Source organism: Sylvia atricapilla, chromosome 2 (assembly GCF_009819655.1).
Source record: "Sylvia atricapilla isolate bSylAtr1 chromosome 2, bSylAtr1.pri, whole genome shotgun sequence".
Classification (NCBI taxonomy): Eukaryota; Metazoa; Chordata; class Aves; order Passeriformes; family Sylviidae; genus Sylvia; species Sylvia atricapilla.
The window spans coordinates 33,058,614-33,341,241 of record NC_089141.1 but is presented as its reverse complement, the minus strand read 5'-3'; the positions used below and the strand labels follow the sequence as shown (position 1 = coordinate 33,341,241).

The window sequence follows — 282,628 nt, the reverse complement described above, 5'->3', positions numbered from 1 at the left end:
TTGTTCCCTAAATGTTGTAGGGAACATTATAGCATTGGAATACAAATTATATAACCATGCAATAAACTTCAAATTTAATTCATACAGTGTACTCCATTGTTTTCTTGTTAAGTATAAGGCAACTCTTCATGCATTAAAGAAGAATTCTCAGTTAAATATATCTGAGGAAGGTCCTCAGAACTCCTACTTGCAACTATGGATCTCTGTTCACCAACAAGTCATTCTGTTAAAAAGAAGACAAAAGATTTTGAAGTTGCTGAAATACAGAATAATTCACCTCTTAAGTCAATATGGCTAAATTTTCAGGTCTGGTGTCTAAATAGTACATCTTCATTAGTCCATTGACCAATGAAATGAGTTACTGTAGCAGTGAAAACAGCAGAAAAGTTTTGAAGAGATATATAGACAACATTCTGTTGTTTGTATTTTGTTTTCATTAAACCCTTTTCTCACACCTTAACTGTTTGTGACTAAAGACAGCAAATACATAACTGATTCTCCTTGATCATTGTCCTGTTTGGCTTGGTTGCTTTCATTTTAGATACCTGTGGTATCCTAGTTTTACAGAAAGGAAAGGTTTGTTTTGATACATAATGAGCCTGCATTTCTTCCTCCGCCAAAAATCTCTGTAGACTCCTCAGAGCATCTCTAACACCTCCAAAGACCTCTGCATATCTACCCAGCATCAGGAAGCCACACCAACAATTCCCTCCAAATCCACCACCACCAGCCCTCAGCTGTGGCTGCAGTTTCCATTCTTTCCTCCACTGGGCAAGTAATTTAACATGAGTCAAACAGAAGAAGAATAGAAACAACTTAGTGGTTAGGGTACTAACCTGGGCATCAGGAGCCATGGGCACTGCTCCCTTTCCCTCCCTTTCCCTCCTTTTCCCTTTGCTTTTGTATTTGTCATTAACCTTCAGAACAGAAGCCATAGCTGGGAGCAGACAGGACCCGTGCCTGCTCAGCCAGAAAAATAGGAGCCTGATTTATTGTCAATATTTTTATACAGCGTGTGACAGCAGTGTTGAGCATCACAAAGGTTGGAGGAAAACTGGGGGGAAGTTAGTTAAAGAAGCCTGGGGATCAGTGCTGAATAGCCTCGGTGGTCTACAGGGAAATCTAACCCCTCAATCCCAGTTTGTAAAACAAAAACTGTAACAGTTCCTTTCCCGCTAACAATCCGCCCTTAGGAAAAAAGGCCTCAGCAAAGGAGCTCCACCAACAAAAAATCCCGGGAAGGCATCCACCAGAGGGAGTTCCACGAATGCATCAGCCGCAGGCTGAGCTATAAATGGTTGTACAGCGGCCGGGAAGAGCCGCCCGTGCGCTCCCCGGGACAGACAAGCGCTCCCCGCAGCTGCTGCTCAGGAGCCTGGGCTGAATTCAGCAAAGTACTGACCCAAATCTGCATAATCTTAAGTGAATACTCAGTGAACTCTAAGGAATTGCTCTGTGCATGGCATTAAGCAAGTGTTTTATTAGAGCGGGGTCAAAATACTCAGTGCTTTGCAGGATCATATGAGGAAAAGAAAAGACTCTGTTTACACCTCGGCTTTTATTTTTCTCTCACTGGTTCACTTGTTAGAAAGAAAGCTAAGCCAGGGCCAGCCTGGTTTCTGGGAGGCCCAGGGAGGAAGCCTTGGAAGCAAAGCCAACTGCTTCCACTCAGGAAGAGTTTTTGATGAGGCTGCCTTTGACACGCAGCAACAGCAGCTGCTCTGGATGGATCCCGGCCTCTCTGCCAAAGAGAAAAACAACAACATGATGACACCTCTCTATCTAGAATACAGGATAAATCTCTGGTTCAACATGAAGTCTGCTTCTGAGATCTTTTTGTCTAATTCATGTTAAAACTATTTTCAGCAGAGGGAAACACTGTGTACTATTCCTCTACAAAAAAAAAAAAAAAAAAAAAAAAAAAAAAAAAAAAAAAAAAAAAAAAAAAAAAAAAAAAAAAAAAAAAAAGGAAATTAAATTCTTGCCTCCCTCTGCCCCAGAAAGCAGGCAAAGGATCACAGTGCTAACAAGCCATTGTGGAAATATCTTGGATTAAAAATACCATTTTAAACCTTTTGATATTTTTCATTTAATTGCTTCTCCTGGGTGTCCTAGAGTCTTGAACAGTTCCTAAAAGAAATTTAAGAAAAAGCACTCCACCCTGCTGGAGATCTCAATCCAAATTCTGCTTTATATTAGGATAAAGGAGCACAAGGAGTTAATCCCAGCTATGTGCTTTGACACAATTCCTGACTAAAGGCTCACAGAGGCTGTGAGAAGACATTAAATGAAGGTGATTCCTGCCTTGATGAGATTATTTTCCAATAAGGGTGGGGGGGAAGGCATTGCAGTATTAGAAAAGGACGAGGCTGTGGTTTCTGTGACCACAAGAAGGAGATGCAGAGAGGGTTTTGCCTTAGGACATTCCTGAGCTGGAATTCCAACCCCAAAAGCAAGCGGCCCCCAGCCCAGGGCACAGTCCTTTGTCACCTCTACCCTTTCTGTAAACCAGGCATCTTAATACCCCCACTTTTCACAGGAATGCTAAATAAAATGCCTTGAAGATGAAGTGCCTGTCTTGCTGTCACGCTGCCAATTCTCCTGCACCGTGCGGATTCATATGGTAACAGGAGCCAAGGTCAGGGAAGCATTAGTCAGTCTGAATTTGGCAAACGGGGGTGTCAGTGTCTGATAGCCCTCACCCACAGATTAGATTAGCATGAAATGCCCTGCCTAAGTTATCCTTGAAAATCACTTCAGCTACTGCAGGAAATGGCTGCTCAGTTCATTAGAGGGGTGAAAGCAGGACAGTTACTTTCGACAAACATTTGCTTTGCCAGTTTTGACTTTCTGTGCTGTTAGTGATGGTTTAAGCCTATCTGAGAAATGTAAATATCCCCAGTTTTTTCATAGGGTACTTCTGCTCTGTTCATATCCCAGGAGGTGTTCAAGGCCAGGTTGGATGGGGCCCTGAGCAACCTGGTCTAGTGGAAGGTGACACTGGCCACAGCTGGGGCTTGGAACAAGATGATCTCCAAAGTAACCCTCCAATCCAAACCATTCTGTGATTTGATTCTATGATATATAAGATAATGCTCTTCCATCCCATTTCTTTTTTTCATTTCTTTCAAGCATATCCCAGGGGTGTCTAGTGCCAGGCCATTCCCAGTGGTGGTTTCTTCGCTGCTGAGGTCCTGTTAGTCCTGTCTGAGCACACACACTCTGGTGCAGGAATTACTGCAGGGAGAACAGGACTTAGCACCCACTGAGCCTGCACATCCATGGGGTGCAGAGCAGTGCAGACATGACCTCGGCATCAAGGTAATTGCTTCACTGAGAAACCCTGCCATAAGCAAGGCTCACGAGCTTCTGTGCAATGTCCTCTGCTTAGCATATTCCCACTTCTGGAGCCAGCTAACTGGGCCCCAGCTGTCAGGCACCCTGCTCCACTGATCTGTGCAACAAGACGCTGCTGACAAGTTCACCCTGCACTGTTGGGTTGGAGAAAATATCTGGGATGACATCAGGTAGCCTCAGTCCTGTGACAGGAGATGAGCACATCAGGTCTATGAGGCTTGTTTTAATCATATCAAAAGGGTCTCTCACAAATCTTATGCATTTATTTTAAAAATATTCTCTTAATAGAAAGACAAACACTAAGAATTAAAATGTCAAGTGGTTCTCAATGCTGTCTGCCAGTCACCTTTAGTCTGCTGTCACTTGTAGTCTAGGTGAAAGGCTAGTCTTTTAAAGCACTACTACTGTTAGTAGAAATCTAAATATTAGCCTTTCCTCTCCATGTCTCCATCAGATAAGGCACCAGGTTTTCTGTTAGCAGCCTTGAAGGTCGTAGTTCTTGATGCCAGCCACAATGAATTCAGCAGGAGTCTAGGACATAAAGAGGTGGGGAGAAAATATGGATCCAAGCCACTTTTCTTCTTTCTCACCCTCCTGCATAAAATATTGCAATTAATTTGAGTGAAGGCAGGGATCACTGTTTCTTGGAGTGACACAGTGCTGCAGCCCTGCTGCCTTCATAGCCTTTACCTCCTCCTCCCAGTGCATGCACTCACTCCTAGGGCAAGTGCTCACTCCCTCTGCAGCGGTGGAAAAGCAAAATACCAAGACTGGACCAGTGTCAGCATTAACAGTATTGGGAAATAATGCCATTAAATCCAGTCTAGAGCATTTTTCACATAGTTCTGTAGGACTTTGACGATAACTGTATTTTTTAGCAGTTTCTTTTGCTCTACACATCCTAACCCTCACCCATTAAATTCCATATGGTACAAGAGTGTGAAACAATTACCCCAAAAACGAGTTATCTTTTAGCTCCACAGTCATTCTGACTGAGATCTGTGTTGTTCTATACAGGCAAATCAGCTTCCAAGAAGCAACATGTTTCGAGACGGACAATATTAGCAAAATCAAAGTGTGTGTGAGGAAAAGCCAAGACAAGGCTGGGAAGGCATTCAGCTGTCAGTAAACACTCCTTTCCCTTTAGCCCCCACCATTCCCTTGTCCCTTTTATCACTGGAAAACAAGAATCCTGATGAAGCCACAAAAGAAATAAGGAATATTTACTTTTTAGCATTGAAACCAGTGTGGGATAGCACAGGGCTGAATGTGCTACACACAGCTTGTGTAGAAGCCAGGATATCCACAACACTGCTGAAGGCTGCCATGGAAGCAGGGCCAGGAGTCACATGGAGATGAGTCTTTGAACAGAGTAATTTCTAATATAATCAAAGCCAAAATACAATCCAAGATGAGATGCTTGTAGATAAAGGAAATTTATTCATTCCACATGGCATTATAACAAAAAAGTTTTAAAAAATTTAAAGCCAGTATGTTGAAGAACATAACTAATCCTTTGGGCCTGTCCTATGGAATGATGTACTGACAGCCTTGCTGGATAAGGTTATTCCCATATACACTCCCTGTGAGAAAAAGGGGAAGGGAAGGGAAGGGAAGGGAAGGGAAGGGAAGGGAAGGGAAGGGAAGGGAAGGGAAGGGAAGGGAAGGGAAGGGAAGGGAAGGGAAGGGAAGGGAAGGGAAGGAAGGGAAGGGAAGGGAAGGGAAGGGAAGGGAAGGGAAGGGAAGGGAAGGGAAGGGAAGGGAAGGGAAGGGAAGGGAAGGGAAGGGAAGGGAAGGGAAGGGAAGGGAAGGGAAGGGAAGGGAAGGGAAGGGAAGGGAAGGGAAGGGAAGGGAAGGGAAGGGAAGGGAAGGGAAGGGAAGGGCTGAGTTTCCAGTCTGCCTTCTCTGTATATACAATATATTCTGGTCTCTATACATTTCAACATTTTAGACCAAGAGAATCGTTTTTTCTGCCCAATGAATTGTGATTGCTTTAAACCTGAATAAGTGACAAATTTCCATCTAAAAATCCAGCTGTCCTTTGCACAGCTACTGGCAGGAATAAGTCAGGGTTATCTATGCCTTGATTGTCTTTGAAGCATGAGAACCATTTTAATAAAAAAACAAGGATGGTTTCATTGAACCCAGTAGCATGACTTAGTAAGTTCAGGATTTCTCTCCAAACATTCCTCCTGCAGTCTACAAACTGAATCTGAATCTGAAAATTGTATTTAACTTTTTCCCACTTTTTCATCACCAATAATGCTTGTACTCACAAAAAAATCCCTGTTTATAATGCATAAACCAGAGACCCACTCCTGCCCAAGTTGTCCCTGCAGTGCTCTCAAGGAGAAGAAGCAGGGCAAGTCTATTTTAGTCAGCCAAGTCAGTTGGTGAGGTCCTGTGTACTCGCAGGAATTCAGTCTGTTGTATAAGCAAGGGTCAGACACTTTTACATGTTTCCATAGTTTACATAGTCCATGTAAGAGCCACCATATGCAAAATCCCCAAGTTATGCATGAATTCAGTTGAACAAAACTCCACCTCAATCCTAATCTTCATCCTGCTCTCATTTAGACCTCCCTAACTTTAGCTGACATCTTGAGCTCAAAAGAATAGTAGCTACACACGACTTGCCCAGATATGAAACAGTAAATGTTTACTCAGTCTTGGCTGTTTGTTTGGCTGGCTCAGGATCTAATTCTCCCAAATATTGTGAGATTTTTCCATTTTCCTTTCAATTTCCATTCCTCTTCCCCAATGTTTCTTCTTTTTCATTTCCATTCTCATTTCCCGTTTTCAAAGTGGTGGTTTCTTCTTTGCCTTACTTTGGTCTGTGTGTGATAAATTCATTTATGAACTGTGATGTGGTTTTTTGCTGATGCTTCTTTTCTTTTCACAGCTACAACTTCAGTGTCTCTTCCAGCACCAGCAAATAACTTATTCAAATATCTTCAGAAACTTTTCAGGTTATGGTTTTTAGTTTTATTGCTTCTTTTGCTGTTCGTAGAAGCTGACTTCTCAGAGAGTAAGAGTAGCAAAACTAACTGGAAAAATCCAATACTTCATCAGGAACATAAAGACTTCTCTATTGGCATAAAAAAATAAATCTTCATTGGCTGTGGCCTCTTATAAAACTGGCATGCCATTTCTGAGGGGCTTCCTCTGTCTTCTGGAGTGCCTCAGGGCACCAGGAGGGAGCACTGCTGCAGCAGGGCCCCAGCACTGCAATGGTCAAACCATTTTTCTTCAGCAGTGAGGTGACAGCTGAAACCATGGCTTCTGCCTGGAGCCTGTCTGGGAAATATTCCTGGCTGCACCTCACCTTCACATCAGTGTAACAGTGTTTGAGACAGCAAGTCCAGAGTCAGTGAGCATTAACATGCTTTAACAAGCACCTCTGAGCATCACTGCAAATCACTTTGCAGGCAACAATGGCTTGGATGATTTCAAGCAGGATTAAAGTGGTGTCAGTCAAAAAGGTGACATGTTTTAGAGACCTCACTCGGACACCGACCTTGCATCAATCCATAGCATCTGCTGTTCCCATGCTGAAAAGTTTGGAATCCTCAGAACTCACAGGACAACAGTATCTAAAAGTATCTTATTACATCTTTAAATTAGCTGTAAGTCAGAAATGCCTTACTCAGAGGGTGGTGAGGCACTGGAATGTGTAGCCCAGAGAAGTAGTGGATGCCCCAGCCCTGGCAGTGTTCAGGGCCAGGTTGGATGCGGATTTGAGCAACCTGGTCTAGTGGAAGGAGTCACTGCCCATGGCAGGGAGTTGAGACTAGATGATCTTTCTATGGTTATGTGATTATATAATCTCTAGCAAGCTAAGAATTTCCCTTATTTCCCTGTCGATGAGGCCCCAGTGTTCCATGCCTCCCACTGACTCGCTGTGATCTGAATCCGAATGTAAAGTCCAACTCAACTTTCTTTCTTCAGGTTTCAGGTCTCCGTGAGCATAGCAGCTCCAAGGGAGCTTCTGGAAGCAGTGGTCAAGCCTATTTTTGTTTCCTGAGATATTGGTGCTGCTCTGGGAATAACAAAAAGCTAGGATAAAGCTTAAGACAAAAAAAGAAGTTGCGTTTTTTTTTCTCTCGTGACTGGAGCCTGGCTATTAGAGGCTTTTGGATAAATTGATTCCCTGAGCACCTTTAGGAAATTAGGCAAACCCTTCCTGTCCAGATCAGTCCTCTCAAAAGGTGACTCAGCCCCGGTCACTGCAAACAATTGTTGTTTTTGTCTGAGCTGCAAGGTCATGTCTCTATTAAAATATTTTCAGTATACTTTTGGTGAATATTCCCCATCTGAAGGCAAATGAGAAAGACTTTTTATTTCCCTTCAAAACATTCACCATTTGCACAGACTTAAACAGTCCTTCTCTGGGACAACATCACATACTTAACTTCCTAAGTAAAGCTAAAACCAGCCACCAGAAAAAAAACCCCTTGAACTTCCCTAAACACTAGGAAATGAAAAATGCCTTTAAATATGAAAAGCAAGGGCTTTTAAGTTACTATTCTTTGCAAAGCTTTGTATTTTAATTGTCACTCTTGGAGTTGCACCCATACAGAGTAATTCAGATTAGCATTCCCCTGAGATAAGCACTGTTCAAAGTCCTTAAAGTAGGAGGCAATCCCCATAATAGCAAGGAGATTAATGTTGAAGAGAGTGAAGTATTTCACAGGTAAATGTCCTGCTCAGTAAAGCTGGACAAAAAGCCTCCTTTTCACACTCCATTTTCCTCCAGCAAAGAAGGACAAATTAGCCTGCACAGTGTGACAGGCTAATGCCTTCCAGTTTTCAGGCTAGGTCACTGCGGATAAATCTGCCTGGGAGACCTCAGGCAGACATGAAGTCCCTTGCCAGTGCTCAGGGCAGGTGAGATGGAAGCCACCTTTGAGCCGAAGGCTGTGTGACCAGGTTATCATAGTGCTGGGGTGGTGCCCCTCTACCTGGCTAGTGTAATCTAGAGGGAAAAGCGAAGAACAGGAGGAAGGCAAATTCCATAGCTTGAAAGAATTGAGAGAGCAAGTGACATCTCTAAGGTCACTTACAGGCACTGATTTGGATGGCAACAGGGCACAGGAGTGAAAAGCAACATGCAAATCCCATTTTCTGGAGTATGAGCAACCCAAGTATTTCTAAAACAGGTTTAGAAAATATTTTCTACAGATGAAACATTCACCTCCTTTTCTTTCTGACTCTGCCATCTCCAGCTTTTACCAAGCTGTATTTTTCTTCATGAATTTCTTTAAGGTTTTCTCCATTCCACCCTGGATCCCTGGATGAAGTGCACACCAGCAGGGAAGGTGAGTGCACACAGAAGGAATGTGAGTGTTGCAGGAAGCCGGGCTGCCAAGCAGCATCTGCCTCTACTGCTGAAGGCTACGCTGACACACCGGGTTATTTCTGCTCTGATATTACCCGGGGGTCTAATTAAAGACAAGGTTAAAGACACGGCCTGAGATTTAAAGTTGTGAATACTTACAAGCGGGGATTTCTTATTTTGCTTTGGTGTTCAAAAGGTCAAAAGTTTCATAGCTCTTGCCAATCTCCAGTGAGATGCATCCCAAACACCCTCTCAGGTAGCACAAGCCTAGTTTTAGGACACCAGGACAGCAGAGAAGTATTCCCCTGCAAGGGATAATCAAAAAAGGTTGCTGTAATGAGAAACCTAGTCAGATTTTTCAGACTCAAAAATGCTTGGTAAAAATATTGAGGGGTTTGGGGTTTTTTTGATATAGCAAATTAAATAGTGTTTTATTGCAACCAAGTCACTGTATCAGTTAACATATAAATTGCAGGGATAAATGATATTTTTCCGTTAGGTTTTATTTGGAAATCAAAAGAAGTACAAAACTGTATTTTAAATCCAGCTTCTTATCCTTGCCAAAGAGCATGAGTCACACATTATGGTATTCACAGAGAAGCCAGCAAAGCTTGGAGAAATATTTTGGTATTAGGTTTCAATTCCATATCCAGAACCAGACAAACCTAACCGAGGGTGAAATCTGAGAATAACAACAGTGGTCATGATTCTTTAACCCAGGTGCCTAGAAGATAATTTTTTTCTTGGAGGCTTTGGTAAAAAATAATGTCATTAATCAATTTTGACATCTACAAAATTTTCTAAAATTTAACAGGCAGTGGAGGTGTGCACTGCAAAGGGAACTGGAGTGGGGTTCAAGCACCACTTGTAGGTGTCTGTATGTGAACGAGGCACTATGCTCTCATTAGAGTAAATATGGATGGTGCCTCCAATAAAGTTATAGTGAGTCTGGAAATTACTCAGCTGACTAACTACCAGGTGACTCAGGGTCCACCAAATTATACTGAAGGCTCCATGGTGTGTATTACCTGGATTTCTATTGAGTGTACAGGGAGTATAGACACCTAGAGCTCATGTACACACTCATGTGTTCCAGCATGCAACTGAACCCCACACCAGATGTTAAAATACGGGCTGTCTGTGTAACTGTACTCAAGATGTCTCGAGCCATGTCTAAACCAGGTGTGGCTCAGCAGCCACAACTCCATACAGAGGTTACTCCTCAATGCACACCACACTCCTGCTCTTGCACATCTGTTTCTTCACAGCAAGGAAGCTGAGGTTCTCAAAGTACCCCTGAACCAAACTGGAGATGAGCACCCTGGCCCAAAGCAAAGTGCCAGAAGTTTCTGCCCATATGGACAACACACAACCCATCCTCAAGCTGCAAGATTTACCCTACCATGCCTTGTGTCCATAGGAAAGAAGCTTGAAATCCAAGTGTGAACTCCAGCCAGGGAAGTATGGAGTCAGGACTAACACTGACAGCCTGGACTATCTACCTGGCACTGAGCTGGTGGGATAGGTATTGAGATTCCTGACCAAAACTATCTTGTATCATGCTGTTTCCATGAAAGCCAATCTCAGACCCCAAAATACACAAACCTGTGTCCTACTTCTACTTGTAGACTCCCCTGGCATATTTTAGAACTGACCTGAGCTTCTAAATATTTTAAAGAATTCTTCAGGTTTTGTTTACTTTTCCTTTCTTTCCCCTTGATTCTTATTTAAAAACTTTCACAACACATTTTCCATACAAAATTGTTTCAGAAATCCAACCATGTGCCCTTGTTACACAGAGCTTTAAATCTCTGCAGGGTGACACTGGAAATCAAGCACTTATGTTCGAAAAGCTCCCTGCCATATCTAATCTATATAACAAAGGACAGGAAGAGAAGGAAAATCAGGCCCAAAGTTCTCAGAGTTAAACAGCTGAGAGGGTGAGGAATGCTGACAGAGGGAGAGGCGCCTGCTGCAGCCCAGTAAGAGGCTGCAATGATGTTGCAAGCACAACACTTGAGCAAGGCTGTCCCGGTAATTGAAAACAGCCAGAGCACTATGTGTCACCACCACTGCAAGGGACACCAAACATCATGGCAAGGGTGTTCAACAGAGCACAACCAGGCAAAGTCCTGAAAAATGAAAGATTACAGTATTGTGGGGAGCAACTGGTGGTCAGGTCTCATCAGCTCTGCTTCTGCAATTGCCGTTCCTGGGGCCCAGCTTCCTTAGGAGCCAAGGCTGGAGAGCTGAGTGCTGGACATCGCCTTCCCCTCGTGCAGCCCAGCCTCCCCAACCTCATGTGATCCCACAGGGATGATCTGCTGAGGCTGAAGCCTGGAGATGTTTCCTGGGAAGGGATGGGCCTCACCATGTGTACAGGGCATTTTTATAACCCTACCCCCCAGACAGAGCCTGAGAAAATAGTAACCAAGCCGATGACAAAGGGTCGCATTGCCATGTAAGGCAGTTGGAACTAATGATATAAATACACTTTGAACAAGACATCTTTATCAAGAGAGGAAGTATTAAGAACTACATTGACCAGGCAACACAGGAGAAAGGAGGATAAAGAGGGACTGAGATAAGGTTAATGAAGAATGACAAATAGAGCCAAGTGGCTTTTTCCTGTTAAAGAAAACCCGTCCCTTCTACTTATCAAGCTTGAGGATACAGAGGGGACTTTTGTGAACCAAGGACCCCAGCAGAAAAGGGAACTGCTGCTGTAGAAACCCAGACCCTCTCCCTTACAAATACGGGGTGCAGCTCTGGTCCAGCCACAGTTCAGCCTCGTGGGAAGCCCGGAGAGGAGCACGTGGATCATTCCCATAAGGCAGAGCATTTCCCTTTGGGCATGGCCAGCCCAGGGCAGTCCCTGGCATGCAGGCAGTTAGTTGATGACTTGAGGCACAGCTTTTACTGCTCTCCCTGCAGCCAGAGAAAGCCAAACGAAAACACATGCAGGTTAAGCCAGGCAAAAACATACTTGATTGCGTAGAGTTGTCATTTTTTTTACTCCAGAAAAGTTCCAAGAAGGATAATAAACTGAAAGGATTAATTAAAGAACAAGAGTTAATCAAAAGCAGAGCAGTACCTTCTGGCCAACAGACTCTATTGCACTTGCAGATAGAATCGTTTCCATCCCTCCGTGGTGAGGTTTTAATTTCTAATAATTGAAGTCCCTCCAGCTATTTGCATGCAAACTTTCCTGGCTGCCACCTGGCCTGAATCTCTCCACTGATGATGGCCTTTCTTGTGGATGAAGAAAGCAGCATGCTCGTCAGCAGTGCTGGGAGACCAGGAAAAGCCCGTCCCAGTAACTGGCTGGTTCCAACAAAACAGTGGAAAGAATCCAAATTACTTTCGAGGATGCTGGCTCAGGGCTTTTGAGATTTCAGACCAAGATGACAAGGCTGGAAGTCACAGGAGCAGAGCAGGTGTGAAGGTCAGGGGGAGATTTCTGTGACAGCACCCATGGCACAGCCCTCCTGCAGAGCAGGGTCTGCCTCCATCAGCCTCTCTCACTAGTGGGTGAGCTTGTACAAAGCACTGCCAGGGCTCTGAGACCAGTCACAGCCCTGAGTTGACTGAGCTGACCAACCTGCCCTCTCTGCCCCCATGCTGTCTCCAGTCCTGTCTCTGGCTCCATGTCTTGGTGCTCCTGAGCAGGCTGCCCGGATAGATCCCCAATCTTGCCTTGTCCAAAGGTTACTTGGTAGTCAAAGGAAGTGGTCACTGCTCCTGGCCCACAGGTGACTGCACCTGTTCAGGGATGGCACATCCTGTGCTGGGATCAGCCCCCATTCCCAACTTTTTTTCCCTTGTGGAGCAGCCCCACTCCTATTTCTCCTGAGCAGTCACTTCAATATCATTCACAGCCCACACATGAAGATCCCATGAGTAGCTAATGACAGCTCCTGCAATCACCCCAAAGTGCTTTCCATACTCTGCTTCACTGACTTTCCCAGCCTTGGCAAGTGGGCAGCTTTCCTATGAGCAAGGCAGCAGGCACAGGCCTCCTCCCTGCAAGTCAGATCAAGACAGGCGACCTTGAAGCACACCTCAAAGGCATCTGGTGTTCCCTGGACAAAGAGGGATTCAGTTCCCAGGCCAACCATCACAATACTCCATCCAATTTTAAGCCCTGAAGAGAGAACTTGAGTGAAAGAGTGGGTTTACACATAGATATATTTAGGTTAAAAGCAGAGTGTTATGGTAAATTGTATGGTATAGACAGTTTTTTAAAAAAAACAAACCAAGAAACAGCTTCATATACACACATCCATACACTTCTATGGTTTCTTTCAGCTCATGTTAGACAAAAGGGTGTGGACATTCTTAACACTCTCTGACTCAGATTTGAGAAGTCTGCATATGTCACTTAAGGCCTAAAGTATCCAGCAATTAGGCAAGATTGTAAGACCCCATTTCACAGGCATGCTGTCAGTCTTAGCATGCTATCATTTACAAAATATATGTGTAACTCAGATTGATACCCTCTTGGTATGATGTGCAGGTAGACCATCACCTGAAAGTGTGTCTAAATAGCAAAGCATTATTAAGGATTACTTGTGTTTTCATAAGGCGTAAAAAAATTTGAGAGAGGGCTAGTGCAAATCAAAAGATGGATGGGAAACTCTTCCCATCAGGAAGATTTATGACCTGCAGTCATAAAAGACCTGCAGTAGGACTTCCCAGCTCTTACCTCCAGGAAACAAAGCATGTGGTGCTGAAAACTGGTAGTTGCTAAGAATATCTGTAATGAAGCATTCCACATGGTATCTTTTGCATTTCCACATGGAGCCTTTTTGACCTCTAAAAGCTGGTCATTCTCATCACTTTGATCCCACACAGATATAAATGTTCATCTTTGCTTCACTTCATGAGCTGATATGCTGAGATTCAGCTTCAAAGGAGCCTGTTCTCCATGAGCTGAGATGTACAGCGCAGGCAGGTCTGTGCCTCACTGCACAGCCACCACATCACTCGTGATAGCTCATGATATGTGTTCCTATAACATTTCCACTGCTCCTTTTAACAAGAATTTAACTTTGTGTTTTAATAAAAAAGGCAGATGTAGGCTGCAACAGAACAATACCCTGTGTGAAATAACTCTGAACTCCAGACAAACATGCTTTAATAGACTTCCCTCACATATCATTTAACAAGTTTTCAAATATACAGATGCTATCCAGTTACCATCGCTTTGCTGGCAGCTGCTTCACAGACCTTTTCTACAGTAAAAACAAGCCATCAAAAAATGACAGCACAAGAAAAATATGGCCAAAGTGATAGCATTTGGTAAAAGTACCATCTGCTTATTTAAAAGCAAGAAGCATTTAATATCCTGCAGTCACTCTTGTTTTTCAAGCTTTTTATGGTTCTGAACTACTTGCAGGACAAAGGTCCTAGAAGTCCCAAGTGAGGAGAGAGATCCACTGCTGCAAAAACAAACCCAGAATTAAACAGCTTGCCAATGAGATCAGAAGAGAAATGTCACTCACTCCACTGGGTCACTGCTGTCAGTGTAGAGCTGCCTCTTTGCCCATCCAAACCTTCCTCCTTTGGACCCATCCCTCGTTAGACAGAAGAAAGGGAACTAGCTTAAAATCCATACAAAAAGTTTGAAAAATAGTGACTTGTGCCACTTCATGCTCGTGCAAAGATTTCACTGTAAAGGGAGCAGAGGGACCCAATAGATCTGAGCATGTGGAAGTGCTTCTTTGTTGACCCAAAAGGTTTAGGGAAGCTAAACCAGGCTTATTACAGAATTTCTTTTTGTATGCTGTAAATTACTAAAGAGACATCCCAGACTTCAAAATCCAGCCTGGATTTCAACCTCCCAAAGAGCTGAGCTGATTGATTCTGTGGTTATAGTTCAAGTGCTGTCACAGAGCCAGTTGCAAAACTGGCATGTGGTTCCAGGCTCAGATTTTGATTATTTTTGGACGAAGAGCCACATGCGTCTGGAGCTGGGATTTTATATTACATCTCTATTAAGTAACATTTTGCAAATGCTCAGCCCAGAAGGAGCGAGTACATTCCAAGGGGCACAGACTGCTTTAAAACAAAATTGTTTTTTCAATGTACTGGTGCATGATCGGGACATGAGCAGCACTCAGCAGTGCTCACAGGTGGGCAGGAGCTGCCTGCAGCCCTCAGCCCGAGCACCACCCTTGAGGGAGCAGTCCCACATCCCCCTCTGGTCCTCCTCTCCCTCTGCCACCCTGCAAAGCCTGAGCCATTGACACCAAATTCTACACAGGTATCCCCAAGGACGCACACAGGCCCCTCAAACTGCCCACATCATGTGACAGACAGCAAACAGCAAATAGGATTGTGAACTTCTCTGTGCAATCCCACCCCAGAAGAATATGCTTCCAGCCTTGGTACAAATGCTCAGCCCTGCCATTCTTCATCATGCCAACCACGCTCCAGAAGCTGAGCCTTAACGAGGGACTTTCCCAGCTTAAAACCCTCTGAGCAAAGCCAACCCCATAGCAGCAAGCTCTGCGGGCAAGTGATGGAAAAAGGGAAAGTAGGAAATCTGGTCTTCCAGGCTCAGTGCCTTTTCAGCTGAACCGTGTGTGATGATGGGTGGATGAGAGGAATAACAGACCTGTGGGTTTTAATTAAGCAATAAAAACCCCTGTTCTTTGATCAAAGCAATGGGAAAGCCTCCACATGGCATTTATTTATCTCTGGGTTAATCTGTCTTAAGGGTCTGAAAAACACATTGCATCTGCAGTAGTTTTTTACTATTTCTGGCCATGTGAGCTTTGTCACTGCACATCTGAAGCTCTTGCAAATACATTCAAGAAACGTGAACTAATCCTCATACTAGCCCAGTGACTGAGTGTGAGTGACTATCCCACAGAATGTCTCATACTCCAAGGATAGGGTGGGTTTCTGCATTGTGTATTTTCTATGTATTCAACAAAATGATGTTTTGGGGCCTACCCTATGCCCCTGTAGGTGCCTCATATTACCTGCATCATTTATAAGGCAAAACCCAGAAACCAGTAAATGGTATTTCCTCAGAGAAATGTCACAGAGGCACAGACAAGAAAAAATAGTTTCTTACCCCATGGTAATTCAAGAGAAGAAATCTGTCTGCTGCCTTACTGAGTTGTGCTAGTCACCTGTCCCTGTTCTCTCTTACCACTAATGAAGTCAGTGCCTATAATCAAACTTGATCTGAATTAATTATGATTCATATCTTACCTAAAGTGACTGTTGGAGCCAAGCAGCCTTTTAAAAATTGAGTTCCTTGAAATATCGATACATACAAACATTACTCAATAAAGATCACTTCTAAAATTATTACCCATATTAATTACAATATATTTTTCCTTCCCCTCTTGCCTGCTATAGAGTACTAAGAGAGCTATAAGAAAGTGAAGTGATTTTTAATTCTGGATTGCAAACCATCAACACAGCTGCAGATTCATTTCCAGTTGCAGATGCTTTCTGGCTAATGAAGTTAGAGCCAGAAGAAATGCAGTTTGGCTTTGATGTTTCAAACGGTTTATGGGTCTGACTGCCTGGAAGGGGGAATAAAATAACCTTTTATTTGTACTTTTGGCAAATTAATTTTTGAAATGGCTGAAAGGCTGACAATGAGCCTTGCACTATCATGCTCGCAGAGCTGCTTTTGAGATTGAAGCTAAACATAAAAACTTCTTGGATGAGAGCCTGAAGTGCTCCCCAGGGAATAATTGTGCAATAGCAGAGGGATGAACAAGATGGTGAAATAAATCTTTTTTGCCATTAGTGTCTCTGATGTTAGAGCGCTGCTAAGGACCTGATAGCAAGAGAGACTCATAATACTCTTGTAAGACTTGTGTTGAACACCCCCCCACCAAAAAATCCACTAACTCTAAGAGGCAAAGGCACTGTCAGGCCTGGTGGCACACTGTGCAGTTCACCTAAAATAGAAATTCTACAAACTTTCAGAATTCCCCAAACTACTGGCTAAAGGACAGAACAAGAATGTGAGTGCCTTCAAAGAGGGAAAAGGCTTGGGACCTGCCATCAGAGCAGATGTGGAGGTAGGAACCAGGATCAACCAAGGCAGTGGAAAACAAACCTCCTGCTTAGAGGACAAAATCATTGAATGTGCTTGTAAAGACAGCTCTGGTCTGCTTGCTCCAGTTCACATCATATTTTCAGTGACCAGAGCAGGTGTGTGGAAAATTATTCATCGCCTCAAGAGAAGTGAGTGTCCCCAGATGGTAAGGGGAGTGATCAGGAGGCAAGGGGACAGTGTCCCAACCCAGAGAGGAGGCTCCAGAGAAACTGTGAGGGAGGTGAGAGGGGCAGGAGCAGGAAAGAAAAGGAAAGCATAACCAAGGACTCTGTTCAGTTTGCTTTGTTCAGCTCAGAAAGTCCCTGAGTGAGCCAACATCTTTCTTCCAGGTATGCCATGAGGGCCAGCAGAGAAGAAAGAGCCTTTTTTCATTCACATTCAGCTGGAATTCTTAAAATGTGTTTGGCCTGTGGCACAGTAAGTCAAGCGACAAAATAAAAGGAGTGACTGTGCAGGGGCCCATCACAGGTCTGCTTGGTTCTAGGGCTTGTACTTTCCTTTGAGGACTTCCCAATCCTCCCTCACATCAATGGCTTCTTCCACTGGATCCCAGAAAATCAAAACAATTCTCAGAAATGGGCAGAAGTCCTAACAATATGTTGTGGAGATCATCTGACTCAAATCCCTTTGAATTTTGAGAGGAAACAAAGTGTGTTCCAGGCTGACCTTTCAAATCTATCTATAGTACTTTGATTCTGCTAGACCAGTGTCTAAGCACCTTCCAAATTTAACAGTTTTAGCTGTCAGCTACCTTTCCAAAACAGGAAGGTTCCGTGCTCCTGTAACTGAGCTAAGAGCCCTCAGCTCCTTTTAGAGACAAAAGACAGAAACAATAGTATTCAGTGATTCATCTGACCTATTTTAAACATGAACTTTACGGAAACAAATCGTGACCTACAAAAAATTGACTGTGAAGAAGTGTTTATCACATCATAGACATCTGCATCTACTCAGCCCAAATTGCATCCAGAGAAATGAAAGACCAGACTAATTTTCTTTATTTCACTCGAGTTTGACGTTGAAATGTCTTCCAAATCTGTTCATGGTTACACAGACAGGAGGAGTAAATCTAGGTCTGAATTCCAGGCGTTACCTTCCTTCTGGGTCTGGTATAAAAGGAAAAATGGTTTGGTTTTAGCTTCTATTTCAGTTACAACTAAATTTTCCAAATAGGCCAATATGGTTTGAGTTCTTCTTTTCAACAGAACATAAATATCCCCCAAAGACTGAATCTCAGTGTTTCTTCTGTGTTAGAATTCTTGCTCAGAACTAAATTGTCTATCATTTAAAACTTAATCCTAACTCTGTTTCAAATTTGCAACGGAGCAAATTTGTCTAAAATCACATCTGTCCTGATTATTTTGCTTCAGATATTTACATTTTAATCTTGTCAGAAAGCTCTACAGCTGTTAGAGTTGTCATCACTTACTGTAAGTTAGATGAAGCTGTATAACGGGGTGAAAATGGTCTATAGAATTTAATTGTAGTGAACACTCTAAGTGTTCAGAAAAAAACTAACCCTGTGTTTACTCTACCGAGGCTCCTCCTGTGCAAATAAGTGCCATCTCCGAAGAAAGTCCTTACTGTGCAAGCTCAAGCCTTTCATTTTTATCCTGCTTGCTCACACCATTTACACCCACCAGAGAGTGATGCTCACCAGGGCCTGTTGTTACCTGACTGCAAAGGCACATCCAATCCACCACACCTCTACAACTGCTCCAGTTGAGGACACCAGGGATAAGCATTGACTTTGCCAGTGGTGAGGAGCTGTGCCTGGTGCCAGAACCACGAGCTGGGATCTGCGCTGTGCTGGGTGACCACCCAGGCTTCCACAAGCACTGAGAAAGCAGAATTTTAATTCACCATGGAAGTGTTTAAGATAGGAGTAGGGAAAGGGATATGATTACAGAGCAGCTGGAATTTTTGGATTAGGAAGAAGAAGTGACAGAGAAGTTGAGAAGGTTCTAAATTTCCACGTGAGACTGTGACTTGGGGGATCTGGTTTGGGATGGAGAGTGAAGGATGCAGAATTTTAGTCAATACAGAGGTGACATAGAGGTTGAAGAAGGGAATGGGTGGCCAGGATACCCTCCTTTTCTATCTTTGTGGAGTAATGAGGACCCAGCTCAGACCACTGGTGATAGAAACCAGCCCAAGTGAAGTGATGAGCTTAAAAGGAGGAGAAAAAGCCCGTAAACAAGTTACTGGCTGTGGTAGGAGATCGGGCCTGGACTGAGAAGCCCAGTGAGTGAGCCTAAGACAAAGGCTTTGCATTCACTCTCTTCTCCAAGGAGCTTCCACCAATAACTTTAGTTAGTGTTTCACATGGGAAGGGGAGGAGTATTTCCCACTGAAATAGTGCCAGGGTGGAGAAGGGTTCTGGTGTGGCACATTCACAGCAAACCTGTGAACCATGACCTGTGAACTCATGGTTTCAATCTCTAATGCTTTCTTTTTTTCTGTCTGGACGGATTTTTACTGATTCATAGAAGAGCTCCTCCCCGTAGCAGATAGCCTGTCTCCAGGCAGAGGCCAGCTCTTACCTGCCTCAAGGTCTAGCACTTTTATAGATACCTCTTGACTTTAGCCTTACTATGAAAAGCTCTAGGTGTTTGGACACCAGTCAAGAGAAAGGGCTGAATCTCACCTTGTGATCTTGTGGATAGACGTGCTCTAGAAGTTGGATCCCATAGGACATAAATCCCATGCAGTTTAAGAGATCAGGGTCATTTTCAACTTGCTTCTGCTCAGACCACACAGAAGCTGGTAGAAAATTCCATTTTTGACATACAGTCAGTCTTGGCCTTGACACTGCGTTTGACACAAAGCTATGATTTTGTTTGTGAGAATGTTGCTCTCATCTTGAGAATGGATGGCATCCAAACGTGTTCTTATCTTCCTTCTCAGGCTGGGCTTGCTCATGCCCATTGGTATTTGAAGAGCTGTTCAACACTCCAGAGGAAACAGAGCCAGCTTTGTTTCCAAGCTCCTGTTACTCACCTTCTTTATCTTTTAGCTAAAAGCTTTAATGGATCTGTTTTGCTGAAGCATTTGAGGTTGGAGGCTATGAAGAACTTCAAAGGTATTTAATAGCAGCTTTGTCACTGATTTTGTAAAAAGACCACATAGCTTGATTAAAAGTAAACCTTGCTCACAATACTCCATGGAACTCTGCTGAACTATTTTTACTGCATCACAAATAAAGCCAAGGAGAGGGGGAAATCCCACTGAGTAACAGGATGTGCAGGAAGGACGGAGCATGTCTCTCTTCTGTATTATCCAGGTACTCATTAACTCTCTGATAACCAGTTTAGACAACACAAAGTGGAATTTATCCAGCACCAGATGGTAGTGATGAGGAAGAATGGGGAGTGCAGCAGACAAGATAAAACTTGGCAGAAAATATGCAGAGGAATTTCTGTTCATTAGGGCAGAGATTGGAATCTGAGAGTCCTAAGTTTTACCATTCCTTTGTTGTCAGGAAGTGTCTAAGAATTATAAGGACAAAGATAACTCCTGTCCCTGGTCACATAGCTGGCCTCTCCTCAAAATGCCCAAACACAGAGTGATGCAGTTTCTGCTCAAGTGATGGAGTGTCTGTGTATGTATAAAACAATGCTCCATGTGTGCTGCTGACAGTGTGGGTACCAGATAGATCCCTGCAGTACAGCCCAAGTTTGCAATCTCTGAACTCTTCCAAAGTTCAGAAATGTGAGAGTTCTCTTGGCCCATGCAGATTTAAGTCAAGGTTCACATACATTGATAAATCTTCTTAATTAAACACTCCCATGTACTTTCTCCAGTGTGTTGCAGAGCATTATAACATAGCTTCATCCTTTGCCACAAAGGACTTTTTTTTTAATATTTTTTTAAGAAACAAAAGGTAAGCTTGGGCTGTAGTAGTGTGAAAGGCTTATTCTTCAGAAATTATCAGTCACCATCATCAATATCCTTCTGGATTCATAAAAATAAGGCTTTGTAATGAGGAAAGTATTTTCCCAGACTAATGAAAAGTTCCTCTTTGAGTGAAGTAGAAGAATTTTATTGACAAGGATCCCATATAGGCTTTCAAACACTCACTGTGTAGATAGAAATTTTTGGAATGCATCTCCCAATGAGATATTAGACCTGTTATTAATTCTGCCTGTCATTTTCACTGAAAGCCAAACAAACTGCATATAGGATATGAAGAGCAAATGTAAACCTTTAGTGGCAAGTCATGCAAGAATCCCCAAGATCAAAGCAAGCCATGCTTTCTCTTTGACGTGCCTTGTAATATACCATGTCTTGCCTTGGTAAAAATATTTAGCAGGCACATATCATGTAGTAAGCAGCAGAAATATGTGCAGAACTCAAAATTTGCAGACTTTGAATTCCATGTTTATTAAAAACTATAGTAGCAATGGCACTTGGTCTTCCATGAAAAGTTGTGAGATGAAGCCACCATGTGTACTAATTCAGAGTGTTTGTGTGAAATAGTTCAATAAATCCTGCAGCCTGCTCCCATTTCACCTTCAAATTACAGATCTTTCACAGAAGTGTGTGTTGCTGGGCATAAGGTTTCCTGTGCCTTGTCCCTCAGCAACAGGATTCCTGGAAAAAATAATGCACTTGAATGCAAGTGACTAAGTGGAGGTGCCAGTGCTTGGTATCAACATAACAAGAAGTCTTCCTGCACCTAAGTCCTAAGAAGCAATTTTAATTTATCTCAAGAAAAAGCATTATTATGGGAATCTGGGAGCAGCTGAAAACAGACATGCGCAAAACAAATCCCAAACCAAATATTTGCCATGGAAGTACCTTAGGTAGACCTAAGAGTGACCAAAAGGATTTTTTGAGATGGCTACATGACTCTGGCTGTTGCACTTATGAGGGTGTGGAAAACAGAAATCCCAGCTCAGTTCCAAGAAGCCAGGGCTACCCAGGCTGTTCCCACGGCCCTGTGGTGGGGTAAACAGGGATTCTGGCAGCCTGTGGCTCATACCAGGTCACCCCTGTGTGCTGGAGAACCCTCTGAGGCTGTGGCAGAGGCAAGGTGGTGACGCAAGGAACTGTGACCCTCTCATCAGCAACAGCTCTGAAACAGTAAGGGATTGTGAAACACAGTGCCTAACATAATCCTATCTTTGATTCCTGATTCAGCTCTTCCACTCAAATAAACAAAACTACATACCCCAAACTGAAGATTTCTACTAAAGCCTTCCATAAACTGACTTCACAGGCTGTTTTTGTAATCTTTCCAGATTGTAAGAATCAAAATTGAGAGGAAAAAGAAGGCAACAGTGGTTTGGGTTTTTTTAAGGAAGCAAAGGAAAAGATTCTTCCATTTCCAGATGTCTCATAGCTCTTTCAACTGTAGGGGAAGATATCATGACAACAGATTTTATGATTCTTGGCTCTGTAGTCACATGAAAATTGTGTTTTATCTGACATCAAAAGAATAAGATGTTTTATCATCATGACGATGCTAAAGATCTTGCATCTGCTTGGTTTAGTAACAATGCAAATAAGGCATCAATGGAATAAAAAAAAAAATCCCTTTTGTGTCTTTAGGCTGTATGTGTGGTTTTTTAAACAATCAGCTCTATGAAGAAAGAGAACTCTGGATTAGAGTTTAGAAAAATGTAAGTGTACAACTTTTTCATAGCTTGAAACCTAGATAATTTTGTAATTTTGTCCCATATGACCTCCAGTTATATTTTTTTTAACATTACACTAAATCTATGCCCCAAAACTGTAATCTTAGTTCCTGTGATTTCTTTCTCATAAACATTAAAGTGAGCATGATGAAATCGGCCATCTATATTGCACATAATTTATCGCAGATTCTTAGCATTGTTCAAGCAATAATTTAATTTATAATAATTGGTTTTGGTGGACCTCATCTAACTAGATTTCAGCAAAGCAATTAAAATGGTGCCATATAGGGAATTATTAACAAAAAATTTTGGCTGAAGCAGAGACAAAAGGTGCTGAAAGGAGAAGCATCAGGGTAGAGAGAGGTTACAAGCACAGCTTCTCAAGCATAACTCTTAGGCAGTCTGAACTAAATATATTCACCAGCAAGACTTGCACAAGAAGAAGCACATTAATGAAATTTACTGATGACATAAAGCTGGGAACAGCAGCAGAATGTCTCACAGGAAGAACTCAGGGAGCCGATTACTGAGAAATACCCTAAAGACATTTCATTAGACAAAGCTTAAGATCATGTACTTAAAAGGGGATTGCGTTTCCTGAGTGAGGTCTGGTGGAAAAAGGGAGACAGAAAGTCTGTTTTTATGGTGAAGCTTGGGAAATGGGAATTCCTAAAGCAGATGTCTCCACAGTACCCATAAGCTTGAGTCCAGCCCATGCAGTTAAGGCTCTTAATACTGGCAACAACAGCAGTGGCCACAGGTACTTAGAAAAAATAAGAGTATTTCTGGGTTCCTGTTTGTAAACAGTCATTTAATTGGTACAGTGTACCCAACACAGCTTCTGTCAGGGTAATCTCTCAATTTTTATTGCTCTCCTGTTAAATAATTACTTCTCACCGGGGGCAGATGGCAGCTATTGAGCAGCTCATCCATAAAGGTGAGAGTGTGGCAATCCCTCTCCTGCTCAGCTGTTCCCAGAGACAACACAGCACGGGAAGGGGTCCTGCTGAGCAAAGCTGCTCTCCTTCCACCTGCAGAGACCGCTCAGCCTAGCTCTTTACTTCAGGGAAAAGACATTTCAGAGCTTTTCACACATCTGATGTGTTCCCAGCATGAAGGGTTGCTTTTCTGCCACCCACACTTTCTGCAGAAGTCTTTCCTGCCCTTTCATTGCCCACAATGATCCCTCAGAAGCCTGGCTGGAGAGAAGTGCTCCCACACGGCTGGTGACATTTAAGCCATGTGGCAGCTCCCTTTGCACACGAGTCCTGCTCCCAGCCAACACAATAGCCGACTTGGTGGGTGCGGGATGAAGCCCAGGGTGACATTTTATTCCACCCCACGCTTCTCTGCTGAGCGAAGCTTTTGTGAGATGGCAGAGGCCAGAAAACCCCTGTGGCTCCACCTGTTTCTGTGGGCTACAGTCCCACGGCTGGCTGACCCTTTGCTGCAGTGGTGATCTTCTATGTCTTCCTTGCCCCACCAACAGTGAAACCAGCCTCTGTATGCTCCATTCAGGGTGAAAAAAAAAAAAAAAAAAAAAAAAAAAAAAAAAAAAAAAAAAAAAAAAAAAAAAAAAAAAAAAACCTGCAATTGATTCAGGAAAAACATGGCTTTTGGACAGGAGAATTTTGTTGGATGCTGTTGGTAAGACATAATATCATCTTCTAAGCAGAGATGTCATCTGCATTCCCATGGGAACCAGAACACAGCAGGAAAAATTACCTGAAGCAGGGTATGATTGGAAATTCATTAGAAAAATAGGTTTGGTTTCTATGAACTCCCATTCCTAGAAGACTTTCTTGAAACAGCCCGATTTCAAAAGAGTTTTTATTGGAAAGGATTCTTTGACCCAGGTGCAATTTTTTGGCCAAGACCAAAGCATGGGTGACCTGCCTGTCCCAGAAAGGTCAGAACAGCCAAGCTGTTGGGTCCCCTCATTTTTAAGGATGTCCATTCTTTTCCACCACAGGAAATTTATTTTCCAAGGATGGGCAGGAACAGAAAAAAGGATAGAAAATCTGGGAAAACAGCTAAAAGAAACTATTTTCTAGCTAGCTCAGGTTTAAACTCACCAAAATTACCCCATTTAAACCTACCCCTTTCTGTATGATGACAAATAAAGAATCATAGAATGGTTTGGGTTGAAAGGGACTTTAAAGACCATAGGGTTCCCACCCTCTGCCATGGGCAGGACCAGTTTTCCACTGGCAGCCCAGGCTGCCCAGAGCTCCATCCAACCTGGCCTTGAACGCTTCTAGGGATGAGATATCCACAGCTTCTCTGGGTAACCTGTTCCAGTTTCTCACCACCCCCACAGAAAAGATTGTTTTCCTAATACCTAATCTAAATCCGTTCTCTTTCAGTTTGAAGCCATTCCCCCTTGCCCTGGCTTGTAGTTTCTCTCAATCTTTTTTACTGGTTCCCTTCAGATACGGTAAGGCCACAATAAGGTCACCAGAAAGCCTTCTCTTTTCCTGGCTGAACACTCCCAATTCACTTTGCCGTTCCTCAACTTCAGCTCAGAAGTAGGATTTTATGTTAGACAAGGCTTTGCCAAACTTTTGCAAATGTGAACATTTTTCTGTTCTTCCCCCCCGTCCATAGCAGTAATTATATCTGGCTTCAAAGGTAAAGGGGTGCAAAAAATCACAGATTATGATATTCTGTGCATATGATAGTCTCAGCATATGCTGAGCTGGAAGGGACCCACAAGGATCATCAAGTCCAACTGCTGGCCCTGCACAGGACATCCCCAAGAGTCATACACCATGTGCCTGAGAGCATTGTCCAAATGCTTCTTGAACTCTGTCAGCCTGGTGCTGTGACCACTTCCCTGGGGAGCCTGTTCCAGTGCCCAACCACCCTCTTGGTGAAGAACATTTTTCTAATACTCAACCTAAACCTCCCCTGACACAATTTCAGGCCATTCCTGGGTCCTGTCACTGGCCACCACAGAGAAGAAATCAGTGCCTGCCCCGGCTCTTCCCCTCACCAGGAAGCTGTAACTGCAATGAGCTCTCCCCTCAGTCTCCTCCAGGCTGAACAGACCAAGTGACCCAGCCACTCTTCATGTGGCTTCTGCTCAAGGCCCTTCAACATCTTCATGGCCCTCCTTTAGACATTCTCAAATAGTTTAATGCCTTTCTTCTATTGAGGCACCTAAAACTGCACAGAATATTCAAGGTGAGGCTGCCCCAGCTCAGAGCAGAGCAGGACTGTCCCCTCCTTTGCCCAGCTGGTGATGCTGTGCCTGATACACCCCAGGACACACTTGGCCCTCCTGGCTGCCAAGGCACTGCTGACTCTAGTTCCACTTTACATCAACCAGCACCTAAATCATCAATAAATCAGCTTCTTCATGTATGCAACCTGTGGAAAATCACCAAATCTTTGATAACATGGCATAAAGCTGTTATAGGAAACTGTTTAGGATAAGTTAAAAACCCTATTGTACCTTATTACTGCTGTCACTCCAAACTAGCAATCTTCATACTCTTATCACAAGTCAGTATTTCTTGTAGACTTTTTGTATTCAGATTGGTCAGGCTTGGTAGAAAAATACTCTCTCCTTACCACACCAGCATAAATGGTGATTTCCAAAACTGAAATAAGTCCAAATGAGCAAATGTCATTAAAAAATGTCTCAGATATTGCATATTACATATGCTGTTTAAACTGACTATTTTATATCATGACTATTTGCTTGGTGAACTAACAGAAGCGTTTAACTTCTTGTAGATCTCTGCTTATGCACAAATCTTTTAAATGGAGTATTTGTAAAAAAATAAACACTGTCCATAAAAAGTTTGCAGAGGAACATTCACCCTCCTCCCCTTGAGCCACGGCAATTAATTCCTGTTAGAGATTTTTAGATAAAAAAAAAAAAACAACAAAACAGTATAAACCTGCTTCATGGTTCAACCTATGCCCATTTAGTTAAAAATCAATCCACACCCAAAGCATCACTGATAATTTTATCCTGGGAATAATCAGTGTTGATAATAGCGTCTGGAGCATGCTAAAGTATTTTTCTCCCCTTGTATAATCATTTACCTATGAAAGCCCACACTACCTTTGCCAGCAGACACAAAGCACGTGCAACCTAATAGTCACCATGTATAAGACAGGAAAAACACCTTCTGGGAGGAGGAGATCAGGTTCCTAATGCTTATGTCACTGTCACTCCTCTCTTGTGTATCTATTAGAAAAGTCACAGCCTAAACTTCTCATCTGTGCTGCACACTGGCTTCCGAGCTGGCATTAATGTGCTCATTTGAAGAGACTTAACTTACTTCAGCTCCTAAGTTTTTCTTCTCTGCCTGGTAGAACTAGGAATGAGAACTAACAGTATTAATTTATAAAAACCCTATACACATGCACATCCACAAAACTGATCCTCTAGGAATCTTCCTCCTGTGATACAATCATACTGCCCTTTCACACTCTGCTGCTCTTCCCCGTCCAAGCTTTCCTTTCCTTCCAGAAAAGTGAAGAAGTTTTTACCCACCCAGCATACTTTATGCACTCTTTGAAAGCTTCTCTTCCCAAGGCCTGTGCATATTGCATTGGCACGTTACCAAAACCTGCTAACAAATGGCAGATTAAGTGGAAACACGGAAAAGAATTTCAAGCATGTATTATACTTGCTTGGGGTCCAGCCTTGCAACTTTAAGATGAGGGCTGCCCTCTAAACAGGCAGGCCTGGGAATTCAGTTGCAAAACAATTACAGATGCAAGGAAAATACTTTTCCTCTGAGAAGGAAACTTGATGATACTCTGCAGTCTCCAGCAGGCTAAGTTCAGTGTGTGCTGGGGAAGAGCTCAGCAGAGTCTGTGTTTTTTCAAGACCTCACTTTCCATCTCCAGCACTGTTCTCCGAGGGATTTATAACAAATCGAGTAAAATTTTTCATATGTCAGCCTCTTACAGATGCAGGAGCAGACTTTAATCCTTTTCAATCACAGTCAAAACAGTGCCTTTATACCAATCTACTGTCTTGCCTTCATATACAAGAATAATGAGGCACTTCATTCAGTTCTGCAGGTCATAGGCTGTCATCGGCTGGACAATGAAATTTCAAGTGCCATGCCTGTATATAATTGAGTTACTTGTGTTTTCTTGAAGAGCCTTATTTTGGCTGCACAGCTATCTTTCTCACATTTTAAAGTTCTGGTTTTAAAAGAGCCTACTTTGGAGCATCAAAGCAAATATCCTCAGGACACAATCTTCAAACCTCTAGCATGCCCAACCTTGCTGCACATGATTACACTGGCAAATTTATCACCAGCTACAGTGGGCACAGGTAAAACAGTGGTGAATTTCAGCACCACAATTCTGCCCATGTTATCTGAGATTTCCTTTTCTTTCCAAAACTGGAATGTTTGCACAGGGTGTGCAGTGGGAAGAAACTCTCCCACTCCTGATTACACTGAACTTGCTGCACACATTCTCATGTTAAAAAAAAAAATAATAAAAAAGTCCCACCTTGCTCACCTTACTCTAGAGGAAATAGCCTCAAGTTGAGCCAGCAGAGGTCTAGACTGAATATTAGGAAAACTTTCTCCACCAAAAGGGCTGTCAAGCATTGGAACAGGCTCCACAGGGAAGTGGTGGAGTCACCATCCCTTGAGGTTTTTAAAAGAAATATAAATGTGGCACTTTAGGACGTGGCTCAGTGGTAGACCTGGCAGTGTTAGGTTTACAGTTGACCTTGAAGCGATTTAAGATCTTTTCCAGCCTAAATGGTTCTGTGATTCTGTGAAAAGTTTTTAGCCTACAATCTGAGAAAGCAGTTCAGAACACAGCATGAGTGGATGAGAAATATGTCCAATAAATCAGGACTGATGTTCTCAAGCCCACATGACGTACTGTGCACTATTAGAGGTCAGGAAAGTTGTACAGCAGCAATTTCAAAATTAAAAACTTTCTGCATCCAGTGTTTCTCTGAAAACTGTGGGTCTCACACTGCTGGCCTCAAAGGAACGTTTTTTATACTGCATCAACTAAAAGAAAAAGAAGATGGACTGACCTCAATTATGACCTTATACTGACTGGTTCACATTCCTCCATAGTTTATTTACCCTGAAGTTCATAAAAACAATGTGGCTTTTCAGTCTAATAGGTTATTTTCAGCTCCAACTAATCAGAGCTCATGACTGGCTTTGGAACTGCAAGAGTCAAACAAAAGCTAAGATTGATTATTAGCATCCAAATGTATAAAGTAATTAAGCCTCCCAAAAAAGCAAAAACAACACACCAAATAAAAAACTTCCAACAGGTGGGAGCAGAAGAAAACTGAAGGAAAATAAACAGCATCAAAGATTTTAATAAATCTGTATCTGAATGTCTTTACAAGTAAGTAGCTGAAATGAGATTGAAAGTGCAACCCAATACAGCACAAATACAAGAATGTCTGCATTGAAATTCCATAAGTTTTCTTTATTCACTGTGATACATTCAAACAAAAGTGCTCCAGATAACAGCCATAGAGTAAAGGAAATTAAAATAAAAAGTCAGAAAAAGACCATCAGGTACATATGGTGATTATTCATATTTCAAAGCATTAGTAACTGCTTGTATCTGAGTGCACCAAAACCCCACATGAGAGTCCACATTTTTGTACACTGCTTCTATAAAAATAATAATCATAGGCAGCTCCAGCAAAAATGTTTGTCAGAACTAGAGCCAAAGCCACCACAAAGATAAAGCACCATCAGGCATATGTTTACAAATGCCGTAGTAATTAGTAGAGTGTAAAAAAGGCTTAGCTGAATTAACGTTTTCCTTGTATTGGTATAGCACAGGGAAGCTCTGCTTGGATTCACTCCTTCCCAGCTTTGGTATTTCTCACAAGGGACTTGCATTTGCCCCACAACTCCAAGCACCATGGGCAACTTGGGAAGCTTCAGGAGTCAGTGAGTGATGGATGGAAGAAAAACCGGAGCCAGTGTCTATCCTCCTACTTAAAAAAATAATCTTGGCATGGCAGCATGTCCTCAACCATGTTACTGAAATACAAGTGGCTCAATCCATCTAAGAAATGTTGTTTGTAGAGACCATGTTGACTTCTGAATGCTGAGCTACAGTATTTGGCTGCACTGTTTTTACCTCAAAAAGATAGTTCTTGTTTTCAACTCTAATTCTTCTATCGTAAAAATATCACCGCTGTCTGTAAGAGACAGCAGAGGATCCCTTCACAGCAAACTCAGGTTGCATCCTATAAAGTGGTTCTATTCCAGCTGCAGAAATCCTGAACTGTGCATTTGCTAAGAATTATTTGTAACTCAACAGCTAGGTGGGGAGGAGGATTCCTATTCCAAAAACACAAGAAATTTTATTCAAGATGCCCAAATTACACTGTCAAAGGGATATGGCTGAGAGACACTTATAAGCCTAGAGTCCCTCTATGTGGTGTATTACTAGGTGGAACAGCAAGGATCTTCAACTAATATGGGGAAAACTCAGTAGAACCCTTGTCCTGCTCTCTCCTTTACTTGCTCTGGAGGCAGCAATTCAGATAGACAGCAAGACTGACGACAGGCTTCCCCTCTGAAAATCTGAGTTGCTGACATGAGATTTTCCTTAAAAGACCTAAGTAGGTCATAAACACAAAAGCCCCTTTCCCCATGTGCTTTCTGGTATATTCATAGGGATCCTGCTCCTTCATAGGCCCCAGCTCCTATAAAGATTTAATCCCATGTGCAATTCCTGTTTCCCAAACGAGGATGTAATGGCACTGATCATATGACCAACATCATCTTCACAGTCAAATCCTTGCAACATCAAGGTCTGTTTGCTCAAAAAGCATTTTTCTTAACTATGTTACTAATAAAGTCTCAAATCACTCAGGCTGAAAAGAAGTTAGAAGTGTTATGTGGTTATTTACCCTTCACGCTATTTGTGTGGCATTCATCTCCCACGGCGCATGCCTTGCCCTTTTCACACTCCCTTTTCTCATGCAGGAACACAAAGCTGTAATGTTTGGGTTGCAAACACCATTAAATGCCCCTCTTCAGCCCCCAACAGCATAGAAATATTTTCTTTTAAAAGTTCAGATCAAAGCATTTCTACTAATCCTAGGATTTATTAAAACAAACATTGTAGGCATGAGATAGTCAACAGCGTCCCTTTTACAAGATTCTTTGGAGACGGTTCTGTTTTCATACTGTTTACTGATCCGCCCCTAATTAATCTTCAGTTGCTCAGCTGCAAATTCAGCAAGTCCACCTGCTCCTTCCCCACCCAGCAGACGTTCTTTTCTCCCCAGTTTCAGGCTGCAATGATAGCACCACACAGTCCCTGTCCTATGAACAAGGTGGCTGGCTTGAAAAGCTACAGATCACCTCCTGATGTTACATGATCACATCCATTGGCAGCACGAGTCTAGCCTTTCCTCAGATGAGTAACTAAAACCAGTCATTAAGTGCTTTCAAAGGAGTTTCATTGTCTTTATCCTTCCCTGCAGTCAAGGTAGTTGCCTTTGATCCAGTAACAGATCTGTGCGTATTTGAGGGGTGTAATGCGAACAGCTACATTGAAATCCTGCGGGGTGCCATTCATGTCCACCCACTGATGGCCTGAAAATATACCAATAATCTTACGCTCCCATTTGTGATTCTGCCTCTTCCACATCCTCACATATACCCCAGATCCACTGGCACCCGGCTGGGCATCGCACTGCTGGTACAACAGGTCATACGTTTCATCTTTGACATCACAGAAACGATAAACTAGGTTTCCTGGACGGTCATTGTCGTAGCCAGAGAAGTGAATCCTCCCTCCAGGTAAGTGTCTTGCTGGTGGGCTCACACCTATCTTCATAAACTTTCTTTTGTGTGGCTTCTTCAGCTCCAGCAGGGCATAGTCATAATCCATGCCAATGTCATTGGCATTACCTTTGATCCATCCTTTGGGGACATGCGTCCGTTTCACTCGGATCCACTGGAATTTCATTTTCTCGGGCATTGCCGAGTTGGTGCTGTTGGACCCTTTGCTGCCATCTTTCTGTTTGGGCTTTAGGAACCCCACCCGCAGTTTCTGAGCTCCTTTGACATAACTCTTTCCGTCATGGATACAATGAGCAGCAGTAAGAACGTGCTTTTCAGCCACCAGCGTCCCTGTGCAACCTGTAGAGAGCTTCACTGATGTGGAGAATGGGTAATTCAACAAGAAGTCTTTCCCAAAAATGCTAAACCTGCTGTCATAGCCATAGATCTGCCTCTTAGTTCGAGATCTGCCTCGAGACCCATCGCCGCCGTTGCTCAGAATATAAATGCCCACCTCAGTTTCAGTGAGGCTGCCATTGGCGTACAAGGTTTCGTAGGACAGGTAGTTCTTCACTTCTTCGTAAGTTGGCAGCGGAGAACTTTTATGGCATGCTGGGCCACACGGAGACACCACTTCCAGTCTGGCTTCAGCATCAAACTGTGGTTTGTCCAAATTCAGGGTAGACTGTGGCAGGATAACGGGAACTCTGTAAGACGGCCAAGTTGGCTTCCAGTGAGGACTGGAAGGCAGCACATCTTTAGCAGCACACAAAAGGAGGATTAAAGTGGACAAGGCTGCCATTCTGAATGCTGGTCTGCGGAAAGCAAAAGCAAATACAGTTATTCACCCAAACTTGTTGCAAGATTATCCTGCCTTGCTAAGCAGTGGCTTGCTAGCCACTATACACACTATATACACTATAAATGTAATAAGGGTCAAGCGATTTGAATGGAGTTAACTTACATTAAGTAGCTCAGATTTCTCAGTGTCAAACTAATGCCTTAGCCTGAGTCTTGAAACAAGTGTCCCAGGTTAACACTGAAATAGAGGACATTTAACCCTTAGGTATGCTGAGCCATCAACTCCCAGCTGACATCAGTGGGAAGTAATAGTATTTGTCGTCACACAGTTTAAAAAAAATTCAGATTCTGTTTAAATCCACTCTTCCAGTAAACAGAGCTTCTGCAAATAGTAAATGTGTCTGTCTTCAGCTAGACTAGAACACTCTCTGAAAGCTCTCCCCTACTCTCTGACTTCGCTGAAAGATGTCCTTTAAATCTCTTCACACCATCTGCTGTCTCAGCCAGAGACATCAGGCTGATGGTAGGGACAGGCAGGGGGACAAAGAAGGTGACCTGACAGGGGCTAGGTTGCCGAACATGACCACAAAGGAGACACTTCCCCTTGCAACTCACACCAGGCAAAGGTTCTGCACCATGTGGCACTGGCTCTCCCCAAGGCTTACATGAGAAAGGGTGATATGATTACTCAGAGGCAGCTAATGAAGGAAGATTACAATTCTTGAGGGAATTTTCAGTTAACACACTGGCTTATTGCTTTATAAACTCAATTAATTAGAAATGCAAACCAACCCCCTCTGAGCACAGGGAGGCAAATGCGACTGTAAATGTGTTTATGAACCGCAGGCAGAGTGCCTGAGACTGCAGAGAACAGCATGCACTAGTACTGTGTCAAAAAAATGCGTAACTTCAGTTTATTTGAAAATTAGCCATACAGCTGAATCGCTGCAGGAGGCCCTGTGCCCTGGGCAAGAAGGCAGGCAGGATCTCCCTCACAAAAAGATTATTCAAAAGAAGTTCACAATTATGTTGAGCTTACGCATATTTAAAACCCTGCTGAGATTACACTGATCACAACTGCAGGATCATTCCTGAAATGCCTCAAACGAGTAAACCAAAGCAAATCACACAGGAAATGACCACAGCTATCTAAGAATAAAAAAGAAAAATCCTTCTCTCCAATGCTTTGTGTAGGAATACTCCACCCCTAAGTTACACCAAAAAAGATTTTGAAAGCTACAGGCTGCTGATGTCCAGTGGTGTTTAACTCAAGTAATAGGCCTAAATTCTTAGATTTTTGGTACCATCCTCTTTGGGAATGGAGACTATAATTAAAGCACAAAATGTTTAAAATATCAATTGACTCATGCAAGATATCAAAAGACTTTAAGTCCAAAAAAACAGATATAGATGAACAGAACTGATGCTACTGAAACCCACAGAGGCAGGTATTGACTCTTTCAGAAGTGACCACACATTCTGTTGCCAAATTTTTCATTAACAAACGACATCTTTAAAAGGACGTACTTTTTTCCTAGGTTTCCTAGTCTCTACCAAATGTGATGCTTTATACGTAACAGATGACTCATTCTGGCAAATACAAACCATTTTAAACATTAATCAGAATTGCATCATTTTTGACTCCCAAAATCAGAAAATACTTGGTATTCAAGGAAAACCACTAGCTCCTCTGATTGCTTCCACAACAGATTTTAACATTGGATGTGGCTGCATTTTGCAAGCTTTGAAATGAGAGAATTTCAAATTGCTGTAAGGATGGCACAGGGAACACCTGCTGTATTATCACGTATATTGTTGTAGGACAGTGATTAGGAAGACAGAAAAAAAAAGAAGGTAACAGGAACAAATGATACTGCTCCATCCCCACAAAGACAATATACACGGGTATATTGAGTCAACTGCTAGCTGTCCTGCTTGTGTCAGTGAGAGCTGCATGCAGCAGTGCTTACTGGTTTCACAGTCAGAAGCTGATAGACTAAATCACAGTTAAGCTGATCCCATCATCAAGAGCACGTATTTCCACGTAGTTTGTCCTCATTGCCCTGAGCTTTCTTGACAGATGGAATCTCTCTAAATTGCACCGCTCATGCCACTTCTTGGAGCTAAAATCCATTCATGTTAACTGAACCTCTGCTGGCCTTTGGCTGGTTTATTTAGATGGCAGGGGAAAAACAGAGGCATCTTGTCAGTTGTTATTTGCACACGCAGTGCAAATGAAGGGATTGTGTGCCAAACAGCTCCTCTTCTTCCTCCAAGATTATCATCTGGGATGAGAAGAGAGATTACCTCGCCTGCTCTCCCTTATCTCCCCACCATCACCACCACAGCACCAGCAGCATTTGGAATGGCAGTTTTAGACAGCAGAGGGCAGCCGCCCTATGAAGAGAACAAGACAGGAGACGGGACTCGAGCTGGTCCCAGAAAAAAGGTTTCAGGAGATGGTATTTGTGTCTGTGCCGCGCCGTGTAAAGTGGTACTTACTCCACTTTACGTCTCCGAGCAAGCCTGCCACCCTCTCCCCTGCTGCCTCTGTGCTGTGATCACATTGCAGCTCTAGGGGATAAAAAAGCCTTTTCATCAGTTACAGAACTTTTCTATTATTTAAAATGTTATTTAAACCTGACAATAAAATACACTTGTGAGTTTATGCCTGACTGTGGAAGCTAAACAGTGCTCATTTACTGAAGTCTTCATAGTTATATCCTATCTGGATACATAACTGGTACTGAATCAGATCTGGGCAGCAATAAATAGAATAAATATGTCCTATTTATAACAGGATGCAAATTAGTGCACAATACCTCTTTTTGTGTTGATCCTTCCTCTTAAAAATGAAGAAATTGTGAAAGCAGTCTACATTTAAACAGAGACCTTCCAGTAAGGCTCTTTTCCCATTTTGCTTTCTCTATTCATTTGAAACACAACCAAAAGCTGAAAAAATCCCCCAGGGTTAAAACCCTCTGTCCTCAGCTACTCACTCATGGGTAACCCTGAGAGGTGTTCTCAAATTGAACAAAGTGGTAAGCAGTGAGCACTTCCCTGCACGGCTATCACAGTGCGGCACTGAATGAATTACGATGTGCTGCTCTACTGTAGCTCTGCTCTTCTGTTTCTATTTAAACTGTGTCATAAACTCAATCCACCCTTTGACTCAGCACAAAGCCCTGCTCTGACATCCAGCCTAGGAACCCCCTAGAAGCGGTTTGTACATAATCACACTCACTAATGGCATTAAAATTGTTTAGAGAATGGAAACAGTGACAGCTACCCCGGGGCTCCCCATGCTGCTAAAACACTTTACAGACATTTTCCTGCTTGCTATGGGCATTCACGCCCCAAGATAGATGTTGCTGAAAGAAAACTGCCTTGTTCAGGACGGACATGAATAATTTTCTAATAGGCAAGTAATTTTTCTGCAAAGGTTCACTACTTCAGAGGTGGTTCTTGTAATAGATGGTTAAATAACAATAAATCATGGATCATCTAGTATGAAAGCCCATGAACCACTCTCCATTACATTTTGAAATGAAGAAAGTTTTTTCCACAGTGCTGGAAGCCAGAAAGATTAACATAACACCCCCCCCTCCCAAAAAAAAAAAAAAAAAAAAAAATCTGCCTCAAACCAAATCATAAAGGAGAACTAAATCACTGTCAGTGCCGTGCCAAAATACCTCCGCTGCTTTTCCTGGTCACAGAACTTGTTAAAACACAGCAAAAATAATGGAGTTGCACTTTAATAACTACAGAAGCCTTCCTGCCATTAAAACATAATGACTTTATTAGCCTTGCCTGAGATGCTGAGAGTGGTGTGAGGGTTACACTGTCTGTATTACGTGCTCGACTGAGGGCTGAACAAAGAGATACCCTGGAAAACCCGAAACTAACTTTGATACTGACAGGCCACGGGTGTGTCCATCAACACACACCGGGCACAGCGGCTCTTTTGGCACGTGTGGCAGTGACATGCACACAGAGAAAAGGGAGCATAGTACACGTTTCCATTTAGTCCAGTTCCTAGAACTGCCTCCTTTCACCCTCCTTGTTTTCTTCTTTCTCTTTCCCTGCATGTCAAGCAGCTTCGGTATGACGGTACAAGAGCAAACTGCATGAGAGGCAGACAGTGACGGTCAGTCTGAATAACGGGGTAAGCTGTAGGAAGGACCTGCATCCCCAGGGCTTCCAAAACACCTGAGTGACGGGGCAGCTGCACAAGCTGGGTCTCGGTGAGACCTTACCAACCCCTCGGACCTTGCTTGGAGCAGGAGGCAAAAGACAACTTCCCCAGGCACCAGCATCGGTTTCACTGGAGGGCTCGTGTCACGTATGTCTTAAAAGGCCACCCCAAAAATACTAACGCACTCAGACACAGTGATGAATCCAAGTACAGGACCGCAGCGGAGCGCTACCTTCAGACGCCTCCACAGCATAAAAAAAGCAGCAAAGGCGAATTTTATCCCGGCTGCTCCCTCAGCCGCCGTCCTTTCAGAGTTGGTCCCCGGCAGCGGGGACCGGCGGGGAGCAGCCGCGTTCGCCCTTTTGTCGCCGGCGCCGGCGGGGAGGCGGCGCCCGGTGCGCTCCGGTGGATGCGAGCGGAGTTAACCATTAAGCCCGGCACGGAGGGAGCGCTCGCCGCGGGCCGGGACAGCCGCTCCCACCGCCCGGAGCCCCGCACGCCGGGCGCCTCGGCAGGTGAGGCACTGCCCGGGGCAGCGCAGGGCGAGCCCGGCGCTCGCCATCCTCCCGCCGCCCCTTTGTCCCCGGGGCGACCCGCACCCGCGGCGCCCTCCCGGCCGGCGGGGCCCGCTACCTACCGGCTCCCCGCGGCGGCGGCTCCGGCAGCGGCTCAGGCAGGTGGCGGGGCCGGTCCCATCCCTCCCGCCGCCTCCGCGGGGCTCGGGAGCGCCTCCCCTCCGTCCCGCCGGGCGCCGGCCCTCGGCGGCGCGCTGGGAGCGGGGCGGGGCGGGGCGGAGCGGCGCCTCCCGCAGGTGGATCCCGCCGCTGGATCCGCACCGCCCCGCCCGCCCCGCTCCCGCCGGCATTCCCTGCCTGTCCACCCGCGGGGCCCCGCCGGCATTCCCCCCCGCCCCGCTCCCGCCGGCGTTCCCTGCCCGTCCACCCTCGGGGCCCCGCCGGCATTCCCTGCCCGCCCCGCTCCCGCCGGCGTTCCCTGCCCGCCCCCGGGGCCCCGCCGGCATTCCCCGGCCGGGCCCGGGCCGTCCCTCAGCGCACCCTTCCCCCGGGCCGCCGCCCCTGTGCGGCATCACCGCCCCTTCTAAATCTTTACTGCTATAGTCATTTTTTTTTCCCGAGGAATAATATAGGGGGTTTTCCCCATCCTTGAAATTTTTTTATTCGCGATGTTCTAGTACTATGGGCAGCTCAGGGGCTGCTGTGCCGGTGCAAGATTTTGGGGTGCAGCCCGCGGCACCTCTGCAGCCCCGAGGGCAACTCTCTGTCCCCAGTGTCTGGGTCCCCGGATCCCGTTTCAGAGGGTCCCTGGGAGTGGGGTGAGCCCCCGCGGTCCTTCCTGGCAGGACATCAGCTCCAGGAGCTCTGCGTTTACTCACCCATGTTGCCTCATCAGGCGGACATTTAAATTTAATTGTCCGATACATTGTTTGCATGGTTTTTAATTACTCATCCTTCTTGAATCCTTATAATGATATCTGGCAAGAAAAGAGGAAAACAGAGCCAAGAAGGCAAAAATCCTGCAATGTTTTAACTCCACAAGAAAAAGTCCCCAAAAGAAAAGTTTTTTTTCAAAATTCCCAGCTGATCACCATTATTCCAGAAAGGAAATAAGTTTCATACGAGTCAATTTATTTGCAGTCTTCTACTGACCTTTTCAACCCACTGCTGCCCTTAACAAAGGATGAGGAGAGCCTGAAGCAAAGCAAAACCTTTGCCTCACCCATGGACAGTCTGTGAAGAGCCGGAATATGACAGAATCTTACATTCTCAGACATGATTTTTCAAATTTGCATTTGTTTGGCCCTGGATCTACAGAAAGATTTTACCAAATGAATGGAAAAAGCACATACTAAAAAAAAAAAAAAAAAAAAAAAAAAAAAAAAAAAAAAAAAAAAGTAACTATGCAGAGAGCAAGAGAATACAACTGGTGTTGGGGAAGGGCTGGTGACACCAGTGCAGCTGCTCTTGGGCCATGAGGGAATGACCATGCAGCAGTGAGGCAGATCCCTGGAGTATCAGCAGGCAGCAGAGAAGTCAGGATCTGTCTCCAATGCCATACTAACCTTAGGTCCTTTCCTCATCTGACTCTGTGTCTAATCACGTCCTGACGAGATGTGCAGTCCCATGGCACAGAAACTTTGCCCTGTACACACACGTTTGCTGATTGGCATGGATGGAAGGGCTGGCCCATGCCTCGTAGGGGTGAAAATGTTGTGAGGTTTGGTTAGAGTGGGTCTCAGGGCTGCAGCAGTGGTCCAGGTGGGTTCTTGCTTCCCACGGACATGCAGTCTCGTGTCACAGCTGCCATACGTGCTCCAGGGCCTTGCAGACACAAATTCAAATAGACAAAATCCTAGACAGTATGATGCTGGTAAAAGTTTTTACAGCAGACAGGGGGACAGGGATACAGAGATGATAAGATGTATATAGAGGGACTCACCTCACTTAATTGTAGATGTTTGGGATGCCCTGGGCTACCTATGATACAATACAGGACTGCAAACCTTCTATGCCTGAAGCAGCAGCAGTGGAAATTGTCCTTGCCTGTGGCAGGGCATTTGGAACCAGAAGATCTCTGAGATCGCTTCCAACCCAAACCATCCTATGATGATGTAATTCCATGAAGTGTGTCTCTATGTACAACACAGAGGGATAAATAAGAATCACAGACTTGGTGTCTGCAGGCCCCCTCCTCGGAATGAAACCTTGAAGAAAGTATTGGGCAAAACTTTCATGACATAAGAAGTAGAGAAGAATGTTTAGTTTGAAATTTAGTTATGAGACATTTTGTTCTCGTAAAAGCTTCTGATTTCTATTAGTTTTAGTGTATACATTAAACCATAAACTCAGAAAACACAGTTTGTCTGGCCTGTCTTTAGAAATAATGAACTACTGTCCTGTTCTATTGAGCATCTATTGACAAAATTGTATGGTTTAACTTTCTAATTCAAAAGACGAAAAAAATTCCAAATATAGATTTCTTTTGCCCCTATAATTCCTAAGAAGCAAGAGCTCTGGTGAAATTGGACTACACAAGTTTCTTTTTAAAAGAGAGTGAAGTCCAAGATCTGAATGTTACTGTGAGCCATTGTTGAGGCAAAGAGCAGTAAGTGACAACATACTAAAGGTGAAGAGGTATTAGCTGTACTATATTGTCAAGTGATAACACACACGCTGACTTTTCAGCACCCTGTGAGTAAGCTGAAAATGAAACAGTCTACAGGTGGGAGCCCTAATGAATGGCACTGTCAGGAGATAATTTCTCATGGTTGAAGAAATCTTTTATTCTGCAGGGAAGTGAAGTAACCTGGCATTATGGTCCTGTGCCAGATTCCGCTGCAGACAATGAAGTGATTTCAGAGGCCACTGAGTCTGGAAGGAAGAATGACAACCCACAGTTGGCTCAAATGAGTCTCCCCATTGCTCACTGCTGATGCAATGCAGAAGAAAAGTCCTTGGAGTTCCCCACTGCAATGGCAGCTCTCCAGCCAGTTCCCTCTACTTTCCCTGGGACACAGACCCCTCCTCACTGATGCCCTGTTTCCTGGAATGCTTTTTGACTGTCAGAGGAAGTTAAAGGTGAAGACACTCTCTATCCCTTTAGAAACAGTCTGTTTTGAAAGCAAGAATGATGCAGACATGGGCTTTGGAGAAGCAAGTACTTGTCTCATCCCTGCCTCTACTTCAGTTCAGTATTTCAGGAAGGCTCTGGTGCCACAGTTCCCAAATCTATGCAACAAGTGTGAGAGCATATCCTATCTCAATGAAGTGTTATGATGATAATTACATCTTCATTGGGTGCTGTGCTGATGAGAAGGGGAAGGCCAGACATTCACCTCAAATGTGCTGCACCACAAGATGATACCACTAAGAGAGAAGGAGCTCTTCTTCAGGTTCTTCAAAACTGTGGATGCAAGGGTGGTGGGGGAGGTACTTATTCCTAGTTCCCAGAAGCAAAATGCTTTTACTGTCAGCTCTAAAAGGAAGCACGTCAGGACTGGGAGTATGAGTTGTTTAGTTTATGGAAAAGATTGCCAAGTGGGAAAACTGACAGATGAATGTATACAATATTCTTCCTGTGCTGGCAAAAATCTTGTCATCAGCAAGTGACACTGTGGAGCAGCATGGAGGAGGGCCCTAGCCTTGCAGGGCATTCCACTGATGAATAAAGACAACTAAAAGCTAGTCATGAGCACTCTAGGTTCGTTTTGTAGGTCTTAAGGGGCAACCTCAGAGGGCAAATAATCACTTCCTCAAAAGGGATGTAAGTTAGGCCAGGCAATCCTTCCTTAAAAGCACTCATTTTGTTCTGCTGTCTATCATGGGAGGTTAAATCTAACTTTTTGTGCCTACAGTTACATGAAGTGAAGCCCACTCAGCGTGTCCATTGTCCTGGATGGACAGGGGTATTTGAGCATCTAGTTGCAAATTCACTCAGACAGGGGAAGGTTTCTACTGCACAGGTCCACCTGCAGATATAACTGCAAATAAAAGGCTTTGCCTGAGAAAACTCAAGCTATACAAAAAGTTTCTAAATCTATTGAAGAACTGATCTACTACTATATGGGAAACACAAGAGGTAACATTGGACTGAAAATACAGTAGGTTTGGGAATGATTTTGTAGCTGTTTTCTCCCCCACCAGAATTTTCAACTTAAAGACTTAATGGGATTATCTGTATCTGTCAGACATGGCATGGGATTCTCTCAATAGGGTACATTATGTAGATAGTTTTGATCAAACTATGAGGTGCATAGAAGGAAGAAAAAGAGGATTCGTATTTTGAATTCAGCTTGTTTCAAAATTCGCAACTATAAATATTATATAGACTCTTAACTACTGAGAATTCCTGCTATTCATATTATTGAAAACATTTATGATGAGTGATATTTAAACTAACAGTACCTCTTTAATTTCATGATAGTGAAAACTTGTTGAAACAAAACAGGCATCTGGATTTGCTCCAGCAAGACTGAGATTCCTTTAAGACACCGCATCTTCACCATTTGAATAAACAGCATATCACTACAGTGAAGTAATCCCAAAATGACACCTTAAAAATAAAACATCCACTGCAACTGCACACTCTGAGAACTTCAGGAATTTCCTGAAAAAGGGATCTTCAGTGTTATGTAAAATTGGATTGAATTCATCACTACTGTTTTTGGTTTTGTGCCAGCCTGTGTCTCTATCTGCTGGGTTTAGATTCTGCCAGTGGTGTCACTGCTCTGTCTGCTGGTTTTGAATCCACTATTAGGAATAGCAAGCTGCAACATTTTCTGAGTGCTGTATGTGACCATGAAACTACTATATATTCACGAGGTTGTTGAGGATATTAGACATTTTTTCAGCTCCTTTTGAAGATATTAACCTCATGCCCAGCTTGTTTTAAGAGAATTCCATATTCAATATACATGGCAAAACAGAAGGTTCTCCCTGCAGTGAGAGCCCACCCTGCAGAGCAGGGAAAGGCCTTTCCTGTCCCATTGTATAGCCAGAATTGGTGGCATTTCTAGTGTGATGGTTGAGCTCATACTAATTTTGGTGCCTGGTCATCCTGCAGCAGCATGAAGGCACCTTGAAGTTAGCAGTGTGACTCTGAAGGACCACATGGTATTTCAGACTATGTTTTAGCTATGGTCTAAACAAGGTGGTGTTCTTGTGAAGATCATCCTGCATCCCACATGTAGGCCCTGTGGGGACAACAAAATCAGTCTATCTCCCTATCTTAGGGAGGCAAAGAAAAAGGAAAACTAACCAGAGATTTGGACTATTTTTTTGAGTGGTTCTGTCACAATATTTTGGCCAAATGAGCTTTTGCTGTTAGAATTTCTGTGAGTCAACATAGTGTCCCATGGATCAGTGCTTCCAAGGGCAATGAACATGACTGTCCAAGGCACACAGAGGGCTGTTTGGCCATCAAAGCCAGTGCATGGGGCTGTCTGTAAGGGACCTCTGTTCTGAAACATGAAGAGGAATCACGGTAGAACCAGGAGAGGTCAGTTATGATTTTCTTGGGAATTAGTAAGCAAGATCAGCCTTGGCCATCTAAAATTTAGCTATCTAAAAATTATGTCAATAGCCTAGAGAAGGCCATCTTTAAGCAGAGGAGAGGAGGCAATTCAGCCACCCATGTTAGATGCTGATGTTGTTATGGAATTACAGTCTAGAATTATTTTCTCTTGGGCATCAATAGAGGCAGCCGAGACAGTTAGAGGCAGCTTGTGTGGGTTTGGACGTGCTCCTCACCAGAGAATTGCACTTGGCTGGCTCCTGTTCACATCTTGTCACGATGAACTTGAGTTGTTTTCCAAATTTGGTGTATCCAACTATAAAGAGAATGATGATTTTTCTCTCAAAGAAGCAACCCGTTTCACTGACCTCTGATCCTTTTCTTTCCCGTGTGACAGATGACACCTTTCATTTGCAAGGTACTAACTGCAATTTGATGCTTCTCAGCTGTGACTGCACCTGCAGGACTGTATTTAGGTCTGGTTACCTAGCTCCACGTGAAACATAGACAGATTAGAGGTAAATTTTAAAAAAAAGGTACATTAAAGGTGAATAAAGAGAACTTGCATCGTTTATGATAGGATGAATCTAACAGTCTTCACTTGAAGTGCAGAGTATATAGGATCCTAAGGAGGAATTATTTCACATGGCACTAAGAAGTATAATGACAAGAGTTCAATGCAATGAGATTAGAAAAGATGTATTTGGGCTAAATCTCACCAGAAAAATCACTGACTCTGCAAACTGGTTGTGAAATAGTATCCCAGCAGATTTCTGCCCCCTGCCCCCTGGATATATAAACAGTGTGAGGCAAAACATTAGGAAGGGGAGACAATGTTGAATATAATGTAGCAGTTTAGGCAATCCAGTAGATCTTTCCCAGCACTAATTACTCCAATCTAGAGATCAAAGCCTAGAAGATAGGCAAACCATTTGATGACATGTCTTGCCGAGACATATCCCATGAGAAATATTTCTGTGGTCTGTTAATATTTCCTCTCTATCTCCAAAATGTCAAACATATGCACCCAGCCTATACCCTTTCATTTAACCTGGATTCCCTTTGGAACCAAGGAGAGAGATTTAAGTGGAAACATTTAGGTTGTAATTACATGTATACAGCCTCACACAACACAAAACAGATAAAGATACAGACACTACAAACACAAGAGTGGGACCAAGTTTGCACCAGGAATTGAGTCATGCATCAAACCAGTAAATATCATTTAGAATTTCACATTACTTTCTAATTCTTATTGAAAATACAAACTAAGACAAGCAGAGTATAGGTATCTACCTACATTTATCAATAGCCTAAGACAGTAAGTCTGAAAGGCATCCTGAACAACACCATGGCAGCATTGCATGGCCAGCTTGGCAGGAGACCTCCTGGGACAGAAAAGCAGGGAGCAGCACACCCAACAAAGACATCCACACAGGTACACCTGGAATGGCAGTTTAGCTGCTCTCAGGAGAAATAAAGGCCCTTAAACTGCCCTCGCTCTAGTTAATTAGTAGGAAGATCCCATATAACTACTGATTGGAGTAGTGGAATGTGGACAGTGAGGAAAAGACCCTGTCCAGCAGTACCTTAGGTGATGCAAAACACTTTGGTGTTTCACTTGATGGTCAAGTTACCCCCACAAATAGGGTTTTATAGCTGGGACAGAGCACTGACATCCAGTCTGACTTCCAGCCTTACCCATGAAGTTCTCTGCCCCTGGCTACTAATCTTGTTTGAGCTAGAAAGATATTTTAAAGAACAGTCAGTCTTGAGCTAAAAATTAACACAGTGTAGGTGTACATTACAGCCTTTAGTTCATCATTGTCTAGTTATTTCTATTTATGCTTCAGCTGTTTAGCAAGATATCTTAAGGTCAAAGGCCCTAAAAGTCCTAGTGTACTATATCAGTATATATATAGTATATATATATATAGTATATATATATATCAGTACTTTTATTCTAAAACCTACACTTACATCAAAAACTGAATTATACTTTGACAAAATCTGTTTCCATAAATTATAATTATATTACTTTGATCATTTGTGAAATATATTGTCAATCTGATTAAGTGATCTGAGATTGAAATCTAGTAAAAAAACCCCACATTTATCTGGGTCATTCCATATATCTTATTCAAATATTCATATCACCATCACTTTCTGCCAAACTTTTACGGTTTTCTTCTGTTTTAGGACTAACTGAAATTGACAGCAATGGTCAAGAGATCTTGAAAAGTTTCTGGGAACTTCTGATTTTAAAATTTCTCATTTTAGGAACAGCTGTGAACAACAATATTTAATTCTTGGAACTATGCCTTTGTAACCTGGCAAGGCTAACATATATTTTCTGTGTTGATTTTCAGTCTAGGTAACTGCTGTAGGTAATTTAAGATAGTCCCACTGTCACTGTGGGAAATCCAGAATAGATCATTCATCCTAAGTCACTTTCTCTATACAGTTCAGAAAGATGTTTTAAGTAGATACTTATCCTGTGGTTCAAAAACATTTGAGATCAATGGTTTCCCTTACTAGTGACAGAAAGAGCTGATGCCCTTTTTTGACGTACATTTTCTGCTATTTTGAGATCACTACTTGCTGTTTTAGATATAGCAAGTGATTTAAACTCTCTGATCACAGAAAACCTGCCACTAAATTTGGTAATATCAGTTGCGTCAAACTGATGTTTATTAGTGACCAGGCAAATTCTTTTTGCTTATTTTCTAGACTAAGTATTAGCTGAAGTAAATTAGATATTTTCTTCCTTGCAAGTCTCTTGGTTGCTTTGCTGATTCCTTTCATGGTGTTTTAAATTTGTGCTAATGAGTGCTTTTGCTCTGTTTTCTCTCTGCTCTTTTTGTACCAGCTGATTGCCTTAGCCTAATCCCGGAGAGGTCTATATGCCTCTCTCTTGATTTGGAACCCATATAATGAAGCTGAGTCTTAGATTTCCCTTTTAAGTCCAATAAGCACTTTCTCTTGCAGAATATCCAGCAAGGACCATCCTCTGCCCTCGAACAGGTTGTGATTTCTTGTACAGGAACATGTACATCCTCACAGGTTAAGACTTCCATAGTGATCTTTCCTATATGCTCTGGGTTTTTTTCTTAGTATTTTGTGTAGAGAGCTGAAGAAAATAATTAATACCAAGTTCAGTGGTTATGTGCAAGAGTGGCTTGATTCTGCTCTCAAAGACAAGTGAAAAACAGTAATAGAAACACGAAATGGTTTGAGCTGGAAAGGATTTTAAAGATCACCTAGTTCCAATCCCCCTGCCATGAGCAGGGACACCTTCCACTAGACCAGGTGGCTGCATCCAACTTGGCCTTGAACACTTCCAGGGATGGGACATCCACAATTTCTCTGGGCAAGCTGTGCCAGTGACTTCCACCCTCACTGTAAAGAATCTCTTCCTTATATCTAATCTAAACCTTCTCTCTTTCATTATAAAGCCCTTGACCCTTGTCCTGTCACTACATGCCCTTGTAAAAAGTCCCTCCTCAGCTTTCTTGCAGGCCCCTTTCATGCACTGGCAGGTCACAATAAGGTTATCCCAGAGCCTTCTTCTCTAGGCTAAACCACCCCATCTCTCTCAGCCTTTACTCATAGGAGAGGTGTTCCTTCCCTCTAATAATTTCTGTGACTCTCCAGCAGGTCCATGTATTTCTTATGCTGAGGAGCCCAGAGCTGGATGCAGCACTGCAGGTGAGGTCCCATGAGGGCAAAGCAGAGGGGCAGGATCACCTGCCTTGGCCTGCTGGCCACACTGCCCCTGACTCAGCCCAGGATACATTTGGCTTTCCAGGCAGCAAGTGCTCATTGCCAGCTTGTGTCCAGCCTGCCGGGAAAACAAGCAACCTTTGTTTCTCACTTTCTTCCAACATCTAATCAAAAACTATTTTTCTGCAGATTTTCATATGCTGTTTGCCATATTTTAATTATTTGTTTATTTACCATGTCAAAGCTGCCTTGACAGATCTGTGGCTTTCAGAATGTTAATTTCCTTGAGAATTTACTCAAGTTTCTTACTGTCATTGAGGAGGTGGGTTGGATAGAATTAATTAGGGTAAAATGTAAGAGTTTGTGATACGCAGGAGATTGACTTAGATGATAGTGTGTATCTTTTACTGTATCAATCTGAAATTTTAAAAGGCATAGATTATAATAAGAATAAAGTCCTGATACAAAAGGTGCTACCTGCATGCATAACTCAGTGTACACTCACTTTACTGATTTGGAGATGCATCATGAACATATTTGAAAATAAATACTTCACAAGCACTTGTTTAAATATTTCCTGCATTGCCAGCATAAAGGAATAAGGATACAATTCTCCACTGTATTGCAACAGGCATGATTATAAATGGACAGGAAGTTTTAAAACAACAAATTCTCTATTATGTTTCATTAAAAGCCAGCTGTTTGCTACCAGCAATGAACACAGAAGGGTCTGTGACAGCAACACTCCAAGTTATACTTTGTGTAAGTTTACACTGCTTATCGTGCTGGTAGTATATGCTGGTAGTGCTGACCTGTTCCATTATATGACTTTTAAACAAACTCTCTTTTTACCCTTGCTGTAAAGCTAAGTACGTTTCATTTGGTTTTTTTCAAAGTTCCTAGTAAATAATCACCAAATCTCCGTTTACAAAAATAGAATGGAGCACAAATTCCTAACCGAGGCTTTGGGTCCGGACAAACGGTCGCAAAAGTTTAAATATTTGATTGGAGAAAAGCCAAATTTTGAATGTCACGGAGAGCAGCCGGTGCCAAGCATCCAGTTCTTCCACGGGGCCTGAATGTTGGAGCAGGAGGTAATTGTTTACCCAGTCTGTCTGGCCGGGCAAACAAGCTCCTGGAGGCTCATTGCTGTGAGGCTGCTCGGATCCCCATTCCTCAGCCTTTATGTACTTATTAGGCTTACAATAAAGGACGGCACCGAGGCGGGCGCAGACACTGACAAAGACTGGGAATGCCAGGCCTGGCCAGAATGGAATCAGTGTGTCCAGAGTGCTCTTGTTCTGAATGTGAATATGGAGCTTCTGTTGTGAGGGCAGAGGAGTGGCAGAAGGAGGGTGAGTTGAAGTTGAATCCCCTGTACTCCACTCGCTGGAGAAAGCTGACAGCTGACTGAGCCCTGATTAGGACCTGTCAACCTGATCCTGCAGGCAATATTCTCATTGGAATAAATGGGAGCTCTGTCTGAGAGCTTGTATTACTGTATTATGTTGATTCATATATTATTTGTATTTCTCTGGAATCCACAAGTTTTAACTCTGTTTGGAACTTCACTGTGCTATACATTATAAAACTGAACGAAAAATATACTTTCTTACCCTCTTTGCAGTCATGATGGGAGAAAATAGTCTATCTGTCTAATTTTGCACACTGTGCAGTTGGCACAACGTAGAATAGAGTCAGCATCCCAGAACCTACTCTCAGTAGGTAATATTACTCTAATTTAATTTGATTTCTTAGTTACATTCCTAACTTTAGGATTTAACTCACTTTTGAATTTCATATTCTTCCATATTCTATATTCCTCGTAGTAGTTTCAGGAGACTGTTGGATTCTGTAGTACAACCCCTTGTGTGATTCATTGAAGGACAGAACTTTTAATTTGTCTCTAATGTGCTCTAAATTTTTGGAACTGATTTTCTTATTTCTTGGAACTGTTTGAGGGACAGAAAGCAAAAGAAAACTGGAGCTGGAAAACAACAGCTTTTGAGGTTAAACTGTTTCTCTCCTCGTAATTTGTCTGAGGAGCTGTTTGCTTCCTCATGGTGGTTAATTAATATCATTGTTTGACGGAGATCATGAAGTGTGGGAATCGAAGAGAGACTCAGTTTAGAAAACAAGCTCTGTGATTTCCCTTGGAGATCAGCACCTCTTGTGCATCAGCACTGTGTTCCTTCGGCATGCAGCACTGCCTGTGCTGAGGCAAGGGCACTCCCAGGTCTTCCTCACTCACTCAGTTTCTGGCCTTTCTGTTGAGATGACTGATAAATGTGATAAAAAGTGCTGATGTGGGAAGATGAATTTATATTACAAGCCTGTGTCTCCAGATTGCCAGCTGGCAGCAACTCTGGTTGCTGCTGCCTTGGACCTGATTTGAATGCCTGACAGAAGGGGAAAGCTCCATGTGCCATTGTCTGCCTCTATGAAAAAGCTTCTCTGGCGCTTTTCTAACCCACTGAGGAAGTGGGTTCATCTGTGGATGGAGATGAAATCACAGAGGAAGCAGAGCATTAGAGAGGCCCTTATGTTCCCCAGAAGCAGAGGACACCCTGGGGAGTTCCTGAATACTAATACATCACCTGGGAAATAAATAGGAGGAAGTGGAGGACTGTGCAGCTGTGGAGCTTTGCCATCACTGCAGTTACAGAGGTGTGGTGGGATGTTTGCATGGCTGGAGTGCATAGATGTTCTCAGGTGGAGCTATAGCATGCATCTCACTCTTCAGGAAATACAGAGAAGATGGAAAGAATCTGTGCTCATTGTCAAGGAGAGCTTTAATGTGTGGGATGACTAGGTATCTCCAGAGGTCCTTTACAGAGTAAATTTCTCTACAATTCACCATGATGGATTTTCCTTGGAGGATTATTCCTTAGTGTCACAGATCCCTTGTCAGGAGCCCAACCTACACTGCCCATTTTCCCATGTCACAGTTTATTCCCAATGCATTGTGCTAGAAAATATTTTTCTCTCTTGGTCACTTACCAAAATCAGTGATAAAACTGGAAATAGGAAGACACTGCCAAGAAGACAAGTTTCTGACCTCCTCTGTTGAAAAACACTTGTGTCTGGGAATATTGATCAGGATTTAGTTCTCATTTTGTAATCTCACATTCAGTTGTTTCTTGCAAGCATTGGGTTTCTAGAGGAAAATAGGGCAACCTAAGAAACTGCAATTGGCTAAATGCATAGAGTAGAACAAGGACAGGTTTTCTGATCTAGAAGATGGCATTTTAGTACTTCAAAATACTAGAAGCCCAGAAGTTTTTAGGGTGCAATCACAACAAGAATTTAAAGCTGTGGGTCTCATGAAGGGGGGAACTGGGATAGAAGGTACTGAGAGAGAGTGGTGGGATAAACATCTCCAGGTTGGTTTACCCTTAACTGGTCTTTCCTTGAAATGCCTGATGACATTTTTTCCCCCAGTCCTTTATGTCTCCTCTGGCCTTCTGGCCTCAGCTCTGGAGTCATCAGAAGAGGGAGCTTTTGCCCCTGCTGCCTGGAATCCCACAATCATTCCCATTCCCAGCTGCAGGCAGTAGCATTTTCTGGGGTAACCTGGAATAAAAATTAGCAAATAGTAACCTGGAATAAAAATTCACGTTGAAAGCAGCTTTGCAAACCAATATTTGAAGGAATACAACAATCAGAGCCATAGCATAAAGACATGCATTATGAAATTTTGAAAGCTCATATTTAACCTTTCTCTTAAAGCCTTTCAGAAACTACTCAGACCAGTCACTTTGTCTATTCAATTATATTAATTTACAGCGGATGAAAACTTATGTCCAAGGATAAAAGCAGTTAATTGTTTTCTTAGATTGTGGTTTCAATGCAGTGGATAGGAAGTACATAGTTTCACGCTTAACTGCTCTGGACAGTTCCTACAGCCTCCTCATTATTTGGATGCCAAGCCTGCTAGACCCTGTGACAAATAGCAGTCTGGAAGCTAGAAGACTGGAATGGAAGATAGTTGCCACCTTAATTCTGCATTTATGTTTATTTCCAAGGAAGAGTTCTTTTGGTGCTGAACTGGGAATGACTGCAGATTGGCAAAGCCTTTTTCACTTAGTGATTACTCTGTGGTCAGAAGACAATTTTTCCATAAGAGATTGTTCTGAGAAGCTGAACACAGATATGTTCAAATGCTCTGTGGAATTATGGAACTGGACATTGCTCCTGTCTGCCAGCAGAAGAAAGGGAATGGCAATAAGAAAATTATAAAGCAAGCTATATATAGGTAACTGTGCTGATACTTTATTTTTTCCATCTCTGATCTCTCCACTGTAGGATCCAAATCTTTGTATGGAGAAAAGAAGCTGTACAAAATAGGAAAGATGCACAACACTGCCATAAGGGAATTTGGACCAAGTTACCTGCATCTGAGAGGTGCAATTTGACAGAGTCTGTAGGGGTCCAGTGCAGTGCAGTGAGCAGCAGGACCCTTGGGAGGCAAAAAAGAGTTACTGGGATACTGGGATACTGGGAATCAAATCAAAATCACATGTGAACTTGAATGTCTCAAGGACAAGAAGCCAGTGTCCAGGCAGGGGTCCATGCCAACCGTTCTAAAATGTCAGCTCGTGCTCCGTGGCTCAGGGACACATTATCTTTTCTGGGTCAGGCAGCCTGAAAATATCCCTCTGGTGCAAACAGGTGATCCAAAACCTGGCGACTCAGCTAGTCCCATGCCCTATGTATATGTCTCTGTGAACGTGCTGCAACATAAGGCTGGACCTGCATGCTTGGCTACCAGCAAGAGGAGACACAGATATGCAGCTTGTGTCATCCAGAGCTGAGGAGGAGCTGTGGGCAGTGCCAATGAGGAGAACAGCTGCCTCCACAGCACCCCCCCAGGTAAATCCTCACTGCAGAAGGACAGCTTATTCCTCCATCACAGGTATCAGTGCTGAGGCCTCCTCAAAGCAGAAGACTTTCTCACTGAAAGTCATTTTGCACTGTCCCTGGAAACGTGTCACTGTGGAAAGTTCCTATCCACCTATTTGCTGGATTGTACCAAGAAAATATATATATATGTATGTGTATATATATACATACATACATATGTGTGTGTGAGTGTATTATTAGCTGTGTCTCTCACTAGACTGCTGACACTGCATAGGAGCAAGTGAAAGGACATTTTGACATAATAGCTGGATTTCACCAGGAGAAGAGCTGTACATTTATTTAATCTACCTACTGATGATGCAGCTATAATTAAAGTATCTACGTCTGCCTGAAAATATTCTGACATAATTTTTTCCTGTTTCATCTACATTCAAAACTTCCTTCATAACAGTGCTGACTTTGATGGCATTTTGGATTGACTTCTTTGACTGATTTTTTATTTCACAACCACTTGTTGTCTCCAAACATATTTTGTTCTATATTACATTATATTAATACTCCCCAAAGCTACAATCATAATAGTATTCTTTGTTTTCACCATAATAGAACTGACATTAAAATGTTGGCATTTCATTTGGAATGGAAGCTTGAGGTTTCAGATAGATCTAATCACTTTTAATTAACCCCTTATTTTAATATAGACTAAAACATTAGGGGCAGGGGCTCACACCTGTTCTGTAGAATCCAGCTGTATTCTCATAAAAGCAGGAAGACATGGTTGTTTCATAAAATAATCTGAACCTCCATGAAAAATTCGGTTGGAAATCAGAAAATGTAGTCCCAGCCAAAACCAGTCAATAGAGATTCTGTCTCTGTTTGCTGCTCGGATAAATTTGAACTTCACATGTCATGGAGAGGGAAGTGGAATACATTAACATTGATGAGCGAGGTTGGCAAGCTGTCTTAATAAGCTGTTTGGAGTGAGGAACAATGTACAGAGCTACACTTACCACCCCTTTCACTTCGCTGAGTGAACTTCCTCCTCATTTTCTGGGGAACCTTGTTGGAGGAATGATTCTGACCAGTTTCTTTATTTATAGCCACAACAAAGCCAAAGTTTTTGAGTTTTTGCATCTGATAAAATATAAAACGCAGTGAGAAACTCAGAACTACAGCACCTTCTAGTAGATAACCATTTGCACTGTCTTTGGTAGTTGCAAGTTGGAAATAAAAATTTTCCAATGCCAAGGAAAGGTGAGAGGGGCCAGTAGTTTAGCTTGCATCACATATCTTTTCCAGAGTCACAAGCCAAACCACTGCTATAGATTTCCCCCCTCCCACTCACTGGGCTTTCTAATGTGAGAAATATCTTCCCATGGAAAGCAGTGGTTATACAGTCACATGGGATCCTGCCTTACTCATACTGTTGGTATCTGTTTTATGAAACAGGGCAGAGATGCCAGAGTTACCCTCAGGCTGGGATCTCTCTTGTAAGCAGCAGCAGGAGTAGACAGGCTCCAAAAGATCCTCCCAGTCATCACAGGGAGTGACTTTTATTGGACTGAGCAGCAGGCAAACATCCTGCTGTGTATCATGGCCCACATACTGCCAGCAGAACAGGGGACATAAATCTGAAGACCAAACCACCCATGCTCCCTGAAGACCCTGAAATCTTTTTGTAAGACAAAGCTGCTCAATTCTGAGCCTGAGACAAATTCCAATCTAAGTACAACGTGCTTTGCCAGCAGCAGTGGGACACTTATCCATCACTCTCTGAGCTTAGCAACAATACCAGCACTGTTTGAGCATCTGCTCTGCCCAGCACCAACCTAGCTGAGAGTATTCCAGTGCTAAGCAGAGCATGCTTTAGGTATTAGGTGCATAAAATACTTTGAAAATGTCACACAAGAAATAGCAAGTTTTTTTGAAAACCCTGAGCATATCCACCCAGAACCTGAAACACAAGGAATGGGGCTTGGTGAGCCCAGATAGCTCCAGCAGCATCAGCCCAGGAGCAGCTTGCTCACTGCTCTGGAGAACGCCAAGAGAGGAACCACAGCTCTGGGCCCTTGGATTGTCCCCTAGTTCACCTGAACAAGGTAGGCATTAGGCACTTGCACTGTGTTTGTGCCCCAGGAGGGGGTCAGCAGCCTCAGTTACCAGTGGCTTGATGTGCTTTATGTGCACATAAACTGGATGTGAATGGGCAGGCAGGATGTGCTGTACAGAGAAAGTAGAAGGGTCTATAGAGCTCACTCATGCTAGGGAGGATGGCTTCCTACAAAGGCAGAACTGTCTGCTGAGGCTTTAAAGGAGATAGAAAAGCAAGATGGTAACCTGAGATTAATGTATGGAGTTCCTCTTTTCACTCCTAGGCTGCTTTGCCTTTCTGTCACTGAGCACAACAGCATTTCCTTCAAGATGTGTCCCAGTGGGCACACAGCACGAGAGCGAGGTGAAGCAATGTGAGTTGATGGCACCCTCACCTGCAGGAGCAAAGGCAGAGTTGTTGATTGATGGGTGTGCTCGACATACAGATGAAATGAGTCAATCTTTTCCTAAAAACGTTTCCTACAAAAAAACCCAATCAACCTACCAACCGTAGATGAAATGAGAACTGAATGAGGCCATTTGGAGAGGTCTTAGCTCTTATTTTTACTGTTCTGCCATGACTCTCAAACATTGACAAGACATTTCTTGATTCTGCTATATATTAATCTTTTACAAAGACTAGTACAGACCAAAAATAGAAACGAAGTAACATCACAAAAGGAAAGCTGTAAACCTATGCTGTTCAGGATATTAAGCTTTTGGAAGCTTTTCTTTGAGATTGAGGGAGGTAGTTGTCCCCTTCTGCTCTGCACTGGTTTAGCCTCATCTCAAGTCCTCTGTACAGCTTAGGGCACATAAATATGAGAAAGGCATTAAGCCATTAGACAGTGTCCAAAGGAGGACCACAAGGAGGGTGAAGGGCCTTGAGGAGAAGCCACAGGATGAGTGGCTGGGTCACTTGGTCTGTTCAGCCTGGAGGAGAGAGCTGAGGGGAGACCTCACTGCAGTTACAGCTTCCTGGTGAGGGGAAGAGCAAGGGCAGGCACTGATCTCTCCTCTGTGGTAACAAGTGACAGGACCCAGGAGAATGGCCTGAAGTTGTGTCAGGGGAGGTTTAGGTTGGATATCAGGAAAAGGTTCTTCACCCAGAGGGGAGTTGGGCACTGGAAAAGGGTCCCTGGGGAAGTGATCACAGCACCAGCCTGATAGAGTTCAGGAAGTGTTTGGACAATGCTCTCAGGCACACGGTGTGACTCTTGGAGCTGTCTTGTACAGAATGAAGAGCTAGACTCAATGATCCTGATGGTTCCCTTCTAACTTAGCATGTTCTGTGATTCTGTGAGATCTTGCAGTCAGCTCAGGGCAGTGGGACCCACAACAACAACTTTTGTCACTGTGTTCCCTGGAAAGTCTGCCCAAAGTAGTGCCAACATGGAAGTCTTAATGGGGATAACTGTCTTCTATCTATTATTCTCTCCTGTTTCTACTGTTAGTTGTATCTAGTAATGTAACCATGACTGATGAGTTGTAAAGGTATATGACAACACTAAGAGACATTTTTCTTCATCATACAGCCTCTAGATTCATCACCAAGTTCCCAATCCCAAAGCACTGTCTGTGGACACTCATGAATATAACGTGAAATAAATTAGTTTCAGGCTCCACTCAATGCCTCTACTTTGGGCCACTCTGACTCATAGGAGCCCACAGTAATGCCTACAACACCACAGTGGGGTTTTTTTTATTGTTTTCCTCTGAATTAAGGCCACAGTAATAACAGAGTGTCATGAGACCAGCACCAAACAGAAGAAATCCTGCCAAGTGAAGCTGTACTTATATACAGTGTGAAATCAGCAAGGAAAGGAACTGCCCAGAGACAAAAATATTTCCATGTTAAACTTATGATTTAATACTTGTGTAAGTTAAACATTAATATGGGTAAAGCAATCTTCAAAACAGAGCCAGTGCAGAGTTGATCCAAAAGTCAACAGGACAAAAGAATCTAGAGCAGAAATCTGAGCCAAACCACTGAAGCTGATAATGTCTGGCAAGGAAATTCACCTCAGAGAAGATCTTGAGGACAAAACTCCATTAAAAAATACAGATCAGATCTTGCTGTCTCTCTGCCTTTGTTCTGAGCAGATGTAAAAGGCTCATGATCTTGGAGGCCTGGGATATAGTTTCTAAGAGGGCTCTGCCAGGATCAGGGCTGCTTCTGCACTTGAGGATTCAGATTCCAGCCTGAGATGCAGCTGACCTTGCCAACTAGGAGGCACCAGGACAGAAATCTTTAAGTGAGTCTGGCCCAAATGGTATTTACTGACAGAGAGCTGGTCTTGAGCTTGCCAGCTATTAATTGTAGTTTGACAAATTATAAAGGCTTCCTGTCGTCCATCAGGGTATCCACTTCCCATTATTCTGGGCTAACAGTCTGTAAAATGAAATGGCAAACAGAGCTTCATTAAAACAAAGCAAGACACTTCCTTGGCTGGCAGGTTTGGAAGAGTAGGAGCCGAGTGCCAGGGGCTGCACTTCCAGCTTCATTTCTGAATAGATATCTGGGGGAAAGAAAGGACAAACCATGCTTTCACCTCTCTGTACCTCAGTCTACACATTCATCAAGCAGGGACATACACTGCTACTCAGAGACATCTTGGAATATTATGGAAATTCATTACAATTTATAAAGCAGTCTGTGATGCTGGGTGGATGCAGATACCAAATTCTGATATTCCAAATCCGTACAGATTAGCTTTCAAAGCTCTAAATGTTTTTATTAGTGGTCATTATTTATTAGTGATACCAGGATGTGGGGTGTTAAAACCAGCATCAATCAATTAATTAATGTATCATCTGGCAGAGTACAAGGGAAAATACACTCCTCTGGTCTAATCAAATACATTTTGGCTTCCCTTACTTGCCCAGATTCCTCTGTCCTGATTATTCACCTAGAGCTGAGGCAGCTACTGAAGAACCTAAGACTTCCACTGCAGAGAGACAGACAGACACCTTCAGGAGTGATTGAGATCCTGGCAGGGCTGACTCAGACTCTGAAAGTGTCTTTATCTTTCCAGGTCCTAGATTTGGTCTGTATTAGGAAGTTAAATGTGTCCAAGCTCTAGCCCGGAGGCCAGACTGCACCATACAACTGCCAGTCAAGTAAATCTTCCTGCTCTCCTAATGAAGGTGTCTGTGTTGGGTCATGGCAGGTTCCCAGGTCGAGACAGGGCACTGTTTGAACATGGCTGGTGCCCTCCACTACACCAAGTGTCAAGGGCCCTCCTGACAGTACAGCAGCACTTCAAGTCCTGCTCCCTGCAGCATTCCCTGGCTTGTTTAATTTGTTAGTGAAGGCATGCCCTAAGATGTGGAAGATAAGTTTCTGAAATTAGGTGAGGTGTGCTAGGACAGCACAGCTATGTGAGGGATGGGGGGAACTCTTTCCATCCTGTAGCCATGTGACAATCTTACTTGTTAGGGAATAGGGACAGACCAACGTCTAAGTTGTCAAGGTAAGTCTATATAAGCTAAATACTTCAAAAGAACTCAAGAAAACATCATACATCTCCCAGCATCTGTCACAGCTGGAGAGTGCTGTGTGTACCTGATACACAAGTTAAAAGGATTCTGGGTTCCTGGGACTTGTCCATAGCTTGACTGTGAGTCAAACCCAGGAATGCAAGTCAGGATGTCTGAGCCACAACCCCCTGCCTGAACCAGGAGACTGCAGTGCCTCACAACTATAGTCTGAGCTTGTTTGATCCCACTGCTATAACCACCCCCTAATGAGGACCAGATACATCAGCCTCCACAAGGAGACAGGGAAAAGGAGGGAGGATTTCCTCCCTAATACCATAGAAAGAAAAGTAGTTCCTGGAATATTTATCAAGCCACTGAACCAAAACTTTGTTTTCATATTTTGTTTTTCAGAGCTTTTCAGCTCCTCTTTTTACTTGATAGCTATTTCACAGTCCAAGTCCTTGAGTCGTTCACTAGAAACCTGTGATGCAAGGGAAACATGGCCACATCTGATGTCTCATCATCCAAAAAGCAGCTGTTAGTGGAAAATTATATGATGTAAGAAGTGTGGGAGTCCCTGCAAGTATGAGGCTACTGTCCTTAATCATCAGCATTTAGAATACTGCTTTTAATTTGCCTTAAAATATTTTTAAAATTAACTAAAATTTTATATGCCAAGTAAGAAAAACTGCACTACATTTGGCCCTTGAAGTACTTTAATTTGATTTGAATGTAACTATTTGGATCACATGGCTAGCAAAAGGCACATGTCTCAGAGTGGCAGCTTTTATTCTTTTAGGGCAATCAGCATCCCCTCAATGCAAAGGATTAAATCAAAACTAAATTAAACGGCATACTACAGAGAAGGCTGGCTGTGTACTTTTCAGTATGGACAAAGCAATCCTTCTCCTCACTGGTAAAAATTCATGCTAGTGCAGAGACCCAGCACAAAGCCTAGACACCACTTAACATCCTGCTGAGGGTTTAAGTGTTGGCTACTGCTTTGTGCTAAGCCTCAGTAATGGGTGGAATATCACCCACAAGAAAGAGCAAGGACAAACTGCATTTAGATTTTGCCTGGGTCTGATTCTGTATTTTCAAAGCCCTTTTTTGGTGGGAATTTGTAGTCAACATGAGATATAAGATGTGGCTTTACATTTCACCTCAAACCTGAAGCCCGCCTCCATAACAAAAGGGGCATACAGATATATTATCCAGGATAATATTTCTTCAGTGTAAATGGACACTGCACATAAAATATCTGCAGGCCAACTACCACCCATCAAAGACAGTGGCATCAGAGACTGGGTCTCTCATAGGGGCTACACAATCCATGTCTTGATTCCCACACTAAGAAGCATTGTGCCTGTACCATGGCCATGCAAACTGATCTGTGCATGCAATTCTCTTGGGATCTTGCTACAGACACTGCTGGCACTCCAGCTGAGTTGCCAACACTGGTTCTTCACTCAGGTATCACTTCATTTTTTCCTATAATGGCTGTGTTTGTGTCCCAGATTCTGCCCTCAGGAAGAGGATGCAGATGATGTTTGTGGCTATTCTGAACTTCCCATAATCTATTGGTATTTCCAGCCAGGGCAATCATGTGGGTTGGCTGCAAAGAACAAGTGACTGCGTTTGCCCATGGTGTCATTTCTACTTAGCTGCTTCAGCCCTCTCTTCTGCAGTTGCTGCTTCTCATGGACTTTCACAAAAGGAAGCTTAGCTGAAAGTTAAAACTCTCCAACTCATCACACCACAGGCATGTTTAGAACAAGACACCAAGTTGAATCCTGGAGGTAAGAGAAGGTATACAGGAGGCAAGCTATGGTATGTGTGCATGGGGCAGACTAAATGTCTTTATTTAGATTGGTTTAAATAAGACAAAAAGAGAAAAAGCTTAAGTGGGGGATCAATTGCAGAATTCACTTCAAAAATCGTGACAGACACAGCTGAGATGTATACTTCCCATAAGTATAAAGGTATTAGGCAGTAAAACTGCCTTGGAAACTAAATCCACATTTGTTTCAATGTACCATCCCAGGTGTGAAGCTGAACAGCTTCACTCAGCAGGGCTGCTGCACTCAGGCCCCCTAATCTCGATGGAGCCCCGGGCAGAAGCCAGCTGTCAGCTTCCAGCTCCAGGCTGGAAGCTCTCTGTTCATATCAGAGAATGAGCCAAGGAAATCAGAGGGCATGAGAGGTATTTTCACATTTTCCCTACAGATTTTACCACAAATGTAACATTGTGTGGCAGTTAGCACCAGGGCTGACATAGCAGAGTGGACAGAGGGCAGTTATGTCCAGCATCCTCTTCCCAAAAACCTGCAGCACCAGATGCTGCTAGGGAGGATACCAAAATCTCTGTGTAATCTGATCCCAGAAGAACTTAATACTTTTTCAGTTCCAAAAATCTGATTTTGGTTGGGGTTTTTTATTTTTTTGGCTTTTGAAATGTTTTTCCCATTCCTCTGGATATTCTCACTGGCCATATAAACGCATTGGCCCTTCCAAGAATCCTGCTGAACTCTTGGTACTAATGGCTGTGTCTAGACCACTAAATTAAACAGGGCTATGACACCACTTCTGACACTGCTCCATGCTTGTCTATGTTGTTTCATGGCCCCTTGACATGGATTAGCATCAGCCAGCAGAAAATACATACCTGCTAGCACAGTGTAGAGAACAGCACATTCTTGGGACCATTCCCAAAGGTAGGCTGGGTGTGGCCACCCTGTTTTTTAGCGGTAGAAGCGTTCAGTCAGGTGGGTATGAATCAGAACATGCCTCTGGCTTTGTGCCAGGCAGCAGTCACTGGTCTGTTGCATTTAATAGTACAGCTGCAGCCAGTGGGACTTTTAAATAACAAGCTCCATGGACCGGTTAAGCACACTGGGAAAAGCATCGCTGGGTAGCTTTCGAAGAAATCTCATATATGCAGTAGCCCGATCCCCTTTAGGGGAAGAAGACAACATTTCCACCAAGGACTTGGTGCTGTGTCAAAGTACATGCTGTGCAATGATGGTTTTGCCACACTTTTCAAATGTTATCAGCAACCTAAAATTAAACATGCACAAAGAAGGCTTAGCACTGTCACTCCCAAATACCTCCCAACCCTGTAGGCAAGTTCAAGGCTTGTTCAAAACAGCTTGTCTTAAATCTGATCAGTCATCTTCAAGACAAACACAAAAACCTTCTAACTGGAGGTGCTTTTATGTGAGTATCCAAATGGCAGGGTTTGGAGTGCCTCAGCCAGCTGCCACCCTGAACAGCACTCTTCAAACTGACAGCACACAGGTATTTTCACAGAGGAAAGGAACACTTCTTTGAGTGCCATGAGGCTCCTCAGCCTGGTCCTGCAATCAGTCCTCTCTGAACCCAGTTTGTAATGTCTGCATCCTAACCACACTTGCACGTACTTTTCTAAGAACAGGAGGAAATTGTCCACAAGGTCTCTGTTGACCTTAGTAACACAAATACAAAAATATTTGCAGTCAAGTTAAGTTGCAGAAAATGTGTCCAAAACAGTATTGAGTAACCCTCCTTGAGGAGGGAAGTGTCTGTAGAGTCAGTGGGAATTGATACTGATGTCTCAGAGGACTTGGGAATACCAAGGACAAGGCACACCAAAAAAGGCATAAGTAAATATTTAACTGAAGATTACAAGAACTTTCCCTTTTAGGTAAATCACTCTCCATATCTGAGTTCACTCCAAGGTGAAAAGGGCAGAGGGCAATTAAGTGGGCATCACCCAAGTCATTCGAGAAACAAAGAGTATTGCTTATGGGAAAATCATTAACCCATAGTGAAAAATAAGCAGTTTGAAAAAGAATTGGGATATGGAAGACACTGTCTTATATAGAGATGAGAAGTGGATGTTCCATTAACCACACCTGACATGAAGCAGTCTGCACCCTCTGGCATGTGCCCCTGCAAGCACTTTCTATCAAGAGATAGAGAAAGGTATGTTTGGGAGAAAAGGTCCTAAGAGATATATCTAAATCCTGTTCCTCAGGAGATGTAGGTGAATTTTGCTTTCTAAAATCAGTTGAAATCCAGTTTGCTATGAAACATGCATCCATTTTCATCCATACATGAAATTCTGTTGGGTTTGTCTATTGCATCTAAATCCAGGCTCCAACAAAATGGCTGGATGCACCCAGTGGAAGAAATAGTTAGTCAGACAGATGGATCCATGCTTTGCCTTGATTTAGCAGCAGTTACAGGCAGGTGTTGTGCGGCCCTCTGGAAAATCAGTGCTTTGTTTCATTTGTCCATTAGGATAGCTTAGGAAAAACATCTATGACTTTTATTTACTTACCCTTGCAGGAGAGTTTGGTTAATATGGTAGGTACATAGTTTTTCCCAAAAGAGTAGGGTGGTGATAATTCAAGACTCCAAAAAACCAAAAAGTGAAAAACCTAAAAGATGCATGTCTGCCTAAAACTTAATTACCACTGAAGTCAATTGGAAAGTTATTGCTGTCCTTGATAGAAACAAGAGTTTACCTTCTAGAAACCTATTTCCTTTTAAAGAATTTCATATGGAAAAAAAATCTTATTTTTTCCACTGCTGGTTTTAAAGTTTCACAAATGATACTTTTACAAGGACTTACTTCAATGCACTGAAAAATTCTTCTACTTCACTTTAACATTAAACATTGTGCAAACTCATTCTGGCTGAAAGGGTGGTCATTTTTTATCTTGGATAGTTCATATGACAAACAACTAAAATATGCATCTGGAGCTCTTGGGCTTGTGGGACTTAAATCATTAAAATATTTTTATGGGGAAAAATATGAGTACAAGATGGAAAACTACACTTTTGCTCTGAGGGAAAGTTCATTCAAGTGTACAGTATTCAGGGCACACAAACCCACTATTTCAGCATACATATGCCTCAGATACACTAGTTACACATATATACACACACATTTCCTACATATCTGTGAGTGTGCCTGTGTGTGCAGTGTTTACACAGCCTCTATTGTATTTGGCCACATTTACATTTTGTTCAGCAGCCCAGTTTGAACTGGAACCCACTGGTTTTTGAATATGTAACAATCAAACTCCTTAGACAGATAGAAGAATGATAGAGCCTTTTTCACACCAGAAAGTGCCATGTACACACAAAGTTTTATTTAGCCATGAGAAAGATTACTACTGGGCATCCTGCAGCTTTGGTGCTTCCCTAAACTGAGGAACAAATGAATGATGATTTTTAAAACTACCTCTGCATCATAAACTGAATGAATATGTTAAAAAAGGGCCTAGTGACACTTAGCTGCTTTCTTGGCTTTGTCTCCTACACTTTTACTAGTCCTTTACTAACAGAGTGGGTGAATGATCTCACCATACACCAGCAATGCCAATAACTGCTTGCATGGGATGGAGGGTATCCATACGGTACATGAACGTCGGCAATATATCTGCTGGAATGGCTTAGCTGAACTCAAACATCTGCCTGCAGCACAGAAAAAAAGGGAGGTTCCTAAACTACTCAGTGCACAGACCCTAAAGGCAGAGGTTAACAGTCCCTAACTCCTCCTCCACCTAAGAGGCTTATGATCTATTTACATGGAGTGTTTTATAATACACGAGGGATGCCCTGTCATCTGGGCTTGGATAAAAAAAAAAAAAAAAAAAAACCAAAAAACAAAAAACAACAACAACAACAAAAAAACAACCTATAGCTATTGGTATGAAACTCAGCCCTCTCTCTTTTTCCCAGGGCAGTTTTATAATATTCGTATTTCTTTTTAATACAGGGTCCAAAAAAGGAAAAATAACTTCGGGCAGTTTTTCAGTGTGTCTTATAAGGAAAGTTCATGAAATATATGGGGAAACAACTGACTGCAGACTATCAGTGCCAAAACAATGGTGTTTTATATGACAATCTGAATAAAAGCAATGTGAATACTGTGACTTTGCCATCTATATGATGTGCCTCAGGTTTGTTTTAAGCCTGTCTGGGTAACAATCAATATGCATTTGCTGAAACTCCTCTCACAGTGCCTTGGAAGGGATCCACCTTCATCTCAGGGTCAGTTCACACATTTTGGCTGGAGGATACAAAAGGTGAGGTTGTTTCTTGTTGGCGTGTACAGCTGATGGGCAGTGATTCATCAAGCTGTAGTAACACAGCCCTCTTGTTACATTCCTGCACTCTGGTTTGGATGCTTGAAATGGCAACCTCATTTTCCCTCCCAAACCCCAAAGTTCAATGCCTTAGTGCTGTTGTGTAGCATGAAACCATGAACTTTAGCCTCTGTGCAAGGATGTCCAGATGACAAAGCCCTTAGTACTACTGTTGTCTAAGTCTGTCCTTCCCTTTTCCCTCTCTTTCCCTAACTATGGGATGAACCTGATAGATATATCTCAATTGCCTGGTCTTTGTCCACTTGCTTGCACCGGCTCTCTGTATCAGCACTTCCAATATCCTACTCCTCTTTAAAGTGTTCCTACTGCATTCATCAAGACAACATGTAGAAATTTACTTTCTGTACCTTTACCTGCCCTTTTTTGCCTCTCCATGCTGTCTTCCAGGCATCTGTCACCATCCTGTTGTTGCCATACCCCTTCTCAACAGGTAACACAAGCATTTCTGTAGAAATAGGCTCAGTGTGTGGTTTCATGATGTATTCAAATAGTGATGTTGGAGTCAGGAAACAGTAGGAAGGAGTAAAGCATGGAGAAAAGTAGAGGTGAGGAAAACAACCAGTGATTTTCAACAGTTCTGACAAAAGCTGCAAAACCAAGCTGTTTGCCTCTGTAAATCATCTCTTAGGGTTTAAAGCATGCCGTGAGCCTTGCTCTTTAGAAGTAGGTGGCACAAGAACCCAGGAAGCATCTGTTAAAATGAAATCTCAGTACCTGCTGCTACTCCCTTTACCCTGAAGTCTCTCAGAACAGATGTTGCCTTCAAGCTACAGCTACTTAAAATTTCACTGCATGAATGAACATGTGGCTAAGGGGAAGCAGCCACTGAAACTCAGGAGAGTCCCTGTTAGCTCTTGGTTTCACGGAACTCTGTGACTCAGAGTTAAGGTTCCATCTGGTAGGAGTTGGTGGCCTGGGCAAATGCACATAGATCCACACCAAGAGGTTAATCATAGGCCTGTTTTACAATGAGTTCTAGTCTTTGGAAGAAGAGGACCAGTCACTATTAAAGTAAACATTTTTTTCTTCAATGAGATAAAACAGATATTTTCTTAATTCTTATCTAATATAGTAAAATTTCAAGTGAATAAATAAGGCAGTTGGCCTCTGCCAAGTTCTCTTACCAAGTAAAAAACCAGCCCATTTGCAAATTGAATGTATTAAACCAGAATTTTCTATAGTATGATATTTTTTTAGAGATGGTAAAGTGGTCCAGATAATATGATGAATCATTTTCCCAGGCTTTTTCCTTATGAGTGTACTCTGTCAAGGCTAGCTGAAACTCTGACAAGGGATGGAGTTTCCTCTGGTTCCTGTGGATAATTATTTGCTTCTTGCACGAGAGTGAATTTTGTTATTACTTTTTTTGTATTACTCACCACTGATCTATATATTCATCCTGATTCCATTTTCCAGTAATACATTATGCAATAAAACATCTGGCATTTGCTATTTGTTCTCCCCATCCCTTCCCTGCGGGTAAAGGTGAACACAGCATGTTCCAGTGGGAGCTGGGACTGAGTATGTTTGGGGTTTTGGGTTGTTTTTATTTTCTGATAAATGTTAATAATCCCGTGGATTTACATGATTCTATGTGCTTCTTTTTGTCTCCCTCTCTGAGAAAATACCAGTTTAATGCTTCTGCATTTGGACATTTGTGACATTCAGGCCTTGTTCAGTCAATGAGAGAAGTGCAGCATCTGCAACCAGCAAACAGGGATGGCTGTGCCTGTTGGGGCTTCTCCAGGACCATGTCCAAGGTCCAGCTCTGCCTCAGCTTCCTACATGGTCATGGAAAAAACATTGTGTAATGGGAAGGGATAGCATCCTTCTCCCACATGCTGCTTTATACCCCATAAGCTTTCAGAGGACCACACCACACTTAATTGCCACTCTTATCTCAGGCAATTGGGTTATCCTCAGAGCAGAACAGCAGCAACATGTTTTGATAGATGAGGTTCACTCTTTTAAGCTTCTTGGGACTCTCTTCCCTTCTCTTGTCATCAGCTGCATCTTTCAGTTACCACTCCTGATCCCAGCATTTCTTCCCATCACTCTTCCCCTCTTTGTGTAGAGATCAATTATGAGGCTGGGGCTCGGCTTTAGGAAATTATTCCCATGTGAGTTTTGTGTCAGAGTCTCAGGGAAATCCACTGGCTTTCCCAGATGACACACATGTAGCTGACACACTCAAGAGTGAAGCAAGCCTAGTGCAAGCAGAACTCACAGATGCAATGTCAGGTTACTTACATTGCCTCCGTGTTTTTATCTCCACGTCGGGGAGATTAGAGCCTTTCCCAGTGACAAAATAATCCAGGTGAAATGGTGGAAAGGACAGAATAGCACGTGCCCACTTCTCACACAGCTTTGCTGAGTAAACAAAAAGGCCTTCTTCCATCTTAATTGCTTCTCGATGTTGGCCTTTTTACACCTATAAAAAAACAGGTGTGATCTCTCTTGCTGTGTCTCTGCCAGGGTTGCAGGCAGCGCCAGCCACCACTGAGAGCTGTTTTTCCGGATATAGCCTGTCAAAGTGGAAAGAATGAGTCAGTGTTGTGAAGATCAAGAACAACGCAATTAACACATATTTCATCCGTCTTCCTGCCTCTTTTCGTTGCAGACGAGGGTCTTGAATTGTTGGGGGTTTCAGCACGATTCCTGGGTGTCCTAGCTGTGCAGTAGTACTGATGGGATCCATACACACACATCCTGAGGTGCAGACTGTCCTGTAGGATAGTTAGAAAAATTCTCCTTGTTGGCACCTCTTCAAAGGCCACTTCCCAGCCCCAGCTTTGGAAGACAACTAAAACTGGTTGTGGGAGAGAGTCCGTGAAGCCTCCTGCTGCTGTCACAGGTTTGTTTTTAGAAGCTGAATGTTGGTGTACTGCCAAGCTGGATACCTGGCAGCGGGAACACAGATGTGATCTTGCCCAGGGGGATGTCTATGCACTACAGGCTGCTTCCTACAGGTGGAGTGTGTAGTTTAATATTCTGTGATGGTTCTTCACGTTTGCAGGGTTATTTGGTAGGTGCAGCATCACTCAGGACAGTCTGACCAATTCATTTCAAAACAAGTTTTTAACATATAATAATAAGAAAAAGAATGGTCTCCAGCCTTCAGAGAATTGAAGGAAAATTTCCTGATGAAGGAAGTTCTGAAGACAGTGGGATTGCTACAGGATTAATTAATAGAGGTTTAAAACAGTATTTCAGCTGTTTCTAATCACTCATCATCTCCCTCCATCCCAGGGACTCAGGATGGGCAGACTATGTGGTCTCAGCTTTGTTTATTATTTGGAGGGGGAAAAATCCTTGCTTTTCAGCCTTTCAGCACTCAAAGAATCTTCTCTTCCCTTTAGAGGTTGTCTCAAAACCCACTCACTGGCAAAGCTATTGCTCCCACCCCCTGTTAACATCCCAAATCTCTCACATGACAAGAATATTCTCTACCTGATGCTGAAAACTCCCCATTATGGCATGTTGCAGTTTAAATGTCTTTTGCTTAGGCCTGTGAACAGGTTCTTGAGGGGTTAATTGGGATGTGGGTTCACAATGCATCTGGTGACTGCTGGAGCATCCCCATAACTGCTGGAGCATACTCCATGGTCAATGTGGCCTGATCCAGGGAGCTTGTTCCCTGGCGCCAGGGGATCAAGCGTGCAGAGGGCTGTTTCCACAAAATAGCTGAGGTTTTTAAGTTCACAGCTAGTGAACCTTCCAGTCAGATGTTGATGCGACTGTATCCTGTTAGTGTGCTCCCCAGGATAAGTCTCAAATATTCAAGTAGGACTCTTATCAGACAAATAAAATAATAATTGAAACTACCCAGAGATATCTAATGTTGTAGATTTGGCCTTAAAAAAGGCCAATTGTTTATAGTTTATAAACAAGACCGTGTTTTGAAGCTAACTTTTGACACACAGAAGTGACTCCAATGTAATTCTTCTGGGTGTGGATATAAAATACCTAATCTGGCTTACAGACCATTGGGTGTCTACACAAACATCCTTCCCATATAGAATTATACAATAGGTTTGGATTGGGCTGTTAAAGATCATCTAGCTTCAAACTCCCTGCCATGGTGCTAAGATCCAACTACTGAGAGATGCCCAAATTAAGGTGCAAACAAGACCATATGTGGAAGTCAATAATACAATTTTATTTAACAATAAATGTGAGGTAGAGAGAGAGAAGGAAACAGAAGACTGAAGAGAAAGAGAAAGAGACAGATCAAGCAACAGGTAGTCTCAACCCATGGATCCAGCAGCATCCTGTCCTGTTCATCCTTCTTCACCCTGAATTTCTTGGAAATGGAGGTCCAGAGGTCATTCAAAACCTTTCACTCTTTAAACACCTTAGGAAACAAAGGAATTAATGCTCACTGGCTATACAGTTCTCCTATTCTACTGGTTAAATTATTCCCTCGCTTCTAATGCTATTTAGTCCACATGCTCTGTCTTTCTCTTTTCTTTGAGTTCAGTTGGTTTCTTGGGTTGCAGTTCTGTGAGTTGGGGGTCTCAATCTCCTCCTGCCAGAACTACGTTTTACCCCATACAAGCTGATTTCAGCTGAGTTGGCTTTCCAAGTGGGCCATAAACTCTGCATTTTTTGTGTCCATTATCAGTGAAACATTCTTCTCCCCCAGCTTTGTTAAGCTTCTCCTAGGTCTGAGATAACATCCAAGACAATAGTATCACCTTTATCTTATCTCAGGTTCCTGCTGTGGTGGCTTAACCTACAGTCCAGGTTCCAGGTATATTCAGGGGGCTTTGGTGGTCATTGGTGGCCACAGATGGCATCTGTCCCATCACTTGCAGTGATCTTTGTCTGACCAGTGATATGCCTACAAGCAGTTACTTCTTTATACAGTTTACCACAGTGCAATTTTTTGTTTGGATGCACTACCCAGGAGGTGCTAACCAGATCTCACCTCCACCACGACTGGAGTTAGTGCCATCCTGTTGCTCCCTTCTGTACTTATCTCATGGCAAAGTCCTTCTGTGGCCTTCTGTTTGAGACAGGCGACTGTGGCCTGTAAGTCTTTACACTTGGACAGGGACCCTTTCTCTTCACCAAGTTGCTCAAAATCCATCCAGCCTGGCCTTGAACACTTCCAGGGTGGGACATCCACAGTTCTCTGGGCAACCTGTGCCAGTGCCTCACCACCCTCACCACCCTTTATCACAATAAAGAATTTCCTCCCAATATCTAATGTAAACCTTCCCTTGCTCAGTTTAAAACCATTCCCCCTTGTCCTATCACTATGTGCCCTTGCAAAAAGTTCCTCTATAGCCTTCGTGTCTTTTCTGAGGTGTGGTTCATGGTAAGCTAAACAAAGGTACGTGGGCAGGTAATGGTCAATGTTTATTGCCATGAGAAAAGATCAGCTAAAAGAGCTCTTAAACCAAATCATAAGAAACTATTAGATTTTTTTATTCATCTGGCCCTCTGTTTTCTGTATGCAGGTTTTCCTGATGATCCTTAAGCTGAGCCAAAATACGTATCATGAATTATCCTGACCTTGCTCAGAACAGTTTTAGATGTTTGCATTCATGCCTGTAAAAATTGCTCTCTCATAACCCATATCTGAACATTGCCTTATGTACTTGCCACATCGTAAAAGTATGTAACGTCATTCACCTCTGGGGATTAAAGGCAGCACTGTTTAATGACAGGGACTGAATGTGCTGCCCTTGATCACAGTGGCCATGCCCTAAGCAATCTGTTAAAAGGATTTTATACCACCAACAATGGCCCTAGATTAATCAAAAAAGAAAAAAGAAGAGAAGCTGCAACATAAGCTTCCACACAAAATGAAAGTCTAAGCCCTGTCTGCAGCAGAGCTGTACCTTCCTCTTACAATCCCTACATCAGTCCCTTTGCTGCCACCATGCTCGGTGCAATACATCAGTTTAGAGTCACCTCTTCTTACTGTGTGCAACTTCCCCAATTTCTTGTTTAGGGCCACAAGAATAATTTATATTTGCATTTACTGCACTTGCAATCAGAAGACCTATGGCACTCAGCACTGTAACAGCTTGGCAGAAAAAAGGATTATACCTGAGAAGCTACTGGAAGATGGCTTTGCTCTTAGGCCACTATGATGGACAGGTGAAACTCCTCTGTTTTGACACACACTTCCCATGTGACCCTAAAAAAGACCCTGTTCAGTCATGGTGCAGGCTCTCTTCTAAAAAATGAGAGTCACAGGAGAATGGAGCAAGAACTACGTGTCAGAAGATGGGAAACATTTTGACACCATAGTTACAGAGAGCTGCCCAGAAGGAGCACACAGTTAATGCAAACAGGACCATTTCATGCCTCAAGCTGTTCAGTTACAAACCCTGGAACAAGATGCTGTGAGAAACAGAGCCAAGTTTAGTTTATATTTGATGTGTCACTGCTGTTTTGTTTGGCAGCTTCTCCAGTGATCAATACACTGTGGAGCAGGACTGTCACTCCCTCTCAAGAGTCATGAGGGTAATGCATGACTCTGCAATTCTCCCAGAATATAGCGTGCTGCATACCATATTAGCAGTCACACAAGTTCCTTACCCTGGCCTCTCCAGAGTTAAGGCTGAAATACATTTTCTCCTGATGAAGGTCAAGGGAACCAGTTTATATGCAGACTTTGCTATTATAGTCTTCAGAGGATTTGAACACGTTGGACCAGATGATCCTTGAGGTCCCTGCCAAACATGGTTAAAACAAAGTTTAAATTTATTTGCTTGGACAGAAACTTACTGATATACTGATAGTTTTTGTTCTTAATTTGGCACTTAAGTGTAAAACATAGGTAATTAATCTCTGCATTGCAGATTGGACCATGAGAGGAGCAGATATGGTGGTCCTTGACTACTGACATTTGATCAGTTGTTGTAATTGGTGGAAGAAACATGTTCCAAAAGAGAAATAGAGTTAACAGGACTAATAAGGACTTACCTCCTCCCTGCATGTTTCCCTCTGCAGTACCTCAAATGGTACTGCAGAGAGAGCCCCGGACAAAACACTAAGGTTTTCTGCCCAGGGCTCTTGTTTCTCAGCTAAGGTAATGACATTGTCTTGTTCCAAAATAGGATATCAAGGTCAAACTGAATGTCACAAGCCAGGTAGGATATCAGGGTGCCACTCTCCACATTAATTTTGTAAATTCTGTGACTTGGAAGATTATTAAGTCCTCAATAGTCCAGATCCAGCTCCAGTTCTTTTTGTGCCAAGCTGCTCCAGCTTGCAAGTGGGCAGATGGTCAGGAGAGGCATCTCATCTACCTTTCATCGATTTTATGCCTCCTTCATATACTTCACTCTTTTATGACTACTTGACTTGAAACTACTTGTTTCAGCATTCAATAGAGCTATGTAATCCTGTGGGCTCCTATAAATTTTCTTTTCTTTCCTCCCTTTCTCTTGATTGCATGATACTACCACTTTCTGCAATCTTCCGTAAGTCAGGGAGCAAGTTTGTAAAGGACAAGGGGAATTTCTGACTTACTTCTTAATAGGTCATCCCCATAATACACATAGCACCCACATGCTGGGTGTCACATCATGCAGGGTATGGTTGGGTAATCTTGTCTGCCACAGTGCAGAACATCTTAGCAGCTGTTCTACCTAAGTAAAATGAGCAAGAAAAGGAAAAAAATGATAGTTTAGAGATGCTTCTTATGCTGTAAATAAAAAAATATTTTCACATGTAGTTTGGCTGTACTGTGTTGTGAACTTACATATTCTCATGGAGAAGACCAGCTCCAAAAACTGGGCTGCGACATCCTTAAGGAAGTCCTAAATGCTTCAGTGAGTGCTGAAGGAGAGATTTAGGCATTGTAGATCCCACTGCAATTTCTGCTGAACATCATAAGGGATGTGCATCCAATCTGCCTAATGGAAGCAACCAAATGGTACCCAGAATTGTATACAGCTAAGAACTAATCTTTTAAAAGTCAAAACCTCAGGACCCACATGCTCTTTATGGTCAATGAAAAGAGGGAAGTGCCTCAGGAAATGGAGACCCAGCCTATAATGGACGAGAACTGTTATACTCAGTTTTGGAAATTTTGGGTGTAACTTAGTTGTCTAAATTACCCGGACTTAATCCCATCCAGACTCTCAGTGATCATGAGACCAAGGGCAATTTTTGCCAGATAAGTATAATTTATAGTTCCTCCTCCCATCTGCATTATCAGTTGCAGGCTCTGCTGCAGTGCAGATGTAGTGTGCTGCTAATATTTGATGCTCAACACCCATAAGATGACTGCAGATCAACAGCAGGTGACTTCCTCTGTTTCATCAATGAAGTCTCACAATCATTCATGAGGATTATACATACAAGATATTTTTTACAATCTATAATTTAGTATTACCTCATATCTGAAACCTACATCTAGCCATGCAGAAAAAATTTAGTGAAGTAACTGTTTAAAATTTCTTCTCAGTATGAAAATGAAAAAGATTCTTTTAAAGTAGAACATCAAAAAAGTGATGGGTTCAAGTGATTATCAGAATTAATGAACAGAAATCTGAGTTTCTGATACTCTGTCATATCACCATACAAAATGTCACCAGGGTGTCTCACCCCAAATGCCTTAGTTTCTCTTGGAAAACAAAAGCTTGTATTTCCCATGCTAGTGTGAATACTAAGTGACTAACATTTTCAAAGCACTTTGTGCTGTTCAGATGAAAGACTTTTCTAAATGCAAAGTATTATTACATAGTAAGTTCATGACTGGAGCAAATTTTTAAAACAAACCATATGAAAAGCAGAATTAAGAGTGGAAATGTTGATCCAGCCATTAATTGCTTCACATCAGAGAGTGGGCAGAGGGTCTCCTTTTATGTTGTTTATTTCAAACAAACAACTCTGGGAATCTCCTGTGGAAATGAAATGCAAAAACCAAAGCTGTTTCATGGGTATTTTTGGTTTATCTCCACATGAATCTTAAATTCATCATGTGGAGAGAATGTGGAACACATTTTTTTACCCCATATACACTGACTTTCCCACAATGAATAAAATCCATTTTCTTGCACAGTTTGTCTTCTTGCTCACCCTCGGGTAACAAAATAACCCAGAAAGCAGGAACACCCTGTTCCTGAACCCTGTTGAAAACCAACTAACTAACTAAATAAATAAAAGGAAAGGAGGGATGACTCGCAGGGTTCCCAGGGATGACTCGCAGGGTTCCCAGGCAAACCTGCCCGATTTAACATCACATACACAGTGACCACCGACACATGAACCCCGGAGCTCCTCATTCCTGAGCTATTGCTCAGCAATGAGTAATAAACTCTTGCTCAATGACTCACACAGGCTCTGAAATACAGCCAAGTGTCAATAAGCATCCAGGTTTTAAAGAATGTGAGTGGGAAGGGGAAGGTCTCTTCATTGGGATGGGGGAGAAGTCTGGCAGGCAAGTTATTTTGTTATGGCTGTTGGTACACAGACTGTCATACCAGAGGGTCCAGCACATTTAGTACTCCAAAGCAATTTGGCTTCTGTATTTTATCTTCTCTTCCACCCTCCTTCCCTGCAGCACACACGTAGACCTTCTTTTGCAGATTTAATCCTTCAGTTATCAAGATGTCACTGCTACTGATACAGCATCTAACTGGGAGTTAGCTTGTCAGTAGAGACTTTTCTTTCACTGCAGGAAAAGTTTAGCTTTTCCCAGGGAATAGCGATGTGAAGACATAGTAATGGAGGCAGCCAGCTCCAGTGAGAGGAAAATAATTGTTTATAAACTGTTTATAGAGAGTTTATAAACTGCAGTGAACAAGGCATACAAACTAGGCTCACTACAGGTGGATTCTAAGGCTTAATCCTCGTTTGTTTTGCCTGTTTAAATATTAGACAGCAGCTTGAAGATATACCTTCATTCTTTAGGATGAGAGGAGTCAGGCACTTCCCAGCTGGTGATTCACAGCCTCTTAGGTGCTTATCTCAGGATGGGAGAAAGTGGCCTCTGGTGATAACTTTCTCTGCTTGCTCAAGATTAGACTCTGCTCACCTATCTTAGACTATCCCTCCTGTTTTCAGACGTCAAGCAACATCTAATGTCTTCAGAGCATTTTGTATAAGTTCAGGCTTCAAAGGTCCTTCATTCATTTTATTGTGTTATACAATTTTTTTATTACAGTGTATTGGCAATTTGACACTTGTGCAAGTGATAGTTTGTCTTGTGATAAAAAGATGGTATCCATTTCCTCTTTGTTGTTCTGGTGATTCAATTTTGACAATCTGTCCCACTAACCCTCAGCTGCTCCCTGCACTGAACTCATTCTGTGGTAGTGACAAAAGAGAGAGTTCTTAGGAGTTGTCCATGTTGACATTCACAGTTCCACTTCAGTGAAATATGCACTACTGAATACTATCCACCCACACATTGCTGCTAGGTGCATGATGTATCCTGTGGTAGTGTTTGGATTTTAGCATGTCTTCAGATTTTAGAGATTATCTATAATTTGTGTGTGCACTTTGGACTTGGAGTGTCTCTACCTTCCTCCCCTCCAACTCTTTCCATTGCTGTCTCTAATAATGCCGGGAAACAGGCAGAGTTTTACATTGATTTTGATATAAGCTTTGGACATGAAGTTATTTTGTTATCAAATTGGCTTTTGTGATTCCTGGGAAGTGCCTCCTCACTTATAAATGGCTCACTGCAATGTTTGCTGCTTGCAGATTTGTCTGTATCAGTGATGGATTGTCTCCACTCAGCCCTAGAGAATGGGCTTATTCATCATCATGGCACATGCCAATAGGTGTTAGTGGAGTTAGTCTAAGCTCCCTAGGGATGGGCCTGTGGCTTTCCATACCCTTCCCTCTTAATCTAGAAGCAACACAAATTAGTTCATAATTTAAGATTCATTACGGCATAAATTATGTTCACATTACAATGATCTGTGTTTTCCCCTTGTATTAAATGGCAATTCATAAAGCATTAACTTTCATATGTGGCATTTTCCATCGATTAAAAAGCTTTTGGAAGGATCCTAGGCTTCTGCATGGATCCAATAGCCTGTATGGATGTGCTGGCAGCATTTCCACATTACAGCTACAAGTAGAGACTCTTCTTACTTTGCCTACTAATTCATTCATCCCCTTTGCAATGTCACAATTCCCCACTGTGACCTAAAGAATGTCTATTTGCAAAAAAATCGCAACCCAAACTCATTTCTGCTGGGTTCAATGTTATAACTGCTGTCTTCTCCCTCCTCTTAAAAAAAAAAAAAAAAAAAAAAAAAAAAAAAAAAAAAAAAGCCAAAACCAAAAACAACAACATCTCTCTCTGACACACAAGCACAAGGCTGGCAACTTGTGCTCCAGAAGTTTAGAGACATCAGCAGAGCCAGCTGCTGTCTACCTCCTTTGCCAGAAGTTGATTTCTCAGAGCAGTCAGCAGAAGCACATGTCTGCCCAGCTCCCAGCAGCCTGAGTGCAAAGCTGGGCTTCAGCTCCAGCTTGGAAGGCCACTGTTTTTAATGATGGGCAGCATCTTTGATTAGAAAATTAACACGCTGTTTAAAATTCCTTTCTACAAATGTCTCATGCATGCAGGTTCCATGAAATAAAGTGTATTACCCAAAGTGTCATATATTCTCAGCAGAGTATCTGAGAGATTTTTCTCACTGAAACATCAAAAGTAATTTACTTTTAGCAGTGCAAGTCTTCCTGTCCTTCTATTAATGGTCTTTTAAAGTGTTCATTTCCTACTTTCTGGTTTTCGTGTCTCTGCAATAAATATATACTTCTAACTACAAGCACTTAGGAGAAATGCTGTTTGTTTGGAATGAAGAGATAAGGTCAGTGATACAAGGCTGCTAAGCTTCTGCTAGTATGCAAATAAGAGAAATGTCAAAAAAAAGCTGTGCTGATTTACATCAGTCAAAAATATAGGCTTATTGACTTCAAAAATCCTTCATTTATTTTAAGATGCATAAGAGACCCAAAATCTCCTAAAATCAGAGCCAAAGGCTTTTTTGGAAGTATGTTGGAGGTTAGAGAATTAACTGAGGGCTTGATGAACAGATAAAAATTTTGAAAACCTTTGTATTGCCAAAAAAGAGCACTTAATAAGAAAACCAGCAAACATTTCTGCTTTACTTATGTAAATAACATGTTCTTATGCCACATTATTTGAAACCTGTCCTTTTTTAAAAAAAGAGTAATTTTTGATTGCATAAGACCCTGCAAAACTGACTTTACACATATTTTTCTTAAATGGCAGCAAGACTGAGAGCTCTGCTCCAGGTAGGAGACCGTGCCAGCAGCTGAGTACATCTGTACCTGTTCTGCAGCTGACCTTTCGAGCTGCTTCTCACTTCCAGCCGTTTGCTTTGCTTATCAGTCCTGTATTTCATCAATAGAGCTCTGAAGCATAACTGGGTGCACAGCAAAGGTCAGTGAGAGGCTGCTGCCCTCTGTGCACTGGTTATCGCTCGGAAATTTTGTGCTGGCATTTCCCCTCTCCCGAAGAGTTTAAAGGAGGCATGCCTTTGGTTACAGCACTAATGAGATGGTTTCACCAGGAGGCAATGGCTGCAGTTTCACTTGATAGCTCCTGATTGTTAATGGCAGAGCTAATACAGAGGCCAGTCAAGTTAAGGCACATTTCTAAGGGGGTCTTGTAAGCACATCAGCACCAGTTTCTCTAAGAGCCTGAGAAATCTTCAACAGATGAATTCTTCCAGTCCGTACTCTTACTACAGTTCTTATTGGAGACTTGCCCACTAAAGAAGATGCCCTTTGGGATAGGGATGAGTATAAAGAGCACTATATAAATATAGCCCTTGGAGAGTGCTCCACCTAACATTAGTAAGCCTTGTCTTCTAGGAATGAGATTCAAAAAATGAAGGGATGACAACTGCTTGGTTGTAGAAGATGAGTGAAGAAATGCTTTGCATGTAGGCACGCAGGTTTCTTCATGACTTTTTTTGTTTTAATGATATCCAGGTTTCCCAGGCTCTGAAATAATTTTCAGTGTTCACTTATACACAACCTGATATTATTTCCTCATATTGCAATGTTCAAAAATAGCTATTTTTACGCCTTGCCTTTTCACACATACAATTAAAACATTTTAAAATTTCATTGTCAAAGACACCAATGAATACACTTATGTATTCATACATAAGTGTATTCATACATAAGTGTATTAATTCAAAAGTATCCTCTCTGATTAAAAGCTTTGTACACAGTTTTGTCCTTTCATCATATAGACTTGTAGTTCCCTGGAAGACTTAGAAACGGCAGAACATGACCTGAAATAAACAGAATTATAAAATGATAGAACAATTTGAATTGGAAGGAACCTTTAAAAGCCATCTTTTAGTACGACCACCCAGGGATATCTTCAAGGTCAGGTTGCTCAGAGCCATGGTCAAACAGACCATGAATGTTTACAGAGATGGGGCATCCACCACCTCTCTCAGCAGTCTGTTCCTGTGTTTCACCACCCTCATCATAAAAAAAACATTTCCCTTGTATGAGTCTGAAACTATTGAACTGATCAAATGCTAATTTCAGTTCCACAGAATTTAAAAAGATTGCTCAGAAACATGTTATAGTCCCTTTTTTTGGTAGCAACTGTTATTTAAAGCTCCTCTGACCAGACTGTGATATGAAGATAAATATTTCATTGCTTTAAAGCCAGAGAGGACTTTTAAAACTTTAGTGGCCGTGAATTGTTAAACTTGTTGCATATCAGCTGTCCATGTATATGTTTCTATACCATGACAAATAGGAGCTATTCAGAAACATCTTAACTGCCTGTGTGCTTGCCTCAGTCAGGCTGAAAGGAACACAGATCACTATAGTGCATTTTCACTTATAGTTAACCCACCTTGAATTGTCTTCACAGCTGCAGTAAGTGAAGATGTGCATGGGTGGACCAGCTGACACAGTAATTTTATCCCTCAGTAACTTGTATAACAGCTTCTAAGTCTTGGATCACCCCCTTGACTCCTTTTATATTCCACAATATTATTGGGACACTTCTTTTTTAAATTTTTTTTCTTGTAAGCTGCAAAGTCTCATTTTAATGAATCCATATTGTTAATTCAAACTTTCAAATGCTTAAAGTTTTCTAGCAAAAATAATGGTCTGGGTCAGACTTGTGCCACATTACCTGTTAGATGTCAGTCAGATGTGCTCCTTCAAATAACAAAGAGACTTAAAAAAAAATTCATCTTTTTTTTTACTTCAGAACCTTCTGTTTACACATGTCCAATGTTACTCCAACATAGTATTATCATGTTAGATGAGAAAAATGTACTCTTGCACCATATATATTTAAATTTATTTACTACTTTTAAATTTTAAATATGGCTAAAACTTATAGCTAGACTATAGCAATACTTAAGTCCTATTGAAGCCAATTGTAAAATATATGCCACCTTGTATGGCAAGAAGCTTGAAGCTGATACATATTAAAAAATTTAAAATAAATCAACATTAAATGCTTATATATCACTATAAATTGATTGAGATGTTTAACAGTGCATTATCTTGGCTGTTCTGTCTTCTTCAAGATTTTGGACACTGAGGATCATGCATGTGTTCTACAGGGTTACTGCACTGCTTAGGATGTATGTAGTAGGATGGGAGTAAAACAACATAACAGCAACAAAAAGACAGCAATTGTATTAGAGAGGAAGGGAGAATTTATTGACTGAAGTATGTTTATTTCAATTCTCATTATTTATTTTAAGAGGTGTAAGTATAAACCATCATCATTATCACTTAAAATTAGCCAAAGCCAAGGAAGAGGTCCAAGAGTCTAATTAAGGCTTTAACTGCATAACTGCAGAGGTTTTTTTGTCTGGATGACTGTGAAGTCTCTCACTGCTGAAGAATAACACCTGAGAGCATATGAGAGCATACATCAAGGAAGTAAGCTGTAACAAAGGCAGCCTAGTGATAGAAGACAGAGTAAGCAAGAGACTGACAGCCAGGATATATTGGTCCTGTTCCCAGCTCCATCACTGTCTGACTATGTGACCATGAACAAGAATCCTCTGCATGTCCATCCATCTGTAATCTATATGAGAAAATACGGAGTTAGCACAGTGGCATTAACCCTACTTACATTTTTAAAAAAACTTTCAACTTTACTGCATGGGACAGGCTGCAGTAATAAGGATTTTTAAGACCAGAGAGACTTGTTCTATTGCAAGCATATGCTATTTTATGGCAGCATGTGATCATCTGTGGCATTCTGTCTGTAACATTGGGTCTTGTGTTTGTAAGAGGTGAACAGAAGGGTTCTGTGGCTGCTGCATCCAAAACAGACTTTGTGAGTCCTTGTGGAATATAAGTATATAATTGTTTGTACTTGGGGAAGGTTGGCACAATGATCCCTGCAGTTTCTTCAAATCCCAGCAGGACCAGGGCAGTGATCGTTCCCCTGTGCTGGGCACTGGTGAGGCCTCACCTCAGATTCTGTGTTCAGTTTTGGGCCCCTCACTACCAAAAAGACATTGAGAGGCTGAGGCAAGGCTGGAGAAGGGTCTGGAGCACAAGTCTGATAAGGAGTGGCTGAGGTAGCTGGGAGTGTTTAGCCTGGAGAAAAAGAGGCTCAGGGGGCCTTTACTGTTCTTTACAACTTCCTGAAAGAAGGCTGTAGTGAGGTAGGGTCCGTCTCTTCTATTAAGTAACAAGTGACAGGACGAGAGGCAACAGCCTCAAGTTGCACCAGGGGAGGTTCAGGAGGTTCATTAGAAATGAGGAAAAGAATCTCCACCGAAAGGTGATCAAGCAGTGGAATAGGCTGCCCAGGGAAGTGGTTCACTCACCATCCCTGAAGGTATTTGAAAATCACAAAGATGTAGTGTGTAGTGATATGGTTTCATGGTGGCATTGGCAGTGTTGGGTTAAAGCTGGAAACTGGTGATTTTAGGTCTTTTCAAACCTACATGACTCTGTGATTCTATCTGTGAATTGGCTCCAGACTCTTGTACAGCACTTACAGTTTTTGTGGCCACTATTTGTTGCACAAAGGGGTTCCAACCAAAACTCATTACCCCTGTTGTGTTAGGCTTCTCATGTCTCAATGAATTTAAATTAACAGTCTGAATAGTATGCAGTCTGTGCAAAAACTAATAAACCAGGGGACACATGGCTGCACAATGCCAGAAATTGTCAAGATATCTGATTTGAAAATCACTACAATGAAAGTTTATAACTGCAGCTCAATTCATTTCGTGAGAGGAAAGATAATGCCATAGAAGAAAAGACACTATTCAATTCTGCTTTATATGTCAGAGATTCATTCTCTGGTAAGCTTACAGAGTATTTCATTGGCAATCTCTTAGATGCCAAACTGTTAAGTGCAAGGCCAGAGCACAAAGAGGTTTCTTAAATTACTGGAGGAATAAATTTGGTCTTGTAACATGCTTCGTAATTTCAATTGCATTCTGTAGCAACTCTCAAATTCCCAAGTGTATACAGAATCCCATTCCACAAACCATTGTTTCCTTCCTGCTGCTGAAAAATAGATTAAAAAAACCTAAAATCCTAATCCAATGATGAAAGTAAGTGTGCATTTCATTGCTTTTTTGGCTTTTTTTTTTTTTTTGTAATGTTCTTTCTAGTTTTTTAATCAAGAATTTGACCATCTCTTTTACTCAATTTGCATTCAAGAGAGGTTTGCACATTAGATGAAATACATTCAAGTGCATCTGACAGCACACACTGCAGCTTGGAGATAATGAATCTAAACCAGATTCAAGTTTTATTTTGCAGTGACAGGTATATTTTAGAGGCACAGCCTTTGTAATTTATTTTCACTAGGATGAAAAAGTCAGTTTGATGGCTACTCAGGAGGTAAAAGATGAGATGGCCCCTGCAAGACACTATTCAGTGGCTGCACAAAAGTAGGGAGAAAATTTGTGGCTGCAGAGAAAATTTTATTTTTACACTTATAAATATATAATACATATATATGCACATATAATACATCCCTGCTCTGAGAAGCACATAAGCTAGAAAATTTTAAAATTAAGGAAATAAAGTATGTGAAAGAGTCCACACAGTAACCATAAAGTCAAAAGCATACATATGTGTATATATCTTCTTGTAGCAGTGTGTGCATGAGCCAAAAATGCTTATAATCCTGTACACTTGTTAAAAATAGCCCTGTCCAATAACTTCAGCAGTCAATAATGGGAGATCACATATGCAGCCATTTCTGCAGCCCATTTAGAAATGAAACACTACAGATACAGCACTTACTTTACTCCCTCATTTGCACTTTTTGCCAATCCATTGTAGAAGGGCTGTGTAGGAATTCCCACCTTTGCCATTTGACCTGTTGTGTGGCCCGAGGCAAAAGATTTCTCCATTCCCCTGCCTACATTCCTGGGGCTGCATCAGAAGCAGTGTGACCAGCAGGGCAAGGAAGGGATTCTCCCCCTTTACTGCACTCTGATGAGACCCCATCCAGAGTGCTGCATCCCATTCTAGGCTCCCAACATAAGGAGGATGTGGACTTGTTGGAGAAAGTCTAGAGCAGGCCATGAAGATCTCAGAGCACTGACACAGTGCCTGGTGTACCAACTGGCTAGTGGGAGGAAAAAAGCTTTGGCAAGCTGGCATGAGGTTGACTTGGCTTTCATGCAAATTGTTCCTGAGAAGATCAGAATCTCTAGATTTTTCCAGTTTATAGCTACAGCCCCCCCTCCCCCCCCCCCCCCAAAAAAAAAATTCTAATAGTGGTTTATTTCTTATTGTGTGTTCTATGCACAAGCAATCTCCCTGATCACATTCTGGCCTCAGTGATACATGCACCCCTTTTCTCCACTGTCTGGGTCTCCCAAGAAGTGTGTCTCCATTTATGACCAATTTTTCGGGGAAAGACCCAAAGACCAAACAAACAACCCTACTCCCAGGAGTCCCTCAGCAGAGGTGCAAATATCCTGAACACACTGAGAAAAATGCATGAAGCCACGCGCTCTTTCGGGAGAAATCGTAAGGTTGTGGAATCAAATTGCAACAGTCCATTCCATTGAGTGCCTAGAGGTAAGGCAAGGAAAAACTACTATATCCATGTTGTCATCTTTTTGCTCTGCAGTTCATTCTTTTCTGCATGGACTGTATCATTTATCCAGCATATTTTTATATTAAAAAAATACACTTGCACACAGCAACAGTAATGAAGGGATAACCTGGAGAGTGTCCCTCTAGCAAAGCAGACATGAACTTCATGACACGGATGCAGGTACAGAAGCAGTGTTGATCTTAAGATGAAACTGAACATGAATCTTCCACTGTTTTGGGGGGTAAACAGAGCAGTGTTTTTTCCACAGAAGTGGTTGTGGTGGTGGTAGTGGCGATGATGTCTTCACCATTTTAAGGGATAAAAGAGCTCATTTACCTTGAATAATAATAATAATAATAATTATATATATATATATATACACACTAAACACATTATATGTACAATATACAATGTATATAAATTTCACATAGAGAATTTATAGATTATATGCGGCTTGAAATGCCTAACTAACCACGGTTACTGAAAAGTTCTTTGAAGATGCTCCATAAGCACTAACAACCCCTCCGAGCATCTTTGCTCCGCTGTCCTGCTCCGAGTCCGTGTCGAGGGTCTCCAGGCGCTGCGGCGCCCACCCGACGCCCTAAATTCTGGCGTTTGTCGGGGTCGGGATGCGGACACAGAGGGGCCGAGGGCGGCGATGCCCGGCAGCCCCGCTCCCCGGCCGGGTGCCGGCCCGGGCGTGTCGCTGTCCCCGGCGGGGGCGGGCCCGGCGCGGCCCCCGCTCCGCTGCGCCGCCGGTTGAGCCCCGACAGGTAACGGAGCGGGGCCGGCGGCGGGATCTGCTTCCTGGGTTTCCTTTCGCTTCGGCGGCTCCCCGCGCCGGGCACACCTGGGCAGGGCACGCCGGGCCGGGCCCGCCCAGCCCCGCCGGGCTCGGTGTCCGGCAGCGGCGATGGTGCCGGTGTGCGGCGGGGTCTGCGCCCGCCGCCTGCTGAGGGCTGTGGGCGCCGGCCGGGGGCCGCTCCTGCTCGCCGGCAGCCGGGCCCGCGGCAGCCAGGCGGGGAGCACCGGCCCCGGCCGCGCCCCGGACATCAAGAAGAGGGGCTACGACATCACCAGGAACCCGCACCTCAACAAGGTGGGTGCCTCTGGCGGGGTGTGGCAGGCCCGGGCCTCGGGGAAGGGCCTGGACCGCCGGTGGGCGCGGGCTGTGGCGGCGTCACCCGGGAGCGGCTCCGCTCCCAAAGCGGGGAAATGCTGGGGATGGGGCCGGCCGTGGGTGGACCTGAACAGAGCCCGGGATGTGTGATGGGTGTCCAGCACTGCTGCTGGCTCGGGACTGCAGCCGCGTGTGCGGTCGGGCATCTGCCTCCCCTCTGACCGCTGCCCTGCTGCTGCAGTGGCGCCGGGAGAGCCTGGGCACGGCAGGAGTGCCTCTGCCTGCGAACTGGAGCTGCTCGCCTGAATGCACAAAAAACTGCAAAGGAGAAAGCACGCCTTCTCCTTAAGGTCCAGTACCAAAACCTGGGATAGTTACACACATGTATATAAATAACCTGGGTTATTTATAGATACATATTGTTTTATACATGTAGCAGTGAAACGGGTCCTTTACACCTTCATGATAAAACAAGCATGTGTGCCTGCACTTGTTTTCAATCTTCCTTTATAGCATATCCGTAGCTGTGTGTGCTCCACTACCAAAGCAACATCTCACCAGGCTGAAGATGTATTTATCCTCAATGCTGTGGAAACATTTACAATGCAATTGTAATAAGAAGAATTTTTTAAAAATGCTTTTGGAGAAAGCTTTCAGCAAAGTTTACAAAGCACGTGAAGTGAGACCCCATAACTAAGCTCTACACTGCTTTTCTATGCCTTTCCATAATTTGAAGGGAAAAAAAAACCAGTCTGGGTGCCAGTTTTGGGATCAAATATATCAGAGTCAAGAATGTTGGGTTCTAGTTTCTTGTCTTACTATAACTAGAAATAACTACAAGTGCATTATTTACCTAAAATGAGCGGGTATTAAACATGATATTGAAATTGGTTGATTGATTGGGCTGTGACTATTTGTCATATGTTTGGTACACAGTTATCCAGTCCATGAGCTTCCTATTTCGTCTCCCAGACTGGAGACCCTTTGGATGACCACTTTTGCTTTGTGTAGGATGCCGTACATTGAGCTGCATCTTCTGGTACCATTTCAGCATCCATAGAGGTGAATCTCAAAGGACCAACACATGCAATGACACTGGATATTTTACTGGATATGCAACAGATTGTAGGCAGTCTGGTTTGAATCATTACACACAGTGCCTGTCTGTAAGGCTGAAGAGAAAAAGGACTGCCAACTAGGTCAGAAATAACAGTCATTTGTCAGCATTAAGAAGTTTCGATGGGTGCTTCATGATAGTTACAAAGAGCGACATAAATAATGTTTCTAGTTTTCTTCCATATATTGAGTTGAACTGAAAAATTAATACTTCGACCTTTCCTCTGTGTAATGCAATAATAACACACAAGCAGCTGAAGCTGGCTGATGCAAGAGTAGATTTTTAATGGCCTGTTTTTTATTTTTCAGAACTGAGGTTTTTCTTAAGTATTTTCCCTCCTCCCAGTGATATAAGGTGGGTTTTTTTTTTTGACATGTTAATGGAATTTTTGTCCGTGTGGAGAGAAGGGTAGAAAACTGTTCCTGTTAGAGGAAAAAAGCACTGTAGTGTGCCATGTTTAATTGGCCATGAGAAGTCTCCCAGCTGCTCGACAGCCTGAGCATTTGCTGTTTGTTATGTTCCTCAGTCAGTGCAGACCTTGCAGTCACTGAGATAATAATTTGCAGAGCATCCAAGTTAAGACAGAGATGGCTAACATTTGTGGTAAGAGATAAGGACTGCCTGTGTATGCACCTAGGTAACCATCATTTACTAAGCACTCAAGACCTCTTTCCAGACTTTTTGAACAGGCTTCTGTTCCTCTGTGGCTCTTAACAGTTCACTGTAACCTCTGAAGAATTACCTCTGTTCTGCTGAAAAGATATGTTTCAGGCAGTTTATGTGTTATCAGCATGGGATTGGTGGCCCTTTGGTCTGCTGTGCTGCAGTGGTGTAAATCAAAATTAGGGATCCCTAATTTAGGTAGGTTTTCAGCTGTTGTACTCTCCTCACATAGCAATTGCTCTTTACCCCTTTGGTAACTAAATACTGGGACTATTGCTGTTTTTCTGCAGTGGATCTCACTTTAATCTAAGTTTTTAACTGGTTGCAAGCAGCTCTGCAGGGAATAGTCCTTACATCTCTCCAAGATCCTCTTAAAAATGTTCAGAAATGAGACTTTGGGCAGCAAGTGTTTTGCTGCTTTATTCAATACCCTAGCTGTTTTATAGCTTTTGGATGAAACTTAAGCTGTCAGTCTGAAGCTGTGAAGTGTATGGTATTTATTCAATGAGGAACACTGTCCCTTCAGCAGAATTGCAGACAGATTTACAGTCTGAGGTTATTGATCCAAGTCTTTGCTTGCTTACTAGGTTGAAGGTGCTTTGAAGAAGAAGCAGACTCAAAATCCTCTGCAGGTCCTCTGTAATATCCTAATTATTAGTAAAAGTAAAAGCAGGCTGTCCTCTGAGAAGTTTCCCTGGTGTCCAAAGCTGCTTGAGAAGAAGAAGAAAAATAAATCCAAAATCTAGTTATGGATTTAATAAATTTGCAGTTGTTTCTTCCCTTTGGTCTTTGTTTGCTATGTACTACATTTTTACTGCTGTAGTATTCAAATACTGTTCTTCCTTGTGTTGTGAATTTTAACAGTCCATGTTTAATCCAAGGACAGGACGTGGGAAACATCAGCATTCTTGTGAGAGATACTTGCAGCTTTAAAAGGCAATAGCAGCTGTTCTTAGTTGACTGAAGAGTCTGAAGAGTCTCAGAAATAACAAGAGGATGAAGAAGAACTTGTCACATGTTTTTTTGAAGTGCTTCATGATGAAGTTCTTTTCCAGGCCTTGAATGCTGCAAAATTGGAAAACCTTAAACTGTTAATAATACCAGATAACCACAGAGCACTGGTAAGAGTTTTCTGTGGTGATTCAATGAAAACTGGACTTGCTGAGAAATACATATGTTCTGCTGTGGGGTCTCAGCCTTGTGAAAAACTGATCTGATACTCAGATGCTGGGAGGAAAAATGGGGCTTCCCTTACCCACTACCTTCTTTATCAAAGCTGCCTCGTGTTTAGTGTGGTCAAGGCCATGTTATGCTCTCTCTGTAACTGCTGTCAGTTCTTAAGATTTGTGTAGTTTTGTTCATCTCAGATGTGCCTTTTTTCATTCCCAGTTTTTCCAGGGATTCTGTCAGATTCATATGCCTTTTCTGTATTTGAACAAACACAGGCTGAGCTGGACAATTCCCAGTTTGACCACACACCTGCAGGGACTCAACAGTCTTGTCATGTCCAAAACTGACTGTAACTTTGTTCATGAGATCTGACTGGAAGGTTGATGTCACTTCTTGCATTTTTCTGGAAGTTCTAATTTTGAGATAAATCATGCCTGCTTGGAGATCTGCCATCACAAACAGATGCAGCATTGGAAGTCACCATTTGTTTTCAGAGTGGCAGGATACTGCCCTATTTGAAGGGTTGAGCCAATCCATTACACTTCCCTGCAAGTGCAATGCAGGATCTGACTTTGTGGTCCCGGACTACATTTGGATGCGACTTTCTATTCTTTTGATGTGCATGCATGTTCTCCATTGTTTTTCATGGAATGTCATAGTGAATTACCAACAAAAAACCCCAGTGAAACAAAATTATTAGTCTGGATCTGTAAGAATCAAATTTTAAAGAATTGCTGTAGGTTTCTGCAGCATTTTTTGAATGTACTGCTGTATAAATGATTAAAATGCAGGAACCTTATTTGTCCTTCAGCTTTGCAGGGATTGAAATTGAGCTGAGGGTTCTTTGAACAGTGTCAGTAATTTGCCACTGCAGCTGGGAAACAAACTGTATGATCTTGCACACGGATGCACTTGGCAACTGTGGTGAAACAGGGCTAAAATTAGGTGGATTTGTAAAATGATGGGATTTTTAAAAACTTAGTAATGACCACAAGAACAGTGTGTCTGAAATTAGTTGGCAAGATCAAATCAAGGCAGAATTCTGTTTTCAAAGTAGTGAATCTCTCTTAATCCACAAGGTTGTGTTCTTACAACTGGAGTTTTCATTGCTGCTGGAGTTTTCAGTTGGCTGGCTTTATGTTTGGATAGACACACAAAAACTGAGTGATGCACGGGGCTTTAGGTGTGTGCTTCCAGCGTTTTTTAACTTGCCATCTGTTCATGTTTTGCAAAGGAATATTATGAGGTGGTCAGAGTTTAGAGGTTCCCCTCATATTTTTTCAGGAGCCTGTAAGTATTTGAGCAAGTTTTGGGGGACAAATTTTAGACTAGACGAGTCAATTCAGGGGAAAAAAATCCACTGAGGATTACTAAATACTCTAAAAAAACCCCACCTGACATAGAAAGGTCCAAACTAAAAATGATGAAAAGATGGGAGAGTGCAGTGGAAGAGTATCCTATTAATCTGTGTTATTTACTCTTCTTAAGGCTTGTGGCTGCTGCAGGAGACAGGATGTTCATGTACATGAACTGACCTGATGGTACTATTGTGTTTCTAGGGATATCAAACAAGAGACTTTCATAGCCAAACCCTGCAACTTTAGACCTGAGTGAAACTATAGCTGAGAGATGATGTTTTGTCAAATCAGTTTCTAAATACTCTGGAGTTGAAATGTGAGTGAGCTGGAGCACTGTGCATTAGGATGAGCCTTCATTGGTGCCCAGAGCAGAGAGACTCTTTACATGTCTGTACTTCATTAGTCAAGCCAAGGTGTATGCATCCCCCATGACTTCAATTGGAAACAAACTCTGAGGAGGTGAGCTTTGGCCAAATATTTTGGAAAATGTGGCAGTGTTCTGGAAATATGATTGCTTAGTTAGATTTGTTTTGGCCATCATCCTGGCATGTGAACTTTCCTTTTTATTTGCTTGGTGTTAGTGTCAATCATTTATTTTTCTGAGTCCAGACTGTCTTTTGGCAAGGACATCTCCTAATGTTCTGATGCCAAAGAACTTGTTATTATGGTTTGGTCAGCAGACTGAGCCCAAACTAAATCTGTTGGTGCTTCTGGTATTAGCAGCAGCCTGCAAAAGTCGCTTTGCTCCGCCAGCTGGGATGCCAGTTTGTCTCCCTTATCATAGCCAAACCAAGGACCCATCTGCCTTCTTGTCTGCCTGCATAACCTCTTGCCAACAGTCTCACTCTCCCTTTTGCTGCTAATGCTTTGGGAGTAGCATGCCCATGGAAAAGCTTGGAAGTGCATAGTATGTTTGTTGTTGTGAGGGTGAGAAGGGTGCTGATGCAGACCCTGCCTCTGTGCTGTTTTAATCCTGTAATATGTTAGTCCTTGTTTTCTCTTCAGCCCTTGTTTTCTCTTCAGCCAGAAATAAATGAGATTGAGAGTCTTGGAAGCATTGGTTGGGCTGCTTTTGTAAGTGCTGAGTTTATGCTTGCACTCAGTGTAAGATTTTAATAAAAATAAATTTGTATTGGAACAAAATACTTCTTTCTATTTTCTGAAAATGATGTAAAAATACCTTTAAAACTGCCTTTAAATTGAGAAAATTTATCAGTTTGGCAGCTGCTTATGTTGCTTTCTTTTTATCATGCCTTTTCTTTTGGAGAGGGCTTAATCCTTATATCAAGCATGTTTGTAAGGCAGAGCCAAGAATGAATGTAGCTCTGGTTTCATAGGATGGACTAAGGTTTTCTGGCACTTGGATAAAATTTGCACTTAAGTAACACAAACTCTTTGGTGAAGAAGATGAAAATTGATATTGTTGCAGTTAGAAGAGATTTAGTGTTGAATATTGCAACTTGTTCACATTCCTGTTCCGTGCATCTAGTGAAATATGGGGTAAGCTACTAGTTGATTACTTCGGGAACACTGTGAATGTTGGCAGGAAGAGTGAGCATATTATGTGTGGGGTGAGCAGTGTGTACTCCACTGACCTCAGCACACTCCAAGCCTTGCCCCACGTAAGCAGCAAGACATCAGCAGTGTCACTGATGTTAGAGACTGTGCTGATCTATCATGAGATGAGTCACTGGTGCTCCTCAGAATTAGTGATGATTCACCTGAAGGTGCTGAAAGGCAGTGCTGATCCCCTAGATGAAGTGAAGAGCTGTAGTCTATGGCTCAGTTTTGCTTTCACATGGTTTGGACATGCAGTAATGTACCTGCTAGAGATGGGTCTGGGAGCCTTGTTATGCTGTGTGGCAGATTTTGACTCCTGAGTTTTTGGTTTTGGTATGTTAGATCTGGCATCTGCTAAACTCAACTGGACCAAGAATTAATCCAAAATCAAGTCAAATGGAATTAAGAGAATGTAAGTTGAATTCCTCTTCAGCTTCTGCAGCATCCACCTCCAGAAGAACACTTGGTGCTGTTACTGACCCTCATTCAGAGATGACAAAGGAAAGGTTGTTCTTTAATGAATAATTGTGCTCTCTTGATACCGCTTTCTGAAGGTGGGACAGTTACAAATTTTTACAGTATTTAGGCCCCTCCAAGGCTTTGGGATAGTTTTCTTTTTCTGATTTGCTATAAATGATGCTGATCTACCTTCCTGCCCCACCTCACTTGCCTGGCTGATGGGAGATACTGTGCAAACATACCTTTTGGTAGCTCTGCTGTACTTTAGGTGTTTAAGTCTTTCTTCACTTTAAAGAGAACCTTTGCCACCACGTGCCCCCATGCAGGCAGCACTCTGGCATTTCTAGCACCGAGCCCCTGGCAGTGTTTGGGCCTCGAGTTTGATAGGGAGGCTGCCAATGCACATGGCTGCTGTAGCTGAAAGCTGGATGCTGCCCTGCAGAGAAGAAGCCTTGCCTCTGCCTCTCTCTTATTAAATGACGTGCAGTTCTGTAGATAATCTGATTTTGCTGCGGGTTTTTACATTTGAGAGTTGGTTTGGGTTCTGCCATGTCTCTTTATTTTCCTTTGTTACTTTTTTATCTGCCCTTTTCTCACCTGCTACCAAACCTTGAATAGCCTATTGTAGCACTCATCCAAATAAATTCTTTTGGGACAGACTTAGCTTTAGAGCTGTTGTGAGCAGGTCAGACAGGCCTTGGTGCTTGGGGGAGAATAAACACTGCTGGAATTCCCTCTCTTTAAATAGAAGGCATAGCACAACAGCAAACTTGACTACCTTCAGTTTATATTGTGCTCTACTGGAGCTGATGAGCATGTTTTTAATTTTTTAGCCTCCTCTTTGAGGCCCAGGGGTGACACTTGCTATCTGTCTCTCCAGACAATGTGACATTTTGATAAATTACTTCTGTGTTGTCAACCTAATACAATATCATTCTTCTAAAATGTTTTAAATGGCAAAGCTTCTTATAGTTCTGCAGCTGCCAAACACACAACTAAGGCAGGAACTGAGCAGACTATGGTTCTGACAAAGAAAATAAGGGTAATGCAGAAGTTTTTTCCATGTCAACGTTTTCTACTTTGCAGGTCTCTGCTGTACATGTAATCTTTTTCAACATATGATTGTGTTAGTGTCAATCATATATTTTCAACCCTTGGAACTGAAACAGAGTTTCAGTACATTTCTGTGTTGTATATATGTATATAAAAAGACTCTACACCTTAGAGAATTCTGTTCTGTATGTCTATCTTAAAACGTGGTAAGTCTGTTTTATAGGTCCATATGGATTAGCTGTGTTCAGCCTCATAAAACATGTAGTTAATACTTCATTGTGTTTCTAAATATTGGAAAAAATAGGTTGTTTCAAAAACAATAGTTCTATGTTCTCCTGGACAAGATGTCTTAAATGTTTTCTCTTTGGCTGGGTTAATGGATTTGTCACTTTGCCTAGTGGTTAAATTTGTTATGGAAGCTATTACATTCTGGTTAATCAACATTTGAATGGTTTGATGTAAAACCTGCAGGTGATTTCAGCTATGATTAGTTGTGATTATTATAAATGAGAGAATGGATTAAACTGCCAAATCCTTTTATTTTTTGAAGTTTCCAGATTATTAAGTGTTTCTGTTGTCAAGATGGTCTAAGCAGGTAAGCAGGGCAGAGGCTGGAGCAAGAAATCTGTTATATTGTGCATAGTTATTAGAGGTGAGCAGGGAGGGAAAGGGGAGAAGTAAGTCCAAGGATTTTCATGTTCATAGCCCTTCTTCTAGCAACTCAGTTTTCCTTATCCCCAGCCAGATTACTGGGTCCAAGAAACAAAAAAAAACCAAAAACCAAAACAAAAACAAAAAAAACAAAAAACAAAACAAAACAAAACAAAAAAAAAAAAAAAAAAAAAAAAAAAAAAGAAAAAATAAAAACCCCAAACAACTCCACTACCACCCAAGTCCAAAATTTCTCCCTTTCAGCCATTTCCTACCTCACAGGGAATTTGATGTCTTCATGTTGTCACTTGTGTCTGTAGTTAATTTCTGTGATACAACAGCTGCCTCTGTAGATCAGGTTCTTTGATCACAATTATTGGAAGGTGAGACCCTTTTTTCCCCCAATACTGTATCAAGGGTTCTAGATCTAGCCATTAAATGAGAAAAGTAACATAATTGTTTGCTGAAGTGCTAAATCTGACTACTGAGGAAGAAAAAAAAAATTGTATGTCCCATTGTTTCGGATTTGATTTTTCAATGACAGAAACTCTTTAAAATCTAGCAAGAAAAAAAAACAAAAACAAACCACAACTGCTGCAAGAGAATGTCATTTGCAGTAGTGGAGTGTGCATGAAGTCTGAATTCCAGCAGGCACTACTCCTTTAGGGAATAGTGTTGCACAAGTGTGAAAGACACTTGTACTAGAGCAGCTTAGTAGTTCACGTGTTTTCTGGGCCAGAGACACACAGTTTGTGGGAGAGGATCCCAAAGTACCTGAAGTGATGAGGATATTGGGAAGAAGAATTGAAAACTTCTTTTCCCCTGGTGCCTGGCAGATACAGTGGCTTGGTGTGTGAAAGCTATGAAAAGCAATGATAGATGTGACCATGTGCTCCAGGTAGGTAACTCTACAGAAAACTTTCCAAGTGGAATTCACTGCTGGTCTTAATGCAGAGAGGCTTGTTCTGTAGTTTCTGCTACTTTATACTCACTAGTGAAATGCCTGCCATTGGTGGCTCATGAGCTTGTAAATTACATTCAAACACAGAAATAGTTTTTCAAAGGTAAAGGTAAAAGAATTTTTTTGTCTCAGGTTGTGAGGCTTTCCAGTGCACATACTACTGTGACTTGGTGCTCATTGCACACATGCAGCAGATTCCTCTTAGGTTTGGTAATTTGCCCAGGTCGCAATGTGCAGCAGTATTTATTCGAAGGAGGAGATGTGGAACATGCCTTTCACTCCATGAATGCTGATGCCAGCAGCTTTTCCTGGCTTGTGTCTAGGGAGAAAAAATGCTTGCAACAGCGGAGCCCTGCCTGAGCATTGCTCTTTGGTTTCTAAGGGGCAGCATAGGCTTAAGTCATTGGGAGTGTGTCTGTTAACTTCAGTCAACTTTACATTGAGCCTTCTTTGAATTTAGGAATAAGCAGCTGCACCATTCAAGATACAAGGTCATTTTCATTGCAAACTGTTAAGGTCAAAGGTATAGAGTGTCAAATTTCATCATCTTGCTCTGTTGGTAATTAAAATGAAAGCATATGTAAAAAATTGTGCTTAGTGATTGTTTAAGCCAAAGTCTCAAAGCAAAAATGGAATTTACCAATAATATCAATTTCTACTGATAGCGAATCCCATGAAAGCTCCAGCTACTCCCATAGTTGTGTGTCCTAAAAATCAAAAGTGCGTGTTAGTATTCTTTATTTTAGTGTCATCTGTCTAAACTCATTAATCTTCTATAAGAGCTCTGGAGTGACCCACTCAGTGATGCCTTTCCAAAGCCAGAAGCTGTCCCCTGGCATGCAAGCAAGAAGAGCTGGACTTCTTCACAAGAGCTGCTGGAGGAAAAATGAGGGCACTAAGTGAGATGCCTTGGAGAGCTTGAAGCTGCCCTGCAGAGTTCTTGTAAATTAATAAAATTTTCAAAAGTGCCTTTGAACTGTGACCTTCCAAATGTCCACTGGTCAGGGGTAATAGGGTGGGTTTATGAAAGCAGAATGACTGCGTGACTCATGCTTGCTGAAACTGGGCCGCTCTCCCTAGAGGCAAGTAATTGTTTTGTATTTAGCATGCTAACTGTATTCGAAGTTATAAGATAACAAAGTAATTTCTCATATAAATAGAAAGGAAGTGATGGGAAGGGGCTGGAAAGCAGCAGCAAGTCTCTGGCTTAAAAGTTGGCCACTTTTAAAAAGCTCATTACATTTTAAAGATAAGCTTTAATGGAATTGGCAGTGACAGTGCAACTGTAACCAGATCTTGTTGTTTTGTCCAAGTGCCTTTCAGGTTTCTCTGCAAGGTCGAATGTCCTATTGACTGGCAGCTGGACTGTTTTCCTTGTAGGAATGTAACTGGTATTTGATAGAGTTGCAAAATTAGTTTCCCACTGAAGCCAAATATAAGAGTATAAGAGTCCAGCAGTTTCACTTCCTGCAAAGCTGGAAACCCTTGTAGCATTTATTAGGATTTCCTGCAGGGAAAGAGGGATATTAATCTTGTTTGACTTACAGAATCATAATATTTGTGCTGCAATTTGTAACACAGAGCAAGAAGTTTTCAATTAGTATTTCCTGAGAAACAGCGAATTCAGTAAAGTAGATGCTTTTAACTTTTTGGGTTTTGTTTTCCTTGTCAAAGAATAACTATAACATCTCACAGGACCTTAAATATGGCAGTACTGGAGCAGGGAAAAGAAGTGGTGAATATGGCTGCAGATCTGCTAGGACACAGTGAGCAGCTGGAACTGTTCTCAAGTCTTTCTCAATGTCTGATTGGCATCATCATTATGTGCTCTCTGAACTGCAGTACTGTATCAAGTGTGCTTGTAGGAGGCATAAACTTGCTGACAAAAATGTCACCTGGTCAGTTCATCACTGGTTTTAATTTCCCTAGTGTTGGAAAATTTTTCTCAAACTCTGAGCTGATTGCAGTGAGCCCTAATTTGGGGCCCAAATCAAATTGGCTTGAAGTACTGTGAGAAATTTTCCTCTCAGATCTGTAGTAATTTTATACTATGGAAAGTGATTTATGTCTCTTGAAAAAAGGCTTCAGTCTTTATTTTGGGGAAGCACTGCATTTTCCTATCCAGGCAGAAGAATGCTGCTAGGAGAGGTGAGGAGGTGAGGCTGAGGGCTTGGGCTGGAGAGCTGCAAGTATATGAGAGTTTCCAGATCTGTGGTGGACATGGTGACTAGACCATCTGGACAAACTTTGTGCATTGTAGATATTCCTCATCTCTATTCTGGATGAGATGAGCCATGTATCTGGGGCTTCTAGGCATCCAGCATCTCCTTTGTATATACTCTGTGCATATGCAGAACCTGATCATATTTGGGATGCATTGGATTTACTGGCCTCTTGCAGACTAATTCATCATGTGAGACTGAAGCTCTGAACTGGCTCCTGGACTTTCAGAAATCATGGAGCAACAGCCAAAATCCTTATATTTTTCCCCAATAGAAAATTTGAGTAGAAACAGAGGGAATGCCTTGAGATACCTGTACAGGAGAGAATAGATCTCAGAGGTCATTTTTTAGGAAGAGAATCTCTATTCATGTTTGTTTATTCAAATGAGAGGTGAAGAGAAAGTATACTAGAAGTTGTAAGGGTACTTACTTATTGCTCTGCAAATTAAAAATCATCTTAATTAGCTAGAATGCATCATTTATGTAGAATTTTCTTCAACTTGAGCATAAAATGGAGCCACAGATTACTTTTTCAGTCCAGTGAGCCTGTGGTTAGACACATAATCCCCAGCTATGGCTTCCATATTTTGGCAAAATATAAAAAGCTATTGAATTTGAGCCTCAAAACATTAAAAAAAAAAAAAAAAAAAGGGAGAGAGATAGAGAAAAGAAAACAATGTGACTAAGAGAAATATTTGTGGCTTATTTCTTATTCCTAATTCTTGGGACTTTCATGGCATGTATCATTCACTTTCTGCTTTTCATTAATGAGATTCATTCAGGTTCAGGCTACTGGAGCCCTAACACACTGCTGCACTACATCAAACACTTTTGAACTCTGTCCCATTTCTTATCAGTTACGGAGTTTCTGAATCACTGATGTGCATTCAAGAAAGGATTGTGCAGTTATGGGCATCATGTTGTCATAATTTATATTTAGTTTTGAAGTACTTTAGTGGGGAGCTGAATTTAGCTTGCCCAAGGTGATATGGGACATCTTTAGGTGAACATGAGTTTCTCAGAATAAATTCCCTCACCATTCAGCCAGCAAACTTGTTTGCTCAGTTGTCTTATTGTGTCATCAATTATCTGTTTCCAAACAATCTCCACCACAGCCTGTTAGAAAAAAACATGATGTATCAACTCCTGTATCCCATACATGCCATCAAATACGCAATGTTGTATAAAATGAAAACATTTTGTGAAATATTTCCCAAAAGCTATGTACAAAGGAAGTGGGTGCTAATACACAGCTGTTGTTGTTTTACAACAGGAGGTTGTTTTAATTCTGTTTACCAGAGCTCACTTTTTGTTTTTTGTTTTTGTTTTTTTTTTTTTAATTTCATCACTTAAAATTTCTGGCTCTATTTCATTACAGTTCAAAACTTCGAATCACAGTGTGTGTAAGTTACAGATGCAAATACCTGTAAACTTAAGGTTATTACCTTGTCTGCATAATTAAAATAGTAATTCAAAGAGAGAACTAAAATAGACTGAATACTTACACTTAAAGCTAGTGTGGCAGAGAGTGGGCTAGTGGGTGTGATGTGTGGTCCCCCTGTGACTGCTGCTTAAGTATCTGATGAGACAGATGTAACAACCAGTGATTTCTAAGAAATCAAGAGATTATTGGCCTGACTTTCCTCTCATTTTATTTAATGACCAGCTTCCAGCAAATGTCTAGGACTAGATCCAAAGCAGATTGAATTTTATGGGAAGCAAATGAATATTTACAGGCCTTTGCAGCGAAGTTATAATCTTACTGGCTTCATATTGTTTAAGAAAGTGCTTTGCTGAACTAGGGCATAGGTTTTTGATTTAGTATCCCATTGCTGTAAGACTCTGGGTGTCTTCTGGCTAACGCCTATCTGAGGAGTGGATTTAGAGGAGCACAGCTGGGTTGTAAACAAATGGTGGTGCACTTTGCTCTGCATTCAGAGGGAAGAGAGGCAAAACTACAAGACAATAATCTGTCTGTATTTTTTTGAGTATCAGGCAGAAGAAAATCATCTGCAAAACTGAAATGAACTTACAGGATGAGATTCAGACAGCTTATGACATCTCCAGTTGGCATTGGCTCTTCTAAATAAATGAGAAATAAAACACAGTCACTTTTGAATGTATACGTCTGCCTTCAGCTCACTTTACATGGCATTTTTTCACTAAATTGCTTTCTTTCTTTGATTTGAAAAAGGAAAGCAGACGTGTAGTGGATGCATGTAAGAAGAAATCCTGAAGCAGTATGACAGACCCTTATAGTGGGTTTAGATCCTGGATTCTCTAATGCTAGTGTAGGAGTTTCACCTGCCTTCCCCATGTGCTAGCAGTCACTGAACAGTAGGATTAAAGTATGATGGATAAAATAGACACATTTAAGAGTGTTTGGAACCAGGATCTGCCTCCAAGCCATGGAGAGCAAATGTTTCTAAAACATTCTCCCCAAACAGTTAGACATTAAATTTTGGTTCACTTTGTCTTGGTGTGAAAGAACATACTTTGAGACATTTGTATTTTGGTTCAGAAATTCCGTGTCCCTGCTCTTCTGTTCCTAGGTTTGGAAAGTTAGGGAAAGCAAAGCAAAGTGTATCTGTAACAAAGATCAATGAGCATTGCCTTAAAGTGTGATAAAAGGAATGAAACCCATCATCATGGCAAACTTGGGTCAGCTTCTACATACTAGGCAGACACTTCGCAAGCCAAAAGTCAATTTCTTGAAAAGAAAACAAATCAGCAACATTGTGTAAGTGTTTGGGGTTTAATCCTACAGATCCTTAGATACAGCTGGTTACAGTCAAGAAGTAAAATCTTACCTCCTTGATCCACGTGGAAAGACTTATGCCAGGTAGAAGATTCAGGATTATGCACAGATTCTGAGATCTGATGAAAAAATTCAGTGGTATAAGATGGTGAATAATATGAATGTGGATGCCTAGGTCTGTGCAAACAATACTCCACGGCATAGATTTTCAGTACGGATAAAAATAAACTCAGAATGTTTGCCTCTTGCTGAGTCTTAGCAATGTTGCTCCAACATAAACAGAGCTTAGAAGTTGTTGGCTTTTAGGAAAAACAAATCTCTTTTTTCTTTTTTTTTTTTTTCTTTTCTTTTTTTTTCATTTTTTTTTTTTTTAATATCGCTGACTTATTCAGGTAACCTCAAGCTTTGCAAAACTGCCTTATTTGTCTGGAGAGAAAAACGCTTGTAGAAGCAGCAGGGCAGCTTTTATGCAGAAAGTTGACTGAGGCCAGCATAGTGTAATAGAAATTCTGTATATTTGCATGTAATAGGAACTGACTTTAAAATGTGCAACTGCAGGGGCATCCCTTTGCATTTAGCATAACATTCTAATCAGCAGTAAAATTGTCATAGATAGAAAATACTCCCAACAGCATAAGATTTGAAAAACTTAAATATAGTGTGGATGCTTATCAAAGTAGAATTTTACATTAAATTTTTCTGAAACTGCCCTTTTCCCTGCCCCCATAAAAAATCACATGCCTGTGCTTAGACCATGGATTTTGGCAGAATCTGGCCTCTTTATTCAAAGTTCTGATTCACTTCTGCTGTACTCTGAAATTCTCTTTTGGTTGTCATGCATGCAGAGGCATTGCTACTGCCATCAGCAATGCATCAGGATCTACATCACACTAAAACCACCTGACTTCTCATCATATGGTGACTTTTTAAGATCATTCAAAGGCATATCCTTACGTTGTGTCAAACAGGAAAGTTAAGAGACTGAATGTGTTTTGTCACGTAACCATTTTGTTAGGTGAACATCAGCTTCAGTTTGTGTGTTCTGTGGTCTACAAATGATGTGTTTATCTACTTTGTGTTAATCCATATTTTGTATTTTACAACTAAAAACATTCCTCTGAAGAAGTAAGAGCTTTGAATAATATCTTCTAGACGTATTTGCAAAGCTGTCTGTTTTAGAGCTCTTCTTTTATTAATATTGGATGTAGATCATGATAGAAATGCTTTGGAAATGCAGGCATAACTTCAAATCTGAAGCTGCATTCTGTGGAGAATCTGTAACACTTTTGAGAAAAATGTGGAATGTTTCATGCTATTAATACAACCTTATTTGATATGACATGTCAGAAAACAATTTTAATGTAACTGAGGGGATTTTATTATCAGGAGATGACAAACAAAATCTCTGCTCTATATAAAAGCAAGAACGATAACAAAAGTGATTTGATGTTTGCCTGTGTCTATACTGTATTTGGGCTAGTTTAGAGGAGCCCAGCACGTGGTTCTGTTTGTCCATTTGTCTTGGTAAACAGCTTAGCTTCATCTTGTTCATGAAACTGAAAGTCTTGTGCAAACCTCTTCAGGAAGAAGTGTATGTGGTCCTATCTGTTGGCTTCAGGTCACTGAAAAATAAATGAGAGAGGGTGTATCTGAGCCTCCCTGTGATCTTCTGCCCCACAGGAGATAGGCAGATGCTTCAGTGTACTGTAAAGCACAGACTGTACTTGCGACCTTTTCTGAGTTGTAGCAGCCTGGTCATCCTGGTAGTGTCCCATGGAAGGTTTTGAGGGTGAACAGGATGGGCAAGCATCCTTGAGTCTAGCATTTGAAAAACACAGTAGGTGTGTTCCTGTTTCTGAAATATTCTATATTGTTTCCATGTAGTTTACTTTACTGTATCTTTAAGGAAAAATAATTCTCTCAAAATGGCTGCAAAAATCCTGCTCCTATACAGTGGGGAGGGAAGGGAGTGAAGTCTGCATAATGCAGTTTATAGGTATAAAGTACTGAATAGCTGCAGCACAGTGCACTTTGCCTCGTCATCCTGTGTCAGTAGCTCTCTGAGTTTGCAGCACATTAGCACAGAGATAGGTATCTTGTACCACCCCGAAATCAAGGATATGATAATTTTTTTTTAACTTTATCAATGTCTCAGGAAAGCAAAGATAAAATGGGTACATATGCCTCTCTCTTGCCTTTGGACTTAAACATGTGTTGGAATTTACAGTCAAATTTAAGGCTTGCAAGATTTTATCTTCTTCTGGAAACATGATCAGCTACCAAGGGAACAACAGAGGAAACCATTTTTTCAGTCTGGATGCTTTTTGCTACAAACAAATTAATTCACTGGATGTAAGCATATTTACCCACAGTTTATGTAAGAATAATTGCCCACAGTTTACTTAGCTGTCTGATACATCTAGAAAGATTCCAGGAAAAACTTCTGATTTAAAATTAAAATTAAGATTTCGATTAGAAATACCTCTTTGTCTTCACTGTGCTTCATCAGACATCAGGTTTTAGTGATATCATGGTGCTGAAAGAGGTGTACTATTTTAAAGGGCAGATATTGCAGATAAGCTCTTGGGGAAATAGTGGCATAAGCTTTTTGAAAGTGATTGGAGGTTTCTCTGTGTGTGATATCCAGAAAGGTTGTAGCTTCAGCTCTACAATCAAAATCAAATGTGATGTGATGTATTATCCTCCTCAACAGCTAGTAATCTGCCAGCTCTCAGCAGTGTTGTGATCACTAGCAGACTTCTTTGGACTACTGATTGATCAAGACATCCTAATGCTCATTTAAAACCACTTAGGCTACTTTGCCATGTGGACTAGTTTAAATGACTTTATTAAATGTTTGCATTGTAATCTGATTACAGTTTCTTAATGCAGGCTTTATAGCTCAAGTTCATCCTTGTCTCACGGGAACATGTCAGTCAACACTTTCTGTGAATGGGTCTGCTTTCAGTTTTGTGTTGTGCAGGATTCCTGCTGATGTAAAAACTCTAGAAACCCCTAATGATACACATCAGACGTAGGCAGTATCTGTACTAACAAATTAAGCTTATACAGCATAAGCAACCAAAGCCAGCTGCAGGGTCTGCATGTGCACTACTAAGCCTTAATCTTTGGAACAGTGAGTCTTTATAACTGGATCTGCTCTGTGACCCATCCTTACTCCCAAATGGCCAGTCCAGAAATCCCTGCTCCTAAAAATAGGACTGACTGCTGCAGAGGTTTGGCATCTACTGTTATTGGGGAACATCATGAGTTCACAGGTAAAATGCAGTATTTGTAATGACAGCTTTCAATATACATGTATTAATTATTCTACTATGCTTGTTTTTAATATAATTTGTAATGCAAAGTGCAATTCTACTTTTGATACATTAACAATAGTACAATTTAGTTTGGTTACCAACATTCTATAAATCTCAAAATACAAACTAATGTTTACAGTCTTGCCATTTTTTTTAGCCAGGGAGACTTTTCATTGATGATGTTTTATTTTATTTTCATTGTTGTGTTTATTTGGTTTAGTTTGTTGCGTTTCTTTTGCTTTTCACATCAGTGATGACCCCAGGTTTTCATTTCTTTTGTTCCATTCTTTCTACTTAGAGACATGAGTCCCCATGTGAAGAACTTTAGGATAGAAGAAGAATTTCTTTTGAAGAAGAATCTAATTGTAATTCTAGTCTTAAAATACAAAGATTGCAAGCACTTTAGTGTTGCCTTACTGTTCTTGATGATGTAACTCAGTTGTGATGTTAGTTCTGTTCATTTGCTTTAGAATAAGGTATGAAAATTATGAATTTTTGTGTATGTATGTGGCATCATCTTGCTTGAATAGGACTTACAAAGTTGTGGCTAAAAGCTTAGACTATGGAAAAGGACACTAACACTGACTTAGAGTGTCAGTGCAGCTCTGCTTGCCCAGAACCTCTCTGCCTGCACCTTTTCAGTGTGAATCCAGTGTGGTCTGTATGGAGCTGCTTGTGGATTTTTATGCTCATCTGCAGCAGAGTCAAAGACCTCTTGTGCAGCAAACAGGGATTTTCCACCCACAGTTTTGAGAAATTCTTTGAAATTAATATTTCTTGTGGGCTTCCTCGGTGTTGGTGAATCATGAGGCATTGAACCCACAAATTAAGCTTGGTTAGTGGTCTAGAGTAAGCAAAAATTTCCAGTATTTGAAGAATAATTTGTGACCCTGAAAGCTTGTCAGTTACTTTTTTATCCATGACTGTATTGCATCGGCAAGCTAAATGGCAATGATAGATGTATTCCAGGGGCTCATATTCTGAGACTGAGAGTGGCAATGCTTATGGTCGGTGCAAAATGGTTAATGGCATTGCCTGACATTTCTAATTGGAAAGCTTTTCATTCCCCCAGTGTGGTACTACTTTTCTCTTGGATTATTTTTTCAGTATGATAATTAATGTGAAAGCTGAGAAAGTAATTTGCAGATAATTTTACATAGGGAGAATTGATCTTTTAGTTTCAAACTTATTATTTGAAACATTTGGTTCTCTAATAATGTCTTTTAAACCTTGGGTTCTTAATCGATTTGCACTAAGAGTTAATGGTATCTTGCTTGTTGCTTCTCATCTAAATTGGGTAGCTGTTTTAGAGAAGAATAAAGAACTAGGCCCCATTTATAAGGTCTGTTTTCTGGAACAGGGTTGCTTAAAGCTTCACAATTTCTAGTGATTGCTAGTACTCTTGGGGTTTTTTGGCCATTGAAGAAAATGCTCTCCTAGCTGCAACACCTTTAAGATTGGTGGGATTGGGAGGTACATGTAAAAGGATTCTCATAGAGATAGCTGTGTGGTAGAGGTTCCAAATACAAGGAAAGTAGTCTGATGGACCTCTGAAAAGTAGTGTTTCATCAGCCCCAAAGTGATGACTTGCGTTTTGTATACTAATTCATCATCTCCCCAAAAATGATGCCTGTCAAGCCATGAATGGTGTTCAATAGTTAGGTAACAGGTGTTCTGGAGTTAAAGAGCCAAGGTCAAACAGAGCTTCAGAATTTATATCTATTGTGCTCCACAACTGACCCTTCATCAGTGGTATAGACTTACTGCTTCATGCTTTATGTGGACAGAGACTCTTTTTCACCTTACTACAGCAGCAATCAACTTAAGCAAGGCTAAACAGTCAAATTGGAGCATCAGAGACTAAAAGCCCTTAAATGGCTGCTGCAGTTATCTTCAGAGTCTTGTGAAACACATTCTGCCCAAAAGCCATTGGCCATGCCTTGAACAAAAAGCTTTAACCACCATAGGAGTTCACAAACCCTCAAAGGACCCTTGTCACTGTTGTGGTACTAACCCTTCTATGTGGATGTTTGATTTTTGAAAGGATCTGCTGCATCTGTGAAGGGGTTCTGCTTGTTTGTAGAGTGTTGTCAAGTCTCCTTTCTACAAATAAAGTTTGTGTTTCTGTATAAAAGGGCAAAACATTTTTGAGGGTGCTTTTTTTGCAGGCAGGTCTTGTTTTCATCAAATACGAAGAAAAGCCTGCTGTTGTTACGCTGTGCAAGACTCAGTTCTGAAGCATTGTCAGGTGTTAGTGTGATATTTCAGACAGATCTGGCACAGGGATGGGATCTAGCTGAATGGCACACGTTTTCTCTGTGCCATGCTTCAGCACTTCAGAAAAGCATTCAGATTTTAAGTATATTTAGTGTTTTTTGAGAAGCAGTACATCTTTATTTCTGACTTCACAAACTTGTGAGAGGTGGTTTTTGTATTGACTGCTTATCTGTCTGCATAAATCCTCTAAGTACTGCCAGCTGAGTACGTGTAAACATGTTAGTAGTAGAGAGCATGTGATAGGGTTTATACTGTTGTTCCAAAGGATATTTGTTCCAAAGGATCTTTCCAGTGACAGATCATAGCTTCTTCTCTGTGAAGACCTTTCCCAGCCAGAGAGCTGCCCCACAAGCAGGAGTTTGAGAAAAGCCTTGATATGTTTAGGAGTGTGTGTACCTACAGGAAAAAAAAAGACCAACTGGGTGATATATTTCTTTTTAATCTTGTTCTTTATAGAATAAAATTTCCTTCTTGACCCTTTCATTAACAGTGGTGTTACCTCCAAAGAGTTTCAAATTACAAAACCCTTTCATTTTTTTCTTTACAGCCTATTCATCTAAAGCCATTCTTATGTGTTTCACTCTGTCAGGGTTGCTGTTTCTGTAGCACTAGCTATACCTTGTTTGGGTTTATTTTAGCATTTGTGCCTGGCTGTTCTGGCTGTAACTACATGTACCTCTATTGCACAAGCTGTACAGTCAGGGTATGTCAGGGTATGTCAGTGTGGGCTTTTTGGCCAACAACATGCTGGATGATACTTGGCTCTGTCAGCAGAGTTGGCGGGTCAAGCTGACTATATTCTGTTCTCCCTCCACCCACCCTCTGATTTGTTTTCCCCTGTTCCACAGTTTGGAAATGAAAAATATAAAAGTGAAGAAATCTCAGAGGTTCCACTACTTCATTCCCAGTTTTCTGTCTTTAGGAAATCGAGTTCAGCCATGAATCGTAACCACCCCAGTGTGAAGTTTGCTGTTCAGAAAGTGCAATCTTGTGTTGGTGTTAAGAATCAGTTCCACAAGGTCCAGCTACTAAACTCATTCTTAATGCTGTTTTCAGTACTTTATAAACTATTATATATTTTTTCTTTTTAAGGGATCTTGTTACAAACGACTACTTGGTAGTTGCAGAATTTTGGTTTCTGCACAAACTGTGTGGTAAGACCCCCTGGCATGAGCCTTGGCTCTGCAAGGAATTGGACTTGGAGCATCAGTGCTAAAGATGTGTGGAGAACCCCACAGCAAGAAATAGTATGAAAAAGAACATGAGCAACTTGAACTTCTTGTATTCTGCCAAGCAAATGGCTGTTCATATCCTATCTTTCCTGGATTTCAGGTAGATTAATAATTTTAATCCTTGGATATGTCTCTTTGGCTTCAGCTAGACCAGACTGTTTATGCCAGTGTCCTGTTCTTAGAGTGGCCAGCAGCAGATGCCTAGAGAAAAATAGGGGAAGACAAGTAAGTAGCAACGGTGTTTCCTGCCACCAGCAGTATCTGTCTCAGGGACCTACAAACTTAAATAATTCTATTTAATAGCCTTCAAAATATTTTTTCCCTCCTGCTTGTTAAATGTTTTTAAACTCCATATTCAAAGAAGTAACATCCAAGGTAATTAATTGATTAAGATGACTGAGAGTTGTATAAAGAAGTATTTCATCTATTTTGAACCTGCAGTTTGGTAGAATTGTTTGATGTCCTCTTTCTGTTTTCTTAGAAGAGACTGAGAATGATCACAGATTTCTTTGTCCCTCCAGGAGAAATACAATTTCCAGCAACTTTTCAGGAGAGACATCTAGAGACTCTCAAAGCCTCGAGGTGCTGATGGAATGAAGGCATTACTAATGAAGGCTTTGAGGTAGTGGAATGAAGGCTCTGAAGTAGGACAACATGTACTAGTTTAATTCAATTTCTTGGTCTTGGGGAGCAATTGCTGGGGCTAACTAGATAGAGTGGATCTCTATTCTTTATTGTCAAATTTTCTGGTTAATATAGAACATTATTAATGCTCAGATGTTTATGACCTCCTCAGCTTCAACACTTGGGGTTTTTTTTGCCAGTGTGTGCAGGGAAGAGAATAGTACTAAGAGTCAGGAAGTATGATTTCCATTTAAAGCAGATTAGTTTTGAGTCTCACCAAGGTTAAAAAAAAACCCAAACAACAATAATAATAAACACCACAAAAGTTTATTCCCAAAAGTTAGCATATTATTTTAAAAGTAATTGGTTCTCAGCCAGCTGCTAAGAACTCATTCTCATGGTGAATGAGTGAAAAATTCAAAAATAGGGTGGAGACTTGATTTTTACAAGCCCTAGTGTGTTGGAGTAGAGCTAGAAAATTAATTTGAAGTGTGCTGTTACAGAAAGTAATGTTTCTCATTTTGTAAGGAAATAAGAATTCTAATGCAATATCTAAAATATAGTTCTTAAATGAAAATTACTACCATAATCTGAAAATGTAACTTCAAATGCAGCACATAAGCACATATTCTACAGCCTCAAAGCTTTTATAAATTGATAGCATAGAATTTCAATACAAATCGCACTGTGAAAGGGTAAACACCACTGTGCTGGTATAGCTGTAGAGATTTGCCATAAGGGTCTTTACCACAGATTTTTTTGGTGTTGATTTTCTTTAAAAACAAACCACTGTACAATACACTTTTTCTTAAGGAAACAGCCCTTGCCTATTTTATGTAATTATTTGCTCTGAACCTGGCTTTAATTTAAAATACATACCTATGTTGTCACAGGCTGGGCTTAAAATTTCTACACATTTTGAAGTCATCCGCAGCTCTGAGGTTTCATTATTAGCTTGTAAAGAGAATGAATGCAAAACCAGCAGGTTCATTATTGCAGCCTCAAAGGAAACTCCCTAGGGATGCCCCGTGGAGCTGTAGGAGCAGATCCTAAAACTTGTCTATGTTCTCAATCCCATCTGCTTTATTTGACTGGGTCTGAGCTGTGCTGAGGATCTCAAACTGGGCTTCAGTTCTGCAGAGAATGTGGAAGAAAGTGAGTCTGAAACCTAGAACCAAGAAAAAACGTTGCTGATTGGAGAAATATGGAGGTGGAAAGCCCTTTGACTTTCTTCAAAATTGTAGGGGGGTTTCTGCCAGTAGGGTGCTGGAGGTGTCTCATCCACATGAGCATAACCTGAGGGGAGTCAAGGCAGCTGTGGACTCAGCCTTCTTACTGTCCTCAGAGTAGCTGTGCCCTTAAAGAGGCCTGTGAGGACTGGCATGGCCAGGAGTGCTCATCTCTCTGGAGAGGGGCAGCTCTGGTAAAACATTCCTCTCAACTGTGGCTCTGAAATTCTTTCCTGACCACATCATTTGTAGCTTTGTCGACTTTTGTAGCCCAGGTACATTAAGCAGCTCTCCTGGCATCTACTTCCAAGTTGCTACTGCAGGAAGCCCTGCGGGGTCTGTGCTGTTTCATCTGTCCTGGCTATTTGTTCAGCAATGTGGTTGGGTTTTCTGTTTGGGGTGTTTTGCTTTTTTTGTTTCAGACTGTTATTGGAGCCTGTGTTATGGTTGTCATAATTCACCTCACTTGCATCCAGGGAATTTGACCTGGAATTCTTTCAGCAGGTCTCTGTTGATTTGTGGTAAAGTGCAGGGAACTGAGCTGTTTGTCCTGAAGTCTAATTGGAAGTTGGGGATCAGCTGAAAATTATTAAACAGCTTTTCCAGTAGGGTTGATAGTGTTGGACAAGGGGTCAATCCAGTGCCTTGTGAATAGGAACAAATAGAAATATGGAATATTTTGGGTTGGAAGGGACCTTTCAAGTTCATCTAGTCCAATCCCCCCACCATGATCAGCAGTGCTCAGAGCCCTGTCCAGCCTGGCCTCAAATGTTTCCGGGGATGGCCAGTTCCACCCTCATTGCAAAAAAATTCTTTCTTATAAGTAGCCTGAATTTACCCTCTTTTAGTAGAAAATCATTATCCCTTGTCCTGTCCCTACAAGCCCTACTAAAAGGTCTGTCTCCAAGGTTCTAAGATGAGAGCTTACTTGAGGATTTCATTTATTTGCTGTTAAAAGCCCTTTCCCTTACAAAAGTATCTTTCAAAATTTTTCATGGAAGGCTTTTGTTAGAAGTTTTCCAGTTTCTAATAAGAATGAAATATTAAAACTCTCTTGTTTTTAGTTTAGCCTTTTTTAAGAAGTTTTATTTTTTGTCACTAAGTAAAATAAGCCTACCTACTGATTTTTGTTATTCCTCCTGTTACCATATTGCACATGTTTTTATTTTAATAGCTCAAACTTAAGGAAGTAGAATAAAGAAAAGGGAGTTTAAAATGTGGAAGGAGGAAAGAACTGAATTATTTTCTTCTATAAAGACAGAACAGAAGAGGAGGAAATAAGATTTAAATTAAAAAGCCAACCTCCTCCAAGGGTACTACAGGCACTCACTAAACACAATCAGATGAGTTTTTCAGTAATTCATCTGAGGAAAAATGAGGCAAAAGGGGAATATGCAAACAAAAACATTCTTAAAATGAAAATATTCCTGTAATTGTATTGTTTAGATCTGTACAGCATGTGTGGCCTGGGGTCTCACTGTGCTAATTATGTTAATTCAAATAGTAAAAACACTGATCTCTGCCACATGAGAGAAGCAGGAATGGGAGAGGAGCAATTAAAGATCAAGAGGCATTTGGCTTTGGCTCCTTCAGGCAGATGAACAAGGATGCAGATGCTCCGTCAGTGGCTGTCAGTGAAGAACTTCAGGAGGATGAGACAGTCTGGCATGCCTGGTTCAGGTCATCTTGCAGAGCATGCCAGGTCTGGGCATCAAGAAATATTTTGCTTGTCTCTGTTCCTGGTCATTTTGTTTAAAACAAACAAAAACCCCATACTACAAAGGTTGGTTTACTATGGGCATATAAAACATGTTCATTTTTCTACTGATTTCACTTTTTTTTGTTCTGAAAAGTTTGTAAATTCCAAATTATTAGGTCAGGGCTGTGTTCCAGTCACACTATTCTCTTTAGTCTGTCAAACCCACCTGTTTTTTTGCAAACCACTAAGAAGGCATGATCTTGACTTGCTGACTTGCTGTGAGCAGGGCTAGAACTAGATCACCACTGGAGGCCCCTTTCTACCTAAATTCATCAGTGACTGTGTGACGCTCATGTTCCTGAAGGAGATTGTACTTCAGTAAATTTTGTCCTTGGAGTTTTGCCTCCACTGTTGACCTGAAAAGCAAGAAGAGTAGCTCTGTCTTTGTGGTTGAAAGCAGGAGCTTAAGGGGTTGAAGACTTTAATTTCTAGCCATTAATTTCTAGATATTAAAAAGAAATGGGTTTGTTTCTTTTTATTTAACTTGACATTAATTGATACTTTATTGCTGCCTAAGGGACACAAAATGTAGAACTTGAATGTTCTGTAAAAATTATTTTTAAGTGAGACCAAAATTAAACTACGACTTTTGGCAGAAGGTGTATTTTTTTAATCTGTGCCAAGAGAATTGTTGTTTATTTCTCATTCCCTATTTCTTAGCATAGAGCTCTCAAAGTTAAAAAACTGTGCACATCCATACAGCATCTCTGAAGCAGAAAAGAGCAAGGACATTGCTCTTGCCAGGTAGGTCTTCACAGATTACTTAGTGCACTCTTGGAAGGCAAGAAGTACTTGGAGAACTTGTTTTTATCCATGAAAGTGTCTGGCTCATTTAAAACTTGCAGCGAGGGCTTGACTTTTTTTCCACTAGAAATATCTGTGCCATTGCTCATGATGAGAGTCCATGTGCTCGGTACAGTTCTACAGGGATGTGGAAAAATAACTGAGAATAGCATCTGCTGTGTGTTTGTGAAAGCCAGGCAGACAGATAGCTGCTGCTATCTCACTTCTCACAGACACGAACATAAAATCCTTACAAATAGCAGTTCCACACAAAAATTAATCCGTACTTTGCAGCAATTTTTCATACTCGTTCCCTTTTCTGCTATTAATTAAAAAAAAAAAATTATACGTAGGCCATTCCTTCTTTAAAGGCCATCAGAAAAAGCTGTTAAAGGTTTATTTTGAAATAAGAGAGACCAGAACAACTGTACTTCCAATGTTTTGATATCACCTGTGTGTGAGTGAGTGAGTGAGCATGGAACTGTGTGAATAATGAGTAATGAGTGTGTGTGAGTGTGAGTGTCACTCACCTTCTGGAAGGACTTAATTCACTGTAAGGTGCAAGTCTGGACATGAATTTGTAGCACTTGAGATCAGTCAAAAAAATTCAGATTAGTTTAAAGATCACATTTGGTAGCAGGAATTGTTAGGAATTCTGTGCAACCTGAGCTGAAATTTCATATTCAATAAGAAGAGAATAACATAGATATTTACTATTGTCTCTTCTACCAGAACCATGACTCTAACTTCCTGCACAGAGATCACAGGGGCAGAAAATACTCTTGTATGTGGAAAATCCGGTTACCACCATAGCTTTTGCCTTACATCTTGTCTAAATTTGGCCAGAGGTGAAATGGGCAGACAGTGTCGGTGTTTGTTTCCTGCAGCAGCTAATCAAGGTGCATCACAAAAAAAAACCCCAAAAAAACCCCCAAACAACAAAAAACAACACACATACACACAAAAAAAACCAAAAAAAAAACCCAACTAAAACAAAAACCACCAGCCTCAATTTGACACTAAGTGAGGTGCTGAGGTGCTAGATCTGGCTGAAAATTTTGCATTTTAAGTGCAGCTCATACCAGTGACTACAGTGTCCATTCGATTCACTGTCCCTACAGAATAAAAAGACCAATCATCCACTGCAATTATGCTCAACTCTCTTAATCTTAAGTATGTGTGTGTATGAAGAAAATTGATCAAAACATGCTAAAAAGGGATTTTAAGAGAAGTAAACAGAGGAGATATGGGGTTGCTGAACAATACCCCACCAGAATTGTTTGTATACATGTCACCCTCTAGCAAGGGTGAAAAAAAAGGAAATGGTCAAAGGGAGCAGATACAGGCTAAATAGCAAAGTAAATCAGGTTATGAAATGATGAGAAGACACTTTTTAAAAAGCTAAAAACATATCCAAAGGATGAGAAGGAAAAGGATCTTAATCTCCATAAGGAGATAGAAAGACACAAAAATATAAAGCAAAAAGAAGGAGCAATTAACTAAAGAAAAAAGTATTAATTCTTCAAATCCTCAAAAGCAAAAAGCTGATGAGACTGTTAGGATCACTTTGAGATCAGAGTTTAAAACTGAGCAGCTGGACATGATGGACACCCCATTGCAGAGAAGCCAAATTCATTGTCTGCATTGTTATTCACTATTGAAGAAACAGGTGTGACAGACAGAGCATTTTGGGGTAAATTCATGAGAGAATATGTCCAATATTGAGGCCACTGTGGAGGAAGTTATGGTGCAGTGGATAATAAAACATAATGGTGCTCACCTGGGAGCCTAAGGAAACTCGCAGGTGAAGTAGCTGTGTTGCTTGTAGTAAAATGTATCATTGCTTAAAACTTTGTCAGTATGTGAAGATCTCCGGGTGGATGATGGATGTCTAGCTTCTGACATTCTGAGGGAATGTGGGGAGCTACAGGCCTGCAACATCAGCAAATTAGCAGAGACTCTAACAAGGAATGGAATAAGTAGATGCTTGGACAATCAAGTCTGCTGAGAAAGAATCCATAGGTTTCTTTGAGGACTGTTGTAAACTCTTGTTTTGTACATCTCTGAAGGGATCAACAAATACATAGATAACATGGTTTGATTGATATTGTCTGTATGGATTTTGCTAAGTTTTTTGATGCAGCCTTTGCCGAAGACTTTTTAGGAGGCGAAACAATTGTAATAGAAGAGGGAAGATCCTGGCATGGTTACATCTGTAATTAAAAGATAAGAAACAAGGGGGTGAATGGAGGGAGTTAGCAATGAAGTTCTAGAAGAATCTGTGCTGAGATCTGTTCTGCTCATCTCATTCGTAAATGCCCTGCAAAAAGGGATGTCCTACCAAAGGTCCCCAGGATGGCAGCAGGGCCATGTTTGGATTATTTGAGTTCCAAAATTGTGAGTGGCATGGAAATGATGGACAAAGATGACTTTAGTTTTCCAAGCATGTATGAAAAGTAGGATATAATTTTCAGGAGCTATCTCTTAAAAGAAGATCCCCAGGAATTAAAACAGTGAGCTGGAAATGTCACAAGTTCCATCTGCATTTCTTAATGCCTTCCTTAACTTCTCAGGTCTAAAATTGAGACATTAAATTAATTTGATTGGTTTCAGTCTTTCCAGTTTCGTTTTGTTTCTGAACTCCTGGCCATCTCCAAAGATTGATGAAGTTATGTCTTCTCCTGGTATCTGAAAGTCAGACACGAAGTGCTTCCGGATGAGGCTCCCAAATTAGTCACAATACTCAAATTCCTGAGTGTTGCTTGGGGGATTTATTGTACGACACAAGTTGTACCAAAGCAAATGGGTCTAGAGAGACTTGACTTTACTTGCTTCTGATAGAAAACTGGCCAGTAACACAGTTCCTGTTAAGAAGACTGTGGCCACATTAGTCACTGCCAAAGTGGCCTGCTGCTTTGTTTCCAGAGCAGAGTGACTCTGGGTTCATTTGGATTGGAATGTGAGGACAGTAAATTCCTGCTCTTTAAGTGAATGATACAGCCCCCAGATTGTTCATAGTCTTCTGAAAGATGTTGACAGAATAGAAGGAAAGAGGAAAAGTGATTTTGAGTTGGTCTGTATTGGGGGGTGGGGGGAAGCATTCACTGAGTAAATAAAAGATTATAAGATTAGAAGCAGCCAAAATATGCCAGTGAGTGCTTTTTCATCTTTACTTGAGTACCTCTCATTGTACATACTTGTTTTTTATGAATACACAAGAGTTAGATCAGCCAGGCCAAGCTTGGATCCAATATAAGCAAAGGCAAAACTTTTATTGCTTGTGGTCCTGAGTCCTTATTTTCACTTAGCCTGATTTTACCCCATTGTTATGTTATTAACATCAGTGGAGTTGCTCCAGGTATTACTGATAATTGCTATCAAAATCAGATTTTTAATGAGAACTAGGCTCACTATTTCAAGGGAAAACTATGCCCTTAAACTGTTGCCAGAAGGAGAGCAGCACTCATTTCCAAACCAGACCAACTGCTGCTGATGTTTATTGGCTACGAGAGTTGTGGGAGAAGTATTGGGGTTTATGCTGATCAATAAAGGGACTCCTGTAAGCCAAAATATTAAAGCTGTTAACTTTTTCTCCATGCGTCACTCAAAAGACTTCATTAAAGAGGAGTGGACATTAAATCACTGCCATGAACATAAAATCTTGTTGTATTCACATGCAATACAATTAAGGGTTTCAGGCATTCCAATAAGGATCAGCCCACGCTGATCCGAATCACTGAACAGGAAATGCTGCTAGGCAAGATTGTGAGCTTAACTATGTAATTTTAATTTATGTATTAAAGTGTTGATGTAGATAATGCAATACTTGCAAATGCTTGTGTTTGAAGACCATGAAAATTGCTAAAAAATGAAATTTTGTAATCATGAGACTGTAGGGGTTGGTCACATTGGGCAAAGAAATGTTTGTCTTGTCCCAGGGCAATGCATCTGTAATTAAGATACAAGTAAAGACTCTTGGGTAGACTTAGGTCTCTGAAGCACTTAGCAGCTTTTAGATTCAATAACACACTACCATTGCACGTGGGGCCACAGAAATGAGTATTTTTGCAAGATACCCAGTTAATTTCAAAAACCAACCCAAAGTCATGAATGCCCAAACTATCTGGTTTCTACTGTGCCCTTCAAATGACTAATTTATTCTCAGGACATTTAGTTTAACCGCATTAATTTCTGAATGATGGAATGAGACAGTGTTTTCAGGGTCAGTGACTGATTTACACTCCTGCTCTTTGCCTTCAGGCAGTGGATTCTCACTCACTGAAGAGACCTGAAGACTTTTCGTTGTTCCACTAGTCCTTAAATCAGCTGCTTCCAGGAGGGTGTAAAGAGTAGACCCAGCTTTAGAGAGCCAGTTAGCTTATTTCTGAGTGAATTTGTCAATTCACTTTGCTGGTCTCAAAGGTTCCCCAAAACTGTCAGATCACTGGGAAGTTATTTAGTACCAGCCATATCTCAAAGAGTTATGTTTGACCTTTATCTTCATAAACATGATTGTAGGCTACAATTGTACTACTTTGAACATCTACAAAAGAAAATGATAAGAAGAAGTCTTTCTAGGGAGTATTTAGCCAATACCCTTCTTTTCAGTAGGAGTGTCTTGGCTCACTGCAGCTGCCTCCCTTTCCTCCCACCTGAGGCTGCTCTGCCAAAGAGCTGACTTGACCTTGTGGGCACTCTGTAGTCACTCGGGGTGAGACTTTGCATTCTGTAGATGACATGGTGTTCCCTCCTTTCTCTGTCATTTTAGGCTTTTGGGCTTTTCAGTAGTAATTCTGCTTTAGGACTTGATTAAGTATATGTTGAAAATTTCTTTCTTCTCCTTGTTTTCCATCTGGGAGAACACTGTTCACTCATGCTGCTTCTAGACTGGACTTCTTTCTGCTTTCCTGACCTGCCTGGGTGACTGGCACTATCCTGGGATCTTCAGATGCCTTATCTTTTCTGACTTCAAACTGATTTTCCCTGTTTGCAGTGTTCAGAAATCCCAGGGTGTTAAAATATACGTGTATCTCATTGGATTTGCCATGTGGAGTTGCTGGAGGCATTTCATGCTTCACACACAATAAACTAAAATATATGCCAGATTTGGCACAGAGTCCTGTCCTAAATTACTCTCCCACCTGCCCACTCTTGCTTTGTGTTATTTGGAGGATTTTGCTATTACAGAATCCTGTGCTTCCAGGTGCTTTGTTGCACCTGAGTGTGTTGTCCTTAAGGCATAAGAAGATTGTGTTCTGCCAGTTCCAGCGTTTGTTTCCTTTTCAAGCTGAAAATGCAGATGCTCAACATGTACTGTGAATGTTAAATATACATTAGACATGCATTCAAAATCTCCAGAAAGGCAGTTCCTGCAGGGACCTTCAAATCTAGGATTCTGCTGCCTGTACTGTATTTTGTCAGTGATTTGTTGTCACTTCGCTTTTCATCCACTTTGGCCATGTATGTTTGATAGGAAAATACAGGAGGGTTCCAATGTATGAAACATTGAAAATTTAACTGCTTTAACAAAAGATCTAAAGGTGCTATGTCTCTAATATCTTCTTATTCTGGTTTTCATTTACAGTCTATGTATCTATATTGGTAAAATATTGCCATTGAAAGAAAAAATTACTGTGCAACAATTTTTTCTAACTCTTGAAGAGTTTGACAGTAAATGTGTTTCCTACCTGTATCCACTTCTGCAGCTGTGCATGTGCCTATTTACAATTTTGAGGGAAAAACTTCTTACAGTAGTTAGAACCCGAATGAGACATAAACTGTGGCCTCATGTCAGCATGATTTCAGTTCTGCTGAAGTTAATGGGAAATTAGTGTGTGCTTCTACACAAGTGTTTCCTGCCTTTGGGGCCATCATGCATATAAATGCAGACTCTTCTGTGAGTCTAATATAGACAGGCAACTCAAGACAAAGCTGTGAAAGAAGAAGAGTTCAAAAACAGAATTACTGCACCATGTTTTAAAATGGGTGTTTGTTGTCTCCTTTTCATCAACTTTTCCCTAAGACTGTTTACTGAAAAGCTCCTCAGCTATTGCCGGAAATGCAGCTATCCTATTTTAGGCTATAGCTCAATAAAACTCTTAAGTCCACAGTGCATGAGGGAGGCTTTGCACTGGTGTTGTGATGCTGGTCCGCCAGACTCTGCAAGTATTTAAAAGAAACCTCTTTTTTCTAAGGTGCTCACCCTCTCTGAAGTAAAAAGCAAACATTTAAATGCAGCTTTGCTGTTGAGCCATTTTTGTCTCATTTGTATAAACTGAAGCTCCTAAAAGTTCACAGTGTTGATGCCTCCAGATAATTTACCATAATCACATGCACAGAGAGAGGTAAATGGAAGGTCTACAGCATAGGGACTAGTAGAGGCTACAAGAGACAGGAGAGGCCATAAGGCAGAAGGAAAGGAGGACCTGATAGAAATTTACCCTCATTTTATGTATGTTGCATATTGCCAATGCTTCTGCTGAATCATTGGGTTTTGTGCTTTTAAGAACTTACTCCCTGTTATGATGTGAAAATACAGCAGATATGAGAAAAATACAGGAAAGAATGATTTTATACTTCTATAACCTGCTGCAGAAAAATATTTTCTTGTTCAGTCTGTTAAGCTATGGGGATCATAATGCCTTCATTGCTGTATCTGTGAATGCTTTTTGTGGACTCTGCTCTAAATCCAAAGAAACCAACTTAAGCAGCCTTTTAAGTGATCTTGATTCAGTCTCCCTGCTAGAAAGGGATGCCTCTCTCCTTAGCAATTTCAAATGGAGCAGCTTTCATTTGTGAGGTCTGTGTTCTTTGTAGCAGGTCTTAATTTTGTATAAGTAGACTAAAAGGTGGAAAAACAGTAGTAGTTCGGGAGTGTGTGAGGGATGAACCAAAACAACTGTCTTTAACTGCTTGGATTAGATTCAGCCTGGCAGCTGCAGTCCAGCCCCAAGCAGGGCTGAATTTGGCATCATGAGACACTGCTCCATGGCTGATGGGGTGGATTTTTCCTGCCTGGAATTTGAAAAACAGGCTGTTTCTTGTGCTTTCTTCACTCTGATGCTTAAGAATTTGACCTTTTGGGAGGTCAGTGTCTTGGTGCACCCAAGAGTCTAGTAGGTGAGTGGGTATTTGAGCTAAATTTTCAAATACAAGTCAGCCCTGCAGCTATCTTAAGGAGCAGCATCTTCTCATCTGCTTATGGCAGACAGGCTGCCACTTTGCCATGGCTTTCTGTGTTGCATTATTACTCCTTTCTGTGGGAGGCTTTTTGCTGGGACCCAAAAGCTCATGTCAGATTTAAGCTCTCCGTTCTGTGTTTAGCTCATGTTGAAATCTTTGTGCTACTTTGCCCTGCTGCGTTCAAGTGTTCATCTGACAGTTACTTGGTTTTTCTCAGTCATCTCTACTAGGTGAAATGGGGCCATCTGTTTACAGCTATGAGTTCTTCTACTAATTTTCTTAGAAATCAGCTCATGACCTGGTGTCAGTGTGCAGGATTTAGGAAAGCCTATTTTGGCTGGCATAGCAGGCTAGCTGTCTGTGCACATGCCTAAAGTGATCTCCTGCTGGGGGTTGGGAAGGGATTTCCTCTATTAGGAGGAGTACACAAAGAGCCAGAAGCATTTCTCAAGGAGGGAAAAGCTCACATTCCTTCAGGACATCAGCTACCTGCAGCTTAGACCGGGACATGTGAAAAGGGGACCTGCCAGCCTTTTGCTCAGGGTTCTGGCATCTGGGTACTCATCTAAAGAGACTCTCTGTGTACCACAGCAATTATTACACATTCTCCAAAAGGAAACCCTGATGTGCAGTTCCTACCTGCTGTATTAAAGCCCCTTAACTTTATTTCTTTCTTGATGACTCGAGGGCACTGTGGTCTGTAGCTCCCCACAGTGGGAGATCTCTGGAAATGCTTCAGGCTCCAGTGAGTTTGCAAGGATCGAAGAAGGGGAACTGGGTTTGATTTTTTAACTATCTCTGTTTGGCCTGTTTCACCCTTTGCAGGAGGTAAAATATGTCCCAAGTAATGAGATTTTTTTTTCAGTTTGTCTGCAAGGTTCAAAGGAGTAGAGATGCTTTGTAGCTTTTGTCTCCCCTTTGGGAAAGAAAAATGCAGCCTTCAAATTCCTGTTGCACTGCTGGAAAGTGAAATCCAGGATATTTTGCTGAGGCAGGCTGAGGAACATCTCTCATTAGATAAAATACAAGCATACAGGCCTCTTCAAGCCAAAAAATCACAAATTAGGAGCTGTGGGATTTAAAAGTAGGTTCTGGTTTTATATGGGTCAGGTTTGACTCAGTCGAGGTGGTTAACAGTTGTCCCATGTTTCAGTCTGCTTCTCTGAAGAGCAGTGTGTGCTCTTCATATAGGAGTGATTGGAGAGATGCCGCAGCTCTGCTAGTCCCTCCTGGGAAGAATTGTTCGGGATGTCAGTGTCCCAGCTGACTCCTCAAGTGGGCATGGGGTTGGTTGATGACCACAAGAAAGAATAAGGGCAAGAAGATGAGAGCTGTGCCTTTGTCAAGTCCCATCTGCAGCTGCTGGAAGTGGGTCTTAGATTGAGACTGGTGTGGAGTGCGCTCAGACTGTGCACAGTAGGAATAGCCCTCATGGAGCAGCGTTTAGGCAGCAGCAGACCTTGTCTAGGATAAGATATCCTCTGAGACTGAAACTCAGAAAGGTCCCCATGGCTGGTTCCATAATGTGCAAATTATGGGGAGGACAGTGGTGAGCACTGAACTATGGATGGACTCCTTGGCCCTGCCCCATGGATCTGGGTCACACCAAGTAGCATGAGCCATATCCACCACACTTGACCAACTGTGTGAACTGCATATTAAGTTATTTCAATAAGCAACCACTTAAGTCAGCATTATCCCAGCTGTAGCAACACAAATAAGACTTTTCATGGTATACACACTGGCCACCTTATAGGTGGCTGTCACACAACACAGGACAATCCCATGTTGAGTTTCCAGCTTTACATTTGTTCTTGAGCCTGAGACAGTCCTAAAGAACAGAGCAGGACATCTTCCAGATCTTCACCTCATTATGCTACTGTGATTTTTTTTTAATGTCTGTATCTATGGATAATGCTTTAAAATAGGCTTGAATATTTCTTCAAAAGTATGATTTTGCATCCTATATTTGGTGTTAACAACCTTAGTTTACATGCGTGTGTTTGCTGCCACTTGCTATTAGTTGCATTTAATTCAGCTGAAATAACATGCATCTACACAGGTTAATCTTCTGTTCATAATCTGTTTTGATTCCAATTCACTTCATTGTGTGCCACACTGCTGGGATTCCAGCCCTGCATCTGTTACTGCGCCTTGCAAACAGAAGTGAGATCTTCTAGTCAGGACAGGTCTCTCTGGAGGAAAGAAGATCTCTGAGGAAAATTTGAGAACCGCTGCACTAATTTAGCTGTGAAACTTCTGGACTGCAAACACAACAGAAAGATAGTAGTATTCTGAAAATATTCAGACTTTCTGCACCATTCTCACTTTGTTCAGGTCTGTTGCAAACATTGTGTGCCTCCAGTTAATATTTAATTTTCTTTTTTTCTTATACCTACATATATATACTTCATATAATGACTTTAGTAAGGACAAGGAAGAAGGTCAATCCTTCATAAGGGTACTGGCAATAACCCCCAGTAGCTCCCTTCAGGACTGTCCTGGCCTGAAGCTGTCTAAATCATTTCTTAAATAAATTTCATACTGTTTGGTTCAGCTCTGATTGTGCCCTATTTTTTTTCTTTTTTTCATTTTTTTAAATTTATTCCATAAATGCCATAAACTGAAGAAACATAAACATATACACAATACATCTTTGGTTCTATAAAATATACTAAATCTAGTAATAAAAATTGCTGATTTATATTAAATAATAACTTTTTAAAAACAGATAGTGAATGGCTAAACTTTAGAAGGTTTGAAAAATTTATCTAGAGGAATGCTACCCAACTTGTTTCACTATAATCATATTTGAGTAGCACCAACAAGAACAGCTAATGAGCCTTAGTGGGGACTGTGCTTCACACACTTAGGGTTTATTATTACACTGAGTGATTTCAAGAAGCAGTTTTATTTATAATCCTAAATGAAAGCATGTGAAGTTTTCTTTTATGAATACATCATCATCGCATCTGTGCATTTAAGCAGCATCCCTGTGCACTGCAGCTGAGAATTGAAAGCCTGATTATTTCCAGGCAGGTTGTGATACAGATCTGTGCCACTGCTCTAATTCTTGACAAAATTTTCCAGAGTTCTACAAGTCAAACCCCAGTGCCCTGGAAACTACATTTTGCTACGGATGCAGTTTAGTAGGGGGTTTTCCAGGGAAGAAGGTTCACGCAGCACTAGTGTCCAACCATTCCTGTCTCATGAACTCAATGCTGTAGTGGAGGGCTGCAATAACATCTTTGCTGAAAGCAGATTTACACAGATACACCCAGAACAAACATTTCCTGTCATTTTTTATCTTCTTTGTTAGATACAACACAAATGTCTCCAAGGACAATCAAGTGGGAACACTTTGAAATGAACCCAAGCAGTGAGCAAGTGCATTAACATGCAGGGTCCCATTTGAGTTTTCTAATTAAACTCGATTGTGTTCTCTGACCTGCATTTTAAATACTGAATATTTAGTGAGATTCATACTTTTTCCTCCTAGCCTGGCTCCTTTCAGGCTTTGTTCAGCATATGAATGACTCCATTAGGGAAATGTGAAAGCGCGGACTATGCATTGAGTTGCTATTTTGACATTCCAGAGGGAGATGCTACTAAGCTGTAAATTACAGAATTGGACATCATTGATTTGAATTTAGATCAGTTTGGCCTGAAAAGCTGGGTTTAGTTATTTGACCTGCCATGACCCGTTTTTGTCCTTTGTTTGTGGGTACCTGAGTTGTTTGGTAATTGTTTCCTACTCTCCTGTGTACAGAAATCTAAAGTATTCAAATGTTTTAGGCCATATCCCCCTTGCTTTGATGAAATAAAAATAATTTTGTGCTTTTTATAACAGATTTATAAACATTTTTGGGGCTGCCTTCTCGCTCTCTCTTTTTTTTTTTTTTTTTTCCTTCCCAGCATGCAACAGTGTCAATAGTGTAGTTACAAGAAGAAGAAAATTGCTTATAAAACCCATCAAATTCTGGACATTGTTGGAGCGAACATTTAATATAGTATTTACAGTTACCCAGGATTTGATTGTAAAGGTACTGGGTTGGAAACTCAGACTCCAGGAAGAAGTATTCTCTGCCTGAGCCATAGCCTAGCGCGGAGCTCTGCTAGCGTGTTGGAGGGACAGAGGTGGGGCAGTATGGTGAATCTGTGCTGTGCTTAAGTTGGATGCTGAAGAGGCAGCAGTAGCCCCTATGAGTTGGAGGGAGAAGTGGAACGAAGCAGTGAAGTGAGGAGCATCACCTGTTTTTTCAAGTGAGACTCACAGAAAGTTGAGATTTAAGAGACTTGGTGCAGTTCCCGGGATTTCCTGTTGTTTACTGAATTAATTTGAAAGTTTGGAGCATTGCCGAATCATAATACAAATACAGATCTTTATTTTCTACTTCCCATGCCTCTTAAACTGAGTGCAGAAACACCTCAGCCAATACATGTGGGGGTGCAGGTAGACTGTTCAGGCAAAAGCCCTGGACCTTCAAAAGGAAACCCAGTGAATGCAAAGCAGATGCCCATTTGCCATCTTTGTAAATCATTTCCCACTTTTTAAAGCAGCTGGTGCTGGCTGCTGTCAGAACCTGCTGTCCTGAGCAGGTTGCTTGGGTCACTGGTCTGACACCATTGCTGTTCCGGCTGTGCCGCTGTGGCTGCTCTGCATCCTGCCTGCACCTCCTGCCTTCCCTCCATCCCATGTGTTCCCACACTGCAGAGTCCAGCTTTTCAGAAACACAGACTTTGCTAGTGCAGCAAGGTGCTGTGTTGGAGAGGAGCTTGCTATGGTGTGCTGAAGCTCTGCGGCTGCCGTCCTCTTCTGTGGAGTTAATGTACTTCCAGGCCAAGTGCTGCATGCTCCACAGCTTGCTGACTCAAACTTTTGAAAAGACAGATGTACTGCAGCAGGACCACTTCTCCGAGTTGTTTGCTTTCTACTCCCTTTTTGATATGGCCTTTGGAGAGGCTAGGAGAAATGGGAAAACACAGCTTAATGTTCTTACTCTGCTCCCATAGGGAGGCAGGAGACGCCTTCTTGATTGTTGCCAGTTTTCCTTGACTGCCACTACATTATTGTCCAAGTCTGGAAGAAGAAGCCTTGTGAGGCTGAATTATGTTGTTTATACTTCCTGGCTGTACATTAGGGAATGGGGAATTTTTTGTTTTCACTCCCTCACTGCAAGTCTTGAATGCAATGATACTGTACCCAGCATTTGGTCTGTAGGTTGGCTGGTGCAGGATCATAAAAGGCCTGTGTACTGGGCAGATAAAGCTGATATAAAAGGTTTTTCTTAGTGCAGAGAGGAGCTGACACCAAGCCCTCTGCATCTCTTTCCATTTCAATGCAGAGGATTTGCAGGGGAGCTGTAAAAGTCATGGGCTGTGAGTGCCATTGCTGGAAGTCTGCAATGGGGAGCAAGTCCTTTAGCTGACAGGAGCAGCCATCAGCTGGCTCCAGATGTGAGCTGGCAGCTACTTCTGCTTGCAGCCCTGAGCTGTCCCAGCTGATTGCAGCCACAGCTGGGAGCTGTGTCTGGAGATGGACAGTAATGCCAGACAGCAGTGAACTGCCTGGATGCTGTGCATAGGGCTGTGATGTAGGACATGGTAGTGTGAAGAAATGATATTTCAAGAATGCTCATCACTGCCTAAGCTTAAAAGAGCAGGAAGGAGAGAACAAAGGTGGGAAACAAAAGATGTACAAAACAGAGAAAGATGTACATTGCCTGCATTTCCTTTAACCATTTTTTGCTTCATTTCATGCTTTTGCAGACATTTTCCCACTTGATTGTTACACTTCTATTACAACCATGGTATATAAATTAAACAAATGGTTTGTTCCATTTTGCCATTTCCAGTCCTGTGTTGTTCCCCAAGAAGCATTGTACAGAAGTTCTCTTGGCCGTAGCTGCCAAGGAACTCATTCTGATGGGAACCTGGCTGCTCTTTGAAGCCTCCAGTCCAGAGTTTTCTGCTGAAATGTGAGGTGTAGCAAACATTTCTGGTAGTGGCAGTTACAATACTTACTTTTTGTTTGCCTGAACAGCTTGTGCTCTGTGTGGCTTTGATAGAAATGATACGTAAACAATAAGAAATGATATAGTAAAATGACTCCATGGTAATGTTACCTGCTTGTTCACTGCTCCCTCTAAGTTCTCGTGGACTCAGGAGGCCTGAGCAATCTGCATTTATCAGCGGCTATTTGAGATCATGGGAATGCTGTTGGCACTGGGAGCAGTGATTCTCCCTTCCTGAGTTTACTGAGACAAGAAGAATTTTCCATCATGGCCCATACACTTTGCCATGGCAGAACAGAGAGACCCAGAAATCATTCCTTTAAGCTGGCTGTTAGAAATTTAGATGCCAGCAGTGATATATTAGAGAGTTCTATTTTCTGTGCTTTTTACTGCTTTCTGTGTATTGTAGGGTTTGAGTTAGCAAAACTTGAGTTAGTGATTTTAGAGCAATGCAATTACAGTATTTATTCATTACTTTTGCTGATGACAACAAGCTATGATGTGTCTGTGGGCACATCCAGGGGCAGAGCTAGAACTAGAAAGGATTTGCACAAACTGCAGGAATTACATGAAAAAGCATACATATGTGAGGTTGATTTGAAGTAATCAACAGTGTAACACAAGCTGAGGGGAGAAATCCAGCCAGGGAGCATATCTGCAGGAAAGGATTTGAAGGGGGGTTGGAGGGGTTGTCCCACATCTCAAACCAAACAGAACGCAACAATCTCATACTGCTGTGAAAAAAAAGAATCCAGTCTTCATATGAGTATGTATAGATTGGGCTGTTCTTTGCAAGGCATATTTAGTGAACGTTCTCCTCCCTTTGCCTGTGCAACTGAGCTGGGTGCCACACCCTCAGCTGGCACACAGCACTTCCAAAGAGATGGGCGCCTTGGTCAGAAGCTGGAGGTATGCTCCAGAAAGGACAGTGCTCTTCACAGAGGGACAAGTTGCGTTTTGTAGCTACAGGAGACATGATGGGAGGTAGTGAGCTCCACTGCAAGTGAGGGCTGGACAACAGGATGGTGAACAGTTCACAATGTGAATTGAATTGATGATATGGAACTTCTAACATGGGAGATTGCTAGGACTAAAGAAAAGGTCTGTCCAGAGGATGGAAGTGTAGCTCATCTTGCTTTATAAGCCAGAGGACCTCTTCATGCCCTCTCCAACCCCTTTTCTTCTCTGTGACTAAAAGAAAGTAACTTTGCAGCTGAGCAGACCTTAGACTTAAAGGGTTATGGGCTGTGGGACATTCTCATGGGAGCTTGACTGAATGGGAAGGGAATCAATACTCTCCCAAGGCCACTTGATGGGAGATGAAACCTCTTCAGGCAGATCAATAATCATATGTTTCCCCACCCCAGGAGAACAAATAGGGGCAAGAAGCATTTGGCAAAAAAATTGGCTCATGACTACAAAATTTGACATAGAACCTCTTCCAGATGTATTTCCTACCCTGTGCCAACATGCAGTGTCATTATGTGGGCTGTGTCAGCAGGACATTGGCAAGGAGAGAGAAGCTGGATTTGCCCATTGAAGCATTCAGCTGGAGAGCAGTGTGCACAGGAATTCGCTTTCATTAAAGTAGCAAGTTCTGCTGGGAGCACAAGATGTGCAGAGGCTGCTGCTCTCTGGATTTATGTTGGCAATGTGAGCGCAGCCTGAAATCAGAGTGATGGAAATGCAGCATCCAAAACAGCGAATTCCTGCTAACTGATTTTCATAACCTTTACTGTTACATCTGTACCACTTAGGCAGCTCTGAGTTCTGTGTTCTCTGCCTATTCTCCCTCCTTCTATGCAACAACCAACCACTTTTTTAACCAAAAAGAAAATCAAAATCAGGTCAGAATTTACTTTAAAGAACAAAATTACTATTTATGCTGAATATGAAGCAATTTGGGCTTCACACAATAGAGAGTAAGATGGTAATTACGTTTGTCATTTTTTCCCTCGCTCATTTCCAAAAAATTACTAAAATGATTTGGGATTTGTTTGGCAAATCTGACAGCAATGCTTTCTTCTTGAGATTAAAGGGGCAAAATAAGATGGAAAGTTTAATCTCAGACAGAAATGAATAGGAAAATAATAAACCGAGATGCTAATAATTCCGTGATGATGGTGTGTATGGAGTCCAAGGACTTTAAACTCGAATACTGATTCAAACATGTTCATATATAGTGGATGGTGCGTCATAACCATAAATAACAGGGGTGAGGGAAGAGTCCTGGGGGCAGTTTTGAGACAAACTTGCTTTTAATGATGCCCCTCAAAGTTTTGCCCTTAGCTTCAGTCAGGTCAGATTTCACCCTTTGCAAATGATCCTCTCTGGAACAAGAAATGGACTGAGCTTTTACAGAGGTGGATGGGGTTTGTCTCCAATTTCTGTGAATTTTCCAGGTTGGCTTTGGGAGTTAAGTTATGCAAGTAAATTAGAAGAAATGGAAAAAACGTGCATGTGGTTTTAGAAAAACATACTGAATACATTAACGCTGAATGAGAGCAGAGGGAATTCATAAAACATTTTACATTCTACTAATTCCTGAGCTACGCAACAGATGTAAGAGTAGACCAAGTGGCACTGGTAGAAAAAGCTTTTTTGCAGAGTTCAGTGGACATCTGGCTACAGTTAAGGGATGCTTTTTTAATACAAAATGAAAAATATGTGACCCTATAGGTTCAGCATTGGGAAGGACCTGCAATAGTCAAAGGCACTCTAAACAGAGATGCACACTACTGGGGGAAATGTTCAATAACCACCATGTTATAAGTGTTCAAATTGTTTTGTCTTTGGATTGGAGAATTGCCCTGATGAGCTGCTCAGGATTCAGAAGGAATCAGAAGAGAAAGAGAGAAGGACCCTGAGCTGTGGGGAATCTTCTCTCTTGACAGCTGCCTTCAACTCTGATGTTGGTTGCAGGAGATTGCTGGCTTAGCTTAAGACCTTCCTCCAGATGCCACAGGGTCATCCCCAGTATTGCTGCTGCTGCTGGTGTTGCCCCCTTGGTAGGCTCCGTGTAGACAGAGACCTGGAACTTTTGGACAGGGCAGATTCCTTGGCAAGGTTTTTGAAGGCTAGGTATTAATTTCTAAGAAGTGCAATAACTTCATAACTTATGGGTGTTTTAAGGCTGATACAAGCTTTTCACATCAGAATGTTCAACCTTTTTTCATGCAACAGGAGTTGTGCACTCAGATACTGTCATTCCATTGTCTCTGCTTCACCCTTTGCTGAGGTTTTGGTGTTTCATGTAAGTTTCTCCCCATCTCCTATTTACAGCTGAGTAGTGCTTTAAGAAAGTAATAAATCCTTTGCATCACTTTTTTTCTTTTTTTTTTCTTTTTCAGAGGAAAGAGGTATGACACCAGGAATGAGAAATTAATGGGTAGGACCAGATTCTTTGATAAAAGTGCAGCATTTCTCTGTGGTCTAAATAACTATGTGGTACATACTGCATATTCATGCTAGGAGAAACATTTCTAGTGACAAGACCTCCTTGTCTTAGGGAAAAGACCTCAAAGACAGTTTTACACCTTTCCTTCTATTCCAATCTCTGCCAACTCACCAAAGTCCATGTTCTTGAAGTCCCATCATCCTTTGACATCTATAGCTCTTTGCCTCTATTCATACATCTCTCATCACATTTTTATTTTCTTCTCACTAGAAGACTTCTTGGGACAAGATCTTCTGCTGTTTGTCCCTTTCTTTTCCCTTGTCCTTAACCATAACTACAAGTGCAACTACCACCACCTGTGTGTGATGTACATTTTATATTTCTCCACATGTAAATCTCTTTCCAAACTGCTGTCCTTTCTCTACAAGCTACAGTTTAGCCTATTTCAGATACAATTTTATCTGAACTTTCTTAAGGCTATCTAGCTATTAGTTGTCCTTGGTACTTCATTCCCTACCTTTTTGGACCACTGTAAGCTGCAGCAACCTCCATCCCAATGTAAGCAGGCACTCTGTGTCTCTCTAAAGGTTGTACTTGGTGTATCTGCATGTTCTCAGTGTCTTTTTACATAACATCTCCAGTGCATGGTCTTTCTTATGCTGAAATGTCATACAGCTGTCATTTAATCTAGGCTTTTAGAATTCTGTATCTGAATTAACCTGAAGCATTTTGCTTTGTTTCTGGCTTTTCTGTGTGCTGCTATTCTTTCTCCACTTTTCTGTAATGAATCTAACCAGTCTTTGCAGTCAGAGCATTTCACAGGTGATTCTCATTGCATGGCTTCTTTTATTTATTGTCAGTTCTTGACTCCTGATTCAAAGCAGCCTGCAACATGAGCCTCTGTCATTCCTTTGTAATATTTTCTGCTTTCTCTCATTTTCTCCACATTAGAAAGAACTTCCTTTGAGTACCACCAAAGCTGAAACGCTAAGCCAACTTTTCAAAAAACGACTACCTGACCAAGTTAAGCTACTGATACAGAATCATGGAATTGTTTAGGTGGGAAAAGATCTTTAAGATCAAGTCCAGCTGTTAGCACAGCACTGCCAAGTCCATCACTAAACCATTAAGCACCACATCTCTCAAAGTCATTGCTTTTCTTGCAGGTACACATTTGTGCCCTGCTGTGTGCCTGGACCTGGAAACTGGGCTTCCTGCCCTTTATAGTTTGTTTGGGCAGGATTTGCTCTGTTGGTACCATATCTAAAACAGCTGCTCTGGGTCACACTAGCAGAGATGTCCCCCAAAGATTCCATGGTAGTTCAAGGAAGAAAAGACGTTTACAAAGTATTTGGTGGGTTCTGTCTGCTTACCACTGAGTCTGGCCTTTGAGTCTTTCTTTAACTCTTTGTCCAGTATAGAAACACTGATTTAATTCCTTTCCTGTTTTAGGGAAAATGCTGTAAACCTTTAGCCTGTGACCTCCCTGAAGGTCTGCTGGCAGGAGCATGCTTTGCATGTGCTTCTTAGCTCTTCCTGTGAGGCTGAAACTAAACATCCATGTTTGACTGCACTTCTGCAGTCTGGAGAAACTTCTCTTTGATGCAGTAAAACTAAAAAGTCATTTTGCACATTTCCGACACAGACCACAAATTCAACTTATGAACTTTGCATGGCAGCAGTGCCAGAAAGCTGAATTGCCTTTGTGTTTCCAGTAAAATGTATATGGGAAGTGAGCTATTTGGAACATGAGTTCATCTTGTAACTTACTATTTACTGCATGTCAGATTTGTAGGATCAGTGATGTATTCATAGTGAACAAATGTAATAGGACTCAATACAAGTTCCACGGTGACGGAATTACTAGGAGCCATCTGTACCCTTTGCTGTAGTGCCATCCCAAAACTTTTCCTTATAGCCTTCAGATGGGAGTGGTCTAATGCTGCTACTGAGTGGTATTAGAAGGAAAACATTTCATACAGTGTCATTGGCTGCTTTTATTCTGCCCTTCCTGGCTCACCCAATTAATTCTGAGAGCCAGAGTTGCCTATTAGGTAGCTAATGATGCAGTAATTTATGCTGGGTTACATACCTCCTGCAGCTGGTAATGCATCCCAATTACGTGAAGCAAGACAGAAATCTGGAGCATCTCTTCCTCGGTCTTCCTTGCTTTTGCAAAGAGCAACATGCTCTCTTTTCCACTCTGCCATATAGATCCATAGAGTCTGTTCAGTGGTGCCCCTCCAAGGAAGCATCCGTTGACTGTGTTATGCTATAGGATGATTGTCCTGCTTAGCCATGTCTGTCCTCAGCAGGCCTGGTGACTGCCAGAGCTGGCACTCTGAGCTCCTCATTTGCACGGCATGCCCAGCTGGGTGTCATGCAGCTCGAGGGGAGTAGCCTGATTTTCTATGCAGACATTTCAATGGGGCCATAGGCAATAAATAGGTGTCCTATGGCGAGGGGCTTTTCTTTGTGTCACTCACAATAAGAATTCAGCCAAAGATCCTTTGTGTTTTACCTCTGAGACGAATGTCATCCTACACTAAAACGACTTGCACAGAGGATTACTTTAACATAACAATATTTTTGAGCTGACTTACTGACTTGGCAGCGGGCGTGCTGAGAGCGCTTTGAGGCTTGTGCTGAGGATGAAGCTCATCATGCTAATCAGTACTGCTCCTCTGCTATCTCCTGCCTCTCTGTACCAGTTGTCTCTTTGGGACAGAACCCACCTTTTTTCATTGCTTTGTTTTGATCTCCTGTATAATTTTTTACAACATGCTTTGGACCCTAAGGCTGTGATGTGTGACAAGGGCTATTCTAATATGAATGTTTTTGAGGATTTGTTCTTGAGGATTTGTTCATAGTCCAGAACACCTTTGCATTTCTTGAAAGAAATAGGCTGCTTCTCTTTCAGTCCTCTCCTGGTACCTCGAGTGCATTGAGCATATGTGTCTGCTGCTAGTAAGCAAAGCTTGCAAGCATAGTTGTTAATATTTATGCTGGCAGGCTGTTTCTCTAAAGGGCTGTGTCTCACCACAGTGGGTTTTGGTCTGGTTTTCTTAATAAGGAGAATTTATGCTGGTTAATTACTTAAACCAAGTAAAATGTTCAAAAGGCTATAAATGATAGTGTTTCCACCTTATTTTCCAAGGAGTTTTACTGCAAAATGAATAATATGATATATCCCATATTTAGGTAATAATGAAGAAGGTGATAAGTTAAATGGTAAGAGCGCAGGCTTAGGAGTCCCAGTCTATAAGAATTATGTATGCACTTGATGATAGGGAAAAAGCATGTCCAAAAGCCTCTGTAAAAACAGAAGGCCTTCATTTCTGGTGTTTGGAAAAGAGTAAGTCAAAGGAGAAAGGATGTGCACATGAGTTGCTGGTGAGGGAGAGACAAGTACAAAAAGTCCAAAGAATGTAGATTAAAATGTAATGGGAATTGGCAGTAGAGAGATGTTAAGGTCTCCTGGATACCCAGGACCCATGGCCTACCAGAGTTCTCCAGTTACACCTTTGCAAATACCTGCCCTGTAACATTCCCACTCCTAGTGCTGTGCTGCTCAACAGCCTGTAGATCAGAACCCATGGACCCCATGTATGTATAATGTCTCACAGGCAGGGATCAGTCTTTCCTGGAGGCTGCAGGTGCTACCAGACTCCACGGTGGAAACACTCTTGTCTGAGCCTGTGAGAGGGGAGGGAACCAAGTACAGAACCACTAAGACCCAGTGTGATAAATTACCTGTGTCTTCTTTTTGCTCTGGTGGAAGCACCTAGTTCTGGTTTCTGCTGAAATCTGGGGGCTTTCCCACAAACTTCATAGCTCAGGACATGCTACAGAGGCAGTACATCAGGAGCAGAGTTGTGCTTTGTGTAAGGACAGACTGCAAGCAACGACCAGCACTGAAAGTCTGCTAAAGGCTTCTGAGCTCCCTGCCACATGTCACAGAAGGAATCAGATATTGTTCATCCCAGAGCTTGGAGGTAGCACCTCTGTATTCTGATCATGTGCACAGGTCCCTTTCCCTCTTCACCTGGAGGATCTTTCCTTCTGGAGTTGGTTCTGGTCTAAAGAAGGAGCGAAGGAAAAACAGTGAAGTGGTAAAAAGGTGTATTTGTATTGCCTCTGGTGTGAGCATGTCTGGTTTGACCTGAAGACTTCCTTTTTTTTTTTTTTTTTTTTTTTTTTTTTTTTTTTTCCTTTTCTTTTTTTAACCAGCAGTAGGCAATTCCTTACCAGCTTGCTCTTGCAGTAGCCAGGCCAACAATGACAAGAATGTGGAAATCAACTAAGCAATTATATTCACAGTGGTGGTTAACAGCATCCCTTCATCTGAACAAATCAGTTACAGTCCAGTGAAACCTGCTGTACCTACTGCCTGTACATAATAGAGCCCTTGTGCATTTCAGAGTGTGCCAGACCACTTAAACAGGATCGATGAGAGGCAACAGGAGAGAAATGCTGTGTTTTATTAACCAGAGACACAGAAAACTGGATATTCTTTTATTCAACCCTCTTCCACAGAGAAATCTGCCATTGTACTTATAAAGGCATTTCTCTAGGTGCTGGAAAATGTTGTAGGAATAAAGTCCAGGAGTATAACTTAAAATTTGCTGTGAACAAGAGCAATGCGCAATTGCCAAGTAGGAAAAGTTATCTAATAGACTTGAAATTAGTGGTAGTTACTGTGATCTTGGTCACCTCTGAAAATCTGCAGTATTTTCTGTACCACTGGTGTTTAATCTGTGAGCCCCAGGAGTCCATGAATTGCTTCTAAGCAAGTCTGTGAAGAGTGGTTAGGAACACAAGTGCACAGCTGCTGAACAGTGCTGTACAGACATTTCTAAGAGAACATTTGCACCATGCTTGAAGATTATCAGAGACCTATGACTCAAACAAGACTAAAAAAATGCAATATGATGATAGACAGAAGCTTATTGACGTCAGCCAGGATGTGCAAGAGGGAGTTTGGAAGGTGTGCCCTAAGGTACACTCCTAGTAACATGAGCCCTCACATACAACTAGAGATTTGATCCTTGATGTTTCCTGAGCCAAAGAATTGGCTTCTCTTTCTCAGACATGAAAGATATTCATGGTTCTAGGCTGTGCACCATAGAAACTCCTTGTTTATGGTGCTTTTATTGTCTTTTTGTGGAAATTACTTTTCAGTGGCTTAGTGACTGTTAGCAGGTTTGGGAGATTCTGCAGTGGGGGTTAGCAGTGTCCTGCCAGCAGCCATATAGTTAATGCAGCTAATGCCTGTTCTTGCTGAATTTGTTGTTTGAATTACTCTTTAGTCTGCACAATTATCTTGAAAGTGAAAACAAGCTGGTTCAGAGTGAATTGGACAACAGGGTCCTAAATGGGAGGGCAATGTGAACTAGAGTAGCAAATTTTCATGGATTAATGGCCAAATTGTTGTCTCATTAAAGTCCAATGGCAGAATTCCCGTAGGCTACAATAAGAGACAGGATTTGACCCTAAGAAAAGATTCCATTTGAAGCATTTGAGTGTCTCCCAAAAGCCAATTATTAAATCAGAGGCGCCGTAATAACTGAGCTCAAATTTATTTCAGGACCAGGAAACACAGTTGAGAGGTCAGTACATGCTCATCATGTCATTTCTATGGTGACTTCATTGCAAAACTCGGCACTGGGCTGTGTACAGGGCTGACAATAAGGCTGAGCTAAGAAAGAGCCTGAAAGAATCGCATTGTAACTGATGAAAAGAAGCTGTTTCCATCAGCCACGTTGTCAAGCAACTTGGCAAAGCACAAGCAAAAAAGGTCTCTTCTGGTGACTGACTTCCACCGTGTTCCTCTTTCAGTGCCACCACTAGTCACCACCTGGCTCTGCTCCAGGCTCTAAAGAAAGCTCCAAGTAATCAAATGTTTGCTGACAAAACCACACTAACAGAGTATGTCTGTCTCGTTGGTACAATTTAATACCTGCACAGCATTGTTTTCTCTTCCTCTAAACAACAAAAAAAAAATCAACAGAAAAGATTCATTTACATGGCTCCGTGTGAAAAACGTGTTGTGTATTCACTTTTAACTTTTTTTTTTCTTTTGTTTGTTCATGATCAAATAGAAGCGGTCAACTGGTAGAGGCTTTCCCAAAATGCCATTTTACCTTTAGCTCCTTTCTTAGGGACACTAGCCTACTGATTCTGGACTCATTAACAAAATTATCAATGCCATGCATGTACACATCCTTTTAATAAGTTGGGATGTTCCAAGCCTTAGAAGTTGCAGAGTAGGTCTAAAAATTAGGTGAGGAATTTGGTTGTCCAACAAGCTACACATCTAGAAAAACTCAGGTAGCCCCCTGAACAAAATGAAACCCTGTAGCAAAAGCAGCTCACGAGTTACAGCACTGTTGCAGAAACAGCATCCTGCTGGAGTAAATGATCTGCAGGGAAGTACTGGCTCACTGAGGTCTGACCTGTAATGAGACAGAAACCTGATTTTGTATTTTATCTTTATTTTCCTTAATGTTCTTTCTCCTTTGCTGGCAATGCTTATGCATGTGTATGGCTGTAAGCAAGTTCTTGTTATGAGAAGACAGCCCCAAGACATTGTTTTTAGTTGAGCAGGCAGATAGCTTGTCTAGATCCATTCATATGTATTCTCTTTTCCTTTCCCAGATGCTTTTATTAGGGCTATTTGGCAAGATCTCTTTTAAATCAATTTTTATGTCTTCTTTTTTTGTGTGTATATGTGTGTGTGTATATCCAGCCTCGCAGGATGTTATGAGAAAACCTAGTATATAAATAAATAAAATACAGCCGGTAGAGAATATGTTGTTCTTACTATCTTTTCAGCCAGACTTGTGGACATATTTTGGCAGAGCTATTTTAAATCTCTGTGTTCTGAACCCAATGCAAATGAGAGACATTTTATTAAAATATCCTTTATAATCCAAGTAGGTATATTTAAGCATCTACCTAAATACACCTGGGAAGTAGCACTCTGTTTTCATGAAGAAAATGTAATTTTTTTATTCATTTCATTTTCATTTTGACTGAATGGATTTTGGTTTGGATTAATTCTCTTGGTAAAAGAATGGTGAAGGAAAACCAGTTCTCCTTCATCAAATATGATTGTGGCCCAAATGGAGAGAAAATATTCTACCTGCTAGATAAATTCAAATCCAAAGACACTAAGTTGAGGGCATTTCAGAATAGCAGAAATTAAAGGATTTATGTTTGAAAGAGTGCACTTCATTGACATTTGTTGCATCCAGGATCTGATACTGAATTTGGTTCTGTTTTTCCTACATGAATTAAAAACATGAGATTTTCTTCCTAGACAAATAGCTTAATAATGCAACTTTTCTTTTGCTACAAAAGTTACATTTCTTTTAAAAACCTTTAGTGTAAGATCACAGAGTCGTATAATATCTCTAGCTAGAAGTGACCCATAAGGATCACCGAGTCCTACTCCCTCCTCCTCACAGGACCTTGCAGGTTTAGTATGATGAAACCTTGGTGTGTCTTGCCATTGCTTCCACTTTCATTTAAAGTAGGCTTTATTTTTTAATAATAATGTAGTAATTGTCATTGTTTACATTTATGGTTTTGTCTAGCAACAAATTCCAAAGATTTATCATATCTGATCTGCTCTGGATTCAACATGAGTTTTGCTGTGGAGCCATGGGTTTACCACTGGAGTCCAGCTTCCTTTAAGCTGGAGAGAAGGGTTAGGCTAAATTCTAAGCCAGATTCCCTGGCTAAGGAATAAAGGAAGCTTATTCCACTTTGCTTTCTTTGTAGTACATACAGGGTTTGATTTTGCCAGGCCTAAATGTCAGCTTCATAATTTACACCCTAGCCTGCTGCTGAGTGAAGGCCTGCATTAGGCTCAGAACAAATCTGCAAGCTTTGGACAGAAGAGATGGCTTTCAGACTAATTTTTAAATCGGTTTTAAAGATTTAATTTTTAAAATTTATTCTAGCAGAAGGATTAAGTCAGTGCTTTTATCTTTAGATAAGCAACTGGTCATCCTTAGACTTCATATCACTGATTGTCATCCTGGGACTCAGACACAGAGACACTGCCCTCCTTTCTTTGGAGAGTTCAGACTCCATCTGTAGATAAGCTCTCTGTTGTGCTTTGTGTTTTTGAAGAGTTGGGTTCACAGAGATTTAGGAATAAAAGGTGGTTTCAAATTGTTAGGGTACTGTTGCTGAAGGGAAAGGCTTTTGGTCATTTCCAGGATCTTCTTGACATTCTCTGAAAGCTTCTTCCAGAGGTAGATATCTTTGATCATAATATGAAGCTTGCACACACTTTGCCTTGGGATGTGGTATTTGCCCTGTCTCAGCACACCAGAGGTTGCAGTGGTTCAGAGACCAAGCTCTAAGTCAAAATTCAATCTGTATTCAAGGGTTCAGTCCACTAAATCTCAGCATGGGTTGGAAGCAACTTGGAATACTGATTTCTTTAAAAAGCAAGGTTTAGCATTGTTGGCTGAAATACAGTGTGTTCACTTGTAAACAGAATGCTCTCATGAAAGTACTAATAACAAGCTACTAGTAACTGTGAAAATAATCAACTTCTAGTGCAAGTTTTTTTAATGGTGTGCTGAAGCAGCAGTCAGGTTCATCCTGCAGTTTTGGCACTAATGGTGTTCATTTCCTTAGCTTCTGGGACACATACATCTGCTATCAGCTAGAAAAAACAAAAACCCTGATTCAGGAAGTCATCAGAGGAAATACTATGACAGTGTGCCAGTCCTGCAGCCCAAACAAAATGTTCACTGATGTTCTTGAAAGCTCTGAGTGATACATCCTGGAAATAGCAACAGCCATGAGATTAATCTAACACTTATTATCACCTCTGCCAATAACTTCTTTGCATTTTCTGTGAAAGAAAATCAGAAAAGAGAGAGAGGACAGAAGAAGCATGCTACTTCTGTGTTGTTACAAAACAGTAGAAACTACTCTACAAATGAAAATGCACTTAAGCTTGGAAATGCTTGTGTCCAAGTGACTAGAACTGTCCTTGGGCTCTGGAAAGACTGAGTCAGCTGGGGCAGTGCTGACCCTGAAGCATCCCATTGGCTTCCTTCTGACCATTGCATCTATTAGAGAACTGCAAAAAATCTTGTTTCCCCACACCAGTGTCAGGACTGGGATTCCATCTCTCTATCTCATTGGCTTTTGTCCGGCTTATGGCTTTTATTTACTTGGAGATGCTGCTGATGTTGTTATGTGCATTTGTAAATAACTGTTCAGTAACTCCCTTGGGTACTGCTCAGCTTCAGGACTTCCCACCAAGAGAATCCTTAATTCATCACAATCAGTAATGGATCAGTCAGTCAAAAGTGCCAACCTCTTCTCCTGGGTTTGGAAAGGATGCTCCTGTGTGGCAGCAGGTCAGACACACTGCCAGAAAGTAAGTGATGCTGGCTGAGGACTGACCTGAAAAAGCCAGCACTTCTGTGTACTGATGGCACAGAAGACAAAGCTTTTGCAAGCACACAAAAGCATGCCATATGGACATATACTCTGCCAACTATGCCTTTATTGTGAGGAGTAACAAAGCAGAGTGTGACTTGTTAGGTTTTGTTCAATGCTAAACATAATGGTAATCTACTACTTCAGGAGTGCTCCCTCACTCAGATTTTATAGATAGTGTGATAGCTTCTTACATCTGAGTTTCAGGCCCAGGAGGAAGATGTTGGATATGATAAAATTCCACATAGCCATTGACAACTGGCAAAATCATACTGATGGTGAATTGTAACCTTGTTTTCCCCAGAACACAGACTCTTGGATTGGGCTGGATGGGACCTTAAAGATCATCTAGTTCCAACCCCCATTATGGGTTAGGATGTCACCCACTAGACCAGGTTGCTCAAAGCCCCACCCAAAGTGGCCTTGAACATTTTCAGGGATGGGGCATCCACAACTTCTCTGGCCAGCCTCTGACAGTGTCTTACCACCCTCACAGGAAATAATTTCTTCCTAGTATCCATTGAAACCTGCCCTCTTTCAGTTTAAAGCCATTCCCCCTTGTCCTGTCACTACATGCCCTTGTAAAAAAATAAATGGTATTGTAACAAAAAGTCTTCCTTAATCCAATCTAAACCTACCCTCTTTCAGTCTAAAACCACTAACCCTTGTCTTATCACAACAGCCCCTACGAAGGGGGTCTGTCCCCATCCTTCCTATAAATGCCCTTTTTCTTTTTAAATATAGGGTCTCCATCCTACTTTTCAGCTCTGACTATCCAGACATTCATTTATTTCAGACGCTGAGAAGTTAAAAATCATTTTACATTTGCTTTACTCTGATGTTGCTGCGTTACTGGGTGCCAGAGAGTGGAGAATCAAAACCTTGGCCTCAAACCTGCGTTTGAGAGGTCTATTGCCAAAGATATGCTCTGCCTACATGTCCTTCATGGCAGGCCATGAGTGAAAATCATGTCAGCATTCCCAGCATTTGCAGACAATGGCTCTGCCTCCAATGCTCCCCACACCACAACATCCAGTTTTTAGCAAGGCAGGTATTATTAAGTTGAAAAAACACTTTGAATAGCAGGTTTGGAGGTTTGACTGATGTCTCCTGACTGAAGTGCATGAGTGAAATCAATGCTTTAACCATAATCTTTACCTGATCACCAATATATCAATCTTGTGATAATACTTGTGTGTTCAAAAAGCCTGGACTGTTTGTTACTGTTACTGCAGCCACGCTTCATCTTTGTGTCCTTTAGCCAAATTGTTTCGGGTACAGAGGAATAGATGTTCTGCTGGAGGAAGGAAACCACTGCCTTGGCCTCAGACAATACTTGTTTAAGCTGGGACAGGCTGGAGTAATTGAGCCGAGGTGGACAGGCAGCAGCCATGCCAACAATAATATTGTTTGCATTTCAAGCTATAGCATCTAATGGGATCAAGAACAGAACCAATTTATTTGAAACTCATGTGAAGGTTTGCCAGAGGGGTGATTTACAGCTTCCTAGCAATAATGAACAGTTCAGCTGTCTTGACCAACATGTGGTCACGCATGTTACAAACTGACATAAATATTTCATAACATCTTGCTGCAACTGCTGTCCCACAGAAATGTTTGTCAAACAGCTCAAGGAATCAAAAGGGGTTTAATCTTCAAATTTCATCCCTGAGTAATTGTGCTTTCTTTTTTTTTTACATTCTGAACTCGGATAATTTATTTCATACTGTCTTTGATTTTAAACAGTTGGAAAGGAGGATGGGAATTTAATTTTTGAACTTTTTTAAAAAAACATATCAAGAACTTTATTAGGTATTGATTTATAGTTTATAGAGCAGTGTGTGCTTTTGAAACTTGAAGTGGTTAAGCTCAGTCTTGAGAAAGTGATAAAAATTAAAGCACTTGTATGAAATTAGTATTTTGTCACCTGGAATATTGGCCATAGTGTACTCACACCATATGGAAACAATAGAACTGAAATTTTGAGGAGCAAAGAAAGTGAAAAAAAAAAAAAGGACTGTATAATTGGAAGAATATTTAGAGTTCCTAAGGGGAAGTTTGATAGAAAGGATGTATCATTTGTATTGTGTTACTGCAGCCCAGATGCTTCAGTGTCAGGGCCAAATGTGGCAAGTGCTGAGCATTCAACTGCATAGAATTTAGCAACAGCTCACATCGAGTTGTCAGTAAACAAAGATAGCAGGGAGAGTGCACACAAAGGTGATGAGACCTGGAGACAGAGGGTCAGACTGCATGTATGTGAGCACTTCGTGCATCTTCCTTTTTCCTCTGTGCATTAAAAGGAATAAAAGTTTTGAAATATTCAGACAAGGAGGACAAGGGGATGGGTCAGAGGGTTGTCATGATAGGCCAGCTACTCTCCTGGTGGTGCCAAAAGTAATTTGGACAGTTGGATGGCCCATATGTGCTTAGGAAAAACATGTGCTTGGCAAAGTGACAGGCCACTGAGGTCAGCATGGAGATCATTTTGGGACTGGCTGGAGGCTGGATTGGAAAAGGACATGCACTGGGGTTAAGTGTTTGTGTATATACACAAACACACAACACACACATACACATACATTACACCTTTAGCTACCTGTGAATCTTAAAAGGCATTTTGTGAAATGCAGCCCTAGGAGTGCTGGAGTGAAGAGAGGAAAGCAACTTGCTTAATGCCTTGAGAGACAAACCACTGGAGGGCTGAGTCCGTGGAAGGCTGAGAAGTGGGAAGAAAAATATCACCATGGCACAGAGCACAATTAAACTCTCTAAGGTGAGCTGCAAAATGAGGACTACAAAGATCTCATAAGGGAAGCTGAACAGTCTTGAGATTGCTGTATGCCTCTGATGTGTTGCAGTGCCAATGGGCATTGCACTGGAGGATGATTTCTCTGTTAAGCCCCAGGATAAGCTGCTTGGTTTGGAGTCCATCTGTGCCTTTGCCATGCAGGACTGCAGAAGCAACGAGGGAAAAACAAAAGTTGTACAAATTACTCAAGTAGGAAGGAAGTGGAGGCTCACACAGATTTTCAGTGGGGTGCTCTCTGGTTACCTGCATGTTTAGTTGCCTTCAAGTGGTGGTTGTATCATTAAGTGAGAGCTCAGGGTGTTTTTTTCTAGTGTGTTTGTTTTACCAAGATGAAAATCTCCTGGTTAGAGCCTTGTCGTTTCTTGTGTTCCTAATTTTTAAAAGAAAACATTGCCTTTCTTTAGAATCCTTTATCTGAGAGGGTATCTGACTGTTTGTAAACATCTCAAATGTTCTGAAGCCAACATGTTAGATCTCCTTGCACAACTATCAAAATTGTGGTTCAGGAGCCAAGCCTGCTTCTCCTGGATTAGACAAGCATGTGCAAAGAACATCTTGTTCTGCTCAAGAAGCTGCTGCTGTGGTTCCTTTTTACAGAGCCTTGGTAGAAGCAGCATCTGAAGGAGGACAGTGACAAGGACATAGGAATGCTACAGTGTAGAAAACAAAACATCTCTGGTAAAGTCAGTAACAAAGCTACTCTTGGTTTTATTCAGATCCAAACTATTTTCTTGTGAAACAGCTAATTGTATGGCTGAGGCACTGCTTTTCAGTGGTGTTTAACCTGTTACAGCATCAGCAATGATCCATGATGCAGTAATCCAGCTCCAGCCTACATTTAGAGCAACCCCATTTACTGGGGTGGCAATAGCAAAAGAGATACTAATTGCAGAGTCTCCCACCCACCAGACCCACAGCATAGTGCAGTTTGTGTGCGAGCAGTAAGTGCTCAAGTCTCATTTTATGTGATTTTCTCAAAAGGGGCCTCAAAAGGAAGTTAGCGCTCTCAATAACTCCAGACACAAATTATATGCAACCACAATTCACATGATCAGCTGCATGTACAATGGGAGAAGTTTCCAGACATTGTAAAACTGGCTTTTAAAACTATTTTCTTAATGTTTTTGATCACATTTAAACCTTAGAACTGGCTTGATCTTCTTTCTCAGACATATTTGCTCTTTCAAATTGATGATGATGGCTGGTTTTCACAGGCTTAGGAATGCAAGCATTGTCATTTATGCTGAATTCTTCCTGTCTAGTGGCAACATTATATTTGGGAGAAAAGGATGTCTCCAACATCACAGTAACTGAAATATTTGGGCTAGTTCTTGGCAAACTGCCTGCAGAAATTGATTTTACCCTGGCCCCTTTCCTCATGAGAAGAAATAATAGTTTCCGCCTTAGCTGAGACATAGGCATGTGGACTATGAGCTTCTCATTTCTGTCCTGGACTAGCTCATTTCACTCACTAATTGGCATGAAAAGCCATGACAGTCATATGTGTAAAACTGAAGTGAATTATTTAGGGAGACTGGGAATAAAGTAGGGGAGATACCAGGGAGTCTTCATTTGCTTTGGAGTTAGGAGGGGCAATCCACCCAAATCTATGTGCTATGATTACATGAGATCTTTTTGATAAGGGACTGAGAATTTGGGGTCAGCCTCAGGGTTCTGCCCAACAGCTTGGCAGTAGCCCAAAGCCTGATGTCCTCATTACTGCTTACTTCATCAGGCCAACCTTGTCTACAATGTTTTGCTACACATGAGGAGGAAACCAGCAAGTGCTTTATGATTTAGGCTGATGCAGGCAAGAATGGTCTTCAACTCTGTTGTTTGCATGCACTGTGTGTCACCCACCATTTGGGATCTACACTGCTCTATTCCTCCTAATGACTTCTCAGAATTTCTCTGGGGTTTTTCTTCCCCATGCCACCTAATTTTTCTGTATATGGCAGTCTTCCTCTCTGTGAAGTGATTGTACTCTTTTTATTTACCATAAGACACTGAAGCTTGCATTTAGACCCTTTGTGCATGTAAACACCTTTGTGAATCTAGTCAAAATCCAAAGAAAAATTAGGCTTATCTATTCCTCCATAGAGCCAAAGAAATATTCCCATTAGCTTGGCTAGAACTTTGTGAGGATCTTAACATGCTTTTGTGGGAAGAAACAAGTGTGCCAAACAAGCTGTTCTTTGGGGAATTTTGTCTCATTCATCTTTTAAAAATCTGTTTTTCTCTTATTTGCAGAAACTTATTTGCAAACAAAACACATAAAGTCTCTAGCATATAGATTTTTTTTTTAATATATAGGACAAATTGCTGCCCTGGAGGCTGACAAACTGCGGGAAATCATAGTGAGTTCTCTACTAACCTTGGTATAGAGCTGTACTGCTGCGGTGTGAAATCACAGTGCAGGGCTTGAGGAGTTTAGCACTGCAGTTTTTCCTATGGATTAATGAATAGATCTCTGAAGACATTTGGGTTTTATGAGTTTTGGGTACTATGAGTTTATTTCTTGAAGAAAACCTCCTGCAACACGTGGAAATGGCACAGCTTTGCTGCTTTTTCCTGGGACCCTGTCACATCTTGCACCAGGAAAGCGTTTACTTCTGCAAGATTAAACTGTGCAGGATCAGGTCCCTCTGGCACAGGGGCTTTGTCATGTTCCAGTTCTGCTCAGTCTTACATTGGTGAAAATCAGAAGTCACTGACAAGAATAAAAGAAATGTAATTCAGTGAGAAAAGTTACTTGCACAAAACAAAAGAGTTCCTGGTAAAACCTCATTAATAGTAGGGACAACTTACATTGTAATTGAATTAGAAGACCTCATTAAAGATGGTTCCCCCAGGAACTAAAACAAACACAAGTTGAGTTGCTTAATTATCTTTGTCTTGGAGTTTTTAATAGTCTTCCCAGGCTCTGTGGGAGAGGAAGGAAGAACAATATGAAATTATCAGAAATCCACTATTATATCATTTTGTAACAAAGGGGTTGGCTGAGAGTGAGGGATTTTTCAACTAGTGACTGTGAACTCAGAGAGAGGAATAGATACTGTGAGAAGAGTTTGTAAATCACAGTCAACCAAGGTTTGCCCAACAATAACTGTTGAGAAGACACAGAGGGGATTTTCCTTTCCAGGTTTCAGAGATGCCTTCCCCATACCCCATACATCACAGGCTTGGGTTTCCTAAGCTTAAGAGCACAGCCACATCCAAATTAAAGTTAATACAAAGCTACAAGACTTTTAAAAGGAGAAAATAAGGAATTGCCCCTCTGATGTCCCTCCTTCACTCTTTATTGTAAATAATATTTTCAATATAGCTTTTCTAGGGTGGAGTGCAGTGCCTGTCAGTCCATCCACACCAGGAAGAGAAGCTTGAGTAGCTGAGAAGGAGACTGTGGAGAATTTTATCAAGTCAGCTGGAGTCAAGGAGGTCACTCTAGGATCTGATCTCTGCAGAAAAATCTTCTCCATGTAGAAAATGGATGTTTTCTGCTGTTGCTCTCTGCTCCCCAGCCCATGTGCAGTCTCAGTGGGATTAGTTTGACTTCTGGTGCTGATCCTTATGGGAGGAACTTTTGCTTGCAGATAGTCAAAATACATCCCTACCATAAAACTGGACATGTGGAAATATCTATGGAAAACACATTACAGGAAAAATCTGTACAGAATGAGCTTGTTAAGTTCCCTGACTATTAGGTCTTCCCTAGCCTGGCTGTTAACATAGTCATTGTAAAGAAGTAGATTAACTGCACCTGCTGTTGCAGCCTGCACTGGTGATCCCTGTGTGTCTGTATTTCTCCCGTGTGCCCTTCCAGCACTGCTCTAGTCAGACTAGGAGGTTCCCAGTTCCGGGACTGTTGCCAAAGGGTTGGAGATGTTCACTTGTTTACTCAGCTCAGAAACTGCCAAACCAGCTTTCATTTGCATGGATGAAGGATGTGGTCCCAGAAGTTTCCTGAGAACTGCAGCTGGAGTCCCAGCATCACAGAGGGCAGTGGCCTGGGACTGTATAAACTGCATGAACCCCTTGGTCTGGCCATCCAAGAAGTCCCACAGCCCTCCCTGTGCTGTGGCTGCTCATTGCTCTCTAGAGCACATACTAGATGCAGTAAGCCAAGGCTTTGCTCCAAAAAGATGCTCAGGAGCTGGATATTATCTGAGTTACACCAGACTCTGGATATTCTACACTAGGTAAAGAATAATTCAGCCCTTGATTAGGCACTACACATTACATTTAAAAACTGTTTTCTGATACCATAGGAACTATCATTTGTGTCTTTATTCCCACCGACAGAAGGCTGATCTATAACAAGTAAATTATAAACACAAGCCTTGCCAGCATCTCCCCTGCTTCTATCCAGCCCTGAGTGAAACACCCCTTTCTCACTGCTAGAAAGTTCAGGCAGTGATAAAACTAGTCATTATCTGTGAATTGACTTCACCCTTCAGTTTCCAAAATAAGTGGCTTTTATGGGATTGGACTGCAAAGACGAACCTACCACATAACAGCCTTGGTGCTGTCAGCAATAAGAAATAAGAAAACAGAAGCATTTGAGGTTATTTGCAGTAAGCTTTTCTCAGAACAAAACCCCTCACTTAGCCTCTATGTAGCGTGAAGCCTTGGAGCAGCCTGATATTTTTGCCTTGTTTTTGGTTAGTGACATAGCATCTGCCCTCTCCCATGCCAACTCATTTCCAATACATTTAAAATTGGATTGGAGCACCTGGCTTTAGCTCTGCAAGGTTGTGGCTCATCGTCTAATCATTAGACTTTCAAGACCAGAAAAAGAGAGGTACAATATGGCTTTCAGGCAGTCTTTAAAAAATCCAAGTCTAAAAGCTTTACTCTTAAACATAGCAATACCTCAGTGAATTTGAGCTTTTGAATTCTGAGGCAGAATGTGTTTCCAGGTTCATTCACGCTGTGCTGGTGCAGTGAATATAACCACCTCACCATGGGGTCCTGCTCCTAGGCCTTCACAGAAACTTCAGAAAACAGCCTAATGTTAGAGCTGGCAATTTCTGTTCTCCTCCAACCCTGCCACAGAGGCACTGGATGACAAGGCTTTGTACTGAAAAGTGGAAATTTAACTGGTTGTGAAAGCAGCAAGTTCCTCATCACACAGTTTGCGATTGCTCCAGTATGAAGGTGCTTATACTGGTATAGCTCATTCAGATAAATGCAGAACTGCAATTAATGCAGAACTGCAGTGAGTTAGAGATGTTATGTGTCGCTATTGCCATGCTTAGCCTTGGACTATTAACAGCACAACTGTGGTTGTGTTTAACACATTTGGAGCTGTTGGAGCAGTTTGAGCTGCTCCTGGTCTTGAGGGATGGTTGGAGCCCAACACAGAAAACAAGGATGGGTTACTATAGTGGCCATTCAGGCTGTCATTTCTGTAAGGCATCATCGTATTATTTCGAGTAGAAATTACCTGAAATAGAGAAAGTTTTTCTTGTATTGGATGTGTGATCATTTGATGAATATTAAAACTTCTCACTGTTTTATTGTGTGGAAAATAACTGAAGGAACTTTATTTCCTACTGAAAAATACCACAAGAATATTTTTCAGTGGTTGGATGCAGAAATGCCTAGGATACTGTGTTTCTGCCTTTTCTACCCTTTCAGAAGAAGTTCAGTACTGGTTTACTGTGTCTGCTAGCTTCATTCTGTTCTAGGGTATGAGCAGGGCTCAGGTCTTGACACCTGTTGGCCAATCTTTGATATGGACTTTCTCTAGACAAGCAAGTAGAGTATTTCCGACGAGTATTTCCATCTCCCATTATCTATCCTCCATGTGCAAGGTCCGGAAGTAAAGTTTTGAAATTGTATTCTTTTTTGCCCATTCATGTAGATAAAATTTAACATTCACAGTAGCTGTATTTTCCATGTTGTGATATAATATTTGCAATGTACAGCCAAATATTGATGCAGAGCTGATGTCCAGTGTTGATCTTAGTCCAATACCTTCAGAAGTCTCGCAGCTGGAGAATGCAGATGATTAGAAGTTTTCTGATGAGACTTGTTGCCTTCTTTTTACTTCAGAAATGATGAACTTACAAAAATCAAAGTTTATCTTGTGGGAATGTACCATGTTCTGCTATAAAACTCATTTGAGGGAAAGTTCTCTTGTCCAGGAAGGAAATTGGTCAGATATGTCAGGTATTCAGCAGAGACAGCATGTCCTGGGTACAACATTCAACAATGACCATGAGACTTCAATGCTGTTTCTGGGCTTGGCAGCAAATTCCTGACCTCCTGCCTCCCAGGCAACTTGCCTGATCCTCATCTGCTGGATGGAAGGGGAACAGTTTCTCTCTGCGATGCTCTTAGAGCAAAGATTTTTTGAAAATACTTGACTCTATCCTAATTCAGAGCAGAAAAAAAATCCTATGAAAATGCCTGTGAGATAAAGATGTTTTCAGCTATTCTGGAGGCTGAATAACTTTTCTAAAATATAGAAGACTTTTTTTTTTTCTTTTAATTTGCACCCGTGCACCTTTTACTAATGAAGGAGCGTGCACAAGTATGTATGTGCAAAGCATGAATCTGACAAACAGGGAAAATTAGTTTCAGTCCTTCCCTCTGCCCTGGCACAGGTTCTTTGGCATTGCTGATAGCTTGACAAACATTTTTGCTAGCATCTGCACCACTTACAAGTGAATGGCTCTTCCAGCAGTTCATTCCCACAGCCTATGTCCCCAGTGGCTGTGTCCAGGTTTGCCAATGTCTGTAGAGCCATGCTGTGGTATCATCAGCCAGGGGAGCTGCTCTGAGATCAAGTGACATGCTTATTTTTAAGCCAGGTATTTCCTCTTGCTGATTATCTGTGTGACTGCACCACATACTCTTACTGGCACAACCACTGGATGGCACAGCGAAGGGAGGAAGCAAACAGGAGTGGGGGGAAGGTTGCCAAAGCCAGGTTCATCCACATACATCCTCAGTTTTTTCTCTGGCAATGATAACAGTATTTTCATAGAGAAATGTTAAATCCAATTTAACAAATTTAACAGCTATGGAGCCGTAAAGCTGCTCATTAATATTTTGTCAAGCATGTGTCTGTGTGCTTGAGTAGGTGTAGTTCAATAATTACAGATTTTGAATATTTCAACTGCCAGCTGTTCATCAAGATATGAACCAGTTTGTTAGTTATGAGTGAAGTTTTCATTAGGATTTAAGCTCCCCAGACACTCCTGAAAATGTTTTCTGCTATCCTGCTGTCTAATCTGCTATCAACATAGCCAGAAATACCCTGAATTAAAGACTGTTATAATCTCCTTCACAGACCTGCACAATCACAACCATTGCTGTTCATCAGGCTGAGTCCAGCACAGGGCACTGCTGGTGGTGTGGAGCATCAGCCCCTGCATGCACAGGAGCAGAACATGCCCAGGTTTCTGCCTAGGAGGTGTGTCCCGACCTTGTCCTGTAGGAGCAGGGTCATCCTACAAAGTCTAGCCAGTTGAGCTCCAGCTATGGGACAGTGTCAGTTACTAGTGGCACTCTTATGTGCTACTTGTATTTAAAACAAAAGGTTAGCACTGAGAAAGCATCCTACATGTCTGTCTGTCTTCTGCACTGCTAATATGCCTTTAATAACTGTGTCTGGTGGTAAACCAGTAGGTAACAGAAGTGGATGAGTCGGGTATACTATGCACTATCCAAATATAAATCTTTGCTGTCTGGAGGTTAGCAGATGTGAAGCCCGTCTACAAGAAGGGCTGTGAGGATGATCCAGAGAACTACAGACCTGTCAGCATGACCTTGGTGCTGGGGGAGGACATGGACTAGGTTTGTCTTATGAGTCATCATGAGACATGTGCAGGACAACCAGGAGATCAGGTCCAGGCAGCATGTGTTTGTGAAAGCAGGCCCTGCTTGACCAAGCTGATCACCTTCTGTGACAGTGACCTGGTTAGTGGATGAATGAAAAGCCGTGAATGTTGTCCACCTGGACTTTGTAAAGCCTTTGACACTGTTTCCCACTGCATTCTCCTGGAGAAACCTGGCTGCTCATGGCTTGGACAGGTGCACTGTTTGCTGGATAAAAACTGGCTGGATGGCTGAGCCAGAGTGGTGGTGAATGGAGTAAATCCAGCTGCTGGCTGGTCACCAGTGGTGTTCCCCAGGGCTCAGTAGTGGGGAGAGTCTTGTTTAACATCTTTATCGATCTAGATAAGGGAGTGAAGAGTACTTTCATTAAGTTTGCAGGTGACACCAAGTTGGATGGGAATGCTGATTTATGGAGGCAGAAGGCTCTGCGAGGGATCTGCACCAGCTGGATTGATGCACCAAGGCAAATTGTAGAGGTTCAACAAAGTGAAGTGCTGGGTCCTGCAAGGCCCAATGACCATCCTGGCCTGGATCAGCAATGTGTGGCAGGAGGTCCAAAGCAGTGACTGTCCCCCTGTTCTGGGCACTGCTGAGGCCACACCTCAAACCCTGTGGTCAGTTCTGGGCCCCTCCCTGCAAGAAAGACAACTTAGGGGCTGGAGCGTGTCCAGAGAAGGGCAACAGAGCTGGGGAAAGGGTCTGGAGCACAAGTTCGATGAGGAGAGTTGAGGAAGCTGGGGTGTTTATTGTAGAGAAAAGCAGGCTCAGGGCCTTGCTTTTTAGGTTGTTGCTCCCTACAACCACCTTTAGGTAGGTTGGGGTCAGTGTCTTCTCCAAGGTAACAAGTGATAGCTAGGATAAGACAGGACAGTCTCAAGTTGCAGCAAGAAGGTTTGTACCGGATATTAGGAAAGATTTCTTTATGTGAAGTGTCATCAAGCATTGGAACAGGCTGCCCAGGGAAATGGTGCAGTCACCATACCTGAAGGTATTTAAAAAGCATGTAGATGTCATGCTCATGGACATAATTTAGTGGTGGATTTGACAGTGCTGGGTTAACAGTTGGACTTGATGATCTTTGAGGACTTTTCTAACCTAAATATTCCATGATTCTACACATGTTATGTGATTTGGAGTATGATTGCTGTGCTTCCAGGAAGGCCATGGAAACTAGTAGGCATGAGCTAATGAAGTAATAGAAAAAGAGCATGAAGTGAAAGAAGCACTAAGAATCTGTACAGTATGAAGTCAAAAACACTAGAGAAATAAACCAATTCAGATGGCAAAAGAGAGTGAGTCATTAAAGCACTACAGGTGTTGGGCAGCTAATCCAGAAGCTGCAGGTCTGGGTGGTCTGGACCCCACAGTCCCTGCAGGGCAGGACTGCCTCCAGGCCCTCAGGGGCTGCATGCTGTTGCTTGCTGTCTTCTTGGATATCCTAGCTGGTAGTGCATATTATGCCATTTGAATGTGCCTTCCTTTTTTCTTCCAGGGAATGGCTTTTACACTTGAAGAAAGGCTACAGCTGGGAATTCATGGCCTTCTTCCTCCTTGCTTCCTGAGCCAAGACGTTCAAGCCCTTCGTGTGATGAAAAACTTTGAAAAACAATCTAACGATCTAGACAAGTATGTCAAAACATCTTATTTCCTCTCCCTTTACTTTTTGGTTCTTTAAAGCCTCAAGGAAAAATTGTGGATTCTGCTTCAATGGACACATTTTCCTCTGAGTCACTTTTTTCCAGCTGTCCATACTCTCCAACTGCAGAATCATAGAGTAGTTTGGGTTAAAGGGACCTTAAAGATCATCTACTTCCAAACCCTCTGCCATGGACAGGGACACCTTCCACTTGACCAGGTTGCTCAAAGCCCCATTTAATCTGGTCTTGAACACTTCCAGGGCTGGGACACCTGCTTCTCTGGGCTTGTGCCAGTGCCTCACCACACTCACACACAAAAATTCCTTCCCAATTATCTAATCTAAACCTACCCTCTTTCACTTGGAAGCCTTTCCCTCTTGTCTGATCAATACATGCCATTGTAAAAAAGTTCTTCTCCAGCTTTTATTCAGGCCCTGTTAAGTACTGGAAGCTGCTAGAAGATGTCCCCAGCACCTTCCCTTGTCCAGGCAGAACAACGCCAGTTCTCTCAGCCTGTCTTCATAGGAGAGGAGATCCAGCCCTCTGATCCTCTGCGGACACTCCTCTGGACCTGCTTTAACAGGTCCACTGATGTTATTTTTTTCTACCTCTACATTACTGGAGAGTTCTTGTATATTTGGGTAGAAGAAAAATGCAGAGCACTGAAGGTAGAGTGAACACATGTAGTTCATGTACCTATCTGTATGCTCCCCAATACATTCACTAAAACACTGGATGGAAAGAACAGAAAAAAACTGTCAGAATGTATGAAAAAATAAAAGAAAACAGAAGCAATACTATTTTGGCTAATCTTTCTGAGTTTCATTGCATCCAGTATTGTTCATCAGAGCTGCTGATGGAAGATGCTGTTTGATTCCTGGTATGATGGATAGTAGGGGTTTACATCTCCACCTCCCTCAACTGCCGTTGATCTTAAGACTGAGGCAGCAGGACTCTTACCCTGTAGAACCAAATGCATTGACTTTTCTGTGTCACAAATACTATTTGTCTTGAAAATTATGTACTGATAGCTGTGTATGACACTTTGGACGCAAATTTCAAAATTCTAAGGTTGTGCATGGGTGTGACATCCAGCCCTACTGAGCCTTTGTGAGGTGTCCACTGAGGATGGTGGAGTTGGCCAGGCCCTCTGGAAATTTTGCTCCTGCTCAGGATGTAGCACACAGGAGTGTCAGGGGTTGGGGAGAACTGAGTGCATACTGAGTGAGCCAATGACTGCTTTTTGTGAAACTGTCAACCACCATAATACTGATATATAACTGGTTTTGTTTTGGTTTGTTTTACTTTAAAGGTATATTATTCTTATGACATTGCAAGACAGGAATGAGAAGCTTTTTTACCGAGTGCTGACCTCTGATATTGAGAATTCATGCCCATAGTTTACACCCCAACAGTTGGCCTGGCTTGTCAGCAGTATGGTTTGGCATTCAGGAGACCACGGTGAGTGAAGAGACTATGTTGACTTTTTTTTTTTAATTTCATGTGAATGTTCCTTTTGTATTGATACCATCTTTATGTGGGTGGCCCGAAACATCTAAAACTCAATCCCTCATCAAAAAGTGAACAGCAAGCAGCTTCATGTGTATATACATTTGATGATGAGCTGGGGAGTTGAGAACAGCTCTGACTTCTTCCTATGAACAGTGAACAGAGTGGTTTTGTTCTCAAACAGGCTGTACAGTCCTCAAACAGCTTGCTGAACTTAGGGCTGCACCCCTCCCCATCTGCTGTCTCAGGAGCACTGAGTGTACCTCTGCAATGCTGTTTGAGTAATTGTTGGGTTTTGGATACGTTGTGCTGATTTTGAACTTTTGTATGCACATCCACAAACTTACCCCACTAGAATCATCTTCATAGAGATGCTCTGCATCACTGCCCTCCCTCTCTGCTCAGAACAGTCACTGTATAAATTCATGCAACATTAAACACTCTGTACCATGTTGGAAGACCCCATTCTGCATAATTCTTTTTAATGATTAATGCTTAGATAAATCCCTTGTTAGCTTTCTAAAGTACATTTTAAGCTAGCCTGAAAATTCAATGGCACAGTTCAGTTTTCTTTGCAGGTTTTTAAATTTTTTGTCCTTGAAATGTACCAGTAGTCAGATGAACATACAAGTTTTTGTTATAGAAATTTGCAAAGTAAAGGAATGGATAAATACCATTTTCAAAGCATTTCACAAGCATGAGGTTTGACTGCAGTTTCAGCTGATAGTACTGTTGCAGATGGGGCAACTGAGGCAGGTTCTACTGAGTCTAGGTCACAGGGAGTCCCTGAGGCACACCTCAAAGACATAAGGACTGTGTAGACAAGATAATGAATAAGATTTTATGTATAATATTATCTTGGCAAACATGCTTGCTTTCTGCCTGTCATGAAAACTCCTAATAAAGCCAGTGTATTCCTCCACATGAGCTGCTCCTCAGGATTGCTTTTTGGTTTGTGTGTGTGCCAGGTAATTGTGTTCTGTGCCCTGATGTGCAATTTGTGGATCTGCTGGGCTGTGGTGAAGTCATTCATCTATCCAAGCCTTGATCTTATCCCTCCTCCTCCTCAGTGTGAGGAAACCAGAGAAGGATCTGCACTTTGTATAGAGGGAGAACCCTAACTTCTTCTGGGCATGAATAAAAGATAAGAGAGCCCGGATTGTGTCTCCAGGTGTTGAGCTGTGAGCACTGTCAGGCAGAGAAGGGCACATTGCTGGTTCTCATTTAATCAATATTAATGCAGCAACTGCTGATTCTCAGGTAATCAATATTCATGCAGCAATTCCTGCTATACACCCACTGTGTCTTTGCCTCCTGGCTGCCTTTACCTTGCAATAAGTTAAAACAATATTTGGGAGCTTTGCTTCTTTTATTTTCTATCGATTGTTATCTTGAGGAAAGCAGGGATGTCTTTCCACATACTGAATTCTTTCTGCAGTTGTTTCTGTTGGAGAATTCCCCTTCCTGTAACTCACGTCTTTCTCGTGTTTTAAATCCACATTATTTTACAAATGTGATAGGAACGTCTGTTCTCACAGTCCAGCAGTTTTGCTGCTAAATTTGGGCTGGGTCTTTTCTGGATTCCAACCCATGGCTTCTTCAGAAAAGAGCAAATGACCATATCCTTGGTACACTGGATTTCTGTGGTGGGAGATTGTTTCCCTGAAGTTACAGAATGAATTTCAGCCTTCGGATTTGGTTGTAATCAAGGTGTTTTAGCAGAAGAATATTTTTGTTGCAAAAAGAAAAGAGCTGTTGTATCACATGAAATGATGTCACTAAAATGGAAAGTGTATACATGTGCTGGTTTTTTCAGTCTGACTCTTACTGTCTTGGAGTATATATTTTCTGTCCTGGAGCATATTATGTACATTATGAATTGGCCTGCAAGATATAGCTCATAGGTAGGATGCCAATACTTGTGCTAAAATCTCACATTTTAAAACATCACATTTATAACGAACATGGATAGATGTGCCCATATAACACAGCTTATTGTGCAGTCTGTCTGTGGCCACAGCAGCAGCAACCTTTGGACACAATTAACTTCTTCCCCATGCTGGGATCTTTCTCAGTCCCATTAGAGCTTGGCTTTATACTTGAAGGTTGAGCCTGGAAAGATTACAGTGCACGTAACTTGCTTACAAAGCAGCTCTTGTGCATCAGCATCTAAAAACAGTCCCGAGATGTCCAGCAGGGCTTCTCTCAGAATCATTTATCAGAACACATTTATCTATGTTTACATGGCTGCAAGTTTTGTTTGTCAGATACTGTTGTGGTAATTGCAGGACTCGATGCCTGTTTTCCCTTTCTTAGTCTTTATATACAAACCCTTCAAGGGTAAACCTCTCTAACCTGCACTTTTATGGGGCCAGTGGACAGAGTTCACCTTCCAGGTCAGGGCTCCAGCATAATCCCTGCTAGCAGATTTATCTGTTCCAAATGGAATAAGACACCTGGTGTTCTTTTCTTTCAAAAAGCTATCCAGCCAGCAGTCTAAATGAGCAGGCTCTCTATATTTAACAGTAGAAAAGAACTACTAGGAACAAAAACACTTGCAAGCATTCAACTCTTCTCATGCTTATCTATGATGCCCACAGTTTCCCTACTTCTCCTTGTGAGCCAGGCATAGCTCCAGCACGTTCTCTGCCTTCCCCAAACTCCGACTGCCTTTCTCTTTACTAGTTGCTTTAAATTCTTCAGGCATGATTTTTTTTTCCATTGACCTTAGACTTCTTCCTATGTGATTAAGCCTCAGAGGTTTAGAATGACTGAAATAGAGGTGGAACCATAAATTTATAAAATTACATCCAGCCACTGTTGCCTAAGAGCTATGAAGTTTTTGCTGGAAGGTGTTTATGTTGAATACATATTTCCTATCTTGTTTTCCAGCCAGCTCCCTGGTGCTTTAACAATATTCATTTATTTAAAGCCATGTGATAAGCATTACAACCTTCAGGCTAAAGTACAGTTTCAATTTGATTTTTTCAAATAAGAAATATAAATTATTATGTAATTTGTAAGTACAAGTTAAAGTACTAAGCAATAGCACCTCTTTTGCGGTAGTGATTAAGGAGCCTGTCAAAACCTCTCTTCTGTGATCAAACCATGTTAAATAAGTGCAAAAGAAGAGTACCATGTCCAAAGGGAAGTCTTCCTAAGCACAGGTCCTGTCTGCAGCTGTGGCCAGTAACAGGAGGAGTACAGGACTAGGATAGGCAAACATGCTCACTTCTTGAGGGGTTCTCAGGTTATGCTCCTTCTCATTTTGTGTCTTGTGGTTGCAGTTTTGTTATGAAAATCCACTGCTCTCTTTGACTCATAAGTTCTGTAATGGTGGTGAGGGAACCCAGATGAAGGCATATTGTCAAGGCCAAAGGATGTGACTGAAAATAGAGTCCCAAAGTGACAAGACTTGTTTCATTTACAGAATCTATCTGTTGCAGTGTATGATGATCAAGGGTGATCCAGACTTAAGGGAGATTTCTTGCAGAGTTGTACAGCTTCAGATCCTATGTCTGCACACGTGCAACTTTGCAGTCAATCTCCTGAAATCCATCCTCGGCATCCCTTCACTCCTCCCTCCCACCACCCCTGTGCCTCCACAGATGTCTGTGCTGTTGTGTACTGATGGTTCAAGGATAAATCTGGGCAGATCCAAGTCCCTTTTTGGGCCAGGCTGGCAGTAATCCAAATAGCCAGTTCACTGCCGTCTGGACAGGAGCTGTGCTGATGTGCTGAAGGAGAAGCAAGCTGCTCAAGGCATGGGGAGTGCAGGTTTGCTTATGTTCAGCAGCAGTGATAACAAAACTGGCTTCAAGCAAAGGATAGGCTGTCCTAGGTACTAAGGAATATGGGCCTTGGAAGTGTTTGCTTTACAAAGCCCAGGAACCCCTTAGCCTCATTAGAAGTTGGTAGAAAGAAAGAATGAAATGTACCAGAGTAGGGCTTGCAACTTTGAGACAGGGAAGGAAGGAAGGAAGGAAGGAGGAAGGAAGGAAGGAAGGAAGGAAGGAAGGAAGGAAGGAAGGAAGGAAGGAAAAGGAAAGGAGGAAGGAAGGAAGGAAGGAAGGAAGGAAGGAAGGAAGGAAGGAAGGAAGGAAGGAAGGAAGGAAGGAAGGAAGGAAAGGAAGGAAGGAAGGAAGGAGGAAGGAGAAAAGGAAGGAGGAAGGAAGGAAAAAGGGGAAGAAAAGAGGGAGGAGGAAAGAGGAAGGGGAGGGAGGGAGGGAGGGAGGGAGGGGGAGGGATGGAAGGGAGGGAGGGAGGGAGGAGGAAGGAAGGAAGGAAGGAAGGAAGGAAGGAAGGAGGAAGGAAGGAAGGAAGGATAGGAAAGGAAGGAAGGAAGGAAAGGAAGGAAGGAAGGAGGAAGGAAGGAGGAAGTGAAGGAAAGGAAGGAAGGACAGGAAGGAAGGAAGGAAGGAAGGAAGGAAGGAAGGAAGGAAGGAAGGAAGGAAGGAAGGAAGGAGGAAGGAAGGAAGGAAGGAAGGAAGGAAGAGGGAGGAAGGGGAGGGAAGGGAGGGAGGGGAGGAGGAGTGAAGGAAGGAAGGAAGGAAGGAATGAAGGAAGGAAGGAAGGAAGGGAAGGAAGGAAGGACGGAGGAAGGAAGGAAGGAAGGAAGGAAGGAAGGAAGGAAGGAAGGAAGGAAGGAAGGAAGGAAGGAAGGAAGGAAGGAAGGAAGAGGAAGGAAGGAAGGAAGGAAGGAAGGAAGGAAGGAAGGAAGAGGGAGGAAGGGAGGGAGGGAGGGAGGGAGGGAGGAAGGGAGGAAGGGAGGAAGGAAGGAAGAATCTTGGTCATTTGGTCCCATTAACAGAGTCATCATTTTCTTAGGAAATGGTTCTGCCACCCCTATAAGCTTTCAGACTGTGGTTTAAAGTCCTTTTTGATTTAGAGTAAGGATACAAAGCCTCTAAAAATGTATTTTTTTCCTTTTTTATTCTTTTTTTAATGTAAAATGCACTTAATGAGCACCAAGGGGGTCCTTAGGGAGCACAGGACTGAACACATGCAGTGCTATTTAAAAGGTATGTTTTAAGCCTGAGGATCTCTTTTAATTGTGACAGTGTCTTTGAAAAGGACTATACTTCTTCACAAAGAGATAGTAAAGAGGAAACTTAGAGCACACAATCAGGGGTTTATTTCTTCTGTGATGGTGAGGGATAGTTTATTACGATGGCATAAGACCACCGTCTCTCAAGACGCTGGTTAATTCATAAACATAGTGGTGTTTGAAAGTACAAAGTTGCCAGCTGCTGCTCAAAAGCTTTTGGCATCCCCTGAGAGTAGGACTGGAAAAGGTGGTTTTATCACCACTGGAGGAAGGTTTTATCACCACTGGAGGAGGAAGAGACAGAAAAAACTTGCTTGCCTAAGTTCACTTTTCCTACAAATGTAAATATCCTTGAGAACTGCCTGCAGAACAATGCAAAACATGCTGGGATTTAGCTGAACCTGAAGAAAGATAACAGGATGCAGATGGTGTGAAAATTAAGTCTGACAGAATAATGATCTGTGTCTCTGATGAAAAATGAGTAAATGAAACATCAGTCATTCTACAGAATTGTCTTGTCAGCTGGTCTGACTCTGATGAGTGACTTTTTTTTGTGGTGGTGTGCTGTCTGAGCAGCAGGAGGGAAAGTTGCCTGCCATTTCTGGACACTTTAAGACCAAACCAAATGGAATGAAAACAAAAGTATAAATCCCATAGACTTGTCCCTAACCACAGAATTGTCTCCATTCCCTCTTCTATAAAACATTGGAGACCAGAAGTGAGTGGGAAGACTGGGATTTGGATTATTGTCCTGAAAGTTTGTTTTGAAACCCTTAAGACAATCTTTACTTGTAAAAACACCAGTCGTCATAACTTCTCTTTTTGCCACCAGCCTGGTTCAGCCTTCTTCCAGAGGCAGCTGAAGTCAGTGCACGGGAAGAGGAATGTGTTTACTAGTGTGTTTGGGTAACATTGCCATAGCCACCCAAAGACTGGTCTTGGAACTGACTAAAGGGGAGAGAATGTCTGTGGAAAGTCTCACAGAGACCATGTGTAGTGAAGAAGCCCTGAAGAGGTGTCAGGACACATAGGTGGGAGACAGTCGTTGGTATGGAACAAGATTATTGAATGAGGGGGCGTAGACCATGGTTAGCACAGGTGAGGAGAAAGTAGCTGATGCAGAGGGAGCCCAAGGCTGCTGAAAATGGCTTAGCCTGTTTGGAACTTCTGAGAACTAGCAAAGTAACTCAAAGGTTCCCACTGCTCTCTCTCTCCCCATTTTCTTCAGGCAAGTCTTTTCAGCATGCTCTACCCCTGTCCTTGTCCCTTCTCTCTTTCCACTTCACTGAAGTGTTTTTCAAAATGTGGAGACAACCACAGATTGTTTTGTGGAAATGCAGAGAGAAGAGCTGGTATATTGGTCCTGATCTGATGTTCCATGCAGGCTGGGGAATGGGATGGACACTGTTGGTGTTGTGAGGCTGTAACACACTTTCTACATTGCAATGAGTGAAAAAGGGAGTGAAAAAAGACTTAGCTCTCTGTTTTATAGAAAAACAGTCACTGCTCCTTGTTCCATATCTCCAATCTTCTCTCTCTCTCTTTTCCTTTCCCTTCCTTTTCCTTTCATTTCCTAAGAAAAATGTGTACACACTGGCTCTAACAACCATGAGAAACTTTTATGGGCATGAGGTAAAACATCAGGCCTACAGAAGTTAACAGCAAATCTCATGTTAATTTATGGAGGTCAGGCTTTCCGCTCCTGTCAGAGGTGATTTAGATTTAAGTCTGTTGAAATTCCCTGATTTACCAAGAGAAGCTCGAAGGAAGAGGTGGAGTTGTCCAAAAGAAATAGGTTGACCTGGTGAAGGAAATACAAGAGAATGTGTTCTCCTTTGATCTGGCATAAATCTGTGCTGCTGCCACAAGAAACAACCCCACCTCAAACAAAAAAATGCCAAAGACAGGGAGGAGGCAGAAGAATTATTTAGAATAATGAATACCAGGATGTAAATTTCAGGGGAAATGATGCTGACTGTCATGAAAACCTTGAACAGCAGTATCCATTGGGCTGTGGAACAGCCATGGATTGTGTTCAGAAAGCCAACCACGTCCTGGGCTGCATCCAAAGCAGCATGGCCAGCAAGGCAAGAGAGGTGATTCTCCCCTCTATCTGCTCCGGTGAGACCCACCTGGACTGCTGTGTCTGGCTCTGGGGCCCCCAACACAAGAAGGACATGAACCTGTCATAGAGAAGACACAAAGATGCTCAGGTGGCTGGAGATCCTCTCCTGTGAAGACAGGCTCAGAGGGCTGGGGCTGTTCAGCCTGGAGAAGGGAAGGTTCCAGGGGCACTTTATAGCACCTACAGTACCAGGAAAGCTGGAGAGGGGCTTGCATGAGGGCATGTAGTAATGGGATAAGGAGCAGTGGTTTAAACTGAAAGAGGGTAGATTAGATATAAGAAGTTTTTGACTGTGAGGATGATGAGGCACTGGCGTAGGTTGCCAAGAGAAGCTGCGGATACCCAATCCCTGGAAGCGTTCAAGGCCTGATTGGATGGGGCTCTGAGCAGCCTGGTGTAGGGGAAGGTGTCCCTGCCCATGGCAAGAGGTTTGCCATGATTAGGTCGTTTGCCATGGTTGAATTATCTTTAAGGTCCCCTTCAGACCAAACAGTTATGTGATCCTATAATTCTACGACGTGATTATGGAAGAATTCATAGAAAAGCTGCTGCTATTTTCTGTATTTGCTGCAATTTCTACAGAAGTTAGATTTTTTTATTAGATGGATTCACTAAAAGTGTACCAAATTATATTTCATTTATCTGGAAGCTGATTTCTTTAGTATCATCAAAATAATCTTTTTTTTCTTTGTCAAACTTTGTTCTAATTCTATGTTCACTCTTGAGGCTCCCTGCAGTGCACTTTAAAAGGGAAGGTGTGGGTCCTGGAAGAATTTCCACAGCACAGGAAGGAAATATAATCAGGGTAGGACTTAATTTAACTTCCCTGGGATTTTTGATCCCACCTTAACCGCTGCACTATCAAGTAAAACAGAATACATTATGTGCTTAGCCATGAAACAGATAAGGGCTCCTTGGTCAAAATCAACTGAGCAACAGCACTGATTGACCATCTGTGTGTTTTTCTTTGTAATCCTGTAATCTTCCACTTACTGAGATACTTCCAGAATCCAGCACACAGCCAGGTGTAAGGCTGAACCTCCAAAAAGACAGAGGAAAATCAGGACCAAGTCAAAAATTACACTACACTTAAAATTGTTTTTGAACAAAGAATATCAAGCCCCTTGAGCATGACGAGCTTAAATGCAGCAAAGGTTACTGAATTTGGGAAATGCCCAGTTTCCACCAACAGTTGCTGGTTGGTGGAATCCCTGGATGGTGGAAACTTGCGTCTCACCTAAATGGCCGGTCTTCACCCAACTGCATCTATAAATTTATTTGTGGGTGACAGAAGGTAGTCTGGCCTTCCCCTCTCCCTTCTGCACATTAACAAGAAGTGACATCTGGAGTAACCAGTCACACCCCATACTGCAGAGCTGCTTGGCTCTTACCCAGTCCTTGGCTCCAGGAGTCGGATCCTTACACAGACAGACCTTCTCAGAGGTCCTCCTAAACAGTATTGAAACACCACTGCTGGAAAAGACACTGGGAAATTTGGTGAAGTTTTAAAATACAAGGAGGATTTAATCCCCAAATTGTGCTATGACTTGGCAGTTGTCTGGTTCAACCAGACAACTGAGTCCTGAGAACACAGTAGGGGAAAACACCTCATGACAAGCCAAGAGCAACATGGGTTTGCTTGCCTCTTGCCTTAATCCTAGAATGTGGATAGCAGAGATCCACTGGGGACATGATTCCAACCCTCTGCCTTTTCACATTGCTGCATACTGACCAATGACAATAGGTACGGAGCTGGTCTCTCTCCATCAGCCTCCCCCGGAGATGAAGAAAAGATACTTTTCTTTAGGCTGATGCCCTATATATCTGGGATTCCTCCTGGTTCCTGTCCGCTGTCCCCTAACATGTCGTATCTGTGAAACCTTATGTTCCTCTCCACATCCCCTTCATCCTTTTTTCTTATCCACCTGTGCTTCACCATAGCCACCCACATCAGCTAATCCTCCTCTCCTTCCCTCACCTCTTCCATAAGGAGCAGTGAGCACAGCTTTCTGTGCTCTGCTTGCTGTCCCATGTGATTTCCTATCTATGCCTTATTGGTCCTGCCTCATAACCACTGTTTTTTTCATTTGGTTTCCTCTACAGCCGCCTTTTTTGCTCCTTTTCTCTGCCTTCTGCTTATTCCTGAACCCAGGAAAGCTCTAAGGCTGAGTATATACTAGAATAGGTACTAGGTGAGAGGCAGCACATGTTGTGTGCAGCTACAAACTGTGTTTTTGGGCAGCTGTCAGAATAATTGTCAGTGTAAGGTCTATGTTCTCCTCCCCAGAGTGGTGAGGACGTGAACCCCTTTATCTTTTTATCTCAGCAGTAATTTTCATAAAAGGGTATGGGAACAAACATCTTTGCAACCTTTGCCTTTCTGATAAATTTGTTGAAATTACCTAGCAGCTAAGAGAGGACACAGTATAATTGCCCTTTTCCTGGGGAGAAAAAAAAAAAAAAAAAAAAAAAAAAAAAAAAAAAAAAAAAAAAAAAAAAAAAAAAAAACACACCCAAACCTGGTAAAAATAGTGGTGGGTGTTAATAATCTGGCAGATAGGAGATGGATCCAAAAGCTTTACTTTAGGCGGTGGTCTGGACCTTCCTGCTGTGGCAGGAGTTGGACTGTGCCAATGAATGGGGGGAGCTAGGGCTTGCACTCATATGTGCTCACTAAAATCTCTCTGTTCCTGATCTTTAGCTGTTTTCTACCATTTAGCAGCTTTCAGTCCCTTGGGATCATGGAGATTTCCCAGTGTGGGTTTAGGAGGGGTTGTGTGGATACTGAATATTTCAGTTTTGTACCTTGGACCCTGCATCTTCTGGCTTCCACACGGAATTTTGGGTTTCCTATCTAAAATATATGGTGACAGTGTTAAGGACATTTATAATAGTAAGGAAATTATTCATGTTTCAAATAATTTGAAATTAAATCTCTTAGTAAACTTAAATTAAAGATATATTGCCTTATAAGTCTCAGCATAGATTTCACTAATATTTGATTGTGCTCGGTTTCTGATATTTTTTTCATTATTACCATAGGGTACTGGTAAGCAGCTACAATTTACAAAGAAAATGACCTAAAACAATGAACATTTTTTGGCCTTTATTATAAACAAATCTGAAAAAAAAAGCTGATTAATCATTGCAGAGATTTTGTCCAATCTCATGATTAATTGTATTGTATTTAGACAAATCAGTGCATGCTAGCACATACTTTCTCTCCAAAGTCTGTAGCCCACAGGCATTTGTAATCTCAAGCTCCCTAAAACAGCCAAGCAATTTCAAAGTTTATTTTGTTGTTCTGAAGCCTTTTGTCCTGTACTGGCAGAGACCAGAATCAAAAAAAGTCTACAGTGGGGGTGCAGCTGGTGGAAATGTCCCTAAAGGCTCATATTGCTCAACCTGTCAATTTTGTATATGAGTTTTGAAAGTGAAAATAAATAAAACCAAATGTCGGCCCTTACTGTAACCACATTTTATTTCATCTCTAGCACAGACTGGCCTTAAATCCAGAGTGGCTCCTCCAGCCTGTTCCTCTGGCACAGCAGTGAGAGTTTTCTGTGGTTAGTACGCAACAAAAGCCAAGTCCATCAGCTGATCCCTCCCTCGCGTGTGTCCCTTCTGCAGCCTTGGGCAGCCAAAATACCTACCAGTCAGCTGGGCTTGGGGCATAATTCAACCAGACTGCCAAGGGCACAGAGCGGTGTGCAGTGCAGTCAGCATCCTTCCACCGTGGCAAGCCAACTTGGTTTTTCATTTCCTGAGTGTGAAAATAATTTTGACATGTGGCTTTCAGTGTCACTCTGAGATGATCTTGCTCCAGGTTTTCTGAGAGCATCATGCCTTTGTGCAAGGAATGGCTGTGATCACTGCAGAAGGTCAGTTTGTGCTATGCCTGTCAGAGCTGTTTTCTGCCCAACCTCACAACTCACTGTAGGTTTCTGGCTGCTGTCTCACAACTTTTTCATGGCTGTCCAATGGCAGCCTGGTGCAGGCTGGGATGCTCACAAAGGTCTGACTCATCTCTTTTGTTTGTTGCTTTTTTAAGCAATGATTTCCCATGGACTTCCTATGTCTTCTAAGGGAAGTCCAGGCCAAATTAAGTTAAAATGCTCAAGGACTTTTATGTGAGTAGAATTTCATCACTTTCAGGTTGTCAGTGGAAACACTTAACCTTTATTAATAGTCCAAGAATGAGCCTTTCCTATCGAGATAAAAACATTTACTCATGATGTCTGCTTGTCTGATATAAGTATTGGGAATATGTGCATTTTCTTAACATTAACTTACATGGTAGTTTTTATCGTCTCCTCACTTGTGGAGCAAGTTCCCCTCATGGCACCCAAACTAGAAATTGATAAGTACAAAGAAAATTTAACAAAGCCTGAGTTTTGTTCTCTTTAGTCTTGCAATTCACTGAACTAGTATGGCAGCACACACACAAGGAGCCACACTCCTTGGAAGGACCTTTCCTTGGCTGTCTGAGAAGTATCTGGAGAATTAGGGACCTTACTACCATTTTAATCTACTTCCCTCCATCAGTTCCTCTTCTCAGGAACAAATAATTATATAAGGCAAAGCCTGGTAGCCCATTAAAGAAGATACCTGTTTCCTGAATAAAGAAGGCTAATGGACTGATCTCTGTGCAGAAAGCATGTGGAACTTGCAGCCAAGGTTTTTTTGTGTTCTTCCTGCTGTATACCAAACCCTGACCAAGCTTGATCATTGCAGTGTCAGTAAATGTTGGATAACACTGTGAAAATACATTTCTCCCTTACTGAGCCAGTATCTTATTCTTCAGAGAGAAGTCCTTTGGAGGAGTGAGCGAGGAGAAGGACGAAGCTGCAGTAGTTCAGTGAGAGGGGTTATGTTTTTCAACTCCTGTCAACTTAGGAGCTTTTGAGGTCCTTCTGGTGGTTTCTCACTTCCTCCATAGATCATAAATATGCAATCATTTTCAATCTCAGCTAGTAAATGAAGTTCATGTGAATCAAAGATTGATGTCCCTTTGCTGCATGCTAGTATACATATCAATGATCTAGTGCCACCATTTGTTCTGCTCTTTTGTGGCTTTTGACCAGTGTGATGTGAATACTGGTGGGGATAATTGCTGACTGTTACTCATATATGGTAAGTGTAAAGAGGCCATAAATTTTATAGATATACATAAACAGGTAAGTGAAGTCATAGGACTGCTGCCCAAACCCACAGCACAGGACAAGACTGGAAAAAGAGCAGAGCAATGGCCAAAGAGGTTTTACATGGAGCTTGGTGAAGCAAAGGCATTGATTGCATTTGATTGTAATGGATTTCTCTTTGATTTCACATCAGAGGCAGCAGTGGGGCAAGACTACACCGGGAGGGTTGCAAACATAGCCACAGGAGCATTGGTAATGGCCAAGGAAAAGCCATTAGGAGAGGGAGAGAGACTTCTGGGTAGGAGGGAAGTGAGGAGAGATTTAGAGCTGTGAGGAAAAATTGCATAATATTTTTCACTTTCCTCTGTGCTTTGGGGAATGAACATTCTCTGTAAACAAACAATAGTGCTTTAGAGATAGCACTGCTGGCTCCACTGTTTTTTCTAATGGGAAATAGCTCACAAGTCAGCACTGCTAACCAGGACTATCAGAAAGGGGAACACTGCTTAGCCTTTTTAAAGTCATTTTTATTGCATGAAAGGATTAAAGGATATTTCTTTTTTCTAATATCTGAGACATGTTAAAACTAATTATTTCCCAAATGTCTAAAAGAATGATAGAATCATGTAATGGTTGGGATTAGAAAGGACCTTAAAAATTATCTACTTTCAACCTCTCTGCCATGGGCAAGGACACCTTCCACTATGTCATGTTGCTCAAAGCCCCATCCAACCTGGCCTTGAACACTTCTAGGGATGGCAAGTCCCCAGACTTTCTGGGCAACATGTTGCAAGTCCCTCACTATCTTCACAGTAAAGAGTTTCTTTCTAATATCTATTCTAAACCTGCCCTCTTTCAGTTTGAAAGAGCTGTTATCCCTTGTCTAATCTCTACTATCCTTGTAAAAAATGTAAATGTTATTCCAAAAAGCCATCACCAGTATCTAGTACCACTTCCTCTGGGCATCAAATGTGCCATATTTTCTTTGTCTCTGAACTTTTTCTATAATGAGCCTTGTAGTGAAGGGATTGTTATCATTGTGGGACTTTCAGAATGACATCAGGATGGCCAACTTCTAACCAGTACTGGGGCTCAGAGCAGGATTCTTCTTATGGCTCACATGGTACACTGTGTAAAGTCCTGGAGTACTGCCATGAACTCAGTCAGGATAAAACCAGAAAAGGGAAGATAACGTCCCTGGCTTAGGCATGAGAAAAGGTCTTGTGGGTGAATATACTCAAGCCCTTTTCATGGATTCACAATTTGCTAGATCCTGCAGTCCAGTTCGGGCAGCTTGACTGGACTTGCTGACATCCAGACAGAAATACAGCCTTAGTGGCAAATTAAGAAGCTGTAACTCTCCTTGAAGTTTCCTGGGCTCTTACAGACGTGCTCAGTGGTACAATAAAATCTAGTCTGACTTCCACCTTAACTAAAGGCAGCTGTAGTGAAACCTGTGACATTAATGGACTGAATATGAGTCTGCAGCTCTGAAATTAAGAGTTGCAGGTTGAAGCACTCCCTGCTTTTAATTACCCCCACGAAGTTAACAGCTCTCTGAAGGTTACTATTTAACCAGAAATAATGGTACAGCATTTACATTCTGGATTGAAATTGCTGAGGCAGTTAATTTTTACTAAGCTCTAGTTCTTGTAACTTTGTCCCCATGCATGACTGAACCCATGTAGAGTGGCAGATTCCTGGGCACAGGTGAGTTTCTGGTCTGGAAAAACATTGTATCTCTGCCCCACACAATGCCTGTGTTAAGTGACTTGATCAAAATTACTTACATTTTTAGCTTTACATTTTAATTGAATCCTTGTTATTGAGTACCAAGGAGATTAAAGGAAAACTGCTTCTTTTCTTCTTGTTTCTCTGAAGCAATTTATCACCTGTAATCTCAAGGGAGTTGGAGCAGACTTCATGATAAAGGCAGAATAAAGATAATAAAGGTTGCTGAGGTTTCATTTCTCCTTCAGAAGGCTTAGGCTGCATCTTTTCCACAGAAAAATCATGTTAATTTATTTTGTTGTCACTTGGATGTTTCTTATTTACTACTGGTCCATGTAGGCCTTTTTGTTCCTCTTAGTATTCAGAGCTCTACCTTGTCATTCCCAAATGCACAAATAAGCTTTTGCTCCTGTTACCTCTCCTATAATCAAGGAATCATAGAATGGTTTGGGTTTGAAATTATGAGAGATCATGTAGTCCACCTCCTTGCCATGGACAGAGACATGTTCCACTAGACTATCTTGCTTGAAGCCATCCAACCTGGCCTTGAATACCTCCAGGGAAGGTGCATCAACAGCTTCTCTGGGTGACCTGTTCAAGTGCCTCACCACCCTCATAGTAGTTTGTCCTTGAGACAAACCTGGCTGCTACTCTTCCCTGTTCACTCATGAGCAAAGCTTTTTCTGGGTTCAGTTTGTGGAGTTTGTCTGTTCCTTCTGCCTGTCTTGCTGAAGGGATTTTTGGACGGATAAACCCTCTGCCAGCTTGGAGCATGTCTGTTTAACTAAGTGGGCAGCTCAAGTCTGTGGGTGAGTTATTGTCTGGAGGGAGAGCACAACTCTCCTGGGGATCATACAAAATGAGGACATACCCGTGACCCCTGACTCTAAAGTCTGATGTCTCTGTTTCCCTTTGCATCTAAAAATACCATGAAGTTGCTCAACTGCCTGTCAGAACTGGTCATTGCGTATTCGATCTGCAAAGGGATTCCCCGCTCACTACTACCAGGATCCCCTTCTGAATGCTTGAACACCTAATGGGAGCCTCAACTAGATTCAGGAACTTGCTTCAGCTGATTGCCTAAAGGCACTGGAAATTTAGGTGTTTTATTGAACCTGGGCCCTTGGCTCTTGGATTCAGTATTAGTGAAATACAAGGCTTGCTTAGATACATACCCACTTCCTGATGTGGTTGTGTCACTGAGAAAGGTCACTTTCACCACATGGATCACATTTCTGCTCCTCCTGACCATTTCCCATGCAAAACTGATGGTGCCATTAGGGTGTTAGCCTAAAATAAGCCATCTGAATTTGCCTGAAGCATAGTAAGGAGCAATTTACTTATAATACATATTATTAAGGAAGGGAACACAAATTCTGACAGGGCTGTCTCTCCATGCTTGGTTTTCAGTGACCAACCAGGCTATCTAAGCCAAGCCAATCCGATGACAACTGTGAGAGTCCTACTCCCAAGGAGCACAGTGAGAGTAGTCACAAGATTTTGGAAGACCCAAACTCTCTCTACTGGCAAATCCCAAGCAGGGATTTAAGACCAGCCTGCTGCCCTCCCAGTTCAAGGGTCAGAATCAAGGGGTGTTAGGTAGCTGCCCTCTCCACTTGTACATTAAACAACTCTCAGTTCCATCGAGCTGCACGACCAGCAGTGGGTAGACAGGTGGATTTCAGCTTCTGCTCTGAGCTCAGGATGTTTTTCAAAAGTTAGATAGCTGGTGGACTCCCATCAATACTGAAGAGATGCGAATGTATGAGGCACACAGCTAGACACTTAATAGATGTCTTCATTATGTATTGAAAATGTTACCTTCAAACAATAGCATTCTTTCTAAAAGCATATCACAACCTGAAATATATGCAGTGATGTTACTAATTTGCACTTTTAATTCCCAGTTAGTTTAATTCCCAGCAGAACTGCTTTCGAAACATAGATGGCCGCAGTACAGTACTCCCTTTTTATGAAGATTGACATCTGTGAATACTGTCTTTGAGGCAAGCCATGTGTATGTGATTAGTTCATTGGTTATTGGCACAGCGTTAAAGAATTACACTGAATAAATGAAATGTTATTTTCCTTTTTTGCCTTTCTGATCTGTCTGTGTGATTGTGACTTGAACAGTGTTGAAGTCAGCACTTTTATTTTTCTTCTTTTCGAAGTAAAGGGCATTTTCATTAGGAATCCCACAGTTGACTGTGGGAAGATATCTGTCCCCTAGAAGAGTCATGTGAGATAAGCCCTTGCCAGAGTGAGTAGCCCAATTATGTTTGATTATTCATCACTCATATGGCCTTATAATGGAGGTTGTTTTCAAGCTTCTTCTCTCTAATGTTTCACATTAGAAGCCCAAACCATGACCGGATCTGAACTTTCTGGGGCTCAGCAATAGTTGAGAGATGTAAGCAACAAAAATGCATCTCTCCATTTTTCCAACTGTTACTAATTGCTGGCACAGCTCCTGCTTTTGTGAGCAGATAACAAGGCAAGGAAAATGTCTGCATCCTCCTGCCAAGGGGACTCCCCAAGTTAGAGCCCTTGATTTGTGCTGATTAGACAGCACTGTGAGCAATCTAAGCAATTTTCCCTGACATAGGTATAGAGGACAGGTTGCCTCTTTTGGGGTTAGTGCAGCCTAAAAGGAACTTCAGCAAAATCCCAGAATATCAGAGCAGAGATCAATCGATGTAAATCATGCTGTCCTGGATATTGAAAGAATCCCTGCTACGGGTACTCTTTGATAACAGCAGCAGAGAGGCAGAAAAATAAGCCACAAATCTAAAACATGTTTCAAAAACGATCTTTTCCAGCTCCTAATTTTATTTAAAAAATGTACTTTTGTTTAAATGCTGAAGACCTTTGCACTGAGAAGTGATTAACCTTAGTGCAATCAGCCATGTTATTGTCCATATAAACACTTTACATTGAAGTTGCATCCAAACATTTAATTTTCTGTTTCACTTATTGTAATTTTTTATGGTTTTCACTTTGTGAATGTCAAAAACTGGAATCAGATATTCATGGGGATAAAAGGGGCAGGTTTGGCTTGATCAAAGTAAATGCCATGGCAGATATTGATCCAGTCAGATTGGAGTTCTGTGAACTAGAGGGGTGGCCCAACATACCTAGCTCTGGAGTAGCCATTGCTGTCATTGACACTGGTAGCTGGGTGAGAAGGATCATGATTTCACGGTTTGGATGGCCAGGAGCTATAGGCTCCTCAGGAAAGAATGTGTAATAAGGCTTATGGTAAAACCATCAGCCTCACTGCATTTATCGAAATTGCTATAACTAGAAAACTAGAAAATGAGAATTTACTTTGCTATTAGCAGTCCCTTGAGGTCTCATTTTTGTGTCAGTGAGTTGGCTGGTTTTGTACTCAGCAGCTCACATCCCTTCATTTTCAAGTTCACCTGTTTTCTTTTATCTTGGAGTTACTAGTTTTATTACAAGGCTTATTTTTCTTCTCTTTCTTTCCTTTTCTTTTCTCCTCTTAGGGGACTGTTTATCACCATCCATGACAAAGGCCATATTGCAACAATGCTAAACTCTTGGCCTGAAGAAAATGTTAAGGTATGTGGCATGTCTTCTGTGGACTGGGAAATAGCAGGCAGTTTGGTGCAAAATGGGATATTTAGTGGAACTGTTTGGCATCATTTACAGAACTGGTTATTTAAAAGGACAAGCAAAGAATGCTTCCCTTCCTCAGAGAATTTTCAGGCTGAACTTCAGTTTCAATTTGCAGTCAAGCTGGGACTTCAGAGACTGTCATGTATGTATGCAATCAAGAACAACTTTTTCAGAGGTAGCAGGATCTTGGTCAATAAAAAAAATATGCATGATAATAAATTTGTACAGAATAGGGGCCCTAGTGAAAAAGTAAGGTATGTGTATTGAAGAATTGTGTGGCTTACGTGTACCAAAGCTCTTTAAGATATCTCTGTAATCAACATGCTTGTAGGACTCCTTCACAAATTCAGTGACTCATGCAGCATTAAGAACACTGGCAACTCTGAAAATCATGTTTGATATCCAGCAGCTGAAAATATTATTGACACCACACCCAAAAAGTGTTCTTGTGCAGTATTTTTTCACTAGAGCTTGGGGCTGGGCAAGTCCCTGACATGAAATAAAGTCAACAATTAAGACAGGTCTTGCCAGTCACCTCACCATTCTATCAGTCTAAAAGTACACGTTCCTGGGAATTTCCATGGCTATTGACAGAGTTTTGGTTCCCTATCAATCATATGCTTCTTCCAAGAACAAAGATTTGGCAGCTGAGAAAATTTTGCAAGCATTTTCCATTTCTAAGGGGGAAGAAAAAAGAAATTTAACATGTTTTCAGAAAAAGTGATCACAGACATATAAACTTGTGTTTGGAACCATGGAGAAGAGAGGCAGGCAGGGTATTTTATCCTTGCTCCGTCCAACAAACTCAGTATTTCCATTTGTTTCCAACTCAGAACTGTGAGCAGAATTCATTATGGCTAATAGAAATGTTTTTGCAGATGGGGAAACCAGCACAGAAAGATCAGAGACTGTTGTTGAAACAGCCCCTCTGGCACCCAAAACAGACCATAGGAAGGGCAATGGTCCATGAAAGAGATTCAGACTATCTTCTTTCCAGGTTTGCCAGACTACAAAGGCAGCTCATTTTAGCAGTACTGCTGTTACGGACCACAGGGTTACCTGTGTCTCTATACACAGAGTTCTTCATGCCTGAACTGGTAGGCACTGGAACACTCAAGATTTTGAGATAAGTAGGGAGGCACCTGGAGTGCACCTAAGTCCCTGGAGGGACCCAGTTTTTTTTTTTTTAAAGGTGAACACCCCCCCAATTGAACACCACCCTCTAAAGACAGTGCAGAAATACCTGGAGATGCTGCCCACATTTTGCTCATTAGATTTGGCTCATTAGGGCTTCATGGCAACAGTGCTTACTGTAGAAATCGGAAATCTGGGCCAAACCCTGGATCCTCTGCCTGCAAGGGCTGGAAGGATGCTGATGCTCTGCTTAGATTAGCAAAGCCTCAGCCAAGCCCTGTGAGCCACACCTTCAAGCCTTCCTGTCAAAGCTGGGCTGCCCTGAAAGAATCATAGTACCAGAACAAGTGAGAAGAAACCATTTCTGGTCATACTTATGTGGGAATATGGGGGGGTTTGGGTCCCTTCCAGGATGGCTAATGAATCCTGACAGGAAGAAATATTGGATAAAATGCTGGCCATCCTCAGGAGTGCCTTCCCTTGCCAATTTTCGCTCTGGTTCCTTAGTCTTGTACTCTTTTCTTCACAGTGGCCCAGCTAAACCAAAAAGAATGCAAAAAATCATACAGGATGGGTGTCATCCTGGAAGCTATGAATTCAAGCCACTCAAAGTGAGGATGGTGTAGAAATGTGTTTTATTCCAACACAAGTGTGCTGCCATGCAAGCTACTGCACTGGCCTTCCATCCTGCCTTCCCTCCCCTCATTCCTCCCTCTTTTTGTGGAATGCCTGCCCTAGAAGTGCACTCAGGATCTTGAATCCCCACGAGGATTACTGCTGTACAGAGCTGTCCAAAATTCTTCCCATGGAGTGTTTTCTGTTGGTTCATCCAATGTAGAGTATTGGTTCAACCTGTAAAGGCTGACCTCCTGCCATCAGTGCAGAGAACTGGGAATGCCAACAGCAGCACTTGCCTCTCTGCATTGCCTTGACACCTTGGAGACCAGCGTAGCACTCTGGGTCATTCTGCTGGGCCACATGCCTACTACTGAGGCACTGCAAACCTGGACCGGTTAACTGGGTACAGCCTATGGTCCAGAGTCATCTCAGTAAACATCAGCTGCCTGGGGACTTAGTGCCCAGTCTCATATTGTAAGTACTTCTGCAGTGCCAGTGAAGAGGGAACTGAGCTTTTCCAAGAGAAATTCATCTGTTCCCAAAACAGCTGCTGGAGAGAGGAGATGCCCTCTGGAGGTTTCTGTCTCTCCCCATCAGATGTCAAATGAGTTTAGAAATCATTTAGATAGCTGTCATAAACTGCACACCTAACCTTTTTACAGTGATCTCACTAGAGTCGTTAAGAAAATTTGTATCACAGATGGAAGTAGAAAACAGGTTCCTAACTGTTAAATCGGTAACCTCCGACCTTCAGGTAGAAGGGTCTGCCCTGCTCAGCCAGAGATTAATGTCCTATTTGTTGAGTTCAGATCATATGAACATGAACGAATAAAAAACATTACTTTACTGTCCTTGTATATCAGGTACTCACAGAAACCATGCTCTTTTTTGAGGGTGTTTTTCAAATCCAAAGAGCTACAAACAAATGTGAGTCCAGTTTCCCCTCTCTGTTACAAATAGCAATGCATTTCTCCCATGCTGTATTTTCTGTTCTGATTCATTTCTCCGTGTTACCTGGAGAAGCTGTGGTAATTAGAATGCTGCAGCACATCCTAGGCTGAAGAGTTTTCCTCTCTCTGATGGATATTTAAATGCTATTGAGAGGTTGTTAGGTTTGCCTGAGAACACTTATTTATTTGGATTAAAGGGGATCAGTGCTCCAGAGAAATATTCTGATTCATTAGAACTTAATTTTGTTTTAATATTCTCTGCATAGTTTGAATATTAACTCCATTTAATTTCAGGATAGACCTATAGCAGTGCATATGCTTGCTGCTTTCCCTATTCCCATTACTGCCTTTCAATCCCAATTGCGTCCTCTGGGTGTGGTAAAAAGTGAGCGCACACCCAAAACCAGATGGAGCCCACCCAAAAAGAGACTTTCTCATTACTAACACTTCACATTGACTCAGAAGGAAAAGCAACTAGCAAAAAGTTCAAATGTGTGTATAGTTCATATTGAATAAGGAAGGACACTGAAGTATGTTTCTTCCACAGATGTGGTTTCTAAGCACTTTTTTCTTCTAGAAAAAAAAGATGAAAAAAATCAAGGCCAGATCTCATTTCTGATACTTCTTGTAGTACAATTGGGGATGCACAAAAACCATGCTGCTTGGGCTCTGCTACATTGAATTGAAGTATTCTCCAGCAGAGCTGCGAGCTGCTGATGTCCTACTCTGTGAGCTGCTTCCTTTAAACACACTTTCTCTACTCCCCCAAAAATGAGCAGCCCCCTGTTGGTAACAGCTAATTAACATGCTGTTGTGGCCAAGGAGCAAATACCCATTGCACAGTGCATCTGCAAAGTGGCATCAGTGTGAAAACAATGGAGCTCGTTTTGCTTCTAGGGCCTTTGCAACCCTGTAAACAGTCTCTGTTGATCCTCCTAGGCTATCGTGGTGACAGATGGAGAGAGGATTCTTGGTTTAGGAGACCTAGGAAGTTACGGCATGGGTATCCCAGTTGGAAAGCTTGCTTTGTACACAGCTTGTGGTGGAGTTCACCCACAACAATGTCTCCCCGTCCTACTGGATGTTGGCACTGACAACGAGGTAAGACAGTTTTTCATAAATCTGACATGGGGGAGAAAGAATCAAGATTAGCACTTTGCTGGGGCCAGTTCATGTGGAGACAAAGCTGGAGACATTCGAGATGAGATGATGGCTAGACCAGCACCACAGGGAAGTGGGAAAGTTTAATTCCTGTTTGATGCATGAGAACCTTTTGTTCTTATGGGGAACTGAAATAAATACTAAATAGACTCATGGTCCCCTGGTGAGAAGACTCAGAGTGTTACCAGTTGGAGCTGAAAGCTCAGCTCCACCTTTCAGCATGGCAGAGAGAGTTGACAAGCTTTGTACAGGAAGTCCCAGAATTAATCTTCCTCTGGTAACTGTGAGGGAACAGGCAGATATTTGTGTCTGTGTAGAGATGACTATATTCCAAAAATGGAGAATCCCTGGTGAGTGGTTTGGGAATGATTAATGTCACTGTTTTGTTAGATTGCACATGTTACTGCACATGATAACCAAGCAAGAGGACTCCATCTGTTTGCAGATTTTTGCCTTATGACTCTGGCTCAGAAAGGCCAAAGTGAAACATTTCAGCAATGCCAGAATGGACATCTGTGAGGATGTCTTTTTAAAATTAATATCCTATAGCTATTTGTGATGGCCCAGGTTTGTCCATTTTTGTAAAATGTACTTGTGCTTCACATGACCCCTTGTAAACCAAACACACATTTCGTGAGGGACATAAAAAATCTGGGGTATAAGAGCTTTGAGTTTGTGTATGATGAAGAATTAATGCTGACGTTTTTAGACATGCTGATCTCATTGGGCAGCTAGACTTTCTGCACCTCTTTCAGTCCTGCCCCAAGTCCCTCACACTGGACCCTTGAAAACAGTGAAATAATGCAAAATCAGTGCCCATAGATGACATCTGAGAATCTCAACTACCTCTTTGGTCTCTGGCCCCAGGATTATGTTACCACTTTAGCATAGCAGCCTGTCATGGACTTGTGGAATACAGATGTGCTCATCTCAGCCTGATTCATGGTCTTGCCTGAAAAGGGAAGACTGGGTTTGGACCCACTGAGGCTAAAGCAGGAATTGAGTCTCAGTCTCTCACTTACTGCAGTCTTCAGTCAATAGAACTTTGGATCCTTCATCTCCTCCTTCTCCTTCAGGCTGATCTGCCCGCCACCAGTGCTTTGAGCCTCCCAGCTGGAGCTTCTGCCAGAGGGACCTGGGTAAAAGTGCTTCTCTTCTCATGAAGAGTATCTGATTGTGCACATCCATCTTGTTTCTGTCTCAGCAGATGGGACACTAAAATCCAAAGTGGCACCAATGATTTTTGGGCTTCTGCAAGGGCCAGATGGCATCAGAAAAAGGGACTTAAGAGTATCAGTCTTGGACTCTTTTACTTCTGCCCAAGATCAGATGTAATTTATGTGTTCAGGAACTTCTCTGTGAAGCCAATTTCCACATCTAGGGTTAAGATACAGAGGCTGCTGTTTTCCAGCAATATGAACAATGTATTTTCTCAGAATATAAATAATTTGTTTTCTTATTTATGTAATGGCTTTCTCATATGCATAAACCCAGATTAACTGAACTCTAAGTACATCCTAGGAGTATCCTGCCCTAAGAGTAAACTTGTTTATCAGTGCATAAATAAAATACCTCTTAGAGGCATTCATCCTGTTCATCTCTGCCCATTAATGTCTGGTGAGCCAAGGGTAACTGCATTGCTAACACATGAACCTCAGGTAGAATTCAGTAAATATAGCTGTCATACTATATCTTTAGCATCAGTTGCTGGCTTGTCTTTCTGACAAGTCCATAATACTTTGTATACTTGGATACTTTGTATACTACTATACACATCTATTTGCTTTCAGCAGTCAGGCTTTTTTCAGAGCTTGGCATTTCTCAGCTTGTCTGTGGGAGAATTCTGTAGTCCCAGAACAGGGCCCAGAGCAGGCAGTGCTGTAGGAGCAGTCAGTGAAATTATGCAAATGGGTCTCCTTTCTGTTTCATGGCCCTGAAGAGCCCTAATGTATCAAACTCACAGGAAAACCTCTTTCATCTTTCCTTGTAAAGGAAAACAGCTGTGGCTATAAAAGCAGCTCTGGTATTAGCATATCTGCCAATATTTAGGGCTATATGGCTGCAGGACAATAAGTTTGTGATGGCTTATCCTCCTCTCATGTGGAGAGTGCTGTTCCTGAAATTGGAAGGGAAGTAGAGTTCCTTTGCAGTGACTCTCAGAGGTGTTGGCCAGCCTTTCTCCTGCCAGTGTTTGTCCTGTAATTTTCCCCAAAATCTATGTTATTTCCATTCTGATCCAGTCCTTTTTAGGTGACTTATGGGTGTTGACTTAACACCTGCTGTATTGGTTGGAGGAATGGCCTGATTTTATGTTCCTATTGGGAACCAAAATATAAATTAATCAGTCGTATGAAAATACATTGACTTTATACATGTCAGGTAACCAAGGTGAGTGCCAGGCAGGTGCAGGTCTTGGGAACATTCTGCAGTCTGATCACTGATTGTGATCAACTCTGTACTGTCACCTAAAAGGCCTAAATGACACATCACTTCAAGTTACATCAGGCAGTCTTCATTGCACAAAGCACTGTTTATGGTCAACAGCTATCCTGCCCTCAGTGCAAAATTAAGAACTGAATGCAAGGTGAACACTCCCCACGCAAAGTCAGTTTTATTCACTAGGAGTGAGGCATTTGGCAGAGAGTGTTTGGTAGAGGTGTTCCAGGGATGCAGACCTCTTTTTCCTATGGCAGTCACAAAGTGTTGCATCCCTCTGACTTTATTTATGCTAAAAGGTAGGCCACAGCTTCCTGCGGAAACATTTCCTGCTTGGAAGAGATCTGCAAGCTGCATAGTAAGTAAAATTAATATGAATACATGAGACAAAAATTTTTGGTAGGCTGGGACATAAATCTCTGTTCATCTGCAGAAGAGAAGATGTCAATAGAATTGCTTTGTGTCCTAGGCTCTCCTGAGTGATCCACTGTATATTGGACTGAAACACAAGAGGGTTCGTGGGAAACAGTACGACGAACTGATTGATGAGTTTATGCAGGCAGTTACCAACAAGTAAGTGGGGTTACATACATGGCTCCTCTGGGCTGCTTCCATTTAAGCACAAATGTTGCAACTCCTGAAATAAACATTAGTATAATTGATCATCCAAGCAAAGCAAGGTCATTTCAATGCAAGTCTCCTGGGTGGTCTGCAAATGACTCTTTGTGCTTGAGCACTCTGTGTCAAAAATATTTGTCTCCAGAGAACTGAAATGGGACTGACTATTTATAAGTATTTCCTATCCACATAGGCCGGAGGTGTCAAACATATGTCCTGTGGGCTGTATCTGGCCTCTGTCATGTATTTATGAGCCTCATTCAGCATAGTCAGAACCTAAACTTTGGTTAGTTTACACATTATAAAGGAAGTTTCTAGCTCTTTCCATTGTGAAGGAAATCATCTAAATGGAAATGGCATGTTCCTTGACACGGTGTGGAGTCTGCAGACTGCCTCCCTATGGCCTTGTCAAAAATAGGAACTTTCCTGCTGGCATTTAAATCTGTGGAGTGAGAAGGCCAGGATTATTAGCACTGTCCTTTTAAGCATGCATACCTCTATTCATAGTCACTAACTGGGATAGAGGGTCTCTGATGTACCGGGGAGTTTAATATGGGAAGAGCAGAACTACCACCTCAGCCCTGTGCACCTCTCTCTGAAAAATAAAAGAAAATATTAAAAGCTCCATGACTATCCAGAGAGATTATCATAAGGAGGAAAGGGAGGACAATTGTTAGGGAAAAAAGACTCATATTTGGAAAACTACAAGCTTCTAAGCAGCTTTTTTTTGCCTTTCCTAAAGCCACAGATGATTCTGATAAGGAGCAGCAGAGAGCTGTAGTCTCTGCCTGATTGCCAAACTGCTGCCTGTCTTTTCTGCCCAGTGAAGGAGCTATGTTTGATCCTCCCTCTGTGTCTCCAGCCAGCTGTATGTGTGTGTGTTCCTGCACAAAGGGGAGGGAGTGGGTGGTACCTGTGCCATCAACTTGCCCCATCTCCCCAGAGGTAGGAGGCACCATGACCAATGTCTGACACAGTACTTACCTGTCCACCAAGACAGATGGGTTTACACATGCTGTGACTGCCCAGCTGGCTGTGAGTGGAGGAAATAGGGACAGAAGTGCAGAGGACTGTTCAGTCACAGCTGAACCTTCTTCATATTTGATAAAGAATCTTGACTGAAATGTCATTTGATTACATTGTAGTGTTATGTTACATGCTTTGTGCATTATCTAGTGGGAAGAAATTTTTAGAGGCTAGAAAGCTGTTAAAACACAACTAGGAAATCATAACAGACAAGTAGAAACTATTTAAGAGTCATCAGGGTTGATTTGTGGGGGGTTTGTTTATTTTGATTGTAGTCACTAATTAATCCTTTAGGGAAACCCTATCCTGGTTTCTTCTGGGCCAGAAGACCATGAGGGTATTGCAGTGTTGATGTTAATGATAGAATGGGAACAATAGAATGAGAATGCAGATGATGTTCTCAGCCATCATAAACTTGGCTCTGAGATTTATGCTTGTGGTGTTAAATGCAAAGCTCATTGAACCCACTGAAGACAATTTGCCTTTTCTGTTCTTGCTGTTGGAGAGGAAGGATTGGCAGTTACTTTCCTGTGTTTAGTTTACATGAGTTAATCTCCACATTGAAGGGAGAAGACCATGAAACAATGAACTCTTATCTTGGGAGGCAGTGAAGTCATGTCTAATGCTTTCATCCAAGTATTGGTAATCAAGTTCCTGAGGCCCCTGTCCCCGCTTTTCTATTTCCCTTAACCAGGGTGACTTCCTTGAAAACAGTAAGGCCCCTGAAAGTTCTCAGCAAAGTGGGGCTGGGAAATTCTGCTTTGCACTTGTCCATTCACATCTGTAAAGTATTTGGAGATCCTAGAGTGAAAAGAGCCATTACCCTATATTATCATCCTGACCACCAGCATACTTTAAAGCACTGTTGGGGTGTGATCCTTTTGCACTCTGGGCTGGTGAATAATCCTGCTATTAGCCTGGGTTTGGCAAACTCATATGAAACAGGTTCATTTGGTCTCAAATTTCCATTGGAATGACTGGATTCAACCCAGTAGGAGCTCTCGCTTCTGTTATGAAAGGAAGTACAAATTGTTCAGAAGGTCAAGAACATGCTGCTTTATTGTAGCCTGCTTCCACTTTTGAGGCAACCTGTGAGCATGAGCTGCTGCAATCTCTTATGCAAGTCTGTAACGTCACATACAAATCTCAGTTACCTGGGGAGGAACATTTTGATTTTTTGCCACAAATCCCTTGCAATTTGGGGCTTTCCTTTTTATCTTGATATTCATGCAGAAATTCTGTCTACTTCCTGAGGGTACTTTAACTTGTCATGGAAACCATTTGTCAATTCCTCTGCAAGAGTACCTCCCACCCTGTCAAAGCACTGCTGGCTCAAGGGATGTTTGTCACTGAAGTGGAATGTGTTGGAGCCCACAAAAAAGCCAGGGGAGTGAAGATTTAATCTTCTAATGGAACAATAATATCGAACAGATGTCAAATTTCTGTTGCTGAAGACCCATAGAAGTCAGTAGAAAGGACTCCTGGTCTCAAAATATCCACCCAGTAATGAAACGAGGTGTGTGCCAGAGACTTCAGAGTTAGTTCAAATATTTTGAAACAAAGTGTGGGCATGCTGGGCAATTTTAGAAAGAAAAGCTCTTTCTGGAATAGCTGGATACATTACTGTTTTCCTGCTGCCTAAACCACCATTCATTACTCTTTCACCTAAAACATGTTAAATGACTAAGCTCTTTAACAACAGCTCTAAGCTATGCCTTTTGCTCCTCTTGGGAAGCAACTACATGCAGAATTTGGCCCACTGAGCCTACCTGTGTCCAAATGAAGCAGCTTGACAAATTGCTGTTTTCTCACAGTGAGCAGCAATATGCTTCACATGGGAAAATGCACCGCTTCAGTTTTCCATCTGCTCAGTTACTGTGGCAAAGGACAAGTCAGTCTTGCTCATAAACTGGTACATTTCTTTAGGCTGAAGTAAGTATTCACCTAAAGTGTCCAAGGATTGTAATCAGAATAAACACCAGAATTTCTGGGGCTTGAATATCTGATCAAATTAATCCTTGTGTAACTTTCATCATGCTCCAAGGGGCCAGACCCATCCCAGAACTCCAGCCTCCATTTTGAGCTCTAGCCCCAGTCACTGGCTGGCAGATGGGGAACATGCAGCCTGAGACTCGACGAGGTGCAGTTCCCCACGCCAGCAAACCGTGTCACAGAAGCCTCATTAACCTGTCATAACTTCACTCCCTTTTCCTTTCCCATCAGTGCTTATTAACAGAGTGACCAGGGGAACAAGCTTTCTGTCAGGTTGTGCCATAAGGCAGAGCACAGAAGGCATCAGGAGATCAAGTGTTCAGTTTCCCAGATGGAAAAAGAAAGATACCTCTGCTGAGTTCCTTTTCCCTTATGTATGTTTCATACCTGATTTCTCTTTGCCTAATCCCTTCCCAGTACTTTTACCCACAAACATACCAAGTCAGGTCTCATGTGCTCTATAACAATCAGAGCCTTTTTGAAAAGAAGCCACCTCTATTTCTCCAGGGTCATGGATCACAAATTCACCAGCACTTTTCAGAAACAAAATCACCAGTATAGGTGCACCCCCATGTTATTTCTTTACATGCTCGGGTTAACTTGGCTAATTGATCTTGAAAGATTAGACTTTATTTTCTAAGCACCAGTTTCTAGGCACTGATGGGCTTAAAAAAAAGACCCTCACATATACTGCTAACACTCAAAGTCACACCCTAGCATCTGTATGTCTGTTAGGAAGGCCTGCACACCACCACTAGTGCCCTGGCAGGGCTGGTCGTGTAGACCAGATCCAGCCCTCATGGAATACAAGGTGGACATTCTCCTTGCCCATCTACCTCAGTTACAGTGTCCAGAGGAACTCTGACACCATTCTCATTGGGAGAAGTCATGGTGATGGGAAGAGCCACCTAGCTGTCCATTGTGCTGGTTTGATGTGAGATAAGAGCATCAGCCAGCATCTGTAATCTGCTTTAAGACACTGGATGATATTTTAAGTCAAGGGACAATATTTAGGTTTGATTAGCTTGATTTTCTGCTACTGAGGAATGACTGGGCTCCAGGTGTGCTGCTAGGGATCACTGTGGCTTTTATTACCATGAGTTCAAGTCCTTTGGGGTAACACACTTGCAGATGTCATAAAGCCCTCTGCTCTAGGCTTTTGTCTGGGCTTTTCCACCTATGCCAGATGTACCACAGCAGTTTCAGTAAGATGAACCTGGAGAAGCTGTTTGTGCAGAAGGTAAAGGGTGAGGCTCTGTTCCTTGTTGTGTGCCAGAGGGTAGCTCAAGGCTACATCTTAGGATCAGCACTAATATAGTTGCATCTCCTGCTTTTGCCCTGCTCCTGAGAAGCCTTGTAGCTCCAACTGCAGTCCTTCCTCACGCCAACTGCAAGCAGGACAATGTCATTTTGCATAAAAACACTAGAATAATCATAGAAGCCATTAATGCTGGTCTTAGTGCTTGAAAGTCATGAGATAGGATGTGCAAAATAGTTGTTTGGAGATTTTTCCTTAAAAAGAATATAATGAAAGTTGACTAGGAACTTTCAAGATTATTTTTTCCCCAACTTAAGTTCATTTTGCCCCTTACCCTGTTTCTAATTGTAGCTCATATCAGATGCCCTGGCATATGATTAAGAACGGCAATCTTTAGCACATCCCCCAGGTTCCAAAAATGTACAATTCTGGGATTTCCTGATATCTTCGTGCTTCAAGGAGTGCTTTTATTTATGCAGCACTCACTGAATCCACAGCAGGCTCTGTGCCTCAGAGCATGGTGGCTATGTTTGTGTTGGCAGAAACCCAGTGAGACTCCTGCCCAGTGTTTGAAATTGTCTGTAGCCTAAGGTGATGGTGAGGCAGGCAGCAGGTCCTGTTGGATTTGTGATGCAGCTCCCTAGCATGAGATTTCTAAGCCTATGACCCAGAGTTCTTAAGTTTGTATTGGGTCCAAGGTCTCTCTGGAGCCTTCTCTCCTCCAGACTGAACAACAGCAGCTCTCTCAGCCTGTCTTCAATAGAAGAGATGCTCCAGGCCTTTGATCATCTTCACAGCCTCCTCTGGATCTGCTCTGACAAGTCCACATTCTTCTTGTGTTGGAGGCCCCAGAGCTGGATGCTGGATCCAGGTGGGGTCTCAGGAGGGGCATCATCCCCTTCCTTGCCCTGCTGCCCACATTACTTTGGATGCAGCCCAGGACACAGTTGGTTTTCTGGGCTGGGAGCACACACTGTTGGCTTGTATTCAGTTCTCCATCCAACAATACCCCCAAGTCCTTCTCCACAGGGCTGCTCTCAACTGACCTCTTGAGGAGGTGCCTGACCAAAGTGACCCCTAGCCTGTGGCCAGGAATTGTATGGCAGAGTCCTGATGGTCTGATGAAAAGCCTGACAAGTATCATAGTAACAATTTAATGGTAAAATTGCCTTCAGGACACCAGACAGACTCAGGTTCTCGTCTTATTTTACTTGCTTGAGTGGACTTTGTTTTTCCAATCTTTAATCCTGAGCACTTGCCAAGCATGATACTTTTCTGATGTTGGTCTTCTTTACAGATAATTTAGTTTCCCTTGGAAATCAGAACTTTAGTTGCTGGTGTTTCAAGCAGCAGTAAGAAGATGACAAGGGCAAGGACAATTTGTTTCTTCTCTGTCTAGTTTTATCTAAGACTATGAAAAGGAGTTGCAGCTCCTCAAAACAGATTCCTTGCATCTAGAATGGCTGAAAGCAGTGCTATAAAATTTTAAATTCAGACAAGGACTGAAACTTCTTTCTTGTGAATCTTTCCATAAAGGAACAGGATCTTCTTGTAAATACATTTTTTTGCATGCATGTAAGAATGTATTATACTCCCTCCTCTTTGTCAAGAAATAAGCCCTTTTGATAAGGGTCAGAAGAGGCACTGGACAGGTCCTCAGGCCACCCTTGAACTCCTGACTTCGGCAGTTTTGGTCAGATGCTTCTCAAATAGTAACTGCTGCCTCATGTATTTTTTCCTCTCTGACCTCATGGCTTATAATGACTCTGGATAAACTCAAAGAGGTACATACAAATGAGGGTGAAAGAAAAAATTGCATAATAAGATTGTTTGGGTAACTGAGAAGTCTCTTGAATAAAGAATCTAAAAGCAATATAATCATTGCTCCTTTTCTGCGATTCACACTCTTGTTCCACACTTTTGTTTCACCACTTGTTTCAGGTGGTCATCCAAGGGAAATGTGTATCATTCTCTGCAAGGGATACAGACTTTGCTAAGAGCATCTTTTCTCTTGGCAGAGACCAGGGGTTCTGTGTAGGTCTAGGTGGACAGTAACAGTACCAAAACAGTACAGTGATAAACAAAGCATGAATCCTATGTTTGTGTGTTTTCCAGGAAATGGGACCATTTCTTAATCAAGATTTTCAGGTGATAATTTTTACAATAGGCTTATAATATTATATGTACTTAGCTCCTAGAGTCATCCTTCATTAGAGTGACAGTTTGCACTATTATTTTAATCAATTGTATATTGTTTCATTGAAAGTACTGTTTGTACAAGATTTGCTAGGCAAAATTTTCTACAAGAGAGAGATTGGACTAAAATGAGTGTATGGCGCCATTCTATAAAGCATTTCCCAGTGAGGCTATTTTCACAGGAGGATTTTTGCAAGGTATGAGAGCCAGAATTTGGGTCATAATTATTTATGGCACAAAACCATGAAATAAGCAGACTAATGGGGCAGCAATATAATCTTTGCCTGAAAGACTAGTGAATTTTTTTGGATGAGAAAGAACTGACAAAGTGCATCTTTTTGTTTCCAATTCTATAAAATGGGTAAATTAATTCCAGAGGTGGCAGAGAACAGGATCCCCCAGATGGTGGTCTGGCAGCCAACAGGAGACATGGTGACAGTATTAAATAATGACTCTTGTAGTGTAACCAGTTACAAGTTTCAGCATGTCTGAATTCTTTCAAAAACACCTCTGTCCAAGCATCCTTCTTGACAGCCTACAAATTATAAGAATGACTCATGCTGAGGGGAAAGCTCCAGTTCCACAAGGAGACTGCAGAGATCCCACAAAATGCAAATTGCAGTGTGTCTAAGAGGAATGGCAACACTTTGAACCCAAAGCCATTCAAAAAATACAGCCTTCCCTTTTTTGAAAGGGAGCTAAAGAAGCAAGAAATGGGAGAAATAAAATATGTTGGACCATGGCACTTGCTCAGTTTCAGTGTACCTTGTCAATCTGAAATCCTGAAATTTCAGCCTGAAATGATAGTCTACATTTGAGCTTTCCTTGTCGATAAAGGCAGTCAGATCCTGGCTGTTTGACTGCTCGTGTCCCAGATGCCAAGAAGATCACAGAATGCTCTAGAGGAGATGAATCATTGACAGTCAGGATGAGATTGCTGGAGAGAGCCAACCTTAGCTGGCTATGCCTTTCCTGGACTGGAAAACATTCAGTCCTGATGTGACCTGCTGATCTGCTTCCAAATCTCCTTCAGGCTCTCAGCTGAAAGTTAGATGAGTCACATGGGTCAGTGGAAGAATCTATGAGAACTGACAACCAGCCAGGCAGACTGACCTCAAGAGTCTCTTCCTATCACAGCAGTTTAGAAGAACTCTGCAGGGCCAGCATCAATTCCTGTTGCAAATTTAAGAATATTTAAATGTCTTGGAAGGGATCTTCAGAAATCCTTGTTCAAATACTCACTTTACAAACACTTTTTCTATTAAAAGGCATCCTGCACCTATAGACAGCAAGTATGTGAGTACTAAGTGGGACTGCAATCATATCAGATGTCACATATTAAACAGAATGGAAGGTTCAACAAAAGCATACCTCATTAAAAATTATTCATCCAAAGGAATTAATTAATTTTGGTTTCTTAGTGGGAAATACAGTGTTTCCAATTAAAAACAATTTTGCAAAATCAGTTTTCATTTTAAAACATTATGATATGGGAAGACTGGCCAGTATAATTCACTTCATCAAGTATTTCTGTGTTTGCTGACAGGGGACCACTTGGATACCATACACAAGGGATGGAGCAGGGCAGTTTCTGCAGACATCAACAACAAAATTGCAAACATTGCAGTGAAAGGGTGATAAACCAGTGACCTAAGGTGCATGATGTACATTTAAGATGTTCCCAACCAGATATTCTCAACTGTGATAATTAGATAATACTAGATTACCGCTCCTAATTTAGGTGTCTAAAGTTAGATATCTAAATTTAGATTGGCCATCTTAGTCTGCCTTCACAGACACTCTGAAGAAAGAGGCATCTCCAGAGATGTTATCTACTTCAATTTTTTACTTAGACTAGTTGAAAGAAGTTGCTACTGGATATGGCCTTTCTCTCCATGGTCTGAGAGGGCACTCAGAGTTGTCCAGCTGGGCAATACACAGCTGGGCATTACACAACCAACTTTTAGATATGTAAAGGTAGTGGCAGAAATCCCATTCTGCACTGCATTTTATTGGCAGGATTCCAATACATGTAGCAGCTCTCAACACACCCTTTCCCTCTGCAGTACCAAGTATTCTCCACCTTCTTACCTGAGTTGGACTTTTTCTTAGCATTGTTGCATATTAAAGGACTTCTGTGCTCCAGTCCCAAGTTGGCTACATTTTCCTTTTGGGTGCTACCCAAACATTCTTTGTAGAGTGCTCTGAATCCCCTTGGGATGAAAGGAATTACACAAATACTGAGATGTTATGCTGTGAGGGAGGGACAGTAGAACTGACTCATCATGTTGATACTCACAAAGATCTTACTGCACATGGCCCCAGCAGCTGGTTTGTTTAACTCCTTGCTGAGTTTATCCTTAGCCTGCAGTGGTTACCCTCAGATGGAGCACTGCACACAGCCACCAAAGTACCACTAGAAAAGGGCAGCAAGACTGACTGATAGATTTCTAAGGCAACTCAGTAAGTCAGTTGCCTAGTTGTGTTTAATTTCAGTGACTTTGGGTAGCACAAGTTCTTTAAATTTCTCTCAAAACTTCAGTAAGGTGAGTAGTCCTTAAGGACTAAGACAGTGATCTGAGATTCCCATCTTTAACTGTGAATCCGGAATACTTGGTTCTTTCATTTAAAGCATCCATTCATCGGGTCTTACCATGACTAATTTGTGGTCTTTATGAATGAAACTTCAGTTTTCACATTATGCAAAGGCTCACATAAGCTCAGAAATGGAGTTCATACTTTAAAAAGCTCAGTAGATGTATTGCAGTGGAAAAGAAAACAACCTTCAAAAAATACCTTAGTGAGAAGAGCCTGCACTGCAGCACTGTCCTGTCATACATGACAGTGTATGTCATGGGGGCAGAAGGAGAAATAGAAGTGTTTATGGGCTACCATACTTCTTTTGTCCTCTGCTTAATAAGGATTAAAGGTGAAAATAAGATATCGAAGACGGAAATAAAAGTAACTTGTGCACTATACCATGCTGCAGACCACAAATGTGAAAGGAATTCACAGAGCTGGTCACACGTACATAAATGCTGGCTGAGATCATTGATTTTAAGCAAGTCCGTAATGTTACTTCCTCAGTGATATCAATAAATAAGACCAGCGCTAGAGAAATAGTTTCTATAGCAACTGAAATTGCATAAAGGTTTGCTAATTATTTGCTGTGAGATATTAGCAGATGTTCTGGATGCTGTGTCATCTCCCTCTTACCCATGTTTTCCTTACAGATCCAAATGATGAATAAGAGGCACATCCATTAGTAAGCTGATCTTCAACCAGAGCAGGTTGCTCAGAGCCTTGTCTACCGTTACCCTGAATGTTACCAGGGATGGGGCATCCACTGCCTCTCTGGGCAACCTGTGTCAGTCTTTAACCATTCTCACTGTAAAAAATATTTTCCTTATATCTAGTTTGAATTGACCCTCTTTTAGTTTAAAAGCGTTACCCTTTGTCCTGTTGCTACAGGCCCTACTAAAACCTCCATCCCCATTGCGGTTCCTTTCTAAAGTCAACCACAGAGAATAGGAAGCAAATGTTAGAGCCAACCCTTGCCCCTTTTTGAGACCAGGGGGTTTATCAAGTGAGAGATTCCCATGATGGAAAAATAAAGGAGCACAATGCATGTGGTTTTCATTGTCTCCTTACTGACAGATATACTTGAAGTGGAAAATAATAATAATAATAAATTCAAGGCCCTTCTAGGAGAGCCTGACTGCCCACACTGTGAGTGCAATGAAAAGACCTTTTCATGACAGAAGCCACAGTTCTCAAATGGAGTATGTTTTATCCAGTATCCAGTTCTATGCTAAAGCAGGGGTGTTCTACCTCAGATTTCAGTGGCAAAGAAGGAAAGTCTGAATAAAAGATATGCCAGGTGATGCTACCTCTAACAAAGTGCAGCTATTTAGAGCCCCTTCACCTGCCTGCAGCCCAGAAGTTGCTAATAGTTGCATTACTCATTCCCTGAGTTTCTCTCACTGCCCGATCACATTTATGTGTGAGAAACAAGTACTTTTCCTTGAAATTGTTGGAAATTACTGGACAATTATGGAAAGTTTGCAATTATTTCCTGCCTTTTCACTCTACAGGTCACTAGCTGTCATTGTGTGCTAGTTTCCTGCTAAAACAACTCAGTGGAGAAAAACATTTCCAAGGCACAGAAGTGTGACTGTGAAATCACACCATGAACCTCTCAGTCCCACTGTGAAACACTCACTCCATGGGATCCTCCAAGCAGATTTTTTTCTCATCTCTTGGCCACTTACAGTTGAAGTGGGCCCCTGGTGGTGTCCCTTTAACTGGTGTCCCCTTTGCAGTCAGCTTTGCTGTAATGCAGTGTGGCGGCTGCAATACAAAGATCATCTCCTTTGCTTTGAGAAGCTCCTGTGCAAATACACCTCTGAAAAATTCTCATACCAAAAGTCCAAAGATGCATGTACATATAGGTATATAAGTACACATACTAAGAAGCCACTTGAATTATGAACACAATTTAATCCTGGTGACACCACATTTCTCTGTGTATGGACCTTGGGATGGGTGTGACCCTGTTTGCTGTTACTGTGCTGCATTTCTGTCATGAATACTTTTATTTCTGCACTACAGTCTCTAGCTACATTGTATCTTGTCCTATGTTGTATAAATAAATTTATCCATTTTAAATTGCCCTTTAACATGCAGGTACGGCATGAATTGTCTGATCCAGTTTGAAGACTTTGCCAATGCTAATGCTTTTCGTCTCCTCAATAAATACCGCAACAGATACTGTACATTCAATGATGATATTCAGGGTAAGTACTGTTAGGAAAATCAAATTTAACCTTCACCTTGTCCTGAGAACTGGTGGTTAATGTCACAAGACTATTTACTATACAGTAGTCAGATGTCTGACAAATTTTAGAGTTTACACAGAAGCATTTAAAAATATAAACAAAAGCTCAGCCGTCTGAGTTGAAAAGTGAGTCACCCTTGTTTTTAGGAATTTAGCAGTTCATTGCAGAAACATTCAAGGGAGAAAATGGATCATATGCTTTAGATTATGCAGGTAACTTCGAGAGTTCCATTAATTTTCTATAATTTAGCTAAAACAATGATGGTGTTTTAACAGTTATGCAAAGGTTTTCTGTTTTCATGAGCCAGGTGGTCATTAGCTGATCCTGGCATTTTCCCTCGATTGTTGTACTCTTTACTATATGCACAAAAAGAAAGGTAAACCAGCTTCTTTCCTCTCTGTGGATGCTAACTCTGCAGTAATCTGAGAACAGATCTGTTCTCCCCTAGCGTTGTTAACATAACTCTTCCAGTGTCAAAGAGAAGTGACAACAGCAAAGCTGGGGTTATAACAGGCAAGTCTCCAGGCCCTGAGAGGCTCAGGAGTCAGCAGGATTGCTCAATGCCCAGAGGGATGCAATCTGCATCCTGGTCTGATGCTGACTTTGCTTTAAACCTTTGGAAGGGCTGTTTGCCCATTTGACAGGGACAGGATCTTTCCAAAGGTCTACAAACAACCAGTTCTCCTCTGAGTCCCTTCATCTTTTCCTTTGTCTAGTCCTGCTTGAAACATCAGAAATTTCCAATGTTTGATTTAATTATTTGCAGTCAGTTGGTCTCATCCTCACTTGTACTTGAAAGAGACTGAAAGAAACATCAGTGTTATTTTTCACACAATGCTGGTTCTTTTGTGAGCAGATTTTCCAGTGCTGTTTCTGCATCTGCTGCTTATCTAACAGTATTTGGCAATGTGTATAGCAGCTTCTACCTATCTGACACAAGGAGTAAGATCCTGGTTTGGGGAAATACGGTTGGTGTAGTGGGATGCATGGACCTGCTCAAAGACATTTTCATGAAGAGGGTTTAGAAGCAGAGAAGCTGAAGGCATTTCAGGGAAGGGCATGTGGATACTCCTGTACAAGAAAAAACTCATCAGGTGTTCTTGCCACCCCCAAAAACTTCCCGTGGAGAGAGAAGCACAGAAGAAGAAAACCCAGGAGATACATTTTTTAATTGAAGCATTGAATGGGGGAACCAAGCACTCAGACTTTTCTGAAGATGGGCAGATGAAAGCCATAAGAAGAAGCCAATATTCTTAAGGTTTCGTTTGGATTAGTAGCTCTCTCTGAAAGTGGAAGGGGACTCAGCAGTCAAAAAGAGGCCAGGTGATGTGGCAAATCACACATCAGGGGCCTGGATGTAGGTTTTCTCAGCAGAACTGGAGTGGATGGCAAATGTTTCTTGGTGAATTGGAAACATTTCTTTGATAACAGAGAGAAGAAAAAGAGAATATTAAAGCTAAACTACAGATTCTGAGTGGGAAGCAGGAGACTATTTTTATTATTATTTTCTTTTGGCCGTAGGTCATAGCTGAATGCCTCAGACAGTTCCTGGTAATGACGGCCCAGAGCAGCAGACCACATCCAGGAGGATGCTGTAAAACAGTATTGTCATAAAATGGACCTTATCTGATTCTCCCCAGTTAGATGCATGTCACAGTGTATGGGAGATGTCAAGTCCCCTGAAAAGTCTTTCAAGTACTGCCTTTTGAAACAGTAGGATTTTACCTCTTTGTAGTAAAACGAATGAATGGTTATATTCTCAAATAAATGGTTATATTCTCAAATAAAGCATTTTGCTGGCACTGGTTTCTCAGTAGTAGATAAGTAGAAATCCTGCTGAGCTTCTGCATAACAAGCAATGAGTTGCAGGAAGCAAGCACCTGTTTAGGCTTTTTTATGGAGTTGTCAAAAAGAAAAGGGAAATCCAAACTTAGGCTGTAGTCAGAAATGAGTTTTGAGGACCTCTGGAATGCTGAAGTAACGTGGATCTACTCAATTAACTCTGTCTTGGAGTCATGTCAAAGATAAAAGAGTTGAATCTGGGATGAGTAGTTTGATTTACCCACCCTAATCTATGCCTCTGTATCCTTAGATGATATAAGAAAGATAGGAAGTGGCACTTTCTCACTTACACTATCCTGTTCTTTGGCCTTACCTTAGACTCCCTCTTTTCTAACATGCTGTTGCTTCGTGACTCACCTACTTTAAAAAGTGTTAGAGTTAAATGGAAGTGGTGTTTAAATTATTAATGAGAATTATAAAAAGCCTTGTTTAAGGAGGCCTAATTAATTTTACTCAAACAGGACAGGAACAGACCTTCTGAAGCCTGAATTATTCCAACTTCTGAGCTGGCAATGTTTTAAGTAGGTTGAATTAAAAACACATCTTAGGCACAAGCAGTGCAAGTTGGATCAGGCCTGAGCTATTCTAATTTAAACTCATTGACCATTGGTTAGTGGGACTCTGCATGCAATGGCCCTATACATACACACCCCCACGAGATGAGGGAAAAAGGTCTAAATTGCTTCCCTTAAGATCCTTTAAGCCTCCCTGTTGCTGCCTTAGGGCCTACACAAAATGAAAAATAGTTTAAAATATTAATACCTATAATACCTAGTTTTGGTGGGTTTTTTTTGTTTTTTTTTTTTTTTTTTTTTTTTTGGTCCTACAAATTACTGCATTTCCAAATCCACCCTATCCCCAGAGAATAAAGGTGACTCAGACCCCTTCCAGTTGGAGCCAGCCTGCTGATGCTGAGTGGGATGCCTGCCAGGCACCACCAACTGGGACGAGGTGATTGCTTGTTCTGAAAGCCATCAGCCTGCGATCTAGGCAGGAGCTGGCTCACAGTGCCCACGTGTGGGAGCTCCCATTGAGGGAGTGCATCTCCTTCCTCTAAGGGGGTGATGACATCAGTCCTTTCCCAGCTCTGTCTGGGTTCATGCAAGGGGCAACAGCTTCAGTTACAGCTCTGAGGGAGAAAATGGATTGTCACTTCTTCCTTTTTCCCAGTATAGTAGCAGGGCAGGCTCTGAAGCACATAAGATTAGAGGTACATGAGAATGCGTTAGTTCCTGCTCTTTCTCTTCCTCCTCTAACTTTGCTCCACTTAATTATTCACAGTGATAAAGAGAAAGCAGACAATTTGAAAGTCTTGCAAAGTTGTGAAGTCTGGTGAATTCTTGAAGCAGGCATCTCTGGATTCCAGCTTCATACAAGAAATGACATAAAGCCATTGAAGACATTAGTTTGGAAAGGACCTCTAGACATCAGCCAGCTGTCACTCAAATAAAGGGTGATTTCAAACTTAGATCAAGTATTATATTAGTCCAGGTTCCTTAGAGCCTTGTCCAGCCAGTTACTTTGCAGTATATACAAGGATCGGTATCCACAGTCTTTGTGCTACTGTCCCAAAGTTTTCTCACCTTCTTTGTGCATTTTCCCCCTAATATCTAATTGAAATTTTGCTAATTGTTCATTGCCTGTCATCTTTTTTTTGTACACCTCTGAGAAGAATCTGACCTCTTTACAAACACTCCAACCAGTAAACAGAAATTAGATGCCCTCTTAGTCTTCTTCAGCCCTTTCAAACCCAAGCTCCTCAGTCCATTTTGTATACCCTGGTCATAGTTGTGTCCTTCCTCTGGACTTGCTCCAGTTTGTCATTGTGCTGAAAGCCCTAAATGGGACATGCTTGTCTAGGGATGACCTCAAAACTGCTGAAATAGAAAAAATAATGTCACTTTTTTGGACCTACTGTTGACACAGTCTAGCAGGCTGTTGGCCTTCTGTGCCACAAGGGCATATTGCTGGCTCATCTTCCACTGTCCACCATGACTCCAAAGTTTTGTTCTGCAAAGCTGCAGGACTTTGCATTTGCCTTTGCTGACCCCCACGAGGTTTCCCTGAGCCCATTTCTCCAGCCTGCTGAGAGCCCTGTGAACAACTGTATCAATCACTATATCATACCACCACTGTATCAGTCCCTATCCTCAATTTGTAATCATCCACAAACTTTATGGAAGTGCACTATGTTTTATAATCCAGATTGTTATAAGAATTTAAATAGTATTGGCCTCTTTGTACCATTGAACACAAACCTTTGAGCCTATCAGCCTTTTTTACCCACTTGTTCAGTCTGTACCTCTCTGGTTTAGCTACAAGGATGTTTTGGGAAATTTTTCAAAGGCCTCATGCAGATCAAGGAAAGCACCCAGAGTTCTAGTTCCATGATGAGAACTTTAGGCATGCAAAATTACAGCATCTCCATAGACTACTGCCTATTCAGCAGGGATTGTTCAAGAGACAAAGTCCTTGAGACCTGATGAGATGCATCTAGAGATTCATCTGAGGTATATGGCCAACAGCATTACAAAGTCATTCTTTGAAAGGTTATGGTAACTGAGGAGATTCCTATTTCCTGAAAAAAAGACAAATGTCACACCTATCTTCAAGAAAGGCAAAAAGAAAGATCCAGGGAAAGAAGTTCCAGCTAGCCTAACCACAGTATCTGGGGATTACAAAATAAGTCTTCTGGAAGTGCACCTAGGAATGTGAAGGTGAATGAGAACAGTATGGATCTCCCAAGGCAAATCGTACCTGACCAACTTAGCTGGTTCTTGAGATGCGGAGAAGTAGTTCTGCAAGTTTAGTCAGAATTGCAGAAAAAATGGAGAAATCTTTAATGTGTTATTTAATGAATTGTCTTGGATCATGTAATTCAAAAGTTTTTCACACATACAGGCAGGGGCAAAGAGAATAGCGGACAAAAGCATAAAGCTTATTATCTAAACTAGGCTGTGGGCAATGATCAGGGTCCCCCTTCCACAGAATACCTCTGAGTCTTTTCCAAGTCCTTAGAGCAATGATTCCTCTTGGTTGTAGGATGTGTGACTGCTGATGATCCTCAAAATATCTCTTGACCCACCAACCACCTTTTCTCATAATCCTAGCAGATAACCTTTCCATAACCTTCCCAAGACACTTCAGGAAGCAGTGCCTGGCCTGGAGCAAGAGTGCACCAGATCTCAGCTGAGGCTGGGAACAAGCTGACTCCAGTGCCACAAATCTGAGCAGCTTCAAACACTTGGGCAAGTTGGAAATCAATCATGTGCAAACGAGGCCTGTTTCACAGGCACGTTTCCATGTGCTGTGAGAAGCAGGCAAAGTGAGAATTCTTGGCTCAGCAGTAACTAATTTCAGCAGATTAAAATGGTACAGTATCTTACTTTGTTGTTTCAGCTGGCGTGGCAAATGCATCGGTAATTACCACAGGAAGCCAAGGAGGGGGAAGCACAATAGGAAGGGAGTGCAGGACAGGCCCGTACTGTGGGATGAAGCAGGCAATGTCTTGCCAGGCAGCTCTTGAGCAGCACGCTTTCCCTGGGGATTTACCCAGCCTGGAGATACATATGGAGGTGTTCTCAGTCCTGCAGAGGTTCACTATTAAACAGTCCCTCTGGACCTGCTGTGCTCCTCAGCAGAAGAGGCTGCTGCATTTCCCCTTGCTGCTGCTGCCTTAACTATGTAAGGGGCAGCTCCTGGGTTTGTGTTGGATTCACACACTGACTGCTGCACAAGCCAGGTCAGAACAGTTCAGAACAGGACTCCAGGCTGTAAATGGACCTCAGTTTCTTGGGCTTATCAGTGCAGCACTCTAAAGATCAGGCCCATATCTTTTGTCACTTTTGGGAATTGTGACATTTGTGTCCCTTTTCTTTCCTGATTTTCTTGTGTGCTGTTTTTCTCATTCACTGAATGCCACTGCCAACTACTCTGCAGTGAAGAAAGGCACAGGTTCTGTGTTAAGCTGTCTGTGATCTTTTAAGTCCAGGCTCAGGAGGCCAAATGAGCAGAAGAAAGGGCTGTACTCTGACCTGGTTTAGCATGATGGTATGCAGCAGCATGCACAGAGTTCCCAGTGCAGTGATGGGGATGCTTTCTTGCAGAGTGCTCGCAGCTGTCTGACAGCCTCTGCCCGTGTGGGTGCGTGAGGGGGCTCAGCCTGTGTTGGCACCGTACAGGCACTGCTGCTGTGGTCAGAACCCTCCAGTAAGGTTATGCACAGTATAGTTCAAGCATTTTACAGTGGAAGGATTAAAAGCAGGAGCCTAGAGATGGCCTCATTATGCTTCTCCTTTGTCAGGCAGCTCTTCTCCATGCCACCATCAATTCTGGGTCACCCTGAAGAGAACAAGTTCCATCCCTATGCATCAATGCTTTGCATTTCACTGCTCTTCTCGTTGACTAACTCTGCACCATTTCTAAGTTTATTTTCTTAATGTCTTACAGAGGCCCTCTGGGGGAAGGGTAACACTAGCCCACAGTCATGGAGGGGAAGACCTTGAGCTGCAAATACTTTGGCAGTTTTTTGCTCCAGCTTTGTTGTGTTTGACTTTTGAATATGCATTTGGAGTGGATCTGGACAAGCTCCACTCTGCTTTCCAGTAATGGGCGGAACTGCTGCAGGGAGTTAATGTGAACCAGAATTTGGAAAAGCCCTAGGCTTCCTCCTCATCCATAAATTTAGATGTATTTCCTTGGCTGCCCTTTGCTGGAGCTGTTAAACTAGAGTTTGTTGTTCCCCGGGCCCTCATATTGGCATGGTTTTGACAGGGCGAAGTCTAAGCAGGCAGGTCAAAAGTAAAAAATAAAAAATCAGGCTGAATTTGGTCATCTTTTCCACCAATGTGCTGTGGAGAAGGGGGAATCACTCACAGGTGTTGTGAGAAGAAACAGGCACTGGTGTGACTGCATGTTCCCATTGCTGCTATTGGAAGAATTCAGCATGGTGGTGATGCTCAGCTCAGCTCAGCTCAGCTCAGCTCAGCTCAGCTCAGTCAGCCCTCCAGACAGGTGACAGGGCAGTGCCAGCCATCAGCAGGAGAGGACTCCTGTCCCCAAGCACCCCCCCGGTCCACACTTTCTCCTGTGTTCCCTGCTCAGCCACTGGCTGCTGGCACGCACGGCACAGCCTTGACCTTGGCACTGGGCAGTGCTTTCCCAGGTAACTGATGCAGTGCTTCCTGTAACTCCATGTGCAGAGCTGCTCGCCCCTCTGCCTGCTCTTCCCACCCTGAGGAAGGATCAGGTCCCTGGGACTGGGAGCCTCTCTGCTGCAGCCTTTCCCGGTGCAATGCTGTGGAGCAGATCCTTTCCTCAGGTTATGATCCAGTGTACCTCCACTGACATCTACTGGGGCTTGTTCTCACTTGCAGTAGTACAAGTGGAACATCAACCCCACAGAGTTTTCCCTAATGTTTTACAGTATTCTGAATGTGCCTGAGTGTCAGAAATTGAAACCTGCTGAGATGGCCATGTTCCTGAATGTGCCTTAGTTCTGTGCCTTAGCTTCTTTTTTGTACTGATTCTGTTGCCATGGACTTCCCAGAGAGGTCCCGAGGTCTGCTTGCTATTTTGTGATATCATGTTTAGCACTCACTTTAAGTCTTGGATAGACAGGATGGTTTGCAAGTGCTTTCTTCTCTTCTCTCTGTACCCCTCCATATCTCACCTCAGATACAGACCAGCCAAGCTGGCTCTTGCTAATTAATTAGGGAAGCAGTTATCCGCAATAGCAGCACTCATTCTCTTTGGAAAACAGATAGACCAGCGTGTTGAAGGATGGCTGTTTTTTTCTTGCCATGGTGAGGAGTCCCCCGCCCCAGTCTGACTTTGTGATTCTTTTAGAACTGAAGCACAATGATTAGACAATTCTTTACATGAACCAGCTGTGAACTCTTCTCCACAGAGATACTCTGTTGTTCCATGCTCAGAAATTATAATTATCAAAGAAAAATAATTGAGCTAAGGCCAAGGTACAGTAACTTTATTACTTGAGTAATGGGGGTGAGATGTAATTTGGGAGACATGGAGGAATTAGAAACACATTGGAACAAGAGATGAGGATTAGGAGTGGCAGAGCTGAACAGAGCCCTGCTGTTAGTCAAAGCTGCAGTACAAGTGCAGGGGATGAGTAATGGCACACCCAGTCCCACAGGTCTCTGCTCTGCAGACTGAGTCCATGTCCCTGTTCTTTCCATACACACCACTTGTCAAATTCCTGCTAGTGACACCTTTAAAAAGTACCTCAAGTACCTCCCGCTGTTGAACCTCTGAAAAGCATTTCCCACTTAAATGGGTTTGCAAATACCAGCATTTGTCCCATCAGACTTCCTGACAATCGCAGGGTATAAAGCAGCTTTGCCTGGGTCAGGACCAAGAGAAACAAGATATTTCTCCAGTTACATTTCAGTCTTTTCAATACTTTCCAGGCATCTATCATTGCTAATGCTGTGACCTGACACACCATCACACTGTAATGGTTTCACTTCTGGTTTTTTAGCTTTGATCAGTTCCCCACTCCCACCCACATAGGGATTTAGGGATTTCTGTGCAAAGTAAGCCTTGGAGATAGTATGTGAACATGTGTGAGTGTGGATGCTCGTACTCTACTGCATGTCACAAGCTTGGCATTGCTGACAATTGAGGGACCCTGGTCTCCTCTCATTTCTTTACAGTTCAGACTTACAGGGTGTAATCTATTCCTGCACAGATCTGCAACAGAAGTGTCTACATGTATTCCAGTTACCTTGTCTCTCTAAAAAACATGTGGTAGTAGTGACTCTTCTAGGGTTTCATTTGACCCAGTTCAAGTGGCTGCCTCAGCATGAGCATGAATAGGATTTTATACACATTTGTTTAGAGGAGTCCTATCCTCAGCATCTGTCATGACAGCATGCCAAGCACTCCTGCTGATTATAGACTCACCATAACACAGAGAATGAGCATGGACTGGTTATGTGACACCCATTAAATACAAAAACTAAAAAACTAGGCAATTATCCAGCATTCTTTTAAATTTCTTGAACGTTCATTATCTTCCTCTGTAATTTTCCTAGTCCAGGAATTTCACCAGGCAAATACACTACTCTAAAGGGAACTTTAAAAGGCAGAGATTTGGTGCAGGAGGAGCAAGAGGAAATCCTTTGTACACTTCCTTCAGTTGTGTGACGTGTTAATACTGAAGCAACCCGGTGCTCAGTGGCTGGTTCCCTCCCCATCAACTCCCTTTTAAACTGACTGAAATCAGATGGTCTGGGTCTGGAAATGTAACGGTAAAAACTTTTCTGAGCTGATGAAGGGAATTCATCCTTGGTGCTGAAGCGAGTGTCTCAAGTGATTCATCGCAAGAAAGACGCTTACAAAGGTATCAACCATCAGTCCAGTCTGTGTTTAAGGCATGAATGCTTGCAGTGCCCTCATGAAGCCATGGATGCCTCATCCCTGGAAGTGTTCAGGAGCAGGTTGGACGGGGCTTGGAACACCCTGATCTAGTGGAAGATGTCCCTGCTCATGCCAGGGGATTTGGAACTAGATGGTCTTTGAGGCCCCTTTCAACCCAAACCATTCCATAGTTCTATGAAGTAATACTGCTATTCTGTGCCAGTGTGCCAGTGTGGATACCATGTCTGCTGCAGGAAGGTGGCTGCTGTCACCTCTGCTAAACCAGAGTAATTCTTAAGAGAAGCAAATTATTATTTTTTGAGAACTAAACTCATTTGAGTTATAATCACAAAATGTTTCCCATTGTACTGACAAATACTTCTGGTCTGGCCTATAAAGATTTTCTTTGTCAGAGTAGTTTATATAGGTTCCCTCAACAAGATAAGTCATGTCAATAAAATTACTTCTTTGGCAGAGTACTTGTGCTTCCACTAGACTTTCTGCTTGTTAGGAAATTATAAGAGTGTGAATCATTCCCCAGTGATATACCAGCAGATTCGTAGTTTGTCTGTGGCTTCTGCACTAAAGAAAAGGAGCAGATGAAGCTGAATTTGTTTCCTGGGTCCTTCAGAGATGAGGCAGCTCCATCTGCTGGTGTCACTGCTCGTGGTCATATCTGCTCAGGAGCTGCTGTTTCTCAGCCAGGCTGTTCTTGATGCCTTGCAGCACCCCAGACTCTAAGGATGCTGCAGGGAATCTCAGGGAAACACTGGCTACTTGAAACTCTGAAGCACTGGGTGATTACATGGGCGGCAAAATCGGAAATGCTGGAAATTTGGTGAAATAAGAAGTATTAGTCTAAAAGTGGTCAATGCCTGCCCCAGCCATGACCACTCCCACAAGATTTGTTACTTGTGGTCTCCCTGATTTCTCACAAAGCTTCTAAAGATGAAAGTGCACTAGAGCTGCAAACAGATCAAAACCAGGGCATATCCAAACTGATATTCTTTCAAATGCTAAGGAATAAAACTAATCAACTTTATGATCCTTATGGGTCCCCTCCAACTTCACATATTCTGTGATCAAACTTCCTCCTTCACTCCCAGGTCCCCTTTAACGCTTACATCCAGCTTCCCCACATGAGCTGAGATACTGCCAGTGCCTGAATCCTTATTAGCGTGTGCCTTATTTGATTTATTTCCACCATATTCCTTCACCTGGGACAGGACATTAGATGAATGTTGCATGTGATTTATGTGTGAGTTATGTGGTGCAAAGGCAAGTTATTCAATCTGGACATTTGCCTCCCTTAATGCATGGAAAGCTGTAGATACCACAGTGGCTGTAAGAGCAGGACTGCTCTGTTTACTGCATTGTTTCTCACTAATCTGGGGCCAACTCCTGTTCTCAATGACTCCTTAATGTTTAGCAGCAGGATGTGATGGCTGTGAGTCAGGGTATCAGGGTGTTAGAGGAGCAAAAAAATGGTGATGCTGGGCTGTGAAGCTAAATAGGAGAAGAGGATGGCAATTCCATGATCACAGAGGATTTCTTGACAAGGGGACCCAAGTTCAAACCACTGCTCTGCTACAGGGCTCTTACGTGACCTTGTCAGGTGCATCTTAAACCCTTGCAAGTTAGGTATTAACTTGTTCTGGCATTCTAGGATGTCGTGTCTCTTTGACTCTACATGGAGGAAAAATTATCCATTCTTGCAGGAGAATTTGAATGTTGGTATTTCAGCATAGGGAAGGCACTCTGATCCTTCAGTGACAGAATCTAAGAGAATGATTCCTAGCACAAGGTTTCTGACAGTATATCTGCAGGGTAGACAATGCATTTGCCAGGATGTCCATCTCATGGTGTTTCTCTCTTCCAGGCACAGCATCTGTTGCACTTGCTGGCATTTTAGCAGCCTTAAGAATCACAAAGAACAAGCTCTCTGACCAGAAGTTTGTTTTCCAGGGAGCTGGAGAGGTAGGAATATTTCTGAGCTTTTACTGTAATATGCTCCATCCTCAGATTTAGAGAGAGAAAAATCAACTATGAAACTTTCTGCAAGGCTTGGCTTCATGAGGATGAAGCACAGAAGCAGGTTCCCTGTTACAGGGCAGGATTGAGCCTACAGGTGGATCTTGCTGCTGTGTGGAAGTTGCCAGCAGTCTTTAAGTGATTTCTTGGCCCACAAGTCCTGGGGATACTCCATGGATACTACAAAGCTGCCCGTGTGTCTGTGGGGCTTTAAGTACCTTTAGGAAAGTCCCATATGAGGCAGGACTATTAAGGAGGTTGGTTTGAGTTCTCAGGGTTGATGTCTAGGGTAAACCAGAATTTCTTTAGCAGCAGAGTCCAAAGGACTCAGACTCAAGGAACTGTAAGAACACAACCTTTCTATCTGGAGTCAGTCATAGTGCTCCACGGCAGAAGCCAGTTGCCTATATGGCACCTTGCTCAAAGAGAGAGGAAGAAGAAGAAGCCTCCAAAGCCTGTTCATGGACTAAAGGTGTTGGTCCAGGACCTGTCTCAGCTCTCACCCACCTGTGAGACTTTGGGAAGGTCTTTTAATATTTGTCTGTCCCTCACTGAGACAAAGATTGCTTTCTCTCTCCACCCCTGTTGGCAGACACGTTTGTGCTGGTCACCATCTCTGTGGCACAGAGCCCCTCCTGCCTTGTTAGTCCCCATCTGAGCACAAGGGCCAGGCATGGCTGTAGGACCACAAACACACAGCATGTCCAGGGCTGCTTTCCCCAGGAAGGAATGGGAGAAGACTTTTCTCGTGGCTGTATTTCAGATACAGCAGTCCTGCTTGGCCTTGAGTTCCTCTGTACTGGCATTGCCACCGGCATTTTTTAAGTGTCTGCCTCTTTTCCTCCCCTGCAGCAGCTGGTTTAAATTATGGAGACAGCCCCTGCTTGTCAAGGTATCACCTCTGCTTCTTCAGCCTCACCTGCAACCTGCTCTGCTGAATGATTGTGAGGGGTTTTATTTATGGCAGCACCTACAATGTTAAAATCAGCCCCATGCGTTGGCACTGTGCAACCCCAGAGCAGAAAGTCTCCCTGCTTTGTGCAGTGCTGGGGGATGACCCAATCCACTCTCATTTAAAATCTTCCCCCAAAAGATAATGATATCCCAGTGAAGTGTTTATATACTGTGTTCCAGGCTGCAATGGGCATAGCACATCTCATCCTCATGGCCCTGGAAAAGGAAGGCGTTTCAAGAGTGGATGCCATTAAAAAAATTTGGATGGTGGACTCCAAGGGACTGATTGTGAAGGTGAATTTGTCTCCAACGCTGAGCTCCACTCACTTGCCATCCATTGCCAGCTAGAGAGGCCAGAGCAGGCAGATACCTTGAACCCTTGCTCAGCCCTGATGTAAAGTCTGCAGTTTTACTGGTGTCAGCATTGCTGCTCCTGCTTTTGGAGGACTAGGTCTCATGGTGACAAGTGTGCCAGCAGCACTGGCTGCCCTAAAGGCAACTCCACTCTGAAGTGGAAGGATACTCTGCTGACCAGGGCCTTAAGCAGTGCTGGAAGACTTGCACATCATATGGGGTATTATCGCAGCAAAACTGTGCCTGGCCCAGCTCCATTCTGCACTCCCTGTGTCCCCAGGGCCTCTGCCCTTGTCCCTCCTCAGACTGAGGGAGACCTGTACAAGCTTTATGTACAAGTGAATGGCAGCCAGGTCCTTCCTCCACAGTCAATGTACTTTGCTGGGTGAGAGGAGCAGAGACCAGCCCAGTGTGACACTACACCAACCACTCGATGCCTGACTGGCTGATGCTGAGGTCCTGCTATGTGGAATCTGCTTTAGGTAGAGGGCTGAGTTATGAAATGAGCTGAAGATGTGTTACTGTGTTATGTGTCCACCTTTTTGCAATAGACCAAAGTTTGACTCCTTTTTCCTCACAGGGCAGGAGCCACCTGAACCACGAGAAAGAAATGTTTGCCCAGGACCACCCCAGTGTGAATACACTGGAAAAAGTTGTGCAGAAAGTGAAGCCTACAGCAGTTATAGGTGGAGTTCACTTAAAATTACCTTTTCACGTCAATTCAATTCTTAGGAGAGCTTTTGTCTTTCTTCTAGAGTCTCCTTTTCTTCTCCTATTCAAAACAAAATGAGCTTTTTTTTTCACTCCCATTTTATCGGTTGAGTTCTCCATATCCTTTTGCATTAACTATGGGGCACGGGCTTCCTCACTTTTGGAGCTGTAGGAGTTCTTTCAGACAGCTGTAGAGGGAGGTGCTGGGGGAAGCAGGATCTGGGGCTCTCAAACAAACTTGGCCCTGTCAGGCAGAGCAGGATGAGGATGACAGCAGGCACCTCAGGAGGGTCTCTGGGAGTCAGGGTGCTGCAGTCAGGCTGGCCAAAACTGGGCTGGTGCCCACTCCGCCTGGAGGAGCAGAGGGCTTTATTTTGAGACAGGCTTTTAATCTCACTGTCACATGAGAAAGCGACATTGCCACTTGCATCTCCAGAGATGGAGATTCCCTCCCACAGTTCCCTCACCAATCGCACAGGGAGCAGCCGGTGCTCTGAGGTGGGGCAGTGGGGAAGCACCGCCTCACTGTGCTGTTGCTGTTCCAGGTGTGGCGGCTGTGGCAGGCGCTTTCACGGAGCAGCTGCTGAAGGACATGGCAGCCTTCAATGAGAGGCCCATCGTGTTCGCCCTGAGCAACCCCACGAGCAAGGCGGAGTGCACAGCGGAGCAGTGCTACCGCCTCACGCAGGTACCGCAGCTTGTCACACGGGGCGTGGGCCGTGTACCCTGCACCCGGGACACCACAGCGGGGCGTGCTGCCAACCCAGTGACAGCCTGCACAAATTGAAATAAGAGGCATTCGAGCCGGTGGTAATGAAAAACTTGCACGCTGTGAGGAGGGTCAGGAGGTGGAGCACGGGGCTGGGGCCAAGATTGCTCATGCAGTCTCTGTCCTTGTACTGGGTAAAGCCCTGAGCAGCCTGATCTGATTACATAGCTGACCTTGCTGTGAGCAAGAATTTGGGTCCCTACCAGCCTGAATTACTTTGTAATCCTCTAAAGAAAGTGCTTGCCTCATTCACCCACAGCTGTCTGAGATGTCCCATCCTCTCCAGTTTCTGTCTCTTGTGTTATGCCAACCTAGTTGTTGATATAACTGTATCGTCACCCAGCTTAGACCCAATGTCACTGAAGAATTACAGTCATGTGGATTGACTTGGCTTGAAGGAGGAGCCCTTGTCTCACTCTTTCCTTTGCCTTCCCCACCACCTATGGCCAGAGCTATCACACAGCCTCAGACCTTTATCCCACATGAGTCTCTCTTCACACCCCATAGATGGTTGACAGAGAGGTAGAAAGACTCCTCAGCAAGATCAGAGCACTTGCAATACAAACACATGCTCAGTGCTTGGTGGCCCTTTCCATGGCCCTGATCATGGCTCTGGGGGGTGAGTCCTCCCAAAGTGTCAGCTGGAGGTGGCTTTGGTGGAGATGCTTCTGCTGACTGAGGTTTGGCAGCTTTGTCACCAGTGTCCCCTTGAGCACAGGTCATGATGAGCAGCAGAAATACAAGACTCCTCTTCCGAATCAGAATGCTTTTTTCTTTTTCTTTGATCAGGGCCGGGGAATATTTGCAAGTGGGAGTCCATTCCCAAAGGTTACCCTGCCCAGTGGACAGACCTTCTTCCCTGGCCAAGGAAACAACGCCTACGTCTTCCCAGGAGTGGCATTGGGAGTCACTGCCTGCAGGATCCGGCACATCCCTGATGAAATCTTCCTCATCACAGCAGAGGTTTCCAACTGACATTTAACTGATATTGTAAAAAAGATGATAAGAGGCCCGTGTATCTACTTCAGGTGTTTTACAGAACCTGGCCCAAGAAAATGTGTGAATGTGAAATGGCTCAGCCTCAGCTAAAAGCTGCGGCCTTCTCCTGACTCAGGGAAAGCTCATGCTTCCATTGCACCTGCAGAGGTGCAGGAGCCATGACAGGGTTCTCCTTCTCCACACCTGCTGCCCTAACACAGCACTTCCCCACTCTGGCTCCACCTGAAGTCTGTGATGAAATGTGCACACACGTGTGTTTGAACAGGTCACAAGTTCACACTCAGGACTAGTCCCAGCCCCAGTGCTGTTGAGGTTTCAGCCACATACCATGTAATGTGAGGGAATGTGGTATTTGCTTGAGACCATTCCTAAAAACTGCCATCCTCCTCTTTCTAGACTATTGCTGCTGAGGTGACAGAGCAGCATCTTGCAGAAGGAAGACTTTATCCCCCCTTGGGCAGCATCAGAGAAGTGTCTCTCAAAATTGCTGTGAAAGTGAGTATTTCCATTCTTATTTCCACTTTTCATGGTAGGGAGGGCAGAAATTGCCCTGGAATCATTTTTGGTTTGTATTTTTTAATTCAGTTTATTCTAAAGTCTAAAGCAATCGTTCTTAGGAATTCTTCTGGCCATAATTACTGTTTTGATTTCTTCCATCAGTAAAACCCAAATGTGAAAAAATACATCTGAGCCTGGGTGCCTCACAGCTCACAAAGCATTGTTTTATTGCTTGAAGCTGTGGGTCTAAACCCCATTTTTTGAAGTGTTGAAGAGTCAAATTCAAACGTGACTCAAGTTGCCAAAAGATTTTAGGTTCCAAATTGCTATTTTGCAACCTTCCCTCCTGTATTTAGTAGGGATCTAATTACATAAATACTATTCCACATCGGGGCTTGTCTAGTTATGGGTTTGGTGCCGTGTCTATATCATCTGTAATTCAGAGACACCCCCTGAGAATCTCTTCGGCCTGCTCAGGGCTACTGATGGATACAGAGTGTAGCCAAGAAGCTTATGGATGTGAGTGGAGCTGGCCAAAGGGCTGCTCTCCTTCTCCACCTGCACACCCCAACCATTCTGCCAGGGCAGGGGGGTGCATTTCTTACCAGCCACTGCTTGCAGGCAGCTGGCATTCCCTCACCCAGCTGAGGGTGAAGTGCAGCTGACTCACAAAGAGAAAAAAGAACAAAACTGCACAATTCTGAAAGGAGGAAAGAGGGAAAACACAGACAGGACCAGACTGCAGTTGGTTGCAACTTCATGATGTGCCGGCATTGTTTCAGCAGTTCATTTTGCTTATCTTTTTTTGCAGATTGTTGACTGGGCCTACAAGCAAGGCCTTGCTTCTTGGTACCCAGAGCCAGCAGACAAGGAAGCCTTTGTGAAACAGCACATGTACAGCTCTGACTATGATTCATTTGTTTTTGATGATTACAGGTGGCCCCCTGAAGCCATGCAAACACAAAAAGTATAATGTTTTGTGAAAACTGTTCTCTCATTTTTGCTGTCAGTTCCTGTGGTCCATGTCATTGCTGATATAATGCATCTCCAGGCTTGCAGAATGATAAAAGTAAATGAGTCCAAGTAGTTTTTCACTTGCCACTGATTTTTGTCTGGGGGAGCATGTCAGTAGGGAATACAGTGGAGTCCAGGGTGGGCAGTGGGTACTCGAAGGAGAGAGACAGACTGGCTGTAGCCCATCCCAGTCAGTCAGCACTGCTGATTGCCTAACATCCTGCCTGCTCTCGGCTGCCTTGGGATAAGCTATGTGGGCCACCTCAGAAGCACAGAATCCCATTGCTACTGGAAGTGCCCATAAGAAACTCGAATCCACGTGGCCATCCCTCACACATGACAGCCACGCTTTGCCTGTGGCTCTCTGAATGTAGTGAGAAGTGTGTGCATTGCCCTGGGAGACTTGCACACTGGGGAAGCAGTACTCTTATCTGCTCCTTAAGTCCCTGATTTTGGTGAGTCTCAACCAACCCAAACTGGTGCCCGGGTCACACAGCCTGGCACTGTCATCTGCCACACCCCATGGAAACACACCCCAAAACCTCCCTCGACCCCATGGGAAGAACAGAACCCTCCCCTCTTCAATTCAGGTGGCCCTTCAAGAGAACAAGAGTGAAAGGACACTTAGGGGACAGCCAAGCCAGAGACCAGTACAGCCCCAAAACCACAGCCAGCCATCACATTGGTGCAGCTCCTGATGGACACTGCTGAGGAAGCACTGCCACCAGCCAAGGGCTCCCCTGGGAGTCACTCTGTGTCACAGAGTTCCAGGGAGGCCTCCCCAAGCCTTGTGACATTGTCATGCCTCACTGAATATTATCCCAGCAGGATGGGTTCCCCTGATGATAACTGGGAAAGAACAGAGGGATTGCTGGCAGCTCTTCCAGCACACACCCGCTGCCAGGGTGAGGCTGAAGGGAAGGTGGGGTTTGGGGGAGCACAGCAAGTTGGGTGGGAGCCTTTTATGGGAGCAAGGCTGTGCCTGCCCTGCGAGTTCCTTGCCAAAGCCCGCAGCCCTGTGTTCCCATCGTGTAGGACTCAAAGGGAACCACTTGAGGGCTGCAGAGGACTTCTATGCACAGTTTTTCCCCAGCAGAGGTCTATTCTTTCTGAATAGAGTGAATATTCTTTTCTTGTCCAGTCTTGTACAAGAAAAGTCTCCCACAGGGAATACTTACTGGCGTTGGAGTTGCCGAGTGTCTGCCCTTCAAGGAACTCTCTAGTTAAAGAGACTAAATTGGTGTAGGAAAAGCTCAAGTTGAATAGTGTGAGACTTCTAGCTGCTGTGTTTTGTTTTCTAATTTAAAGCAAGGATATTTCTAGCAGCTCATTTTGGATTTCTCTGCTCCCAGTTTTTCTCTCAGCAGCAGGAAAAGTCTCTATTCTTAAACTGTTCTTTTTTCCTTCCTTTGAAAAATGAGGTAATTTGAAACCAGAGATATAACTAGCATAAATATAAGGAAAGTATATCAATACAGATAATAATGTGGCAATATTAATACCTATTTCAGGCTCAGAGAGGATTACTGTGTCATCCAAACACAATGCTAAGCATGGCAATTTCCTGATATCTGAATTACCTCTGCCAGGAAAAAAAAAAACTTCACTTCTCTTTGCCTCATCACTCATGTCTCTCCTTTTATTAAAGAAAATTTCATCTTATTTAAAATTCCAGTTGGTCTGGATTAGCCAGGTAGCATTTGTCCAGTAGTAAAACATGTTCTCCTCCCCTGGCAGGGCCCATCTATTGGCCAAGACAGCACATAGCTTGGAGTTGCCACAGGCTGTATCACTGGCTTATCTCCAGGACCATCCAGGAACCAGCTTGTGGCTCTGACAACCCAAGGGGCTCTGGACAATGCAATAAAAATAAATCGTATTGAAGTCAGGGCCATCCTCCTCTGGCCTGACTTTTACTTCAGCCCCTGTGCCTGCTGTTCTGTCAGCTGGCTCTAAGCATTAAGGGCCACCTAAGGCATAAAAAGTATTAATCACAGCCTTTAGGAAAAAAAGTCAGGATGTCTGGCCATCACATTTGTATTTGGAATATCAAGTGTGTTCTCACAAGCAGCCACCCCAAATTAAACCTGTACCCTTTAAGTCATGTTCTGAGGCTTCTTCCTCACAAGCCCTGACTTCATGTGCAAATAAGAGACATTTGTTTTGCTGGCACTTCAAGGGTGTGATGACCTTTCCATGCTGAAAGGAAAATCTTGATAAAATCACTAATTAATGACTGAGCTTGAATCATTTGTCCCAGATATGTGGATAAACAAAGAAGCTAAAGGTCTGGCTATTAAACAGGAAAGAAAGGTTTTTCTTCATAGAGCGAGCTGTTCAAATACCTAAAATGGTGGTAATTGATTTATATGCAATTATTGGAGTGCACAGAAGCAATTATAGCTGTTATTTGAAGCCCAGTTCTACCGTGAGATGTTTCTATGCAAAATTCTTTATTAGTTATCCACTGATGAAAAGTGATGGTAGAAGGGTGGAATTTCTCCTCATTTAAACTTCATACCCAGTTTTACCCCTCTCATCTCTGCTTTCTGAATCTTGAGAATAACAGAGCTGTTTACTTCAGACTTAACAAATCTAGCTGACAAACCACTGGCAGGGAAGAGACTGCTGGCATAGGAAGGGGTTTGATCACAGAACTGTAACACTGCTGATATTATTGAAACAAGATCTGCCAGAGTCTAGTTCAACTCATAGTCACCCAGGCTGTATTCACAGAGCCAGCAGTCAGAGCACTAAATGTTATTTAATCTGTAACTCCTGCAGATTGGTCTGGAAAATCACTGAGATGTGCAGAGATCTCACAGACTGACTCTGAACCTCCATCACTTTTCAGGGTGCTCAGCCTCAATACCCAAAGAAACATTCTGGTGAGCTTGGGAGCTGAACACATCAAGGAGAGATGGGAAGGGAAGGATATAAGAATGTCCTGCTAAGGGAGGGTCCAGGACAGCTCTCAATGCCACCTGAAATGTTGTGTCCACCTGAACCCAAGCAGAGTCCTGAGTACACCTGGCACAGGCACAAGCACAAGCTCTTCACTATGAGGTCTGGAAGACAGAAAGGGTCATGTCTGTTACATCATTGAAATGGGTCACGGGGATCAATCCATATAAATTTCCCTTTTACCCTGTGGTACAGAAGAGCCTGTATCACATTCTGCAACTAAAGGAAAAGGGACACCACCTCTCCTGTGACACCATCCTTGGTCCAGCAGCTTCTCAGACAGGATTGTTCTGTTTGGAGGGTATTGTGGCAACATCAAATTAAAAATCATTCACTGTGCTTTCACCACTGTGGAGGTACAAAGGGTTGAAGTTGTGACCTTCTGTCTTTTATGAAGCTGAACAAGAATAAAATTAGCAACAATTATGCCCAGCTTCTCCAAGAGAGAGTAGTCTGTATTCCCCACCTACAGCTACCAATGAAGTGATTTGTCACACAGTGTTTTAGGTTTAACTCACTCCCAGTGTGACAGCAGATTTGCTCCACTTAGCTGTGGCTGAAATGGCTGAGCTGAGCTCCAGCCATTCCTGGGCTAAGCCAAACTGCCCCCCCCCTTGACTCCAAACCCTCCTTGGGGATGCACTTGGGCACTGATCACAGGCTGTAGTAATGGAGGCACAGGTACAGTTCCCTTCAGCATGTAGCTAAAGGATGGCACCTACAGCAAACAGTCAGGGCAGGAAATGGAGACAGTCACCTCTTCATCTGGCACAGCAGGATCTGCCAGAATTTGTTCAGCAGAGCCCACTGAATGAATTACAATTAGCTGCTAAGGCTGGAACAGTCTAAAATGCCCACCAGGAGACATCCTAGCACGCAAGACATGCGCTAACAAGCACACCAGAACCCATTACTACAAATCCTGAATCCTCTCCTGCCTCCCTCAGTACAGACCAGTCCACATCTCATATGCCCAGTGTTGTTGGGGAACACCTGGAGGGAGCACAGAACAAATGGTGCAGTTTTAGTTGCTTCCAGGAGGGTTACAGAGATTGTTTAAGATGTGATTCCCCCATTTCAGACAAGGAAAGATGAAGGATCATTTGGGAAATGCTGCCTACCCCTCAAATCCAACACTGGCCAATTCAAGCAATTAAAAATACATTCCACTGACAGCAGTGCAGTGACATTGAGTGTGTGATCTCTGGACAACTGTAGGTCTGTGGAACAATCATAACAACCCTAAAGACAAGGCTTTGACAGTACATTTACATTTCATACTAATGGGGTCCAAAAAGCATAAAAGCCTAAAAACCTGCAGGCTAGTGAAGGGTTCTTTGCCGGCAAGGGAGGGGGTATCAGGGTTACAGTGAGGTATTGAAAAATATTATAAAACACCTTCATCATTCATAGCATCATCTTTCAGCAATCTCCTGCAAATCTTCACCCACACAGAATTGGGGAGAGGACACTCATTATAATACGCTCTATTCTTGTCTGTTTCTGTTCAGATGTGTTACAAACACCACTGGATTGTAAGGAAGTGTTCACCAGCCTCTTCGGCTCACACAAAAGTATCCTAAAAGCATTCTCAGCTCTCACTTCTTATAGTCAGGCTTGTAGGCTTGAACTCTCACAGTCTCGTCTGAATTTCTTGCACATCTCTGTGGAATTGCTCCACCACGTTTTTCCTCCTGATTGGGTTGCCAATCAGTGCAGAATTACCTTCAGTTTTTGCACTGTTACCACAGTTACCAAAAGCAGTTTATTTAGAAAGTCAGAAAACAAAAAGAGTTTACAATAAACTTCTGTATGTTTTTCACTAACACTTTGATGAACTATGTAAACTCAGTGAAGATGACTCAATGGCCAGGCTGTACTAGAACATGCCCAAGCTCAGGCCATGAAATAGTTAATGAGCCTGTTTCAAAACACTTTTAAAAAAAGAAAATTTTCTGCTTTCTGTAAGTGGCTTTGGAATAGGCCCAGATCATTTAAGTCACAAAATACTGAGGTACAGTAGTAATTATCCGTGGTGAACCCTTACTTATTTGTCAGTAAATTACCACTAAGGAAAGGTTAAGATTTCCTAATTTAAAATAAGCAGCAAAGGTTCTTGTCATCCCCCTTTATCATCTTTGACTATATATGAAAATTATTAACACGTGTATGCTTTCTCATCGAAGTCTCCAGTAACATCAGGCAATATGTGTAAAATACATCAGCAGTAAAACAGAGTTTAGTGTATCTGAGGAACTCAGTGCAGGCTTTGTAAAATGAAACAGTTTGGTAGTCTGACCTCGATCCAACCAAACAGAACTCATTTCCTTTCAAAGGGACACACTTCTTTTAAGACAGAAAAGCTAAAAAGAATCAGCTTCAGTCCTTAGGGACAGACTCCTTATAAAAGTGCATAAAAAAACCCCAAAATATCTTGCTCAATTACAAAAGCTTTTATTCTTGCAGATGCTTAAGATGATGATCTTCAGTGTTTCAGAGGAGAAAATAATTCCCCAGGGGTGTTTCTGAGTGAGACTGTTAGGTGATGTTTTCAGTGCCTGCACTATTCAAGCTGGGGAAAACAAGCCAACAAAAAGAGCCCACACATGCACAAAGGAGATCAGAGATGCAGCCTCACTAGATGGCAACCCCTGGCCTGTTCAGGTGCCCTCAGTGCCTCCACAGCATGGAGAGGGGCTCCAGCACTCCTCAGGAGTTACACAGAAGTTCTTTGTTTGGTCTGTGTTGTGGGAAAAGCTGTTGTTAACTCCTTTCCAGGCTTATCAGACTTCCCATGCGAGGTCCTCCTCAAATAAAAATACATCCTCTAGCAGCAATTTAGCCATACTTTGAACACGGATTTCTAGGGGGGGTTTGTTTGTTTCTTTCTTTCTTTCTTTCAGCACAAGCTCCTATAATCTAAACATCCCCCTTAAGGAACTACAGCAGGATGGAAGCTAAAGCTGAAGAGACTTCTGCAGCTGCTGCTCAGTCAGCCTGACTCCCAGAGCCTGATCCAAAGTTCTTGCAAGCCCACAGACAACCCTCCCAATCTGGCAGCACCGGGAATGGGCTGCCACCCCAGCCTTGAATCAGCCCAGCTCTGCTGGCACCCACAGAGCTGCTTCTCCCACTGGTTTTAGACAAGGTCTAACCCAAGAAGGCTGATGCTCAGCTTCTGAGCACCACAGGTCACCATCTACAAGGCAGCAGGGCACTAAATGAGCAAAAACCACCAGCTGGTCAGATTTGTGTCCCTTCAAGGCTACTTGAAATAAGAAGGTGATGCCTGTAGGCAACCAGACTATGCAGGTTTGCAATGTCTATCCCAGAACCTATTCCTGAAAACCTCTTTTTTACTTTTTCTGAGCAAAATCTGACACCTGTGATACAGCCGACAGGATAGGCTATAAAGTCTTCAGGATTAGATCCCCAGTTAATATCCCTTTGCCCACTGAGCTTATGAGATAAATCCTAAAAAAGTGGGTTTGTTCCTTAGCAGAGACCACTACATCATCCCCTCCCCCATCATTTGCCTGGCCTGCTGAAAGCACAGATCTTAGGTGCACAGCTCAAGGGAGGAAAGCGGGCACTGAGATTATTAGCACAGTATCATTATAATGAAATACTCTGAGCGGCTGCCAAGACATGCTGCAAATTCACATGCTTGAAGTAGGAGCTAAACAAACAAAAGAATAATACAATATATCTCCACTTGAAATAACCCCCCAGCTTGTCCAGGTAGTCTCAGATGCAAGCTCTGCTGGGAGCTGGCAGTGTGCAGCTCACTAATGCAAACCGGGAGGTTTGCCAAAGTGAAGGAGGCAGAACAGAGCTTACAGAGCAGAACATTGTCCCATCATCAAAACCAGCAGCAGGGCAGGATTAACCTAATTTGTAGCTACCTTGGCTGGAAATGCTGCCCATTGATCCTCATACAAGCTCTCGAGAAACTGTGAAATAAACTGCTGCAAAATTGTTCTTGAAAAGTGCATTTCCTCAGCAGCACTCAGCTATCAGATGCTGGAGTGTTGTGGACATCCATCCACGGCGGTTCCTTTCTGTACAGCTTGTGGAGACCTTGGGCAGCTTGTGGGGAGGAAAGAGGAGGCAGCAGTTACAGCTCCTGCTTTTAGAAGTAAAACTAAAACGTTTACCAAAACAAATTATCTTGTTTTATTTCCAAAAGATTCTGGAAATAAAATCTCCACGCTTTGAGCTTCTCAGAGATTTGGGGTCAGCATGCTGCAATCTGGGTTGAAGAATGGGAAAAAAAAATTGCTTTACCTTTCACATTATCGTTTAAAACACAGAAGGTAAAAGGATTTGTCACCACTGAGGGTAAAACCCCAGGCTGATCCCTACGTGGATCCCGTTTAAAAAACAAACAATCCACTTGGGGCTGGCAGGGAGCCAGACTGCGGGATTGCCTTTGAAAACTTGCATCTCAATAGGAAACCTCCGACTATTTTGATCTGTTTTCATAACTGTAACGATTTTCATCCCTTGACTTTGTATCGTATTATCGCCCCTTTTTTTCTACTGAGTTACAGAAACAGACTGTACAAATGAAGGCTAAACAAGCACGGGTCGCTGTGGATAAATGACAGCATTTCAAACGATTCAGAAAAGACAAAACCCGCTGCCTGTCTTAACTCCTGCCAAGAAAGCATTACAGAGGATGGAGGCACGGTGAAAGCCCCCTGAACGCCGCGCCTCAACAGCAGTAACCACCACACAGCTCGGATCTATTGTGTAGCTTTATTTTTATAGGACCTATCATAGACTCTTTTACATAACTTAAATGATTATCAAATAATCTCCTGTACACAATGAGACGGAGCCGCATTGCTTTCTGAGCTTTGACACATTCCTGGAAGAAATCCAACAGTCTGTAGGAATCACATGGCCGCAGTGGCTACGGTACATTTTTGTCCCGAACTTAAACCGTCAATTAACTTACGAATCGCTGTAAATTGCCGTTTTGCAAGATCCTGCAAGACGCTGTTAAAATTTCAAGACACTGAGTTTTGGTAGCAGCATTTTTAATTTTGCTTCACTTTCTTGCCTTTGTGTCCTCAGCTGAACAACCTGCCAGCACTTGTGACAAATGTGAGCCTGGGAAAAATGTTAAACGCACCTCAAGTGCTGACACGAGCTTTAGATCTAGACTGAAATCATTGACGAGTGCTCCCCGCGGCCTCTGAGGAGCGCAGCCCCTGTCCCCACGTCGCCTGGTACAACGCGTCTGCCTACAGCCAGCCAAGGCCTGGCCCCTAAGGAGGGAGGATGAAAAGGGGGCACCGGCCGCTACAAAAACACCTGAAGAAACCCAAAGTTTCACATTTTATTTGCGGCGTCGCCCAAACCGCAGGAGGAGGAGACTGGCAGTGCACAAGGGTGAATCCTGCGGGGGCCGTGGCCGCGATTCCGGGTGCGGGGCGCTCACCCCGCGGGGCCTCCGCGCTGCCCCAGCGTCCGCCCGCCCCCGCGGGGGGCTCCGGGCTCCGCTCCCCGCCGCTCCGTGCCGGCGGACGCCGAGCCCCGGCCGCCCTACAGCCCGGGGTAGCCCCCGCGGTGGTACCCGCCGCCGTAGTCGTAGGGCGGCTGCGGCGGGGGCAGCGGGCACTCGGGGAAGAAGGGGGCGAACCCCGCGGGCAGGTGCCCGCCGGGCTCCTCGCCGCCGCTGCCGGGGACGGGCTCCGCGGCGCCGGCGTAGAGCGGGCGCAGGGGCTCGGCCGGCGCCTTCCTGGGCGGGCTGCAGGGCGCGGCCGGGCTCCAGGGCGGCTCGGGGTACAGCAGCCCGCCCAGCAGCGGGTGCGGGCCGGCGGGCAGCGGCAGCTCGTACAGCCCGTGCTCCGGCCCCAGCTCGGCGGGCAGGCGGCCGCCGAAGGCGTCGGTCGGGGCGGCGTGCTCGGGCAGCAGCGCGCCGTACTCGGGGCACAGCAGCTCGAAGAACTCGGCGGCCTCCGCGCCCCCGCCCCCGCCGCCCTTCTCCGGCTCCTTGGCGGGCGGCCCGCGGGCGGCGGGGCCGGGCAGCGCCGGCTCCGTGAAGAAGGAGGGCGGCAGGTTGCGGTCCCGCAGCGGCACCTTCCGCGGGCCGCCCGCCGCCTTCTCCCCGCCGCCCGCGCCGCCGCCGCCCGCCTTGGCCTCGGCGCCGCCCGCCGCGCCCCGGCCCCGCTGCAGGGAGCCGAAGAGGGCGGCCAGGCTCTTGCTCTGCAGGCTGCTGCCGGCCGCCTGCGCGGGCTCCCGGCGCGGCGGGGGCCGGGCGGGGCAGGCGGCGGGCGGGCAGGCGGCGGGCGGCGGCGCGGCGGCGGCGATGATGCCGGTGCAGCGCTTGATCTGCTTCTGCAGGTACTTCCTATGGTTCACCTTCCGCCGGGACTTCACCGGCCGGTCCAGCGCCAGCTTGATGTTGCTGGAAGCCGAGTCGATGAAGCTCAGCAGGTCCCGGGTGGCTTCTCTAAAGTCCCCCGCGTCGCCGCCGCCGCCCTCGTAGCCCTTCTCCAGGTCGGCATAGCCCAGGAGCCCGCCGGCGGCGGGGAAGCAGAAGGAGAGGAGGTGGTGGGGGCTGAGCAGCGCGGCGGGCACGGCCATGGCCGGCGGCGAACGCCGCCGCCCCGAGTTCCGCCGGACTCCGCTGGGATGCGCCCGGCGGGCGACGGCGGCGGCAGCGGGGAAAAGGCGGCGGGCGGGGAAGGAGGAGGAGGGATCAGAGCGGGGCTGGCCCCGGCCCTTCCCGCCTCCCTGCCGGGGGCCCGGGGGCCGGGCTGGCTGCACCCACCCACCCACCGGCCCGGGCGGGAACATCGGCAGCCGCGGGGCGGGACGAGCATCACCCGCGGGACTGGCACACACCCGCCCCGGGACAGATGCGCGGCCCCGCGGGACAGGCGTACGCGCGCACCCCGGGACAGGTGCACGGGCGTCCCCTGGCCGAACACACGCAGGCGCCCCAGAGCAGATGCACAGCATCCTTCAGACCCCGTCAGTCTTGTCCCCCCTCCTGCAGTTGCTCTGCTGGCAGAAAACGTGTTCCTCTGTCTGGAGTCGGGCCCGGCGCTTGCCCGGCTCTGGGTGCAAGGGCACGGGGACGCGCTCTTGCTCTGACAGCCGCCAGGATACACACACTTAAATTGATTTGTAAAGGATGCTTTTTCCCAAGCTCATTGCTATGCACATTACGTAGCACATGCTCTGTCTAGTCAAGTCCTTAGGAAATCCAGAGCTGTGATCCAGTAGAGATTTCAAATGACTGGAGTGCACGGAGTTAAAGTCACAGAATCATGTACTGTTTGGGATTGGAAAGGACTTCAAAGATCATCTAATCCAACTCCCCTACAGTGGGCAGGAATGTCTTCCACTAGACTACCTTGCTTACGGTGTTGCATGGATTTAGTGACGCAGCAATATAAGTCTTCCATATGGAAAGTAAAAGAGTTAGTGAAGTAGCTACTTAAAGTACTGGTTACAGCTCCTGAAGGAACAATCTTCTCTTTTTTATGGGGAAAAGGTATTTCAGTTTGCCTTCAGAAAACTCTTACATTGATGCAGAACAACCCTCAACCCAGCTCCAGATTTATGTTCAGTGATTTTGTATGTTCAAATTTCAGTGAAGATCCATATCTGATTTGGAATTAAATAAAAGTGGGTTTTCATGGCCTGCATCAATTCATTAGAAATGCAGCAGTTTTGTACTGGGAGGAAAAAGCAGAAAGTAAAACTGCAGAAGCAAAGTGAGACAGGCTCCTAGGACTGTAATTAGTGGTAAAATGGAAAAAACAGCCAAATTCACCTCACTGTGGTTCGAAACACTTGTTGAATGCAAAGCAAGTATTGCAAGAAGAAAAGAGGAGAAAGCACATATTTCATGAGAGGAAAGGAAGGCACAATATCCTCTACAAAACAAGAATGCTGATTTTCTTGATCTCTCACCAGCACCTCAGCAAGTCTCAGCAGGGTCCCAGCTGTAAGCAGAACCTCACAGTCCCAGGCACAGCCTTGGCTCTGGTGCCAATCCATCTGGACCAGGTCTCCTTTTGCAAAACTTGCTTAGCTGGAATCTCCCAGAGTCTGTTAGCTGGGGACTTGCTCTGAGTGTAACTGTTTAATTGGAGGAAAAAAAAAAAAAAAAAAAAAAAAAAAAAGGAAACAAAAACAACCTGGTAGGCAGTGGGCTATGGGAAGTTTATGTATCTCCCCATGTCAGAATGAGTATGTCTACATAGAAGGTGGATTTAAACTACTTAGCTCGAATACAACTGACAGGGATTAGCAGCCCAAGCTGCTACCCTCAGGCCCTGTCAAACCCTGTCAAGCTTTGCAGCCTGCTCCAAGCTCCCTTATTGATGGGGAAATGTAAGGAACAACGTATACATCCCCTGTATGCTCCACTAGGTAGTTTTGCATCTCCCGTGAGGCCACTTCGAAGTGCACATGGGTCCAGAAAATGGGGGTCACTATCCTTCATGGGCTGTGCAGACAGTCTGGGACTGTTTCTTATCTGAGCAACACGAAATTATTGAAACAGAGCGGCAACAAAGTTGTCCTCAGATTAGTATCTGCTTCAGCATCGTAGCAGCAATATTCCGTGGCTTGTCTAAAGGGTTTGTTAATGAGTCTGGGTGGTATTATATGCAGAGTGGCTAAATATCCGGTGGCTCACATAAAAAAAAAAAAGAGCTGAAAGCCCCAGCTTCTCTTCTGTAAGGCTGAATTCATTCAATTAAACAGCTTTGAGAGCTCAGCTACGGTTTAGCAGGAGACTTTATTACCTCCTAAAACTTGAAGAGTATTAAAACAATTGTCAGGCATGCAAAGGAAAGTTTGCATTCAGTTGTGCTAAGCAGCCGAATTTACATATTCTCAACCAGATCTGGAGATTTAGAAAGCCTTCATAATTGCATTAAACATGCTTATTCTCTGTGTTCTCTCAGGCAGAGCTGATTACCCCAAGTTGGGCAATGCCTGGAGGGAAATTTGCTAAGCCACATGATGTCAACAACTTGTAAAGAAACTTGATTTTTTTTTTTTTTAAAGAAAATAGCAGTTTGGTTATTCCTGCAAAACATCTCTCTTTTCCAGCAGCTGTATGAGCCTGCTTGTCTTCTGCCTGTGCTCTTTAAAGATGCTCATGCTCGGCCCACTCGTGGTGACTCTCAGGCCCAGCTATCCACTTCAGCTCACTAGCAGAGCCTAATGCTGGGAATTAGACCCGCAAAATAGCCCCAGCTCCAGGCAAAATTTCTGACCAGATGTCCTTTTCTCTCCACTTTACCCCCAACAGACTGAGGTGAGTGAAGTGGCTGCAGAATTGCTTCCACCACACCCAACTTTCATCCCACAGAAGAGCACTCAGTACTTACTTGCTAATGGACTCCAGGGGTTCTACTGCTAAATTTTTGCCTGCTTTTGTGTCGGAGATTTATCTGTTTTTGTTCATTTTCTTGCTTGTTGTAGGGAGCAGCATCTCAACTACCTCTGGGGGTTGAACCAAGGCTTCTGAGAGTAATGCCCTTGACATCATGCTTGGCTTTTTTGGAGAACCAGGGCACAGTCACCCTGAGAATCAAAGGGAGTAGAGGCATGCCCTGATCACTAATGCGTTGTTCTGGCCATAGATTGAGCTCATGGCCACACGATCAAGCCCTTCACAAGAAGAGCAATTTGTTATTCTTGCAGACCAAACTGGACAGAAAGGAGAGCAGTTTCCACAAGCAAGGAAGCCTTGCACAGTACAGGGCCATGTTACAGTGCCAGCACTTCTGTGGAGCAGCTCCTCACTGGAGCCAGTTGCAGAAGCTCTGTCTGCTCTTCTGATGCTCATGGGGTCCCCCATCTCAGTGTCCAATCCCAGGCTAAATCCTCTGCCATGCAGGGGCAGGATCCCACTAGGATTCAGCCTGAAGGAAACCTCTCATGCTGTGCCTCATCACTAAGAGGAAATAGATTTAGGCTCATATAAGGAAGAAATGTTTTATGATGAGAGCTGTGAAACACTGGCACAAGTTGCCCAGAGAGGTGGTTGATTCCCCATCCCTGGAAGCATTCAAGGCCAGGTTGGATGAGGCTTTGAGCAAGGTGGTCTCGTTAAAGACGTCCCTGCTCACTGCAAGGAGGTTGGAACCAGGTGATCTTTACAGCCCCTTCCAACCCAAACTGTTCCATGATTTTATGATCACCAGCACAACCTTCTCCTAGGGAAGGCAAACCAAATCCAGCACTGAGCCCAGCTCTCACGATTCACAACACCCATTTTCCTTTCTTCATGGCATCAGGAAGGCAGCGTGAAAGTAAGAAAATCTCTGTGGCAGGGGAGGGAGGGCTTTTGTCTTTCCCTTCCTGGTTGTATGGCCCATATGGTTCTCAAGTTATGGGAAAATCTGGCTGCCCAAACAGGTGTCACTGCTCCCAACCTACAGACTCATTTCCTGATCGCGTCTTAATCGGCGAGTTGGTTGTGAAAGTTGATTTCTTGCACATTCTTATATCAGTGGGAATTTCTGCCCTTCCCTGACAAGTATTATAGGCAGCCTTTGACATACAGCCCTACAGGACCTAAATAGGCTGCTATTCTTTCCCTACACTGAAAGGGAGCTTTGTGCCAGGGATTCATTAAACTGCACTGCACAGCCCTTCATAAATGGGCTCAATAATGAACAGTCGATTTAACTGGAAAAGCTGCTGGAGCTGTTAAATTAAAGGGAAATAAAGTGCACTTCAGGCTCAGTCTGCCAGAAGAAAATGTTGACCTAAAAAAAAAAAAATTCTTTATTTTACTCAATCTCTTGCAAACAGGCTAAAATCTTCAGGAAGTTTATACTCACAACAGTGGGAACAATTTTAAAACACACTGGTTTGCTTTCCCACTAAAAAAGGAAGAATTGCAATAAAATACTCAATAAAATCAGGAGAGATAAAAGGCATATTCCACTCAAGCCAGATTCAGTCCTCTTAACATAAATTTAATATTTGTATGTAGATCACTCATCCCATTGACTTTATATAGGCAAAGCTTCCACTGGGGCTGAGTCCATAAAGTCATTAGGGAGATACTTTATTTCCAGTTTGGACTGCATAGCACTGCAGAATTTCAGAAAATACTGGCAGTCCTTTAGTGTCCAGTTCTGTCATCATGTTGCTCTTACAACTGTGGTTGTTTTCCCCATGTGAGGTGTGCAGTACTCAGCTGAAAAACAGGCTCGCATGGGAGACTCCATTTAATCTTCTGAATGAATACAAAAGTCCATCATTCAGCTGAGCCTGACCCAACTCTTGGTTTTGGAGGAGTGAAATTCCTTATTTCAGTGAGGTTACTCCAGTGTAAACCTGGAGCAGTGAATCAGCTCTTCCATCACAGCCGTCTCACTCTCCTTCATCTGGACAGTTTTAAATTCTGTTCCTCACCTGTGTTCTGTACTTTATACATGAAATGTTGTGAAAAGAATCTATCTATATGTGAAGGTAGACTGGAAGCTTACAGACAAGAAGATCAGAAGAAGCATGCAATTGGGAAGGGACCATCTCCTAATCTAATTCCTGGGGCAGCTCATCTGAAAAGGAACATCAGCACCAGCTTAAAAACCTTACTGTTGTTTTTACATTGTAGCTATTTTTCCTTATGTAAACTTCCTGACTGGAGAAACCCTCATCTTCTTCATACTATTGTTATTTTTGTTCAAATCTTGTATATAGTGTATAAGCTGATAGCAGCAGGCTTTCAGCTCTTCACTGAAGCGACCTTCAGTGGGCTTTGTATTTCTTTCTACTCTGAAAACATGGAGCATTCAGGAAGAATGCTGAAATTAGCTGAAATATGTCAGTCTTCCACCTAAATTGTCCATAAAGTCCATTGTTATTTAAAGTTTGATTATAAGTTACCCGGAATAGCTCAAAATCCCACAAGAATTGCAAACTCATGAACTTGTCTGTCAAAAAATAGTGCATTTTGTAGGCTGATAAGCCACCTCTTGTGCTGGTGACTCACCACTGCAAGAGCTGTGCAAAAAACACCACTTGCATGCATCTGCAGGAAAGAGTTTTGGGTGTTGAAACAGTAATCTTGTTTCATTAAGTCCTATTTATAATCCAGCACTTGGCTACTGGTAGAAATATACAATGAAGAAACATATACAAATTCATTTAAAATAATAGAAAAAAACCCCCACTTTTCATACTACTGAGATATCTTTTCCTCAGTTCGTGTGTATTCCTTGAATTTTCAGGGGTTTATCTTCACTCAGAGACATTTCTGAAGGAAAATGTGTGGGGGTTAGGGCCGAATTCCTTTATTTCTTTCTGTAGTATGGAAGAAATGTGAAATGCTATCAGACAGCAAGTAATGTCAAGCACTGTCTTGTTTGCTGCAAACTATCTTCCCTCTGAATTTTTTTTTTTTTTCTGCTTGGCAGGAACCAGCTTGTTAGATCTCTGGTCCCTGGCAGGCTTTGAGGAGGTGCTACATGGCTTTGAGAAGGGGCTGCGTGGCTTTGGGGAGGACAAGAGCTCCACAAACCTCACCTGATGCAAATAGTGAGGATTTAAAAATGCTAAGAAAGAGCCTCCCTGTATCTCAGAATGGCCACTGATGCCAAAGGTGTTTGGTGTCCCTCAGAGGTCTGGCCGTGCACTGTCCACAGCACAGAGGGAGCACAGGAGGGCCAGGCACTGTCTGGGGTGTGATCATGGTCACACACAGCTTGGCAACAGTGCTTCAGAAAGAAGCCTCCTCTTTCACTATTTATGCTCTGAAATAAGGACCTGGTCCAATTCCCAGTGAAGCCATTTCCACTGAATTTCATTAAGAGATCGGTAACTCTGGTTGATGGATCTAATGTTCAGGACTGGTGGGCATCAGCAATTCTCATGACTCTGGTAGGCCACTCCCTGTCTCTGCCCTCTGTTTGTGAATAGTCAATTTTCTTGAGCCAGGAAACCCCAAAATCTTCATATGATTTGTGGCCTCTTTGCTTGTGAAGCTATGAGCTGAACTTTGCTTGTCCTTGCAGCTCTGCTGTGGCCTGGGATGAGCATGCTCTGCCACTCTGGGCAGCTCTCAAATGATGCTTCAGCCATGCTGACTTGGAGGTGACTTCTCTCTGACTTGAAGGTGATTTTCAGGTACCTCTGACCACAGCAGTGTTATCATAACTTTTCCTACTCCCTAATGTCTCTCAAACAAACCTGGTGCAGCTCAGCTGATGGATCAGCCTGGAGAGGAGAAGACTCTGGGGAAACCTTAAAGCACCTTCCAATACCTAAAGAGGCAACTCGAGAGATGGAGAGGGACTTTTCACAAGTGCATGGAGCGACAACACAAGAGGGAATGGCTTTAAACTGAAAGAAGATAGGTTTAGGTTAGATATAAGAAAGAAAGAGAGGCTGTAGATGTCTCAGCCCTAGAAGTGTTCAAAACCAGGCTCTGTGTGGCTCTGAGCAGTCTAGTCTAGTGGAAGGTGTCCCTGCCCATGGTAGGGGTTTGGAATTAGACCTTCAAGGTCCCTTCCAACCCAAACCATTCTGTGATTTTGTGTGACCCCATGGCAGACAACAACAGAGCCCAATCCTCACAGATATTTACCCACAGGGATTTTTTTTTCTGGGGTGTTACAATTGTTATATTTGCAGCACAAGTTACCTGTAAAAATACTGTTCAGCAACATGTTCCAGTATTTAAATAAAAATAATTAGTTAATTAATTAAAATAAATGAAAACTGGTTAAACCCCATTTCTTTACAAGAACCTTTATCTCATAAAAAGAAAAACAATTGTGGAAATTTTAATTGCTTTATTTTTAACTTAGAAAGCTATCAAAACTGTGTCCAGTTTTGCCAATCAAAAATTGCCTATTGGGAAATTTCAAATCATCTTTAATAAGCTTAACTCAGCAGGCAAATATGATTTTCTATTCTCAATCTTGCCACCCATCCACTGCAGCACTGCGCTGCTCTGAGGGGCCCTCCAAGATCTGGAGGCAGACCAGGAATACGTTTTTGCCAGGGTGACATGAAGATCCATGTGAAAAATTATCAGGACAGCTGATATTCCGTGTCTGAGCTGCTGCAGGGAAATCAAAATCCCAAATTAATTTCATGGTCTTCAGATACCAGGACCAATTTTTTTAACTCTCTGTTTTCTTTTCACTTTTTTTTTTTTTTTTTTTTTTTTTTTTTTTTTTTTTTTTTTTTTTTTTTTTTTTTTTTTTTTTTTTTTTTTTTTCTCCCTTGCTGAGGTATATCTGCAGAGAGTTTAATCTTATCAGGAGCAGGAATTGGTCCCGAGACCCCTTTCTTACAGCAAAAATAATCTTCCCAGTGGTGCAGCACAGCCTGGAGGCTGAGATGGCCGCTGGTCAGCAGGACCTGGGCATGGCAGGAAACTCTGCTCCTGCACAAGGGACTTCCTTGGCCCACCATTGGCCGCAATACATTCTCCCACGGGAAGCCCCAGACCCTAAATCACCACAGCACCAGTGTCAGTCACCCAGGCCAAGCTCTGGGTTTCAATGGGTTTGCTCTCCTGCTTAGATCTGGGCATATTTTGTGGAACGAAAGACTTTGTTCACAGCAAGAGGGGTTCAGAGCCAGTTTGTGGGGCACAGCTGCCTTTTAAATGGTACCTGTCATCATAGGTTTCTTTAGGAGTTTAGATTCTAATACTTTATTTGCCTCTAAATTGTCTAGATAAACATATTATAAAGACATATATACCCAGAGTGGGAGTATACTGTGCTTAGGAGCTTTGCATGGAGCCAATACTGTATATAGACTAAAAATGCTGTTAAGTAAAGACCTCTTTTTTAAAGCTATAGCTGACATAAATGTTGGATTCTTGGTTACCATGAATGTTTTCTTAACCAGATGTTTTCAGTCTTTTCTTAACACAGCCACTCACAGATTGTTCCCTGAATTATTTCATGTTTAGAAATGGTGTCTGGTTAAAAGAGAGAGGGAGACGGAGGGAGAGAGTCGCACAAACTGCCATTATCATGCAAATAGCTGCAGAGGAAAAAGGACAGTGAAAATGATAGCACTGATCTAATTATCTGCAGGCCAATATAGCTAAGTCACTGAAAGAGGCCCACAGAAAAGGCTGCCACAGAAACACAAAAAACAGCCAGAAAACAATAAGGAACTTAGCAACAGTATAAAAACGGACTTCTTTCTGTGCACAAAGACTAGTTTTATGAGCATTTTTCTTGCTTTCAGTTTGCAGAAAAGGTTAGAGCACATTTTAAATTCTATGCCAGGATATTTCCCCCCTTCAGCTCCTAAAGATCCTTTGGCACGCCGTCATATCGCGGCGCGCCCGGCGGTGGGAACGTGCTGCTCCTGCCTGGCATGTCCGGACCGCCAGGGCCCAGTGCTGGGGGCTTCATGTGAGGTGGGGTCTGGCAGCACCGTTCTCCATGGCTGGGGCCTCCATCACCAGATCCAAGCTTTGCCCTTTCCCTGTGTAAATCCTCTTCTCTTCCTTTCTCCCAGGGGTTCCCAGCTGGAGGATGGAGGCTTTGTTCGCTTCCCACCCTCCTTCGGGCTCTCGTCGTTCCCTCCGTGTGGAGCCACAAGAGAAGCCCGGCTGTGGCAGCCTGAGTGGGCACAGCCATGGGCACAACCGTGATGCAGCTCAGCAAGGGCCTCCACAAGGACCACAAGACCCTGCCCACCAGATTGCCAAATACAGACACTGACAACCAAAGAAGAAATACCCAGAAGCCATTGACGGTGGTTGTCAAACAGGACCCAACCCGATCTCACCCCTAATCTCTTATTCTGTTTCTTATTCTCCATAAGAGAATCTCTTATTCTCATGGGGAGAAGCAGGCAGCTCCAGAGTAACTTCCCTGCCCTGTTTCAGTGATGCTGCTGACCTTGTTTTCCTGCTGACCTTGAAAAGGGCCCCATTATTGACCTGATCAAACTAATCTCAGCCAGATCTGATGAACTCAGGATACCTGCCAACCTTTCCCAACATCCATTGGAACTACGAGTGTCAAACCAGTGCAGGCAGTTGCCCAAAATGTCCTGAAAATGGTTTTTAGAAATTCAGAGGTCACCACGCTCCTTTTTGAGGGGGAGACTCTCACCCACTAACTGCTTTTGTTCATTGCAGGTTTAAACTGGACTGGGACCAAAGTTGGAAAGGGAAAAAACACAGAGCACCTCTCTCTCCAAAATCTCTTAGGTCATCTAATCCCTCCTATTCCCATTTTTAGGCTTAGAAAATCTACTAATGTATCAAAAGATCTGCAATTAGCCTCATGCCAAGAATGTACAGACACTACAACAAATAATTGCCAGATGCAGTAAGCCTTGTTCATATGACTGGATGCTCAGGAAAAGGAAAGTGAGGAAAAGCATTATATTCCAAACAACCTTTAATTCTTTCTTGAGGGCCTATCAAAGGGGTTTTTAAGAAGGATATTAAAGGGAATATGGAACATCATTCAGCTTGGATGGAGGGACCCACCAATATAGACAAAATTCAGTGGCATCACAATGAGGAAGAATAGAATCCACTGGAAATCCCTGAGGGATGAGAGGATTCAGACTGCACCCTCAGACACAGACAGGGTGGGCACTTTTGCCAGTGACTCATGCCACTTCTGAGCCTGTTACCCTCACAAACAGCCAGACACGAAGGTATGGAAATACAAACACTATGCAATCAATTTTGCCCAGAGGAAGTTATTTATACCTGTTTGGAGTACAGCTGGTGATATTTTTAGTGCAAGATAACATCTTTGAGCCTTCTCTGCAGTCTGGAGACTTTATCTCTTATCTTCATGTGTTAACTGCAGAGTTAACACATGGCCTAGATGCACTATTTAAAGGTGGTTTTCCTTAGAAGCATGGTTTTGGTTCATGGGATAGTATAGGCTTCATGGAGGAAGAATCAGAAGAAGAAAGAGGGCAGAAGGACTGTTTACAGAATTTTGAAATGGGTGGGCAGATTCACATGAGGAATTTCGTTCTTGAGAAAGACAACTTAACTATCAGGTGCTTAGAAAATCATTGTGGAGAAAATGTTCCCATATCTACCCAATAAGGATTCCTTGAGATCCTGCCCAGTCTTTGTCCCAGAGGACAAACTGGGGGTTAATAATGCACATGACTTGAGTGGAGATATATGGAAACTTGGGTCAGTTTCAGAGGGAATTGGTCAGGACAGCAGAATCTTATCAGATTAGAAATCTGCTAATGAGCCACAGGCAGACCTGTGCACCTCTGTCATTGTCCTTCCTTTGTCCCTGTCTCAGCCCCAGCTCCCACCACTGTCTGTAACCAGCATCACATAGAGCCCCATGGTGAACAGCCCAAATTGTTGCTAAACTTGTCCTTTTTCAATCTTGACAGGTTCACCCGAATCTTGATTGAATACCCAGGGCCCTTCACTGCTTGTACCAGCTTTTTCTACCTTACAGACCTCTTGGAAACACAGAAAATCACAGAGGAAGGAAGCTCAGAAGTCAAGTCGTCATGAAGAGTATGGCAGGCAGCTCTTTCTGTAGCATGGCCATTTAACTGCACAGTATCTCCTTCTATCTGAAGATACAACAAACAACAGCAGAATAAACAAATCTGATGAAGGAAACTACCACTAAGACAGAAATAACAGGCACTCAGCCCTTTCATCCAGCTCTCTGGGGCACTCATTACATCTTATTTTGATTTTTTTTTATTGTCCACAAAACCCATCTATTTTCTAGGAGAGCTTTGTTAGCATTTGTGCTATTGCAGGAGGAGCTGTCATGTCTGTGAATAGTCAGCTAAGGTCAGAAAACAGATTTTGGTGGCAAAATTGGCTGTGTCAGATAAGTGTAAGTCATGGTGATTATCTGCGAGGGAAAGTGAACAGGCTATAAAATGATAAGAGGAGCTGCTGGCACCAGAGATCCAGTTCAATTTTTTCCATGGAATTTAATTTACGCCATCTTTGCAAACAATATCTGACTGCTGTGTGAGATGGTCCAGCACCAGAACAGCAGCCACTAAATCAGCACCCAGCTGAACTCACCTCCTTGTTTGCTGCACCAAACAGAGACTGGAGGGGGTTTGAGCCTTCTTCCTCACAATTCTGTGCATTCTTTGATCTTCCACACAGAAGTCTCTCTCCACCGGATACTTCAGGGAGGAACTAGATCAAGCACTGCTTAGGTTAACAAGTGCCATGAAAACTGGATTTCATTGTCGATATCTAAACTACCCCCTTAATATTTCAGGAAGTATGGGTTTAATTCCTTTCTGTGTGTCCTGGCTGCAGAATACACAGCAGTAATCAGCTTGATGGAAGTGTGGAGATGAGCCTCACAGGCTGATGCCCACCATCCATGGTTTGCTCCATGACATGAAGGGCTGTGTAGAGAGGTCCAGCAATAACCCAACAGGGTATATCAGTCTTTAGGGCTCTGGGACCAGAAGCAGCTTTGGGAGGATGCTCTGGGTCAGGCACCATCATTAAGAGCTGTCTGTCAAGGCACTCTTCCCATCACCAAGAAAAAATATGGCCTTTTAAAAAGTGTCTGGGATACACAGATCCCTTTCTGAGCACATAAAAGATATGTCTGTGTTGGTAGTCCAGGGAACCAGTTTCCAGCTACTTTGACTGATAGTCTGATATCTTGCCCTTATCCTTGCTCCAGCTGATCCTGCAGGCCCTGGTCCACGTTACTTGCCAAAGAGGAGATGGTTATACCTCTATAATATTATTCAAAATTGAGCACTTGGGGCCACAGAGGCTGCCTGGGATGTTCAGACATGTTTAAGAAAACATTTCCAAGTCACCATTACTTGCTTTCCTCTGGGGATGGCTGAACAATTGCCTGCCCGTAGGAAGTGGGGAATGAATTGCTTATTTTGCTCTACTTGTGTGTGCAGCTTTTTCTTCACCTATTAAACTGTCATTATTTCTCACTTCTACCCTTCCCATTCTCTTCCCTGGGCTGCTGTGGGGGTGGGGGGCTGAGCTGCTGGCTGGGGCTAGACTACAACAAAATGCTGATTTCAGAACACAGTGCAGAAGGAGTTGATTTGCACTGGTGTCCAATAATTGAGGATCCATTGGGCCAGCAAGCTGAAGAGTTCCTGTAGCTTGGTGCCAAAGACATCCGCATGGGTTCTGGGTGCAGGTATTGGCTCCCAGTGCTGCTTTGGTATTTAACATGACAAATGGAACTGCTGCCCACTTTCACTTCCGTCCTCTCCATTTCCTCCTCCATCAGCAAAGACTGATGTACATCTTTGCATCTCCAGGAAGGACCTTCGTGTTCCCTTTAGTTGTCACAGGAACCCTCTGCCTTGAGGATGAGCCCCAAAGACAAGGATGTTTCATACACTGGAGTTTTAGCTGGAGAGAAGATGCAGTTTGCTACCCAAAGGGACATTTCTTGTTAGGCTAAATCTTGAAGCTCAGACTCCTAAAGGTGTCTAATCCTTACCAGTTTTAGCATGACTCATTGCCTAAGGCCAGAGAAGGTCTGTGGTGGTAACTCTCCAGGGTTGTGAGACTTAAAGGAGAATATGTGACACTTGGTCAGGTTCAAGCCAACTATACTTTAGAAACTTTGGAATTTTATTCCCATTTTCAAGTTTTCCTTTTGTCCATCCACCACACACATTACTGTACTTTTCCTTTTGAAAAAGAGAAAGAAAAATAGAAAAGAATGAAGAAATAGGAAAACAACATGCTCAGCTTAAAAAGAAATAATCAAAATGTTTTAAGAACACTTGGCAAAACAAATCTCATTTAGAAATCTCAACTTGGTAACAAGTTGCCCTAAGCATAGTGCCATATTCCTGGTTCTATTCCTGTGGCAGGCACATGGGCACATCATTCACACTGCCACTGCTGCCTTCCTCCACTGGCCATGGCCTTCCCTGGTCAGGGCCATCGTGGAATCAAAGAAACATGGAATACTTTGGGTTGGAACAGACCATTAAGGCCACCTGGCCCAACCACCCTGCAAGGAGCAGGGACACCTTCAACTGGACCAGGTTGGTCAGAGCCCATCCAGACCGGCCTTGAATGTTTACAAGGATGAGGCACCAACCTCCTCTCTGGGGAACCTGTGTCTCTATACCCTCATTATAAAGAACTTCTTTCTTACATATAATTTAAATCAACATTCCTTCTACCCTGGGCTGCATGCCCTGAGCATGTGTGTGCACGTGTAAATCCCGTTCTAAGCAAGGGGCTGCTGCAGTTGCATTTTCTCTCAAGGTGTGCACACCTCACAACTTGCTGCTGTCACTGTCCTCTTTTTTTTTTTTTTAACATTAAACCTTGCCCAAAAGCAGTTGTGTAAAGATTTAATCAGCTAAGTGCTTGTAATTAGGATGACCTGGAAGGAGAAAGGCTGGAGGACTGGTAATGTGGGACCCTTACCCGCCTTGAGGACACAGCCTACTTATGGAGCCTGAAGCCACCAGCACATTTTCAGGACCCAATCTTTTCCTGACAGGGCTTAGCCGAGAGTAAGAGCACAGCAGTCACTGTACTAAAATCCTGTTCTTCCCTCTGGATTTAAGTCCCCTGTGACCACGGCGGGAGCAGAGACCCCCTGTGACAGCACCGAGCCATAGGTCCCAGCCCCACAGCAGCCCTGTGCACGCAGAGACACCTCTGGAGTCACCCTCAAGGCTCCCAGGGCTGCTTCTCTAGGAGCCACTTATTGACTCGCCTCAACCCAAAGCAACAACGTCCGTCATCCATCCTCTTCCCAGCTCCGTCCCAGCGCCCCCCGCCCCCGGAGCAAGGAAAAGTGTCGAATAATCCTCCCCCGTTCGGTGTGTGGTCTGCTGCTCGGTGTCGTCATGCAGACAGTGCAGAGACAGGGGGTCAGGCGGGTCATCAGAATGCTAATAAGAAATCTGATTGATGAGCCGGTGCCTCGGGGATGAATGGGATACTTAATTAATGACTTCTGCTCTGTTTAAGAAAAAGTTTCCCTTAACTTCCATCCCTCTCTTTCTAGGGGAAAAAAAAAAAAGGAAAAAAAAAAAAAAAAAGAGAAAAACTCTATAATCCCAAGTTTTCCAAACAACATAAAGGGAACTTCAAAGACAGACGTGGTCAGTTTTTATGTGTTGGGTTGGTTCAGTGATTCTTTCCTTTCTTTGTTTACAAGGGCAGCCAGGCTTGATTCCAAGGCTGAAAAATAAAAGGCCACATTGTTCAACCAGATTCTGGATTTTTACAAGAAATTTCCTCCTTCCCAGTAGGGCAATTAACTGCTTCATTTCTGGCTCTGCCAGTACCAAAACATGCCGCCAGGCCTGTGAAACTCAGCAGAGGTCGGTTCCTGCCAAAACACTGCTCTGCTTCGGAAACAAGATGTACTATGGAGATGCTATTGTCCAATTAAATCCAACCAGTGATCCAGGACTGGTTGTTTGTGGGGCTTTTTGCAAGGAAATAAAAGCCCATTGGGAAAAATACCTGGTGGGCACTTAGCTTAGGAACACTGGACTGTGTATTCAGGGCGATTCGAATGGGATTTCAAACCAGCAATTAGCAATGGGAAAACAGCAACAGTTGCAAATGATCTCTTCCGGATTGATTTGGAGGGTTGTTTCATGCTAAATGAATAGCAGCAGGAAGGATGATGAAAAGGGAAGAAGGAAACCCACACAAATTATTTTTTTTCCCTCTGAGTTTGTTTTTTTTTTTTAGGAACAAGTTCAGCTGCAGTGTTGAGGGCAGAACAAACTGCTGGGTATCAGCACCTGGGAAATAGCAGCAACAAAGGGATGCAGAGAGTCTTATTGGGTCCCACAGGTTTCCCACACAAATTCATTCACCCCCAGCAGACAACTCCTGGTCTCTGTGGGCCCCAACACCACAACATGAAGCCAGGCCCACAGGCTCAGCAGATTTGTGGGATCTTGAGCCCCTTTGTGGACCCAAGGGGGGAAGGAAGCCGCATCCCTCAGCTCCACCTGGGCTTCACCAGCCCTTTGCTGCAGTTTAAGGGTGTCCCAAATGCTAGGCCCATTGCAAGAACATTTTTGTTCTTGCAGGAGCTGCTCATGTACCACTAGCCAAGTGTGTATTTAAGTGCTTGGTTGATCTGAAACCCATGGGAGGAAGGTGAGGATCCTGACCAAGTCCATGGCTGTCCCTGGCAGTGATGCTCAGCTCAGGATCACAGGACCTGCAGGCTGCCTTTGGCTGGATTGTTAGAGCTGAATTTTGATGCTGGCATCTCATTTTGAACTTCTCCCTGTAGTAATCCTGTACATATCAAACATAACCTGTAAATATGTTCAGCTGTAGCTTTAAATACAATTTAAAGTACTTTATTTTAAAATAGACAAGAGACACTGAGGGCACGGAGTTGGCATCAGACTGAAATTTGGGCACATAATGAAATGTGCCAACTGCAGAAGAAGAAAGGGCAGGCATGGCTTTAACCTGGCAGCCTATTTGTCCTTTTTTAATTAATTTTCTGAGTAGGCACCTGCTTTGGCCTAAGGGTTTAGAGCAGTGGTTACTCTCACCAGCCTCGCTAGATTAAATCTCCATTTTTTCAAATCCCACTTGTGGGATATAGCTGTCACTCGTTTAGGTAGTTTATTATCTAAAAATCATTGACTTATTTAAAGTGATGGGAAAGTTCAGAGTCCTTTCTCCCTCTGGTCTTGGGTCCCCAGAGCTGTGATTTTCTACTCAGTTTTGTCCAAGAGAGGAACTGTGTGGAGCAGCAACAAAGCAGAATATAATGGCTCAAATGTTCTCATCTGGAACCTGTGTGGCCTATCTGACCATTATTTTAGGGAATTTGAGTTAATTCTGGTTTATTTTTAGCCCTTCAGATCTTTCTGCACAAAGGGTTAATAAAGACACAAGCTGGGCAACAAGAGGAGCAGGAAGAGGAGGGCAGAGGTGTGGGAATGGAGCAGGTCTCTGACCCTCCTGGGGACCGCACTTCGGACACACCAGCTCAAGGAAAGGGAGGAAAAGAAACAAGTGAGAAAAGACCTGCCAAGCAATGCTGGCCAGGCAGGAAAAAACCCCCAAAAAACAACAAACCAATGGCCCAGAGCTGATTTGCATTTGTATTGGGCACTTGGGGAATAGAGATAAAACAGTCTTTATTTTTCAGGGGAGTTCAGGGAATATCAGTAGCAACATCCGTGCATGAGCACAGAAGGGGAAATAGAGGAAATAGAAGTATTTTGGTAATCCCGTTCTTAGGCAGTAACAGTGATAACATCACAATAACATATCTCACCCTTTTTCCTGGGTCTCATCAAGAGAAGCAGCACAGGCACAAAGTTGCAGTCCCTTCTGGCAGTGCTGTGTAGGAGAAGTCAAGGAGAGAGGTTAGAGGGGGGGGAGGTCACCAGCAATTTATTGCTAAACTGTGAAAAAAAAGGAAGGGCCCAAGAGTCTACAACTAGTATCAGAATGCCCCCAAACCTCCTGCCATCAATGCCTGTAATGCTCTGTGGACCTTCTTTCTGCCTGATGGGCAGTGGCAGCACAAAAGCAAAGCAGAACTGAAAACTGGAAAAGAGCACTGGTCAAATATTGAAGACGATCACAGAAATAAGTAATTTGTGGTCAGTGGAACAATTTGTGTGGCTGAGCTGCTTCCTTAAAGCTCAGGCTGTGACTGCTCACCATGGGTGTAAGACACACTCATCTATCTTATTTCCCCCTGGTTCCCAGACAGCTCGTTTCCTTAGATCAAATTAGTTGGGTTGGAAGGGACATTTAAAGACCATTTAGTCCATTCCCCTTGCCATGGATAGGGGTATCTTTCTCTAGAATGCTCTAAGCCCCACCCAACACAACCCTGAACGTTTCTAGGAATGAGGCATCCGCACAGTTATAGGTCTGTCCCTCCCTGTACTGCCCAAGTCATAAAATGCCTGCCTGCTGGGCTTCTCTCCAGTCTCATGGTTTTGCAGGTTCCTGGGCACTACTCCTTGACAGATGAACATTTATCAGCTGCTGGACCTCTGCTTAATTCTGATTTAGTTACACAGACATGTGGATTCTATCCAACCTATGAAAGAGCAGTGCATTGGCCATGTTCACTCCTCATGCCAGGTGTACCCAGTGGAGGATGAACCTATCCACCAGTGCACCAGTCCAGGGTACTGCCTACCACTGGGCAGCTCCACATGGCCAGCTTCTGTTTGCTGCACAATTTTGTGGAGAGTTACTCATTTTGCACTTTTAAGTGGCAAAAAGGACCACTGAGTTCATCTCATATCCCAAGTCAAAGTGTTGATGTTACTGCTCCTGTAACAGCCTGACCTGTGGCCACAGATGCTCCAGGAGGGCTCTGTGCAGAGCAGGGCAACTCAGGCATGATGGTCACTTCCCAGTCAGTGGTGTGGTGGGCGGATCAGCAAGGACATGGGCTTACCACCTCAGGGAGTGCCTGAGGTAACAGCCCAGCTCCACCACCGTGTTATGGAAGAGCCCTGGGGCTAAGGATCTTCTGCTATGGGCCAACATGTGCTATTTATCCCTGACAGAACTGCCAGGAACAGCCCTGATCCTCTAAAAGCCCTGGAGAATCACTTGCCCTCATGTTTAAATGAACTGTGTGCTCCTCTGCATGAGGAATGATCAGAACCAGGAGGGCTCTGCTTGGGTGTTTATTAGCCATGTGTACCAGATCAAAGCACAGGAGCAAGCAGCCCTCTGCTGTCATTTCCCAGCTGGGAAACAACTTAAGGTTACTTCAGGCTTGATTCCCTTCAGGCTTTGCCCATGTAATTCCTTACTGTGCATTTGCAGTCACCTTTAGAGCACACGGAACTTCAAGTGGGACAGGAAGGTTCAGAAAACTCAAAGTGGTGTTGTGAAATGATTTAAAAGTGCAGCTGTGCCAATGCCAGCCAGCTGGCACTCGCATCTCCTGGCACCCACATGCCAAGGTCCACACACATTGCAGAAGGTGCTGCCTTCTGGCAGGTTTCCTCTACATCCTTTCTATCCAGAAATTCTCCATTCACCAAAAAGTATTTTTGCTGCCATTTCTCAGTGATCTGGACGACTGGGGGTTGGAAGGGAAGGGAGGAACTGAGGTAGCAGAGGTCGAGCCCCTGGCTTACTCTGCTGATCAAATCCCGGGCTGCGGCATTACCTTCCCTTTCGGCTGACCCAGTCCGAGCGCTGTGACTGCCTATTCCCACGCCACGTCAAAGGGAAGGTTTACATTGTTCACTGGATATTAATTTAAATTATTCTGGGGCGCTTGGAAACCACCTCCTCCCCCCTGCTCCCGTTCAGTCTCCATGGGGACTATCGCAGAGGCTGGGCAATAGAAATGAGCAGCACTGACACACCGACCGTCCTCCCCTTCTGCTGCAAACTGCCATCAGCCATTTCCACTGCCACAGGGGACACATTCATATTTGGCTGAATGACTCGCTAGGACAAGATAGATCAGTTTTTAGAGTCTGGTACAATATCCTACTAATACCACTTTCCATTTATCCCTTAGGTTCACACGCTTGTGTTGTGGTTCTTTTCTTCACACCAACATCCTGCTGCTTGTTGATGGTATTAATAACACCCGCGGCAGGAGGCTGCGCCCCCCGGGGTCCGGGCTGTCGGTGTAATTATTGAATGACATTGGGGTTGTTCTGTAAATTACTTTGTGACCCAGGAATTCAGCAGGTTACCGCTATAACTCAGGCTCTCACAGTTGATTGCACTCACCTCCTGCTGCCCCGACATTTATTAGTCTCGTTTGCCTAGCAAGCACTGGCCTCATCTGTGTGCTCACAGAGATACGTGTTCTGTGGAGGGGAGCCACTGTCCTCCCCTTAGACCAAAGGAATGGGGCTCACATTCACACCAGAGCCTGCCTCAGCCAAGGAGTTGATGGCAGCTGGCGGGTGTGTGAGGTGTTTGGAGGAACACCAAGAGACCTTAGACATTGCAAAAAGCTGCGTTGCTTCATATCAGACAGACACAGGTGTGCAGGTGTGGAAGGTCTGGGTGCTCTGGGAAGCCAATCCTGGAAACAGTGACACAGTAAGCTGTACCTGCCATCACTCCTGATGACTCCTCAGTATCTGTCCAGATGTACTGGGTAGCTTCCCAGGAAATGCTGAGCAGCCCTGGAGCACCACTCAAGATTTGGACAGATACCACATTAAAATGTTTATACTTCTGAAGAAAATCAGTCAAGACCTGGCTGGTCTTATTCTGGTCCTAATTCCTTACTTGCAAAATGGTTATATAACACCTGTGATGAAACACTGGTGGTCTGATGCATAGCTCTCTCAGACTCATTTGACCCTATGAACAACCCTCCAAAAGAAATCCCTTACCCTTTGTATGGAGGCAGCCCAGACTGCTCCTCTTCCTCACCCCAGTTGCTTGGACAGTGACTAGCTGTTAAACCTGTCACACAGTCCCTCTTCAGAAATGACTGGGCCCTGTTTTCATTGCAGCATGGTGGCTGTGAGGACTGAACATCACTTCTAAAGCTCAGAGCAGCCAAAGCTTTTCTTCCCTTGTCCTGGCAGCTGGTCAGATCTCAGCTGAGATTCCATGACAGGATTGGTGTAGGGATGCAGATAGCAAGAAGGCTGTCAGCCTTCCAGTGCTGCAAAAGTTTTAGAGAAAAGGAGTTTTCAAAATGAGCCCAAGATCTCTTCTACAAGAACATCAATGAAGAAGCTAAGTTGTTCTCAGATTTCAAGTTCTTTGGAATGTCTCAGCCTTGCAGATGGCATCAAGTCAGAGAGAAGAACTGAAGGAAGGGTGGCCATTCATACATGTGCTGAAAGAAGGAGACAAGAACTTTATGGTATTCAGTGAGAGCAACCAAAAACCCCTCTCCCTTTGGGAAGGAAGGACTCATTGCATTGGCGCAGAATTGCTCTTTTCTCCTTCAGAATATTCAGTCTGATACAATCTGGGACTGGTTTTTAGGTGGTCCATTAAGATCTTGAACATTCTCTCTCCACAACAGAGAGCCCAGCACCAAGTCCACAGTCAAGGCAGGTAGATGAGATACAGAAGTATATCTAAGTGTCTGTCTTCACGAGGAATACACACTGATGTTGAGGGTACCTCTTTCTGCTGTGTTGCTCCACTGGGTGGTGAGAGGAGATTGTGTTTCATTCCAGCTGGGAAAGGCAATAACTCAATATCCTTTTCCTCCTGATGTGCTGCTTTGAGGATGTTCAGAGAACAAATTAGAAAATGCAACCTGTTTGTCTCTGCTGTAAAGCCAAATCCATTTGCTGAAGAGTCCCAGAGCCACTACTTGCTTTGCTAAATGCTTCAGCAACATGGGAGGTTCTACCTATCATGCTGTTCCCAACAACAAGACTTCCTAATGTGTCTGAGACCTGTGCCTTCAGATGCACATGGGGAAACCAAAGAATCAAAAGCACAGGCCTATGAACAGCAGAGAAGCTGAACACCATCAGGCTGATGCCAGACAAGGTTCAGCTGTGGCTGTATCCCACAGCATCACCTTTCGGTGCTGTCCTCCCTCCCCAGGCTCAGGCCTCCCCTGCAAAAACTTGTCAGAAGGTGGCAAACCTTTCCAAGGGGTTGATATGGAAAACTGGACCTTTCAGTCTAAGCTCCTGGATCTGCACGGGTAGAGCTGCTCACCCAAAGCACAAAAACAGACAGGGTCTTGTCATCCAAGCAACTGCAGGCAACTTCACCACACGCTTAGAAAGGAGAATGCATTCCTGTATTCCATGTTGCAGGGAGTGTGGTTTTGCAGGAGGGCAAAAAGGAGGGCCCTCTATTCAGGTGGCAGTCAAAGGGAGCAGAGAGTGCTCAGCCGCCTGCCGGAATTGGCTCTGTATTGGTTACACCCCCAGCTATTCGAGGTAAAACCTGGCCTCTCAAAGCTCTCTGCCTCTCTCCTGTGCCTTTGTATTCTCTAGAAGGTGAAGCTTAAGGGTATAAAAAGCTGCAAACAAGTTCCTACCTCTGGAGACCAGGCATTTACTCTAAGAAAGAAAGACCAATTGCTTCCCAGAGCATTGTCCACCCACATTAGAGAAAGGATTAAGCAGATACATTCAGCTATTCTAACAGATTTTCTTTAAACCTTGAATACGCCTCTCACACTTGGTAAGATAATCACATTAGTTTTGTCATTAAAAGATCCCTTTTATAGAAAGTACCTAAACCGCTTAAACCACCCAGAGAGGTCGCATACATTAGAAAACAACAAGACAAACGGAAGGGATTTGCTATTCCTGGTCTCAGTGTTTCACTGCCCCTACTTTCTAAACTGGGGGGTGGAACCAAAAGATTTTTCAAATCACCAGCGGAGGGAAAAGCCCCTGAGAGCCGGGCAGCCCCCACCCGCCCCGGGGAGCCCAGGAAACACTGGGGTAGAGCACTGAGGGCTCTGGAGAGAACATTATTACACGTGGAGATGCTCACATTACATTACCATTTGGTTACAGCCAAAGCACCCCCACAGCTGATCTCCCTCCGCTGAATATCCAGCACCCCAAACCCAACTGCAAGACCAGCAGCAGCTGAGGCTGAGCTGATTACTGCCCTGCAGAGCACAGCAGTGAGGAGATCCGTGCTGAAGGAGCACACATCCTCACTCACATCCTCCTCACTGTTCCCTGCTGCGGGTGTTGAGGGCCCGGCTGTCTCTACATCACACCCCAGGACCACGGGATCCGCGCAGGAGTGCTGCAAGGACAATGCCAGTGCCCACCTCAGCAGGGCTCAGGGTAGGAGTGCAATCACCTGTCAGCAATCTAACTCTGCTGTAGAGAAACTGCTTCATTGGCCTTGTTTTATTGAAAGGCTACAGAGGAGGATACTGTCTCAAAGCATGCGGATCAAATGGTTTCAGATTTGCTGGTGAAATAAAGTTGGGCTAGGGGTAAAACAAGGAAGACTTGCAGGTTCCTGCAGGTGGAGGCAGTGCTGGGAAATCAAGGAACCCAAATTAATACAGGAGCACAAGTCAGACCAGTGAAAGCTCCAATGCCCAGCATCTTTAGATTATAAAATCTGTGGGTTTTAGCAATAGGAGGGGCAAAAGTAGTAAAGCACTGTTAATTTACTGCAGATATGTTCAGTTCATATTTTTTGCCATTCCTTCATTGCACGTTTTCTGCTAACCTGCACTGCCAAAACAAACCATTTCAGGTTTTTTGACAGGGACAGTCTTAAAAAAAAAGACAGATTTGCAGTCACCTTTGTAAGACCAAGTCTTGGGTTTAAAAACACAGAGAGAGGTTAGATTATTTTTAAAAACCACCAAAACCTAGAGGCTACAGTAGAAACACCCAGTAGGATGCCAGTTACAATATAACAATGATGTTCTGAATCAAGAGAGGACAGCTAAAAATGGAGGCTTGGTGTATACAATCCACTGTATTCTTTCATGCCATGTTTAGTGGCTTCACAGTGTCCCCCTGACTGCCAGAAGGACGTAATGACTCCACCATCAGTCCTGCAAGGAGCTAAAACACCCAAGTGTCTATGTGCTTGTCTTTAACCTACATAAAGCTCTTTAGGTCACTCATGATTCCTTAGAGATTCAGTTCACAACAGCTAAGTACCCTTTTAAGAGCAGAGGTAGAAAAAGAAATCTCTTTATTTAAAGCATAATGACAATTTTTTGCAACATCATTGGTGGGCAGACAGCATGAGAGACAAAACTTCTTCCTTTTCCAGTGATTTAGAATCCATGCTCCAGGAGGAGTTTCCTTTTGTGAAAAAACGAGATTCGCTTTTTTTTGTAAATTTTAAGAAATAGGTTTAATAAAAGATAAGACAATTAGGAGATAAAAAAGCAAAGTACGGCCGGACGGGTGACTTGGCACTCAGCCAAGTCCACAACCTGCTATTTCAGAGACTTTCTTTAAATACCCTTTCTGTTGTATCAGTCTGTTGAATATTCATATTTTTCCATAAACTAGTTTCCATATTCCAGGGACTGTTTTGCATGGCCCCTCCTTGGATCCGCCTTTTTAGAGCATGCGTGTTTCTTGGCTGTGTCTTCATTATCACCTCCAGATTGGGCCTTGGTCCGTGCTTTCTTCAGATGGGAGATGCTGATAGCTGGTGTATCAATAGCAGAGTCTTCTTTACATGTTCACTGGATGTTATCCCAGCCAAACAGACAGTTTAAGCATACTATATCACTACTACCACTATGCCTAATTTTCTTTACTAACAGCAGAAATAAAAACTTATATCCTTACCACAAAGTTATTAATCATATAGCACACACCTTACGAAAAGCCAACTTTATAATAGGCATTTATAACACTTTCTATACACTCTTCTGATGATTAAATATTTGATCATCTTCAAAATTAAAATTATCCTACAAACAGAATGAGTTGCATAACCTATTTAGCTCCTTCCCAAGAGTCTGCAGCCTTAGCTCTGCCCTATTAACTATTTGGTATAAACCCCCCCGTTGGAGGTCAGGGGATGTTACAGATCTATCTCACAACCTTCCTCAGTATGGACATGTGGGAAGTGCATGTTTGCCTGGGAAAGCTTTCAAAAGGAAAATGGACTTTTCCCATTATAGGTAGCTTGACTGCATTCAGTGTAGTCACCTACAGAGAACAACCAGCTCATACACCTGCTCCTCACCACAGCCAAAGCTCTGAAGTGAGAAACTCCCAAAGGAGTGCAGACTCACCATCTGTCATCCTGACTGCCATGTGTGTGCCTTGAGGATTCCTGTAATCAGCTCTCCTCCAACTCAAGAGTAAAGTACAAACCACACAATGTCACTTGCAGAACTTGGAATCTGCCCGAGGATAAAAAAAGATGTCCCTGCAAAACAAAATCCAGTTCCAGAAACTCAGTGTTATTTTAATGCATTTTTATTGATACAAACTTGAGGCACACCACTAAGATTCATGATTTGGGGAAAACATTAATTCTTTTTCCTTCTGCATTTTTTTATGTAGGAAACATACAGTCTTGAATTCCAGTAATTTCTGACACAAGCCAATGGCTTACATAAGCCTGAGATGAATTATTGCCTATCATCATATGCCTGGAGAGATAAATCACCCATTTGTTATGGCCCAACTCATTCTCACCTGTACAAAACACACAGGAGAACCAACATTTAGATGAGGTAGCCAAATCACAAGACAGTCCCTTGGTAGCATTCAGAGATGTGTACATGGATTTTAAGATGAAATCTGAATATTTGAGATAAATAAGAGCTAAGGTTTTGACTACTCAGCCTGACAGGAAAAAAGTAAAGTCAATTAAAATACCATAAAAACAAGCCACATCATTCATAAGCTGGTCCAACCAATAAGAACCTGATCCAAAGTGCACTTGAATCAATCTCACAGACAAAAATTGTATGGAATAGAAAGACTATTAACATCCTCCCCAAATAAACAAAAAGCACAAACAAAACCCCTCTGAAAAGAAATTTAAGTGTCATTTCACAAAATTTGAGTTGAGAAATTGTATGTTGTCCTAAATGTTGTTGAAGGTGACTTTTTTTGCTAATTGAAGGAGTGAAAAGAGAAAAAATAAAATTTTAAATTACTTATGCTGCTTGAAACTAAAAAGTGTTTTCCATACAACAAAGCAGCAGCTGTTTCCTGAGACAGTAAGCTCACCAGCAGGGGAGAGAGGACACACAAACTGACTAATAACATAGAGTAGCTGTTAATTTGGGCTGTTCACGTCTTTATCCATACAACAGGGAAACGCTTATCCTGAAATTTTCACTTGGAGTAGCACCCTATGCAGTCAGTGGGCTAATGAGTACAACTGGACCAGGATCTTGCTTGCTAGATTAAATCATTTCTGATGCCTAAATTTATATTAACTCTTGCAGGTTTCATTCCTCACACTGCAGTAAAGTGGGAAACAACCACACATCAATTAATGTGTAAGAAGATACAACAATATTTCTAAAAACTTTGCTGTAACATAATTGATTAAAAACCAAAAAATTTTGTTTCAAAAGAATCAATGATATATTACTCAAAATTCTGTGAGTGACAGTCTGGAGTATATTTACAGCAAAGAATGGAACTACTGGAAAAGGGGAACACCAAGAGCTTTCAGTCAACAGGTTTCAGGAAAATCCTATCCAGTTCATCCTTTAGCCCTTATCTGGCTTGTTCTCTGGAGTCTAAGAAATTACCTTGCTCAAAAGCTCAAGACATTCAGACTGCAGTCTGAACATAAATGCCATGCTTAACACTAGATGAGGAAAAAGACAATCTATGGAAAGAAAGATATACAGGAGTGTTTGAAAAGATAAAAATTCAGTGTTGGGTTCTCTTTGTTCCCAGAGGACATGAGGAGACTGGAAAAAGAAAAGGCCACCTGGGATCTTAAGAAAACACTCAACTATCAGGCATATCATCAAAGCTGAGAAAACTTTTCAACAGAGATGGAATTTTAAGAGTCTGGGAACATGAAAACTTGCCTGAGTCATTCTAAAATGGAGTTGTCCTTTAAACTGCAAAGAATCCTTTCTGAAGAAGGGCTGCAGTGTGAATGAAGCCAAAGCTGGAAAACAAGGGGACTGCCCCAGCCATTTATTAATGTCAAATATGCTGTCTCATGAATCAGGGCAGTTTGTCTGGTTTGGAAGCCTTACAGAAAGCCCAGTGCACCTGGCTTGGTGAGCTCAGCATCAGGCTTTAGGCTGATACAAGGGAATAGTTGCATTCTGTGTTTTCAATAGTTTGTCCAGCAAACAATTTTTTAAAGGCTTTTATTGAAAAGCCATCAGCAAACAGATCATGCAGAATTTGAACAATACACAGAATGGAGGGGAGGGAAGAACCCACACAAGGCACAGCCCCAATTATTTGTCACTTCATAAGATGTAGCCAGCACAAGTGTCACATTTGCTCTTTAGGAGAATAGCTTCAAAAGCTTCCTAATTTTAAAAAGCTAAGCGTTTGTGAGGAATACAAACATACACACAAAATATACTCAGTTTTCTTTGGTAACCATCATCACAGATAGTGATAGATATCTAAGAATTAGAACTCACAGCAAAAGAAGAAATAAAATCCTGATGCAGTGTCTGCATGCTCAGCCACTTACCAGCAGAGTGAGTCTGGGCCCAGCCCAGACCATTCAGTGCAGCATAGAATACGAAAATCCACCAATTAAAAAGCTAGGAAAACTAGGTAGGAGAAAAGTTGGATATTTCTTTCTTTCCCAACACTGATTCCAAAGGTAAGGGCTGTTTAGTTCCCTTACAAACAGCACAGCCAGTTTCCCCAGACCTTCCCCACCTCTCCACCAAAATCACAGTAAGATGTGATTTCTGTTCAGTCATACTGGAGGCAGCAGGAGTTTCACCATCAACAGCACTCGCATGTAACCCACTGTTGGCTACACCAGCAGCTGGAACAATCACTCAGCACAGTGAGGAGAAGGGCAGCAAGCCTAGAACAGGAACCCCTTACTGTGTAGTAAAGTACAGCATGTGAGAAGAGCAGAAGAGGAAAGCAAACCAGAGCAGGCAGCTCAATCCATGCACTTTGACTGGAGTTTATCATTGAGAATGCTCTCCATCCATCTGCTGCCTGCAGACACAGGCAATGGTGACCAGGTGCAGGTGAGGAAGCAGGAGGGAAATGCTCCAGTGACCACATCACAAATCCTGGCCCTACTCCCAGCAAAGCCAAGAGAGGTGTGAAGGCCAAGTTGTTGCAGTACCACTTCAGTGGCTGTGCCTGGCCTTTTCAATCCACTCCTTCATGAGGCAGATCTCCAAGGCTCGAGCCTGCTGGACAGACTTGGGGTCCAAAGGGTTGCGGCTGCGTAGGTCCAGGTGATGGGCTCCATCTGGGATCACAACTGCCACGAGGGAATCGCTGATGTTCTGGGTCACCCCACCTGCAGACCATGGATCCAGGCCACCATTGCTGTAAGGAAAGACTATTCCATTAGGGTCCATGTGCACAGCAGTCAGCTGTGAGGCTGCTGCTCACATCAACATTTCTACCAGTTTTGCATGTGCAGCCACAGAAACAGACCTCATCCCATGTCTTGTGCCCATCCCTCTGCTAAGAAGGACCTTCTTGACAGAGGTATGGAGCTATCAGCAGCTTAAGCAAGGCTCAACTTCTCAAATATCTGCTAATTCAGATAACCTATAAAGAGTGCAAAAGCCTCTCAAGAGAAATCTGCTGCCACTTGTAACTGTCATAAAAGTTTCAGGTTTCCCTCTATCAAAACATGCCCAAATTCCCAAATCAAAGCACTTCACTTTCCTTCCTCACAGCTTGCCATAAACGAATTACTCACTGGACCCTTAAAGCTGAATTTTTAGGAAGTTCTACCTTTTGCTGTCTCAGATACTCATCTGAGTATATATACCAACTGGTTTTGCAAAGAAATGCTTGAATGGTTTGTTAGTGTGCTGACTTTAGTAACAACCATATGAAAATGAAGATTTTATCCCCTTAAAAATTGTCTAAAATTACTCTTCCTCTGTAACAGGACAAATTACTCCCATTTACTCCCCCTCCTCCCTCATCCCAAATCAATTTTAAGAATTCCTTACACTACAGATATAGCTCCAAATAACAGTCTATAGAGCAAGCCAATGGGTCAGCTGGGAGGGGGCTTTCCATCTCTCATTCCTAGCATTGGACTTCACCCAATAACCCTTACTATACCTTATTTTCCTTTACTGCAATGCCCTTCCCATATAAGGCCCATTTTTCTGCGTAAAGAATGCAATATCCACATACTTGTGGAACTAGACAAACCTAGATCTGTTTCTCACTTAAAACACTGGACCTGCCCACAAGAGGAAATGTCAGAGATGGGTTGTGGTATGAGAGAGTAAATTTCCAGAAGGAGCTAAGAAATTAAAACATCCTTGGACAGAAAGATATGCAGCTAGAAGCATACCACAATGGCTGCAACAGAAAATAACAGTAAAATAATGCATTCTAAAAAAAGCCTTTTTAGAAACAACCAGGAGTATAAACTTGATGGGGTCTAAACTAATATTTCACTTGTTTCACCACTGAAAAGAAACCAAAACAACTAAGTATCTTGAGTCTCTGCAGTTCTTTACTTTCAGTGATTCTAAATATGACTTCAGACAAGAGAAACATTTTCTATCTGCGAAACAAAAAGCATTGAGAGCTGCCCAATAAGCCAGAAGCATTGGATTTAAAAGGTCACCTGAATCAGCAGAGCACCTTAGCAACAGGGGGATGAGTTGCTGAGAGACCCATGATGCACATGAACTTGGATCTTTTGGTCCTAGTCATGTGGAAGCTAAGCATGCCACAAGCTTTTCTGTGAGCTTCTGGCTGCATCCTCTGCACCTCCTTCCAAAGGATGGCACCAGAGGCATTGACGCAGTTTGGGAAGAGAAACTAAAAGGGAGGGGGGATGGAGGGCTCACTACAAAATCATAAACCTTAACAGTTTTTCCAGATTAAGATCATTCCAACTGGAATGAATTATTTATGTGTTAAAACTAAGCATGTGTCTAAGTACTCAGCTGCCCATCTCACAGGACAGGGATTTCCCAGTATAAACCAAAGAAGCAAAAGAGGAGAAAGAATAGGTCCAACATTTCTAGCAGTGGCCAGGCAAGCAGACCTCAAAAAAACACTACTGCAAAAATCAGCATGCTAGTCCTGTTTTCAATTCCTATACTTCCTTGACAGCATACATAGGGTTCTGCCTATTCCACAACACACTTTCCTTTCCTATATTCTCTTCAGTCTCCTAAGCCCTTCTGCCTTGCTCAGAAGTTTTACACAATTGTAGCAGCACTGTCTGTGCATCGCTTTTCAATGTGACCACCCTCCACAATTGTCATGCTTCCTGTTTACATTTTTCTCTAACCTTTTCTCTTCAGCCACACATTGTTCTGCCTTCTCTTCTTTTGACTCCATTCCCTTCTTTAGTGCTAACAATTCTCCCTTCTGCACAGAGCGCCAGAATCTCTTAACACAGAGCCTTCACTTTCTGCCTCTCTTGTGCCAGTGCATAACTGGATATGTGGGTGCCCTGACTTAGAAGCCTACAATTTAGATGTAATTCATTGAGACGGAGGAAAAAAACTCATTTTTAGACTGTGCACACCAAATTTCATACTGTCTGATGTAACCTGGGCTGATTTTGACTACCATAGTACACGGCTGACGAGACACTACACCTGCTACAAGGTCTTTGCCATCGCATGTATGAACAGTATTAAAATGTCACTTCCCATCACTGTGCAGCACTTCTACACAGTACACAGCATGTTCCAGTAAGAGGAGTGAAAATTGCTGGAAGGGAAAGGAGCAACAGTGTTCTGAAACCCTCAATTTCCTCAGACTGATTTTAATAAAGATGTACTGCCCAGGGCAGGCAAGTACCACCTGCCCACAGCCTAAGTAACCACTTACACACTGCATAACTCCAGGAAGATACCAGAATGGCAATGGAATTCCCTGCATTAATCCCACACAGTACAAACAACAGTGTGACTGTGTAGAGTGATGTACTGCTCACAGAGGGAGAAGCAGCAGCAGCAGTTTAAGCACCCTGGCCAAATCCCACTGTGTCTGGCTAAATCTAACCCTACAGTGGTTCTCTTTAGATGGAGTACTTTTCCCTTCCTGCACTACACTGTTGTGCAAGTTGCCTGTCACTTGAAACACAGTCCTTTTCGCCCCACAGGGAGCCACATCCCCTGGTAAACACTGGGATGTTTTTTTGTAAAGCACTCTGCAGTGTTTGAGGATAAAAGGCTCTTATATAAAATGTACAGTGTTGACAATGTATTTGTTTGAAGAGAAACATCCCAGCTTGAGATCCAAAAGCTTTGTGTGTACAGCACTACTTTAACATTCATTTGGTTGCTTTCAGGCTTTTCTCATTTCCAGCTCCTTCAGCTGGCATAAATTCTTAAACACTTATTTAGATTTGTTTGCTTGTCTATTGCTTACAAAGCAGATTTCCACTGTACAGAGCTCTGCAGCCTTGGAAATAAGCAACACTGCAGAAACTAAGTGAAACCAACAAATTTTTTTAATTAAAAAGTTTTCCAAAATAGGGTGGGATTTCTCACTCCAGAGCAGATATCCCGCTGGGACAGAAACAGCAAGAGGCAAACAAGAGGAAAGCAAAAGGCCTTTGCAGCCAAAGAGCCTGACACCGGCAGCTGTGATCCAGAAGATAATCCCCAATACAAGTGAACTTTCTACTTTTAAAATGCATACCTATCTACCACATCCAAAAGACTAATTCTGAGGTTGGCTTGTAGAAGCAGCAAGGTGTTTTATGAAAAGGCCTTGAAAAATTTTTACCCAGAACACAGAGGAATACATATCCAGGAACCTGCCACAGTGGGCAATGGGTACAGCAAGTCAGGACTCCTGAGGCCTCAACTGGTTTGTGGAACACCTCCCTCCCACATAAGAACCTGATGGATAGACAGTAGTCACCTGGATCACCCCACAGCATAAGAAAAATCACATTAACCTCCCTTTAAAGACAGCAGAGTTTAATCTTAAAAAACCAGGAAAGTGAAGGCTGAATAGAGAGCAAGCAGCATGGACTAGTTTTTTGTGGTAGACTGAAAAATTTCTTTCACTTTTTGTACACATACAAAAGTGTTTCAGACAAACTTTTGTTGTATTACCAGTATTCCTTACTAAAACAGAAACATCTTTTATTTGGAGCTTACACAAGTTTGTTGAAACTTGCCTAAATGGCACTAAGAGAAAAAGCTGTTGGCAGTAATAGAAAAACTTCCAAAGTTATTTCCCTCTCTTTTCCGTATCAAAGGGAAAAAGGAATGCCATGCCAGCCCCTTCACAAGGCTATCACTCAGAGCAATAATTTTAGTGACCAAGATTCTGTGCTACAGCTAAAACTTATTTAGACTTTGTTTTTATGTGTAAGCAACAGTGCTTTGGGTCCATAAAAATAGGAATTTACCAGCATGGGAAACCTGGATTTTCAACACAAGATAAGAAGGAATACACATAGAAAGAAGATGTTTGGCAGAATCCCAGCCCAGATTCTTCTTTTAGAGTCACACAGGCAGTAACAGAACAGTTGGCTTCTTTGGCCACTGACCATTTTACTCTCAAGAGCAACACAAAGCATGCCCATCATTTATTCAGCTAGAATGCTGGAGACAGATCCCTTAGCTACTTGGGACAGATTCTCTGCACTGGAAACCCATACTGCTGGAAGACTATCAGTTGAAACAAGGCTTACCTGAAGACAATGTTGCTGTGTGAACTGATGTTTTTTCCTCCATACATGGAAAGAATCCAAGAGAGGCGAGGCCTCACTCCCCACATGCTGTAACACTCTTCTGAAAGTGCATCAAAGTCCCACTTCTGAGGCTCAAACATGTCATGGACACCATCTGCGCATAAGGGCATCACCATCTCAGTGCAAGCCTGAAAGAAAGGGCAGGTCAATAAAGTATATTCCTAGGACAGCATCCAATAGCTGTTACTGCAGTATTTAAAAAAGAAGGCTCAAACAGCATTTGATCAGTCATTATTACCTACTACATAATTGGAAAAGACCTTGTAAGACTGAGTTCAACCATAAACCAGGAAGTGCCAAGTCCACCTCTAAACCATGTATCTAAGTGCTTAGTATCTTTCAAAAAACTCCAGGATGGTGAGTCCACCCTTTCCCTTTGTAGTCTGTTTCAGTGCTTGACATTTTTTCTAATATTCAATCTAAATCTACCATGGTACAGCTTGAGGCCATTTCTTCTCATTCTATTGCTTGTTACTAAAGAGACAGAAATCCCCATCTCCCTACAATTGCCTTTCAAGGAGCCGTATAGAGCATTAAAGTCTTTCTTCAGCCTCCTCCTTTTCTCCAGGCCAAACACCTCAGTTCCCTCAGCCACTCCTCATCAGCTTTGTGCTCCAGACCCTTCCCCAGCTCCGCTGCCCTTCTCTGGACACGCTCCAGCCCCTCAATGTCTTTCTTGCAGGGAGGGGCCCAGAACTGAGCACAGGATTTGAGGTGTGGCCTCAGCAGTGCCCAGTACAGGGGGATGGTCCCTGCCCTGGTCCTGCTGGCCACACCATGGCTGATCCAGGCCAGGATGTCATTTGTCCTCTTGGCCACCTGAATACAGGCTGGCTCCTGTTCAGCTGCTGTTTCCCAACACCCCCAGGTCCTTTTCCACCAGGCACCTTTCCAGCCACTCTGCCCCCAGCCTCTAGCCCTGCAAGGGGTTGTTGTGCTCTAAGGGCAGGACCCACCACATGGCCTCGTCAGACCTCATACAACTGATAGCTGTACACAACTTACAATTGTACATCATTTTCTGGTCAATATGAACAGCTGAAACTCAACAAGCCGCTAGATAATGAAGATACAATCCAAATCTCCTGGGAAAGCTGCTTCTCTTCCCTGCCTTGCCTTCCCCACTACAACCACACTTGGTTTGTGACTGTGTTTGTCATCAGTACATCTGGCACAAGATATTGACAGCTAAATGACAACTCTCCTCAGATCTAGATCAAAAACCCACCACTGACTAGCAATTCATAAAGATTACTGAGCATACCTGGTAGTACCAACCCATTTCACCGAGATTCTTCGTTGCAGTCTGTGACACATCTAAGCATGAGGCTTCTCCTGTATAATTGTAATATAAATTTACTGCCTGGAAAACATTCTGCAGCAACAATTTGTCAGAGAGACTGGGATCCTTCAAGAACTTGCAGACTTCCTGCAATGAAGAGAGAAGCAGTAGTCTCAATCTATAGGAACTAAATATTAATACATGACACCTGGTATTAATTTCTTTTCCAAGTACAGTCACACCACCTCCAGAAAGTGTCTATGAAATTATATACCCTGATTATACAAAAAGCAGTATCACATATGTGTAGTGCATGAGGAGCTTGAAACTTTACATTTCCCGATTAAGTTTTTTAAAAGAAACCCAACAGTGCCACCTTAATGTTTAATTCACCAAACTTTTCAACCCATTTCCCATACTTTAAAATAGATTATATTTAATAACTAGTATTTAGTACCTCTGTAATGAAAGACAGTACATACAGATATATAACAGAGAAGCTCCAGGTATAGACTGGGGTCCCTTGCAGTTTGGTATAGGTAGCTCACAACAGAGAACTGATTAAACTACATACATGCATACATATATATATATCCAGCTACTCATTAAGGTTGGAAAAGACCTCCAGTCCACATCTTCCCCCTCCTTTCTTGCCCTCAGAGTCATAATGGAGCTATTGTTTCAAAAAAGAAAGTACCTTAACAGCTTTTATACATCATATTTTACACATTAGGATTGTCCAGATGGGTAGTGGCCTATTCTGAGTTAGGTTTACACCTCAGTTAAACAGAGGAAATATGGACAGTGGTGGAGGTGAGCATGTTTCTTGGTTCTTTCAGACTGATAAAAATGCAGAAATAATTCTCAAGATGTCTATCCTGCTCTTTGCAGACAGCCAACACAGGACAGATGAATTTCCTTCTCTCCTCCATCAGGCAGCTGTACACAAGGGAAAGATTTTGTTTTTCTAATTAACTACTGCTCAAAATACTTACATCTTACCTGCCTCACCTGCCTTACACAGCCACTCAAAGTCCTGCAGGGAAATTGAGCCAGAGTCTTAAGACTAACACTCCAAGGATATAGAAATCCTGGAGAGGGCACTGTGGATAAACAGAACTGCACAAGCAAAAGCTTGCAAGTGTAAAAAGAGGTTCTGCTTTGAAAAGGGAATATGTTTGTGAAGATCCATATTTTGCCTCTCACTAGTTTTCCCACGTGAAAAAGGACATAGGCTCAAAACTTGTTCAGTTGCAAGCTCTGTCAGTTAAGTGTCACATGAGAAACTCTAATTGCACATGCTCATTGTGCAGCATTTCTGCTACTCAAGAACAGCTCTGCAGGACAGCTGAGGCTTCTCAGTCATCCCTGGCACTTTTTTCTCCTGGGCTGTTGACATAACCTATTAGACCCACACGTGGCAGTTAGGCAACTAACCAGCTCATGGACAAGATATTATCTTGGTTGTTTTTTCTCTGCATACTGCTTCTATGGAGCCAGGAAAACAAAGGAAAAAGGTGCAAGCTAGGAGAGGAGGAAAGAATTAATTAAACCAAATAGTCAATTCTACAAGATATTGGTTCTAAATTACCTTTATAGGCCAAGCTGGCAGAGGCTGCAAGAAGTCAGCTTTATAGGGATAATTCACCATAGCCAAGTTTACCCATGTTTCAGTCAGCCAACTTTTCAATTCAACAGCATCCTGAAGAGTTTTTAAGGGGCTGCACAAATGAAATGTGTTGGAAAGCCACTGCAAACCTGCATCTTTAATAAAAATAAACAGATAAAACAATATTTAGTGGATTGTACCATTAACACACACATCAGTTGTGCTGCTACTAAAAATATCTTCAGTTAGCCTAACTAATTTAGTGAAACTGTTCCACACACATACAAGCACAGCAGATCAAATTTTAGTCAGCACCTCACTACCTCTTTTCAGATGATAGTATAATCACAGAATCACTTAGGTTGGGAAGGATCCTCAAAGTCCAGCTGAGCCCCTATCACTGAATTCATAATGACTACAGTAATTTTCTTTTCCTGAATGCCTCAGTTGGCAAACAAAGCACTTTTTTACAGTAATTACTATCTCGCCTATTTTGTCAGAAGGATGATAAGCATTGAAGTTCTGATCTTAAGTCTGTTCTTATCTGACCTTAGGAATGTTTGGACCCGAATTTTGCATCCCACCAGGCCTGAAGGAAGCCCGTGATACAACAAAACAGGCATTTAAAAGTAGTGCCAGGTTCACTAGGCAGTTTTCAGCACTAGGAGCAGAGTTTCAAAAATCCCAAGACATACCCAGGTGAAAGTCATAACACACTCTTGATCATTACTGTTCTTTGAAAAAGCACTGCTGAGGTCTTACCTGTTGAGGAAAGGTGGTTAATGGCATTCCAGGAATTCCGGATGCTCTCTGAGCAGCCTGGGCCACTCTTTTTGAAATCATTGGTCACTACGCTGAAAAACGTGCCACATGGAACCAAATCACCAAACTGCCAGATTGGGGCGGAGGCTGCCAGAGCTCTGCAAATGGACACAGAAAGATCCTGAACCTTGCAAAGCGGTCTCCCATACCCTCTCCAAAGCTACTATCTAAGCAGCAGTTATAATTCAGCTTGAACACCATGCTCTAGGTGAACTAACCATAATGCTGCAAAACTATTCCACAGGTCTGCATGCCTAAGGCTGCTGGAGGATGTAAGTCTTGGACATTGGTGCAACAATATCAGCAAATACGAGAGGTGGAAATTCAGAATTTGTTTTCTTTATTGTTTTTCATTCTTATCTATCAATTGGGTCTTTCTCACTAAGCACTGTGTGAACTTAAAAGAAAAGAGGCCCAGTCCATGAAAATAAACTCTCTGGCTTGTTTCCAAGAGGGTAACTATGGTATTGAAGAGATTAAAGACCTGCCTAAAATCATGAGGAAGTCTGGAGACCTTGAAAAAAATTAGGTGCCAAGTCAGTGTTCATGTGTTGTTTTCACAAATCCAACAGAAAACTCTGACAAAATACACCATCCAGTACCTGCTGACCTAAAGCTGCCTTTGTTAGGCAAACAGTGTCTGTTCCCAAATTCAAAGTAATTTGATTCCCTCTCTCAGTACTGAAAAATTCAAGCCAGCTTGAATCATGGTACTTCTCCCAGAGCAGTAATATTTGTAGCACAGAAGTAACAAATGCCTGCTCTGTTCAAGCAGAAGGAGCAACTCACCCAACCACCACATGGGGATATTTCATCCTAAACCAGGCTGCAAGCATTCCTCCATAAGACCCTCCAATGGCTATGACTGGACTGTGCTGGGCTCCTGCAATCGTTGCCTTTAGGTACTCAACAAGTACTGCAAAGTCTGCCAGAGCTTGTTCTGATGTCAGGTAATTGAGATGCTTGGAATCCTGAGAGAAAGAAGGCAGGTTATGGACAGCATGAGTGATTCCCAGTAGCAGCCTTCCTATTCCCCACAGCAGCTAGAGATAAAATCAGGTCTACAGATAAAACCACAGGTCTAAATCTGTGCCTGAGAAGAAATGAAATATTCTTTGCAGGTGTCTCTCAAAGCACTAAAAAAAAAAAAAAAAAACCTCTAGGTTTGGGTTTTTTTCACTCCAGAATTGATAGTTATAAAAAAGTTACATCTTACTCAAGTTAACACTCATTGCCCTGGCAAGAATTAAAATACGCAGAATTATGTTTGTATGGAATACATTTATTAGAAAGACAAAAAATGACACTTACACTGAAAGACTCATTCCCAAAAGGCAAAGATTCTCCATAATATCTATGTTCAGCAAAAACCAACATAGCATTAAGTTCTTCAGCCACATCCCACATAAAACCCTGGTTGGATGAAAACAGACGTTGAAAATAATTGATTCATCTTGTTTAAAAGTCTCTAGTTTCAGTCTAGTGTATTTCAATTCTTTGATTAGAAAGATATCACTATCAAAATGCCACTAGAAAGACAGTGCAATTTGGTTTTCAGGTATCAGTTAAGTAAGAAAACAAACAAAACATTTATCAGCCTACAGAAGGGGATATATACAAAGACAGTATGTACATTTCAATGCTGTGAAATATTAAGTATCCTTGTTTTGTGACTACACAGGCAATTCTAACAGAACTCCTATGGCAGGAATTTAATCCAGAGGAAATAAAGTCTACAGGAGAAAAGCATTTGTCCTCGGACTACACTACAGAAAACACAACACTTGTTTGGCAATAAGCAATAATTTAGAGCATTGCAATACAGTTATTTTCAACTAATAGATAAGTACAACTTGTTATTACTTGTTGATAACAGTTTGTTACCATCAGCTAGGAGAAGAAGCAGATAGATCATTTGCTGGCATCACAAAGCACGCAAGCAGTCCTCAGTGGCTTTGAGCTCAGCACGTGCCACCTCCTGTCATGTTACTGGATTTTGTATAGAAATGGCTGAAAAAAACCCACACACTCCATGCTGCATTTGTACCAGTCAGGGAAGCAAAAACTTCCACAGGTACTGCAGAGAACAAGAATTATCTGGCTTTGATTTCCAGCTCCCTTCATATTTTTATTAATAGAGAAACAAAAATCCAAACATGAAAACCTTCCATTGTACTTGGAAGTATCTAAAGTACTAGGATAAGTTTAATTTGGTCCAAAATTCTGAATTGTTAGTTCAGGGCAACTATGGTGTTTCCTCTTCAAATTTTCTTCACTGCCCCAGGAATTTAATAAAAGTGTATCCCTTTGGTTTGTCTGGACTTCAAATAGGACTCTGAACCCCCTTAAACTTTTTCTGTGCTTTTGTTAAGCTTCCTCTTTCTCCTATAACAATCACAGCCATCATTACAAACTTATCTTTCAATGACCTTCTGTGACTGCCTTCTTGCTCCTCCTCACTTTTTCAGTGTGCCATTGCTGCAGGTAGGGCTGTAATCCCACTATTTCCCACTTACTGTGTTGTTGCAGAACCACTCGATGTCTCCTTCGTTGCCTGTATAGAACAGTATTGGCCCATTGTCCTTCTTCCAGTGCTGATCTGCTACCAGGTACCGCTGCTGGAACGTACGGTTTTCATCAAATCCAAAGTGATCAATCTGTAAAAACAGGCATCAGCAACATGCTCAGAGAGCTAGAACTGATCCTGGAGCCCACTGGGAGTGCTGACTCCTCTAACTGGGAATTAAAATTAAGAAAAGATATGTTTATATTCCGAATTCACCAAATTATTTCCGCTTTGTGAAAAAAAATTGTCAAAATTACGTATCTTGTATATACTGAGGGAGAGATGCTATTTTCAGCCATTAAGAAAAAATATTCATGCCCTTTTTATAACATCCTACTTAACACTAGATATTCTAAATATATTTAGGAAGTCTGCTGAGAGGTCACAAAGTACCTCATGCAGTAAAACTGTATCAATAAGTAAAAAGAGTCATCACAGGATGTTCTGAGTCTCAGGAAAACCTTACTATCCTAATTCTTAAAAAAAAACAAATCTGAAAAAAACAGCAAGCTAAACAAAAAAGAACTCCAAAACAAAAATCACACCTCTTCTTTCTCTCCTCCTTCTGGCATAAGAATTAAATTTAAACATATTCTTGTTAGAAAGTATGTTTCTATCACTTAGCACTGCTCTACAAATATTGCCAGCCTATATACATCATACCCCTTAATTCCTTCATCAGAAATTCAATTTCTCTGGTCATTTTTCCAGCTTTCAGTCACACTGTTTTGTATTCACCACTCACCTTGACCTTCCCCTAGAATTCATCCACACTGAAAAGTTTATCCATTGCTTTTACAAGTAACTCCCTGCATAGGCATAATCTTTTCTGGAATACCCATCCGGGCTTTTACTATAAAATATAGAATAAACCAAACCAAACCACAAAATTACTCCAGACCTATCCTACTTAACTATCATGTATCCACTGTTCTTCACTACTTTCATTCATCAGCTGAAGATGACCTGTAGCTTCCCAATTTTGACTTTCATCAGCGCATCAATCCACCTTTTCCTGTCATAGTTCCCGCCGGTGGTAACAGCCTGACATCTGCTGGCTTGAGCATCTCTGCTCACCCATCCATCTGCCTTCAACACCCAAACACTGCCACACCTCTGAGATGCTATAGGAAACAAACTTGCACATTCCCTATTTCGGGAACACCTGCAAGTTAAAGTTGAAAAGCAGCAGATCACACCCAAATCCAAGCACTTGCTGTTATCACAGTAACTCAGAAAAGTCTAACGCTTGACCTGCAGGATCCAGCTACTCCACACCAGGTATTTATATTTGCTTTGGGTCCAAGAGAGCACAGGAACTTATTTCAGATGTACAGTCTGCTGCAACATGTCTTTTTTTGACTCCCTCAAAGGTTACTCACTCTTAAACTCAAGCAGGAGGAGGTGTGTGCTGCAGCTCACTGCTACAACAGCAGGAGCAGATGCAGGTCTGGGCATGGTGTGGACAGGCATGAGAGACAAAGTCTTTGCCTTCAATAAGTAACTTCGGTGGCTGAAGCTTACAGACCCAAATAAATCTATTTTATGTACTTTCACAGATTTCCTCAGAGAGGCCATTTGCTCCTCACTCATAAGAATATGGTGATGCTATCAAGTGTGCATTTAAGGGCTCCTTCACTAAACTTCAGTACTGACAACACACACTGGGCTTGTTTCACACTGACAACTCACCTGCACAGTCACTAATTTCAGTTTCACATATTAAGAGTGATTAAATGTAGAAAGGCAGAACAACCTCAGCAACTGAAAAGGTCTTTGGTCATAAGACCTTGGGACAATTAAAAAGAACAATCAGTTAAGACACATCTAAAAAGTCACCCTATGATTTCATAAACTCTAACACTATCAGAAAGTACAACTAACACATCTTTTGTTCCACGTCTGTTTGTAAACGGGGGAAATTCTTTTTCTATTTACAATTTCTTGTTAGCCTGCTTGCCAGAGATAGGAAAACAGGCCCATGTATCCTGTTTGCCTTTTATGGAATCATCTAAAATTAAATATTTAGATTTAGAATTTGATTCTGCATCCTTCCTGCTTGAAGCCAAAGTGCCAGCTAGATGACTACAGCCCAAAAACTTTTCAACTTTCCTAACTACAAAGATACATGCAAGTGCAGACAGATTAACACACAACAGACAAAAAAAGAGTGCAGAGGGAAAACTAAAGCAAAAAAAGAAACAAAAAACCAAGCAAACAAACAAAAAACAAAGAGAAGATTTCTGATACCAGGCTGAGCTTATCCAATGGGATATTGTGAAGAACAGATTCTAATTCACATCTTACTATTCCTTTTTCACAGGAGCTAGAAAATCAGGAGAACGATACTCCAACATATTTTCCCAAAATATGGCTAGTTTTCTTTAGAGATATGATTTACTGCAGTTCTCCTCTGATGTGATCTGCAAGTTTACTTCCCCAAAACCAGCCACAAAATCACAACGCTTTAGTCAGTCTGTCTTTCAAAACCAAGAGGGAGAAAAATAGAGGAATTCAAGTTCTCTTTTGGTGGTTTTAGTAACCATGTTGATCAAAGAGTCGTGATCCTCTGTCTTGACTCTGACACGCTGTACACTCCCTCACTGCCATCAGCCATGTTATTCTTTCCTATTCCTCCTTCAGTCTGTAGAAATTTGATGCTCCCACAACAGCTAAACTGCCTCTGTTCATCATATTTATGGCACATCCAACCGTGGACATGTGTAAGATCCCAGGCAGAACAAACACAAATCCAGACTTCTGCAAGAAAAAAAAAAAAAATCCCAAGTAGCCATTACTCAGCTGAAGAGTAGAAACTCCTTGAGTTCTAGATTCTAAATCCAGAATATCAAAACACGGTGTGGAAGTATCCCAAGGAGTATCTTCTCACAAGTGTAAAAACTGCATTAAAATGTGTCAAGCCAGAGGGAAGAAGCCCAAGAATCACTATAAAATTGTGGGGTGAAAGGTTTGGACAAGCAGGGAAAGCTGCAGTTCAGGAACAGCAGATGGAGCTGTTGGGTAGCCAAATTGTGCAGCAGGAGCGCAGAGCTGTGCACAGGAGCTGCTGGGTCTCATTCAAACAATTTATTTCACCATTCCTTATAGAACACGCCTGCAAACAGATAATAAGCCCCATCAACTGTGTGAAGCCTACTGTAGTACTCAAATAAACAAGATATTTTTAAAGCTGTTTTTAAGCAGATGTCATTAAAAAGTTGAACCAAAAAGGGGTTTTTTTCTGCACTCTTAGGCAAAAGGAGTAAGATAAAAGCAGTGACTTTTACAAACAGACCACAACAGCAAAAAGAAAAAAAAAATCTGTTCAGTACACATTTAAAATACCTTAACTGCTGATTAAAACAATGGTAATGGTATACTAGCAAATATGTGGTTTTTCTAATTAAAATTTTCATAATTATAACTGTGTCTAGGATGTCAGCAGTAAGCACAAGGTCCTGAGCAATCCTAAACAAATTTGAAATTGGCCCTGCTTTGTGTGGAAGGTTCAAAGAGATGATGGCAAAGTTTGCTTCTAAAACTAAACCATTCTAGAATTAATGCAAACCACTTACTCAGCCCAAAGTTCTCTAAGCTTCTCTAAACAGGACTATACGGCAAGTTTGGTAAAAAAAAACCACACTCGTCATCAGCAATGCAACAGAAACATTTTAGAGATGAAAGTATGATCTACTGACACAAGAACAGTCATTCTGATACCAATAAAAGGAAGGACAAAAATAGAAAAAGCAGCACTGAAACCCCGAAGTTATGAATAAGTCTTTAAGACAAACTCTTGTCAGCTGAGGCAGGCAGGATAGCAAAGTCAACACCTAAATTTCAGTTCCACATACAAAAACCTTTGTGAACACTGCTCCACTAAGAAAGTCTGATATTTTCCTGCAACACCTTTGAGTCCAAAGACTCGCAAAGCATTTGGGGAAAATAAAACCAAACGCACAGCAGATGGCTTGCGAGGCAGGCAGCTCTGATGGAAGAGCTGGTGGGAACTGCACTCCCTGAGCTGGATGACAAACATCAGTGGGCAGCACAAGGCATTGAGCCCACGAGGTTGATGAGAGCACCAAGTCAGCAGCTTTGAGCCTTCAGCTCAGAGAAACTTTCTACAGAGAAATGCAGGTGATCAGCTCAGGGTGAGGCACCTTTCCCGGCCTGGTTTACTGAACAAACTCACACTGGGAGGAGTGTGAGTTTGCCAAACCCCGCCTTGGTACCTTCTGTTTGAACTATACAGCACTTTTCTCTATTTTTACCTCAGAAGTGCACATGGACCATATGCTTTCATTGAGCTCTCAAAGACTACTTATCTCAAGGTGGGGCATTTTTGTAATGTGCTTTTTTGCTATTTTAAGTCCATTTAAAACAAAACAAACCACTCTGCTACACATCTCCCCCAGAGTGGAGATAAAAAAGCAAAACAGATGTTATTGTTCAGATGTAAGTCTGCTTAATGCACTTTTCTAGAAGTATTCGGGAACTCAGGCAAGGAGTAGGGTACAAAGACAAACCAGGACATGCGGGCTAAAACACACTTCCTTCTCAGCAGCACCTCAAGGTCATCAGTGACTACAGAGACAGGGCAGCAAAGCCAAGCCTTTACCAAAAAAGACTATAATTCGCAGGGCAGTTTTTAACTGAAAGCATCTAACACCCTTTGAGGTGGTAAATCAGCACCTGATGGTTTTATGCTTTTGAGTTTCTGGCAAGGTAGCGAGTGTCTGAAAGCCTTTCTGTGATGCCTTGAATTTCAATCCTGTGTGATAGCTTTATTTTCCCAAACTGATATTCCATGTGAAATCAAGCCAGCTGTTTTACTGGTGAGAAGCCAGGGGATTTTAAGTCATGCTTTACTCTCCAAATGTCCACGGAGTTGTTTTGAGGGCTCATCCTGTCTGAATTATTTCCTGAGGACAGGAAGATACAGGATAGCCTGAGGATATCCTCCTGTGTGAAAGGCAATGTGGACCTTAGCTTCCTTGGGATTTCACTGATGTGCTTCTATTCCTGCTTTTACTCCTGATGGGCTGCGGGGGATTCCAGTCAGCTGGCCCTGTTAGTTTTGTTTCCTCTTAAAACCTTTGCTTCCTCTATTTAAATTTGGAGTTCATGAGGGCAGGGACTTTCTTGTCATGTCTTTATAACAAAGGAGGAGAGGTGGGGGGCAGATTTTGCTGAGCCTGCCAGGACTGAAGTTTTAACCCACCAGTACCTACTAAGATTCTCTGACTGTCCCTGCTCAGTGCAAGAAAGGGAGGGGGAAAAAAGACAAGAAATCAAGCTTAGCTTTGTTTCATCTTTTTAATATTAAGTGCAAGGAATGAGGTGTTTCCTTGCTTTCAAGGCTGATGGTTATGCAAGGAACAGCAGAGACTGAAGATTTGCACCCCTCTGTTGAAATGCACAATCATTTGGTGCTCTGTGGAAGAGGAGGCAGATGCAAACTTCACCTTTTTGCATCAGGCTGTGTAATCCACTAAGTGGAAAGTCTTAGATGCAAATAATATCAGAAATTTAAAAGAGACAGGACCATAGATTAGAATAATGGAATTACTTAGGCTGGAAAGACACCCTTAAGACTGAGTCCAACCATTAAGCCAGCACTGACAAGCCCACCCTTAAAACACATCCACACACCTTTTTGAACATGTTCAGAAATAGCAATTCCACCAGTTCCCTGGGCATGCTGCTGCAGCACCTGACAAGCCTTTCAGTGAAGATTTCCTACTAACCTAAACCTCCTCTGTCACAACCTTTTCCTCATTCTATTGCTTGTTTACTTAAGAGACAAAAATCCCACCTCCCTACAATCTCATTTCACGAAGTTGTGGAGAACATTAGGGTCTCTCCTCAGCCTCCCTCTTGCCAGACCAAACACCTCAGTTCCCTCAGCCACTCCTCATCAGCTCTGTGCCCCAGACCCTTCCCCAGCTCTGTTGCCCTTCTCTGGACACGCTCCAGCCCCTCAATGTCTTTCTTGCAGGGAGGGGCCCAGAACTGAGCTCAGGATTTGAGGTGTGGCCTCAGCAGTGCCCAGTACAGGGGGTCTGTCCCTGCCCTGGTCCTGCTGGCCATGGCTGATCCAGGCCAGGATGTCATTTGCCTTCTTGGCCACCTGAGCACAGGCTGGCTCCTGTTCAGCTGCTGTTGACCAGCACTCCCAGGTCCTTTTACCCTGGGCACCTTTCCAGCCATTCTTCCCCAGGCCGGTAGTACTGCCTGGGCTTGTTGTGACTCAAGAGCAGGACTGAGCACTTTGCCTTGTTGAACCTTGTACAACTGGCCTCAGCCAGTGGATTCAGCCTTGTCCAGATCCCTCTGCTGAGCCTTCCCACTCTCCAGAAGACTAGCAGCTGGATTTAACCCCACTCACCACTACACTCTGGGCTTAGCCATCCAGCCAGTTTTCCACCTAGTAGAGTATGCTCATCCATGCCAAGACTGACTCTGTCATTGTCATTTTCCACAAGCTCTATAATTCAGAGGTTTTGTTCACCAGAGTTTTTATATGTAAATCTATCCCGCTTACCAAACCATACAGATAACAATATACATGTTTTTTGACTTTTTATTGTTTCTGATTTCTATTCAACTATTGAGATGGTCTAGGGCAACTGTTACCAGTAATGAGCTTCCAGCCAAATACGCCCCCAGAGTAAATGCAGGCTTAGGATCCTTGTAATAGAAGGAATCTGTCATTGCAACTGTGTCCTTGAGAATACACTGGCCTTTGACAATGCACATGGGTTAATGATAAACCTGGCAGTGTTCCATTACAGATGGACTTGATCACCTTAAAGGTCTTCTCCAGCCTAAATGTGTCTATGATTCTCCACTTTATGCATCTTTCTGAAGTTTCTCTTATCCTGCAGAAATCACAGCACCTGCTTTTGCAATGCTGTTTAACTCACTCTGATTTTTAGCCTTGATTTATCTCACCAGTGATTAAAAGAGACAAATAAGGAAAACTTCAGACAGGAACTCTACACCTCTGCCCTGAGTCACAGAGTTTGGACAGGCACCTACTTGAAAAGACCAAAGAAAATTTCAACAGCTACAGGATATGCTGTAGGAAAGCACCAGGGTACTCAGGTCAGCCCTTGTTAGAAACACACAGTACATGATGAAAGGTTATTTTTATGTCGGAAGCCCAACCAGCTAATGAGAACACAAACAAATTGATTTCAACTTCCACAAACCATTAATAGTTTTGTGCTGCAACCTCCACATTCTGCTTACCACGTAAAAATGAAGTCCATAAACACATTTAGGCTTTATTTACTTTGGTGTAAAATCCTCCAGCAAACACAGGGAATATGCTATTCTCTGTTAAAACTCCTCCATTTGGAAAGAAGAAGTATCACAGGCAGTCTCAGCATTTTCTGCCCCAGCCTTGAGAGCCACAGAGTTCCAGTACCAGGGGGAGAATGGGTGACCACGGCAGAAATCTCTTCAATCAGCTTTACTACTGTCACTCCTTAACCAGTCTCCATTCCCCTGCCACCTGGTTCTTTTCAGAGCAATGAAGAGGCTTGTGCTGCTCAGACTCCACCAGCTACATAATTCTGCAACAAACTACTACGGCAGTGAACACTCCAAATGTTCACATCATGGATGCTTCCATTCAAGGTATTATTTTCTTGGTGAAATTCTTACACAGGACAAGGGACAGGGCAAGGCACGGGAAACAACTAGCTCAGAGCCCTACTTCACAAGGTGTGATTTCACAAGGCTGAAAAAAGCACCAAGATGCACTACACCAGCAAGTTACCCTTGTGCAAGGTCTCTCAGACCCCTAACAGGCAAAGGCCACTAATTTTTTCCATGTGCTTTCCAGATTGAATTACAAATCCATCACATTCAGAGGATTAACTTCAGAGGAGAGGAAAAAAATGGGATGTGAAATGTCAATATGTCGCAGATTAAGCAGCATAAAAGCATTCCAGGTTTTTTTAGAAGTGACCTAAAGTTCTGTGTAGGACTAACCGTCTAAGCAAAAGAATTTGCAAAGTTTCATCTTCTCTGGTGAACACTGTTTTCATATGAAATACTTACTCTTTTATTTTTATTTTTTTTTTAACAGAGACATAAGTAATTTCAGATCCAAGATATTTTTTAGTCAAAATAAATACTTAAACCAGCTCCACCCCCACTCCAAAAAGGTCTAGAACTGTCTACTTTGCTTAATATTTTTTAAAAGGTTTAATTCAGGTTTGTTTCATTTCCCAGGTTTTCAGAACTATAAATAAATTTGCTTTATTATTGTTCCAGCCTAAGTTCAACCACTATTACTGTATTTTATTTTCTATTGCTAATCCTACAACAGAGAATCCAAGGAAACAAAAATGAACAACAACAACAAGGAAAATTGTCTTGTCATCTATCCAGATAATCTAATTAGGTAGAGTACACATTAAATGCCAAAAGCTCAGTGCAGGGATGACAGTTTATCAGTAATAGAAGGATAAGCATTTTACATGTGCCACTGGGGATCATGCATTTCGTAGCCACCAATTCTGACGAATATTGAGGTGGGGGGAAAGAAAATTCAGAAAACAAAGCCGGAAAGCAGCAATTACTTCTCCAACTCTGATGCAATAGCAAAAATACCACATAGCAACTGCTACTTTGGCAAGCTTGCAACACCAAGGATCAACTTCTGCTTGCAGGTAGACAGGATGATGGGGAAACCAGCAGCATTCAGGGAAATATCATCTGCAGCTCCCTGCACCACCAAGCGTGTCCACATCGGTAATCAGAGGAAAAGGACATCCCACAGTACCATGGCTCCATGGTATCTCATGCAGGTATGTTTTCACTGAGCCAACTTCTCTTCAGCAAAGAGACACAAATCTCAAATTTTACTCCACAAGCACCTTTTCCAGCTAATCTTCACATAATGACTTTGCCTTCAAGGCTGACACAAGAGTGAACTTGAACACAAGCTCTGTATCTTGGCTGCAAGCATGAATAATGGAAAAAGCTCTTACATCAACTTAAAGCTAGAAGCAACAGTCCACAAGGATCAGAAGTTTTGTTCTTTGTGCACTGTGTGCGTTTGGAGAACAACAAACACACACAGCACACCTGACAGCAGCAAACATCTGAACATACTACATGCATGCTGGAACTGAACTAAAGCACAGGAGACAGCAATTAGAAATTTAAAATAAAGAAAATTAGCCTATTATACCACAGGCAGCGGGTATCTACTGACTGTGCTTAAAAGAAACATAATTCCCATTCTTCTGTCTATGCTTAATTCTCTGAACTGACACGCCTGGAAAACAAAGAAATTAACCATTTTACAAGTATTAATAAGATGGCCCAGAACAGCCTGGTTTACCCTACTATATTTCTTAGAAGCTTCACTGCTTTAGATACAAAATCCAAATATTACTTGACAAAATGCTACAAATTATCTGCATGATCTACAACAACTTATGCTGATAGCTGGTCTCGATCTCCTCAAAGTCAAATGAAGAAAGAGATACAGAACTCCTTAGCATAAAATTTTCTTTTTAACTTCATTATTCCCACCCAGTCCCCACCAAAAAAAAAAAAAAAAAAAAAAAAAAAAAGGGGAAAAAAACCCTTGCAACAACAAAATCCAAAACCAACCAGCTCTAAGACTTTGCTTCAGCTTGTACAATCTCATGGTACAAGCCAAATTCAGTGAAGTTAACAAGAGTTCTCATGCACATCTGGCTTGTAAACAGCTTGCTACTTCAGCCATATGCAGTTCTGCTTATTGTTTTGTTCTTTAGACTTTCTTTAATCTAGACAGTCTATCAAAAATCTTTCAGTGGCCTATTACAGTGTTTAACAATTAAGGCTAGTGAGATATGAAATGCTCACTTTCAGTGAGGGAGTAGTGATCATTGATGTGTTTTGAGTCACTAGTATTAACTGCTCACTCGGAGGAAGAGGCTGCAAGTTGTGAGGAAATTGTTTCCTGCTTAATTTGAGAAGCTGATGTCTGCACTGTGACCCCACAGATAAGTAGTGCATAAAAATAAAAATTCACTGACAAGCTTTAACAAGTACTTCCCTGTTTTCCTGTTCACTGAATAAGAGCTATTGTTCCTGCTTGCAGACCTGGTTTATAGCTTACCGTTCCCATTTTAAATCATGCTATGAAATCACAGAATAAGGGCTGCCAAGTACTCCTGTACTACTTGATGAGTAAAACACATATTCCAAGCAATTCACCTCAGAGACAAACATCAGCATCACTTCTTCTCTAAACACCGGCATAACTTTTAATTGGTACCAAGGGGCTCTGTAAAAAGCACTTTGTTTTTTCCTTCACCAGAAGCCAAAAGTGCTATTGTATTATGGTGCCAGGCATGAAAAACAAACCCACCTTAACCATTCCCGACAGCTGTTACTATTCTGAGACACCAACCTGAGTCACAATAAGACGCTAATCACAATTAAAAATGATAACCTCAACCCATCTCAATGTCTTCCTAAGCAAGTTTTAAACCTGTGATTGAAAACTCCTTCATTAGATTTAAAAAATCTAATTCAATGCCATTCTAATTTGCACATTTTCAATCAGGGCTTTTATTTTCTGTACTTCAGAATTTCAGTCTGTAATAAAAATAGGGTACTAAAGACTCCTGATAAAGCCAGAAAGGATCAAACTGCATTACTTTTTTAAACTTCATCACTTTGACGCTTCAACATATCTTTCTTTTATGTACACACAATATGAAATGTGGATGTATTTCAGAGCACAAAGACTTGTATGTGAATTTATTAAGATACTGACATAAATGTTAAACCCAGGAAGTTATGAAACATAATCAGAATCCTTCTTTTGGAAGGGGTGACACAACTGACATGTCATTAGTTCCAAAGACAATCTGGTTGAAGGACCAGGTTCAGTAAGTTGCTGAGCAAAAATTAATTTGTACTTGTTACATTGGTTCTTGGGCAAATTCATAGCAGTTCACAAACTGTGACTGAGGTGAAAGGTTCACCAGCAGAGTCTCACACAACCATCAAGCATCAAATTGATAACCACATCCACTCTCCTTTCTAAAATGAGTTTATCCCTGAGAAGCCTTCAAATATCAGGAATTTCAAGTCATCATGCTCTCAGCAGTACTGGACATAAAGCACCACAAGTCCTCAGGCTGTGGATTTTGCAACACTAGTATGTGTGCTGAAGGCAGGGGTACAAAGGTACAAGACAAGGCTCCCCAAATGTTAGAAATTATTGACTCCAGATCCTCCTCAGTATGCTGTAAGATTATTTCTACTTGGGTAAAGAGAACTAGATGGGTCTTGGATGCCTCACCAAGTCATTCCAGTGAATTGTGGTCACAGACACAGCTGCTTACAAAGAAACTATGCCAACACTGGTGATCCTGATACAGCTCTATACATTCTACACATCATTCTCTGTAAAGTTCCATTTTGGATGGATTACTTTAACACACAAATCGCAACCAACTGCTTAGCAGGCAAACAAATTACCACAGACTTACAAAAGTCAAATTAGTACATCAGAAAAGCTATAAAGGAGATCATCATCCCCTAAAGAGACAAAATTTGTTAAAGATGTGGCTGATGGGAAAGTTTCTCCTCCAAGAGCCATCTCCTCTTCTAGGTCTGCATGACCTGCCCTTTTTACTGGGGTAATTTCACTCATACATAGGAGGAGTAGAGGGCTGAAAGACATCAGTTAATTTTGAAGGGTGAGAAAAAGAAAAAAAAAAAATCACACCTCTAAGACAAAATAATAAAAATTATTAAATATATATACAAGTCAGCAAACAAGCTAAGATGCTAGTTGTAGAGAATCCGCAGATGTCTGGGACAAGGAACTCTGCTGACCTGAGATATTCTAGAAACGTGGTTTTATTGCAAGGGTCGTGGGTAAAAGGGCCTTGCCTTCAGCCACCAGCCTCGGCTGAAGGGAAGTCCCAAAGAGAGAGGGAGAAAGAGCAGCAGGGTGAGAGCTCAGAGAGAAGGGAGCGAGAGAGCAAGGTGGCAGGGGGAAGAGCGCAGGAGGAAAAGAGCAGGGGTAAGATAGCAGGGAAAAAAGAGAGGAGGAAGAGGTAAGAGCAGGAGAAGTAAGAGGTAAGAGCTAAGAGAACATGGTCCTGGTTACAATACTTTATATCTCCTTTTGTGATGAATATGCTAATTTACAGTGACCAACAAATACAAGACACAAAATCCTACAGAATTTACATACAGCCTATAAAAACTACTACATTACCATCCTGTGTTATATTTTAAACTCTAAAACCTACTCTAGATTTTTCTGTTTTGCTACATTGACCTTTGGATCTCTTAGCCAGCAGAAAGGTATTGTTCAATCAGAAGAGATTCTCCTTCAGCTAGCTAGGCCATTGTTTTCAGGTTATATAGTAACTAAGACTCAGTATCCTACAACTCAAAGTAAGCTTTTATTTCTATTTCGATTATAGGTTTCATATTTTCAGAATCTTTTGTTAAGCAATCATATTTATAATGTTTCCCTGATTGATCTTCCCCAACACTAGTCACACTGACACAGGCACTGCTTGACTGATTTCTCAATATTCTGGAGTTTAGCCCCATCATCACAGATGTCTGACACTTAAAGGGGTAAACAGGAGGAAGTTTAACGCAAATCAGCATTGAGCTTAACTCTGATCCTGTTATTTCTCCATTTTTATAAAAACAGACTTAAATGTCACTGATTCAGTGACATTTAAAAGCTGACACTAAACCCTCAAACAATGTTACATGTCTATAGACTGTCAACTGTCATGCCCAGAGATTCTAATGTGCAGCAGTAATAAATTATTCACAGTGATCAAGAAGTAACTTTTTAGACAACAAATCATGCAAGGAATCTATTTACACTTTTGAAGTTTTCTTCTGTAGAACTATTAAATATTTAAAGACTCTATTTAAAGATATTTTAAATATTAACAGGTATTAAACGGTTTCCTTTGTGATATTTTCCCATACTATAAAGTATTTTTTTATACTGAATGCTTCTAGATAAATTATTTCAACTTGCGATGAAAACCACCAAAGAGAAAAACAAGAATCCAAACAGGAACCTTAGCTAAGAAGGAAGACTTGGCAGCAAGGAACACAAGCATAATTCATGCCATAAGAAATATAATATAAGTAATTAAACTTCAACAATCCTGAGAGGTGGCAAAGTATCATCGCCCCTTATTTAACACGTTAATCATAGCTGTCATATTGTGCTGCAGAATAATAATGCAATTACAGATTCCCAGACAACAGCACTGAGTGTATGTTTTGTCAGGGCTGAATGCTATCAGTTCTACACAGTGTTGCTGACAGTGTGTCCTATGCTCTCTGTGATTAGACCTTAGTGCTGCCCCTGTATCTTTCGAGTGCCAGGCGGCAGAATTCAAATCTTTGACAAACACACCTTTCACACTCTGTTCAACGCTATTAGTAAGTCTACGGACAAGGAAAGCAAGCATTTCCAGGCCTGTCAATGGGCTCCCTCTTTCCTGCAGCAGCCACTCTCAAGCAAACATGAATTTGCTTTGAAGCATGAGAGGAAGAGACAGAAGGGTGAACAAGATGTGGCACCAATACTTTCAATAGCTTGTTACTGTGACTCTTCCCTCAGTACCTATGCACATCCCCAAATCCACAGATCTCAACTACATCCCAGCTCTGCTGCTTTGCTGGCAGCTGGATGGCACCCGGGCTGTCTGTGCCAGAGCTGAGAAAAGCCAGGTGACACCACAGCCCGGGGGGGAGATGAGGACAGACGTGTAACAGGTGGTGACAAAGGGTGGGTCAGACCGCAGCACAGAATTAGTATCACTGATACTATGATAACAATGTGCGACAGCCAGTGTGCCACAACAATTGGCGTTAATTACAGCACTGCTGCAGGAGTGATATCCTGGCCAACGCTGGCCACACACTGCAGAAGGTATCTGCAGTATGCTCACAGGCTCCAGGGCTGTTAGAGGAGTTAATGCAAGGACACAAATCTCTAATCATTACCCCAGTGAACATTAGGCAGAGATGTTTTCAAGGCACAGAAATTCCAAGATTTACGCAGGGAGATCTCTGGAACAGATACACTGCCAAACCAGAAACACTGTCTGTGGCAGACTGTAATCTCAGTGGATTTCTCACTAAAATCCTTCCCCATCTCTCACCTCAAATGCCAGGGACCTTGACCCTAAAATTATTCCACAGCTATTCAGGATAATCTTACACGGGTTATCTGTTTTCCTTATGTTTATTGTCTCTCTCTCCCATTTGCTCACTCCATCATAACTTCACCTTGTACAAAGCTGAAACAGGAGCTATTCAATCCATATAGCACCCAAGATATCCAGCCACACGACGCACCAAGAGACATTTAGATGAGAGATTAACAAAAAAATATTATTCACTGACAGTTATTGAGCATTGGAACAGGCTTCTCAGAGAAGTGGTAGAATCAACAACCCTGGAGGTGTAGACGTGACACTTGGGGACACTGTTTTTAGTGGTGCATTTGGCAGTACTGGGTTAATGGATGATCTGAAAGATCCTTTCCAACGTAAACGATTCTAAATGAAACACCTTCTCCTTCCCACCACTCCCTGTGTAGACCCGGGCATGAAATTCGGATGTACGACTCTAAACAAACCAAGGGAGTACTAGAAAAAATGCTCTCCTCCCTTACTGTGCCTCTCAGTAAAAAGAGCCATTGTGTCCCCTGCAAAGCCCAGGTACAGAACAGGGGACGATGCAGACACTCCTCGAAACACCAGAGGAACTGCTGACTGTTTATATGAAAACCTATGAAAAGGGTGGATTTCAAGGCTGATTCAAGGAAGCCACACCGACGCTTAAAGACAACACTGCAGAGCCCTGCAATCTGTCCACGTGCCGTGGATTTCACCAACAAATCGCTGGAGAGAGGATGTCAAAGCTCATGTAAGCAACAGAAATCTGTTCCATGTTCAGTTTTTGCCTTTTTTCTAACTTAGCAATGAAACTCGGGATAATTTTAGCAAGGAGGTAATATAAAAGCAGATCTTTATTGAAGGCTTTCAGAGGCAGCTATGGAAAGATGTCCACCAAAGCCCAGCCCAACAGGGGTGAGTACATTTTCAGAGGTTTTAGGAAATTAGCATAACTGATGAAAAGCACTAATTAGGAGGACAAATGGCAACACAGTTTCCCCCCAGGTCAAGCCCCTTCTCTGGAGCCCCCCGCTTTGGTACTAGCTGTATTTGTCCATGAAATGTATCACAAAGAGCTGTTCTCAACCTTGGTTCCCGGGAAGAACCAAGATAGCAAGGAGCCTTGTACCCCCTAGCGCTGGGAGCTTTGGAATTTGTTTTGTCTTTTTGCCTAGGGAAAGGGCATGAAAAATTACTGGGAAAACGAGGCATTAATGCAACAGGCTACAGAGCTACAAATATATGTGCAAAGAATACAGAGACCGTATAATAGAAAAAAAAAAAAAAAAAAAAAAAAAAAGGCAAAACCTGAAAGGGCATCACCATCCAGAGCAAAGTGTCCCTGCCCATAGCTAGGGGGAAGGTGGAATTAGATGGACCTTTACGGTCCCTCCCAATCCAAACCACTCCGTGATTAAACAAACAAGATCCCCAGGGTGCAGCGTGTGCGGGAACACGGACTGCAGGGGCAGGATACGATGCACGGACACACAGGAGAGCAGGCTACCTGACACTCCGAACAGCTGCACTTCACCGGAACACTCAAGGCTTGGGACGTTTCACCAAAGAGAACCAGCATTCAGTGTTTCTCTAAAAACCTGCGAACAGTCGTGTCTCGCCTGTGGCTCGAGCGAGGCTCACGACAGCGGAAAACGTCCCCGAATTCCCCAAGGAAACTCCCTCTCTCCACAACCGGCTCCCACCTGCTGGCTCAGGTAGCGCGTCACGTAGGGGCCGACGGGCAGCGAGGCGCTCCGGCGGCGGCGGAACGGGGCAGGCAGGGCACCGGCCGCGCCGAGGAGCGGCAGGAGCAGGAGGAGCCGCAGCATCGCCGCGGGCGGCAGGAGCGGCAGGAGCGGCAGGAGCGGCAGGAGCGGCAGGAGCAGGAAGCAGAGTGCCCGCGCCCCGCCGCTTTATAGGGGCCCGGCTCCCCGCCCGGGGCTGCCCCGCGCGGCCCCACGGGGAGCGGCGGAGCCTGGGGGCGGGGCCAGCCCCACACGTGGAGGGGCGGGCCCTAAGCAGCGACGGCTTTTGATTGGCTGCCGATCGGCGGTTAGCTCGCGCGCGCCTTCGCAGTTGGCTGAGGAGGCTTCCATAGGTGTTTCGGCCGCGCGGCGTCCCGCGGGGAGACTTCGATTGGCTCCGGGGGCACGTGACTCGCCCGTCTCGCCGCTCCGCGCCGTGCGGGGGCGAGGCCGACCTTCTCGCTTTGTGATTGGGCGAGAGGGGCAGCTCGCTCCCCGGAGTGCATTGCGATTGGCTGAGCGCCGCCTCGTCCCGCCCCCGCGCGGCCCTCAGCAGCCGCACTTCCGCCCTTCCGCTGTGCCCTCAGGCCGCGGCACCCCCCGGGCGGCCGAGCCCGCCTTGCTCCCCGCGCTGTCCGCAGGGCACCGAGCGCAGCCGCGCCCGGGGGAGTCGGACCGGCCTGGCCGCTCGCTGTCGGCCTCGGGGAGGCTCAGGAGTGCACACGGGAGTGAGATGTGTTAACGACTCGTGCTTTGGTTTTCCTTAGGGAGAGAGCGAGGCAGCGGGATCACCAGAGGGCACCAGGGACCGCGCTGGGAGCTGGGCCGCTGAAAGGCAGCGAGCGCGGCTGCAGCAGCTGGGGGGCTGTGTGATTCCCCGGCCGGGCGCTGAGGTTTGGGTCGTTTGCTTTATTACAAAAAGTTCAAGTAAAACAGATCTGTTTGTTCCGGCCTCTTTCAGTCCGCATCTAGGTAGTGAGTTCTGTATTTCTTCCAAAGGGAAATAGAGGTGGGGATCTTGAGTCTGTTTGCTCTTGACAGGACCTGTGTGAGCACTTACCTGTTGTGCTTTATCTCCCGTATTTCAGTTTAATACTTTGCAGTGTTTTGTTTTCTAGGATGTACGTTTGGGGTTGTTTTGTTTTGTTTTGTTGTGTGTTTTTTGATATCTTTTAAAAGTGCAGGTAACAAAACCTATAAATTTTGTTTCCAGAGTTCTGAATTAAAAACAGGTGGGAATGAAGCTAAGTTTCTCCAAGCCCCCCTTTTTGGGCAATAAAAAAGTCAGACTTAACTTTCTTACTCCTTTTCTATACCTTGATTTTTTTTCCATATACTTTTTACTGTTACCTTGTACTAAAACAACATTTTTGTAACTAAAACAAAATAGTTCCCTTTTGGTAAGAGTTGAAGGCATGCACCATTCAGTATACTGAGTCAAATGAGTCTCTGTTAATATCTGTGTTCTGAAGAGATGCTTTTTTCTCATTTTGTTTGGCCCTCTTATTACAACTTTTCCCTTTCCCTACCTCCATTTTCCAGTTGTAGGGAATATTGGGATTTTTTTTTTTTTTTTTTTTTTTTTTTTTTTTTTTTTTTGTCTGAACTACTCAGAGTAATGAGTTTAGTCACTCACATTTTTCTGGGACTCAGATCTTGTTTTTACCAGGATGCTGAGAAAAGTGTCCCAAAAAGGAAAGGAATACCTTGAAAGCTTAACTTTCTGGTGGTAAAATATGAACAAAGCATCATTTTTGATTATAGAATGGGGGAATTTTTTTAACCTGTAAAAGCTATACTTGAGTCTCCTCTATCTCTTTGGTCTTTTGCCTCTCAGAGAGAGTTTTGGGATGAAGATGTGGAATCCCCATCCTATCCTGCTGTTTATATGAAAGAGAGACTTATATTTAGCTACGACTGTGATAAAAGAGCTTTTGCAAATAAGGACTTTTAAGGAGTCATTTGATTGAGCTGTAGAGAACACTTTTGGTCATTGAAGTTGGAACTTTGTGGTTTGAGGTATTGGGTGAGGCTCCAGGTGACTTGGTCCAGTGGAAGGTGCCCCTGCCCACAGCTTTGCAGCTGGAACTAGGTGGTGTTTAAGGTGCCTTCCAACCCAAACCATTCCAGCATTCTGTGATTCTTGTCTACATGTTTCTAACATCTGCTGAGAAAAAAGTTGTCTGTCTAAAATAGGGGAAGTTTCCTAAAACTCGATGTTTTGGGCAGTATAGTATAATAAAGCCGAAATAAATCTGCAGGAAAGCAATACTGAATAAAAGAAATTCGTTCCTTTTATTTAAATGTTTAGTTCATTATTTATTTGTCAAATCTGTACAGCCTCTGTTGATGAGGAGCTGCCCCTTTAGCTTAAAAAGTGCAATAAAGGAGCAAATATAGTTGCTGTTGTGAGCCTTTTTCAAGATTTTCTGAGCATTCTTTCCAAGGCATTGGTGTTGAAGCATTTGCAGAATTACAAGTGCAGAATCATTTCAGTTTTTAACCCCATGTTGACTTCACTCTAAATTAAGGAAAATCATTAGAAAGCAATTTGCTGCTCTAATAAAGATTCCTAAATGCAAATGAGAATTTGCATGATCTGTGTGCAGTGGTGTGCAAGTGCCGTGAACAGTTCCCTCATATTGCATAATTTTATCCTTTCTTTTTTTGGAAGAGTTAATTAATAAAATCTCTGTTTTCAGGGATCATTTCCTGAAGACTGCTGTTCAAAATGTTAAAATCACCCAGCTGAAGCAGTTAATATTTAACATCTGGAGAGAGCTCTTCGGACCATTTTGACTGACTCGTTTCAGGTGATGCTGTGAGCACATGAATAGTGTGCAGGGACTCTTGGCTGCCTCTGTGATTTCCATCCAGAATTCCTGCTTCATCTATCCTGCCTGTCAAAACTGCTTGTCTAAGCTAATACTGGATTCCAGGAGGTATGTCCTGTTTTGGGGATCATTTACTGACTTCCATTAACTTGGGGATCTCTCTCAGCTGAACACTAAACAAAAAGCGGTGAAAATCCAACCCCTCCAGATCAAATCCCGATTTTAGGTCTTTTTCATCTCATTCTACATGTGCAGCACACCTGGTAGTCCTGTATGACTCTTCACTGAGTACATGTCCAGGAATGGATGAGCTTTCTTTTTTAATTGCAGTGGTGGGTGAAATCTCTGACACACAGAAGAACAGTAAATCAATGACTGTCAGCACTAAATAGAAGGAGCTGACTTTGTAAAACAAGGATAGCTGTTGTTTCAAATGCTGAAGTACAAGATAACAGTGCTGTTTCCTGATTATTTTTTAAAACCTAGGTATTTATACTCAAGCTGCAGGAAAAGAAATCCTAAACCAGAATGAAATGTGAAAAAAATGAGCACAGGGAATTCAAAATTGCACGCCAACAGTCTCTCAAAGCCCACTGCACCTTCAATTTCACGACAGGCTAGTATTTAATAATCAGTGAAAGAAGCCAGAGTCATTCTGTCATAGTACACACATCTTGCTCTGAGCCTTTGGTAAGATTATTACCTCAAGGAATAAAGAACAAGAAAAAGAATCCTAGAATTTTTTTATGGAATATTTGATACATTATAGTAGTGATACTTATGGCTGCAGATAAATTCTTACCCCAGCAGTGATTAACAGAAGTTCATGTATTCAATCTTTTTTATCTTTTCATTGTCTTTTTTCAGGTTCCACTGTCTGAAATGTGGCTGCACAGGTGAAGCTAAAGGTGCAAGCTACAGATATAGATTGTCCCTAAAGATTGCTGACACTAATGATTTGTTTGACATTACTGTTTTTGGAAGTTGCTTAGATCCATTCTTTGGGATCACCGCAGAAAATCTGCAGAGGTAAGGAGCAGATTGTCTGACCGTATAGCTGCTGCTATTTATTCAGCCTGAAAAAGCTGCACTGAGCCTAGGTGGTGAGAAGATGAGTGGAAAGTAACTGCCGGAATGCTCCCTTCCAGCATTTCCTTGGTACCCATCACCTTGAGAAAGTGCTGAAGTTTATTTCTTCCTGAAATCTTGATGTTTTGGGACGGATTACTTCCAGGTAGTAGAGGAGATCCCCCACTTGTCTATTGAAGGCAGCTACCACCTGTTAAGTGAGCCTCACTGCTTGGTTGGTTTGACTTCTTCCTCGAGTTCTTTCTCCTTTTTTGGAGATGATTGAATTTCCTTTGTTTAAGTTGGCTTTTCCAGGTAGAGCCTCTGGGTTTTCTTTATTAACAGTGTGGTTGTACTTTGTGACTATTGGGCAATATGACCACATTTTCCTGAAGAAAGAAGGGATTTCTTACAAAGTTTCTTAGTCCTCAGAGCCTGACCACCCACATTAGAAGCTTCAGATTTTCTGAAATGTGAAACTTGCAGGATGGGATATTCACATAGATTCCCTACTTCTTTCTCTAGTCTGTTATTTTCCAGTGCCTTGTGTTACCACTGGCTCAAAGATGAATTGTTTGTAATGCCATATTAGCAGCATTATTAACGTGCTCGTGACAGGCATTCTGCCCTACACTGCTGTACTGCTGTCAGCTGTGAAAAGCAGTTATTTCCATGTCTTACATGGATACTGCTGTGCTGTAAAGGCTGGGCAGGAAGGATGTGTAAGGAATTGCAGCATCTTGACAGCATTGTACAGTCAGTGTGTTGGCAGAAAAATCACAACGACGTGGGAAGCCCCTGAAAATTGTGTGGGTATTAAACCTCTTCAGAGTGGTTGTTTCATTTACTTTATCTCACTAACAAGTTAGGTGAACTAAAGAATTGAATTTATAGGTCTGTCTTCATTCTGAGTTTAGCTGAAGCTAGCTAGAATCTTTGCCTTAACATGTGTCCTCATTAGCACTACACTGCAGCTAAAATGCTATGTAAGGCTTTGTCCTCGGTTGGACCAATACTTCTGTCTGTTTTTATTCTAGGTATATTCAAGACTTCAATCAGCTGTCAGGAGAAACTAACACAGAGTCATCTACAAGAGCATTAGTTCATGCAGTCGAAACCTGTTTCATTGGAAAAAGGTTTATATTTGGAGTGAAGGTAACTTTTAATCCACATTATGGTCTTTCAGTGAGTTTCTGTAGCCAGTTAGGGGTATAGACTGACTTATCAAAGCTTCATGTACAGCATCTTTTGGGAATTTGAGAAAATGTAAGGCTAGGACATGAGAAGGATTCTGCTTCTTTCACCTAAGGCCCCTGTGTTTTTTTGTTTTGGTTTTTTTTTTTTTCCAAATGAGTCACATCCAAAAATCATCTTGAATGGCAGTAGTCAGCTTAACAGCTTGTCTGGGTGCTTTTTGGAAAGCCTGAGCAATGCCAGCTCCTGTGCATATCAGTAACAGCTTGGAGTCTGTAAAAAAACCATGTATGGTTGGAGCAAGAAACAGACTCTCTTTCCAAGCACTGCCCTACCTTTCCCATGCTATGCAGTCTCCTTTCCAGTCTGAAATGTAAGGAGAAGCACATCCCCTTGTAGCATTTTAATATTTCTGGACTTAAGAGCATTTTCAAAATGTTAAAGTACAGCTGCAAAACATCTGCCTTGGTGGCTCTTTTACATGTTTAACACGCTTTGAAATATTAGTTCTCAGCAATATTTCTATAGAAGCAGTCTTCAAGGTTCTCCTCAAGTGGTGCTTATGCGAGTCATTTGTATTATGAAATCTGTGAACTAAATCCTACCTGGCAGGTGTTTTGCCTCTCCCACAGGTACATTGAGGTTTGTGTCTGAACTGAGATTTTTCCTGATGTACAGAATCTTAAGCAAATTGGAGGACTTAAAGGATTAACTTTACCTGGAACCTTTGACCTGGTCTGTGGGTCTGATGCCTTGACAAATATAACTAATCCTAGATAGCAGCAGCCTTGTGGCTGTTCCTGCACACACAAGGGCTGAACACACATTTGAGGACTGTTCAGCCCTTGGCTGTAGACATTTCTGTATAGTCATATTCAGCTGTGTATGTAGTTGTACCACCCCAGATAATACTCAGAATCAGCATAACATACTTTTTAAAGACTTACTTAGGAAGGTGTTGTCCTTGGCTAACAGCCTTCAGCCTCAAATCTTGCACAGACTCAGGGAGGGGGAGGCTTGCTGGAGATAGCTAAATCTGTTTTTTGGCCTCTCTGACCGTGCCAGACCTTGAGAGATAGCTGAGAAAGGGTTTATGCACTTCTTAAAATATGAGCTAATGCTCTCCCGTTTAATGTCATTTTTCACCTGTGATTTCCATCTAGAGAGAAGCAGATTTTAAAAAGAATTGCAGTTGAAGCTCCTTTGAAACATTGCTCTCTAAAAAAATACGAGCATATAAAGGTTGTAGCTTATTTCCCTTTCAGAGATGTAGTGCACAGAAAGTCCCATGCTGGCTTTGGCAGCTGAGCTGCCAAGTCAAGTATCTGGTACCAGAGGGCTTTGATTCAAGTGCTGCCCAGTGCCTCCTGGATAAAAGCAAAGCTCTGGCCTTAGGCTGCCAGCCATTCACTCTGAACTGCACTAGAGGAAGCCCGGAAGCATCCAGTGCCCTAAAGGGAGGAAGAAATTTTCTGTGAAGTCCTTTCTCAGAGTTCTTGGTTGTTTGTCCAGCTCCAAAACTCTGTAATTGCAACAAGCAAAGAACCTCTCACTGTGATGCCCTTTACAGCCCTTGCCAGGATTTATTTCCCAGGGACTGCCTTGTGTGACAGGACTGTTTTGTATTCTCTTCCCTGCAGATCCTTACAAAAAGCGAGACCTAAATTTACCCTTGACTTAAAATACCTGTGTTAATTTTTTTTTTCTTTAAGTTGGTTGTTTTTTCTGTTTTCTTTCCCCCACCCAGGGCTGTGCAAGGGAAGATGGAGGGCATTCTGCTGCCAGCAGCACCTTGCAGAAGTGTTCCAGATTTAAGAGAAGTACGAAAAATCTTGTGGCATGCCAGATCTTCCCGCCAAATGCTGCTCTTACTGGCCTTACTGTTATCAGCTACTTAGATCGTCTTCTGCAGTCGGCAGAATTTAGGAGCTGTAATAACAGCTCATCTTTACCTGATGCGTCATCAGCTCCCCTAGATGAATCTCTCAGTGAGCTCAGCAGCTTGTCTAGCCTGAGCAGGAGCTCCTGTTTTGTTCAGTCTAGTGGCAGGGAAAGTTTTTCAGGGTGCTGGCAGCAATCCTTCAGTCTGACTTCATCTGTTGCTTGGGTAACAGCAGAAGACTTTCCCACTCTGGAAGTGGGAAAGCTGGCGAGTGAACAGCATGAACAAGAGGAGAGGCCTGTCTCTGCAGAATTGGGCAGTGTAAGCCTCAACAATCAAACTCTTTGGGACTCACAGTTTCTGATCTCTTCTGTGAAGGAAGGGGATAAAGAGAAGGATAATGAACCGAGTTCACAGCTTAGACGGACTGACGGTATCTCTACAACTGATAAATTGGAGAGAGTTCCCTCCTCAAACACCGAATGTTCACATGAGAACAGTTCCAAGTTGTTACTACCTCCCTTGGAATCCGAGGTAAAAAACAATTGCCCAAAAACTAATAGTAGAAATTATTGTTTCCCAGAAAAATCCCACAACTCCCTTGTTTGCAAGAGAGATGCTTCATCTCCTAATCACGTAAATGTAGCTGGACTGTCTCAGATGGACTCTATGCTTTGGGAAGAGCTCCCATTCTCAGAAAGCCTAAATGAATTGTTAGCCAGAATAGAGGATGGCAGGAGTGTTGTAACATCACCCAGCCTTGATGCATGCAAACGTGTCCATCTTGAAAGTATCAGGTTGGGTGTAAATCTTAACAGATCGTATTCCAGGCAAGCTGTAGGTGATTTGCCTGCACCCAGTGTCTCAGGGAGGCTCTTGCCACCAGCAGAGAATGATAGTTGGGAGAACACAGTGTTTGCTTATCTTCAGTCAAATGCAAGCCCTCCGAGTGATGTCTCACAATATGAGTCTTCCCCTAGTGATTTATCTTCAACCCTCAAGGAAGGTGGAGCATCCCCTCCAGTTACACCAGAGCTTTTCATTTCTCAGAGCAGATGTGTGCAGTCCAAAGAAGCAAATACTGACCCTGCAAATTCATCTTGGTCTTTTATTAGGCAGCATAGAGAAACCTCCTGTTTAAAGAAGAGCAAGACAGACACCTGTGTGCATTCTGCATGTGAAAGCTGTTTAGCTGCTTGTGAAAATAAAGAAAACTATTCTGCAACAAGCCAAAAAATAGATCTTACACTCACAGGGGCCCAGGTCTCTGATCCACCAACTCCCAACAATGCAAGAAGGATATATAAAAAGGAATTAAAACCATTGACAGAACTGTCAGATAATACCTTCAAAAGTGTTAGTAGGAAAGAGCTGCAGTGGAACAACATCTTCCCTGAAGGCAGCTACAATGCTTCTGCTGATCTCTTTGATGCAAGTGTAAGAGAGGTAGCAAAACCTGTGGAATTCTTAAATAAATCATGTAATTCTTTAATACAGGAAGACACTTTGACAGAGAAGGTCACAGCTGAATGGGTGCTTTCTCCTGGCGGTGTTCCTTGTAACAGTTCAAAACTGAGCTCATCCCTACACAGGTCCCCTCATGCTTTTGGCAAGCACAGCACACCTGTAACTTACTCCTTTTGTCACTCGGATTGCAGTTCAGTTTGCACTCAGGATTTTGTTCCTTATTCACAGTCAACTCCTATGACAAAACCTCTGCAGAAACTGTGGCCTGTTGGGGAGAGAAGCTCTTTTGTCACCATCTTCACACCTAAAAATCCCACTAAATTCCATTCCAAATGCAAGCGATCCAGGTCTTCCTTTCAGAACACTCTGCTGCAGCAGCTTACTGGCAGGTTAGGGAAACGTGGGAGACCAAGAAACAAGGAGGAAAAAGGAAGTGGTGGCTCTGCTTCCCAGCATTTCTTTAACAGCCAACTGCCTGCCAGCTTGGAGGAGCGGATCCCTCCATCTTCAAACAAAGGGCTGAAACCAACTGCATCTTTAAATTTAAAAACAGTTACCTGGGCTGCTGACTTGCAATCCACCTGTGGGCACACTGGCAGGAACCCTATTTCTGAAAGCAGAAAGAACAGTGAAAATGATGAAAATCTGATCCAAAATGAGAGAATATGCCTTGAGGATAGAGCCAGGATTCTAACAACTCCTTTCTGTGCAAGTGTCACCAAGACCTCGTTTTCAAATGATCCTGTCCTGAAAACTTGTTCCCCTTCAGATGGTGAGAATCACCTCTCAAGTGGAAATTATTCTGGGGTTGTGTTAGAAGGGCCAACTGTTTGGTCTCCTGAGCTGTTCTTCCAAGCACAGACCCCTTTTTCCAATAAGCCAAAGTACTAAGAAAGATACATTTCTATCTGTGTTCTTTTTAATTATTTTTTTTAAACTTTTGGGAAGAATCCAGTGGAAGAAAAGAGCTATTTAAAAGTCAAATTATTTATACCCCTGTCGGCATATGTCTTGCAAAGAGGAGTCAGGTTTATTTTCAGACCTTTGTACCACAGAGATGAGGGAAATTAGAATTTGTATTTACTGTATTTTCTTGAAAATTAATTAGGATGTGCAATAAACACTTTTGTAAATGTGTAAGTATTGAATAGATCTTACTTCATAGTGTACAAGTAGGTGAAATGTTTTAATATGTTCGCTGTTGTCTTTTCATCACAAGAGCTACTCCAGATTCTTGCCTAATGACCCTCTCGGGAGAAGGGCCAAGTTTTCATCAAAGATTTGATGGTGCCTTGTATCTGAGCCCATTTGGGATCCTGTGACAGCCTTGAGTTGGGTGAAGGGGGCCATCCTGAGAGCTTGGTAGCAGCTCCCAGTTTTCCTACAGGCTTTTTCAAGTTAAAGACTGTTAGTGGCAGATTCCTGACTGTCTTTCCTCTCCTTGCTTTAACGTCTTCCATATCCCCAACCCAAAGCATTGCATATAGGATCATTGAGCAGAGAAATCTTGGATCTGCTGCTTGTAAGCTTGTGAGTCAGGACCTGCAGAAGGATGTGGGAATTTGGTGGCACAGGATCTCATCAGCCTGAAAATGCTGACATTTTCTTGTGAATGGGGGTTTTAAGTCCTAGTGTGGCCCAAGGGGGTAGAGGGTTGCACCATAATTCTAGATCCAGAAACAGATGTAAAAGTACTTGCTGTGACTTTTTCTTTTAAGGTGTAAAATGAATATGAACCATGTACATTGTGACTGGTGACAGGGAGGGGTTACTTGGTTCCTTCTCAGCTACAAGGTAGACATTTCTATCTTCCGATGTTTGAGGTCTCATATGATGTCTACAGCGCTACTTAAGCCTCCCTCTTTATTCAGAGGAGTTTTTCAGGAATAAGGGCATTTACTCTCACTACCTTGTTCCTTATCCATGATTTTTACCATTGATCACCATCACCAAACATACAGGTAAACTTTTTTTCAGTTTCTCAGTCTCTAGCCTAAGTTCTGCACCTTCTAATCAAATGCTTTTCCCTTTGAGGGATGGGAGGGAGAAGGGTATTTGGCATCAAACAAGCTTCTCCTGTGGCTGAGTAGGGTATAAATATACAGCCTCTCCTGCCAAGGGTGCAGATGTACTGAGGTGCAGGCATTCCTGTAGGCCAACCCAAGAAAAAGTTACACATGGTTATCCAGCAGGTCTGCACAGGTAAATTCCTTCTACAAAGAAGCTTTTCCAAGTCAGCATTGGTTGTTTTGGTTATTATTTTTTCCCCTCCTTATTTCAAGTTGAAATCTAGGCCCAGGTTCAAAGACTTGCCTGACATTGAAAGGACATGGAGCACAGCTCTGGAGATCACTGAAAGACTTTTATCTCTTGCTGTCCCCAGCAAGAAACTCAGGCACACCACAGAAGTTTTTTGGGTGTTTAAGGATCCTGCAACAGCAGGTGGCAGTGGAAAGAGGCACAAGATTTCTTCTGACAGGTTCAAGCCTAGAGCCTTGCAGTCCTTGAACTCTAGACATAGAAGAAAAAGAAACATCTTGGTATAGCAAAGAGACAGAAAAAGAGCAGAATTAGACATCACAATTTTTAACAGTGTTTGATTGATAAACTGATGATGTTTTTAAACTGAGAAAGAGGAAATTTAGGTCAGATGTGCAGAAATAATTCCTCACCATGAGGGTGGTGAGTCACTGGCACAAGGTTGCCCAGAGCAGCTCTGGATGCCCTGTCTGGAAGTGTCCAAGGTTAGGCTGGATGAAGCTCTGAGCAGCCTGGTCTGGTGGAAGGTGTCCCTGGCCATGGCAGGGGGATTGGAACAATCTTAAAGATCTTTGAAGTCCCTTCCAGCCCTATACCATTCTGTGGCTCTGTGACTGAGGTAACCTGTGAATGGAGTGCAGTGCCAGTGCCAGCCCTGCTGCAGGACATGGCAGGGCTCTGCTGTAAAGGACACAGAGCTCCCTGTGCAAGGCTTCCTGGCACTGCCAGAGGGACAGGAGGTAAGAGCAGGAGTTGTAAGGGCTTTGCAAGCTGCTGCTGAGTTGTCCAGCTGAGCTTTAGCCCACGAAATCAGCGCACCAAAACCACACCAGGGCTGCTTCCATCAGGGCTCCAGGACGAGGCCAAGTGAAAAGTCCTGGACTTGTGCTTGTATTTACCAAGCGCTGTGCCTATTGAAAAGATTTTATGGATTGCAAATGAAATCCTACTTGAGGATTTTATTGGGGTAAGTGGAAAAGGAATGAAATGTTGCCTGCCTGGAAATTATAAATCAGCATGTAGAGCTTATGTAGAAGAAATGAAGTGAAAGACAGCATTACTCATACCCAAATCACTGAGCATAGTGAAGGGAATGCAGAAAAGGTTTTAAGACATCATAACATTTGAAATCAGTTTTTTCTACCTCAGCACATAATAGGATACTGCAGTTACCATTGGCTCTTCAAGCACTCCCCTGTGATGAACTGGACAGATACCCACTCTATCACCAGGGTTTAGAACTGGTCCAAGTGAGACACCAGAGACTTGATGAAGCTAGCTATGAAACACTGCCCAAGCTTCTACATCATATACTGACAGCATCTTGACACGAAATGCTTGGTCCAGCATGAGTGATTTTTTTCAGCAGACAATTCATTCAAATGCTACGGTAAGTGATAGCTTTGGTGCAGGCTGATGTGATTATAATTATAAGCTTGTACAAAAAGACTAAAGCTCAGCATGTTTAATTCTGAGGGTAATAAAACTCCTGAAAATGCTTACTGGGTTTGTGATTGATTCCCTATGCATAGAAATCCATAAATCAAGACCAGATTTTAAATTAGGCAGGACTGTTTGTGCCATACCACTGAAATTAAAGCAGGGCGCTCAGATCTCCTGTGCTTTGTGCAAGAGAACTGCACAGAGAGTGAGAGCAAAAGGTATTGTTGTGTGACAGGCCCCTGTCAGCAAGATGACATCTTCTGGGCAGAGCTCCCCACATGCTCAGTAGGGAGACTGACCATGGGAGGATGGAAGAGAGGCAGAAAAAGCTCTCTTGCTTTTGCTCCTGTAATCAGTCAGCCTTGCATTTCTTCCCCTGGGCAGCTTGTTCCCTTTTTGCAAGGAGCCTTTGTGTGCTCACATTCCTTTCACCCTGGCACAGGCTGTACCCTTGCTGCTACACCTGCTGAACAGAAGAAGGTTGCACATCCCAGTAGTTACATGCTCCTTGGAAGGAAGAGTGGCCACTCCTCAACTGCCCCTTACCTTTCCCCAGGAAGAACTTTGTCTGTTTTCTCCAGCCTTCACTCCCAAAAGCAGCAGGCTCCAGCCCTCCTTCCTCTCGGTAAATATTCACTTCCCATGAGGTCTGAGCATCTGAAGGATGCTTCCTTCCCCTCCCTTTGCCTCGTTCCTACCTAGAAGCATACAGGGACTTTTCCCTATCCAAATATCTCTCTATTCTCTCACTGACTCAAATTGCCAGCTTCCTGGGGAAGGAAGAGCAGATGGTCCAGCCCTCATGTCAGACATTTACCGAGGAAGGAGCTTCAAGGTCAGTGGAAGAGGCAATAAAAGACACATGGTATCTTCAGGCTTCAGAGCTCATTTCTCAGTGTAAGTGTTAGCAGGAGTCATCTTTGAAGCGGGGCAGAGCACAGAGGAGGAAACCCAATCCCCACAAGGAGTTAGAGCACAAACTTTATGTACTTACCAAAAGACAAAAGGCTTAAAATGGGAGATCTTGTCCAAAAGGACTCTAGGCCTTGAGGAAGGCAGGTCATTGGTGAACTCCGGTGGAGTTCAATGAGAACGAAAAGAGTAAGTTAAAAGCTGAACAGAAGGAATGGCAATTAAAAAAAAAAAAAAAAAAAAAAAAAAAAAGCGACTGAGTCAAAGAATAAAAGACAACCAAAGCATCCAACCATTATCCAGCACTTACCCTACACAAATCCCGCATCTTGCTAGGACAAGAGTTTAACCTGCTACAGGATTGCAAGGTGAGTGAGTGGATGGTGCCTCTGTCAAAGGCCACCCTCTAGTGCCCGATGCCGGCATTTCTTGGGCATGTCAAACCTCTACAATTTCTCCTACTTAGAGGGTTTTTTTTCTCTTCTAGTGCAAAGGGACCTCCCTCCCATGGGGAAGCAGCTCTCCAGCTGCTCTTCTTGTGAGGTCTCAGTGCTGCAAGAACCTCGGTATGCTCAGCCCAAGCAGAAAGTCCTTAGTGGCCATTCGTTTGTTGGTCTAATGTCGAATCATGTCAGTTGAATGCCTCGTATTTAGGGCAACTTTGTTTTGCAGTCCAAATCAAAAACCAAACAAATCAAACACTTTAAACACCAAGTGGAAAGGATTAAACATTTATTTACATACAGATACACATGTAAGCAATTTCTAAGTATAAAAAGGGCATTACAAATAAACATGAAGCAGCATACATTCATCATCCTGGTCATCCAAAACACCCTCCTTTCTCAAGCCTGCTGTACCACACTCGACCACAACAGCTTAAAGAAGAGACAAGCCAAATGCTTCTGACAGTGACTGATTCACAGTTTGGTGATTTGCTAACACCTATGCCCTCCCCAAAGACAGCACTACCTCACCAATGAGATCAATTGGCTGACCAGCTGTAGTGCATTTTTTCCACTGAAATGGTTGTGCTTGATCAACAAAAACCACATCCTCTCCTCCTCCTTCTGGCCAAATGTTTAGGAATCAGGGTTCTTGCTAAAATTCTGTACATTGTGCTAAATTCACAATTGTTGGGGGAAAAACAGCAGGCCTTTGTGGGAAAAACTCCAACACAGAAAATTCCTTTAATGCTGTGACTTCCCTGGCATGGAAATCACAAACAAAATGCTGCTGTTAGTGCTTAAGCAGATTTTTAAACTGCAATTCAAACTATAGTTGATGGTATAAAATATACTTTGTTCATGCTGTAAAAGAAATCATGTGCTTCAATGTTGATTTGATAGTAATCAAAGCTGAGGGTAATTCAGGTTTTCTCCTGAGGAAATGAAGATGCCTTTGTAACATCTCTAAAAATTACCATAGCTTTCAGGAAAGAGGAAATGTTTTAGATTCAAAAGTCTAAAGGTAATGCAGAGCACGACAAACTTGTCAGTTAGATAACATTACAAAGGGAAACAAGCCAGTAAACATAAAATTAAAATGCCTACTCAAAGTATTAATGAATTCAAATGAGAACTGGGTGAGTCTTTCTGTACAGATCAAAAGCAGCTTGAAAAAAATCTCATGATCTGCAAATTCACAGAACAGCCAAATATGTGCAACAGAACAGAGTGAAGTGGAAATAAAAGAGCAGAAAGAGCCTTGTCCCACATTGACAGCTGAGTGACTGCAGCTGCTCCAATCTCAGGATTTTGGTGGTTTTTGTTTGGTTTTTTTTTTTTTTTTCCTTTTGTAAACAGCTGTGGAGAATAAAATGGATGTGACATATCTGCAGTGCATCTTATTATGCTAAAAACTATGGCATATTTAAAACTATTTCCCTAATATCCAGAGATATACTTGTCACTCCCAATCAGCATAGTAACAAGCGCTGGGCTTGCTCCATACTCTCATTAGAGGGCCTTTTCTCCACTAAAATGTTGGCTTCAGAAGTTAGTTTTTTTCCCCCCTTCAGTGCTGGCTCTGTGTGGGGGTGAGTGGTAACCCTTTCTTCCCAACAGTCTGCAAAGAGCTGAGGGAAATGGCAGCGCCTGAAATCATAGCATCTCTCCCCACCATAGACCAAGTATTTTACTCCCCCTCTATTAAAATGTAAAACTGGCACTCCCTCTCCTCTGCTTACCCTTCTGTAAAGACTCAGCTGCTGGGACACTGCAGGACACTGCTTTTACTAAAGCTCCATACCACTGATGCAACCCCAGCCCTGAGAGACATTCACAGCATCCCCCCAGCCACAGCTCCTCCTCCACATTGCCCCAAGTCCCACTGGATGGAGAGCAGCACCCACCTACTCACTAGAGAGCAACTCATTTGCACCAAACTCCCATAAATTCTTAATGTCTGAATCTCTTCTATCGGTCCTGTAAGAAGGGCAGTATTCCTTGTAGGTTGTCCGGGCTGGAAGGAGCTTATTGAATTATTAACTTTATGTCCACAGTAAGAAGCTCATGGTGGCACAGAAAATGAGCCTCTGATGCTCTCCTTTCTAACTAAAGCAGGAGTCAGATCCAGTGGTTCATGCAATCAGATCATCCCTCCACAGTGCCTGAGGCATAAGCAGTAATTAGAGAAGAGCAAATTCATTGATGAGAGGTACTAGAGGAATCAAGCCTTGAAAAGTGCCAAGGTTTGCATTCATGTGACACCAGACACTCCAGAGCCCTTGAGTGCTGCCCATGAAAACCTAAGACTACTTTTAACATCCCCCTCTGCCCCTAGGGAACCATGCACAGCTAACACCACGACTGACACAGGTTTTGGCCATGTCATTCTTTTTCTGAGGACCAGGCATTCAGAAAATGCTCACCAGGGGCACCACTACTGTGTACTCATGAGTGTGCATGTCCTTGAGAATGTTATCCCAAGATAAACAGAAGTGGAAAATGCAAAGGTGCAATTGTAAAACTGGCATCTGTTTTTGAGTAATATTGTAGCACTAACCAGAGCTAAAATTATCTTCTGAGGTTACTGGAAAAGGGTAACTTGTTAAAAAATGTCACATCCACCAAGTCCTAATTGCAAGTTATTTATGTGAAAACAGAGACAATCTCCGAGTATTGTAAACCCAGCTCCTGTTCATCCAGACAGAAAAGCTGAGCTGTTGACCCTGGCTATGCTCCTAAAACCAGTCTAATTTTTCACTGACAATACTTACAGCCTAAATTACACTCACTGCCATCTCATTTTCTGTTCTGTCTGGGTTGTCTTGCCCCAGTTATCGCATTGACTGTATTTGAAGGAGCAAGCTTTAGAGGTGAGTTTTTCCTCTCGCTATGTGGCTCCCACTCAGAAAGAAACACACGCCTGTGACTCACATGGCATAGTTTTTACTTCTGGTTCAAGTTACAGCTCATTCACATGAGGTGAAAGGTTGTGATGGCATCTGTGAGTGATGACAGTGCTGATCTATCCCAGCTGGATACGGTTCAGTACAGCAAAGGCAACTTTGGGTCAGGTGAGTGAGGTGGTGATGAGAGGGGTAAGTCAGAGCAAGGCAGTGTGCTGCTTTGGGAGCCCTGCATCATGGTCAGCATGACTACCCTGCTGTCTGCTTTCCCAGCCAAGACAAATCCTAAACTGAGGCAGATGTGAGATCAGTAACATTTATGGTACATTTAGCTACAGCTCAAGTGGATGATTGCATTTTAAAGACATCACCAGTTCCAGTTGAGGCTGCTCTGCTTAGGATGCACTACTTGCTTATAAGAAATCAAGCTATTGTTTCCCCACCATTCATCATCATAAGACAAGACTGTCCTTCAAAATTATGATCCTTGAACAGCAGCTACAACAATTATTACCCACAGCAACAAGAGGATACAACTGATCCAAGGAAAAAGGTTGATGTCAAACTCCAAATCTGTTGAGATAAAGTTTATAAAAAGAGGAAGAAAATATTTTGATTTACCATGATTTTCACTACTAGAATTGATTAGAGCATTTCCTTTGGCTCCAGAGGGTTTTCTGGTGAGCCCTTATGTACAGAGAAATTTTAAAAAGGACAGAAAGTTTCCATACTTGCTCACTGGGAATTCACAAAGTATCCTCTGGAAACACCTTCTTCTAACTGAATTAACGCAAAAAAGGACTTTGTTGGTAGGAGCCAATCACATAAGTATATTGGGTGCTTTGATACTAAAAATAAAAAATGCAGAATTTTAGACTAAATTTCAAAGCAAACCTTTATGAAAGCCCAGAGCAATCAAAATCTAATCCACAGGTACAATTTTAAAAGAGGATGGGACGGAGAAAATCCTGAGCATGTGGAACCATCTCTTTATTTGCATTTTCTACTCCAGAGAGTCATCTTTCCATTGCAGAAATGGCTGTAGCATTCATTGGGCCCCACAGCCAGGAGAGGGTTTCTGTGATAGTGTCTCCAGCCATATCTGACCCCGAGGGCTCAGGTTCCACAGGTTCCCAAAAGGCAGAATATCCTGCATGTTTGTTCAGCCTGTTTCAAGAGCTGGAGAATTTTACTTATTTTCCAACTGAATTCAGTCTCTCACTGCAGGAATCATGCCAGCTCAACATTTCAACCTGATTTACAGACAGTCTTTCATACTGGGAAGAGAAGACAAGTGGAAAAGCAGCTGAACAAACAGCAGTCCTTAGGGATAACAAACAAGTCAAAACCCAGTGGATTTGACTCTAACTAATTGCATCCCTTGTCAGCAAAAGCCCTGGAAAGCCTGTTGTCCCACGTGTGTGCACCCACCGTGCTTCTGCATCACTAACTTCGACTTTCCCTCTTTTCAAATCACTGTCTCCTGTGCCAGCCCCAGTCTGCTGCTGTTATTACTGATGCTGAAGGAATTCGATAGCCATTAACTGCTAAACCTAGACTAGCAGGAGCCAACTGTTACCAATACAGCCATCTCCAAAAAAGCACAAACAGCACCAGCAGGCTGGCAGATTTTAAGGGCTGTTTTATGTGTTCTACAGTAAAGAACAAAGTGTCTTGCCTGACCATTTGTCATGTGTGTTTTTCATTAAATAATGATCACAGAGCCATTTAGCATTCAGCACAAATATGTATCTGACTGCACGCTCAAACAGCTTACCTGGAGGCCAAACCAAGACTTCAGGGTTTGAGGTAGGAAGTGGCACCCAGCATCCCCTCTCTTTACAGAGCTCACTTTTAATTCAATTTCACTTTTTCCATCTTATTTCTTTGACCTGAAGGGTTTTGTTTTTTTTTTAATTTGGGTTTTTTGCCCCCTAACACTTTCATAGGGGAACACAAATATGGACAGAAGGGAGTCATGGCTTGTCTCAACAAATTCGCAGTCAACACCCATTGCAAAACTTCACAGCAAATACTTCACACCCAGTGATCTGAACCACTGAATGTTTGGTGGTTTACTCAAGATAACCTGACTGAATCAGTGGCTTCCACTAGAAATCAGAGTTTAGACCATCCAGTTCTCAGAGATGCTTCTACTAATCTCTGCAAACAGGCTTGCTAGATTAGGCAAACATCTCTTGCTCATCCAGCACTGGCTTCTGTTTGGACATAATCATTGTGCTAAAAATGACATGAAAGGACTACTACAAAAATTAACATTCACCCAGAAATAAGATTACTCCATGGCTGTGAATATATCACCTGCAAAACACATTCAAATCCAGCAGCCACACTAAAAGCTTGGCTCCTGTGATAATAGAGAACATTTCCACTCAAATTTGGCCCCATTATATCAATCCTGCATGGGTTTTGGATACTTTATCAAGCAAGCATCACATGGCTTTTACTGACAGTTCTCTCAAAAATCTAGCAAGGTGTCAAGTTTGAGAGCTGATTATCACATAATTGGGATTTTTTATTCTTCAAGATTCTGCAACTGATAAAGTTCCTCTTCCACTTGGGAAGCCTTCAGCTTTGGATCAGACTGTAGAAGAGAAGATAAGCCCTCAGTGCTACAAGGAAAGTTTGGCTGTATGCACTACAGAGATATTCAGAGATGTACAAAAGAATCTCTAGTAAAGGGGTTACTACAATAGAACTCCAACAAGAGGCGTGTCTGCAAACAGCAGAAAGGCGAGTCTCACACTACAGCTTTGGTTTATGACTGTGTAAAAATCATTGCACGTACCACCCTTGTTTCCTTTGAACTTTTTAAGTCTACACAGAATAAACACTGAAAGGAATCAGTTCAAATTTGACTGGAGAAGTCAGGTCACTCACTTGAACATCAGCCCAACCACAGCACTCCACCCCACCACAAAAGCACATCAATGTCTGGAGATGGAGTCCTTACACGGAGATTATTACACTAGCAGGAAAAAGAACCAGTGCTTTGAAGTTGCCAGTAGGCAGCTAGTCTCCAAAATAGACACCTACAGATTAGGAAAGCACTGGGAAAAGATTTAGGCTTCTAGAAATCTCTAAGTAAATATCCAAGAAAATAAAGTTAGCAGTTTCTGCTATTTGACCAGCTCAGTTCATTCAGTCATGTTCCAGTTCCAGAAGTGATACAAGGAGCACTGTAAAATGCATTTATAGTGCTACTTGGCAGGGATGAAGAGTAGCTGCCAGCTTCGATCTTTTTGGAAACTAGGCTGAGTAACCCACAGATGTTTTATTGAGCAGTCTCCTGCCTCTTTATTTAAGCTGATCAGAGAGCCCTGCCCTATTTGTTATCAAACAAATGACAGGCCCAGTTTTGGGGAGTAAGAGCTACTACAAATTAAATACACATGGTATTGAATTTTAACTTGAGTGTTACCTGCCATGGAACACCCTGAGCCCAGCTCTAAAGGACTACCGACCTAAGGGCTGCGCAGAATCAGCTGTCTTGGAGTTGGGTGCTCTTCACAAGCTCAAATGAAGCTAAACTTGGCAATTTGGGGAATGCTCAGAAA

General features: G+C 42.7%; 5 protein-coding genes across 6 annotated transcripts; 2 read left to right on the top strand and 3 right to left on the bottom strand.

Annotated features, from left to right (window-relative positions):
• Nucleotides 1-28,843: 28,843 nt before the first annotated feature.
• Nucleotides 28,844-36,966, bottom strand: PRSS23 (serine protease 23). Its single transcript, XM_066341292.1, has 2 exons — nt 36,825-36,966; nt 28,844-32,006 (listed from the first exon to the last, which is right to left on the bottom strand). The coding sequence occupies exon 2, from the start codon at nt 31,991-31,993 to the stop codon at nt 30,875-30,877; it is 1,119 nt and encodes a 372-aa protein (XP_066197389.1). The 5' UTR covers nt 31,994-32,006; nt 36,825-36,966; the 3' UTR covers nt 28,844-30,874.
• A 44,507-nt stretch (nt 36,967-81,473) lies between these two features.
• On the top strand, nt 81,474-199,289 carry ME3 (malic enzyme 3). Its single transcript, XM_066341302.1, is given in 15 exon segments — nt 81,474-81,659; nt 145,093-145,226; nt 146,550-146,620; nt 146,623-146,698; nt 164,297-164,372; nt 168,071-168,232; nt 171,198-171,301; nt 182,505-182,614; nt 193,761-193,858; nt 195,047-195,160; nt 195,801-195,906; nt 196,477-196,619; nt 197,490-197,663; nt 198,096-198,194; nt 199,009-199,289. Coding segments are annotated over 15 exon segments (1,815 nt in total). The 3' UTR covers nt 199,171-199,289.
• Nucleotides 199,290-206,922: 7,633 nt separating this feature from the next.
• Nucleotides 206,923-209,150, bottom strand: FAM181B (family with sequence similarity 181 member B). Its single transcript, XM_066339218.1, has one exon. The coding sequence runs from the start codon at nt 209,148-209,150 to the stop codon at nt 207,729-207,731; it is 1,422 nt and encodes a 473-aa protein (XP_066195315.1). The 3' UTR covers nt 206,923-207,728.
• A 23,828-nt stretch (nt 209,151-232,978) lies between these two features.
• Nucleotides 232,979-262,743, bottom strand: PRCP (prolylcarboxypeptidase). Its single transcript, XM_066341288.1, has 9 exons — nt 262,598-262,743; nt 246,644-246,784; nt 245,439-245,540; nt 244,917-245,098; nt 244,068-244,225; nt 243,288-243,460; nt 241,679-241,843; nt 240,355-240,542; nt 232,979-236,036 (listed from the first exon to the last, which is right to left on the bottom strand). Exons 1-9 carry the CDS (start codon nt 262,721-262,723, stop codon nt 235,832-235,834), a joined length of 1,440 nt encoding a protein of 479 aa, XP_066197385.1. The 5' UTR covers nt 262,724-262,743; the 3' UTR covers nt 232,979-235,831.
• A 662-nt stretch (nt 262,744-263,405) lies between these two features.
• DDIAS (DNA damage induced apoptosis suppressor) lies at nt 263,406-272,224 on the top strand. 2 transcript variants are annotated; one of them, XM_066341280.1, is made up of 5 exons: nt 263,406-263,532; nt 265,453-265,581; nt 266,341-266,502; nt 267,579-267,696; nt 269,483-272,224. In XM_066341280.1, the coding sequence occupies exons 2-5, from the start codon at nt 265,469-265,471 to the stop codon at nt 271,973-271,975; spliced, it is 2,886 nt and encodes a 961-aa protein (XP_066197377.1). In that variant the 5' UTR covers nt 263,406-263,532; nt 265,453-265,468; the 3' UTR covers nt 271,976-272,224. The 2 variants fall into 2 exon arrangements, with proteins under 2 accessions (XP_066197377.1, XP_066197376.1); XM_066341279.1 differs by having other exon boundaries at nt 265,342-265,581.
• Nucleotides 272,225-282,628: the final 10,404 nt, after the last annotated feature.

Coding starts and splice junctions, on each gene's coding strand:
- PRCP (XM_066341288.1), bottom strand. CDS start 262,723: ATGCTGCGGCTCCTCCTGCTCCTGCCGCTCCTCGGCGCGGCCGGTGCC. Junction 245,541..246,643: donor AGTGGTTCTGCAACAACACA/GTAAGTGGGAAA, acceptor TCATCCAACCAG/GGTTTTATGTGGGATGTGGC. Junction 245,099..245,438: donor TTGGGAATGAGTCTTTCAGT/GTAAGTGTCATT, acceptor TCTTTCTCTCAG/GATTCCAAGCATCTCAATTA.
- DDIAS (XM_066341280.1), top strand. CDS start 265,469: ATGAATAGTGTGCAGGGACTCTTGGCTGCCTCTGTGATTTCCATCCAG. Junction 266,503..267,578: donor ACCGCAGAAAATCTGCAGAG/GTAAGGAGCAGA, acceptor TTTTTATTCTAG/GTATATTCAAGACTTCAATC. Junction 267,697..269,482: donor GGTTTATATTTGGAGTGAAG/GTAACTTTTAAT, acceptor TCCCCCACCCAG/GGCTGTGCAAGGGAAGATGG.
- FAM181B (XM_066339218.1), bottom strand. CDS start 209,150: ATGCTGTGCATCTGCTCTGGGGCGCCTGCGTGTGTTCGGCCAGGGGAC.
- PRSS23 (XM_066341292.1), bottom strand. CDS start 31,993: ATGGCAGCCTTGTCCACTTTAATCCTCCTTTTGTGTGCTGCTAAAGAT.